The sequence below is a fragment of the Parambassis ranga genome, chromosome 21 (assembly GCF_900634625.1).
Source record: "Parambassis ranga chromosome 21, fParRan2.1, whole genome shotgun sequence".
NCBI classification, from domain to species: Eukaryota; Metazoa; Chordata; class Actinopteri; family Ambassidae; genus Parambassis; species Parambassis ranga.
Window position 1 is genome coordinate 18746559 of NC_041041.1, and position 218448 is coordinate 18965006.

The following is a 218448-nucleotide window of genomic DNA, read 5'->3' on the forward strand; positions in this document are numbered from 1 at the left end:
CCTGTCCCAGCAGGGATCAACAGATCACCAGAGACTTACATCACAGCCCTAACATCACTCTAACAATCGCACAAACATACAGACTGCCAGAGGCTTGGGGTGAAAGGACTTAACATATCAGCGCTGCGGCCTTTGTTGTTGTTGTTTTTTTCGTTTTTAAGTCTGGCTGGATCACAGCTCAGATACTGCACTTTTATTTGGCTGCTGATCACTCAGGTCTGACTGGGAGCCTGTGAACTATGAAGAAGAGACACACTGACGATGAGATGAAGAGAAGAGAGATGGAGGAAGGAAGTGAAGACCTGTTTTTAGTAGTCAGCCTTGGACTAGAGGCAGACAGCCAGGAGGAGCTGGAGGTCTCCAACACTGAGGATGAAGAGGAAGGAGGATGCACTCCTCTTATCCTCGCTTGTCGCAAAGGCATGACTGAGGTAACATCTTTATTTGAGATTTTGCCATGTGTGTTAGTTTAGGCAGCATTGGTGTATAGCTCCAGATGGATGTGTTTGGGTAGACAAAACAATCCTGTCCCACGGCATACAGTGTTTTTCCATTCAATGACAATAACATGTATATAAGTCCATGTGAGAGTCACCTGACTTGAAGCTTGCCAACTAAATAAAACCCCTCTGCACCCTTGTGGGAGGCCACGTTCAAAACAAACAAGAGACTTAACAATGATAATAATGATCCCTCAGTGAATGTGTTACTAATTAGAATAAGATATGCTACTTAATTACAGCTGATATAAATTTAATCGATCAAGTTCACACAATCAAGTCCACATCTGCTGAATTAGTTACCTGTTTTGTATTTCCTATTGGTGTGCTTGACAGGTGGTGCAGCGGATGCTGTGGACAGACGCTGATCTGACGTTGTGTAACCGCAGCCAGCAGACAGCGCTCCATGTTAGCCCGCATGAGCTCCAGGGGGAAATGGTCAGGTGGATGTCGAGACCTCATCTGTCCCCACAGGCGCAGCTGCTGCAGGCTTCCTGGCAGGGAGACTTGTGCTCCATACAGCACCTGCTGGTAAGTCTCACTCAGGCATTCACACACCTACACACACACACACAGCCAAATGAGCATCTCCCATATGAGAAGGCAAAACAAAACAAGTGCAACAGCACACCTAGGAGTTATGTTTATAAGTGATTCATGTTTTCCAGCTTCCATTAGATTAATCATAACTTCATAAAAAAAAGATGTAACCTAATGTGACCTATTTAAGCAGGTGACTGGCACAACAACATGAAAATTACAAACACGCCTGCAAATGTGATTGTGTGGCTTTGTGTTACTGGAAATATGACACTCCTCAGTCCTCAGGTGGTTTTGTAATAAACATACCAGCCATCTTTGAATAAGAGCATAACTACAGGTGCCCACTTAAACAACAGAGACCTTTGTTGCAATATTACTTTAGTCTGATGTGTTGTTAATGTAATATGTGATATGTGTTTGTCTTTATTCCCACCAGTCTCAGGCGGACAGGGTGGACGTGAATATTCCGAACAGTGATGGCGTCACAGCTCTGATGCTCGCTATCAGGGACATCGACTTATTTGAGGGCATGACAGCCCGGTTGCCGTGGAAACACAGACCCATGGAAGTAATCAAAGAACTGTTGGGACTCTCTACGTAAGACAATACATACTCATGCAAAAATGTTATCTCATTTAAAAGATCCAAAAAATGCTTCAGGTGATTGTGGCATGAATTAATTGAAACGTTTTCATACAGTGATGTACAGGCTCGGGACCACAACGGCTGTTCTGCTCTCCACTATGCTACTCTTATCAACAGCTCTTTGGCTGACGAGATCATTTATATCCTGGTTGAGACTCTGGGTCACACAGGTACACACCTAACACACACATATTCTGACATAGGCACTCTTTACTCTTTACATATATCCTTAAGCTGAACCACTGTCAGTGTTGTGTTTGTAGCCTTTCCTGCTGCCCCAAAAGAGGCAAAGAGATACACAGCAAGTGGCTTTAAAGTTGTGGGAAAATAATTTCATTAGCATGTCTCAAATCTACTTTGGTAAACTTGGAATTTCTTTCAGAATAATCTGATTTTGTTAAGAAATTAACAAGTTTTTGAAAGATGAAAAGGATTGTATACGTAAACCCTACAGTGTAATACAGCTTTTCAGCACCACAATGCTCTCTTTTGTTTTCACCTTAGCTAAGATAAGCACTTCAGTAAGAAAAATTATTATTGTTTCCTTTGTTTCATTACCTCCAGAATAAAACGAATGCACAAATGGTCAAAGTCAAATGAGTGACTTGCTTACTTCCTCGTGTTATTGGCTTTACTCCAGTTACTGATTAATTGATCGGTTACTTATTAAACTGCATGTTTTAAGGATAAGCACACGTGTAGCACACAATATCCTAATAGTTCCATGTTGTGGTATAAACACACACTTTCTTTGTCTTTCTCACACACATACACACAAATAGCATACCAAGTTCCTTCATAATCCTGTTTTTAAAAACCTCACTGAAAGCACGCACTTATGTGGAAACCTATAAGAAAGGCTTGTTTGTGTATGTGTTGAGGAGGAACCACTCTGCTAACAGCCTCCCCGACTCAAGGATAGCGATACAGAAACAAGGTGACGCAGATAGGATGGCTAAATAGACATAAAAAAACAGGGCAAGGTAAAAGAACTTGTTTTTAGTTTTTTACTGTGTCTAATCCCCCACCCTGAGTAAACAGCACAGGGTGCAGGGGTGTGCACCTAAACGTGGATCTGGAGGTTTTCTGCAGAGAGAAAACTATTTCTGATTTTGCACAGATGCTGTGCCTGTGTCACCCTTGGTCTTTGAGAAACGCTCATGCCGGGATTTGGACTCGGAGTTTGGAGATTCAGACATAGAGTTGGACATTGAGAGCCTTTATCCTAATGAGTCCAGTGTAGGCTCTCCCACACCAACACCTACGCATCAACACCGCTTTCTACTATACAGGCAGGCTGAGGTAAGTGATAAATGGCATGCTACTTTTATACTGCTGTCACTCTTTGTCAGGACTCTGCTGAACTATAAAGTGAGTTTTAAAGATAGGTAGCGAGACTAACATAATAGCAACAACTGTTATGCTGATGTGATGAAATCCAGACTAATGCATGTAAAGTAATGAGATTAGATACAAATATAAAGCACTAGCATTAAAATGCTCTGAAATAATCAACAATATTTATTTGTGGTCTTCTCACTAAACCTGACAGGGTTGTGTAGTCTCAATGTCACAATGTGTCTCCTGCTCCTTCAGCAGGCACTATTGACAAACACACAGGCACGCTGGACGTGAGTGCCCACTGAAAGGACAAATGTGTGCATGTGCGTGTGCATGTGTGTGTTTGTATGTGTGGAGGCGGGGTGCTCAGTGTAGCTGACACTTAGCTGCCATACTATCATATTAGCAGGCAGCTGGTGAACTAGATGGGAGGAGCAGGTGGTTTACGGGGAAGAGCTGCACAATGTGTATTCCAGACATGCGTATATGTGCAGTAGATGTACACTTCTATAACAAAAATCTAACTCTGAAAGCTGCACTAGCAAAGCACCTTGATGTTTATCCTGTGGATGCATGTGGAGTGTATTGACTCATGTTTTATTATATTATTATTCTGGGATTGAATGTACAGAATAACATAAGAAAACAGAAATTCCTGATGAATCTATTATTACTTTTCAGGCGTCACCAACACCTTCTACCAACCTCTACTTTTTTAAGTTATAAATAATAAATGACTTTGCTTTTGTTCTTCCCAGGAAGTGCTGGAGGCCCCAGGGTGTCCTCCTCTATCTGACCACCATAAAGATCTCAGCCAAGGTAAGAGCTCCTCTAAGGATTTCAGGGGATTTGATGGACTTTAAGTAATATTATGTGCTTTTCACACCAGTTATCTGCACTAAACAGATCTTTTACATTGATTTAACAAAAAAAAAACATAATGGTCAGCATCCACAAAAAGGCCAAGAGATCAGATCACCTCCGAAGGGAGGAGGAGGGGGAGGAGGGGATTAATGGAGGTGTGGACTGAACGGGAGGGGTCTCACAGACACACAGTAAGACCTGCCTGATCAGCCACATGGCTTAGTCACTGGGACACAAAGTGAGAGAGGGCAGTTCAAAGTCTCAATATGGGATCAAGGAGGACTAAGAGGCTGAGAAACAGGTAACTATTGTTTTCTTTGTGATGAGCTTAGTCTATTAATATTGTATTTTGTGTGTTACTGCAGTGCTGTTGTATACATTTGCTTTGTGTAAAATAGGAGTTAGTGCTGAGCAGAAATGGGAAACAAACATCTGTTTGGGCAAAAAATACTTACATACTATATATGTAGTGTTATAATTTGGCTTATACACCAAATTAGTCAAATGTTGACAGACAGAGGTGCTAAACATATTGAGTTGTTTTATTCGTTATTATTTTACTGTTCTTTCTGTCACAAAGTCACACTAGAAATACAGGATGTAAATCAGTGTTCCAACTATGGGTTGGAGAGTACAAAGACGGTTATGCTGGTGTGTGTAACGGTGTGTAACGGTGTGTGTTTGTGTGTCTGGAGCAGATAAGGGGATCTCCCCCTGTTTCCAAAAAGCAATGGAAACACTGAGAGACATCAGGCAAGCCTACCAGGACGCAGGGAGGGGAAGCAGGTGGGTACGCTATAATCTCACAATCTCTCTCTCTCACTCTCTCTCTTTAACACACACACATTTGCATGTGTATGCTTTTTTTGAATGTATATTAGTCACAAAGAAAAAAACTGCAACAGCTAATAGCACTGAGCTGACAGTATTGACACTGCTGACCTATTGTCAACAAATCAACATCTGTTCATACGTTCACAACAAACAATGGCGTACACACAAACATTTTGGTGTATACAGTTAAAACTCCAACACGCTGTCTCTTGTATACACAGTAAACTCCTCCTGGGCTGGTCAACAAATGCCTCCTTACATTTACACCAGCAGAAGAATAGCATCCTATCTGGTTACAGTTGCAGACCTGTACGCAGGCACCTGTCACTGTGTCCAGAGGACAACCTGTTCTCCCCAAACAGGTTCCAAACACAGAGACGGGGGGGAGAGAGAGGGCTTTGGTGAATCAACCCATTGTCTGTTATGAACAGCTCTCAGCCCTGAATTTAGTCCAAGGAGAATAAAGGTCTTTGAGCCGGTCTCTAATTTCATAGCATCAGCCCCAGAAATAGGAAAGAATTGATAGAGGCGAGTTCGACAACAAACCTGCAGCTACGATGTATTTTCTTCTCTTCTCAGCAGCAGAGGTTTGTCACTGCCCACTTTAAACAACAACAACAACAACAGCAAGCACTGGGGCCATGGAGATCCTGCTCCATCACCTGGCATGCTGAGTACCAGGACCCCCTGCCAGCCAGTGCCCCCCACACATAGGTAAACACACCAGCTTGGCTCGAACAGTAGCAAAAAGAAGTGAATAACTCACAAAAAAATTGTCACTAGCAGGCCGAGAACAAGTAGTATGGTCACTGCTTCTCCACCCTCCCACTGCCTGCTGTCTGTGGTGGAGCCCAGCCAGCTCAGCCAATCAGCTCCCAGCATCATGGAACCACTACTGTGTTCAAACACTATGATGCAGGCCAGAGCACACATCCAGACCCGTATGTATACTGTATGTAAAACTGTATTTTCTGTTTCTTATGATACTTTCTGATCATACAACTTCCTCTTTGCAGGGCTGGGAACTCACAATACTATGAATGAACAGCAGGTGAGTCTCAAAAAACCTCCTGACGCTTCGATTCCTGTTTCTTTCCATCAGTGTTTATCTGACTATCTAATCATTGATTTTCACAGGGTCTCCTGCTGGCTCGGCACTCCCGAACACCGAAGCTCTTGGCACCCCTACGCTTCACACCCAGAGACATTACAGCTCTGCCAGCACTAAAGCAATGTGTTCCTCTGAAGCCCATCAGCCGGAGCCCTCTTTGCTCCAGAGCTAAGCTGAGGAGAGAGAGGCTCTCCTGGGGCAGCCCGTGCAGTGGACCTCTCAGCAGTAAGGCTGGTAGTGAGGAAAGTGGGCCTAGCAGTAGCAGCAGCAGCAGCAGCAGCCGGAGCTCCCTTGATCTGGAGGATGAGGATGATGTACATGAGAGAGCTTATGAGGACAGAAATCTGAAGCTGTTTGGAGGCAGGCTGTTGCGTCAATCCAAAGATGCGAGCTCAACCGAGGATGATCTGCATGAAGAACAATCAAGGACTCATCATGTTCCACTGATCCACAAATCAGCTCATAACCTGAAGGGAGACTCTATCAAACATAGACATGATCTTTTAATCACTGAAAAAGTAATGAACTGTGAAGCAACATGTACAAAAGAATATGGCGAACGTCCCCAAAAGTCCACTACTGAAGTTGACACTGTGAACTATGAAGTACCTATCACATCAGAGTCCAAGGAGAAGATCAACGTGGGCTGTACCACAGAATTGGAGTTCAGTCATAGTCTTTCATTCTACGTAGATAATGACCAAGGTCTAGCATGCTCTGGGGGGAATTACAGAAATGAGCAGCAGCATGTAAAAAAGGACTCCTGTGATCCAGGAACACAGGCCCATAAATCAATTCATAGCAGCAGTGCTGTGGGACAAAATCACTTAGATGATGATTTTGCAGCTATAAACCTCAGTCTCTCCAAAAGAGACCAGCAGATCTTTAAAGGTTTAAACCTTGCACCGATCAAGGACAAGAATCCCAGCACGAATAATCAAACTAATCAATCCTTTAACACATTAAATCATAAACAAGAAAGTCCCTATAATTTGAGTAAGTCTAAAAGTAATACAAAGTCCTCTCTTTTCAAACAGGTAAAAGATAAAAGCCCGGAACTAGCTGTTAGCAGAGAGGCAACTGTGACCAAACTAAAATCAAAGACTAAATCCGTTAAAGTATCTCATTGTAACGTCAGCACCTCATCGCCGCACAGGAAGGTTTCTGATCATCTCCAGAGTAAAAGGGTAAATCCTGACTGGCCGAGCACCAGCAGAACCCAGCAGCATGCACCAGCGAGGGAGTTAAAGAGCGCCCAACAGTCAAAGAAGTCCTGTCTGGGAGGGAAAGCCACAAGGTCCAAATCAGCTGTCGACCTTATCAGCTACAAAGACATGTTCGAGCAGACTGAGAGCAAGGACAAAGGACCAGCCATCTATGAGTTGTTTGCCGGTCCCATCTATGAAAACCTGCGGGTTTCCAGCTCCTGTGAGAAGGAGAGACAAGTGCAGTGTGCTCCACCCAAGAAGACACAGCAGAGCCACAAAGTCAAACACAGGCCACTGAAACCAGCGCAGAGTAAGCTGAGGAGAAGCCCGGGGGAAACCACGGTGGTTCCAGCTAAAAGTAAAGCAAAGACTGTGGTATCCAAGATGAAACCCACACCTCTGTCACAGAGAGGCAAAACAGAGAGTGTACCCAATCCAGGGGCTGAGCCAGTCCCTGTGAAGGACATTTGGCATAACAGTGCACGAGATGGAGATGATGTGTTAGCCAGCATAGAGGAAGCTCTTTCAAGATCTGAAACATTAAAGCCTGATGAGAAAACTCTCATTTCTTCTCTCATTGAAGATGCTCTAACTCCATCCACAGAAAACCGACCTGTGTTATCTCAAGGCCCTCATCAACCCAAGATCAACACGTGGACGTCTAACAGCAGCAGCAGCAGCAGCTGCCACACAATTATGTCTCCAGTTTACCAGAAGTTTCTGGATGAGGCGGGGGAGGGGCCACTCACGGACGACCTGCTGCAGTGTCTGGCAGAAGAGCTGATCTCATTGGATGAGAGGGATGTTTCTATTGACCCGCTGTCAGATCATCTGGAGCAGAGTAAAGAGGAGCACAGCAGAGAATCAGGACAGAACGTATTTCCTCAGGTAAACACACAGACGTGTCAATATAATGCATCATCATGTTTACATGTTTAGGAAAGAGAAGAAGAAAGTCATATGAAAATACAGAGGGTGCTAAGATTTATATCATGATTATTTGGACTTTTCATGATCTATTGCTTATACTAATGGGTATTTGCATCATATGTTTAGGCCTTGAGGGTATAGCAGAGCTCATTAGAGGTGGATTTAAAAAAAAAACAGATTTTTATATCATCCAAACAAGCTCAGAAAGCCTCCTGAACAATAAATAAAGATATTAATTTAGCTTTATTTTTACAGGCTGCCTACATAAACAGTGGTTCTGTGCTTGGCTCTGGGTTAGTTGTAGATAACACCATCTCATGGACAAAGGGGGAAGTACTTGGCAGGGGCGCCTACGGCACAGTAAGTATGAACATAACTAAAATAAAGCATTGATGACATTTCTAATAAATAATGAAGAAATTATATTGCTTCTCACAATGTTGTCTGTGCTAAAAAAATCACCAAATCATTCACCTGAATGTACTTTTCAGGTGTACTGTGGCCTGACCAGTCAGGGCCAGCTGATAGCTGTGAAGCAGGTGAGTCTGGATTCCTCAGACCCTGAAACTGCAAAGAAAGAATACAATCAACTTCAGGGGGAGGTGGAGCTCCTGAAAACCCTTAGACACATCAACATTGTGGGTTTTCTGGGGACCTCACTTGATCAGAACGTGGTTTCTATCTTCATGGAGTATATCCCAGGCGGCTCCATCGCTAGCATCCTTCACAGATTTGGTCCCCTGCCTGAGCGAGTCCTGGCTCTATACACTCATCAGATCCTTGAAGGGGTGGCCTTCCTTCACCTGAACAGGGTGATTCATCGGGACCTCAAAGGAAACAATGTAATGCTCATGCCAACAGGCGTCATCAAGCTCATAGATTTTGGCTGCGCTCGTCGGCTCAGCTGCCTAAACCACACAGCCTGCAACAGCGGAGACCTGCTCAAGTCAGTCCATGGCACTCCTTACTGGATGGCACCAGAGGTCAGTCAGAGGTCACTTAGATACCCTCTGGAGCTTCCCTTTCAGTCCACTGACTGTTTTTTTTTTTTTTTTTTTCATCATCTAGGTTATCAATGAGACGGGATATGGCAGCAAGTCTGATATATGGAGCGTTGGTTGCACTGTGTTTGAAATGGCCACAGGGAAACCACCACTTGCACACATGGACAAGATGGCTGCCTTGTTTTATATCGGGGCTCAGAGGGGGTTGATGCCCACCCTACCAAAGGGGTTCTCAGATAACGCCAAGGATTTTGTAGAAATCTGCCTGACAAGGTAAGATCTGTTGACAACAGATTTTATCAAGAATAACACAACTGTTGTTTTATATGATAATGATAATAAAGCAATAAATATACTTCTACTTTACTTTACTTCTTCTACTTTAATTTACTTCTAGTGACCAGAGACGACGACCGTCAGCTGACCAGCTGCTGAAGCATTCATTCATCCCCAAAAATAAGACTCACGCAAAAATCAAATGCTGTAGTCATCCACAGGGACTGTGTGGGTAATTCAAAGTTAAGACATGTAATGCACTTCAAGAAATCATTTAAAGATCTGACTGTATTGTTGGGAAAAGTGTAATTCTGTAATGGCTAACTGTCCTCGGTGACACAGCAGCATTGTCAGTGTTAGGATGAATGGAGGGTGGGCAGAAGCTCCAGAGCTAAATCAACTGTTGCATTCGTAAGCCACTAAAGGAAATACCGTCAAAGCACTTTTATGCATTTCTAGAATCTTTAAAATGTGAACCAATGCAGTAGTGCTAAAGTTTTGTTACTGATTTGGGGTATTTTTTTTCAATCTTTTAAGTGTGCCAATGTATAGACACATTTTTTAACTAGTTTCTTAGTTTTTTATCTTTTTCACAGAATAATCTTTTACTTTCACTTGATGACAATGTTTCATCTGAGTCATTAAGTAATCAGCATTTAAAATGACAATAACTTTTTCTACAGTCTCACATATTCAAAATCTTGGCATCTTCACTCCTAGGTAACACAAATAGACATTACAGCACTTGTAATAAAATGACAGAAACAACCAGGATTTATACTGTGTCAGGGTAGTGGCAACTTTGATGTTTATTGGTAATATTGAAATGAAAAGTGGGAGAGGGTGGAAAAAAGTAAATAAAAAGTGGATTCTGCTTATTTGTCTACAACTGCCATTGCTCTGTGTGTCCAACTCTAATTCCTTCCCTAATCAACCCATCCAGCCTCAGCATCAATTAGGAATTTTACACAAACAGAAATAAAAGAGTAACCAAGCTGAGAACATATGGAGCTGGGTCATGTTAAGATCTTAGAACAATAATGTATGAATAGTAAAGCTGGATCAAAGTCGATGCACAAACTCTACAATCATGTCTTTACTGTGGATTGTAAGCAGGTCATGTTGCACATGACAAGTTCAGTCACTGCTCTAACAATGCTCGTTAGGTGGGAAATAAGCCGACAAGTTTTGTTTCTTTTCCTGAATAGTACCCTGTTAATGGTTGATTAAATAACACTTTATGGACTACAGCTTCATGTCTGATGCACTTCAACATAAAAAGGGTTATGTAAACTTAAATAGCACACTACTACTATCCTTGTCAGCTTTTTTTTTTGAGGCACAACCTTTGGCATCCAGCTTAAGGTCTACTTAGAGGTCCCAAAAAAAGTTTTTTGGTACAAATTGCATCGCTCTGATGTGATAAGTAAGTGTTGGGATGTGCCCGTTGCTGAGGGAATTCACTGATATTTCCTGTGATGGAAACCTACAGTACATCACCATCTATAGCAAGGCTGTTAAGAAGCACACACACGCACACACACACACACCACTGGAATGCTGTAATCATTCATCCGATGATGCCCAATCTACAGATCAACAAAATAAAACTCTTTTATAGGTATAATAGTTATCTGGTTATACTTACAAGCAGCTCCAAACCTGAGTAGTCATGGTATAGCTTTTTTCGTTTAAACATACAAAAATGTATGTATATTTATCTCTATTTTCTGTAAACAGCATGTAAGCACTCTCCTTTTAAATCCCTTTGATTGAAACATGCAAATTCTACATACAGTACTGAGTATAAAAGGAAAACAAGACGAAAGTGATGGAGGAGATGAAACTTTACATCTAAAATAATTGCATCCATCAACAGTACTAAATGGAATGCCAGCAAACATAAATGGAACTCATCTCCAGCTGGCTGCTATCTTCCTTATGACAACCGCAGAAAAAGTGATTTGTTTAAATTATTTGTACCAAAAAAAACAAAGGACTGAAGATCAAAATGAAGAAAGCGCACCTTTGATGGTTTTTATAGTACTTGTAATACTTCCTGTATGATGATCTGACATGTACGGAAGGAACCATTTACTCGCACACAACTCTTCGGCATCACACACGCGCACATTTCAAGATGCGCGAGGAGGAAGGATACCAAGCAGCAATTCAACTAACAAAAAGACAGGACTGAGAATCACAGCCCACACACGTGACAGTCAGGAAGCATCATTTTTCATCATTCTGTTTCCCAAATCAAAAAAGTCCAACAACATTTTCTTTTTCCTCTCGCAGAAAAGGTTTTTTTCTGCCTTTCCATAAAGGGCTTATCACATAAAGAGTTATTTTTTTTCTAGGGCACTTAACAAGGAGGTGAGCATAGTCTTCAAAGTCTGAGTCGTGGGTAGTATGGAGCAATTTCCATGTGCTGGCCATGGCTGGACAATGGTCGACTCAGTGTCTCTGCTCTCCCACTTCATGTGGCGATTCGCTAGGATGAGGGTACTGCTGAGAGGTCCGCAGCCCACCTGGGTATGACAGGAGGGGAGGAGGAGAAACAAGAATAAGAAGGAGGAGGAGGGAGGGAGGGAGGGAGGGAGGGAAGTTAACCAAAGAGCTCAAAGCCAGATGAGATACACTGCCGTACAGGAGAGAAGCACAGAGGAAAGGGGGGAGAAAAAGACTGAGTACCTGCAGCACCAGTGCCACCCTTGGAGATTTTGCTCACTTTGGAGCAAGAAGTGGAGGATGAGGATGAAGGGTGGTGGTTGTGGCTGGCCTCGGTATATGCCCTCTTGCGCGAAGCGGATGAAGGCAAAGAGGTGGATCCAGGAAGACTGAGTGTCACCCCTTCCATGCCGACCAGTCCTGGAGGAGGTCGTAGCAGGCCCGCCCCACCACCCGGGCCCTCCGTGCTTCCCCGTCCATTGCCACTGTGTGTGTGGGGGTGACTGTGCTTGTGGTGACGATGGAGGTTGTGTTCTGCTCCTCGATGTGGTTTCTCCTTGCTCATCAGGGGGCTGGAATGTTTACTTTTGTTGTTGTTGGCGGTCATGCCTTCATCTGATGAGCTGTGGCGCTCTGATGATGAAACTTTAATCTTCATCTTAAACTCATCTTTGCTTGGTTGTCCACTTTTATCCAGCTGGGAACTGCAGCTGGACCCAGGAACAGCCATGCGGACTTTAAGCGAACCTTTGTCCCGTTTGTCACTATGGTGACGCCTATCTTGCCCTGAAATTGAGGAAGAAGGGACTTTCATTTTTATTGGGGAGGCAGTGGTGCTGCCACCACTACTATGGGATGTGTAGTGAGGCTGTGAATGTTTTCTATGGTCTACTTGGCTCATAGAGGGTGCTGCATAGGTAGATGTGGAGCATGATAAATCACTCCTGGTGTCACAATCCATTACACCTCCGTGCTGCTCTGGCCTGCGTTTCTGCCCAGAGACAGCTTGGTCTGTAGCATGTTTCTCTCTGTATTTTTCTAGAGACAGCTTCTGTGCTGGAGAAGGTTGTGGTTGAGGCTGGGCAGGGGGAGGGTAAACAGACTGAGGTGGAGGCTGATGCTTGCCAACTCCACTCCCACCAGCCGCTTTTTGTTCTTGTTTGACTGGATTAAACTCTACCGTTTTCTCAGTCCTGTAGACTGGATGCTGAAGCAAAGAGGAAGCAGACGTTTGCAGGGATAGTGTTTGCTCTTGGAGAGAGATGCTGAGGGGCTCCTGCTTTATACAGGTGGAAGAGTACCCTGCTTGGGTCTGGCTGTCCTGTGGCCATTCACCGAGGCTAGCTGGATTGTATGCAGCAGCCATGATGTCCAGAGACAGGCAGTCACCTCTGGACTGGCCAGGCATGGACAAAGGGAAGGGAGCACCTGCTTTGGAAAAACTTGAGTTGGATGAGGGAATTCCAGGAAGCAGGCCATCTTGATCCTGGCTCATTGAAGGTCCAGCAAATGAGGTGTCCGACAACTGGGTGTTGTCCATCTTAGGCTTTTTGGCTGCTTGTGTTGCCTAGAGGACAGAAACATTTTGGAGGCAGTGAAATTTTGGTTTTCGGTAGCAGTGAGACAGTATTTTCCAATGAAGGATTTTACTTGTATGTATGATGCACGAAGATTTATTTCGTCAATGTAGCCTACCCTCCAGTTGCGTATCCTCTTTAACCGGCTGGGCGTCTTCTCCAGAATCTGCAGGAACTCATGGGTCAACTCTGAAAGCACAAAATATGAATGCTGTCAAAACAATTCCAGCAATCAATTTGCACTATGGTAGCGCCTCTTCGCATATGACTACTTTTACATGCACAGCAATAATCAGATTTTTACCAAAATAAATTCATATTTAGACAACACTGGCATGTAAGCGCCACTGTCTAACATGTTTTTAGTTTAGGGTTTTAGTTGCATTATTACAGCATCTAAACACCTTGATTGCACTACAGCATTCTAGCACCTAGGGTCTCCAGTCTGCATGTGTGAGCTAAACCATCAGTACACCAGGGCTCGACAGAGACAAACAAGACAGCAATCAAGCAGTAAAATTAAAAAACCACCTTAAGTTATTAAAAAACCACGTTATAAAACAGCTGGGTCCCAAATGTATTAATCAATATTGATATGCTGCATATAGCCGCTAAATAATGTTAGTTTAGTTTACTTTAGCTGTGAAGATATAACTTTGCTCTGTTAATCCAGATGACAAGGGTAGAATATCTTCAGGTTATCAATAGTGTACAAGTATCCATACTTAAATATAATAGCAGATCAGCATCTACTGTACATCATTGGTTAAATTCCGAATATGGTAATTACCATGGAATATCGCAGGTCCTTCCTACCTGCTGCAGTCAGACTTTACAATCAGGCCTGCTCACAGACTATGTGTGTATGTATGTATGTATGTATGTATGTATAATATATATATTATACATACATACATTAAGAGTGCTTCTATCAAACCTGCTGTAACACTGAATTTCCCCAGTAGAGGACTAATAAAGGATTATCATATCTTATATTCCTGTAGCTGCAGTGCATATGAACACCTTCTCCAGAACATTCGTTTAACAAGATGAAGGACCCTCCAAAGTAAACATGCATGCCAAGATCTTAAATTGTTATTAGCTATACAAAATAATTCATAAGTTAAATATGACTTCTGCTCACCATCAAGGAGCTCAAGAGTGACAGAGCTGTCCACGTACTCCCACCAGTGCTTTCCATCTGTAGAAACTGGGATCTCCCAGTTGGACCACTTACACGCCAAGTGGATGCAGACACAGGCGATCACCGTCGGCTTGTGCTGGAGGCAGAAGGTAGTGAGGTGTAGACTGCATGTGAGCATTTCACATATGTAGGAGTGCAGTTGTGCCAATGAGTTGATTCAGGCCAGGTGTAGTCAGGATAAGACCCACATGTGGAGAAACGAGAAAAAAAAACACAAGAGGAGCAGACATATTCAATGTAGTGTTTACATTATTTAAAAGACAAATTAAATGTAACAACTTACAAGCATTTTAGATTACGCACTCTATAGCCAGTGACAATTCTGATGCAGGTATCATCGGGACATAATTCCTGTAGTGATTAAGTTTGCTTCAACAATCATTCAGGGATTTTGCCTGGTTATAATGACATAAAAGCTAAGGAAACAGGGTACATGTAATAGCCAAGTGTTTTCTGCTCGTTGTACACATCATTGTACAGTTATCTGCCAAGAGATCGCATGGGCGTGTTGTTCTTTGGACTTTGTCCAAATGTCAAAAAATAAATAGAGGCATACCACTAAATACACCCAAGTATATGATGATATATTGTAGGGGTGTGCCCAATTAATCGATTTATAGATTGATCGGCATGCTACGTGACAATCCACAGATCAGTGGGCAAACGGATTTTGTGACAGCTTAACATATAGAGCCATTATATAGAGAGCAAATGGGAAATGCACAACCATGTAGAGGAAAAAATGACACTCCGTTTTGCAAATAAGATAAATAACAAATATTGGAGTATATATTGACTAAAGGGTAAATGCCTAACATGCAGCTTTTGATCTGCAACTGTACAACTACAAGAGGATAGTATATGCTAGTATATTCTCGCTGAAACACAAATAGACAAATGCCAAGCTACAAACACACAAACATCAACTAAAACATTAAAAACAATCAAAATAACCTCATTATAATGTTAGAAAACTGCACAAAAACAAGACAGTTAGTTCTAATTTTTTCCACTTAAATGAAAAGACTCAAGAAAATACCTTATCCACATTACAGTTGAGTATCAACAGCTAAAATGGCGATAAATAAGAATCACTGTATTTTAACATATTAAACTGACAAGCACAACATCTGGACTCTTGTTGACTGAGTATGGCGAATTCATCCAGAGTTGATGGTGAAGAGACTTTTCAAAATCCATCTTAGACAAACTTATACTTCAAAATGTTCATAAATGAGTCTACATGACTGATACATGTGTAAGACTGTGTTGTTGACTTGTTTTACAAATTAGTGGCTTTACCTCTTAACAAGCACCACTACAGTTAACACCATACACAATATCCAAGAACTGTTAAAGGTTTTGTGATGAATAAATTATATTGCATTAATAATGCATTAAACAAACCCTTTAAGGACCCTTCTAAAGACTTGTCTTCTGTTGTTTAAGGACAAATCATAACCACCAAATGCACTTTGATCAGTACATGTTAGATGCTGAATGGTTTGGATATATGCATTATATTTTGGGTTTTCCTATAGCAAGGGTTGAGCCACGCCATACACAGTACTAATGTTAGTTCACTGCTACACCAAGAATCCATTGCTGTTTTCTTAGGTTAGCAGATAAAAGCTTCCCATCTTAGGGAGGAACACACCTCATGTTTGCTTTGGGGAGCTGCTACTGTCAGACCTATTTATCAACAAGCCCACAGCAGAGCAGGTATTCCCTGCTGTGGGGCTGTAGTGGAAATCCATGTCATGACTGCTTTGCTTGGCACAGCATGGATTAAATCACCCAACCCCGGCTAATGGTAAAACCTTATTATTTTGCAGGTCCTTAATGGGTCAAAGTGTTTTTTTTCTTGTGTTTACAAGCATCTAAAATAATATTGAAAGAAATGTGAATTTCAAGGACAAGCTGAAAAATATTGAAAGAGAATTTTGAACAACATCAAGAAAGAAAATTTTAAAAATTCATCTGTGGTACTTACCGGAAAGACCTCTACGAGAAATGTTTACATCTGTGAAATCTTTAGCTGCTATTCAGGCTACCAGTGTCTTTCTTTTAGAATTATGCACTTTTTCGCAACCGAACAAACATGTGGTTTTCAAGCGCACCACTACACTTCACATCTTGCATTCAACCCATCTGTGCCAACACGTGGTCCCTTGTACAATACACCGCACTGCAACTGGGGCCGGTAACGCTACAAGCCACCACATCCCGCTACCTCTGATGAAGGGAGGGGAACTGAGGGGAGGAGGCAAGCGTCCCAACAACCACCAGCGCAAGTAGGGCCCGTTGGACACTGAAAGGGTACCCTGCATTACAGGAAGCTATGGTGTGCAGTCAAAGTGCAACAAAGGAGGGGCAGGATAACAACCTGTTGGTAGCCATGAAATAGGAAGTCTGTGCCAGATCCTTGCTTGCTGTAGATGAGAGAGAGAGAAAAACAAAGAAGGCAAAGGGGGAAAATTATTATTTATTATATTCTGCAAATAAACACATTTTTTTTTAATCATCAGAACAGGGAAACAACAATTTAAGATGATTTCCAATGCACTGATTAAGCCAAGACCAAGACTGAAATTTGTTTTTGTTACACATTTAGGTTAAATTTACACATCTCCCGTCTTATGAATACTAAAGCTGGTTGCTTTTTATAGAGGATGTTGGGTTATTGCCAAATATACGAAACAAAAATTGACTTTTCAGTCTGAATATGTATACCTTTTTGTTGATATAAGTTACAGTTACATGCTAAAAGGCTACAACCTTTTTAAACGGTGGTCAGTAGCTTTTGGGATCTTTGAATAGTCCAAAGCTATGCAAAGTTATTCCAAGGTTTTTTAGGTTTAAGGTTATACTAGCTTGCAAATAAGGAGATAAACAATTAGTTTGAAACAAATCTATGAGTCTTTTCTGTGTTCTATAATCATAGGGCACACAATGAAAATGTCATTGAGAAACATTAATTTGATCCGGTCTACCATATTAACAATTAATGGTAGGCAATTACCATGTTTTATGGAAGCAAATCTCTTCACTCTCAGACTTGGCCCAATAAGTGCTATGTTGTCATTTACCATATGTCTTATATAAGCTCAAAAAAGTCATCAAAAGAACAAGGTACGTGGTCATGTAACCATCCCCCTCCCCAGCCATATCTGAGGTGGGACAAATAAGAGCAGAGGGCACAAAGAGCAAAGAAGGAAGCCTCTACCTCGCACTAGCTGGGTACATTTCACCACATCAGTGTGTGGGTGATCAATAGTAATTTCAAAGCCTGGAACAAAATACATGACAGGTCAGTTCAACACAGACATAGTTGGGAGGTGACATGTCATTTTATGATTAAATAAAGAATTGTAAGATTATTTACATATACACTATATACTATACTATATGTTGTTCATGGAACTTGAGGGTCAGCTCATTTATGCATATAAGAAATAATTGAAGAGTGACTGTCTGATCACTCTATTTTCTCCATATCAAATCAAGTAAGCCTAAAGTGATGTAATCATTAAGTAAAATATCAAAATCCTTTTCAATAATTGGTTTTGTGATAACTGTTATTCTGACAATGACATGTCACCTTTACATGACTTACTGAAAAAAATGTATTTCTCAACGTAACCATAGGATAAAATGATAAAACATTTCAATCAACAGACTGTCATAAATAAATTCAACAGTGATCAGTAACACTACTCCCTTACTTATAATGATTAACCAATGATAATGATAAACATAAGTGCTCAAGTCATCCACTTCAGTCACCACTACTTACCCAGGGTCTGCAGCACTATGGATTCAAGTATCACCAGCTCTTGAGCTTGCTGGAGGTATGCCTGAAGTTTGATAGACAATCATTACAACACAATTGTAATGAGTCTATTAATCTATCCGCCTAACAACTGGTTTTAAAGGCCAAAACTCCAAATAGAGAGGCACATATCACTACTAACGCAAGCCTTGGTAGATGTAGGCATTTGATACACACCAACTGCAGGCCTGGGCCAAACAAATAGGCCCTTTGTACAAAGCACACATAGGGAAACCGTGACCACTGACAGAAGCTTTCAACCATACATTTTACAGAAATACCCATACTTACATTACTTTTTGTGTCTAGAGGTGACTCTTGCGGATTTAGGCAAGCATGTGCAACTTTGATCACATGTTCGAGTTTCCGTGGTTGCTCTTCCACTTTTGCAGCCAAGAATAAGGTTGTTGGCGATATTATCTGCATAGCAAGATGACATAAAAATCAATTCTCCATGCACCATGCAACAATACATACAAAGTAAACAATTACCAATACTTACATTCCTGTGGAATTTGGTGAAAGAGTGGTGCATATAAAATCTATGCATGTAAACAATAGCTGTATTTATTGTTAATTGAGAGCTGGAGCGTGGGTCAAGGAGATATGTACTCAATTATAGGCTGATTTATCCTGCACAGTTAACAGAATGGCTACCTGCTGAACATAAGAACATTTTTAAAAAAGCGTCACTGAGCAAATTATTACAACCTTTTAAAAAATTAATCAAAGAAAGAAAGAATAACACAACTAAACCAAAGATAATGTATATCAAGATACGTATATGGTTCACGAAATCAAATATACAGTGAACCTGCGGATTCAAGAAATGGCAAGATAATATCTAGGAATCTTTTTGTATTTTTTTTTTACCGACACATGTTTAAAAATAATCACAATTGTCATTTATGTTTCAGTAGACGAGGGTCCAACAGCTGCAAACTCGCCTAACGGCCTTTTGACGCTATCCGTTAGCTAATAAGCTAGCTAGCATGTTATGCTAGAGGATAGCTAAAAACAACCGTAGACTTGTATTTCATAACTTTTAATGCTACAAATGATTCGCTAACATTAAATCAAAGTAAACAATTTAAAATTTGCACGATTTGCCGCTTTACCACAGCAGTCAATTAAAATGTCGCTAACGGGCCCGTAAGAGCGCTTAGCTAGCGCCATGTCTACGTGCAGTCTAGTCGAGGATAAGTTTGTTTACAAGGATACACGTTGAGCCTCTGACCCATATCTTGGATCAGATTCGCCGCTTGTTGTCGGTAGGAGAGTTCTCGGTCTGGTTCTACTCCACATCGGCGGGACGGCGTGTTTTCGAGTTGCTCCCGGGTGAAAAACCATTTCGACGAAGACCCCCGGCACGCCGCCATTACTCTGTAGCATTCACTTGGGCATCGAGAAAGCGGATGTGACGTCGTGTCGCACAGGAAAACACGACTTCTTCGACGGTGAGCCTGCGATTCGGTGTTATAGGAGTTAACCTCTCTGTTCACTCCAAGAAACAAGCAGTGGAAAAAATATTTTGTGGCACTCCAAAAGTAAACAAAAAAAGAGAGAGAGACAACTGTCTACTGTTTTTGTACGCATAAAATCTGTAAAAATGTGTTGTTGAAACAAAATGATTCAAAATAGCCCAATTTAATTGATTAACTGTTGTTAATTCTTGTTATATAAAAATAATGAATGTCAATATCTATAATAAGAGTACTAAATGTAACATAATTCATGACCAGAAGTGTTTTTTTTCCATAAAAAAATTATGATTTGCGGTTAGCTTAAATGTTGCCTAGCGCAAAGTGCTAACTCAACCGTTTGGTCGAGCATGTTTTTAAAAAATTATTTGACCCTTTACATTTCTTTATGGCACCATGTTACATAATTTTGTTTATTAACATGTTAAATCATAAATGTGTCAAGAAAATCAAGCTTACCTTTGAAATTCATCCAAAAATAGTCCACATCTCAGTAGTGCTCTTCTTCACTTTCAACTTCCTGCTGGCTGACCGAATGAAAAGGCCTATTGTGATCTGTAGAGTGACATCTAGTGGATTGTTTTGATCATAGCATATATCAACCAAGTGGTAGAGATGGCTCAATGCAGTAGAATTAAGTTCCCCACTTTTTTCAATAAGATATAGTGACTCAAAATGTGCACTACCAAATGGTTGAGGAGACTTTTAAAGGGTTAATAAACATAAACATAAATAATAAACAATAAACATGACATAATAAAGTGTATCTAAAAATAAACAAAGTTTGTTTTCCAAATGTGTTTTATTCAATTCATCCTTGTTAAAATATCTGCAGTGAGTATTCTGTATTGTGCAATAGGGATGTATGATATTGGCCATATCATTCACATACACATGACGTATGCATATATATTTCAATGTAGTTCCATGGTTGCTGCAGGTTAAACAAACTGCTCTCTTTTCAACCCCAAAAACTCCAATGCGTTTCCAGCAAGCAGTTTATCCTAGAAAACAAACAGCAACAAAAAAAAACAGTTATAATAAATCATGAAGGGCTTTATGTCTTTAAATTAATTCATGCATAAATGTAAAACAAAACATCTTTTTTATTCATTTCTCTTTTTTCTTATTTTTTTCACCTTTAGCATGTTGTCAAACTCATCCATTGACTCAATCAGTGATCCAGGCTGCAGCTCACCGAGAGGGAATGGATAATCAGTTCCCAGCATCACTTTATCCTGGAATAAGAATACATGTCAACATGTCAATTTATTCAACTATTTTGAAGCATAAGTGTTAATCCTCTGTATTTTTGACTGTAAGACCACCAGTAAGACACAATGTGACCCAGTGATAATTAGAATCTCACTTTTCCAATTATGTCAACGAGCAGCTTGAGGGAGATGGGATCATGAACTAGTGAGTCGGTGTAGAAAGAGCCGAGGTATTTCCGTGGGCTGATTGTGTTGTCAACCGCGCACAGGTCAGGGCGGACGGCGTGGCCGTGTTCAATTCTGCCGATGGTGAATGGAAAAGAGCCGCCTGTTAACATATAAAAAAAGGCATCAGAGGTCAAACAACAACAACAACAACACACAGTGGTAGTCCTAATTTAAGCAGGAAGTGACAAGAATGAGTGAAGAAAATGCAGTTTATAGAAAAGACCCTCTCTCTTCTGTACCTCCATGAGCAAAGCAAACTTTTAGTTTTGGAAATTTCTCAAAGATCCCTCCAAATATCATCGAGCAAATGGCCATGGTTGTTTCTGATGGCATGCCTAAGAGAGGACAACAATAGGAGACAGGTGGTGTAAAAAAATAAATAAATAAATAAAACAGCAGCTTATACCGAATTTTATCTATCCTTAAATGATGTAGCAGGTATAGAATTAGTGCTGTGAGTTTGCTAATGGTTTGTTTTGCTGTGCTTTAATAATTGAGCAGGGCTCCACTACAGCTGAAAAATGATCTTTTTTTTGTGAAAACAATGTTTTCTATTGGCTAGAGCAGAAGTGATATTTGACTCCATCTCCATCTCCCTCACCCACCAGCCAGGGCAGCCAATACTTAGCCATCCTCCCATCTGTCTGCATGTCCCACGGGTGGACAAATATGGAGCAGCCCAGCTCTTCTGCTGCCTGCATGGAAAACACACACACTTCAAAATAAGGGGGTCTGCTAATATTATACTCATGTTATTACACATATGCATCTGCAATATCTCACAGCATAGAAAGGATAGAGTTCTGAGGCGTTGAGGTCCCATTTGTTAATATGTGACCCAATCTGCACCCCGGGGAAACCAAGCTCCTTCACACACCGCCTCATCTCCAAGACGGCCAAGTCCGGGGCCTGCATGGGCAGTGTGCCCAGGCCAACAAACCTCTTGGGGTGGCTACGCACTGTCTGGGCCAAGTTGTCATTTAAAAGGACACAGAGGTCCAATGTATCATGAGGCTTAGCCTGCAAGTCAAAAAATAAGTCATATTTTGCTCACATCTTACTGTTGATATACATGAATTGAAGAAGACAGTTAAGTTAGTTACCCAATAACTGAACATCACAGGGACAGTCGATAGAGCCTGAACTGTAACACCTTAAGAATGGAAACACAATTGTTAGGCATCAATGGGGTCAAACTCTTGAGTCATATCTGCACACATACCATGTTGATCCATGTCCTGTATGCGTGCATTTGCATCCCAGCAGTTTTCTTGTATGACCCGGAACAGCTTCCCATCTTTGATCATCTGTGCCTCGCCCTGGAACACAGTTAGTGTTAGCAATATTTACAGCGCTAATTGAAGTGAACACAATTCTAGTGTGATTTACCAAAAATACAACCACATGATGGCAGCAGACAGTTGATTCTTATCTGGATGAATATGCACCTATGTTACAAAGAGGCGTATACAGTCCACTTGTTTCTATATGTCTGAACTCAGGGAAAATGCAGTCTAATTGTGTATCTACAGTTTGCTGATACCGAATGCTCTCATGCTGAAACTTGCATCTGCTCCTGCAGCTGCCTGGCCTCTCTGTTTTTCATAGTGAGTCACTCCTTTCCAACACGGTAAACGATGCAGTGGCACCAAGCTGAGTTCTGCAGCTGCTCACACAGCCTGGACTATCCTGCATGTCCACAGGGTGTTGTGAGGCCCAGGATTGGACCTGCTGTGTACACAGTGCAAGTGCATACATGAAAATAGGAGGGTAGAAAAAATAAAGGCTGAATAGTGACTCACCTTGCAGTGATGGTGAAGCTGCACAAACCCATCATATCCATACCTCTGAAAAAAAACATGATGTAAAAACTGCAGTTTTGAAACTTTTACACATTGAATTCCCCACAAACACACAGCAGGAACAGCCTTTATCCCATCTGTGAGTGTTCAGTCATCCTACCCCAACTCCAAGAATAACTGAAAGTGAATGTCTTTTTAAGGTTGTTGATGCTCCTGCATACAGATGAAGCTGCAAGTGTGTCTGTGTGAGCAATATATCCAGTAAAACCATTTCATCTCCTTGCAGATCAGCTGTACTGTGCACTTATTTGATACCACGGAGAAGCTTTTCAAAATGCAACACAGGTTTTTTAACACCCTGCTTTTAGAATGAAGTGTGAATTGAGAGCTGTTACAGTGACAGTCTGCTTTAAATAACGTTTGTCTGAGACACATCTGTAAAACTTTACTGTTCCAAAGAGCAGCTAAAGACCCGCCGTCAGATTTGTTTGACCTCCCTGAAACTTTGTTTTCAAAGTTTTTTTGTAGAAGCATAATATCAACCCAATGATGGAACACGTTGTGAAAAAAAAAACATGTTTTGAATGATCTTGATGGGGGGAAATAGGCCTTGTTACATCAGCAGGAAAAGAGGCAAGGCGGGATCACACAGTATAATTAGGATAGTAAACATATGAAAAATACATAGTAAAAATACATTAAATGATATGTAAACATCTGACAAAGATAGAAAGAAAGAAGCACAGAGCTCTTGTGTGAGGCTGTAGCCCATGTCTCCTAAATGTGGCCAATCATTAGCCAAAGCCCTGCGTGCACCGTGCTACATGCTCCACACTGACAGAGACATAAGAGCAGGAACAGATAAACCAAGGCCAGTGCTTATTGATTAAAGTTTAACCATCCAGAGAGCATAGATTTATTGAGTGAGCTGTTAAACACCTTGCAGTCACACCATCGGTTTAAAAAAAGATACATTTTCTGTTACTGCCATTTCATAGCCTTCAAGCTTCGTTTGCCGCAGACAAATGAGTGTTTAAATCCACTGAACCACTCAAAATGATACCGAGAGTCAACACACACTGAGGCAAAGAAACACTTCATGAGCTTCATGTCTTGGTTAGTGCCTACCTGCTTCAGGTCGGGCCATTCCTTTGGTAAAATATGATTATGAATATCAACCTTCATCCTTAGTTATAGTGATAAGTCTGCTGCCCTGGATGTGTTGCAGGGACTGTGGGCAGATTCACTCCCCGCCCTCAGCCGGGAACCAATGACCGGCAGGTGAATGACTGACACCCCCGTCATTTATTGCCTATAAACAGGTCAGACCATTAGCAGAGAGCACAGTGTTTACAGTCATTCATCTTACTATCTGTACACGTCTGTTTGGCATTTTGTGCTTAAGTGTATATATGCTCATAGGAACTGAATATATAAGGTTTTTATTATCATTTCACTTGGAAAAAGGGAAAGTCTTTGCTACACCCTGCAGGAAAGATCTGACACTCAGGTCTCTCATTACTTTACAGTCTCACCTGGATGTCAGCGCCACCTGGTGGATAATTAATGCAGGGCACCAAACAAGCTCACACAAATTAAATAAATAAATAGCATGCATGTATTTGATGTTGTGTTTTACCTTTTTTATGTGATGGACCATGGGGTACGTGACTTTGTGTGCAGTAATCAAAGGTCGAACCTGGAGAAACTGCTCCAGGACAGATGTCGCTGCATGTTGTGGATCTGTCTGGGAATTAGATTGTGAGTTATGAGAGGAGAAGAGGAGGAGGAGGAGGAATGGGAGGAGGGGGAGAAAAAAAACTTGCTGGCACCGCCTGCCAGATTCAAAGCAGATCTCAGCAATTTATCGCATCGCCGCATCTAACCCTAAACTGTCTCTAACTGGCTCAGGCGGACAGGCTGTTTACACTCAACCCCGCGCAGTTCTCACACACAGACAGAGAGTGAGAGTTGCTTCGCTGCCTGATGCTGGGGAGATAAAAATCCGTTATCTCCCATCTTCTCTTATCGCCATCTCTTCTCTTTAACACCCCCCTCTTTGCGCAACTGTGTCGACACCGGTGGCAGATCGGACGCGCTGGATGGCTGCTGCACTTAACGAACCGGAGTGAATCTTTCTTTCCCCCTCCTTTTTTTTTAAATCATCCTCATCTTTACCTTTGAGACTAAAGAAAAAAAGAAGAAAACAACCGCTGCAACAATGACAGACCAGGTGACTCAAGAGTCCTATCCTGTCCCGGACCCGACTGTTGTGGATCCTTGCCCAACCACCACGGTGCGGAACGGCCAGTGCGCCCCGGATGGCTTCACCAACCACAATCACCAGCAAGCCAAAAGCCCCACCGAGCCTGAATCCTTCACCGCGGGGCAGGAGATGAAAATCACAGACAGTGTAGAGGGAGAAGGTAAAACTTATGTCTGATATGTATTTTAAAAAAAAGTTGTGGATGCGTTTAGAGGGCTGGCCCTGCATGGAGATGGATGTGTATTTTTACCCATGTGAGGTATTTTTAGGCTGCTCCTGAATAATGTATGACAGACATACATCAGCAAGAATCCTAGTGGAGTGGATCAAAAGTGAAGTTCAAGGGAAAAAATGCCTCTAGCAACTGACAGCCATTCATTCATTCATTCATTCATTGGAGACTTGTCCACTGGAGACAAAATGTCCTGCGGGAATTCTGTGATTTCATCTAAACATGCAACCAGAGGCACCCAGACCGCTTTAGGGCTGGATTCTGATACTAGTCACATGCATGTCTAAGTAACCCTTAAGTGTTGTGTTTGCTTAAGCACTTGTATATGTGTGTGTGTCTCTGTGTGTTTGTGTGATGCCTATACTAATATAATCCCATTTGGTGTCTAATATGGATAAACCTCTGAAACAAAACATTCCAGAGTGGATAAAAAGAGAGGCCTCATACAATAAATCCTAAGCCTCACGTATAGGCGTTAAGTTGATCAATATCCTGCATGTTTGTTACTGCAACCTTCACTTGATTCTAAGCTTTCTATTGAGTGGTGCGGGTGCCTTTGAATTATTTCTGGGAGCCTGAAATCTTACATTTATTTTAATTATAAACTTTAATTAAACTCTGATGCCCACCCTTGGTGACATCACTATGACATCAGAAAGATTATGTTCTATGTGCCTCAGCAGCATCCTTATGCAACAGTTTTAAGAAGCTAACTAGTGCATTTAATGAAAGAAGCTCTTCAAACTGAGCAACCACAGAAAAGTAATAACCTGGAATTGAACATTGCTGGTTCATACGTTTGGATAAGTATATTTAAGTCGCTTTCACAATGAAAAAACTAAACACTAAAACCCACTATCTCCTGGATTTTTGCCTTCACTGAAATAGAGTATCCACTCATGCAGGAGTTATGGGTATTTTCTTGGCTACGGCATGTCTGCAGTGATGTAAATGTGATGCACGAGTAGACATGCTCATTTTCTTTCCCATTTTGTAGCATCTTTGACATCTTAGCCACCTGTCTCCATTCAGGTGTGGTTTAACTTCTGCATAGACCTGCTAATTTGGGTGTAAAAAATAGGGTAAGGTTGTGGACATGCTTTTCCAATTGAAATGGGAAAACCAAGCGCAGCCTCAACATCAAATGTTTTGTTGACCCCATTCATCCCACCTCCTCCCTATGCAGAATTTAATCTGGCTGCTACTAGAGGGTGCTGTCACAGTGACGCAGGACTGCCCCTTGTAAGCTTCTTGTGCTAAATGAACTGGCACCGCGCTCCTTTAAATATATGTCATCAGTTGTGTGTCACATGAGGCAATGTACACATAGGTAATTACTTACGGAGATGCTGCAATAGATGTAGGAGCGAATGGTAAACATACCAGTCCAACAGACACCACTCACAACCTTACTCCATGTCGCTTTGTGAGTTACATAAAGGTCCCTCCTGATAACATTAGCAATACAGTAAATTAGTAAAGATTTCATTTTTCTAAGATGTGATCACATTACACGGTACATGGTGCAACTACAGATAGACGAATTTGAGATTATATAAAACTATAATTAATTTATCTCTTTTAAGTCACACTCCTGTGTGTGTGTGTGTGTGTGTGTTTATTGAGAAATGTGTATGGGATGTGTGTAATCAGCCTTTTCAGCTACATGCTTGATGTTCATTATTTCTTGAGAAGAAAGGTGCGACAGAAACAAGTGTCAAGTGGCATGTGTCAAGAGAAAGAGAAAAAAGAGCTGCACACACACACAAATCTGCGTGAGTCACAGTGAGATGTACGAGGAGACGTTGAGCACATGCCTTCTGTCTGATCCCCCAGTCGAGGATCATGTGAGAAAAGTGATTTACCGTGCTGTCTCACTCCCCGCCTCCTCTCCCTTCCCTCCCCTCGCCTCTCCCAACACACACACACACACACAGTCATGCTGGTTAGCTAGTTTAGATTTTAACGAAGTTTAGGTCTTGTCAGTTATCCCTCTGAGAATCTGTGATCTCTGTGATCTGGCTAGTTCTTAGGCTTAGAACCTAGAAAATCCCTTTGTCTCCCATTGCCTCCCCACACCTTGTTTGTTCAGGTTATCTTTTCTCAAACCTAGCTTGTCTTAACCTAACAAACAGGGATTGAAGGGGAGATAACTAAACAAGTGTAAAAAGATGTCAAATAAAGGACCATGTGCCTGACAGTACTGCACACATGCAGTTGCACAGTGAGGCCATAAGGAGTTTATGAAAAAGGCCACATGGTTTTCCGGATTTTCTGTGATTTTCTTTCTTCAAAGGAAACAGTTACAGCTCGATGAGATGATTACACCTCAGCTCAATGGGACAAGTCATGGGGTGAGTCCCATCAGCATGTGGCGCAGGGATAAAAATGCTATGTTTTGATCTGGGGGCTTTCTCTTGTGTGACAACAATTTTACATGTTTTAATGAAACCAACAAACAGCAGATGTAATACATTATTGATGCCAGACTACTAAATATACAAAAGTTTCTTAGTAAAGCTAAGGAAGCTGTTGACACACTAGACTAACCAGTTGGATAATAGTTACACTTTACAAAGGCAACAACACAGCATCCTTGGGATTTTTTTCCCAGAGTGCTCTTGTGTTTTGGCATTTAGGTTATTGTTTAAAGGGTAGTTCCAGAGGGAAAGGGTTCTGGATCCATCAATGTGTCCTACTTTTCCAGTCGATTGAACCTTGCACAAAAATCTTAAAGTTTCCAAATTTAAAGAGAAGTCAGGCTTAATGTAAATGAATCATGGACAACTGGAATGCAGACAAAACTCAGTTGTAGCTGTTATAATAAATCCATTAAGAATCTATGGGAGACCCAAGAGACTCGACAGTGACTAATTATGTTTAAGATCTCCCTCCATCCATATATTCAGCGTGTTAGACAAGCCTTATCATCTTCTGAGGGAAGGCAGGCACTATAACACCAGACAGTTTCAGGTGGATTTTCAAAATAAAACACTGTCAGACTGAACTCTCGCTGATTTAACATCACAACCGGCAGAGAAACACAGTCACAGCTGTGTACGAGGAAAGATTCATTTTAGAAGTATAGAAATAGCATTTCATATTATAAAACAGGCTGTTTATATTTATTAGAAAGGAAAATGCAGGGAGAGAAGCAGCAACTGTTTCCAGAGTGGAAGGTAAGAGGCTGCCCTGTATGTAGGTGTGTTGATGGAGTAAACCCAGCCTGATACATGTAGAGAGGACATTAACCATCAGGTAAACAGGCAGATTACTACATGATGTGTGAAGCTCACAGGAGCTTGTAACATACCGCACTTACCTTACGCAGTTGTTGTAAATCCGGGTTAAGAGAAGCTGCGGTACATTCTTTAATTTGTTTTCTACCATATTACAAAGCACACAGATGCAATAAAAAGTTCTTTAAAGTAACAGTTTAACTGTCCTTCCAGACACAACTCAAGCATTCTTTAAATACACTGCAGAGCCTGTAGAGAAACATTTGTTTATTAACCTTAAAAGATTAAACAGAATGCAGAAGAACTTTCAGACTAACAATGTAAATGTATTTCCTAATGGCTCACAGCTCTGCTGTTATGCGAGAAGTCTTTGCCTGAAGTCACAGACTAAACAGCCCAGATTCTGAACCGCCTACAGGCCTTTCATTGTCATGAAACGTGAGGATGGCTCTGCAGGTTCATGCATTATTTATAAGAGCGAACCTTCATCCAAAAGAGATTTTAATGCTGCTGGTTGTCATTTTATCCAGAACTACGTCCCAGGGACTGTCATAGATGCCACAAAAACAAGTAGATAATGAGGACTAATGAAGGGAGGAACAAGAATTTTCTAACCTCTGTACCAAATGTTTAGAAAGCAATTCAGTGCTCATTATTTTGGAAGTTACTTTAACATCTTCATTTATTGGATGTTTATGGGCGGTGACTGAATTGGTCTTTGTGTGTAATTAGGAATTTGACATTCCAAAAAAAGTCTTCATTTCTGTAAGCCATGAATACTGACATTTTTGTTTGCACAAATGAACAAATAAGGAAAGTCAAAAGCATGAAACCACTTCCAGAAATGTTCAAGAGACAGATCCCATGAAAAAACAAAACAATGTTGAACCTTTTATGCCCGATATGACATGTGACCGATATGACCTATGTGCATGTGTGTCACTAAGATGACAGAAACAATTGCTGATAAAGAGCTGATAAAGGCCCATGTTTGTTTTAAGGGAACAAAAAGCATGTTATAGAGCTGCAAACAGAACACCAATGATTCTTTTAGTATCATACGAAGTAACTTTGGACTCAATGGTGAATATTAAAGCAGTTAATAACTGCTTGATAAAGGTTAATATCCTCCCTGTCATCAGCATCTCTCCAGCTGTAAATTTTACCTGCAGAGTGAAATAAAATGAAAGATTAGGTTTAAAATTCTGCTTCCTTTGAGGTTTTAAAATCTGAAATTTTGCTTTGTGAGACTTTATAAAACTCTGCCGGAGTCACACGATATAATATTATACAAATGCATCTTGTAAAACTCCCTGTGACAAACTGCTGGGAATTTCCAGAAGGATGCGTTCAAAATCTTACAGACAGGCTTGTTGTTGTAGGAAAGATAGCTTAAAGCAAGATGTGATATCACAGGAGCATAGCTGAGTTCATACTTTCCCCATCAGCAATGGCAGGATGGCTCTTCCTGTTATACCGCTTCAAAAAATGTCACAATATTGTTTGTAGATATTGCTAGAAGCCTGCAAACATGTTTGTATAGCAAGTATGAAATAATAAGCTGACCTTTTGGCTCACTCCATACTGTTGCTTGATGTGTTGCTATGGGTCATGGGGTCGGCCTCTGAGTGCTGGCTTCATGTACCGTAAGTCAATCCCTACAGACCACCATGTTAAAATGTCCATACAGTCTAGCATGTTGCAACCACAGAACTGAAGTGAACAGATCAGCCTCATGGATCGGCCCGTTTATCTGAAACTTGATGTAGCTACTGGGGGCTAAAAAACAATGGGTGTCCATGTTTGATAGACCATGCTGAGGCATGTATTTCCCCTTTTCTCAGAGGATGGTCAATTAACCTGCATGTTTGTTGCATTTATAGAGACAGATGTGGGCAATTCTGGCTAGCCATGACAGTTCTCTCGGTGTTAAGGGTTTTTAATCCCTCCTGTTTACAGCCAGTTCCACTTTTATACCACTTTCCAAAACCGAGATACAAAGTCCTTCACATCCCATAAAATACACCAAAAAATAAAACATAAAATAATAAAATCACAAACAGTGTTTCAAAATAAAAGTCAATACAAATCTGGCACAGTTCAAACCAAAACACTTGTAAAAGTATGCCTTTATTAAGAGACTTAAAAGCAGATAGAAATTCTGCCAGTCTGATCTCCTCTGGAAGATTGTTCCATATTGTTGGGACCCGGTCTCCCTTTGTCTTCAGCCTGGACTGTGGAATCGTTAACAAACCCTTGGCTAAAGACCTCAGGCTGCAACCAGGCACTTAGGTCTCAATGGTAGAAGGTTGAATGGTTGAAGACCAATCATGGCCTTTAATCTGGGTCAGGCTTTATGCAATGACTTCCAGCCTGCCATATTCAAAAATATTTCCAGAATTGCGACTAATACCTGGATATTCAACTTTTTTCATCTGGTGTACCTGCTTGTGAACTGTAACTGTGTTTGTATTTACTTTCTGATGTCAAAATTTAGGTTACACAAACACTCCTGGACCCTTCTACACTCAAGAACACAGAAAGTATACATTAGACAAAAGGAGGCGCTGCTGACAGAGCACCCATAGAGAGCGTATGCTGCTGCTGCTCATATATGATTACTCAGCTTCACACTACCAACTGTCCTAAACCATGCACAGTTTGAGCTTATGCTGCTTTACCAACTGTCAGAAACTATGTAGACTTTCATTAACAAATGTAGGGTAAAGGTGTGAGGGCAAAGGAAAGTGTGAGCATGTAACTGGTTTAAAGAAAGAAATATAACAGTTTCACAATAAAAGACTAGAAAGCATGACATGATATCTTTGATTGATGGGGTGGGACGCAATGGACTTTGAATGGACACAATGGAGTTATCATGGAGTTTTAAATGGTCAGTGAAAATCATTTTCAATAACCAAAAGTGACTTAAAGCAGAAACAAAAATGAACATAAACTGCAAGTGAAAGTGAAAAAAGTCATGGGGATCGAATCATATCGACTTAATCCTCCATCATGCCCTTCATCTACCCAAAGAGGACTTATGTCTCCATTTGGGAAAAGGTCATCTCACCATTATGCAGCCTTTAATATGGAACTAATGCAGTGTTCTAAGGCTATCATATTACAGGTTTTATCATTGCAGTCTGGAACCAAAGAGCTCTCATTTTTGTAAAATTAATTTGAAATCTAGGATAGAAAGTGTTGATTATTTTAATTGGCAACAGTCAGTGTCAGTGTGTGTTTTTCAGTGAACCAAATTGATTTTTGGAAGTTTAGTACGTAACAGCTCAAATGACCACCTCTCTATGCCTGATATGATCACACATGGAACTTTACAAAAGAAAGAGCAAACTGTCCTTGTAACAGAGTCTGTGTGTCTCACTGCAGGTCTCCTTGAGAGCAGCATGCGCCTGAAGCCCCACGAGGCTCAGAGCTACAGGAAGAAGGCACTCTGGGTCTCTTGGATCTCCATCGTGGTCACACTCATACTGGCAGTGGCAGCTTTCAGTAAGCATTCACATTTTTCCAAGCACATCACCAGTCATGCTCATACATTGTTGCGTTATCCAGCGGTGTGTGGACCATGTGATTTTTCACTTCCTGGTTGACTAAGAGGAAATGTTGCCATCTAGATGTCTGCTCCAGGAATAGTGCAAGTGTATGTATTGTTAGGTATTGACAAATCTATGTTTCTGCTGTTACAAGAATGCAGGAGGATACAAATTTAAACACGTCTTGTTTTGAAGTTAAAGGTCACTGCAGCTTCAGACACACAAATTCAAACTTTTGTATTTTCAAGACTAAAACACACACATTTTGTATAAGATTTGCTCATTTGAAATGCTTCAAGTCCGAGTGTGTGTTTGGCAGATGGTTTGTGTTTTTCAGTTATGAAAGTGGAAAGTCACACACATGAAATGTGTCTCTAATTGACATTTGAGAATATGACCACAGAAAAGCATGTGCTGTTTATCTGCAACAACACCAAGAAGGTTGACAAGCTGGGTTGTTGTTTACTGATGGAGTGCAACTTCATACTTTTTACAATTCAGACAGCTTACATATTCCCTCACTACTGATTTATAAATATGTCACATGTGTGTGTTGGAGCGATTTAACTACAGTATGACAAAACATTTTTTGTGCATTATTTTATTGTTCAAACATGTTTGTGCTGTGGAAACCCAATCCCGTCTTGTGCATTCTGGCCATCATGGTCGATCACAGCCACTCGTGTCAATGTGTGGGTTACCACCAGATGAACTGTGGCATGTGTCCCTGAAGCCAGGCCTCCATGGTACTAGCAACAATATTTGTTTCTTGGTCATGTTATTTTAAGAACCGGTAGGCAGAACAGAATAGAGAATTTTCTAAATAAAACACCATTCCCGGGTTCTAGCTTGTACATAACTCTACAATAACCTCTACAATTAGTAGCTGGTAGAGAAAGGCCATAGCCATGAATGAGGAGAGGTTCACTTTGGAAGAGCATGGACAGCGATCACAGTCTTATATCAGCATTCTATTTAATGTGAAAGACTTCTCTTTTCTTTTCTGTTCAGCTTCATCCTCAGAGCTGGTGTCTTCAAGCATTTGATGGTGATGTGATATCTTTCACTGCAACAGCTGGTACACTCATGTACCCACTGTATTCTCACCTCCTCAGATCTAGAGTAGCCTTTCAGGCTGCATATACTGTAACTCATCATTCCTCTGATGTTGTGAAAGGATGTAGCAAGAGTTTCCACACACACACACACACACGCACACACACACAATTTTGCACCAGAGTCTTATGATATACAGTGTGCCTGAAGTGTATTCTAGTGTTCGGAGTGCAGAAAAGGAGAATGTTGCTTTGTCATCCTGGCTAAGCATCAGTTTCAAGTCACGATGTCTCCTAATCTATTCAGACCCTTTCCTTTGCCCGTGATGTGCTGATGATGCACAAAGTTGTTTCTTTAAGCAGTGTAGCTGTCTGTTGATGGAAACTACAAAAGAAAAGGAGGTTAGCTAAAGTATTTGAAGGAGCTCAGGTATAAGATGAGCTCTTGGTATGTTCTTTTTCTGGTTCCCTTCAGCTAAAGTCAGTTATTTGTGTTTAACTTGTCAGATTTATTCCATTTTAATTTGGTGGTTGAGGACAATGGTCATGCTGACCTCATAGAGTTGATTTTATTCAATAAATATGCACTTAAAATTTGTTAGCTAGCATGTGTTAGCCTGAGGATGAATGTAGTGCTCTTTTCACATACATGTATACACTGCATTGCCAATAATCATCACATATCCTTAAAGTTATGGATATGCATTTGTCATGGCATCATTTTAATAAGCGTACGCAATGTCACATGTATTTCCATCTAGTTCTGCATCAATCTTTCAAGATCTTGTACTGATGATGACGATTTGGGTCGTTGTCTTCATAGCACATCTCAAAAAAATTCTAAATGGGTTTAAGATGTCTTCTTGGAATATGTCTGTGCCATCAGGGAAGAAGAAAAAAGCACTAATGGAAACTCCTGCTCCTTCACTGTATAAAGCTGATCTCATAACACTGATGAATCCAGACCAACTAAAGCACCTCCATATCATAACACAGATGTCAAAAGCTGTACAATAGGCACTATGCACCACACTTCATCCACCTCTCTTCTTAAACTGATGCAGCCATCACTCTGGAACAGGGTCAATCTGGACTCATTAGACCGCATGGCCTTTTTTTATTGATGTCAATCTTTAGGAAGGTAAAGCTTGTTTTTCAGTTAGCCTCGCTGTTTTTCCAATCCTTTCAGTTCTCTTGACATTGTGTGAGTAGAAATGCTCTTACTTTAACTATTAAACACAGCTATGAGTTCTGTGGTTGATTTTGTACTATTTGATTTCATCAAATTTAAAATGATCTGACCACGTTTCACGTGGTCTTTGTTTCGGCTGTCTTTTCAGGTTTTTAGAATGTCTCAGACATCTCCTTATACTTGGAGTACAGTGTATGTTTGTATTTCAAACACATTTCAAAAGCTCTCGCGATCAGTCTGTAGTAGTCATTAGAAACCCCAATGACTCCCTTTATATGCAAAAATGTTTTTTTTAATATACGCTCATATTTTTAACAACACATAATTAAAGCAAGCAGATTTTTAATTAAGTAAAAAAAGTCCAGATGTCGTGCTGAGTTGTGCGTTCAGTCAGCCACGCAGGAATAAAGATTCAAGGTTAAAATGTTTTAGTTAAAAATACTTGGACTAAGATGAGACATGAAGAAAAATGGAACACATCAGGGTCTGCTGTTCATAATAAACAGAAGTGAGACTGTGATGTGAATGCATTAAATAATCTTGTTCTTAATGAATGGATGACAGTTGCTGCTGTTGCTGTTTTCGTGGATGAAAGAATAGAACGAGGAGATACTTTTTTTATGTGAACATTGTTCATCAGTGAGCACAGACTTAGACAAAAGAACACGATGACCCACAAACATATGAACCTCGGAGGCAGGCGGAGACAGAGAGAGAGCCTGGAGACAAGAACAAGAGAACAGAGTTATGGGCTGCAGGGAAGTGTAGACAGGCTCTCCACTCACCAGACACAATGACAGCCTCGAGAGGACGAGTCAGGGGCACTGGGTTAGCAAATTAAAATATGAATGCGATATCTTCCTTCCTCTGCTGCCACACACATCATTCAATGTGGAGGAAGGAACGCCAGACAGCCCAGTGTTTACAGAGTGAAAGAGACGAGCAGAGAGAGAGTGAGAGGCAGATGGATTTGTAGGAATGAAGCTCTGAAAGGTAACACGGCATCAGGGGATGAGGCGGGACAGGGCAGGATGAGTCCTGGCAGGCAGGGTTTGGGATTTAGTGGTTGCGATTGCTCAACTTTAAAGAACACCGGCGTGCTGTTTCCTCCCGCTCGTGTCCTAGTTTCTCTCTCTCATTCGATCTCACCATCCTCCATCTTTTATCTGCTGCATCTTGTCAGCTTATTCCCTATTTTGTTTTTTACCTCTATGTTTTATTTTGTCTTTCCACGCTGGTAAAATCTGAAGTTTTGATTCTGTCATCTCTTTTATGTCCTCAAGTGGACATGTTATAATAATAAAAGGATAGAAGCCAAAGTCCTCTTTGTCTGCTCATTTATCTTTCATCCTGTTTCTGCCAACCTTTCCCTGTCTCCTCTCCTTTCTTCTTCCCTGACTCCACTTCTCCCCACCCTTTAAAGAAATCTGCAGAGATCCTCTGCCCTTCTGCGACCTTTAGCAGTATTTTAACATTTAGACAGGATGAAGGTTCAAGCAGAGCCCTCTCTTGCTCTGCTTTCAATCGTATTGACACTCGGATGTGCCTCTCTGTGTTAGCTCACAGCCTTTCTTGAAAGGGTGTCTTTTGTGGCTAGTTATTCACCTGTGAAAGTAGCACGAGTCTTTCAGGCTTTATCAGACATATCAGGCTCAGACAGTAGGAGCAGAGAGCGCAATGTGAGAGGCAGGAGGAAGAGGAGGAGCGTTGGGAGGAGAGTTAGTCAGAATTATTTGAGTCATCCAGAAAAGTGTGAAGAAACGATGAGCGTCACCGACAAACACACACAAAGAACCAACAAGATATCACATTTCCTTGACGTAATATATATCAAGTAAAAATAAACAATTCTCCTTTGAAATAAAATATTCATCATTTGAAGAAAACATAAAACAATTCCCTACTGTCAACAGATAAAATAAACACACTCAGCAGCTACTACTAAACTTCCACACAAATCTAAATACGTGCCCGAGATGCTAAATGTTAGTCCCAAGAGACTATTAAATGCACCACAGTGTTACTTTTTATAAACTGTTGTGTACATTCCAGCACTTACTAATTCTTACTAATAATTATGTGGGGACAATAGCTGCAAATTAGTGCAGAAATGTCATTTTTAAGTAAGACTTTATTTACAATGATGACAGAAATGAATTAAATTAATTATGTGGTAGGAAATCAATTGCATGGTATTGCAGGTATTTCTCTTGGCTACTGTCAAACAGGCTTTTACATATAAATCAGGGACCATATCGCTCCGCATATATGACGTCAAAGGTAGAACTGTGGTGTCATCTTAGACTTCAAATCAGAGGCTTTACCTGCAAAAATAGATGCTGTCAGTCACTCACTCATTTTTTCAGGCAGTGAATCATATTGTGAGATGTTACCATGGTAACCAACATATCCATTTTTTCCCCAAAACCTAACCAAGGAGTAGGGCAAAATAAACAAGAAAGAATGATAACAGCACCCGAGTATCCCATTAACACCCGCCCTCCTGCTTGTGACTACCTTTGTGGATGCCTTTGTGGGTTAGCAAATTCAAATATAATTGGGATGCTGACCATGCATCCAAAAAGTCATATATAATAGTGGGGAGTCTGGTAAACACAGGAAGCATCAAGAAAAGTTTGAGTTAAAGGATGAGCATCTCAGTGCCAGTGCCCACTCTGCCGAATACTGTAACTCCTCTGTTATTTCTCTCTCAAGAATCTTTGGGGTCATGTGATGTTATCACATTATAATTTAGCCAATTTAGTTTAGATTAACAGGAAGGTAACACCAAGCTGGGTTAATTTAACAGTGGTTGTGAATCTCAGCAGGGCCAAAAGCTCAGCTCTGCCAAAAACAGCACCCCATCCAATGAATGGCTCTTTAGGTTTGGCCGATGAACTTCAAACATCCTCCACACACATTTTATTGGTGAACTGCTATTAATTATATGGCCTGTTTGTCCCATTTGGTCTCTAGCACTTAACCCCTTCCACTCCAAGAAAACACTAAATAACACCAAACAGATTTCTGATCATTGATAACCACAGGAAGGAATACTGCATTGTCAACCTATACATTAGATGTTCCCATAACGGAGTATGTATTTCTCAGCAGATGTGCAGAATGTGGGCATAACACCGGGGTGTGTGTTTGTGTGTCCTTGTGCTAACAAAGCAGAGAGGATACACAAAAACATTGCTGCATCACCTTCTTCTCTCAGAAATAAACCGTGCAGGCTGGTAACACTGTCGACAGGAGGCAGAAGGCGTCATATTACAATCAGAAGGGAGATGCTTTATGCCCATCAGCAATAGTTTTTTTATTGCAATTTGTTGTTTTAGAAAAAAAAATAGAGACACTAAAGAAATATTTTCCTCATATTTTTTTAGTTTCACTCTGATGTTTGTTTTGTATCCTTTCTATGTTTCTAATTAGAAATGTCAACACAAGGTGTACAAGTGACCTACTGTATGTAATAGGATTTATTTACCATTGTGTTTATGTGATGCATTTGTATTGTGTTTGCAAGCAGCCACAGAGAAAAAAAAAAGCTGTTCCACATTCAGAGTCCCGACTAGAAATGATTTTCAGATTGCCTCATAGGCTATAGGCCTGCACACTAATAGGCTGCCACACGATCAATCAGCGCTGTTGCCAACAACCATTTAATGTTTGAGCAAGGAGAAGATTGTGCTAGGAGGGAGTGAGACAGAGAGGGAGAGGGAGGACTGAAGGGGGAGCAGTGGACATAAGAGAACTTAAACAAGAGGTAGGAAAAGAAATAGAATTTTTGGTTCAGTGGCTTCTTCTTTCTCTCTTCTCTGTCTCGTTTCCTTCCGTCTCTGCAGTAGAGCTGTAATTACTGTGATTTAACCCAGATACATAAAGTAAAAGCCCAACGTGGTTATAAATAAACCATAGTTTTTAGGATGTGCGGCGACTTTGCAGAGGTAGCTGCAAAGTTCGGCTTAAAAATAGCTTTTGGCACGTGGTGAGAAGTGCACAATTAAACCCTTGTTTGACTGCTGGTACGTGCCAGAATCCTGCCACAGGTTAAACTCTGGTCAACTTCATCTAGTTTACTGACTTATGTTGTGTTCAGCTGATTTACAATTTATATGTGAGAGGCACGGTATAGATCAATGAGGCGGAGCTTGAGGCTACAGAAACACTGCTGACTTTTTAATGTGGATTTATTGACACTATAAGAAAAATATAAATAAACAGCCTTATAAATAATAGAGTAGTGTACATTAGATTGCTGTCCAATCCATATCCAAGACTGTGATTCTTATGCTGCAATATTTGTGACTCTTGCTGCTTTCACTCTCATTTACTAAATCTAAAAAATTGCTGTTGCCGGGGTGAAAACAAATGATGAATCACGGAGGGCTGAGTGTACACAACAGAGATGTTTGCATTCAGCTGTAAAGTGTCGGTCTAGTATCTGCAGGCCATTCATCATATCTGGGCATGGAAACACAGTCATACCCATCTACATCTCATCATCCTCCTCATGCTCCACTTCTGCCTCTCTCTCTCTTTTTTCTCTCTTTCTGCACTTCACTCCCCTCAATCCCTCATCCCCACCTACTTCCCCTCCTTTCTTCCTCTCCTCCCACATCTCCTCCTTCCTGAGCTGGCTCTCACCGTGTTCCATTTCCTTTCATTTCTCTCCCAGGCCTCACACGGTAAACCCAACCCCACCCTCACCTGCTGTCTTCAAAACACAATCATTTATTCATTTCTTTTTTTTTTTACTTTCCCTCCAAGTTTGCAGTCTATTTTTAATTGGAAACACCAAAGTGCCAGCAAGAAAGAGAGAGCCAAGCGTCAGAAATTCAAATAATTGTTCTTCTTCTGTTTCCCTCAAGTTGTTTTAACTCTGCCTTGAGCTTTTGTGGCCATGTTTTTGTTTTGTTTGTTTGTCTGTGTTTCTGTTACAGTAGACTTTTTGTATTCATGCTTTCTCATTAGGTAGAGTTTCTATTTTTATGTAGCTGTCCAGATGTGTATTACTTTTGTAATTATGGCTGATTCAAATAATCAGATGAAGCTTAATCTCCTGGTCCAAATGGCCATTGTGTGTGTCACTGTATTTTTAGCCACAATCACCCAGTTGGCCATTCATAGAAATGTCAGACTTATTAATATTTCCATGCCATTGTAAGAAAGGTCTAGAAGGACTGTGTGTGATCCTCTTCCCTTTCCAGTTTGGCTGCAAAATGACTCCTCTGTTCCATATTATAATCCAGAATGAAACACTAAAACATTGTTTTACCTGTTTTTTTCATCAATATTCTGCATTTAAAGTATGAATTCTGACAAAGACTACAACTACAACTACATTTTTACTGGTTTTAATTGCCAACACACAACTACTGTAATTGCCCCTAAAATGTGACCCTAACTATCATTTTTATCCTGAAAGGTCTAGATTAAATTAAACCATAATATGAAAGACAGCCATTTCTGACTACATTTGGTTCATGAATATTCATATTTGTTTGACAGATGTGTGTTTTATACAACTTTAAGTAGCAAGTGAGACAAAAAGCTTATGAGAATTTATTGATTTTTGTTCTTTCTTTTTATGACTCTTTTTATAGTCCTGTATTTCTCATTGCTGCTTTACTTCATTGTGTTTTACAGGGAGCAGTTTTATGTCAAAAACACAACATTTTTGACCAGTAATGTAACATTTGCCTCTGCTTACCTAATGGTATGCATGTAAATAAAACAGAATGGGATTTATTCATGTGTGATATAATGTATGCTTATCTTTATGTTTTCAAATTATAATTTTAAGAGAGCCATTCCAAGGACTGCGAGGTCTCCTTAAATTCCCACTTTTAAGCACTTTTATCCCACTTCTCTGCCAGCTGCTGATAGAGATGCCCATTATGTCTATTGAAACCAATTGGCTGTGATCAGGTGACCTAGGACCCTACAGTGTGTAATTTGCCCTGAATATCCTCTTTATAAACATAAATTACAGACACATATACACATGGCATGTCAGATTGATAATCCTCTCTGTGGATGACTGTTCACGGTTTAGTGGCTGTGTGAGGACGGTCCTGATTCCTTCGAGGATCTCAAACAATGGCAAACAATGTTGAGCAGCGAATGGAATGTTAATCCTGTTAAATGTTAAACATCCCATTCTTTGCTGTATCTACTATGTATTGTGTGGTGGAGAGGATAATGCCATCTTTCGCAACTGGTGATTTGACGGCATGTGCTGAGTTACAATTTATTAGCAGATGTGTGATGAATGGCAACTGGTCTGTGTCAGATTTACTGGCTTCAGCAGCCTGTGTAGTCTCCTACTGCTGACAGATTGGGGACAAGGGTATGTTGACTTCTCACGGATAGAGCGGGTTACTGAGGTGTAAGCTGCTCTGCAGTAGTGAGATCTCAAAAAGGCTATTTTGAAGTGAACTTGTCATAAGTTTGGACTATCTGAAGAGAAAAAAAGGATGAAAAATTGACAATGGTCCAAGTTAGTTATACAACAACACCCAGTTGAAGAGTCTCCTTAGCTTGTTGCTAGAGGCATTAACATGAGGCTTAAAGGCATTAACATGAGGATAAGAGAAGACTGGTGGTCTGAATTCTAATGTTCTAATGTTACAACATGCATTGGCAACTTAATCTAGAAGAAACTATAGTTGCTGCATGCTGTGACTACACCTGGCCTCCATGCCTGGTGCATGACTCAGCTGTGGTGGCCTCTTCCTTCTACATATGTCACATAATTTCTCTGCACAAAATCAGAGTCTGGTAGCAACTCAATCTCATCCTATAATGTGAAGCAGTGTTATAACATTCAGTTTATGTCTTGGGAGTAGAATTTGCATTTTGTCTACATTTTACAGCTTGTTTTTTTCATGTTATTTACAACATTACTCTGGTTTGAAAACCTACTGTTAAGCAGTTGTGTTTCAATGCCTAACCCCAACCATGTCAACCATTGTCACAGTGTGAACACCCAGACCTCTCCTTTCTCCTGGCATAGATTTTTACAACTTAATACCGTGGCATGCACGAAACAATAGATTATTAATTCATTTAAGGGGCGGGTCTAGAGTCACCAAATGACACATACCTAAACAGGAAGCTACATAAAGAGAGGAAGCATATTTTCCACCTATACATACTCACTCCTTTTCTAATGTTGCAGAGAAGCCAGAGGTCACCACATGCACACTAATAAACGAAAGATTTGGTTGATGAGTGCATCCCATAGCTACACATTGTGATGTTTACACTGGATGGCCATAATGGAAAGTATGAAACCTGAAGCTTTATATTTGGTCAAGTGCTACATGAACAGAGAAAATGTTATTTTATTTCATTTTCACTCGTAGCATTAAAAACGTCTGGTTAAGGTCAGGCTTTAAAAAACCATTAGGTGTAGATATAGATAATGGTTTGGGTTAAAACACATTCATTCCTAACATTAAACACATTTTACAAGAAAAAATAATTCCCTTCTGCCATGAACATTTTCAGCTACCATAGTGATGAGTCCCATCCTCAACAACACATGTGACATGTGGGTGGCAGATACATATACAGTCCAAGGACTGGAAATATCAACCTCAATTTATGTTTTGGAATGCTACATCCAGGGCTAACTATTTAATATTGCTCTATTAAAGTGCTTCTACACTTTTACAAAAAGTGAACTGTGCTCTCATCTATTCATTTATAGTCACATATTCTCTGTGTAGAGAAAGCTTACAGTCTCAGTGTTGTTCTATGAGCTGACTCTCCTCATATAGTGCAGTGATACTGCATTATTATCACATTGTCACAATAAACAGATCCCCTGCTATTCTCACTCTCTAAAGCCCAGCAGTGAGGATGTCTTCAGCATTCTCAGTTTCTCACACCAGATGCCCCCCCACCCCTCCTTGTTTCAGCACCATAGAGGCTGCAGACCCACTTAACACACACGGACACACAAACATGAGTCTATGCATATAAGTGGCATCCTCACATGATGATGACGTATGTTAAACATATGAATACATTCCCCAAGTATTGCATAGAAACAATAGAAACCACATGAACGTAAAATTGTTCACATGTTCTAGCTATTTACCCACAGCTTGTCTTAATTAAAGATGATTCACAGGTGATTCTTAATCATTAGTGACTGAAGATCTGTATGCATCTGTGTGTGTGTGTGTTTGTGCACTTAGTCCATCCTTCTCATTTATGAAATCTTTATAAGGCTGAGGATAATGTCAGGGTTATAAATCACAGTCTTAATGCTTCCCCGCTGACTAGAACAGCCATTTGTCTTCGTCAGATTTAGGCTTGGCCTTTTCTCTGCACCCATTAGTGGATCACGTCCTGAGCTGGTCCTGTAAATGTTCCTTTTGTTTGTGTGTTGTGCACATATCCATGTACCCACTATACTACAAGGCGCCTGTGCATTAAAAGGCAGAAAAATATAAAACACAATATAACACACTGATTCGTCATCACGTTCACACTCTGAATGACTGGTGTAGCTAAATATAGTCTAAAAGTTCTGTTTTAGGGCTAAATGTTTAATTTGCTTGATTGATTAATCTAATATGGAGTGATTGAACCAGTTGGAGGTCTTTTGGGTTAGCACAATCACAAAAGTGGCTCTTTTGATCCTGGCTTCATCTCCATGGTAACATTTGCTGCAAACCTAACCTGGTCAGGAGCAGGTTGTATCCAAGTATTAGCTTAAACTACCTATTATAAAACATCATCACCATGTCCATGGTTCTGTCCATAAACCACAGTGAGCCATGGTGTACATGGTGTATTCTCTGTACACGGTCTGTTAAGCCAGCTCACTCAATAAAAGCAAGGCTCTGTTTAACTTGCTTTGTATCATACCCCCTCTGGGTTCTGTAAAAGACACAAAAACAAACAAAAATAAAGACTAAATATTATCGTAGTCGATTTTTTTGATAGACTCCAATTTTTTGTGTACAGATTTAAACACAATATGCAGTATTTGATGTAGTGCTGATGAGGATCTGCAGCTTTATATTTAAATAGACACAAGTCTGGTTGACTATGTATATCTGAAGACTGCTTCCACTGTGTTTGATGTGAATTTTTTTCAGTCTGTGTAACCCTTTGAAGAAATGTGTGTGTGTCTGTTTGTGCGCACCTGCACTGTGCTGAAAAGCCTTGATGTCCAGCAGACACCCTGTGTTCATGTATGGTGTGTTACACAGCTTCAATGAACAGTGGGATCCTGTGATGAAAATCATGAATGCAGAAACAGACACACCGTAGAAACACATGTTGGTCGTCACTGTTGTTGTCGTCACTAGCAGTGTGAATTTAGGCCTCTATGAGTGTGTGTTTAACCTGTGTGTTTAGTGATACACTGATCATACTAACTGATTAAAGTCAGTTTTTTGTGGAAGACTGTTGCAGTCTCTTCACTTACAGACAGTTTTGTAATGAGCCTAAACCTTTTTGTTTACATTCGGATCTCGGCTTCACTGTTGTCAAGGTAATCTCACTGCTCAGCCTTGTACTGCTGCCGAAAGGATTTCTATTTAGGTTTCACACTACATTAACCATCTGATATCCCACCTGTAGTATGTGACAGCCAGTCAGGCTTTACAAGCACACACTGCCTCCCAGTTTTGACGTGGTTAATGGGCCAAAGTGACTCAGTGGCAGGAGTCTCCCACAGTCCTCTTTGGTCCATAGGTTTTATATGATGTTGATTTGAAGAGAATGGATGGGTCGGAATAACTGAAAAAGGTGTGTATTGTGCAATCTTCTGTATGCAAGAAGTTAAAAACAGTGAGCTTAATGATGTGTTGTTAGGATTTTATATTTTATATATGTGAAGTGCACCTTAAGCCAATAAAGATACTACACCACAGCAATTCTACACTATTGTTTTGAAAGGCCTGATGCAGGAGAGATGAGACACCTTGTTTAACACCTGAGTCATACCTTTAATATTTGTTTGAGTTCTGAAGAAAACACAAAATGCTGAATAATATGCTTTATATTGCAGTTTATACAGAGCTCCTCTCCGACACTCTCACCTCACTGTGGATGTGTCAGGGATCTCTGGCAAGGTTGTTTTTTTATTTATTTATTAATTTTTTTTTAATCAGAGGCTCAGGAGTGTTTTATCTTGTGTATTTGCTTGGCTGTCAAAATCTCTCCATCTGCGGCATAATTATAGGACAGCCTAACACCATCTTTTATCAGTCAGCAGCACATGACTATTTTTACTCCTCACTGACGAGCCAGAGCAGCGAGCTGGTGCAGTGTGATGATGATCAGAAGAAACCATCAGAACTGGAGGTCTGAACTTTTTTGTGTGTGCTCATACTAAAGGTGTAATGTTTCAGAGCTAAGAAGCTTTGTGAACAAACACCACTGCCACAAAATTGAATTTGTATCGATATTTCACACACAGATCCAATATGTTGGGATTCATACAACAGAATGTGGTGTCAAATTGTCAGAGTACTTATAAGCTCAAACTTGTGATGGTAACCATAGGTGAGCAGGCTATATTAGGCTTCATCATGGCTTTAATTTAAAAGTGTATGAGCCCTCATGTAATCCTACAAGATGCAATCAAAATAGTCTTTTGCAGTAGTTGCATTTGGAACTATCTCAAAAGAGCAATGATTCAAAAGAGGAGGTAAACACTTGGGAAAAATGGGTGTCTTTATAATACTATCTTTCACAGCCATATGTGTCATTATAAGAGTTACTGACAAAATATCTCTTTTGCTGTTTATTTATGAGGATATGTTTCAATCAAGGAACAACCTCTAGGTCAGAAAAAAAAAGTCCAAAAGCTACAGTTCCTCAAGTGGCCACTTGAGGCTGGCTCCAAAACTGAGTCACTCACTTGTTACAGTGTCTGCTCCACCTCTGTGGCGCCTCTGTCCCCACAGGGACTCAAAAACACTTTTTGGAAACCTCTGGGTGACATCACATTGTTATAGTTTGCAAACTTGTTTAAAAAAAAAACAAAAAAACGTATTTTTCTGTTTTTATTTTTTTGGTAATTTATGATGTTTGATTCAGAGTCTGGCACAGTTAAGATGGTGGCGACAGTCAGAGCCAGACAGAGACAGAGCTTTAGAAGCACTTATCACATACTTACGGACAATGTTATAGAAGGTTGTTCATTTATTTTGTTAAAAAAAACACTGAATGAGCCAAAAATGACCTGCTTGTTGGTTTAGATTAGATTAATGCTCCGAGAACCCTGAAAAGCACACACTACTTTTCATATTGATGTTGTTCTGAAATTCTGAAAATAATTAAAATCAAGAAGTGAGTAGAAAGACAGAAGTATCTGGTGGCAAGTGGTTGTAAAGCGATGAGCCCCCAATTATACAGTAACTATCGTCCCTACAGTCACGCCTCTGGCGTGGCTTTAAATTTCTCTGCTGAAACTGATGAAATCATCATCAGGGCGATTTCCTCAGACTTCTGGGTATAAAGTTGTGCCATTCTGCCTTTTTCTGTGCCTTATTTGCACATCACAGTGCTGTCTTCCTTCACACCCACATTCTGCTCTTCTCTGCTGGCTATTTTATAAAAGCATCCCTTTAACTTATGAATGGTACAATGATGAAACCTTTATAATGGACTCTTGCCTCATGAAGTGTGAGGAACATAGCAGAGCAGAGCAGGCAATATAACTCCAACAGCGCCCAAAAGCTAGTTTCACTGTGATCAATGGTAAACTGATGCCTGCAATGGATCCATTACCAAGAGGCCCGGGCTTCCTCAGACTGTAATTTGTTACCTGGGAACAGATTATATGCTGGCTAGGGCGGCCTCAGGGAACAGGGACTGGGAAAGCCTAATTTTCTCCTTAATGCATGAATGGTTTATTGAGCCCTATACTGCTGAGCTGATGAAACCCGTAAACAGAACCGAAGAAGCCCATAAGGTGGTGAGGAAGTGAACATGAAAAGAAACAAGAAAGAACGGACAAGTCATTTATCTTCATTCCACGGGGTTATTTCTCATCTCTTCCTTCATCTTTGTGGAGAGCAAAGAAGTGTAATTGGTGAAACCTATGTGAGCACTTCTCTCCCCTTACTTATGAACAGGATTAGACCTATGAAGGGTTTATTAACTGAGAGGAAGAATATGGGGAGGAGAGTGCAAAGGGAAGGTTAGAGAAAGGCCAGAGAGACAATATGGAGAGAGCTGAGTGGCAGGAGATAAAGACTGATGGAGTGGGGAATAAAACAAAGGTAGTGAATAGCGACAAACTGCTTAATATTTCTGGACATTTGATTTTGGCACAATTGGTTTTTCAAATCATTATCATTCTTGTGCTTGGTCAAATGTTCATGTCATGTAGGCTATAATATAGAGCTGTATTTTATCTATATTAAAGATTAGTCTAACATGTATGTTTATATTTCAGTTCCATGAATACAGGACATGTGTGTGTTTTTCTCTAGCTGCATCTCTACATTTATTAAGTTCATTTGGCTCCATCATGGACCGCAGAAGGGTTTTCCTGTGTGTATTTAATGTTATGAATTTGTGTGTGATATGATTTTCTGTATGTAATACCTTACACTGCTTTTAATGCCTAACCATATCCTGTTATTTTTTATGGCAAATCTAATCACAGTAAAAAACAAAGAAACTTAACTGCAGGTTAAAATGCAACAGCTTATGGTGTCAGCATCCCTGATGTATGAGTATTTACCCTTCTTTGGGCAATACGTTCATATGATATAAAAATAAAATTCATTGTGTTGCATCAGGCGGATATATTATTTAATAAATGGAGTTTTTCATGAGGGGACGTTGGTTCGTCCATACTGACATCTTTATTTCTCTGTTGAATATCTGTGGAAGTACTCAAATAGCTACTAAAACAACAAATCTCAACTGCCAGCTTCTTATGGAGCAATACATGTAGAGATATAAGATATTTTTAATTTTACGTTTCCCGGTTAGTCCGGGGGATGAGGGGAAGCAACAATAATCTTACCTGGGCCTGAGGAAGAGACAGGAGGCAAAAACAGTGACTGTGAATGACATTTATTAAAGAAAATAAAGAACAAAACGGCAAAAGCAAAACACAAAAGGTCAGTCCTGATCATCACGCAGCCAGTTTCTACAGGCATGCTGATGAGAACCAAGTGGTATCAGCTGTGATCTATCCACTTGGTTTACCAAAAGTGCACACGGTACCTGGACACAGAGCACAGACACACCACAGACATACATACAACATAAACTTATATTGGCATGTAACAATGGTTAGGCACTTTTTTGATAATAAGTACTTATATGTCTCAAATTCAATTTGACCTTCAGTTTGACCTTTGACCTCAGCTTCTAAATTCCTTACAGAAATATTCTAAAAATCAATCTACCAATTCTGTGTGTGTATGTGTTTGTTTGTCTGACTTCCAGTCAGAGCTAAATACGTGATTTATGTGCCACCATATTAGCTAAATGTGCATTCTCCTGACACTCATCCACAGTTTACACAATGAACTTTTGGCAGTTTAATAATCACTTGTTTTCTCTACCACTGAATCATTGTATCCTCTACATTCGCACCGAACAGACAGTTAAACCACCACCTACTCATGCTAGGTTGGTATAAACACAAACAAACCCTCCTCTGCGCTCAGTCAAAGCAACGGCTTCTGTCAAGGCAGACGGATAAAGCAGGAGTAGTCAAAGTGAGTGAGCTACGGATGACGGGCTATTTGCATACTAAGGCACAATCTGTGCATCTGAGATGAGTTATGGTTCATCTGGTGAATCACGCTGACTTCTTCTTTGAATTGAATCTTGAACCCGGAGGTTTTCAAGTGCTTTGTCTTGATCTGTCTGTATCCCCTGAGCAGCAGGGCACATTCACAGCCCCATCAGGACACACACATACACACACACACTTGAAACAGGAGACTAATTTGCACTCAATTTTCAGCCACCTCTTGGCGAGACAGCCAAGGCTACTTAGATTATAGCAGTGAGTGCCTTTGTGTGTGTGTGTGTTCATGTGAGCATAAAAAAAAACAAAAAAACATGATCCCAGCTGATAAACCAGAAATAGATTTTTCTTCCACAGTCACAGTAGTCTTTTATAACAGTGACTCAGGATGTTTTACTGAATGAACAGCCGGCAAAAGAAGATGTCACACATAAATGGATCATATAGGTGTCTGTGTTAAGCCAGCTTACAAAGTGCTAACAAAGCCTTCAGTGGCATCACTGTTTCATTAGAGCTCTGTTTGGTTTTGACGACATGTCGATTCTGCATTATGCTGCTTGCTCCTCTCAGTTCACACTGAAAAAAAACAGTAAAAAAAAATGAAATTGTAGCTGTCAGGCGTCCCTGACTCCACTGCCTGCACCGCCAACACTCTGAAAGAACACACTGAGTATACACAGCATACACACCCTCTCATAAAGCAGACTCCAGTTTTCAAGATCGGAGCAAAACCAGCACGTTGTCAGTGTCAGTGATTGGAAGTCTTATTTGTGACGCATTAGGAAATCAGCTTAACATGATAATTACTAACCTGTTTGTACACGTGTGTGTTCCTATCTATGGATGTGAACTCGATGACAAACTATTATATCATTAGTGCTTGAAGTGAAACAACACAGGTGATATACACTAAACCAAAATGTAAACAAAGTAAAATTGGTTTCATAGATGTCAACCATATTTGTCTTTGTGTGCATCTGCGATTGCATCAGTGGAGGCAGTATGGATGAGGTACAATATATTAAAACAAAGTTGTCAATCAATTAAATTAAGTATATATAATTGCAATTAATCACATGATTGTCCATATGAAACTTGAAATTAATCAGAAATGTATCACATTTTCTGACACTGATAAACATAACATACTTGTTTAATGCAAATGTGAGGTCATATTAATGCAACATAGAGAATTTTTTGTTATCATCGGGATAAATGGAGCAAATGTTCAGCATCAGTTGAACTCTAAAATTATCACTGGAGTGGTCGATATAGATTAGCAGTAGAATGTGTGAGCTTCTCCTGCAAATATGGAGGAGTGAGTAACTATGGATAGCAGATGGAGTTTTTCTTATGCACAAAATTAAACAATAAAAAAATATACTACAAAAATGGTACTTTAGGCAAACAGGTTTCAGCTGGAGTAGGATCGCTTCTGCTTGCTATCCGTTATAGTTCCAAACTATAGGGTGGGTTGAGGGTCATAATTACACAATGTGCATGTGTTAACTGAATGTCAAAAAAGGTAATGACATCAAAAGCCACTCGTTTTAATGTATTATTTGAACGTCTGTAATAGAAGTAAACATAACATAATGGCACAGTATGCACACACTGTTTTCCACTAGGCCTAATATTTTGTAGTGTATTGGTTGATGTAATTTGTTGTTAGGAATTTGGCCACTATGTTGATTACAAAAGAAAGTTGGGCCATACAGCAAACACAACATAAATCATCTAAACACATCTATACACCGAGTGAATGAAGCTGAACAGTAGCCACATACTGTGACTGCCAGTATGTGTGTTCATGTTGTGTCACGTTTCAGCTTTTTGCTGCATCTGTGGTAAAGCCCTCTCTTTATGACCATTTGCTTCAGTATGTTATCAGGTTATCAGTCTAGAAGCAACTACAGAAGAACAACCCTCAGGCCACAGGGAAGTCCCGGTGCTTCCAATGGTGAATCAGCACATAATGTCAGCCATAACAAATAGTCTTGGAAAAAATATCATCATCATGTAGTACTCATGACTTATGATGTATTTAATGCATTTTACTCATTAATTCTAATTTAATAAATTGTTTCTGCACCCAAAATAGGTCAAGGTGCCATGGTAACAATATTTATGACAGGAGCAGCTCAGAGTCGAACACAGGGCTCTCACTAATTCGCTGTTACTTGCTGTTAATGCTCTCAAGAGGTAGATATGAAGGTTAATATAAAGTGACAGCACAGAATCAAAATAGATGGAAATAGTCGCTGGTCATGACTCACACCTCATTCATTTTTAAGCAAGATGAAACAGTGTATTGGGTGCAGAGTAGTTTGAATTGGTGAAAGTGGTGCAGTGACAGCAGCTGCTCAGCTGAATGTGGGTTAGCTCACAGTGAAAATGAACCGTTCAAACAAAGTCATCTTAAATTTCTCAAAGCAAAGGCAGTGATGATTTAAACAGATGTTTGAGGTATAAAAGACACACTTGGTCATAATGATCTCTTTTTCCATAAAAAAAAATCATATTTAATGGTGTAATGGTGATATAATCCTCCTAAAAACATAGATGTATGTTAAATTTTCTTTACTGCAATTCCAGCTATAGATGCTTCAGTGACTTTCCTCAGCTGCCAAACACTTCTGAATCCAATTCATCACACATTGTTTTCAACCGAGAAGCCTATCAGCGCCTTCTGTGCTGTTGTTACCACGGTGAATGATGATGAAACAGGAGGTCTGTTGCCATGACAGGATGCTTGTTACTGTGCGCATCCAGAATCTAGTAATCCCCCTTATTTCTTCCTAGGGTTCATAACTGCAAAAAAAATCATCCAACTGACAATGCTTCAGTAACAGCGTCCTCTAGGCAAGCTCTACTACTTGTGACTGCCTTTCGCAGTTTTTCCTGTTGTTTATGTTATAAATGTATTTATTGTTCTCCATCCAAAAACATCATTCATTTCTCATATTTATCACAATCTACTTATGTGTCTTGTCTCTTCAACCATTGTTCTAATAGAAGCTTAATGTTGTCAGCAACTTTAATTAGGTGGCAGGGAAGGTAGATGCTGAGATCTATGGCTCAGATGTCACCAGTTAGCTGCTGTGTTTGGTTTTAGCGTTACACATCACCATAATGAGAGAGCAGTGGGATGATGGAGGCTGAAAAAAGACACAGTTATGAGGATGAAATGCAGACTCTATTACACTGTGTTCTGTTAACACAAAGTGTGAATAGAAAGCAACTGGATAGTGTAAAAAAGTCTCTTAAGTACTTTATGAAACTGGCCCCTTTTCTCTGTTTTCTTGCTTATAAATGCATAAAAACTCGATGAGATGTTGCAGCAAATGCTAATATTCATTTTAGCTGCTTGTTGCATCGTGACATTTGTTCCAATACATCACAGTAATTGGTATTTGACAGCTGAAATAATCATAATACCTCTGTGTGTGTGGTTGTGTGTACTATTGTGTGCCTGCCTATGTGGGTATCACAGGGATCTGTCTGTCCGAGTATTTCAATTTGATTATGCAGAACAGACTCCACAGAGCTCATTATTTACTGCATTGTGGTCAGAGCTACACACGGGACCAGCACTGTGAATCCAGTCAGCCCTTTATAAACAAAAAGAAAACACTGTCTACTCAGATCTTACTTTATATTCCAAGACAGGCACATTCAAACATTACAGAAATGAATGTAAAAAGTAGTGCAAACACACACACACACACACATAAACATCCTGATACACACTGGAAATGAATCCTGACTTGAGTTTTGTCTGGATCAGCACCTCCTCAAGGTCAGAGAGAGGAAGACCTACATGCTGAAAACACAAACAACCACACACAAAGGAGGTGAAAGGCTTTTATTGTCCACTGAAATTTAGAAAACAGTTTAGCAGGAAGTTGTTTTCCAGCTAAACAAATTATAATTTTTACTAATCTTAATTTGATCAATCAATAATATAACATAAGTAGATATTGATATTTCCCCAAATAGGAGACATTAGCACTCAAATATACAGATAATTTGTCCAAAAAAGTGTTAAGTAACACTTAAGTAAGTGAGTAAGAGGGTCTGTTGGTGCACCTGCAAATTTGCATGCAGTTAAGTTGTTTTAAATGGGTATTTAAGATACTAGAGATACTTAAGTAGATAGATATAATTCCAGTTTTGGTTTGGTTTCCACAATAACCTTTGTTTTTAGTGAGCTTGTGTGGCCTTATTTTAGTGACAGCTGAACGTCGCAATGATTACTTTTGCTCCATGTGTATTATGTCAAATATCAGATTTGTATTCATCCTTTGCATTTTCCTTTATAAAACACTCACTGTTGCTTGTTTTATTCCTGCAAAGGAGCGATGTGGAGGTGTCATTGGAAGATGACTCGCAGTGATACAAAGACAGTCTGGTGAATCACTGCAGCTCTCTTGTAGGATTGAAAGAAGAATATGAGCGAGTGGGAGGCAGAGACAGACATGCAGGTAGTGCAGAGGCTCAGCTGTCTGGCAGAGCTCCTCATGCTGGGCTAAAACAGAGATCAGTGAGACTCAGATGATGGTGTGGGCTCTTTTACTTGGCTCACAGTTTCATCCATTCATAACTTGTTGAGTATAGCAACAAAAGTTTTCCGTTTGGCATAATGAAGCTGTAAGATTTCTGCTAATTATGAGCCACTGAATTTTTGCCAGGGAGCGCTGGAAGTCTTAAAACATATGAAAGAAAATAATTAGCAAGATAAACAGTAAACAGAAAGGGGATTCATTTATTATGCTCCTGCCAGCCTAGATCCTGATGGACCCACAGGGACACTTGAGTTTGTTTCCTTGTTATAATTAGATGCTATTCAAATAAAACACAAACCACAGACTTCACCAAATGTTATTTTGTTAATGTTGGCTTGTTTATTTCGGTCACGACGGGAGGAAGTCCAGAGATAATCCATCATGGCTGAAGAGACACAACTCCAGCCGAATAGGTAGCGTTTAGAAGCGTCCACTTCTGAAACTCTCATGGTGGGACTTGAGGTCGCCTTAAGGATAGAACAAAAACCAAGATGCAGCTGCACACATGCGCCCAGAGGGATCAGGGCTTAAGACTGAATGTGGTTTACCCTCAGCAACTGTAGCAAAATAGTGGTGCAAACATGCTGGGCTATGTGTAAAAAGACCCATTTCCTGTGTAGTGATAAAAGGACCACTTAAACGAATGAAAACACAGCAATTTATAAGCAATTTGTTCTTATAGATCCCTGTTCATCTTACACAGTGGTTCCACTAGTTTCTAGGCTTTGTATTTAATCTATTCTGTGCTAAAGTGTTATCACAGGAGGTCCAAGTTGCCAACAAAAGTACAAATGATTTAAAAAAAAATGAAAAAATAGGAGCGTTTTCTGAAAGGTGCAGCTTTAACAGCTTAGTGTTGGCAAAAGAGTTTTGGCTCTAATAAGTGAGTGTGTCTGACTCTAACAAATCCTATGAATGCCCAAGGCCTGATCTAGAATGGGAGAAGAAGATCATTTCTCTCAAATCTTCTACATGTTAAAAAAATAGTAAAACTCCAGGAGTGGGGACTTATCCCCATGGCCTTATAAAATGTGTTTAATCTTATGAATTTGTGTGTTTTAACCATTGACAGTAAAAACTATGGACAGAGCTTATGTGACGTCATCGGCTGAAGAGCCATTTTGAGGCTTGATGGGAGGCTCCATGATGCTCTGACTGCCGCCATGTTGGCAGTGTCCGCCAATGCAAAATTTTAAGTCAAAAATATAATTTAAAATGAGAGAGTTATAAAAAAAAAATCACCCCTGTACAATTGACACTAGAAGGGAACTTATCAGTTGAGACCAGAATGTTTTTTTGTACCTGGCTGTAAACATGTTTATTTCTGCTGTGAAGTTGGCCAGTTTAACATGGGAGTCTATGGGAAATGACTCGCTTCTGGAGCCAGCCCCCAGTGGTTACGGCATGAACTACAAGTTTTGACACTTCCGCGTGTGGAAGATTGCTGCTTGGCTATAGCCCTGTTTTTAATGTGTAACCTAAAACATTTTATGCCACAATTAAAAGTTAAACTTAACGGCGACCACAACAGTAGGTAAAAACAGTTCACGGTCTTAGGGGACACAATCTGTTCTATTAGCAGATATTCAAACATGTGTCGTATCTAGTGGGCTTGTTGCCAACCAAATGTGGCATTTTTTGTTGTGAGGACATGATGATTAAAAAGCTCAATTCTTGAGCATCTTGGACACGTCTTTGTTTTATGATTATTTACCTCGAGAATTAGGCTTACCTGGTGATTTATGAGACAAACTAGTGCACTCCCTTTCACACTCATCACCACGCTCTATTATCTTCCTCTCTGCAGACACCTTGAGAGGATATTGTGTCTGCTGCTAATGAATTTCCTCATAATACCGTCACCTTGGTTGTCACAAAATGTCCTTTAGCTAACTGCATCACAGTAATTCTTCCTGCTGTGAGGACATCAGGAGAAAATGAATAGTCAGTGGAAAATGTCTTTTATACCAACATAACCCATTTATGACTCTGCTGGGTTTTGCTGAACTGTAAATCCTGCCTAATTAGTAAAGCATTATGTTGAAGGGACATTATTATCACTTCAATAAACACACACTTGATACAGAGCAGGGATCGAGATGCTGCAGTAGGTTGGAAACAACTTGATCTTCAATGTTCAAAGTTTATAAAGCTCTTTAAAAGCTGCAGGTGTGTAGGAAGCATTAGTCCAAGCATTCGTGTGCCTGTCTTGACTTAATCTCCTCCCAGATCCCTGGTGAGTCCCTCAGCGCCAAGCCGCTGGCAGATGGCACCTCCTTCCAGTGCCCATCGACTGCCATGCTGCCCTGCTACAAATCAATACTGCCAGGCTAGTGCGAGGGAAAAAAGGAGCCCAGGAGGGGAGGTACCAATGCAGGGATGCTAATGCAGAAGAGAAGTAATGGAAAAAAAGAGTGAGGGAAGGAAACAAATGAAGAAGCAAAATGAAAGAGATAGGAGTGGTGGAGCAAAGAGAGGGGGGGGGAGAGAGAAATGGCCAACAAAGAGGACAAGTGAGAGACGGGACACGAGGGGCAAAAAGAAGAACAATAATTTCTCCTTTAGAAGACAGGCAAAGACAGAGAATCCACCCACAAGGGACAAAGAGGGAAAGGAGGACAGGAAAGAGGAGGAGGTTTTAAAGGACAGAGGAATGGAGGGAGAGGAAGAATCCCAGTTGGGTTTTTCCGCAGGGTGAGCTCAGCCGGAGTGCGAGGCACGGTGCAGAGCTGAGCAGTAGGTCCTGAATTATTAAACACAATATTTTGCAGCCGAGCAAATGGCCACAGCCATGTCTGCTGAGGAGGCAAAGATTGTGTTTGTGTGCGCTTGTGATTTTTGCTCAAAGGGTTTGATTTATGATATTTTATGTTCTATAACTCCATCATATCTTGTTTGTGTGTAGAAAGCCATCAGAAGCTGTCTATGTCTGTTTAAAGCCACTAATGAATGTGGCAGCAGCATCCTGAAGGCTTTTGTTTTAACTTCCTGCCCCAGTGGAGGGCAACCAGCAATGTAAGACGTACACACACACACACACACACACATGTAATTTTTGTCATGGCTTTGTACACACAAATGCTTCGTATTTATACCCAGGCTGCCCTGGCTTCGGTGTTTGCACCTCACACGATTGGTTCACCAGGAGCATTTGTTTTTAATGAATAAAATGTTGGGTTGACTTTTGTAGTGCATCAATCATAAAGAGGTGATTTGGTTTAATGTGCAGGTTGGTGAAAAAAAAGCGCTTTTGTTAATAAAGGGTGTGGTTTTGATTGAAGGCCGGCAAATGCTTTCTTACACCCATCTCAACAGTGCACACCGTTGATAGAAGGCAAGAAGGGTGATGGAGGGACAATCATGGGATGCAATTAACTTGGTTAGGTTTAGAAAGAAGACCACGATTTTGCTTTTTTTATATTAGTGGCCTGCTGAAGGTCATGTTGCAGGGCTCTGGCAGTGCTCCTCCTCTTCCTCCTTGCACAAAAGAGGAGATAGCGGTCCTGCTGCTGGGTTGTTGCCCTCCTACGGCCCTCCACGTCTCCTGGTGTACTGGTCTGTCTCCTGGTATCTTCTCCATGCTCTGGACACTGTGCTGACAGACACAGCAAACTTTCTTGCCACAGCTCTCATTGATGTGCCATCCTGGATGAGCTGCACTACCTGAGCAACTTATGTGGGTTGTAGACACCGCCTCATGCTGCCTCTAGGGCTGAGAGCACTGACAAAATGCAAAAGTGATCAAACATCAGGCAGAAAGGATGAGAGCAGAGAAATGGTCTGTGGTCAGCACCTGCCGAACCTCTCCTTTATAGGGCTGTCTTGATAACTGCCTCATTTCCACCTGTTGTCTGTTGCATTTGCACAACAGCAGCTGAAACTGATTCACAATCAGTGTTGATCCTAACTGGACAGGCTGATTTCACAGAAGTGTGACTGACTTGGAGCTACACTGTGTTGTTTAAGTGCTCCCTTTATTTTTTCAGCAGTGTACTAGCATTAACAATAAACAGTACTCAGGTAGCAGGTCACTTTGTCTACATAAATTATTGCTGCATTTGATCTGATTTATATGTGTATAATTTGTTACATGAGGCATTTTGTGAACCTCCCAGGCAACATTTAATCATGCATTAACATTTCAAACATTAATTTGAATGCATATAATGTTGAAAGTTAGATTTTAAAAGCCATTTAGTAACTATAGCAGTCAGGCTGTATAAAAAAAAAATGTTTTTTGAAGACTTGTGTTGAGTCTCTGTGTGAGGCTTCTACCATGTTGGCAATAGACTGTGATATCATGCCATGGTGCATAAATAACACGCAACTTTAAATGAGATTTTGCATACAGTAACTACACAGTCCCAATACAGGCAAAGAAGTGGAGCCCTAGTGGAGCTGAGGCATGCAGGCAGTCCTAGAAGCAGGAAGGTTGCACACAGCACACAGCTGTCACTCCTTTGGTCACCGCAGTAATTTTAGGAAATTTATAGCAAAAATGACAATTCTTCATGCCACTTTTCTGCTGTAAAGTCAGAGATGTTAACATGGAGGTTTGGCGCTTTGTACGCCACACTAATTTTCCATCTGTGCCTGCATAGTAAAAGGACATTATTCTTCTTCAGTGGAACCCTGTCGTAAAAATCTAGTGTATTTGCATAGAAATCTTATTTAGCCCGACCTTAATGATGCATCATTTTTTTCTCCCTGTCAGCTCTCCTCCTCCTCCTGGGTCCCCTCTCCTTTTCTTTTTTTCCCCTTTCTTCTCTGTTAAACTCTTCGGCCTGTTCCTCACCTGCCTGTTTACCTTTCCCTTCTCATCATTACATACAGCAAATAACAGGTCTAGCACATTGTGCAGAAATAATATGAACTGCTGGTGAACCACTTCAAACTTGGGGGCAACAGTGGCGCAGTGGGATAGCAGGGTTGTCCAATAACCGGAAGGTTGGTGGTTCAATCCCAACTCCTCCACTGTTGTGTGTTCTTGGGCAAGACACCTCACCCTAGCCTGTGGCGCGCCTTGCTAGTCATTGTATGACACTGCTTGTGCAGCAGCCGTAACAAATTTCCCTCTGGGATTAATACAGTATCTAAAATAAATAAAAAAAAACACTCTGAATCCATCTCCTCATCTTGGGATCGTTAAGTGGTTTTCCTCTCAACTTCAATAAATTGTCTGTTGGGTGATTTTATTATTATTATTTCCCCCCCTCAGAGCTCAGATGAATCACCTCGATTAGATTAGAAGCCCATAGAGCCATTGATTGGCAGTGTAAGAGTGGCTCCCACAATCTCTTTCACTTCCTCTCATTATCTCACTTTAATCTCTCACCTTCTTCTTTTTGCTGCTGTCTTGCTCAGTGACGGCATGCTGCCCTCACAACCTCCTCTTCATCCCTCACCTCCCAGACCGTTCCTTTTTTCCCTTATGATGTAATTGAGTTTCACATCCTTGAATGGCACCTCTGCCCATGAGGAACAAAGAGGAGGATGTAATTACTTTCCTGTTTGGTTGCAGATGATTCTGCTAATTCGATATGGGCTTTTTTTTTTGCACAGCCAAGAGCAGGGGTGGTTTGCATAGTAGATAGAATCATAGATATTCAGCTTGTTTTTGTTGTTTATTTTGTGCTGCTACAGATTAGCCGAAACCTGTCCAATCCATTAGATTAGGAGAAAACATGGACGTTTCTCCCTAGGCTCATTTTTCACTGCAATACAGTGAAGCAGCACACTCATGGTGCTATAAAGCCATAAATCAATTACGACAAAACATTTCTTGGATTTGGTTTTTGGAGTTTGCACTTTCTACTTTTGCCTGTGTGGGTCTTCTCCAGGTACTCCAGCTCCATCCCACAAACCAAAAACATGCATTTTAGGCCAATTGCTTACTATAAATTAGCTGAGCCTTTTTTCCACTAATAGCTAGGGTAGGATCCAATTCTCCTGTATTGATGTTCTCCTAGTCTTGCATTTAGATTCTGTGACTACCTCAGATGATAACATTTGTTAGAACAAATGGTTTCTTTTGAGAGAATTTTACATTGAGACGAGTGTTGTGAAATACAATCATTTTTAGCTAAAATCTGGCAGCGTATTCTCCACATGAAAAACTGAGACATCTAAGACTTCTGATTTCACCTTTTTTTAACTTGTAAATATAGCTGAAATCACAGCACAGCTGCTATAACCATAATGGTTATAAAAAGAGGTGTTTAACAGTGCAGAGCAGCAGCTTGGAAGTGTCTGCTAGTTAACATGTTGCCTCGGCAGGGTGCTTTTCAGTCACTGACAACAGAAACAGTAAAAGGAAGGAAGCAACTGACCAAAGAAGCACAGAAGTAAGCTCCTGCATCATTTTGTGCATTTTGCCTCAAGCAGAGGAGCATATCTCAGGAGCTATTAATAAGTTGTATCAGTATTATATTTGTCATGTCTTGCTCGCCGGTGCTCACCACCCCCAGCAGTTCAATGTGTGGTCTGGATTTGAAGTCCGATCAGATGCTGCTTCATCTATATGGTCTGCTTATAATTAGCACCAGTGGGAGATTAAAGGAAGAGAGAGGATATGCCTAAAAATGTTTGCACTGGTACCGTCCTTCCAAAAGCCTCTGTTAATTAGGTTTTTACTGGTAAGTCAAGTCATAGATATTGCTACAGCCACGGCGAGCAAAGCAGGTGTAATCCTGTCATTAGTATATGTTTATGTTATGTGGACACATTCCTTCTTTTCTGATCTCCCCCCCTTCTACCTTTCTCCTCCTCCTCTGCTTTCCCCCCTTGTTTCCACAGTCTTGTTAGCACTGGTCATGCATGCTTGGCTCCCTGATTAACTAACAACCCAGAGGATGTTACACAGAAGAGTGTCTGCTTGCCTCCAGAGAGGCATCGATCTGCTGGCAGGCGGTAACCACACAGACGGCTGGCACATCGAAATGAGCTTTAGAGCAGAAAGTGGTAAAATGAATATCTGCCTGGAGAAGGGAGAAACCTACCATTTACAGAGGAGAATCCGGTCACATCGTTATACATACACAAAAAACAGCAATTGAATGCCTGCATGTTTAAAAGAGGGCGAGTAAATAATACACTGAACAAAAATATAAACGCAACACTTTTGTTTTTGCTCCCATGTTTCATGAGATGGACTTGAAGATCTAAACTTCATTCCAGATACACAATATTACCATTCCTCTCAAACATTGTTCACAAATCTGTCTAAATGTGTGATAGTGAGCACTTCTGCTTTGCTGAGATAATCCATCCCACCTCACAGGTGTGCCACATCAAGATGCTGATCTGACATCATGATTAGTGCACAGGTGTACCTTAAACTGCCCACAATAAAAGGCCACCCTGAAATGTGCATTTTGTTTCTGCTTTATTGGCGGTCTGGGGACTCAGAACCAGTCAGTATCTGGTGTGACCACCATTTGCCTCATGCAGTGCAACACATCTTCTTCGCATAGAGTTTATCAGATTGTCTATTGTGGCCTGTGGAATGTTGGTCCACTCCTCTTCAATGGCTGTGCGAAGTTGCTGGATATTAGTGGGAACTGGTGCACGCTGTCGTATACGCCAGTCAAGCACATCCCAAACATGTTCAATGGGTGACATGTCCGGTGAGTATGCTGGCCATGCAAGAACTGGGACATTTTCAGCTTCCAAGAATTGTGTACAGATCCTTGCAACATGGGGCCGTGCATTATCTTGCTGAAACATGAGGTGATGTTCATGGATGTATGGCACAACAATGGGCCTCAGGATCTCATCACGGTATCTCTGTGCATTCAAAATGCCATCAATAAAATGCACCTGTGTTCTTCGTCCATAACAGATGCCTGCCCATACCATGACCCCACCACCACCATGGGCCACTCGATCCACAACATTGACATCAGCAAAGCGCTCACCCACACGACGCCACACACGCTGTCTGCCATCTGCCCTGAACAATGTAAACCGAGATTCATCCGTGAAGAGAACACCTCTCCAACGTGCTAGACGCCATCGAATGTGAGCATTTGCCCACTCAAGTCTGTTACGGCGACGATCTGGAGTCAGGTTAAGACCCCGATGAGGACGACGAGCATGCAGTTGAGCTTCCCTGAGACGGTTTCTGACAGTTTGTGCAGAAATTGTTTGGTTATGCAAACCAATTGTTTCAGCAGCTGTCTGAGTGGCTGGTCTCAGACGATCTCGGAGGTGAACCTGCTGGATGTGGAGGTCCTGGGCTGGTGTGGTTACTCGTGGTCTGCGGTTGTGAGGCCGGTTGGATGTACTGCCATATTCTCTGAAACGCCTTTGGAGACGGCTTATGGTGGAGAAATGAACATTCAATGCACGAGCAACAGATCTGGTTGACATTCCTGCTGTCAGCATGCCAATTGCACGCTCCCTCAATGCTTGTGGCATCTGTGGCATTTTGCTGTGAGACAAAACTGCACATTTCAGGGTGGCCTTTTATTGTGGGCAGTTTGAGGTACACCTGTGCACTAATCATGATGTCAGATCAGCATCTTGATGTGGCACACCTGTGAGGTGGGATGGATTATCTCAGCAAAGCAGAAGTGCTCACTATCACACATTTAGACAGATTTGTGAACAATGTTTGAGAGGAATGGTAATATTGTGTATCTGGAATGAAGTTTAGATCTTCAAGTCCATCTCATGAAACATGGGAGCAAAAACAAAAGTGTTGCGTTTATATTTTTGTTGAGTGTATAAGCTGAAGGTGGTGATAAAGATGAAAAGTCTGATGTAACTTTTATATTTATTTTCAATTCTAAGGGTTCTTAGAAATAATTTGACATGTTTTTCTTCTTTTCTTCTTGGAGTTGTTTGATCTTCCAAAAAATAACAACAAATTTCCCAGTAAAGTGTGAAAATATTAAATTATCTCCAGTATTGTGAGAACATTTTGCCTGTGTCCTTAAAGTTTTCACAAGGATGCTGTGTTCTCTGATCACAGGCAAAGACACATCCAAAAAAAAAACCAGAATAAATAAATATTGTGCATAAAAGCCACACTCACACACAGACACACTCAATAGGTTAAACACATGACAGTTTATGGGTCAGTGCTTTTCAGTCAGATCTGAGCATTTATATCAGAAGCACTCTTGGAATGTAGACAGTCACACATGCAGGCTTTTACATCCAAGAGCCAATTATCCCTGCTGTTCATCCACCCCGTCTACACACACACACACACACACACACACACCCCTCTATACATGTGTACGTGTACAACACAGAGATTCATTAGGCTAGAAGGAAGAAAAAAAAGTGTCCTTGTTTCTAAGAAAGCTTTGGTTTTTTCTTTCAATGAAGAAAGTCTGAGGAGTGACCCTGAGCAAAGAACTGAGCTTTAAAAATTTCCCATTAGGGTGTGATGAAAGTTGCACTGGTAAGATCTCTGGAGCCTGTGTGACATACGATCACTTGCACACAAAAAGTAAGGGGACAACCAGACTGTCAGCGCTGTTGTGATACACTTTAACATGTCCTTCTACATAAACAAACATTTGTAGCAAAGGATTCCCAAAAATACATGAATGGTGGGCTGCAAATGTAGGAGGAGGAATGAATAGAGACCACAGAGTTACATTTAGAGTTTGTGCAGCTTGTAAAGCATAATAGATGCATTGGCCAACATTGTCATTATGTTATGATTATGTTAAAACATATTACCAAACATCATCTGGACATGGGACTGACACAGCTGCAAGTGTCAAGAGTAAGGACGTGGATGAAGGGTTAAGCAACTTGTTGGACTTTAACACAGTTAAAGTGTCAGTGGGTTCCAGTCCCCCTTACACTGCAAACTGTTTTGTTTTCACACGCTGTTAACTATTGTATTGTTTTTATCATGCAGTCACATTTTATGGTTGCCATGGGTACAAGTCTTTACCCCCATGATGCAGCCAGAGAAAAAAGCTATATTCAGTTGTTATGTTTTCTTGGTTCGGACGAGCTGGGAAAACAACATGAATCGGGTTAAAACCGACCCTTTTGCAACATTACACTGTCTTCAACAAGTTTGTCTGCCATTTGTTGACTTCCATGAGAAGTCTCCCCCTCAACTGGGAGATTTTACGGTCACATGACTGCAAGAGTGCATAGCTGCATACTAAGCTCTGGTCATTCCACCAAAACATTCCATCACTGCTGCTTTTTGCATTGAGGGTGGGCTGGTGTGTACCTTGTATCTTTTAAACATCAACAATTTCATGACTACATAAGATGGTATAGTCCACATGCAAAGCTCCTTTTTTTAAAACATACATACCAATCAAGTATAATCATGAAGACAGTTTGACAGACCTCATTGTGATTACCTCAAATCAGAATAACAAAATCCCTTCTCCCCCTTTTTCTTTTATGGTATTAGCTGGATTAGATTAGCTGCTAATACAATAAGAAAAACTACAAGCTTAGGGGTTTTAATACATCTGACTTTGGAAGACAAATGTATGATCATTTACTGGAGAAGCTCTGATCCAGATAAATATTGTTTTTTTCAGGGACTGTAACATAATTCAATATATTTAATTCAATACATTTGATTTTTGCTCTCATTATCTCTCATAATTTCATCTGCAACATAATATTTGACTGCAAGCAAATATTTGCATATATAACCAGCTTCTAAGCTAATTACAGCTTCCTTTGGCACTGCTGACACCTAATGTGTCGACAAAAGTAAAAAAAATATTAAATTATCACAGCAAAGCTGAACAAAAATACAGCAGCCCGAGGAGTCACCACCTGCCTGATATCCCTGCATTGGGTTTTTAGAATCCACAGTAAAAGCTGGTACACTCTCTATTTGGCTCCATTTCTGGAGTCTCCAGATGGGTCTGATGCCTGTTTGAGCTCCCAGAGACGCATAAAGTTTGTGTGGGAGAGACGGTGAGAGAGAGTGTGTACGTGAGAGAATGAGGCAGTGAAAGCGAGCGTGTGACTAAGAAGGAGACTCTGGGTGATGGCCTCTAGGGCAAAGTGAGACACAGACACAGCATATGTGGGAAGTCATGTGTTTCCACCCAGCTTGACTCGTACCAGTTGTCTGATATCAGGAGGCTTTCTGGGACTGCCCTCTTCTATCCACTCCTTTTTCACCTTCTTTTTTTCCCTCCTCCTGTTCAGGTCTTTTTTCCCCATCGTATCCTCACTATGCTTCCCATAACTGTAGCTCACTAACAGCTGCTTTCCTCCTCAAACTGTGGTCAAATAAGGGCTGCTGGAGAAGAGCGAGGTTTTACTAAAGGCAGAAAAAAAATGCCACTGAAGGAAGACAGTTGATGTTGAAGGGAGACAGAATGTGAAGTGCCAAATCAGAATGTGAGACTGAGAAGAGAGGAAGAGGACGAAGATGAAAGCTTGTTACCCAAGTTCAAACCAACTCCCAGCTTGCCCTCAAATCTCCTGTTACCATGGTGATTTAACTGGCGATGCGGTGTCCCCTGAGACTCTGTCTTGTAAACAGAGAGAGAGAGAGAGAGAGAGAGAGAGCAAAAAAAAACACACAAGGACAGGAGAAACGACAAAATAACAGGTGTGCTAGTCATTGCTGCACTGCTATGAATTCACATTGACCTTTATTGCATTCATTAAACTTTATGTATTTAGTCAAGCTCAGTGTGGAAGGTTGATGAGTGAATGTAGGCTGATCAGGGCTTGGTGAGGATCGGGTCTATAGTCTTAAATGGGCAGAAAAAAATTACAGCTTAAAGAGAGACACATTTTCCTTTGAATAGGGTCACTATGCAAAACCAGAAAAGCTTTATTAACAGTGACACCTGTGGCCATCAAGTGAATTGCAGGTATCATCCTGATCAATGAAGTTAAATTGAATTGAATAATTAATCCTACACATGCATTAAACTAAATTAAACTAAGCTAAGCTAAGCTTTGTGAGTATTAATACATGCATCATGAATCACATAAGAGAGTTAGGGATGTTAGGCTTACTATTAATCTTACTGCTGCTGGGCTTGTTATTAGTTAGTCCTAACTTGGTTGGTTACATCATGACATTAGCTAAAAAGCTACTTTTCAGGTGAGAAGCAGGCTAATAAGCAACCATATTAGCCTTGGAAGTTTGGAGAATTGAAAGCTAGCCTATAGGCATCCGGGAAGCTGATGTCTAACACCAGGCTAGGTTAGATTAAAGATAAATGTCACATCCTTTGGATTTTTGAAAGGACAATTTTTGCATTAAATATGTTAAAGAAAATAAAAAGAGTTGTTAGTTAATTATGAAACAGCAGGGAGAATGAAATACTCTGAAATGACTCCATAATAGTCACATCAGATGTCTTTACTGGTTCTGCATTACAAAACACCTATTATGTCAGCAAAGGGTAAATCACCTATACTTTAAGATCTGATGAAACACAAAGAATTATATGTGAAATGTCATGCAATTGTAAAGGCATCATAATTAATTGTACCTTGTATTCATCTCTATAGCAGAAGTCACTAATGTCCCTGTCTCTGTTTGTCTCTCCACAGCTGTATCATTCATGAGACACAGCGCGTCAGCCTTTGGATTTGCTGTGAGTTCCAGCTTCCTTCTCCCATCCATTTGCATTGATCAATTAGTCATAACTTGGGTCTTGATTTATTAATGAATGCTGCTACCAAAGTGTTATTGGTCCCTTTGTCTCCAAGGTAACAGGGCAGAGAAGAGGAACTGGGCTTAGAGCTCAGGTTGAATGTCAAAATCCTTTTTGAGTGTGTGTGTGTGTGTGTGTGTGTGTGTGTGTGCGTGTTGCTGAACAGATTTGCATCTATCACCATAGGAAAGGTGTCTTATTATTTTTTACTATTGAGTGGAAATGACTGACTGTAATTAGTTTATTAAATAATAAGTGTGAAGTGGAAATTAAAATATTCACACCTTAAGCCACTGAGGGAAAATGTGATTAGTATAATGTGATTAAAATATGAGAACCCATAATCTGCAGTGTTAGCTATCTCTTTATTAAAAAAAGGCTTTTAATTAGCAAGTGCTAGGACAGTTTTAATAAAGTTGTGAGAAAAAAATCAGTGGACGTAACCTGATGCAGAGGTTAGATGATGGCAGCCGATCAGCTTTAGCTGCTAAGATGATCTGAAAATTGACATTTTTCTTTCGGCGGTTATATTTCGTGATTGGAAAATTAAATTTTAAACATCATACCATGTTTTAATATTCAGCTTCAGAGGCGATAAGATGAAAGTCTCATATTAATAATAATGTTAATGCATTAATCATCCTGTGGTAGTAAAACATCCCCAAATTCTTTGCAATACATGTTTAAATATTTTTTCTGCATTAAATCAGACATGCTGAATTTCAACATGGCAGTTGTTTTAATAATGTTACGTAAACATGAATTGGCTGTAACACATTTTTTGTGTGTGTATTGGAAGTAGTTTTCTAAAATGTGCTTCCTTCCTTTCTCTCATTAGTTCGACGCCACGCTGGATGTCATGTCATCAGTCATCGTCCTTTGGCGCTACAGCAATGCAGCAGCTGTGCACTCTGCACACAGGGAGTATATGTGAGTACAAAACACAGAGCTGAATGTAATTAATGTTTGATTAAAATGAACCTGTGACTCAGGTTACACAACAATAGTATCAGCAACTTACTGTATGCATTTATCTTTAAATCATGTGTAATGAATGGTCTCTCTGTCCTCTTATGGGTTTTTTATTATAAAGTCTTGTCTCACTGTATTGTGTAAAATGGTGCTTTGCATTTCCTCAAAATTCAACATGTAGTTTTATGCATAAGTGAGTTGTCTTATTGTTCTAAAACTACAACTTCAATCTGCAAGCTTACATTACATAATTAACACAATACAAAGCTACAAAAGCAGCTTTTAAATGGACAGCTGATTATTATAGCTGAATATTATGTATCTTTGAGGATGTTTTATAAGATCTGTAACTAACAAACTTAGCATGTTTGTGTAGACAACCAAGTGTTCATGAACAAACTTGCCTCATGGCAGTAGCTACCATTGAGGTTAAGGTGTGTTGTTTTTCAAGGGCATATAATAAATGTCAAATAATAATTGCTGAACAGATCCACTTTATCCTGATACCCAGTGCCATTTGTTTGTTTGGTGTGTGTGTGTGAGGATGGATGATGGGAGGAGTGAATGCCAATATATCTTTGATCAATGGGGAGGTTTTACTGCAGTAAAGTGAGCTGTCATCTGTAAAATCTCAGCATTTTAAGAAGCGCCAACCAAAGCCTGTTTTTGTTGTTGATGTTTGTTGTTGTTAGATGCATGGAATTTATTATTTGTGATTTATATGAGCTAATTGCAATCCATACTATAGCAGCACAGTACATTAGGATACACAAGGTATACTATCATGCAGACGTGGATGCATAGGCTTTCAGTCCTGATTGATACCCACACTAAATGATCATCTGAGAGACTCTGTTGAGGTGCTTGTGAAACAATTTATTATTAACTGGACAACAGGGCTTGCAGTGTGTCAGTGTATATCACTGCTACACACAGTCCTTTTAATCCATCAGGTTTCAGGCTTCTTTTACAGCAGCTCAGCTGATTTCATCAATTAACTGTCAGGTTGCACACGGCCACGTTCGTCTTTACAAGAACAGCTCTGCTTACCTCAGAGGTGTCGAGGATGATGAAAGACCAAGATGCCAGTCTACCATTGAATAACACACACATGCACACACACACCCTGTACACAAACAGATATTTTGTACATTGTCAAAATAGGATGCTGAATTGTAAATACTGTTGCTTTTTGTCTTGAGTGACTGCCGTCCTAATCAGAAAAGAAAAACTTCAGATCAAATGTGTGCAGATATTATGTAAACCCAAAAACTTGGATGGGAGAAGGAAGCTGGAACTCACAGCAAAAATTATGCAGTCCACTGTGTGACTAGTATAATTTATTATTATTACTTACATTTACTAACTCCAAACATTCTTCATTGTGTGTGTCTGCAGAGCGTGTGTCATCCTCGGGGTTGTGTTTGTTCTCTCCTCCCTGTGTATCCTTGGAAAGGCCATTCACGGTCTGGCTTCCAAGATGCCACCAGAAGTGGTGAGACTATACACACACACACACACACATACAGAACACTAACTCAGCACTGCTTAGACAAATGTGCAGACAAAGAATTAAATCAGGAATGTCTTTGGTCACATTCAGAAAGACCTACAACCACAAATGTGTGCTCACTGTCATTCTATAACAACCTATAATCCATAAATTAGGTTGTGAGACGCACACTGTCAAAGCAGATCAAGTGACCACCGAATCATGTCTGCATGGAAATGTTCATTTAACAAAGGACGGGTGTCTGATCAATTCATCAGATACTCACAAAGGATTTTAAGATCCATCCACGACTATAAATGGATCATATAGTCATGAAAGGATTTATTTTGGGAATAACTTGCTTTTGAATTGTACCTTAGTTTTGTCTGATTTTACAATAAATTGTAAATACCTAAGTATTTTGAATATATAGTACACTTGTAATGGTGCATCATTGTATAGTATATACATATATATATATATATATATATATATATATATATATATGTAGTATAACAACATGTATTGTTATGTACTCTAATGCCAGTGTTTTAGAAAAAATCCCCTCATGTCTGCATGTAGCAATGTTAATGTTTTAGTTATGGGTATTTCACCAAGTGAACATGTGAGAAAACTAGCACACACAGCTGATTTGTATGTGTGAATTTAACATGCTCACATGGCCATGCATTTGAACACAGTTCATAATGTGATGCATTTACGCAAAGAGAGCAATGCACACACGTAATTCATCATGTGTTGCGTGTCGTCTTTTTATAGCCCTCTGCTGCACTTCTACTGACGTCAGCCTCCACCTGACTTCCTTTTTTACACACACACACACACACACACACACACATGATGTCAACATCGCTTCCTTCACCTCTCTCTAGAGGTGTTAACACTATGAATGAGGTCTCGAAATAGTCCTGTCTTTTTGTTGCTGGAGTACAGCTCCTCCATCATCACACTGTTCGGGGAGCGCCCGTTGCATCCTTTCCAAGTTCTCTTGCTTTGAACACTTCTATTGGCTTTGTAAATGATTTAACCCTCACCATCTGTCCATTTCTCTAACCAGTGAAGCTAAGACACAGAGGAATGACAGATTTTAACACTCCAAAAGATATACTTCTCTTAAGTTTCCTGTTATGCAGCTCCAAAGCCCAAAGACGCACACATTGATTAAGTTATAGGGCCAGCAGTGCGTTCAATTCCCAAAATATCTTTCACATTTTATTACTGATGTTTCCAAACAGCAGTACATACAGTACTTGTACATACATCTTTCTATCCATGACTTTGTAATATACAATACAATATTCAAAACAAAGCCAGTATGTGTGTGAAAATTCAAAGTACATGTTTGATGGTGTAAAATCTCTCTAAATCCTCTCTGACAACAAATCAAAAGAGATAAAGCCTAAGGAACCAAAGGCAGTAGGAAGGCATGTTGAGGGCAGCAGCTATTCTGCAGACTGTTTGAAGCTCCAGTGCCATTATGTTAATAGAAAGTGGGGGTGTGAGGTCTCAGAGGATCTTCCTGACACCAGCAAGAGCCTATTACCGCTGTCTGTCTGTCTCTTTGGCGTCCTCATTTCTGTCCTTCCCACTATCTTCTTTACTTTTCATATATATACATGTACCTGTTATGTGTGTGCACCGTTGACTGAATGTTTAGAAGTAGGCTACAAGGTATGCTATTTTCTAATGTGATGATGAGGAGGAGGAAGTAAGACAGACGACTCGGTAGCCCTGAAAACAGAAAACGTTGAAAAGTGGCCACCATGGTATGATAACAAAAGTATTCATGTTAACATAAGTGATAAAACCTATTGATTTGGAAGATAACTATTGCATTGAATCAGGAAAGGGATGGTTTCTGACAGCTATAAGAGGGCTGTACTACTGTCAGTGATAAGCGGTGATAACAGACCTGCCACTAGGGGAAAGAATGTTGAGAAAGAACAAAACAACTACAAGCCCTGAATATCTCTTGGCATGTAAGCTACATCTAATTGATCAGTATCTGTCAAAGGGTATCAAAGGGTGACCTCAGCCATCTGGCTTTCTTTTTTTTAATGTGCACACTGTCATTGGCACATAGCCTGGGCTGCATGTGTAGATTGAAGAGCTTGAAGGTCTGGTTTTGTTTGTCCTCATCTATTATCTTTTGCCACTATTTCTATCTTAGCCATATAAGTCAGTATAAGTCTGTCTGCCTCCATTACCACGTCTGTTGTCGCTTTCAGAATCACATTGTTGTCATGCATAGCCTTCCTTTTCCAACTTTCGGGGCAGAAACACGCTCGTACTCTGAAGTCTTCATCAAACAGCAGTCACAAGTGATTTATGGTACCAGAAGTGATCTGTTTGTGCGTCTGCGTGAAAGGCTGTTTGTAGCTGAGCTTCAAATGTGAAACACAAAAAAATTCTGCAGTCTGAACATGATGTATCTCAGGTGATGGTATCATCATTTGAACTTCTTCCCATTTACTTGATATTGAAAGGTTTGGAGAAAAACAGCAGTGCAGCGGGAATATTGTAAAATGCTTCTACCTTGAAGTATGGGGCTGTAAAATCACATTGAGTGGACGGAGCGTGAGGAAAATCAGGAATCCTGATTCACGTCACGTCCTGAGCTGCTGCCTTCATGGCAGGCTGTCTGTGTCTAGTGCCTGATTAAACAGAGAGCTGAGATTGGCTCACATAGATTTGTGTTGGAAAGGAAGAAAGGCCAACCCATAACATAACCATGCAACAATACATGTGAGATGCAGTGACACACATACTCATTATCCGGTAGTGTTTCATGAATCAATAACATTTAATTATTTGTAGAAGAAAGAAAACTCTTACCTCTAAGCCTCTTGCCATCACTGTATTATATATTATATATTATACTGTAACTTAGTGATACAGACATCAATTTAAACATTGTAACATGTATTGTATTTTTCTGACTTCATATAATTATGCGGCAACAGGAGTGTGTCTGGAATTCAGTATTTCCAGCAGAGATTTATATATGCATGAGCAAGGGAGTGACTGGTCAAAAGTTACATGAGGTCACCATATGTGATCCAAAGTGATGCAGTCAGTGTTCTTTTACACTTAAAATCAGTCTTTACTACAAAAGTGGAATGATTGGACAAAGTGACTGAGAACTTGGCTGCCACTAATGACTATTTTGATTAAGCTGATCAATTTATTAATTGCTGAAATGATTGGATTAGAAATCACATAAATAATCAATGGCTCTAATTTAGCAGGATCATAAATATGTCATTCAATCAACTATGTTGCTCATAGGCTATTATTAATACAAAAATATAAAAGCCAGAAGAAATCATGCTTTTGCCCAATTAAAAAAAAGGAGGGGTAAAGTGCCTACTAAAAATCTAGAAAAGCGCATTTTGTGCCATTATCTTGTATAGAGAGTGTTTTGCTAATTGTTTGTTAATTCAAACATGATTAAGTCAGCATGTACATATGGTCATGTGAGGCTTGAGAGCAGATATTCCTTCTGCAAAGGCTGCTCTGTTTGGGTGAATACTGAGTTTCAAAAGTTTATCTCTAGCTCAAAATACACAAATAATGTAACAAACAGATTGTATAATGCTGCACATTTTTACATTGAGGTCTATGGGATTCGACTTTTAGAGCCAGTCAAGAATCTGCAGTTAGGAAAAGTGATGTGAAAAGGCTCAAAAGAGTGAAAACTGAAGCACTCAAAAAATATGCAAACAAGGAAACAATGAGAGAATAACATAGGCAGAAAAAACAACAACTAACAAGAGGGAGCACTGGATTATTAGTACAATAAGAGCTAACAGGGGATAACAAGGCACAGGTGAAACTAATGCAATCAGACAATCAGAAAAGGTGGGAAAACCAACCATGACACACAAAGAAGAAATAAACCTTTTCAAAATAAAATTGTGATTCCGAAACGACTTTCTGGCAAACTGATCGATTAGAAAACTAGAATTACTGCCCAATTTTCCCTATATTAATATCTTGTGTAAACTCGTACAGCATATGAAGACAGGAAGGGATGGGTAGCTGATGACCAAGTCTCAGTGACTTCTGATCTTTGACCACCAAATTCGAATCAAATCCTAGATGCCAAGGAGTGCTAAGATATGGCAGGAGTAATACAATACTAAAACACTGTCTAATGAGCTGCAGGTTCATCAAGAGAAACGTATTTGTAAGGCCAGCTACACACTGGAGGATTTTCTGCCTGATTCCGGGCTGATTTCCAGGCCGATTTGAGGATTGTCGCAACCAAATAATCCAAAATCCAATTATTTCACTCCTCCTGTGTCTGGTCTTCACTCGCCTACATAGCATTAATGAGAATCTCATCAGGCAAAGAGAACTCAACTCTGTATGTGTGTGCACGGTAGTGTGCTAGTATTTTCAGGCTGTATTTATTAGTCATTAATTCATGTTACTACATTCACTTGTAGTATATGAAGACCTGCTGGTTTTGAGTCAGGATTTTATATATGGCAGCAGAAAAAAAGGCGCTCTTGCAGTTTTGCTCCTCCAAGGAGAGAAGGTCAGATAAAGAAAAATGTTCCAGCACAAACATTTACAAGCACCTGGTAAAATAAGAAACACATGATTCTACATGTACATCCAACAGAGACGCACAGAATGTGACTGTTATGACACCAGCCCACACTGGTTGGTTGTGAGGTCTAATATTATCCGCATAGGTTATAAATAGTTCAAACAATAGATTCTGTTTCTTTTCCTTTCACCAATGTAGCCATACTGTCCCAGTTTCTCTTCTTCTTCTTCTCCTTGTCTCTCCTTCCCTGTTGTGGGCCAATTAAATGTGAAAGCTTGATACTCTGGGGTCAAGTGTTAGTTTTTGCTGAGTCTGTTTGAGACCCAAGAGCCTCACGTAACTTAGAGGCATCATCTGTGTGACCTTGTGTTGATGTACCGAGTCAAAACTGTATATATTAATAATGGTTGAGCTGACTGAAGCTTAGTGAGTCATCCTGTCTGTCTGATAATGTTTATGCTGCTTTACACCAAGCTCTTTCTGTGTTTTTTTTTTGGTGCTTATTCTCTTGCTTTTTCTATCCCCAGGACGACTTCCTCTACAGTGTGTCCATAGTGAGTGGGTTCACATGTGCTGTGCTGGCTGTGGCCAAGTTCATGCTGGGAAGAGTGCTGACTAGCCGGGCACTTATCACTGATGGTAGGATACACACACACACAAACACAGACAGACACACACACTCACATAAATACATCGATATACACATTAAACCAAAGTTTGTAGATGGCCTAGATTATGATATTTTTGGCCATTTATTTATCTCCTCTGTGTTATATTCATTATTTATGCTCAAAGAGAAAGAGAGAGAGAGAGAGAGAGCTGGAACACCATAACATGCTGACCAACCAGCACTGATTCTCTGCTGCACAATTTAAAGGAAAAAAGGCGTTGCCTTGAAAATATTCAAATTATTTGCATTCAAGAAAATAATGGTTACAAACATTGGTAGCAGATGTATTCTGGACCTCAGTGAAGGTTTTAGTGGCATCTACGGTGACACTGCAGTATTTGGTTTGTCTGTGCTGTAAGAGAAGAGAAGAGAAAAAAAAACATGGCACCTCGACATGAGAGTCTCCAGAGGCAAAGGCCCCTGATGCAGATATGTAGGGCTCACATTTGGTTGATAACACATGCCCCAGATATGACACATTGATGCATTTATGCTAACATACTATCATATTGCCCAACATCCTCCAATTTTTGGACCAATATTGCTGCAAAAGTCTGTGTTGGGAGTTAGGGTAAGTTGAGGATGGAAGCGGTACAGGCAGCGCAGCAGACCATCATTCAGAGTTAGCGTGTGATTTCCCCTGACACCACAAGCTGTTTTGTTTTCACTTCTGTTTTTTGTTTTTGCCTGCAGTTAGACATAAAAAACAACTACTGGTTAATGTTTATATTTAAAACGTAGTCAGTGGTTAGGGTAAACATCATCTTTAAACACACAAATATAAAACATTAAACATATTTTATAAGAAAAACGTTCCCTTCTACAGTCTGTGGTTATGATCGCAAGCAGTCCCCTCCCCCATAAACACATTGCAGCCAGAGAAATACATGTGTTCTATATTCAAGGACTAAAACATCGATGTTATATTATGTTGTTATGTTACAACAGATTATACGTAAAGGTGATCATACACAAATAAAAAAAAACATATATATGTGTATTCCACAGTCACACAAGGCTCTAAGCATAAAAAAGGGGGGATGGATCAGGGAGACAGAAAGCACTGAACTGAAAGAAGTTATGACCCACAACTCATAGGCTCATGCACAGATGAACAATAGCGCACTGTCTCCTAAAAACACAAACTCTACAGTGCCATCCCCAGGTCTCAGAGCGCACAGGGCATCAATCCAATAAACCTGAGGTTGCTGTTCTCCAAGCCTGGATTTATTTCCCACAAGGCTATACACTTACTGCAGGCAAGACAATAACCCACTGTGCAGGCTTTCACACTAGGACAAATGTAATTATCAAAAAAAAGAGAGACAGAAAGAAAGAGGAAAAAAGCCACTATATATGGTGTCTCAGACGTTGTAGATGTAGATAATGTATTCTGTACTTATTTATATCTGAGGGTTTCTAAAACAAACTGTTTTTACATTTGTTGGTGTTTTGTAGATGATGAAAGAAGGACTTACTGTCTCTACATAGAAAGTGTTTTATATGCTTTGTAGTTTCTGCAGTTCCTCTAGTGTCCACTTGAGGCTGACTCCAAAAGTGAGTCAATCCCTTTAGATGATGTTAAAATGCACAACTTTACAACAAAAATAAACATGTGTACAATGCAAATTGTTTCAGTCCCCCTGTGTAGCACTACCCTGCATGTATGCTGCATAAATCCAATGATGGGTTGATTAGGATTGGGAAAAGATCAATAACACAACTTCTGTTTTTGTTGTTTTTTTTTCAGGGTTTAACTCTTTGGTTGGAGCCATCATGGGATTTTCAATTCTGATCAGCGCCGAAGTCTTTAAGCACCATCCCGACGTCTGGTTTCTGGATGGCACCATCGGAGTTCTAATTGGACTCATCATTTTTGCATATGGGGTCAAGTAAGACATAAACCAACAGCTATTTCTGATTTATTTCATCTGTTTCTCTATTTGTATCTAATTTAGACACATTCAACTATAGCTCTGCATCAGCTGGAGAGATAAGATCCAGATCAGACTGAGACACCCTGCAGAACCTGTAATTCCTGCACAGTTACCATACATAATGTTCCAATGGTTGTCTCTGTCTCAACAGACTCCTGAAGGACATGGTGCCCCGAGTCAGACAGACAAGGAACTACGAGCGCTTCGAGTAACACACCGGTGTGTTGACCAGAAGAGTATAGTTCACCTGGGCGTCTCCTCCTCCTCTTCTCTCTGTCTTTCATACACACATACATCCTCATTTCACACACACACACACACACACACACACACACACACACACTGCACACCTCTTATACCTGTGTGAATAAAACACACACATATGTTGTATATACTGTGCATAGTACATTCATGCAACATGCATCACACATACACTCGCATACACATAACTGAGAGACTTTGAGAAAAGGACACGCTGACTCCTGGAAGAGAAAGCACTTCGGTTGAAGATTTTTTTTTCTTTATTATTTTGTCCAGCTTTGGATTTGTTTGGACATACTGCTGCTAATTCATGCAACCACATTCCCCCTTCTAAATCTAAATCTAAATACACATGTTCCTCTTTGAATTAAACACACAAGCACACACATATACAGGGGAGTTCCTTACATCAGTGCAGCCTCTGAGATGCAGGAAGAGAGAGAGGAAGTGTCAGGCACAGAGCATATGGGCAGCACTGAGTCAGCACTTCTTCTGTAAAGAGAATTAAGTGTGATTTGGAAACTCAGAAATAAAGAGCACACAAGACAACCTTTGCCGTACAATGGCTACATAGGTCCGATCATTTGGCCTGTATGTATGTATGTGATGTGTTCAAGCACAAATTAGCAGACCTCCCCTTATACACTGGGTGCAGTTTAGCACAATGGATGATTAAGAAAAAAACAAAAACATTAAAAAAAACAAAGAAATATATTTCAGGGTGTTTTGTCTTAACTGATGTTTAATTGCCATATATTGTAGAGACCCGCTACCTTTAGTCACTGAAAGTAACGTTCATGTTGTTTACTTGAAACTCACAATGTAAAATCATACCATGCAATAGCTCGATAATAGTAAGAATGTTTTTCATAAAGGTAATGCCATTTGTTGTATTCATACTGTTAACCATTTAAATGTTGTAATGAATCCAGCAGAGGTATTTTGTTCCCTCCTCATTGTTACGGATATGGAATAGATGACCTGAATCTAAGCACAAAGATGAAGCAGCCTGTAGGATTTGCAGACAGTCTCCGTGTCTGCTTTATGACCCCCATTCGTTCTGCATGTTTCCATTGTTATCATTCATTACTATGTGCAATGAACAGAATGTAAATATCAAGCACACCGTCTGTAAATATGTTTATTACACTGTTTGGGTGCATCAGTAAACAAAAGTCACCAATGTAGTGCTCTATGGCCGACATGGACGGCATACAGTAAAAGTACAGGCTGATCAGTGTTGCATATAGTTAAACATGTAGTGTGCATATAATGTAAATGTGGTTTTACATATTACTGTAGAATGACAAGTCTTACTGTAAGTTCTTTTGCACTGTGAGTGAAAAATCTCCGATTGGATGTACGTGTGATCAGACAGCACTCTCCAAGGCTCATTGATACCAATACCTCCAGGACACTGCGTATGAACAAGCTCCGATAGCATGCTGAAACTGGACTGTTACTGGCCTGGTTTCCTTCTCTGAATGTGGATCTACAATGCAAGTGGGCCCCCTTGTGGTCAGTAGCATAATGACACTTGCGTTAATTAATATTCAGGTGTCTGGATCCAGAGGAGGGAGGAGAGATAGAGAGAGTCTATTTTTATCCCTGCAAAGCCTTGGGCAGTGCCTCTGAAGAGGCCTACATCCACTCTACACTGTAATTATTGCCTCTTGAGTCGACATACTGGATCAGGTGCAAATTTACTAATAGTGTCTTTAGTTCCATTGTATGAAGAGTATTGACTAGCTATAAACTGAAGGTGTGGATCAGCTCACACCTCTTCAACTCACCAACAGCACACTGATTTGTAACGTTTCTTCCCCCCCTCTCTCTTTAATGCATAGAAGACAATCTTTACAATGACTTTTACTAGGAAAGCACAGTGTTTACATGTTTAAAACCACCGACAAACTCATAAGTATATGCTTTACCGTGGCTCTGTTGCTTCATAATATGGTAAACTGTTGTGTAGGATTAACAGGAGATTATTTTCATCATGGCAACAAAATCCTATTTCTACCTCTCTTCTTTGCACTTTGTTTTATTTTATGGCACTTCTCTCCATGCTACCTAAAATTTTAAGCCAGGGACTCATGAGTGATGGATGGTCTTTGAAGATGATGCACACAGTTGAGTGCAACAATATATATATCCATTTATGTTAATTGATCTCCATTATCCCTCCATCAACACACGGAAAATGATTTCATTATTTTATTGAAAATGCTTAAAACATGCTTTATTAACTGTGCCAAACCCCCCCCCGAGACATTTATCAACATGTGTATCATGCAGGTGTGTTTGTAAAGTGACGAATGGACTTACATTATTATCATTAATATCCCAGAGAAGGCATCAATCCATTTCACAAAATTATGATAGCAATACTAACCACTTCTCTGTTGCTAAAGGCTTTGCATGGGCTTGTAAGAACCCTTACAGTTTCAGTGGTTACAAATGCATTGCGGCCACACACAGACACGCAGACACACAAAACACAGATTGAAAACTGTAAATGACTTTACAATAGATCTGACTACAATTATTTGTCTGTTTGTACAATAATGACATCAGTGGTATGACAGATGTAATTATTTATGTAAAAGAACAACAATGAGTTATCTCTTTGTCAAAGAGCAAAGTTTTATTGAGTAATAAAGTTTTATCCTGCTTAATCATCAGCGATGTTGAAACATTGTCTGTTTTTTTGTGAAGCTTGTGAAACTACACCTTGAAGGCAGCTGTGTGTGCACCATTTACAGGTAAAGACCTGGCAGTGCCATGACCTACGGTTTTGTTAATGTCATTAGTTTTCATGTGTTTCATCCTTCTTCGTCCAACTTCCTGTTTTATTTTGATAGTTGTATGCCATGTTGGGTTGTACTACTTCCTGCCATGTGGCCTTTCTTCATTGTTTCCACCTGTGTCTCGCTGCCTTTAGGACACATGCTTCCCTGTCTCCTTGTCAGTTGGTCTGTTTGTCATCCCTGTCCCTTGCTATTCCCTGTGGTGTGTTGTCCTGTGTTTCCCCTGTGTTCCTCCTCTCTGTTATCTTTACTTTAACTTTTGGAATTTGGGATTTTGTTATCAGTTTAATCACTAAAGCTGTCTTGTTTTGTTCATTTATCCAGTCTCTCTATCTCCAGCCTGTGTTTGGTCACACCATACTTTAGCATCTCAACAGGCCGAACATTTTTCAGACTGACTGTGACACTTGTATTCATTTATTATTTTTTGAAAGACTAATGTGTTTCATTATAATAAACACTTTCACAGTTTTGCTTCAGGCTTGCACTCACCCTCTTCTGCTATAGCAATGTGTATTAAGTGCAGCACAAGCAGATAAAGCAATGCACATCATATATGTACATCAAGAGACAGAGACCCAGCTGGCTGGTATGTGGGCCCTACATGGTTACACTTTGATACTGTGGTTACAGCTTTATACACCCACGAGAGATAAGACAGTGTGCACATGAGTGAGATGAAGTTATAAACATGCACTCATGAGTGAGACAGAGCCAGAATTGTGCACGTGAGACACAGATACACACCAGTGAGATCAAAGTGTTATCTGTTTGTGGCAATCAATTAAATTCTTTGAATTCAATTTGCTGAATTCCTCCTGATCTCCTGACCTTATATCGGAGGCAGAGACCCGCCACCCATACCATTTGCAAAAAGCAGCGATGGCCCCCACATGAGACCCTGGGCTGTGATATTCTATCCATATCCACAGAGACTATGACAAAGGGCAACCCTGACAGAGTCCAATATCAACCGCAAACAAGTCAGGCTCCTGCTCTGCCTGTAAGAGAGACTAATTGGTCATAGTACACCACGGTGCTGGAGCACCACCCTTGGAGCCTTTTTCAATCCAAATCAACAAAGCACATATGGACCGGTTGGTTTGTTTACTTTATTTGAATGGGTACGAAATCATGATGATAACGATGACGATGAAGATGAAGTTGCTGACAAAATATACAATCTTAAATAAATACTTTTTTTCTTTATTTCTGCTCCATTTGCATCAGTTTTGAGCATCATGCAATAAATAGGACTTTTTTTTAAAAGCACCTCTTGTAGTTGAACCGGTAAGAAATGGCTCTGACCCTCAAATTCATAGAAACATACAGTAGTGGATTTGTTGCTTTCCATCCAGCTGTTAGATACATGCCTTGCATAAGGCTATTTGGTCCTTAATATAGTCTCTACAAGGACAGATGCGAATTAAGGACTGGGACGATCTGACACAGCTGAAAAGCAACGGATCAGACTGAAACACACAGTGTTTGCTGTTCCTGTTGTAAGCTGGAAACACCAGATGACTCTTGGAAACCTCTGATGTTTGGCAGTCTATACTATAGCTGTGGAGACAAAGGACAAGAAGAAAAAAATTAGACATGAACAGAACTATACTACAGGCCAGTTTATGGCACAATAAACCTAAAATCACAAACTTACGTTGCAAGGTTTTTGACGCTATTCAGGTTTGGAAAGAACGTAGGCTCACAGATCAGCCCCACCTTCTGACATGCCTGTTTACAAGAAGTGCCTTCTTCTGCCTTCACTACCTGGAGGGTGCTAAGTGGAGGCCAGCTCCTTGTACTGGAACAGAAGTCCTAAAGAAAAACAAAAAAGAAAATATTGCACTAATTGTAATTCTCTTATAGAACCCTCCCAGCCCAGACTGGTCCAACCTGGTTTTCAATGAGGACATTAACCCTCTGGAGCATTCCTTCACAGCTGAACTCATAGGGAAGGTAGGGCTCAATCTGGATTGTATACACAAATAAAGTCGAATTAGACTAGATGCAACATTTGTTGAGCTTCCTGTGTATTTAGAAGGCACTTACAGTCTGGTTGAGTATGGCAGTGACCGCTCTCTCCACATCAGTTTTGTTGTACATGTCCACCATCCATACATAGGGCTCTCCTATGACCTCAGCATAGGGATGCTGTGATGTCACCTGACACATTGATAGATTGATAAACATCCTAAACATATATTTTGTTTTTCTGCCAAGTACAGTGAGTAGTACCTCTCTGGTGTTAGGCTTTGATTTAAAGAACTCTGAGTTCAGGCTGCTTAGTGGAGGTTTAAGCCTGGGGTTCAGGAAAGCACAGCCATTGGCTAAGGCTTCCAGAGGGGCGGGGCCTTCATATGGAAAAGACAGACCCACAAACACCTTGAACAAATAATACATACAAAGAAATAGTAAGAATCTGTCATGATTAATAAATATAATGTGGAGGAATGTATTTATTTGCTGTCACCACATGATGTCAGCAAACACCAGCAGATATACTGAACATATTTCAGGGTCCTGTTATAGAAAATTGCAAACATTTATTCCCTCTTTTTTTTGCTGACACCTGCTGCTCCTCTTGGCTCTAGGTATATATTACACAGAAAGCACAGACATAAATAAATCAGATCATCACAGAGAACAAGATAAAATAATAATAAACAGTTATCTTAGTCAGCACCTGTCTTGAGAACAGATTGTTTCACTCTCTCTATTTTCTGCCTTCTAATCCCTCATAAAAAGTTGAAGACCAGTTTTGTCCCAAATCAGAACCCTCTGAAGTTCATGCTGTTTTTTTTTTACTTCAATGTTTTAATGATGTGATTATTACAGTAGATATTATAAATACATTTTCTCACACATACAACAAAACCAAACTTGTGTTTCTTGTGGGTTTAGGTGGGGTGGAAATCCACACCTTAAACTTCCTGCAGGAGTAAAAAAAAGTGTGTGTGTGTGTGTTTCAATTTATTTATTAAAACAAATTAAAAAAGAAGTCATCCTGAACTGTTTTTGTAGTTGCCGACCATATCACATAAATCTTCATGCCTCTCCAGGACATAACTACTCTGTTCCACACAACACGATGACAGTCTGCAACACCGGCTCAAGCCAGGGCTGCGCAGTGCTGGTATCTGTCCCACCATCTTAACTGATGTGCTGCTTTATGTGTGTCACCTGTGTCTTATTATATTGTCTTTTTTCTCAGCATCCGTGTAGCCTCTGTGTTAAGTCTTCGGGATAATTTAGTTTATCCTCATGATTACTGATGAGGTGTTTGCTTGTATCCTTTGTAAGCTTCTTTTATTTTTGGATTTGTATGAGAGCTGTGTGCTTAGCAAAGCAAATCCAGTGTCAATCAGGGTAGACTTCTTAGTTTTAAACAGCTCACACTTACCTTGCTTTTCCTTAATAGAGCATGTACCTCTGTCCCTTTTACAATGCCGTGGTTTTTCACGTAGCTTGGAATATGAATGCTGTTATCAACCGTTCCATGGACATCCAAGTACTTGTGGATAGCATCCAGGTAATCAGTTTTACCCTGTAGGTGTGAGAGCAGAAAATTAAGTTTTTGAATGCAACTCTTATATGGGTTGATTTAACAGGGGAGGAAGTATCCAAAGTCAGCTCTGAATGATGCATGCCAACAAGAATCCAAGCTTAATGCAGTTATTCCAAAAAATGTTGCGGCGCTTGGACTTGGCTTTGAAATAGCTGGGTTCAAAAGCAAAGGAAAATTATTGCCTATAGTACTACAAAGGACGGACAACTTTTATCAAAAGCAACTGCAGTGCTTGCAGCTCAACTATATAAGCTGCCAAGATGTGAATCAGTAAATGGTGGAAATGCTGCCAATTTGATGATAGCAAGCTAATAAAAAACAAATCTACCCAGACACATTGACAGATCTTTGCAGAAAATCAAGGGAGCACTTAAAGAACACAATGTAACTCCAAGTCAGTCACACTTCTGTGAAATCAGCCTGTCCAGTTAGGATCAACACTGATTGTGAATCAGTTTCAGCTGCTGTTGTGCAAATGAACAGACAACAGGTGGAAATGAGGCAGTTATCAAGACAAGCCCTATAAAGGAGAGGTTCTGCAGGTGCTGACCACAGACCATTTCTCTGCTCTCATCCTTTCTGCCTGATATTTGATCATTTTTGCATTTTGTCAGTGCTCTCACCCCTAGAGGTAGCTCATCCAGGATGGCACATCAATGAGAGCTGTGGCAAGAAGGTTTGCTGTGTCTGTCAGCACAGTGTCCAGAGCATGGAGGAAATACCAGGAGACAGGCCAGTACACCAGGAGACATGGAGGAGACCAGGAGAACGTTCTGCTGCCTGCAAAATCCTCCTGCATGACCGCTTTGGTGGTGGGTCAGTATGTCATGGTGTGGGGAGGCATTTCTTTGGAGGGCCGCACAGCCCTCCATGTGCTAGCCAGAAGTACCCTGACTGCCATTAGGTACAGGATGAGATCCTCAGACCCATTGTGAGACCATATGCTGGTGGGCCCTGGGTTCCTCTGGTGCATGACAATGCTAGGCCTCATGTGGCTGAAGTCAGCAGTTCCTGCATATGAAGACATTGATGCTATGGACTGGCCTGCCTATTCCTTAGACCTGAATTTTATGGTATTTTGTTCTCAACGTATTCCACTATCTAGCCTAATTAATGAAGATTTTCAACTGGAATATTTCTTTCATCGATAGCTAGGATGTGTTATTTTTGTGTTTCCTTCATTTTTTGAGCAGTGTAGATGCAGAGGAATGTACATACAGCCATGCACTGTTTTGTTAGTCATTTCACTGTCAAGATCATGTCATGGGTCTATCAATGGTCTCCAGTTTGGTGATCAACTAGGCTCTCAGCCACGTTTAAATTCATCATCCTGCTTCTTAGAGCATCCATGGAACTGTTTGAAGTGATATGCACTGAGACAGAGGCAGCTCATAGTTGCATGAAGGCAGAAGATGTCCATTTAATCAGACAGTGCTGACAGTGCTGAAATTGACTTTTTCAGCTACATTCTTTTTGTATTCACTTCACCTTCTTTCGGGGCCATTAACTTCTATCACCTCACCCGTCTACAGTTACTTTTGTTGTTACCTTCCAAAACTCTGCACGCTTGCCATACACAAGGGCCTGGTTCTGTCTCTTGATAGACTTAAGCCCCTCAGTTTCTTCAGGACTCTGCGTGGACTGCACCACAAAACCTAGGAATGTGTTGTCTGGTGTATGAGCTGTTCAAAAGAAGACAACAGAAATCTATAGACAGTTACAGATAACATAGGCAGACCACAAATAGTAAGACAAACGTACGGAACATGGTGTAGAATTGCATTGGAATCAGATGAAGGCCGCCAAAAGGACCCATGAGATTGTGGTTTCTGGACCATTCTTCGTGATTGAAGTCAGGCTCGGTACCAAAACTATCCAACACACGGATTAGACACCTGAGGTACACACACATCACACAAAACACTGACACTTCTGTTCAACTGAAGCCAGATTACATATGTGTGATTTCCATTGCTGCTTTAATGGCCTTTAATGTTCTGTTCTGTCAAGGCCTCCCACAAGGTTTTGCAGTCTGCTTGCATTAAACCACAGCACACCAGTGGGGCTGGCCATGAGTCAGCGTGGTTGTTTGAGGATAAGGTCACATTCTTCCGCATTTAACTTAGAAAAGCTGACATTTTTAAGTGGATGTGGTTTTAGGGTATTGTTAAGTTGAAAGAAGAAATGTTGAAAATGCAATTTCAATTATTCTCTTACATTTTCTTTTAACACAACAAGAACCTGTTCAATGACCTTTTCCCTGCTTTCGGGCTTTTCTTGGCCTTTCTTTTCTAGCAGAGGTCTCATCTTCATCTTTGACTCCTGCTTTAATCTCCTGCTGACTTCCTTTTTCTGGGTCTCAAACACTGCCTGATTGTTATTCTTCTCTCCTATGTGACATATGGCTCTTTCCTCCTGCTGGCATTTTCTTACCAAAATATCAAACATCTTTGCACTCAGATAATCACTATTTAGAGGTAAATCTTACCCAAATATAAAATTTAAAAAATTTGATTATTATATTATATTATATTATATTTGATTTATTAGTCCCACAATGGGGAAATTGCTTAAGGCAGCCCAGCAAAGAGTGCCATACACCAGTGAGTCCTCTGGAGGCTATGCAGGTAAAGTGTCTTGCCCAAGGACACACAACAGTGACTAGGGAGGAGTTGGGATCAAACCACCAACCTTCTGGTTACTGGACAACCCTGCTATACCACTGAGCCACTGCTGCCCAAATACACAAAATGACTAAAAGAAGGCAACACTGTTTAGTTTTTTTTTTTTACATTGCTTCATACAGTTTGTGTCATTTACATATACTATTTAAAAATATTAATGTTGTGTTATAAATATTGTTGGTATAACTTTTTCACATTAATAACAAAAAGGGAAATATAGATATACTACAGACACACACTTGTGCACAAACTTGCATCTAAATTACTGTTATATTTATCAGATCATAATACTCACTTGTAGTTGTTCCATGAATCCTGAAGTTCTTTCTGAATTTGTTTCAAACCAATAATGTCTGTATAAATCAGATCTATGTTCATGTTCATATGACGAGATGGGCAGCCACCAGACGTCAGTCCTAGAATCCTGCAGACACAGAAAAACAAAGAAAGTTTTGTTGTAGAGTAATTGTATGATTATATGTGTAAAAAAATATGTGACAATATGATATTGATGCTTAAAGATATACATGTATCATCTGGTTAGTTTAGAGATGCTTCAAACTGATTTTTCCAATGCTGGATACCAATCCAGTACCTTTGCACATGTTGCAAGTGCCCATCAAACATATTGGCACAGCAAGCGTAAAATACCACCATAAACACAAACAGCAAACATAGAATTAAGTTGACCATATTAGTTATCATCATTATTAGCTGTATTGTTATTCTAGCTGTTTAGTTAATATTTGAGAAACACATTGATTGGTCAAAATCACTGCGGTATAGCCCCAAGTGCATAGCACATATATCAAAGTCTGGCAAAATGGACTACCAAAGGTTAAACAAACAAACAAACAAAACAACAACAAAACTAAAAATATGTATATGCATAAAAATATGCAATGTAAATCAGCAATACAAAGGAAAAAAAAACTACTTAAAAAACTTACATCAAAGAAAGTACCAACGTCCAAACAATAACCCATAATGCACCTACTGAACCTTCAAACGGGACAACAATGAGCAGGTGATAACCACCCTTTAATAGGATATAACTGGCATGTAGAGTAGGTTCCAACTATATTTACAGGAATATTTACAACTAACATTAGTTGTTAAAGATTCTCAGTCATCTAGGTCATTTTCATTCAGAAGATTGAAATGAGGCATCTGGTCATGTAGAGTTTTCTTGAAGATGTTTTGCTGCTCCTCCAAGCAGCTACATCAGTTGGACAACATCTAAATCAGGGCCATTTGTTTAGTGCTAACAGTGACATCTGCCTGGAAGTATGCATATACTCACTTCTTGAGGTTGGGTATGGAGGCAGAGGGGTGAACATGGTGACCCAGGATGTGGAGTGTGGAGATAAGGTCACTCCATTGGACAAGTTCTCCAAGGGGGCCACCGTGAAATGCAGAGTTTGCTATTTTAAAACCTGATTCATCCGTCACAGCTCCGGGATGCACCAGGATCTGCAGGAGGGGGGTGGTGGTGGTGGGGAGGAGGGTGGGAAAATGGACGACACCAAATGCTCTCAAATGTCCGCATTCGAAAGCTAAGTTAAAGTGCCTTGTTTGCCTGAGTTGTGTGCAATCAGTTGTAGCAACCTGATTTGCTACCTGTTTGGCTATCCGTTTTGTGAGGTTGTACTTGGCTGAAAGCGAGCGTCCGGCCTCCACCCAAATCTTTTCCATACTGTGAATTCTTTGGTTGATCCATTTATACTGGGGCATATTTTCCATAGATGGATATAGATCTTTTAAACTGTCCCTCACTGTTGCAGGTTCAGGTCCCACCTTAAAAAAAAAAGGATTCAAAATGAATATTTTGGTCTTTACACAGAGGTTGTTCAGGGCTATGGTGTAGTCTAGAAACCTCCCCTCACTACACAACACACAATCATTGGTTGGCCTTTACCTGTAGGTTTTCAGGCACAACTGTTGAAATCACTCGTCCTTTAAGCAGAGGACACCAGGACTCTATCTTAAAACAAGACACAAAGAAACTTTCAGTCTTTTAAATATAATGGCCCACTGCACAATGACCATGTTTAAACCATTCAAGTACCTCGCTGAGGTAGATGATCATGGAGCACAGAGAGCCATTCACCCCGTAACTGCTGTAGCATGGGTCGCTCTTCCACATCTCCTTCATCCACTGCAAACCACAGAGGCTCACAACAACATAATGATGACAAGAACCTTGTAAAAATGGTTACTATTATAATGAAGAGGCTTATTATACCTTTATTTTTCCTTCACAGTCTGGGTATCCATCCATAGGTGGTAGGGGGCAATTTGTGCCCTCTTTTAGTTCATCTTCTAAGAAGCACACAACACAGAACCGCAATTCTTTTCACTGCCTTTACATGTATTGACAAAAAACAGAACCTAACATAATAAAACATGTATTAATATTCAGCAAAATACAAACTCCTCCTGCAAGTTTTTATCATCCAATTATTGTTGCATTCTTGATTCTAGACTTATCATATGATTTGTTGACAATAACAAAGAATCACATTAGTCACATTCCCAATGCATCCAGTATAAATTTTCCACACCAACACTCCACTTACTAGCCCACCTGATCTTAAAAAAAATCATTGGAACCTGGTAGAGCTCCTCTCCTTATTTGCTCTTACCAGATTTAACTTGTTGGGTTTTTCTCTGTTCCTGCTCCACGTGTTGCTTTAACAGTTCCTCCAAGTGGTTGACTTGTTGCTGCAGATAGACTTTATCAGATCGTAGCTCCTTAATCATTTCATCCTTCACTTGTCCCTTTCCTTTCTCTGCCTCCACTTCTTGTTGGAATGCCCTTAGTTCTTTGCAGTCCTTCAAAGATGGTGTTGGAGAGAATGGCAGAGAGGCTGATAGAGAGTTCAGGTAGTTAATTTGTTGAATTATCTTGTGCCCTTGAAGAAGCTTACTTTTGTTCAAAAGCTGTTGGAGCATTCAATCAAAGAATTCAAAGATTGTAAATAGTGAATTATTTTTTAGTAAAGGTCATCCTGAACAATTTGAGATACAAATGCATTATGTGTACTTGTGTGTGAGCTTTTACTTCCTCCTATCTCAACTGCACTGTTGGTACTTGGCACTTCTTCTCCTACTATCTTATTCTGTAAGTAAATGTAAGTGTACAATTTGCATTGTTAATAAAACAAAACATTTTGCTCACAAATAGCTGATTCTGGCATGTTGAGAAGTTCATCCACAAACTTCAGAAAAATCTTCATTACATCTAGAAATGAAAGAAAAAAAGAGTAAGTTGAGATAATTCTGTGGAAGAAACTCAGTATTTTGTTTTTTGTTGCATATAGTGAAATATAAAAAGAAAAAACACCTCACCCCAAAATTTGTTTTTTATATTTGTGCTGCACTTTATTGTCTCATATTGTTTTCCTGTGATGTTTTGCATTTTAGAGATATAGGCCATTGTAATGTGGGTAAACGGTCCCTTTAAATTTATAAATTAATTTATATGGAATTTAACCTGGCATTAGCCTGCAATCTGCAAATTTGCCACCAGGTGCCACTAAATCCAACACGCTGTTCCTTTAAGATGTGTGTGCTAAACACTTCACTTCTTTTTACACCAAAAGAAAATATAGCACCATAATAGCACTGTTTCTGCGTTCACCTCTTATTCTCTTTTCTCACCTTCAGTTCTGTTTGGTTCCATCCACACTCTGTTAGACTGTCTCACTGTGTTGCTAGTGGTCACATGGTTGCCTTCCTGCTGAACATTAATCTTAAAGCAGAAAAGCAGTATCAGAATGCAGATGCTTTACTTAGCTATAACTAAGGTTTTAAGAGTCAGAATCTATCTATCTACCTATCTATCTAATTGACCTGCTGGTATTATCTTTGTGAATCATTAGTTCTGAAATTGTTTCATTTGTAGGGATGAGAAAACGGAATCTGGAGCGGGCTCCTGGCATAGGTGACATAGGCGTGAAAGTGACAATGTTACACCATAGCTTCTAAGGTTTGCCTTATATGTGACATGTTTACAGTCTGGTACAACACATAGCTTCAGTCTGTACTTCCAAGAATTAGACTTAGAATTTCATATAATTAAGGGTGTGACTGCTTTGAGCCATAAATGATTATCACGTTTTATCATGAGCTTCCTGATTCTGCAACTGCTCCCCACCTCAGCCCCACACAGGCTTTACCTCTGTGACTGCATTTGGATTACCCAGGAGTTAGGTGTCCACAGGGATGTTTTAGAACTCTAGGGTCAGAGCCGCTGCCCACTACTGCACACTAGAAGGGCCTCCCACAAAAAAAGATTGGATTGACAGACCAACATACAAATCCACAGCTTTTCCTGCTTGTATCTGATCAGACAAATGCTTTCATTGTGAGCTGTCTACTTCAGGAGACTTTCTCTTCCATCACATCAATACATTTTTGGCCAGAACTGCATGAGGCATTAAGTTGTGCTGTGTGCTAATCATTAGTATAAACCCTGGATTGTATGCAAATGAGTCTAATGGATCTATTGGACTGCATTACATGCATTTCACATAGAGCATGAATATGAAATTGTATTAATGACCAGTCCTGTGGACACAAACCATCAGACACTGCCAAGTTGATGGAGGTCAGAGCCTCCCAGAAACCTGAGAAATGTCACTTAGGGTTTATCTGTATTTGTGTATAGTTTATAACCTGCTGGTGCGTGTTTGCATGAAAATTCCAACCCAAGTCTTTTAAATAGACACGTGTCTTCAGGCTGTTAAAGACAAATCTCATTAGTTACAGTGATTCCTTCAAACTCTTACCTTTACAGTCCATACAGTACATTCTAATCTACATTAATTTAAGTCAATGTAGATTAGAAAAAAAGAACATAAACATACCATGACCTCTAAGAAAAAGGGCAGACTCAGAGAGCAGGTGAAAGCCAAGACCAGCAGTGCAAACAGAGTCCTCTTCGCGGTGCACCTTGATTTTCTCATGATGCAAAGCCGCCTGGGTGATGTTACATTCAATATTTTTCTAAGGAGACATGCAACACCACAATCAGGGGTAAGACTAGTGAATGAATGATTTTTTTTTTATTGCCGCAGTAACATAAACAAGGAAGACAAAGCTTTACCTGAGGGGTAGATCAGTCCTCGCAGTGGAATCAGTTGTGGTTAATTCTTAACTAGATCCTTTAGTATAAAACACGTTCCTATATGCTCTGGCAGGATTTCTCAGAGTAAAAAAGATGCTGTCAAGCTGCCAGGCACACAACCAGTTCACTAACCTGATTGTTGACTTTTCTTTTTTTGCATACATATATTGCATATATTTTTATTCACTGTAAAACATTAGAGCTCTAAAATAAATTAACATCTGCAACACAAGCTTCTCCACTATCATCTCGGCTGACCCGACACCATGAAAGAAAAGGGCAGGGGTTTCCTGACTTCTCCCCTGGTAAGTGGAGGCTGCTTACCTTGTTTCTGTAATCACTGCAGGTCTTTGCTGTGCCTCTGCATTGTTTTTTATTTTTCTACTTGTCAGTATGTCCATTTATTTTCCTCGCATTACAGATAAAGATTTACTTTCAGACGGGCTCTGGTTTTGTTACGTGTCAGCAGAAGTATGGCCATACTGGAGCCACCCTCCTCCGTCTGTCGGACATCACTGCCTAATCTAACCTCTGTAGTACTGCTACCAGTACTGCTTTGCATGGCCTTCTTTGCCTGTGGCTGTTTTGCCTGAAACTACTTTGCCTATAACTGGCTGTGTCCATTAACACTTTTCTCTTCTTTCTATACCTGACTTGCTTGGCTTTTTAGCTTTTTTTATTTACCCAGTCACAACACAGGGTGAACAGTTTGGTTCTCTGTCAGCCTGCATTGGATCTTCAGATTGGATCATTGGATCTTCCTAGTGCAAAAAAAGTTTGACATTACACTTTAGTTCATACGGGAGACTTAAAATGTGAAATAGATATTACCATAAAGTCAGCCACTCATGACTTCCCAAAGTGATGGCAGAAGGGAACATTATTTCCATTATTTAAATCTAAACCTGTTTTTAATGCCTAACACCAACCACAAGTGAAACCACCACCCCGGATCCCTGCAAGTTTTAACCATCCGCCACCACTCCTGTCTCCTAATGTGAATTTGAGGATGTGTTGTTTTAAACTTCAGTAATCCTTAAGGGCCCCCTCTAGCAGTATGCCAAGGATTCAGAGAAATATCGAGCAATTAACAGAAAAGAAATATAAAACATAAAGAAAAACTAAAAAAACCCGCATCTCTGTCCCTATAGCCGAAAAAAGCCGAAAAAATGACCATGAGGTACCATGTGTGGGAGGGAGGACACAGAGTCAAACACTGAATAGGGGCCACAGCAGATGACTATAAAAAACATAATGCTGCAAACATGTATATATGTATGTATATATGTATATGTGTGTGTGTGTGTGTGTGTGTGTGTGTGTGTGTGTGTGTGCCCATTGCTCTGCACACAGTTGAATCAGGGGAGACTCAGGTGACTGAACAAGAGTGAATTTATTGCTATACAACAAATTAGAATGTGCTTTTGTGGCTTTTTACATGTGATGCCCGCTTCAAAAGGAGGGAAAGTGCAAAAGGGAGAGGCCGATGAAATTAGATGTTCCCTGGGGTCTAGACTTGGCCGGGGTGGAGAAGAGTGGGATAGGCGAGGGTTTGAGCTGGTGTGGATATGGCGGTGCCTGGGGTGGAGGAGGGTTGCCTGAGTGAGTGAGAGAGAGAGAGAGAGAGAGAGAGAGAAGAAAGGTTTTGAATTTGCCAATGGGGCAACAGCTGGTTGGCGAGGGAGGTGCTTTCTATTAATCACCTGATCAGAGTACAGGAGGATAGAGAGAGGGAGAGAGAGTGGAGAAGGGGAGATGGACAGAGACAGATGAAGAAGAAGAATGACAAGCTTTATCGATGATGAAGAGAACAGAGTCTTCCTGATTGAACTTATAAATAAGCTAACTGTCAGAGTGTCAGTGCATGGCTGTAGCTGCCAACAATATTCAGTGATTTCTATATCAGTCGCATAAAAAGGACAGCTTCCCATCCCTTAATCAGCTAATTAAGCATAAAAGCATATCTGCTTCATATCTCTTTAGGTACACAAGCTAATCCAATAGGACAGATCTGTATGTTTTAATTCCTCCCTACAAACATCCTCCTTTGTCCTTTTACAAAGCGCAGTGAGTGCAGGTGAACACAGCTGCTGCTGCTCACTCATTTCCAGGAAGTAAGCACATTATCTAGCATGGAGCACACCAAATCACCACAAACAGGCCTTTTGTTATAGTGTTCAGTCAGGCTTCCATAATGAAAAGCCATTAAGGGAAAGAATGAAGTGCATTAGATGCACACATGCACAATCGCAAGTGTACTCAGAAATGTACAATGAGAGACTGACAGAAAGGAGAAAAGAAGTGAAGGAAATGAGTGAGGATGAGAAAGGAGAAAGTGCAAAGACACAAATGTCTGAACAAACAAATACAGATTGATTTTTGTGTCAGGTTACATGGGATGATGGAACTGTTTGGAAAAATTGATGCACCTGCAGAACATCATATAAAGCTTTTTCACAGAATTCACATTCTTAATTTTAACTTCTTTTTTTCTCACTTTCAGCACTTGTTCAACCAGCAGTGACAACAGAAAGGGATGATTTTACAATTTTTAACATTATAAACACATTTATGTTTGCATTCTCATTTCATCATCGTAGGTGGCTGTGGTGTACATAGAATGATACTGCTAGCTAGTAGTACTGCTTATATTAACCTCGGTCATCCTGCATGTACTTCAGCATAGAGGGTATGGATTGCAATAAAGGTTTTTGGTAGACAGAGGCAGCTAAGTGAGAACAGTTGTAATTTATTTTAATGGTTTTTATTGTTTTGGTGACTTGTTTTTTTTTCCTCGTATTTCCTACTTTTTTTATAAAGTTTTTATTTTTGATCCCAAGATCACTTGTTATTTTCTCTCTGCTGTATTTTAACTGGGGTCTCCAAGGTGAATGTTGAAAAAAAGTGTTGATGATGCATTGTCACAGCAGTTAATACATCTTTCTGCCCAATCAAAAGATAAATACAGTATATTTTGTGCCTGAATGGAGGCTATTAAAGTTTCAGTAACTTTTTAGTAAAATCACTGTGAATCCTGCATGTGAAGCACTTTCCATACTTGTAGTTTCTTCTCCTTGCAATTTGTACCTATTGGATTCACCATTGTGAATGGCTGGAGATTGTGGCTATAGTTGCGTGGGATTCTTTGCCATTTGGTTGGATTCATACCCGCTGTGCAATCAATGACACAATCAAAGAGGTGCATCACAGCTTTTAGGACGGGGATTGATCCGAGCTACTTTTAAACCCCTGGAGAAACCACAGGAGCTGTTTTGAAAGGCATATTCATCTTTTCTCTCTCTCTCTCTCTCTTTCAGCCTTCTTCTTGTAATGTCACATCGCACCAACCAGGGAAACAGTCATGACTACATCAAAAACAATCTTTGGCTCTTTGTGTGACGTGTGAGTAACATGAGTCACATTTAAAAAAACAGAGGGAAACGATAGGTAAAATGTCAGGAAACACTGCAGCTTATTAGAGTGTGTCAATACTATTTTAATGTTTTTTCTTTATCAATATTCAGACAAAAACACAGGTTGGTTTGTTTATTTTTATTATTTCAAATTTTAATTTGTGGTCATATTTATATTCAAAGTGCAATTCTTTTTGTCATAAAAAGTAATATATTAAAAAAGTGTGCAATAAAGCATTTTACCTTAACAATGCATGTAGATGTAAAAGGTTTTTTTATTATTGAAAACTGCTTTTACATATTGACACACAATTTTTTTTACATGACAATGTAAAAAATATAAATAAATAAAAAATAAAAAACACTTAGCAGCGTACTGCTGTTTGTAAAGGCATCTCCACTCACTTGAGGATTCAGTGCTCTTCAGATAATCACCACATTGAACCCTGAGTGGGCGCAGAATGGTATACATTATTATAAGTGGCCATCATTTTGGTAGCCGCAATCACCTGCTTTTCTACTCCTCATTCTTGTCCTAGTGTGTCTGTGTAACATTGTTATGTATTATACTGAGACTCCAAAAAAATGTCACACACATCATTTACTTTACCCGCATCATCATCATTGGACTACTCAGGTGTAGTTAATAAGGAGCATTTAGAAATTCTAAATTTAAATTCTAAATTTCATTTGGCCTCATCATGCAGAAGCTGTAAGCTAGTACATGTTAGCCAGCTGCCAAATACGTTGTTGGCACAAGCTGTGGATTTGCAAGGATGCACAGTGAAGCGACTGGGCTGTTGCATGAGGTGTCCGTGGGGCCTGCAGGTGGTGCAGGTGGTCAATGGACCCTGGGCCCTGCAGGTCCGCTGCTTCAGGTCTTAAACATAAATAAATCCTATAGCTGTCAGGGTTTGTGGATGAGGTGAGGACACAGTTGCAGGACGCAGAGCGGTTAAAATCCAAAAGGTCTTTTATTTAAAGGCCAGGAGGGCAAAACAATACAAAACTAAAAATCACACTAGCGTGGTCAAAAGGAGAGTCCAAAATAACCTAACCAAAAATCACACCTTGCGTGGTAAAACAAAAACCATAACATCAAACAAAGAACTACCTGGAGCATAGCATAGCATGGCATGGCATGGCATGGCGTAGACGAGACATAGACGGACACAAAGCCCACACAGACGAGACGAACTAACCAGGACAAAGGGGAAGACACAGACTATATACAGAGGGACCAGGGAAGACAACGAGGCACAGGTGACGCACATGAGGGCAGGGCTGGTAATCAACAAGGAGGGAAAACCCAGGAGCAAAACTCAAGACAATACACAGGGAGGACAGGACTACCAAAGTAAAACAGGAAACACAAAACAAGACTAGACAACTAGAAACACAAAACAAGACTAGACAACTAGAAACACAAAACAAGACTAGACAACTAGACACAAACACAAACCCAAGGAAACAAAACACCAGAACTACAGGAAAATAACAATAACTAAACACAGATTAAACTAAAAACCCAAAACAAGGAAAACAAAACCATAAATAAACACCAGGTCATGACAATAGCAGGGGGATAAAATAATGGCAGCATCACACAGTGCTGCCAGAGGACACCAGCAGATTCTCTGGAACGGTTTGTGTTTTCTAGGTAAGGAAGTAAAATATTCATAAGTAACTGAGTACACTGCAGTTTATAAACTGTTCACAGTGCCGCCCCTCAGTTAGATCCAGATTGATCCTTTGACATCTCTATCTCTCTCACACTCTCTCTCTCTTTGGAGATGCAATAAATACATTTATTTTTTTGAAAAACAAGCTGCAGCATAGGATTTTGCATAAAGTGCAGTCTTCTTTTAGAGTGACACAGTTTTAGGAAGTAAAACATAGCTGTGCATAGTTTACTGTCAATCATACAGACAGTAGTGGGTCTCAGTATTAGGCTAACTTCAGACAAACAACATGTAACTGTTTTCACTGTGCCATCATTTATTTAGCAAAACTGAACCCAATAAAATATTATCAATACTGCATCCCCTCTTCCTGCTTCCAGAGTATTTTACTGTGCACAGACCTCACAAAAGTTTTGGCGGTTTGCTGCTCTGAAACATTCAGCTGTGTGTTAACATAATAACAAGAGAGAAAAACATAAACCATGGTGTTAGGGGTGTAAAATTTGGAGTCCGATGTTCTACAGTGAGAAAGATTATTTACAAGTGGAAAGAATTAAGGACTGCTGTCAATCTTCACAGAAGAGGACGTCCAAGCAAATTCGTCCCAAGGTCAGACCGTGCAGTGTTTACAGAAATACAACAAAGCCAAGAGCTACATGTCAGAGTCTATAGGCCTCTCTGAGCATGCTCAGTGTTAATGTGCTTGACTGAAGACTAAACAAGTGCAGTTTGTTTGGAAGGGTTGCAGGAGAAAGATGCTAGCTAACTAGCAACTGATGGTGCTGAACAACTGTAGTTCCTCAGATGGCCACTAGAGACTGCCTCCAATATAGAAACTCCATTTATGTCCAGGCAGACAGCAGACAGCAGATATGATAGCTGTTGGTGTGTTCATTTTTCAGCTTTTATATGTATATATATATATATATATATATATATATAATCTTGCACATTACTGCTCTAACACAGTACTGATATTCCACATTAAAGAAATATTTTCAAATGGATGGGAGGCTTAGATTTCTGGGGTCATTTTTTAGCTTCACTCAATGTGCAAACCATCCTTTTAAACTATACTGGTAAAGCCTAGCCAAGCCATCTGGTAGAACCCTCCTTTTGTTGCGAGCTGTACGCAAAGGTGAAGCATTCATTGGTTGCTGAGGCACTCTGAATGTTAGGTAAACAATCTACAAAAACAGAAAAAGGTGTGTGTGTTTGTGTGACAGACATTGATGTCAGAAGCAGAATGCCACTGGGGGGAACATTAGTGCTGTTGCTTTGAAGCGTCAAAGAACTTGATGAGAGATAAAAAAAAGACTTTTTGTCTGAGAGGCGAGAACAGACAGGATGTGCAGAGCCATTCTGCACCCGCTGATCTTGATGACACTCGCCTGTCTGTCTCACACTGAAAATGGGACAGAGGCTGCAGAGACCTGTCTGGAACACCAGAAGGCCTTTAGGGGATCTTGCTTTGAGTTTGTTGGTCTCCGGCTCTCGTTCGTTAGTGCTCAATCCTGGTGTGAGAAGAGTGGAGGACATCTTGCATTTATTCCTGATGAAGACACTCAGGACTTCCTGGAAAGACACCTGGACTTTGATCAGGACTTGTGGCTTGGGCTTGCAAGGTCTTTCTCTTCAAAGCGTTGGGCAAATGAGGAAGGTAAGAAAGCTAAAAGTGTGTTTGCTGTTCCCCAATTCTCCGGTTTCCTTTCAAGTCTGATTAGCCTTAGTAAAGTCTGATGAAGAGTGAAGAGGTGGCCTTACTACACCAAACTGGGAAAATAATTTCATTGAACTTTTTTTGTACCATGTTTAAGCAGGAAGCTGTTAAAATTACATAAATACTTCCTATATGCACTAAAGCTCCCACAATAATCCTGGCTGTCGCTACTACTGAGGTCCCTGAGGTCCAGACCTTAGGATCAGTTTGAAGGTGCATGTAATAAATGTCCTATGATAACAGCTTTACTGAGTTCCTGCAAAGATGATGTTTAACACTAATATGCTGCACTTTGACTTAGTTGCTAGTGCCATTTCATGTTTGGTGTGTATGTATGGGTGAATGGTTGTAGGAGGGAATGCTTCTGTTAATATGATATATCTTTGATCAATGCTGAGATTTTACTGCAGTAAAGTAGGCTGTCATCTTTAAAAGTCAAGCTGATGCAAGGATTTCAGATGCATGTCTACGCAAGGTCTTACGGTATTAGTACTGTATTAAAAAGGAGAAGAAAAGGTCAAGGTTTCAGTAATAGTAGTAGTAGCTTTGTGTATATATATATATATATATATATATATATATATATATATATATACATTTATATATATACATTTTACAAATACATTGTGTATATATATATATACACAATGTATTTGTAAAATGTATGATGTATAGTAGAAAGAGAGAAACAGAGAGAGATTTTTTAAGTATTTTACATCTCGAAAACCTTAGCTGTCGGGTCATGAGGTCATGTCATGTAATTAACCCACGCTTTTTTCCATTTTTCTTTGCTTATCTTTGCTAATCTAACAGACTATCTTTGAAAAGTGCAATGATCACAACATGAACACTTGTGCATCCTTCTCAGGTGCTCTCTCATGGCTGGATGGTTCACCCGTCACATATTCCAAATGCATGAACTACCCACATCCAAACACAGCATGTGGACATATCCTAAAAAACTCGGGCTTCCACTGGGGAGCAACAGGAGACTGCAGCAAAGAGCTGCAATTTATTTGCCAGTTTGGTATGTGTTGTGACTCACAGTGACCCAAAGCAGTGTGCTGAATCGCCCTGTGATGAATTACCCCTCCGTGTTGCTTTTATATTCTCTTCAGAGTTTGGGAGATCCATTGTGTGTGCGGGTCGTAACACCACTCTGCTGTGTGGTGCTGGTCAAGTGTTAATGATAGACAGTTGCTTCTACGGCCGCGACAGCGTTCATTACTGCCGATCCAGCCTCTCTCCTTCAGCATCCACACAACATGAGTGCGGCTGGGTGGATGTTGCTGATGCGATTGCAGGTAAAACTTGAACAGGATATTCATAATAAGGTCAGGGGTGCAGTGTTGGGATCTTGGAATTTTAATTTGTTTATTTAATTAACATAATGCCAGAATTCCCTTGGGCCCAAATGGCCCTTAGAGGTTAAGGGTAGTGTATTGAAATATATATTTTCTTACAAATATATGTAACATAACACAGACTTATCTGGTCTGCGCAATATCATAGTTAGTAATCATAGTTCCATAATAGTTCCTTAGTTCACCTAATCGCAGGATTAGGAAAACAAATGCTTGTTTTTCATTTCATAAAAGGTTCTGCATGAATGAAAACTTTCATGAAATTTAATCCACTTTCAAACAAGTGTTTGTCTGATTTCACAAAGAACTCATTTTCTCACTGCAGACCTTTGTTTGAAAAGAATTAATCCCCATCGACATTTATAGAGGATAAAAAGCTGCCTAATAATAGCTTAAAAGCTTAATTGCTTCAGAGTAAATATTGACTCCATTAAGCCAAGTGGAGACTGTTGTTGTCATGTTGTTAAGTGTCAAGCCACTGCACCCTCTCCCAGAATGCAGTGCAGTTTCATGACACATGGCACCTCAACATTTCTGAGATAAATGTGTACTGAACTGGACTACAATGCCAAAGAGGAATATCTGCTGACCGCAGCACAAATAAATATATGCTGTGGTGACAGAATACAGATACACTGCAAATGAGAGCCCCCCCCCCCTTTTTTAAAAAAACACAATCGCAGCTTCTCTGTCCAAGTGTACACCATTATTATCTAAACTGTGTTGTTTTTGTTGAGAAGCAAATTATGCACAAACTGTTGTTAAGTGTTAAAAGGAACGCAGCATGAGTCGAAACTTCCTTTACTCTCCTCGTTATCATCAGTGTGTGTAGTCAGGAGCTAATTATGTTCTCTGTGTGTGTGTTTTTCAGCTCACTGCAACGGCCGACAGAGCTGTGAGATTTCTGCAGTGATGACCTCCTTTCATGATCTCTGTCCTCAGCTGTTGAGCTACCTGTCTGTGGACTACCACTGCAAAGATGGTAGGTCAGAAAGGATCGAAACATAGCTCAGTTATAATGATTCTATGAGGAAATTGTACTGTTGAAATCAGGTATAGAAAAGTGAACACTGGCATGGACAGAAGCTATGTAAAACATATGGGCTTCTTCCCATATAATTACAGTCTGAATAGATAGTTCATTACAAACTTTAGCTATTATCACTGAAGAATGTCTTCATTGCACTTTATTGGACATGCAGCAGTATTAAGAAAACCCTTTGTCATACCTACTATTGCATTTAAGTAGACGTCTTGATATGTCATATTAGTATATAGGTGAAGTGGTCCAAAACACAAAAATATGACATATTATATGAGCTTTGAGCTCATGTGATATCGACATGCAGTGGTGGTTCTACATTGAATTACACAGTACACATTTACATTTACAGTCAACCACTCTGAGCCAAAACCTCCCACAGAGGAATGATGGATATTTACAACACGTCCGATCAATAAACACCACAAGTGGTCACACATGGTTGTGTTTCTGCTAATGGCATATAATGACATGTTGCCTGAGATACAACATTATGTTATGGTTATGTTAATGGAACTTATGATTGTGTTGTTTAAATGTTGTGTAGCAGATGACATGCACTAGGGTACACAAAGCATCAGCATCATGCACATATAAAGTATATCTCTGGCCTTCATGCTCATACAGGATAAAAACATTATTATCAGAGACTGCTCTTACTGAGTTATATTTGGGTCTTCTTTAAAAGACCATAGTGAATATAGAGGAAACAAAAATTAAAGTAAAATATGTATACCCAATTTAAAGTCATAGAGGTGAATTAGTATTTTTTCCAGTGTATTTGTCTGATCATATTTTATTTGACATACAGCAAATAGACAGAAATCAGCAGCTACATTATATGTCCCTGTAATATCTGTGGCTCTCTACTGTCTGCTGAGATGATGTGCTTGTCTATTTTCCAGCAGCTCTGTTGGTTGAAAGCACTTATATTTCTGTTCATCCTCTCCTGCTACAAGGGCTCACACTGTCAATGGACACCACGGCTGCTGTTTTTGAAGATGTCACCATCGGCGTTAAGTGGTTCCTAAAATTGTCCGAGGGAAAGCTACAGTGCAAGCTGAATACTGGAGATGGCTGTGTTGTTTATCTGAATAGTACTGACAGGTGAGTGCAGACTAAGTGATACAAACGTAAAACAGGGCCTGGTTACTCACCTGGTAACTGGTGTGGCAGCTCTGTACTATTTTATTTTCATCTATTTTATCTATCTTCTTTATGCTGTTTTAACCCATCTAGCCACCAGATATCTTTATTTCCTGCTCCCACTATCCTGCTTGCACACACATCCACCTCACCTGCTGCCACTTCCACCAATCACCTACCTGTGCCCCACCACTGATTCACTTCTGGACAATCTAGCTGTGAACTTTGTCATCTGCTGTGCCACTGCTGTGTATATCCATCCATCCATCATCTTAATCCGCTTTGTCCTGCAGTGCAGGGTCACAGGGGCTGGAGCCTATCCCAGCTTGCTGTATATATTATCTATATTCCGACTGGGCTTTGGTCTGTTGGATTTAAGCATAATCCTGTATATACACACGGGTTGTGCGCTTTTGGTCCTTGATGAGTTTGTAAACCTGGATTAGTTTCATATGTCATATATAGAAAATCCATGAACTATCTATTTAAAAATAGACAAAGCATCTGTGACGTCAAACATAGGTTTCTGAAGAGCTGTCTTGAGTCCCTGTGGGAGGCTAGATAGATAGATAGATAGATACTTACTATTGATTCCAGGGGGGAAATTCATAATACATTTTTATTTTTGCGGTAAAGTTAGCTATTTTAACATTGTCTGAGTCTCTGAGTCTGTGAGGATTGACTTACTTTTGGATCCAGCCCCTAGAGGCTGCAGGGTGAAATGCATTATTTATTACTCCATGTCTCAGCCCCAGATGTTGCTGCTTTAAAAAAAGCACACTAAAATGAATCACTTCATACCATGCCAACAAGAGCTTATTGGGCAGATGTGTTTGCTTCAGTAACAAAAGTAAGTATTGTGATTAAGGTGACGCCAAGTGATAAATAGAAAACCAGTATAGATGCTGGTGGTGGTGGTGAAAAAGAAGGAGAGATGACGCTGACAGTCAGATGTGATGAAGAGGCTAAGGACTGGGTGATGAAGTGGTGAAGGAGGGTTAGTCGCTTGTGACAACTCACAGAAGCATTTGATATTTGACAGCAAGGGCATGATTGGATGGATAGAAGGATGTTTCTGGCAGGACCTGATAGGACAGACCTGAGCTCCCATAGTTAGTTGAATAGGGCTAGAGCAGGAAAGTGAGACCGTCCATACCCTATATATTCACTGTGATGACTGAAGCTGGTTCATCCCCCTGTTGCCAAATTTCTGATGCCCTGTTGCTAACAATAGTGCTGTACCATCCATTATTTAGCAATAAGTGCTCGCTGTGCACACAAAACAATTAAAAGTCTTAGTATCTCACTCTTATAGCGCAGAGGCGTCATGAAAGTATATTTTAGCCTTTACAGGATGTGTGTGCATTTGTGAAATCGCCCTTTATAAGTAGATTTAAAACTCTGACATTTATCCAAGAGTATTACAAGCAGCGGCTTCAATAGCCTGACCCTGTGCTCTGTAAACAAGAGAGCAGCCTGACTCACACTGTTAAGTGGATTTTAACACCTGAACACTCACCGGGCCAAAGTGAACATTCCGCTCCTCGTTTGCATTTTGAATAGCCTCAAGCCCACTCAGATTAAAATTATGCATAGCATGACAGCACATAGCCTCGCTAATAGTCATCATTTTATGAGGACCAATATGACAGAGTGCGCATTAACAATACCTCACTGTTTAAGGACGATTAAATATTTTTACAGTCCTTTACCAAACACAGAACTTGCAGCTGCAATAAGGCTAATATCAATAAATGATCGATCAATCAATGCAATTCAACTATAGATGTACTGATGCAGCTGGTCAATAGATGACTAATTACACTCATGTCTTAATAGTAATCAGAAGATTTGCTTTACTTACCTCATATTGTCAGCTTTAATGTAACTTTTAAATTTGATTTTGTTGCTGTTGCTGCTATTTTCGCTCGTGTGTTTTCTCAGATCGGAGAGCAGCGTGGTGCACAAATACACTCATCCAAATACGTACGTTGTGGCCGTTGAATGCGCCAACAGTGAAATGCACAGCACAGCCCACAAAATAATTACAATTCAACAGCCTGTCACAGAGACGGGAGCCATCAGGTGCTACGCTGGAAACAGGTCTTTCTATGAACCAAACTGCAAAGCCCTGTATGGTGAAGCATTTCAAATTCAGCTGGAAGTAAAAGCAGGTACAGTGATATAAAATAATTCATCTCCCCTCAGTTTGATATTGCTTCCTGAAAGCATTCATTTTTTTTTGTATGATTGAATTGAATCATGCAGCATGTTTTCTGTTTGTATGCAGGTATAAATGTGTCCTACAGGATCCAAAGTAATGAAAAGCTGTTGTCTGGTCTTTCCGTGGTCAGAGGAAATGTGCCACAAAACATCACTCTGACTCCAGATGTGGTGAAGGAGCTCGGACCAGGCTGCCACCACCTCTCACTTTACGCATCTAATGCAGTCACAGTCCCTGAAATATCCAAAGACCTGCAGGTACTCTGAAATTATACAAATAAGCAGTGATTAGCTCATGTCAGTTAAAGTAACCATACTTGGGTTGTATTTCACAAAAATAATAATTAGTTTGTCACACATGTGTTTTCACACTTTAGAGATGAACACATGATGCATTCCAACAACTTCATTAATTAATTAATTGCTTGATTAATATGGAGAAGGTTAATTTATTCTTTAATTCTAGAATTCATTTTAGAGAAATACTGGCATATTTTAATATGTTAGAGCACAGTGAATTTCAGTTATATACCATCATGCCTGAGTTTACGTAGTTACATATAGTTTCTGAGATTTAATAATGGGGAAAATATATATCATTGATTTTAGTTTAATCAAAACTGAACTTGAAGTCCTCTGGACTCTACTAAGATCTTAGGCAGCTTGCTTATTGATTCAAAGGATATAAAGGCTTTTCTAAAACCGTGTTGGACCTCTGGTCTCTTGGTCAGCTGCATGTCCACACATATTTTTGTCTATTTAGTTCTTTAGAAGGTTGAGATCTTTCTTTCTCCTGCTTATGATGATAATATAACCAAATGAATGTTTTAACTTGATGTGTTTGTTAATTCTTATCCTGCAGGTGTGTATATTGGAGAAAATATCTGGGCTTCAGGCATTCATGATATCAGAGACGGATGACTGTTTGGATATCACGCTTGGCGTCTCTCTTGATCATGGCGCACCGGTGCTGCTCTTCTTCTCTCTTAATGAAGACACTAGCTCATTCTTTGAAACCAGAGAAATGAACACAAAGAAAGGAACATTTCATATCAAACACTTAGTTCAAGGTATGGAAAGAAAATCCCTTAATTACTTTAAAAAAAGTTTTTACTTGATGCCTGTGCTCTTTGTTCAGGTTCTGAACGATCCTCTGCTACTGTGAAGCTCACTGCACAGAATGCCTTCTCCTCTCTGGCAGTGGATGTGGATGTGTTTCCTTCTTGCATCAAGGACCCAGACATGAAACAAAATAGTTTGGGTGATCATCTGCTGAGAGTTAAGAGAACGGTAATGCTGCTAAGTGAGGGGAAATAAAAACTATTTATTTTATTCATTTTACACTTCGAAATCTGTGTGTTCATTTTCAGGAAGAGAAACATATAAGAGTTCCCCGGTCGTCACTGGAAATCACTGCAACACCAGAGCAGGTGTCCACCAAAAACACTGCCATCACACTCAAAGTTGATGACTTTGACACAAGTGACACAGACGTACGCTACGAGTGGGAATGCAGTAAGAAGTTTTCTTACTCTTTCTTTATGTTAAGTGTAAGCAATGTTCTTTCTTAAATGTGCTGTTGTGTTGCCACCTGACCCAAAAGGAAACTAAATCACCATGGAGTGAGTAAATTATGTAGAGAAATATCATCTCATCATCAGCAATGACAAGCACCTAGAAGCTCATACAGTGTTTATTTTTAGTATAGTATTATAATAATACTATTATTAATAGTATTATTTTTATTAGTAGTAGTAGTATCATTCTACATTAGCCCGCATACCCCAACTGAAGGCAGATTAAATCCTACATTAGCTCACTAGTGCTATTACTTGAGGTTACTTCCCATTGTTAGCAGACTGGCATGCTAACATCGGTAGTCATCTCTGGAACAAAAAACAAGGTTACATTTCTTTAGTTTTTTTTTTAGCATTTAAACCTTTTTACTAACTTAAAAACATAAATCAAAATGTCTATGGTTTAGTTCTGATAAAGTACCAAAGTCTCCTGCACATGTCTTTAAGTACAGACAGAATCAGTCAAGCACTGGATGCTAATGACTCTCCTTGTTGATTCACAGAGAATCCCTGTAAATGCCAAGGAAAATTCAATCAGTTGACTCACACCATTCAAAGCAACTGCCTGCCAGATCCATTTGAGTTCAATAAGTATCATTTTAATGTGATAGAAAAAAGTAATAATAAGGTGAAGGAAACTGAATCCATATGCATCGCCCTGATCCCAGACACAGAGATGCCAGCTACGTTGAGGTACATTATGTTTTTCCTTGACTTTTAATGTATTTTGGTTGTACCTGTTATTTTATTAGAGCAAAATTAAAAAAAAATATTAATTATCTAAATATGTGTTGTACCACACTCTCAGTTGTACTGAAGGCTGTAATCCAATAAAGAAGGATACAAATGCAAAAATTAATATGATATGTCCGGAGGGTCAAAGCTGCCAAGGAGTTGTGTGGTACATTGAGAACCCGGAGAGTGACAACAAGTGGGAAGTAAGTCTGAAAATGAAATCTGTTAAACAAAAGTCATTAGGTTTTAGTGTGGTATATTTATAAGTTGATTAATTTACAGGATGAAACACAATCATGCTACAAAGAGGAAAAGAGAAGGCCACTCATCCAGAAACAGAATGGTGGCACTGAATACACTGTGACTTACAACTATCTTGCATTGGCCAAGGGTCAGGGTCTCACTGTGGTGATAACATCCGGTACGTGCAGTAAAGCTGAATGATAGCATCAAGGACAGTTCATCATTTTTGGCCCCCATATACATATCCACCATTCCTTTACAAAGATGAACATAATGAACTGTCCTTTTTTTTTCTTTAAAGGAGATACTACGCCACTTTACAAGAAATTTACTATAGACACAAAGTCCTCAGAGGACCCTGCTTCTACCACCAAATCCCCAGATGCCACAGCTACAACAAAAAACCCATCCACCATAGGCACCACCACCACAACAGATGGCGATCCTAATCCTACTACTAGATCTACTCCTGGTGCAACTAGTGCAACTCCTACTGCTCCTGCAGCTACTAGGTCTTCTGCTACGACCTCTAGTCCTGCTTCCTCTTCCAGTGCTGCCACCACTGCTGTTACAACTGCAGCAGCAACCACCAGCAATCCTGATGGACTGTCATGTAGCATATTGCCACCAAGTGGAACAGTCCTTGATGCTTTCAGTATAACCTGCAATATTGGGAAGCCCTGCACTAAGTGTCAGTATTGTTTTAAAACTGAGGGTTAGTATTTTATTTTATTTTATTTAATTTTTAGTTTAATTTTCTAATCATATTTATTGCAGCACAGCATTCATTATTTTTGTGTTTCAGCAATTTAAAAAATTTCCCCTGCCATTACAGCTGCTTGCTAATAAGTGACGCAGTGCACTTTCAACAGCACTGTTTAATTTTCATTTTATTTTCAAGTCATTGGCACATGAAAAGTCTAAAGAGGGAATAAAAGAATAAAACTGGAATAAGTCCAGGGCAGAGATACTGATCTAACTTGAATGCTGCCAGTTATTTAACTATTATTTTTGTTGCGTGTTGGTGTACATGTACTAATTCTTGTGTGTTCTCCCAGAAATCTAATCTAATCTAATCTAATCTTGCTGTCAGGGAAACATCTGCGTTGTAGTAAGAACAATGTAGTAAACTCCATCTTCCTACCTCTTGGAAACAGCAGTGCTAACTACAACCTGATTATAACAGCAACTGCAAAAGATGGCAGCTTTGCAACCAACACCAGGATAACTGTACAGGTTTGTCAACAATAGAGTGAGTTCGATCTGTGGATACGCTGTCATTTTTGTATTTTCTATCCAATATACTAAGATAAACCGACTTTTGCTCCACAGGTTAAGGATTCCACAGTGGGCTCAGTAGATGGTCTCACAGCAGCAGTGGAGAACACTGTGGCTCAGCTAAAGGAACAAGGTCTGCTGTCAGGAGAAACCATGGGGCAACTCTTCTGCTCTGTGGCCGATAAACTGAACGGGCAATCTGATCAATCGAAAAAGGCAGAGAGGCAAAAGGTAAACATACTCAAAGACTCTTAGTGATTCCATATTTGTCCAAATTTGTCTTATAGCTATAGCTATAACATATATATATATATATATATATATATATATATATATATATATATATATATATATATATATATAGTATAAATCATTATTCACACATTTTGAAGCTGCGTGATACAATGATGGACATAATGGTGGACATGGTAAAGGAAATTCCATTCACCGTACCTGAGGAAGTACAGATGATGGCCAGAGGACTTTCTGCTCTCGTCCAGAAAGAAGATGAACTCAACACCTCTGCACAGGTAGGTTTTTTTTTTCTGGTTTGTACAAACCCACAATCATTACATCAGTTTTTAATTTTTGGGTGTTTCTGACAAAAGAAAAAAACTACTGTCAAAATGTGTGTGTGTGTGTGTGTGTGTGTGTGTGTGTGTGTGTGTGTGTGCGTGTGTGTGTGTGTGTGTCTTGACGCTACTTCCAGGAAAAGGCTTCTTCATTATTTCAAAACATGAGCTCATCTCTCCTCCACATGGATCTGACTAATACAGAAGATAACAAGAAGGAGATACACACTACAGCCAGCGTCATCGTGGGGGGAGTTAGTAATATCATGGACCATTCTTCTTATGTGAGTCATTGAGATTTACTTCTGTTGGTTGCCCCACCCTCAATTTGTGAGGTTTTGGACCATTGTGAAGTCAGTGACTTTTCTAATAGTAAACCAAAAACCTCTTCTCAATCGTTCATGTCTCTTTTCTGTTGCAGAAAAACGTCTCTGATGCCCTCCTTGTTACTTTGAACAATGCACAGAGTGCATTATTGATGTTTATGGAGGTCAATGAGGGGCCAACTACAATCAAAGAAGCCAATATCGGGTTGCTTGTAAATAGGTAAGTGACAAAAGCTTAGCAAAAGTTCAAATATTTGTGAGAGGTGATCCCCAAGCATCGTCATCCATGGACTGTAAATGAAGATCGATCTTTTGTGAAGTCACCAATGACGTTTTGAGTAGGTGTCTCCAGGTGTTGATGTCTTAGCAGTACCCAAGTCCACCTAACTCCCAATACACCCAAAGTGGTGAAGCAAAAGTGAAACTGAGGAGGACTGGGAGTCACGTTGGGGACCTTGGGATGTTGGACATTTTGACATAGAGATCTATAGAGAAAGATTCAGTTTGAGGCCAATCAAGGAAGTTAAGTTTCACATTAATTTGATCTCATAATAGAAATCATCAGGTCTTAGTATTAAGCAAATTTCAGACAAAACAACATCCAGAAAATTCTACAAATCCAGATGCCTTGCTTCAACCTTTTGTAAGAAAATGACGTGGATGACTGAAAAATTCTTTATCAACACAAAACAACATCATTTTTGTTTACTGTACTTTTATTTAGCAAAAATAAAGCCAATAAACAAAGAAGTCCCCTCTTACTGCTTTCATAGGATTTAATTAGGTGAGCTGCAGCAGGTGCTGCTGATCATCAGTCCTTCATGAATTGATCATCAGCAAAAAAAGTTTTGTCAGTTTGCTGCTCTGGAACATTCAGGTGTATGTTAAAAGAATGAAAAGAGAGAAAGACATAAACAATGGTGTTAGAGATGCTACTGTTGCTGCACATCATCCCATTCTTCTTCATCATTGAAGAAGAATGGGCCAAAATTTCTCTACAGTGTGAGCAACTAAAGTCATACAGGAAACCATTTCACAAAGTTATTGCTGCTAAAAGTGGATCAAAAGGTATCCAGGCCCTATCAGCTTCCAGCTGTTACCAGTTTGATCTGTTCTCTGTTCAGTATACATCTGTGAAATAACTCTAGCAAAGAAAATTCATCATTTATATTTATATTTGGGGACCCCCCCCCCAAAATGATGACTAAATGCATCATACCAGATGTCTTTGTAAACAAAGATTTAAGAGTCTGCTTATTGTTTTCCCAGAATGATGCAGAAAGATCTGAATGTGGAATCTGTTAATATTCCCAACTCTTCCTGCCCTGCGTTTTCTCTCCCTGCTCTACCCTCCAACATATTTCCTTCAGGGGAGCCTGTGGATGTTCGAGTAAGTCGACGGAAGTGTTGATGAGGTCCTGCGTGTCTGTGTTGCAAGTGCGGGTGTTTGACAGATGGTGTGCGTGTTAGATCAAAGTTTTTCTCACTTTTCAAAATTGTCTCACTTTTTAAATACGCTTGCAGATGCTGAGCCTCGATAAAAACCCATTTTCTTGGAACGAAAGGGGGAACATCAACAGTCTGATCGGAGCTTTGTCGCTCACAACAAAAGATGGGTCCACTATCCCTGTGGAGAACTTAAGTGAAGATATTGAGGTCAGTTGTATACTGACGCAATGGACACAAACCCACACACACTCTTTATTTCCACAGGACATTGGACCACTCTGTGGAATGAAAGCTATGTCTGTCTGAAGTCTGAGTCCTCTGCATGAATAACACAAGGCCACAGTTGATACAAATATGGAATGTTGATTGATATCTCCATCTGTTTTCTGGTATGTGATCTGGCCCACAGATTCTGCTTCCGAGACCGGCTGGAGAGCAGGTGAACACCACGGTTCTGGACCTGGGGAACTACAGCACCACAATTATAGACATCCATTCTGCTGACACGACCCTCCTGTTAAAGGTGTGTTGACATGTTTTTACAGGTTTAGGAAAAGTTAAACCAACAACATCAACAACAACCACAAGACAATATTTGCTGTGTTGGTTTGTCTGGTTTGTGCATGGGTGTCTGTCTATAATTAGCTGACAAATTAGCTTTTCCATCCTCACAAGCTATATTGCTAGTCATGCTAATAGCTTTGCAATCCTCTTTAACTCTAAGCTATTAAATTCAGTGTAGCTACCAGAAACAAGGTTATTAGTAATCTCATAAACTGCCCTGCATGTGCTACTGTTAATCATACCTTTGCTAAGCTATTTTACTAATCCTATGGAAAATATGACATACAAGAAACACATGTGAAATATCATCACTGTAAATGTAGGTTATACTTTGATGACTAATATATCTTTTAAAGATGGTACCCTCAAAGGATCCCCTGCCCTTCAAAGTGCTCCTTGGCTATATGGGCTACCCCACTGAGACAAATTATGTGGCAATGACGCAGATGCCTCTGCAGGGAACAACACAAGGTACATTTTCTCAGTGGTAGAAAAAAACTTTGTTTTCTCTAATGTACACTATATACTTCTAGGGATGTCCCGATCAGGTTTTTTTGCCCTCGAGTCCGAGTCCCGATCCGATACTTTAAGGATTCTCTATAAAGGCAAATAGGAACTCAGTCGTTGCAGCAAAACCTGTGTGTGTGTGTCCAGAGCACCACGCTAGGAGATTTCACACGTAGCAGCTCGCACCAAAAGCAACTGTCATACCCCTACACTACAGGACACAGAGCCACCCTGCACAGAAGGCGTTAACTTTGAGAGCCCTAATAAATATATATCCGAGTCCTGATTGGGAGGTAATGTCCGATTCTGAAACCGAGTCTGGAATCAAGTAATCGGGCCGATTTCCGATCACATGATTGGATCGGGACATCCCTATATACTTCCACACCAAATTGGGAAGATTATACTTTGTGATTTTTTTACAATACAAACAATCATCAGCTGCAGATTTAGTAGTTAAATAGTTGTTAAGTTTTCATTTGTTACAAATATAAACACACCATAATGATCCATTTACTTTTTGTTATGTAGTGTATTTATATATCTTTTCCTCACTGTGTGTCTGTATGTTACAAAGGGGAGAGGTACACATGGATACTGAAGCCTGAGGATTTAAAGGGGAACACTGGAATTCACTTCCTCGTGGTGAGGCCCATAGTGGGTCCAGGTATAAAATCCATCAATGCCAGTTTGTCAATCACCCCCATTACAACTTCATGTAAGTTTTGGGATGAATCATTATCAGACTGGAGCAGTAAAGGATGCAGAGTGAGTACAGCAATTCAGTTCACTTCTAAAACACGCTTAAAACCTTGCCTAAACTTTAATGAAAACAATTGTACTGTCTTTCAAGGTTGGACTTAATAGTACACATTTAGTCACCCAGTGCCTCTGCAAGCACCTTTCCTTTTTTGGGAGTTCTTTCTTTGTCACTCCCAACCTTGTCGACCCATCACGCACCGCTGAGCTTTTTGCGACCTTTGCTGAGAATCCTGTAGTTGTGTGCTTTGTGGGGGCGCTTTTTGTGACTTATCTCTTGGTGGTTGTGTGGGCACGACGAAAAGACATCCAAGACACAGCCAAGGTACAGTATCTATAGAGAAAGAAAGTGCATTTTAAAAATAGGAGAACATTAGCTAAGGGGTTGCCTATTTTCTACTGATGGTAAGCCTCTTCAAAGGTAAAGTTTTCTAGTATTCTTAGAATGGAAGTGATTTGAAGATCTCTGTATGTGAGCGAAACGGCTTTATAAGCCTTTCACAGCTTCAGGGAAAGTTTGAAATTGAAAGAAATAGGAGAGGTGTGTGTGCAGTGCAAGCTGAAGAACCCTGCTGCCCAAGGAGCCGCTCGATTTTACAGTATTAGCCAAAACACACCCGCACAGTATAACCCTGTATCTTCTGAATGAAAAGACAAGGGTAGCTTTTTAAGTCCAATATATTTTGTCCTTGGTGGCTGTTAACAGGTGAAGGTGACATTACTGGAGGACAACAATCCCATGGACGAATATCGCTACCTGTTGAGCGTCAGTACAGGGCATCGTATAGGAGCTTCCACCTCCTCTCAGGTAAATATGTTCAGTCAGATATATATGCTACAATTAGTGTAAAAAGAATCTGCACAATAATGAGGACATCCACACTATATAGTCACATAGAGAAATGGTATGAGGGTGGTGTGGTTACTAAGAATCAAGATTAATCTTCATGTTGTACACCTGCATTCAGTTTAAGCACTAAAATTTCCATCTCTTAAGGTTAACCACAAACTGCTGTCACCCAGCCCTGCATAACTTTGCTTCACAAACATCCGGTCACCCACTCTGCTTTTCAGCAGCACTTTCATTTTGTGCCTCTAGCTGTTGTGGAAAATGTGACAGTTTAATAGTACCTCCATCAGGGATTGGTGGATGGAGTGCCAGGAGCTAAATGACAGCAAACGTTTGAAAGAAGGCTTCAAATAACACTCAAGCCACAACGACCTCATCATGAGTTGTGTGTGTGTTTTAAACATTTTGACAAAAAACACATTGATCCTTTGTGAAGCTTTTTGAAAAAGCACATCCCCCTGGACAGCAGTGTGAATGTCATGGATTTCACTCTGAACACATACTTATTGTCCTGAATTTTACTGCTGACATTTTTTTTGACTAAATCAATTGATCCTACTTTTTCTTATTAAATTGCACTAATCCTTTTTTCAATTATCAAAGTTACCATTTCAAAGAACTGCTAACTGCATATATCAGCTATTTAAAGGAACATTTTGGATACATTTAATTAGGAGTTGTTTCGAACTCCATTTGTGGGTGTGTTTTATGACTCAAAGTGTAATTAACTGTGTGACAAAGCAGAGTAATGAGCAAACATCTACATAAGCAGCAGTTACAAAACAGAAGACACACATGACCTGCAAAGCCATTCACTGTTCTACCTGTAATTAGAAGTGACTACAATCTAAACCAGAGTTCAAAACATTTCATCTTGATGAAAACACACAAGACACTACTGTCTCACAGTATCGATGCAGTATCGATATACAATAGTATATCGATGCAGTGTATAAAACCCTAATCTTAACCCCAGTACATGGATAGCACGCTTACCTAAGTAGATATCATTGCACCACTGTACTTGACATCTTTGGCATACCATAATAAATGTTATTTCAGCAATTGCTTGATAATTTCAGTTTTTTTTTAATTAACAATTACCAACAAAGAAAAACAAAGTCCAACCATGCCTACATTTACCCTTAAACATGTATATAAAGCTCAATGTTGCACAATGTCAACACAGAAATAACTGGACTGTTTTAGGTAACAGTAACTCTGCTGGGGGAAGAAGGAAACAGTGAGCCCCACCACCTGACAGATCCACAGAAGCCTATGTTTGAGAGAGGTGCTGTGGATTTGTTCCTGATAACTACACCCTTCTCCCTGGGAGACCTGCAGGGCATCAGACTGTGGCATAACAACTCTGGGTCCCATCCTGCCTGGTAGGAAAATACAGAAATGTCAGGGCTGCTTTAAATGTATGTATTCTCCCTCAAAATGTAGTGTTGACCTACAATAGGAAACCACAGAACAGAATGTGAGTAGAGCAGGAACTGACTGGCAATTATCATGTTCTTACTGCCACTCTTTTCTGGTGAACACAGTAATTAAATACAACTCACTGTTATTGTAGCGTAGGGATCCAGATTGACTTTCTGACCTATAATGATACTGATGATATAATGAGACTGAGTGACATAAGTGAAGATCGTTTTGGTTAAAGGTAATTTTACATATGAAGGAGCACTGTACTGCTTTTTCTCAGGTATGTGAGCAATGTGATGGTGCAGGATTTACAGACTGAGCGGAAATGGCATTTCCTGTGTAATTCCTGGCTGGCAATAGATGTTGGTGATTGTTGTATTGATACCGTCTTTCCAGTTGCATCAGAAGGGGAACTTAAGAAGTTCAGGTAAGGCAGAAGTGTTTTTGATTAAGTTTTGAATTTATTTAAGTTGATTTTGTTTTAAGGAAGCTGTGTTTGCTGAAAGGTGAAAAAACTTTACACAGCATCCTGTAAACAGGATTTACATGTGTTTTATGTCATTGCGTTGCTTTTGTCTTGCAGCAATTTGTTCTTCATGAAGACCACGAAGGATTTCAGCGATGGACACCTCTGGTTCTCTGTGATCAATCGCCCACGAAGCAGCACCTTCACATGTGTCCAGAGAGTATCCTGCTGTTTCTCCCTGCTGCTCTGCACCATGCTGACCAGCGTCATGTTTTACGGGATCCCAAAAGATCCCTCTGAGCAGACCATGGACCTGGGTACACCACGTCTTCATCGCTGTTATATTTACTCTCGGAAGAGAAGGTGTCTTGTTAATTTTAATTTTTTTCTTTTAGGTCACTTTAAGTTTACCTGGCAGCAGTTCATGGTAGGAGTTCAGAGTTCACTCATTATGTTTCCTGTCAACATCCTCATAGTGAGTATCTTCAGAAACACTCGTCCTCGGGAGGCAACTTGCTGCAGGCAGAAAACTAAGAAAACAAACATCCTTGAGCAGGAGAGCACTTTGCAGACTGTTTCCTCACAGACTGCCAACATGAATGTCAATGCCACTTTAGACGTTATTATAAAGGTTGGTGCCTCATATTTGCCCTCTAGATGCATTTTTTAAAGTCTGCACTTAAAGAGGTGCTGCTATATAAATTCTTTAAAGAGGTCAATGCTCCTTCTGCATATTGAAAATATAGACACATTTTTTTTTTTATAGAGTACGGTTCACACTCACACTGTTTTGTTTCCTAGGATATTACAGGAATCACCCATTCACTTTCGAAAACAGTAAAAAGCAACATCCCATGCACAGAGTCGGAGTTTGGGCCAAGACAGCACAATGATATTAATGCTGTCCTCTCTGTGGTGGAAGACTTCATCAGACAGAGTCACAAAACCAGTGACAGCAGCCAGGCAAAGACTCAGCTAGCAGGTCTGTTCTGCACTGGAAGACTGACACATTTTCACCTCAGTGCTCTGAAAGTAGGACAGATGGAAAGATGAATTCCTTTTCACCTTACTTTTTGTTATAAAAGAACAAAAGGGTTCAGATTTCTGCAGTAACACACACACAGTGCAAAGATGCCTGTGTGTACGTTGGAAATGTCACAAAAGGAGACAGAAAGAAGTACATTGTAAAGATGAGCATTTATAGCTAGCTGACTTGCTGCAGTCACGATCGATTCTTGCCCAGCAGACTCTAAAAAAGCTTCTGACTATTTGGGACAAAATACACAATCACAGACTGTACTTTGTTGAATTGGGGCAAAAGAGCACTATTAGATGACGTAACTAAATCTGAAGAGCTGCTGCTGCCAATGAAGTAAAATCTTCTACATTTTCAGAGAGCAGTGCTGCGTCATCTGTGGAGGGGATTCAAAAGAAGAGCAACGAAACCAAGTATTTGTACCGACAACTGTGTCACATTGACAAGGAGTTGACTCTGTTGGGACCCTCCAGCTTCCCCACCCCGCACAGCTACAGCCAGGCCCTGCAACAGATCCAAGGCATGAAGGTCCTTCTGGAAGATCAGCTTTACACATCCAGCAGCTTCAACCTAGATGAACCGATGCTTAACAAAGACAAAAGTCACAGATCTATTCCTGCAGACAGCACTGATGGTGAAGGTAGTCAGAAAAAAAGTGTGTGCTGTCACGGAGGGCTACCTTGGTGGTTTATTTTTGTGGGCTGGCTGCTAGTGATCACAACCAGTGTGATATCAGGATTTTTTACAATGCTTTATGGGTTAAAATTTGGAAAGGAGCGCTCCGTAAGCTGGTTGGTCTCTATGATTGTATCCTTCTTTCAGAGTCTCTTGTTCATTCAGCCATTAAAGGTGAGAAAAAGCGCATTTGCCTTCTATTACAAGTGAGGCTGTCCTACAGAGATTTTCCATTAGAAATGTCTGTAATATCTTGTGTTACTCTCTCCTCTCTCCTACTGCTGCAGGTGCTCTTTCTTGCTGTCTTCTTTGCTCTGTTGATAAAGAAAGTTGATGAGGAAGATTGGCAAAATATGGCATTTGTAACAAATACAGGTAAAATGTACTGTAAATACTCCCTGAATACAATACTCCCCCCTCAAATGATTAACACAACGCTCAAACATATTGCCCGCAGGTGATTGTAAAGGCCAAACGAGGGTCAGACGAGGTGGCCTCTATCACCCGCCCCCTCCCGCCAACATTGAGAGAATGAGGAGGAACAAAATTATGGAAGAGAAAGCATCCGCTCTCATCAGGGAGATTTTGGGTGAGTAGGATCTGTAGGTGAATCAGATCCTGATTTATGAGACATTCAAGTTTGACCTGAGTGGTGTGTGTACTCTGACTTTGTGTAGTGGATATTTATATTTATTAAGTGTTCCATTGTTCGTGCATTAGAAATATCTGAGAATATGTGTTTTAGCTTACGTGGGGTTCATGTGGATGCTGCTGCTGGTGGCGTACGGACAGAGAGATCCCAACGCTTACCTCCTGAACCAGCACATCAAGGACAGTTTCACTGGAGACATCGCAGACAGCATGAGTCTAGGGGACATATTCACATGGGCCAACACATCTCTGCTCAGTAACCTCTATGGAGTTTATCCAGGTAAAAATAAGACACTGTCCTGACCTAATATATATACCGTACTTTCCGGACTATAAGTCGCACTTTTTTCATCCTTTGGCTGGGTATGTGACTTATACTCAGGTGCGACTTATATATGAACAAATATACAATTAGTTAGCCTTGTATCCTGACGTCCCATTACAAATATAATGGTAGCTGTTCTGTCCCTCTCCTGACAGTTCTCTGTCTCCAGCTTGTCCACATTTTGCATTCCGAGCACAGGTGACGCGCACGTGCATGGAACGTGTGCTTGCAGCTGAGCCGACAGGTTGCTAATCCCAGACAGCTATAGCGCACAGTAGTCTGCCTTTTACTCATTTACAGGATGTTTATTGGATTTTCTGTGCGTTGAAGCTAATCATTTCTCCATGTGAGAACTTGTTGAATGCGTGTCTCACTCTCCATGCCCTGCAGCTGTACCACTTAGGCTAAGAAGAATTCAAGAGCCAACATTACGCTAAAAACGTAGTGATTTATGCTGACCCGGTGTGACTTTTTCCTTCTTCATTACACATTTTTTTGGCTGGTGCGACTTATACTCCGGTGCAGCCTATATAATATATAAAAATCTACATGCATTTCTCTATGAGTATCATTACCTTTCAAGCATTCATAAACATTCTATTTTCCTGACTGAGGTGCACTTCAACACACTACAGGGGCAACATATATGTGGTATACAGCCTTACCTTACCGTGCTCCAAAAAATGCATCCAGAACATTTTTCGTTCTGTCTGTGTAAGACAAATGTGTCTAATTGCTAAGTTGTAAATCTCCTCTCATTAAAGTTTGAGGTGCTTTGTTCAGTTGTGCAAGACTTAAGTCGATTTGTGTAGCTTTGTGTCAAACAAGTTGTAATTATTCTCCTATTTTATTTTCCAAAAAGTACAAAAATCCTCATGTGCCAGAAGCCACCTGGTGTGAAAGCTCTTTAATGCTTGGTTGTTGTCCAGGAAAAAAGCAGGCTCCTTGCCCTCATGCTGTGGAATTAAACAGTGATCGGTTCCACTTCTGTGGAGCTTATTGTATTATTTTTGTAATGTCACATTTAAAACCTCATTCCAAAAGGAGGCAATTAAAGAGTGTTAAACCACAGATTGTATCTACACACACAAACACACACTGGACACAGTCCAGGCGAACCTTTGTAAGCTACTTGTTTGTCTGGTATGCACCATGGACAAAGGTCAACACCATATGCACCCAGAGTTTGCTGTGTTTTTTTGGTCTTTAAATGTAAAACCAGAGGGCTGACAAACACACAAAGTTATTATCTAATCACGTTGTTATTTGCTTCACTGTTAGACTGTCAGTCTGGAAAAAGCAACATTTTAAAGACATTTTTCACAGATTTTTCTATAAAATGTCAAAAATACATTGATAGATTAATCAAGGTAATCAATCAATAAATCTAATCTGGAAAGCTGCAGCATTACAAATAGAAAAGAAGTATAGTATGGTGGCAGTGATGGCCATTTTTTTTGTCATATAGTGTAAGTACTATCTGTAGTTTTGTAGTATACTATATCCTCATTATGCCCCCCGTTCTGGAGCGCTCATCTGAATATGATATTTTAAGACTAGACTGAAGAATTTATTGTGACTGTAGTACAATGAACGCTACAGAACAATGTACAAAGTACCACTTTTGTCAGAAGTGTAGAGGACATGTCATCCTGTTTGAATAAACTTAAATGAAATGAATGAAATTAGAGTTGAGGTGGATGAAACTAAGCAGGAATGCTTTAATTGGGTGCATTCAGCTGATAAGTACAGTAAGGATGAGATGACAACACTGTGAGGATGGCTGACAGGATAGGATCAATAAAAAATTCATGCTAAGTGTTACTTTGAAGTTTTGCTGTCTTCCAGGATTTATAACAGATGGAAACTCCAAGCTGGTGGGTAATGCCCGTCTTCGTCAGCTGAGAGTGCACAAGAACTCCTGTCAGATTGCAGATGCGCTGCTCAATTTAGTGCCAGACTGTCATGCTCCATATTCGTGGGAGGTGGAGGACATGGTGTCCTATCAACCTGGCTGGAACAGCTCTGTCAGGGATGATAACTCTTCCAGCACTCCGAGTCCCTGGAGGTACCAGACACAGGCAGAGCTCAGGGCTCACCCTGTCTGGGGCAAAATGGTGATTTACAGGGGAGGAGGCTTTGTGGCGGAGCTCGGCCCAAATTTCCAAAACAGCAGCAGGTAGTATATCTGAGAGTTTACGTTATTCTCCCTGGGAGTATGTTTATTAGCACAAAAGTCATGTAAAATCCATAGTTGAAATGTTTTTGTGTTTCTTTCGCAGCACCCTTGGGTATCTGTTCAGGAACAAATGGCTGGATGTGTACACGAGAGCCGTCTTTGTGGAGTTCACTGTTTATAATGCTAATGTGAACCTCTTCTGTATTGTCACACTCTTATTGGAGTCTACAGCAGTAGGTAGGGAACACTTCTTCTGAATACAGCTATCATAAATAATACTGTCAATTGATGATTAATCTGACATAATCCTACTGTACATTATGTATTTTCTAAATGCAACATATTAGTGGACATATGCCAATTTATGCTATCATTATTCTAACAATCTAAACAAACCATGACCCTGAAGGTTCTGCATTTTTCTGTTCTTTACCACATTGAAATGTGAAAAATCTTCAGTGACTTGTTGAACTATTCTATATTTTAGCATTTTGTTTACTGTTATTCTCTCTCTTATTGTCAAATATCTCTGCTCTTTGGAGTGGATGGAGAAACTTTCATGTTAGTTCTTCAGCTCTGCTGTTATTAATGCATTAAAATTGACAGTCCTTATCTTAATCCTTCCTTATTTACATACATTTCTGGAGGATTTACACTCCAGAACAGTATGTTCATGTGACTATAGTGTTTTTTTTTGACTGTGTTTGTCAGAATTTATTAATTGCCTGAATGTGAATGAAATCCTTTTATTGTCATGTACAGGAGCCTTTCAGTTGCACAGTGAGCTGCAGAGTATTCGCCTTTATCAGTCGACTGGTGGCCTTCACATCTTTGTTATGGCTTCAGAGATCATCTATATGCTGTTCATCCTCTATTATATGTTCCAGCAGGTAAAACACAATACAAATGATTCTTTGTTATCCATATGTGTGCTAGAGCTCTTCTATAAAGGGCAGAGGTTTGATATATTTTAGGTAAGGCACTACGGCTTATCTCATTATTTGATCATACTCTATTGGTATTAAAAGTATTAAAAGGGGATTTACAGATTGACTCGAAGCTACCATGCGTGAGCATTAACTTATCCAACCATCATGACTTATCTGTAAAAACAAACAGAACTTACAGCTGATTCAAAGCAAAGCTTCCTACTATTACATAAGGAAAAGTGATGACACTGCCCATGCAGTTGGATTTAATTAGATTAATCCTGTCTGCCATTTATAATCTTCTCCCATGTTATCTCAGAGAAGCTCTGAGTCATACTTCATAATAATAATTACTCTATTTCTTCAGGGTCTTCATTTTAGCTTTATACCCATGAGTGTCCACCATTAACTGTAATTTCTGAGACGAGTTCCTATTTTGTGTCATTCTGTCAACTCCTTATGGTGAATCAGCCATAGCACTTATTGCACAAAATTCTTTTTAAATTATCTGCACTCATCTTTAGAAGCACTGATATTGGAGAGTTGTAATATATATATATACGTATTTGTGTACATATAATGTATATTTTGCAATATTGCAGAAGAGGTTATATAAAGTTATATCAATTAGAACCCTGACTTTTAATTACATTCCTAACAAACCTAACATTTGCTCTCCTCGTTTCCCTGGAAAGGGCAAATTAATGAAGCAGCAGAGGTGGATTTACTTCAAGAACAAGTGGAACCTTCTGGAGCTGACTATCATCATACTGAGCTGGAGCGCCGTGGCTGTCTTTACCAAGAGAACCTTGCTTGGAAACCGTGATATAACATACTACCAAAACCACAAAGACCAGTGAGCCTAATACACCTTGTGCTTTATCTTCATAGGAAAAACATCAAATGTTTTTTTAATCATTCTGATCATTATTGTCATTATAGTTTCCCCAGTTTTTATGAGACAGCCATAGCTGACGCCACGCTTCAGTACCTGATCGCCTTCTTGGTCCTGCTCTCCACTGTCAAACTGTGGCACCTGCTCAGGCTGAACCCCAAGACGAACATGATCACAGCGGCCCTGCAGCGGGCCTGGAACGACATAGCCAGCTTTCTTGTGATCATCGTAATCATGTTCTTGGCGTATTCCATTACAGTGAGTACATGCACAGGGTACATATGTAGATTTTATCAAAAATGGAAAAAAATATATATTTGCTTAAAAATATTAATAATATTTCACTGCTATACAGGTATTTGTAATTCTGATCCGTTCCTCGGTGTATGTTGATGTGATAATGATCGTGGTGCTGTGGCAGCTTGTCTTTAATATATTCATGAATTTAAATCTTGTTTAATCTATCAGAGTGCTCTCTATGGATTGAATGGCAGTATGTGAATGAAGTTCATGAAATACTAATGAAGTCACTTCAGTCCATTATCTCCAAAGCTATCTCTTTAATCAAAGTTGAAGACAGAAATGAGTTCATCTGCTAATGTAATGATCGTAACCTTTCTAGAGCAACGTCATTTATGGCTGGAAGATGTCCTCTTATAAAACTATAGCAGATGCTCTTCTGACCATCATCTGTTTGCAGATAGGCATCTTTAACTACGATGAGGTGAGTGATGCGTAATTTAAATCACACTGAATATTTTATGATGCATGTTGATTTTTGGTGTAACAAAGGCATGAATGCTGCAGAACTTCTGACTATGACTGGATTTATTTTTCAGATCTTGGACAACACCCCTGTGCTTGGTGGATTACTCTTTGGTTCCTGCATTGTGTTTATGACGTTTGTGGTGCTCAATCTGCTTCTTTCAGTCATCCTTGTGGCATTCAACCAGGAGCACATAAACCACAAGGTAGACATGAAGCATCACTTTTAATATATGTGATACTGTGAATCCTAGCTGTGGATCATATATCTGTGGGTGCTCTCATTCATCAAGGTCATAGTCATTTCTAAGCATTTAAATCGAGGCAACTGGACTCAAGGATTGTTTTTTGAAGACGTTTCGCCACATAGATTGTCCTTTCATCTCTTCCTAGCACGTTCACCTCAGTTCAAACCCTAAAAATGGGCCGTTAACTAGTCCTGCACAGGGCCCTGGCACAGTTTCTGGTTGTTAACTGACCATTAACCAACAACAGGGATCTTAGTCATGTCAGTTCCTCTAAGATCCACCCACAGAAGTCCTGAGGACATAAAATCACAGATTCCCCACCAGAACAGTAGCAGAACTGAAGAAGCCACTCAGGGGAGTGGTGAAACATCTTTAAAAACAATCCTTGAGTCCAGCTGCCTCGATTTAAACTCTTAGAAAAGTATATATATATATATATATATATATATACAGTGTTATGCAAAGGTTTGGACACCCCTTAGGAAAATCATTGCATCAGTTTGTTACTTGCTGAGCTTTTGAAGCAGCAGCTTCATTTTATATGTTATACCATATAGAAACAGAAACATTTCAGTAGTGAAATGTTTTTGTTTGGCCCAACAGAAACATTTATATGTGCATTTAAACAAAAATAGGCATGTGCATAAATTTGAGCACCCTTTTAATCACAAGCCCTGTAGGGATTTATAGATGACAGGTGGCAGCACAAAACTGCTTTGATTGGCTTATTAGATCTTCAATTACAAAGACAGGTGGACTCAATGTTTCACAAAGGTAACTGCTGGCTGTGCTTGTCCTAGGTTCTTTCTTTGAGAGTGGAAAAATGGGGGCCTGTAACTCGCAATGTGCAAAAAGCAAGAATATTAATTATTTGTTTGAGGGGCCCAAATTTATACACATGCATAAAATTATTTCACTACTGAAATGTTTCCATAAGGTATAACATATGTCAAAATGAAGTTGCCGCTTAAAAGCTCAGCAAGTGACAAACTGATGCAGAGATTTTCCCAAGGGGTGCCCAAACTTTTGCATAACACTGTATATATATATATATATATATATATATATATATACATATATAAACACAGCTGCTGAATGCTGGCACTGCCAGTCTTAGCTGCAGTTTATTTAACAGGAGACCATACTTTGGGGACAGTGAGCAGTTGTCAGCTCTCATTTTTCAACTTTTTAAAGCTGAAATAATGCTTCATCTTGTTGTGATGATGGACAGTTTTCTTACCCAACAATGTCTTATCTAACACATAGCCCAAAGTTTGTGGTGAGGGAAAATTATGTCCCATGCTCCCTGAACCACTCTTTCACAATGTGAATCCCATAAGTGCTGTTGCTGTCATCTTGTGGTTATGCCATCAGAGACACAAAAAAGAATCCTCTGATGGAAAAACCTGCTTATTCAGTGTATTAAGGTTGTCAGCTGATGTCATAATGTCTCTTAACCCAGACCTGACCTACTGGAGCTATCATAACACCGTCCCCAGACAGGCTCTGGCCATTGTTTTGATCTGGTATGATGGGAGCATCATCTGCATCTTTTATTACTCTGATTCAGCCATTGCTCTGGACTCATCAGGCCACATTTTCCATTCAGCAAACTGAAGCCTTTATTTATGTATTTATTTATTTAACAGAAGGGCAACACAGCTCTTTGGTACAGAGTTCTACACGTTGTGTGTGTGTGTGTGTGCAAACACATCTTACTCTTAAACATGAAAAGGTTTCGTTAAGTTCTGGTGTTGACTTTTTTGGCTGGGCAGTGGACAGAAATTCTCTGAGGACATGGAGTTTGCAGAGCACAATTTAACCCTCTCTTCCTCACAGCGCCCTTTTTGGGGACCTATTTTTTCTTTTTCCTGATTTCTTGGATAATGGTTATAACCATATATATTTGAGATAATCGGGTTAATGGCTGTTAAATCCCAGTGAGTCATTCTTCAGGCTGCTTTGCAACATTTGTTGGTTCTTGAACATTCTTTATACAGCCATCATCTTACAGCCTGTCAGTCACTCAGTCACACTATATCAAGTCATATAGGAAGAATCAGGATGCTTTTGAACAGTGAATTATGCAAAGTTACAAAAGTTGAGTTGCCAGAGTAAGAGGACAAAACACACAGCAAGAAATAAGCATATTAAATCCACTTCTAGAGAGGTCAGAAAGCCTTTGTCATGATGAAGTGTGCATAACTTTGGCACTGCTTTCATCTTTTTGACAAGTTCATTGAATAATACACCTACAGATCCAGAGAACAGAAAGATCAATGGAAAGACGCGTCACTATTTATAACGATGATGGCAGAGGTTCTAAAATCGCTCTGATGTCACTCTTACATCACCTTGTCGCATAGATGCAGTGAATTTTGTGGCATCATGTAACACTGTGATCATTTTGATTCATGCAATAAACCCCTGAGAGTTTTGTTTTAGAGGCTTACTGCTGGCATCGTAATAATACACAGCATAATTATCAATAGATGTGTTTTTCCACTGCAGGATCTTCTGGGCCATTTAGTTCCTGCAGTGAACAAAATAATAGCTCCTGATGCGCTTAAGCTGACCTAATGTCCATGTAATGGTCTTTAGCATTATTTTCTCTTGGGGGGGGTGTACCTATGTTTCACGCCACAGAAAACAAAGCAAATACGTACAATATTTAAGCAATATGTTCTCACTAGTTAAATAGAGCATCTCTCCGATGATTTTGACGCCTTTTTCTCTCACACAGCCCTCAGAGGAGGAGGAGATTGTTGATCTGATGCTGAAGAAAATCTGTGGCCTTTTTGGGATCAGATACAAAGACACAAAAGAGAGTGATGTGAACGACAGCGGCGCTTTGGCCCTTAACAATAGCAGGAATATCCAACACACCCCATCAAATGACGTCAACGGTTTTCAGACATGCGACAGCAAACATGTACAGACGTAATTTTTAATTGTGTAGTGTGTCATGTTTTGAGTTCTTTTGTGTAACATGCAAATAATATCCCCCATGTTTCATTGTTCATGCTCACTATTCTTTGCTTGTTTCTTGCTTTGAGGTCAGAGCATGCGGTGCTGCTTTGTGAATGTGGCATGATACGTAATTATCACATACAGGTTTGCACACTGTTTTGGGAAGATTTACATAGAGGACATCTAATAACACAATGTTCTCCTAGTAATAATGCAGAAAAACAGGGTCATCAAAGTTAAAGCACTTTTGAATTTTAGAATCCACATGAGTGGACAGGCTGTTTCAGCGATTTCCCTTGAAAACAAGTAAATCGTTACTTGTGCTGCTGATTGTATCATGTTTTCAAAGCAAATCATTGAGACAGCCTGTCCGCTCATCCTAGTTTTACTTTGGGGTATTTACTTGTCCTTTTATAAAGGCCGCTGTCCACCCCCTTCTCAACAATAACAAAACCTGTGCTTGATTGTAGTGGTTTTAAATAGTTTAAAACTAATCTCCTGGCTGCCATGTTATCTAAGATGAAATCCATTTGAGTTTTTATTGCTTGCTTTCAACTAAAAAAGGTAATTCAAGGTGGTTTCACTTGCATACATGGTGTACTCTAGCCATTTGTACCCATACTTTAATACAATAATACATGTAAGCGATTCTATGTAATTGTTATCTTTTTGCATGTATCATTCATTTACAAGTTGTAGTTTTGGAGCTTTATTTTCATAATTTCATCAAAAGTAGAGGACAGTCCAGATTCTGGCACATTCTATGCCACAGCAGTTGGATAGAATCAAAGATATATATATATATATATATATATATATATATATATATATATATATATATATATACATGTATATATGGATATATATATATGACAAAATTTCTCCCATTTGGAAAGACACTAAATGCTGTTTCACTAAAGCCTAAAATTACATATTTGCATCGATCAATGTGTTTGTGTGTGTCTGCTTTCCTTGTGCTATGTGTTGTTGGGAGCGAGACTCATTGCCATGATATGCAATTATGGAAATTATAGAATTGCCCTACAGAGTGCTGCAGATCAAAAGGTTTAGTTTTACACTTAAAACCTATTATAAGATTGACTTTGATTACTTGATTTTTTTTCTGTCTGCATGTTTTGATCCTTTTTTATGTTTAAATGTCTACACTGCTCACCAACTTAGAGGCACTTTATAAATAAAAATGAAGTTGTACAAGTTCTGATTGGACACTAATTATTTGCTTACAGTCAGGGTAGTTGTGATTAAAGCAGGTTTTAAATTATTAAAAAAAAATGGGAAAAACTGTTTTGATGTATGCTGTCTGTTCTGTACACATAGACACATATGTATCATCCACATAGAGGCGTAATCTAAACATCAAAGATATTAAATATGGTCTGACATGCATATTCACTGGGCACTAAAAATTGCAGCATGTAAAACTTACAGCAGCATGGTTGATATCATCGCTTATCAGATCGCTGAGATGTGAAAGAGATGCAGTCATTGTTGGATGCACAGTGGCAGGTGAAAGATGTGTCATTCCACAGTCAAGGGTATTAGTGGGCTGCTACAACAGCCTCTACTTCTCCCCGCTTTTCAGATGATTCAGCCACAAGAGCATTGGCAAGGAGAGGTCAGGCACAGATCAGCTTTCATATTCATCTCAGAGGAGTTGGATAGGGTGGAGGTCATCGCACTGCGCAGTCCAGTCACGTTCCACCAGAGCAAAGCAACAATTTTTGTGTGTAAGGGCAAAGTCATAAAAGAGCATAGTGTCGTCAGCAAACTGTTAACACTGATTATGATAATGAACATGGCTGCTGAAATTTCTCCCTAGAAGCCTCTCATTTTACATTAAACAGAGGTATTAGTTTGGCGCAGCTGGTCCTTCCTGATTCGCTCAAAGTAGGCAAATGACACCATCATTTTTAATTTCCTGAATAAAGGCTCGCTAGCACCTCCTGCACGCTGCTGTGTTCATTGAAAGCATGGAGAACAAAATAACTGTGAGATTTGTGTGATGGTGAAGCAAACTAGCCTGCTAGTTGTCCAGTATGGAGGTGGAAAGCATGAAAAACACATTACATGATTAACATCAACATGCTAGCTCGGTGTCCAGGTGAACTTTGTATTTATTTGTGTAGAAAAGCAAACAGCCGATTAAGGCTGTTTGTGTGTGAATCAGCATTCACTCTTGAATTCGGCACTCCAAATGATATTTTAACTATGAGGCCGATGGCAGATGTTTTGACTTGTCACAGCAGAGGAGAATTTATTGCTAAGATTTCTATGCCGCATCACATAATAACATAATAATTATTTGTACCACGTTGTGAAAAGGCTACTGCCAAAACCATACTGTGAAACATCACAAACATGTTTACACTGCTGCTAATAGGAGCTGTGTGTGTGTGTGTGTTTCATTCAGCAGTACTTTCTGAATGCTCACCACTCTCAGGCTAACCTTCACTTCACACTCACAATACTTGTTGACCTTACTAAAGCTAGCAGGATGAAAAAAGTTCAACTTTTATAGCCACTTAAATTTTTTTCTTTTTTTTTATCATTTGCAATGTTATAAGTAAAAGTTTGGATAACAGTAAATGATTATTGCATTGCATATCACTGAATCAGTGTGTCATATACACAATTATTGTAAATGGAGTCTATATGAAGCTAAGCAGAATGTAAGTTAAAAACTGCAGACATTAACCTGATTATTTAGCCCCACATTGCATAATGCGTGTTCGATGGGGGTGTTGTAGCTAATATGATGACAATGCTAAGCAATCCCCATAGATCTCCATGTTAAAATGTTCAATTTTACAGGCAAAACAAACAAATGCATGGCATTAGTTACCTTTTCGCACTATTTTATGACACATCTGCTATTTAAGGTTTGCAGCCTAGTTGGATTTCGTGGCCTCGGGGACTGGCAATTTAGCCACAGTCAGAGCATTCTATATATCCTGTATAAGTCATAGGTTTATGGGTTTGTAGCTAGTTTGTATCATAGTGATCTAGGCTATAGGTGATCCTTTTGCAGGTTTTAGGTATTTTTTGTTGAAATAAAAGGAAGAAGCGACGTCACAGTCAGTAGCTAACCTTTACTGTGCAGACTCTAGTTCCAAGATAAAAAAAGTTAACTTTTGTACAATGGGCAAGAGGCAGAACTGCATTGTCCATCATACAGTTAATGCTCCTTAAAGGACCTCCTCCAATTCAGCAGGTAATCATACGATATTTTCCTCCATCTGAAAATGTGTTTTGGTTGTAGTTTTTTATTTCTAATAGGATTTTTTTTTAAGTCATATTTGTCATTTACTTAGTCTGGAGGTGGGAGTGATGTTTTGTAACATTTTTTGTCCTTTTGGCTCAGCAGACAGAAAGACTGTGACAGCTGCTAAAAGTGCATCGATACCATGAAAGCTCCAGAAATTACATAGGCTGCATGAGGCTGTCATCACACTCAGTGGATGCCATCTGGCCAATATTACACTTTCACTCAGGAAAGGCAGATAGACTCTGTCCTCTCGTACCATTGCTGGAAAATATATTTTTTCACCCTATCTTCACCTCCTCTGACTCTGAACTATGTCCACTTTCCTCCACTGCTATGTGTAGAAGACACCATTCTGCCACAAAGCAAACTTGTAGGAAGTCAGCCATGTGAGAAGGAGGATCAGGCTGTCTATATTATCTCCTATAAGATACATTCCTCCTCACATTGTTGCTTTAGGTAACTGGGTTTTTTTGGGCATTTGCTTAAGCACTAGGGCTGTAATCAACCAAAGAAAGTCTTGGTTGACTGAAACCCTCAAATTTCAACAAAAAATCGACTAATCGTGCGGGGGGGGGGGGGGGGGGGTGTTACCTGTGTACTTGTGTGCGCGTACCCGTGCCGGTGCGCATACCCGGGACGGTGTGCTGCTCCTGACTACGGCAGGGAAGATAAAGTTCAACAAATTAAATAACATAAAGACTACAAAGACTAGTAATTTATTTGCTTATTATTACATAGCTTTGACCTGATTATTTTGTGCTGAAATTAATTACACACTCGAGTCTGTCAGCTCTGACAGTGTTTTGATTCACGTGCATCTGCGCAATATCACATTTCTGAAAAATATACCCTCATCTAGTGATATCAGCACAAAACCTGTGGAGGAATATTTAGACAATTTTTGTCATGTTATAATATCTACAGACGATCCTCGCTTATCAAATGTCCTGCACACAGAGCGATACTGAACACAGGAAAGTTTTGGTCGAGCCAGAACGTGTCGACCAATAAATCGACCAGGAGATTAGATTGCAGCCCTATTAAGCACACCCTTCCTAAGGTCCCGCCACAGCATTTCAATTGGGTTCAGACGTTCTGGTGTAGATTTCCTAATGTGCTTTGCATGCGTGACCCAGTCAAGATTTATCTGTCAGACAGGTGGGCTCACATTTGCCTTGATGGTGTTTATGGTCAACTCAGTGACTGCAAGAACCTGGGTCCTATGGCTGAAAAACAAGCGCAAATCATCCCCCTTCACTGCCCTGCTTGACAGCTGTTATGAGGGGTTTCTTCTATTTGGTTTTCATTAGATGTGGCGGTGAGCACTGAGGCCAAACAACTCCACTGTGGTCACATCTGTCCATAGGACATTGATCCAGAAGTGGTTTGTTTGGATGCAGCGTACTTGTTTAGCCTTCTTCTAAATGTGCTATTAAGGACATTAAAACATCATTCAAAATGGCCAGTGAGGCCTTATAGTCTAAGAGATATAGCGCTTGTGTTTTGTTGTATTTCTCTGAGCTTGGGGTGAATTTACCAGGACATCCACTCCTGGGAGAACTGGCAACAGCCTTGAATACTTTTCACTTCACTAATTGAATAATTTACTATGCTTACCCTATGTCATAGCTTGAGCTATTATTTTATTCTTTTAGCTTGAGCACAGAACACAGTGTTTGAATAAGTAGAGTTCTAAGAAATGATTGCCCATAAGAAACAGTAGGTGAGGTAAATACTTCCAGTTCTTGGAAAGGACCAATGTGTATGTATTTTTCACTTACGTATCATATGGGTTGTTGGGAGCAGGACTAGTTATTATAGTATAGCTGAAAATGTATTTGTTATTAGGTCTTTACCTAAGCCTAACTTCGAAGCACTGTTTTGCGTTGTAAGGTTTCCCAGCACTTCACGATGTGAAACAAAAAAAAAAAACCTTTCTGACAGGAGTAGACTCAGGGTTTGTGTGTGCATCAGCTTGTCAGGGCAAAAGGAGAAGGGACAGACAAAAAGCTCTGGAGCCAGTGACTCCTGCAGAAAGAAAAAGGGAGGGCAGAAAAAGAGAGAGAGAGAGAGAGAGTTAGTGGCATATACTGTATGAGAAGAGAATGCATGAGAAGTGAAAGAGAGTAGACGTGCTCAGTGCATCAAGAGGTCTCCTGGCAGCCCAGGAGTATGGACTTGCAAATGCAAGTATATATGAGAAGTCCACCCACTTTTGATCAAAGATTGTTCAAAGTCCCAAAAGGTTGAAAATCAAGCCTTTCCAACTTTCTCTCATTATTTGTATGTGCATAAACAAACTGAAACAGACATGGGGACATGGAGCTACAAGCCTTACAAAGCACATACTTCTTACAAACAAGCCAGATGTCTGGATATCTGATCTGAAGAAAAATAAGGTGCTCACTGCTTTTGTGCTGTCTCACAGGTTGCTGTGTCACAAAATGTGTTTAGTCTTGTAATTCCAGTCACCACTAAGTGTGTCCATCTCACTCAGTGGTGACCTTAACTGTGACTCTTGTTCTTCCCTTGTCGCCTTCCACAAAGGATACCCTCCTGCCTTAGCTGTTTAACCCTCATGCATTGTTCGCAAACACTACCCTAATGTGTTGTTCGGGGACAAAAACGTCCCCTAACTTTAACGGTTTTAAAAATATATTAGATAAATATTTTTTTGAAATTTTTTTGCATAGACCTTTTAATTAACTTCAGTTCTAATCAACAGTAGTGAAAAAATCATTTTCCCCCAGGATTTTAACCCTTTAATCACCAATTTTATAAGGGGTGGTGCTGAAAATTGAAAAAAAAAAAACACAAAATGGCTCATTTTTAATAGAAAAGGTGAATGTGGACTGGATTCTCTTTAACCTTTATTACAGTCTTGGTCATGTCAAACATCAGTAAAAAAATTGACTTTATTGCATTATTAGTTTTTGCACAGCACTGGATTTTCTTTTTTTCTCCCTAATGTGTTGTTCGGGGACAAAAACGTCCCCTAACTTTAACGGTTTTAAAAATATATTAGATAAATATTTTTTTGAAATTTTTTTGCATAGACCTTTTAATTAACTTCAGTTCTAATCAACAGTAGTGAAAAAATCATTTTCCCCCAGGATTTTAACCCTTTAATCACCAATTTTATAAGGGGTGGTGCTGAAGATTGAAAAAAAACACACAAAATGGCTCATTTTTAATAGAAAAGGTGAATGTGGACTGGATTCTTTTTAACCTTTATTACAGTCTTGGTCATGTCAAACATCAGTAAAAAAATTGACTTTATTGCATTATTAGTTTTTGCACAGCACTGGATTTTCTTTTTTTCTCCCTAATGTGTTGTTCGGGGACAAAAACGTCCCCTAACTTTAACGGTTTTAAAAATATATTAGATAAATATTTTTTTGAAATTTCTTTGCATAGACCTTTTAATTAACTTCAGTTCTAATCAACAGTAGTGAAAAAATCATTTTCCCCCAGGATTTTAACCCTTTAATCACCAATTTTATAAGGGGTGGTGCTGAAAATTGAAAAAAAAACACACAATATGGCTCATTTTTAATAGAAAAGGTGAATGTGGACTGGATTCTTTTTAACCTTTATTACAGTCTTGGTCATGTCAAACATCAGTAAAAAAATTGACTTTATTGCATTATTAGTTTTTGCACAGCACTGGATTTTCTTTTTTTCTCCCATTTTGTCCCATAGACTTACATTATAAACACACTTTTTTTGACTGCACAGCCATGGCACTAAATAATCATGCATTCTTGATTGTTGGTGGTTTACCCTGTTGGTAGGAGGTAAAATTTGGGATTTTTACAGTTAACAACTTAATTACCATATTAACCCTTTACCTGCAGGCCTGTGCTCATGTACTGTAGTTTCTGGCTTGTATATGGAGTTATAGGGAGTATTTTAGCACATAATTGTGTGTCTACACACTGTGTGTGTATGTTAGAGAGGAAGAGAGCCATTTGCACACTGATCTTGTTATCTGTGAGTACACACAACCACAGAGTCTTCATAGTAAACAAAAACAAAGAAAGTGTTGCTATGCATGTGTGGCCCTTTGATGTCTACAAGTGCAGACTAAACAAAACAAAAAGGCAAGTGGTCTTACATGTGACCTTGTGGTCATTTGATGGTGAGAAGAGCAGAAAGCAACATGAAGAGAGGATTCACTTGTGCACACTCTCTGGAAATGACTGTGCAGCCTGGCTCTATGAAGGGCCAGGCTGTGAAGCTGTGAAGGCTGCACAAGTAGATCCGTCACTTGTTCACAAGCGAATCCTTCATTCGTTCACAAGTGAATCCTTCATTCGTTCACAAGTGAATCCTTCACTCATGCACAGGTGAATCCTCTCTTCATGCTGCTTGCTGCTCTTGTCACCATTAAATGACCAGGAGGATGCATGCAAGTCCACTAGTGTTTTTGTTTTGTTTAGTCTGAACCTCTCAGCATCAAAGGGCCCGGCACTTACTTTTAGGGCTGCAACAAATTTACTTTACTTTACTTTACTAAACTACTTTTAATACTAATTTTAGTAGGGGACTAAACTGTAGATTAGATTTGGTTAGTCAATGATTATTTATTATGTTATCAAGTTATCTATCTATGGTGTCTATTTAGTAACATGCACATGTACGTATGGTCGTGTGGAGCGCAACACACCATGGAAAAGGGGCACTTAGACTTCACTTAGACTAATTCTAAGTGATCTCAACTGAGACACTAACCTAAAAGTAAAGTCACTCTACTGGAGGACGTGTTTTCCGAAAGCTAAAAGAAAAAAAACAGCTATTTTACCCATCCACAACTTCAGACGCCAGAACTCCTGGATGTTTTCATATTACATGCTTATGCATCGCCATTGTACGTCTGAATTAGGTACACTTCACTTACTTAGTAACTTTATTTTCCTGACTTTCCTTCCCTGACAGTGTGCAAATGGCTCTCTTCCTCTCTAACATACACACACAGTGTGTAGACACACAATTATGTGCTAAAATACTCCATATAACTCCATATACAAGCCAGAAACTACACTACATGAGCACAGGCCTGCAGGTAAAGGGTTAATATGGTAATTAAGTTGTTAACTGTAAAAATCACAAATGTTACCTCCTACCAACAGGGTAAACCACCAACAATCAAGAATGCATGATTATGTAGTGCCATGGCTGTGCAGTCAAAAAAAGTGTGTTTATAATGTAAGTCTATGGGACAAAATGGGAGAAAAAAAGAAAATCCAGTGCTGTGCAAAAACTAATAATGCAATAAAGTCAATTTTTTTACTGATGTTTGACATGACCAAGACTGTAATAAAGGTTAAAAAGAATCCAGTCCACATTCACCTTTTCTATTAAAAATGAGCCATTTTGTGTTTTTTTTTTTTCAATTTTCAGCACCACCCCTTATACAATTGGTGATTAAAGGGTTAAAATCTTGGGGGAAAATGATTTTTTCACTACTGTTGATTAGAACTGAAGTTAATTAAAAGGTCTATGCAAAAAAAATTCAAAAAAATATTTATCTAATATATTTTTAAAACCGTTAAAGTTAGGGGACGTTTTTGTCCCCGAACAACACATTAGGGGGTAAAATTTGCCCACAGTGTACCGTTGACCTATGAAAAATTTTAAAATCATATTAACAAAATTTATGTAAAATTAAGCTTATTGAGGAAAAATGATTCAATTTGTCCACATATTGACAAAGTTATGGCCAAAATAAACAGAAAAATTTCTCTCAGAGGACAAAAATGTCCCGAACAACACATGAGGGTTAAAGTAAATTTTGTTTGCCCCAGTGTTTGCATTTGGGTATGCATACAAATTATACAAAAACCCTACAAACATAGCGACAAAGATACTGTGCGCTCCAGTGAGTCTAAGCACCAAATAATTAGGCTTTGTCTCCCAAATAATGATATACATAATATACATTCATTCAATATATAATTGTTAGAATAACAAATACTTATTTGTGTTATTTCATTGCTGCAGTGAAGCTGCTGCTGATTCAGAATGTTAAACTTGCTTTCATACATCTTGCACTGCACACAGGTTGCCTGTGTAATGAACACGTCCGTACATAATTAGATGGCAGTTATAAACCATGTGATAGCTTGCCAGTCTGAATAAACATTCAGATCCCTCTACGGTGAGGAGAATTACTAAAGTGACTCTGCCAGATGTGTAACGATGCCCATGAAATATTCAACATTATAAGCAACAAAGTTAAAATATAATGGCCATATCAAGAAAAGAAAACAAAAAACTATTGAAATGATGGGATGTAACACCCTGTGTGTATTGTTTTTAGCAAGTAGAGATGTGGTGTCAGTGCATTGTAATGAAGAAGTCAGAGATGACACACCACAAAACTTCTGCCATTAGACTTTAATGGATGGATAGAAATTAAAAATTAATATGAGGATGGTTTCTGAAGAGTCAGCCTAACTCCATGTTAATCCAAATATGTGATCTAGTAAGATACCTGTTACTCAAAGGGATCGCATTCTTAACAATGCAAAAGCTCTGCGCAGACATTTTATTTCAACATTTTCATCAAAGTCTCAGAAAAGTGCACAAACCCTGACAGATTCTGAGCACCTTGATTTCCAAAGCTCATTTGTTGGTGGTTTGATGCACATGTTTGTGGCAGGAACATTTTGGGGTTATGCAGTACTTTTTAAACGAGTTCTCTCACTGTTACTTTATAAAACTTTTTTTCCAAATACAAATAACTCTTTGCAACTCTTGGCAAGCACCTGCTGACATGAGTAATGTTTGCTCTTACAGATGCCATCCTATCCTGCAGTGAAAATGTTTCCCATTGCTTTATAGTTGCACATTGATTAGTCCTTCGTTTTACATACAGTTAAGGCAATTGGCATTAGATGAGAAAAGGTATAGGTTTTATGATTTTTTTTTCCAGAAAGAATATTCCAGCACAGGATAAATTATGTCTATTCAGTACTAAAATACTTGCCACAATAGCATATGGGCTAACCTTTATACCCTTGTATGTCAAATGGCTCTCAATTAAACGAATGTAAGGGGTTGCTGGATCTCCTTTATAGGTTATACTCTCGGGATCTCAGTTGTAGCCAGGGTTACATTTAAAGTTTATGATATTTGCTGTTTTAGTTTGTAGTTGTGCTCCCTACTGCTTTTGTAGCTTGTCCTCCTTTTCCTTGTGTGTCTTCACCCTCTCTTCCTCTTTCCTTACCTGATTAACCTCATGTGTTTCATCATCTCCTCCCTCATGTGTTTTTAAGGTGTGTTTCTCCATTTACTTCTCTGCCAGATAGTCTTGTGTTCTTTGTCCAAGCATTCCAGCAATAATTTCTAGTGAGTGGTTTACGCTGCTAACCTTCCTTGAATTTTTTTTATTTACCCTCACTCTCAGTGAGATGGAATGAAGGTAGCCAACTAGAAAATTGTACTTCTCTACCTATTGTCTATCACAATCACCAGCTATGTGAGTGGTTGATTTAGGACTGAACTATTTCCTTTCAGATTGAAAGTGTACACTAGTTGAACCCATTAACCTTAGACCCCATTTACACATACACAGGTATTTTTAAAAACTTTTTGGATTTTGGAAAACACTGTATTCGCTTTTGAATTGAACTGACAAAAACGATGTTTGCGGCAGTCTGCGTGTCAGTTCATGTGACCTTTTTTTGTGTAGTACGGCTGCCAGAGTAAGCTGTAGTCTAATAATGGAAGCATTCCAGGTAGTGTTTGCATTTGCAAATACAGCTCCTTTTACTATGTAGAGGAGCAGAGACATGTTAGGTCTCCAGGTTCAGCGATTTTGGAACAACTTCTGACACAAAGAGCCAGACTGAGTTGATGAGGCTTCTGATTGGCTTGCATGGCTTTCTCCTTCTTCCTACACTGCCATCCACGGGCTGGGCATAGTTAAGGTTATAGTTATAGTTATTAATGTAATTAAAAACTTTTTTGAAAACAATTATTTGTGCACGATGTTTTGGAAAACAGAGGGAAGAAAATTTAGTTTTTCCTAAATACCTGGCTATGTGTAAATGGGGGTCACAGTCATCTTACTTGTTAGAGCATTTTTGATAACATATTGAAAAGGATTTTCTAAGCTTTATGTTTAAGTGCTAACAATGTTAATATGGTAATGCTGAGATGCACTTATCGACTGATAGTCTGGTATTCATCCATTTCCTTGTGAAAATATTATTTTAAATGAAAAAAAGTTAATTATTGTCTACAGGTGCAGTCAATTACAGTTCTTTAAAAGAATATCTAAATCAACAAAAACCTGTATCACAGGTCAGACAGCAATTAAAATGAGGAACAATGTGTGTGTGCCAAAAATAATAGGGGCACATCCAGCAGTAGAGATATTTCACTCTATATTACTCATATCAACCTTATATGAAAAGTCAAAAGAGCAGATAAGTGAACATAAGGACACTGCCTCTGGGTATTAGGAAATCTGTGCTTACTTTCATGTCTGTTCTTCTAATACTCTTTTGTTTATTTGTCATTTTCCCTTTTGTTGAACTGGTGCATTGGAAGCAGAACAGAATTGGAAGACTGGGAATGAATGCATCTGGCGGAATGTCACAGGGGAGAGCTATTTTAAAAGGCCATTTAAGTTAAACAATCAAAAAGTTGTCTGGGCTGAAGTGGTAGACAGACCAAGTGGTCCATAATTAATTACAAGTTAATTAATAGGTTGAGAGACTACCGGTGTGTAAAACCATGCAATATGTTCCTCCGAGGACAAAATGAGTATATTTAGGATCAAGCTGCAAAAGAGCCAGGGGTTTAATTAGCACTAAGTTGTCAGAGTAAAATTTCCAGGCAGTCTGCTCAACAACCTTACACCTCTGTGGAGGCAGATGTGACAGAACAACACTGTATAGCATGCGCTAATTATTTGAGGAAAGTGGACGGAGAAAAACATTTCACTTTTGTGCTACTGGTTTCACAGCAGTGGTTAGAGGCACAAATAACAACCAGATCTCTTATAATATATTCTGATATAATTGTGGGAAAAAAGTGCTTGATCTTGTCAGTTGTTAATACCAATAGACAACTCAATCCTAATGTGGTAGGTGGTTTTGCACTGTTTTGTGTATGTAGTGCATTGTAGTGCATTTTTAAAGGTAATTTACAGCTTCTTGTGTAGCTCAGTTTTGTGTGGAATTATGCAGAAAGATTTAATTGTACTTTAACTTTTGTGGTAAACAAACAGACACTGGTCGTCAGGCCTGGAAATCTGAGTCTCCTTGGATCTCAGCAGAAGCTGATTTCAAGGGACTATCTTGGGAATTTTGAGTCAGAAAGATTTATGCAGCAATGTGGTGCCAGAACCCAGAAACACATGAAGGTATGAGTCCCCACAAAGAGACGATGACAAGGGAAAAGCCTGTAGCTAGGGTTCCACCGGGTGCATCGTGCTGTTTTTTCATCACAGCGAATTAAAAACCTACTAGCTAGTAGCAGAGAGATTCTGAGCAATGCCCTTTTAGCTGGTGATGAGTTACCTGACAATATAAGATGACGATACAATCACAAAACACACAGGAAGCTTTGCATAATGCTTTTCCACTTCTCAAATAAACTTCTTATCAATGGAAGTTTACTTGTGGCCTTCCTCATGGAGAGATGTTGATGTTGGATCTTGCCACGCAGCAGTCTGCAAGTCTACAGTTAGATGATAAATACAAAATTATGTGTCTGATTTTGACCTTCAGACAACACATGAATGATTTCTCTATCGCTGCATCCTCATATCCTTGATGCAGACACACAAATGTTTTTCCGTGTTTCTGATATGGGCCCTTTTGCCTTGCCACAAATTTAACATTTAAATTTAATCTCCTCTTATATACATGTTGATGTTTCCAAAGTGAATATCACAAATATCTGATGGAAAAAAAATACACACAAACTGCTTTTAGTATTTGTTGATGAAGATTCTCAGTCATCCAGGTCATCATACGTAGAGAAGATTGAAGCAAGGCGTCTGGACTTGTAGAGTTTTCTAGAAGACGTTTTGCTGCTCATCCAAGCAGCTTCATCAGTTCTAACTGTTTGGTGGGGAAACATGGTTTATATGTGGTTACAGACCTATGTGGGTGGGTCTGGGTAAAAAAAACTTAAAAAGCTTAAAAAACAATAGCACTAAATGTTTCCATACTTACCTGTGATGTTCTGGCTGACTGGGCCAGGTGTGTCTAACGACTGGCTAACGACTATGAAACTGCCGGAGGGGGACTGGTTGACAGCCCTTTGTTCTTGCTGTGAGTATGTGCAAACTTCCTGGGAATGGATGGAATCACTGCATTGTATGTGGTAGAAAGATGATGTCTGAGGCCACCACCTCTGTTAAGGGAAGGTTTTTCCAGCTTAACATAGATGGCTTCCTTGACTCCTCTTTCAAACCACCTTCCTCTCTGTCTAAAATGTGAACATTGTTGTCCTCAAAGGAGTGTCCTTTGTCTTTGAGGTGGAGGTGAACAGCTGAGTCTTGTCCTGAGGAGGTGGCTCTCCTGTGCTGAGCCATTCTTCTGTGGAGTGGTTGTTTAGTTTCTCCAATGTACAGATCAGAGCATTCCTCACTGCACTGGACTGCATATATCACATTGCTGTGTTTCTCCTTGGGAATCTTGCTTTTAGTATTTTACAGTCACCCAAAAGCACATGTTATACAAAAGCACAAGGCTGTGGAAGAAAGTAGGTGCACCAAGTGATGTTTGTGGGTTTGCCTAGGAACCAATTGAGGAAAAAAATAAACCATTATATCTCCCCTGCTTAAAAGCTGGAGTGTGCACTCTGTCTGTCTTTCAGTCCATGAGTGATGGAAGAAATTCTGTGTACTCACCCTGCTGTGTTCACATTCACTCTACCCGTAGGTGTGAATTATAATAAACCTCTCTGCAGGTCTAGAAATGGGTTTTCATCCCTGCTTTTAAAAAAGCTCTCTGGTGACTCTGTCCAAAAGGAAAATCCACATGCTCCTTGGTTGTTAAAAACGTCCTGCACATCCAGCAACCCCCCCACCCATTTCTGAAAGTTTTTGTCCTCTTTAGATACAGCTGACTGCTGCTTGATTGTTGACAGTACAACAAGATCTATTAAATGACTATTTGGTGTTAATGACAGCAACAACACAACACAGATGTCCTGCATAAGATCAGCTGGCAGACACGTCACGTAACATCGTGTGACTTCTGAGGAAGACTGCAGGAAGTAGTCGAAACATGTCAAGTCACGGTAAAACACAAAAAACACCGGTCTGACTAAAAAGAATACTATCATAGTTCATAAATAGGTGAAGACCAAATGAACCTTGTCGAAATACAGAGGTCCTTAGGCCTAGCCCTCCTGTGGGGCCAGTCCCCCCACACTGCACACACTGACAAGAACTCTGAGACCAGAGGTCATTCTTATGCATATGTGGTCATGTTTGTTAACATTGACACAAAATAAAAATTGTTTTTGCAGCAGATAAAATTTGAATGTCTCCTATTGACTGGCACTTAGTATTGAAATATGAATACAAATCAGTTCTAAGATGATGGGCTACAATGAAACCACCTCAGTGTTCTCTGCCTTGTGACAGTGCTGCCATGGATCAGCATACCAAGTTATTATTATTATAGCAAAACTTTATATAAGTTGTAATTTAAAGGCATCCTTTTGTTGACAAAAAATAAATGAAAGATGGCAGCGCGGACTTTACAGTGTAATATGCTACAACCATTATTAAAGAAGATGTAGTATATTTTCAAGCTCAGTGGTCGGTGGTAATTGTGTAACACGACTGTTGCCAAATGCTAAAGGACACACACTGGATCATCCATAACATTCTCAGCACTGACTGGGGGGTAATAACACTGATTATCTGGTTACCATGGCAGCTGTCAGTGGATGGGATTTATTAGGCAGGAATGAGCTGTTGTTTAGACGATGTTCAGACGATGGTCGGACAATTCATAAAACAGCTTTTGAGGGGTGTCCACAGTCTACAGTTGTCAGTACCAATCAAAAGCAATCCCTGGATAGGAAAAAGTAAACCAGCTAAAGGGTCATGGGCTCAAGGTTCATTATTGCTCAACAGCAAGTTCAAAGTGTTGACCTGGCCTCCAAACTCCCCAGAACTTTCCGTACCTCCGCTTTCCAAAATAACGTCGTGCACACATCATCGTTTTCAAAAAAGTTTCCGTTTACATTACCCAGCATAAATACGCTCCCAAGAGCCGTCATGACTATGCTAGGCCTGCGGATGGCAGTGTAGGAAGAAGGAGAAATCTGTGCAAACCAATCAGAAGCCTCATCGACGCAGTCTGGCTCTTTGTGTCAGATGTTGTTCCAACATTAATGAACCTGGAGACCTAACATGTCTCTGCTCCTCTACATTGTAGCTGTATTTGCAAATGCAAACACGTAAAAAGTGCTTACACCAACAGAAATGCAAACGCTACCCGGAATGCTTCCATTACTAGACTACAGCTTACTCTGGCAACCGTGCTACACAAAAAAGGTTGCACGAGCTGACACGCAGACTGCCACAAACTCAGTTTTTGTCAGTTCACATTCAAATGCGAATATAGCGTTTTCCAAAATCTCCACTTTTGTGCTGGAGAAACAAGTTACTTTATGTTACCCTTAAAATCCTGCCCTAATTGTTTTCACCTGTGTGTTAACCCTTGTGCTCCCCTTTGTCTTTGTTAGTTTGTGTTTTGGTTTCTCTGCTGCCACCTGTTGTTTCCTGTGTCTTCATTGTCTGCAGCATGCAGTTTCTCTAGGTTTTATTCCTTTGACCTTTTGTTTAATACTTTGTAAGTTTCAATCTCTTTTTGGTCCTTTTATTTGTTTTGGTCTTAGCAGTCTGAATTTGGGTCTTTCCTTCCTGAACTCAAACTTACCAACTAATATAGTTTCACCTGCTATATTTCTAATTTATTTCATATGAGTTAATAATCCAAACGTCATAGTAAAGTCTTTCTTCTTCTCACCTCCCTTCATGTCTTTGTCTTTTTTGTGCTCTGCCTGTTTCTATCTTACATTCCCTGTCTGCTTACAAGACAATATCTGTGCATTTACTCACACAGAGAACATTTAGAACTGATGGAGTCACCTCAGAGTCATTATTCCTTCATGAGTGCACAAAAAGAACAGCTCTATAACCTCTCTGTCTGTTCTCACATTGCAGCATCTTTCATTTGTTCTTGGTGACTTCTTGTACTTTTGCGTTGACCTTGTCTTGTTGGATTCCTGCATTTTTCATCTTTATGTCAATAAAGCTTAATTTCCATTTGTTAAATACTTTTTGTGGGTCATTGTTTGGGCCCACTCCTACCGTGATGTGCAAAGTTTAAGGTTTTATCAGAATAGGAATCTGTTCAATAAATGGCTTTCAGCCTCTGACATTCAGACATTTTTCCAAAAACTGTTTCAAAGACTACAAGCTAACTCTGCTAAAGTTACTTTAATACAAACACTCTGCTGTTGTTAGTGATGTCTGTTTTTCTCTGTCTGTTACTGTTTACAGTGATGTGAAAAGCTGATGGACAAAGTGTCCACCTCCATCTGAAGGACCAGGGATAACAACAATGTGCCCATTTCTTCAGAGAAGATTTGAAGCACTCCTGACATCCATCCTGTGGCAGTTCCTGCATTAACACACTGCGTTAACACACGTGTTTCTGCTTGTACGTCGTACAAAAAACACAACAACGGCACACATTTGCAAACTGTTCCTGCCAACATTAGAAACTATGTGGCTGTGCCTGCCGTAGGTCGTCCCAAGCTTACATGGGAACTTACCAGTCAACAGTCTGCCATGCTGGACCCTTTGTAAGCCCTTTTGAACAGGTTTTAGTGGGTTAAATGAGGATAGTTGAGCTATGAGGAGACTCTGATGTGTCCTGATTGATGCAAAATGTATACTGAAAGGGCTGCCTCACTCAGTGTTTCATTGCATTAAAAAGCATTTAAAAATGTAGGCCAGTTTAGTGATTTGGAACCATTTTGTGTTCCATGCTGCTGTGTATCATGTTGCTTGCACACATATATTAAAAAAAACATACAATAAATACCATTTATTTTGTTGAGATTGAAAAAGAGAACAGGAAAAGGGGAAGGTAAAGTTACAACTTGATTGAACAAATTAGTTCCTCCATTTTTGCAGCAGCAGAGCTTGGAAATATTTCAAAACAGTATCAGAATTATGACTGAATGTAAAGTAATGCATTCATTATCTGTGCCACCAAAGCCCTGATTGTCAAAACCTCATTTCTGAAACAGTTTTTTCGGTTATTTTAGTGTGATTGTGTTTGTTTTGATTGTTTCCCTTGATATCCTCAGTTCCTGGTTGTTCTGTTATTTTTGCATTCCATGGTTTGTTTAGTCCCATTCTCCTGGTGTATCCTTGTCACTTTTACTTCCTCTTGTTTTTTATCTCCTTCTTGATTACCTGCCCCGGCCTAATGTGTTTCACCTGTGTCTCATTGTCTTCAGGTTAACATGTGTCACAGATGTTGTGGGAAAAACAGAAAAGGATCAGTCAGTCTGCTGTTGAAAAGTGTTCAAACAAATGATATTAGGCTAACTTGGTATCAGGAAAGTCAGCTCCCTTCATTTCAACCATAAAACAAGAATTAATTCTGTTAAACATCTAATGCAGCATGTTCAGGATAGCAAAATATAACAATTTTATTTTTACTGATGTTTCTCTCTGCCTACAACTGTTAAGCTGCTGCAACAGGTTAATTTGGGGGATCGATAAATCCTATTTGATCTCTTATCATATCTTAATAACAATTGCCTTATTCCAGCTACATCTACAAACAGCATAAACAGTTGCCATTATCAGCTGTTCACGAATGAGTGCACCACAGTGACTGTGTTACCACATTTAGGTGTGCGGGTGCACTCAAAAATTACACGATTTATCCATAATGCAAAATAAAAAACGTGATGACATAGGCATTTCACCCCATTAACTTATCCCTAAAGTCAATTTGCCATAAATAATTCACTGAAAGTTGGGTTGTCAATTTATCATTTATCTCTATATTATAACAACAACTTAAATGAGTCTTTGTCAGGATAAAAAATAACACGTAAAATAACAAACAAGCTAAATTGTTTGTTATTTTACAAATGTATATTGACTATAAAAAGTAGTGGCGATGGCCCAGAGACTTCAGTCTGAGCTATAGCTGAAGGTAACGAGGAGATTTAAGGGTGATGGTGGATGGCTGTGCTGAGAAGTCTAAGCTTACATGCACATTAAAAAAATAGGACTGTTATGTTTGATTATGCATTGTTCTTCAGACCATTTCGGGCCTGAGCAATTAAACACATCACAGCAAAATCCAGTCAATCCTTGCAGTGAGACACCACAAAACAGCACAGCATAACAGTAAGTTATGTTTATATTAATTTGTTTGTTTGTTTGTCTGGTTTATAGTTTGTTTGTAGTTATGATTTGGAGTATTTTTTTTATTTGAAACAGGTGTATTTGTATCTTGTTTTTCAGTTTTACAAGAAAGCTGTCTACCTAAAGTACACTTCCTGCAACGGCGAGGAGAGCAGAACTGTTATTTAATGTCCACATCTCTCCTTGTACACTCATATGCACAACACTTGTTGTGCCTTGGATGCCTTTAGAGAAACAGATCATTGAATTTGCTGAAATGTGTCTTTGGTGTGTGACCATATTATAGTGGATGTTAGAATTAGTCTTTCAGCAAAATTAATTTAAGAGGGATGGCTTTTTTGCATCATTTCTTTCTTTCAACTTGAAATAGGATAATTATTATTATGTCTTGCTTTTTGTCCACATAATAAAGCTGTTTCCTTATAATGTTTATAAAGTTTGCTTCTAGACAGTGTAGGATAAATCAAGAAGTTTAATACATCCAACACAAACAACTACTTTTTATTGCTTTCCATTGAAGCAACCAGTAATTACAGACTGAACAGAATAGCATTAAAGCTCAAAATACTGCAGAGGGTTGTGTCTTGTGTGACTAATTCTATGCTTAAGTTATAAGGCGGGCCAATATGTTGTTGTTAAACTGTCCTTTCTTATAATAGATGTTCCTTCCTCTCGTGTGTGCTAGCAGGCAAGACTTGCATAAAAATCTGCCTGCAGATAAATTGTTGTTCACCTACTTTTCCTTTTTTTCAGCTATATTTGAGCTGTAATCACATCTCCTATGTTATGTTTTCTCTCCGTCCGCCTCTTGTCTTAGCGTGCATGATGTTTTCATGCGCTCCACGTGTTTCCTGTTTTCCCATTTCTTAGCTGAGCTTGTTTTTAAATCAGTACCTCCAAGAACTAATCTACATACTGCTTCACAGGCAAGTTCATTTATGTATTTATTTATTTATTTTTTTACTCTGACAGATTCCAGTCAGCGATCTGGCCTGCAGCAATGTTTAAAGTTTTTATGTGCAACATGTACAATTAAAGAGCTTTCTCGAGGATACAGTTACTGATGAGCAAAATGGGTAATGGCTGAATATTGTAATTTGAATTTTTTTTCTGCAGTTTACTAATGATTTGTTTGTTTTTTCCATGAATATGCAATTTTTGCATTCATATGCACCCATCATCCCGTAACATGTATCTCAGTGGGATGCTCAGTCTATGCATGTGTCGTGTGTTTAGTCCATCCGAGCAGAAAATAACACAAAGGGTTTGCTTTGGTATGCAAAAAGAATGCATTGTGCATAAATCAAAATACATTTAAATAAACAGCATATACTCTTTCACCAACACTGGACATTGCTACAGAGGAGGCACTACAGATGAACGGAAATGTAAATGTAAGTAATTTGAAATTAATTTAATTCAGAAACTGTGATTCACTACTGCAACTCTTGGACACATTGTGCAAGGACTGTCTCATAAACCCTGTTCACACTGAGAAAGACTAGAATAGGAATAAATCCGGATATTCTTTAAGCTGGGTATGTTCAGACCTATTTTCAAATACCACACATGCATGTCCAGATTAACCCGGCTTATTTGTTGTCCTCCGAACCGCTCGGTGACGCCTCATAAAATTCAGTGTACGATCAAGTGGTCGGACAGCGTGCGTGCATGCATGCGTCATGCAAATTTAATTTTTGGTTAGTTTTTCGGTTCAAAAAGCAGTTTATTCCTTTGTAGCTCTGTCGAAAAATGAACTCAGGGCAAAGCGGTCATAGTTTGACTGTTGTTTACACAAGGCTTATGTATGTGACAGACACTGTCCCTGTGAACCTGGAAGTATGATGTCACTAGCGGGATTCGCTAGCCGGATTTGCCTACAGACCTGAGCCAGATTTAAGTCAATTTGCAATGATCCACCACGAGAGGTGGATCGTTGTTCAGACTCAGAAAAATATATATCCTGATCTAGTCAGATTGATTTCCTCAGTGTGAACAGGGTCATATATGTGGCTCAATCAATCAAAATCAGCAAAGACACTATTGTCACAAGAAGGTGCAAACTAGCCACTACGTTCTAGTGACTAGATCGTGCAGTATATACACTATATTAATCAAAACAGTGTGTTTGTGGTTGGACCTTGTCCTGATAAAGAGGACTGATTTCATGTCTACTTAGTTGGAAATGATTCATCATCACACTGTGTACTCACCAAAAATGTGCAAAAATGAATCATGACATATTTTAACTGGGGGCCTACGAACAATGTAACAAGTGAAGTCAAGAACAGAGATTGTTTTGTTTGTATTTTTGCGTTGTTGTTGCTGTGTTTGTGTTCCCACTTTAATTAATTAATTACCTCTTTGGATTACATGTACAAGTGTACAGAGAGCCAGTACAACAGACTCTAAGGACATTTTCCTCTTCAGAAAGGAACCAGGTGCAGCAATGACAACTTTTCATTGTTAGGCCAGCATCTGGGTTGGTTAGACAGAGTGCAATATTCACTGAAAGTACTTTATCAACAAAACTTGATCTACCAGGACTTTTTTTTTCACTTCAAATACTAACATGAAATGTTTTAAAAGTGCACACAGTGCCACACAGTGACAGCCATTATAATTTACTTCCTGTTTTATTCTGTCATTTCAGTGTCCTTGTATTTATGGTTTATTTTGACTTCCTGCTCAACTTTTTTTTCTCTTTCTCCCTTTCAATTGTTTGTTGCAGCCTAATATAATTCAAAGTATGTGTGCGCTTTTTCTTTTTCTAAGTTTGTGCATTATGTTGGTAGATGACTTATGTTTTACTTGCTGATGTTTACATCTACTGTGATTGGCTGCCACATTCTCACACTCTGTTTCTACCTGTCTCTCATTACCCTTACCTGCTGTATTTAGTCCATGTGCTTCCCCAGTCAGTTTTCCAAACTTCTCTCTCTTTATCTCTCCCTCACACACATGTGCACACACACACACAAACACTTTCACAATACAGCACTCACAATGTTTTGTGGCATTTTTCTCAGCTAACGTAGAGAAGATTGAAGCAAGGCGTCTGGACTTGTAGAGTTTTCTAGAAGACGTTTCGCTGCTCATCCAAGCAGCTTCATCAGTTCTAACTGTGATGTTCTGGCAGCCAGAACATCACAGTTAGCCACTACCTTCCCATTACCTTCCCATCTGTGCATTTGGTGTTTCATTAGAGACGTGTATGTTTCCTGTGTTTTTTTTGTTTTTGTTTTTTTTTTTTGTAGGGAGCTATTTATATGTCTTGATATATTCAAAGTTCTATTTAAACACAAATGTAGCTCTTAGTGTAAGTTTAATCAGGAAGACTCTGTTTCCTATCATTCACCATTTATCCCTATCAGCTTCCTAATCATTCGCCCTCTATCCCTCACTCCTCTGCTCCCCCTCTTTTCCGCTCTCTTAGTCAGGTGCCTAATAAAAAGCACCTCCCTCACCAATCAGCTGTGGCTTTCCATCCCTCTCCTGACCAATCACAGCTTAGCACGAAATTTAAAAGTCTTCGTCTCTTCTCCAGCTGTCTTCTGATCGAACCCGGCAACCCTCCTCCACCCCAAGCACCACCAGATCCACGCCAGTTCAGGCCTCCTATCTCCTGCCCTCCAGCTCTCCACCACCACCAGGTCTAGACCCAGGGGGGATCTTCTGATCCAGCGGCCTCTCCTCTTGCATTTTCCCCCCTTTTCAGATGTGGTCTTCACGACGGGGTCTAGGACGCCAATGCACATTCAAACTTTGTACTTAATAAATATTTCTCATTCAGTTCGCCGAGTCTCTCATGATTAATATAAGTATAACGCTGACTGTTGTTGTAGATGTGTGTTGATTTGTGAATCTTTTTTTTTTATCAAAAACAAAGATAGTACTAATACAGAAGTAGTGTGTAGTTCCCAGCAAGACAATAAAAATAAAATAGAATCATTGCCACACTGAAGTTTATGGAAAGCTCTTACTCTATTCACTCAACTAACTGCAACGTATTCACTAAGTGCATAAAAATCTCATCTTGAGGACAACAATGAGACTTTTACATAAAGTCCTAAAAGGCAGTATTAGCTTGGGCTAAAGGTGAGGTTGAGCATAACACCATTTACTCGAGGTTTTACTGCATTCATTCTTTATATAACCACAAATGATTGTTTGCACTTACTAAAAAAAGTATCCCTATTTTTCTTGTATGTGGTACAATTATTGTTAACCCCTAGTTTGGTCCCCATTGAGTTATATCCCTTTACAGCTGCCCCCCCCCCCCTTAGCAGATAAGGATAAGGCTGGTTCAGGGTCCTGTTCAACCATCTGTTAGCCTGTTTCTGATTTGTTGTCTCCATCCGCCTATCCACAACTGCACATTTTAGCAGTGAGGCTACTGGTCCGATTGTTACATAGATGATTGATATATATTAGATTTACTTTATTAATCCCCATAGGGAAATTGGGTTGTAGTAACAGCAGCATATATCAAAGGACATTAAATACAATGTATACAGGAAAAAAATCTTATATACATACATAGCAGCAGACAACCGAACATAACACAGTTTATCACACTTGAGATGACGCATTAGTCCAAGTTGGTGAGAACAGCTCTGACAGTTATAGAATAGTTAGTTGTCTGGCAACTAAAACACATGCTGTCGATCATGGTTTAGCTTACATAGTTTACTAGTCCATCTGGCTCTTATGCTCACAAACAAATGGCACATTTGCTCAATTCTCACGTTCTCCAAAAATAACACATGTTCACATTTTACCTGGATATCCACCAAAGAAATGTAAAACAGTTACTAAAAGTCTACAAAAAGAGGAGTGGATGGTGGTTTGGCTTCAGGGGACTACAATGTGCTGAATTAAGTACCACTGTGTACTGATGATACTTTACACAACCACTTCTTCTGAAGTAGAAAGTTTATAGATATACACTATGAAATATTTGACTAATGGTTCGTGTGTGTTGTGGCTTTCAAAATACATTTATTTTTTTGTTTTTTGCTGAAGGGAGGTTTCTCCAGAGTACAATTACACACATAGTGCAACAGCTGCAACAATAAATAATAAAAACATTTCCTTCAGATACAATAGGACCTTCACACCACTTTGTGCTCGGGCCCTAATTGTCCAACATGGAGACCGAATCTAACAAAAGATCTGCATTGTTAAATAACAAACTACAGAGCTGTTACAATTCATAAACCGAAAACATACTTTTACTTTCTGAGCTGAAAAATAGTGTTGGAGCATCGTTCCAATGTGCTCTGACAGCACCACGAGTGCTTTACTTTAACCAACCACAACTAATATGCTAATAATTATAATAAATATATATAAATAATAAATATGTATCATTTTATTTGTATGTTTCAAACTATGGGGCACATGCTTATATGTGCAGTCCACACATCACCATTCTCTGAATATGAAATACTCATCAGCCTTCTGCTCATCTAGTCACATTATTTGTAAGGTTGTGTTATGATCCCTTGTTTTGCTGTCTTGGTTTTTATTGTGTGTGTCTGTCTGTTTTACTTCCTCTTTGTGTCCACCTGTGTCTTGTGTATTTGAGTCATCCCTGTTTGCTTCCAGTGATGTTCTTGTGTTGCCCGTTTGTTCTGTGGATTCCCTGTGTTAAGTTTTTCACTCCTTAGTTAGTATTTTATTTTTAGATATTTGGGTTCTTGTTGCTTTATTAAAGCTCACTTTCAGTTGGACTTGTTGATTTTGTTGTGTCTGTGTTTGGGCCCTCACACAACAGGTTGCAATATTGACATTTTGACATTGTTTCCTGTTTTCCTGTCCCATTCGTTTAAATACATGTCATGATCATATATACTAGTTGAACTATCCCTGAGTCTGCTCTGAAAGGAGCTCAAACCCTTGCTATCAGGTGGTCTTGGTCTGTTTTTTTTATATATATACACATTATGGTTACCGTTCTCACTTCTTTAACTGAACCATATGGCGCAATCAGACCAACCCCAGTTGTTAACACATTAAATGTGAACGGTAAGAGGAGGGTGTTATTTGTTCTCAGTCAGTGGAGTGCATTACTGATCTACCATTAAGCAGCACTGTCTTTTGTCAAATTTGTCCCTTTGCCAGCATAATTTCATGCTAATGTGCTTTCTTGGTTAATTAGCAGTTGTAGTGATGGTGTTCATACATCATATATACATTATATTCATGTCACAGTGGCACATATTAGAATGTCATTGGCAAATGTGTTCTATGACTCGGCTGGTGTATTAGGCTGAGTGTGATGTATCATGTGCATAACAAGTATTGTTTGGCAGCGGTACTTCTGTTTCCCAGAGTGAATGCTATTGGTGTACTGATGTATTTATTGACAATTTAATTCATGTTAGAGCTTGTTTGCTAAAAGGAGGACATATTTATTTTACTGCACGGTGCCCAGTGGATTTTATTTTGGTTATTGTAATTGTTATGCTTAGGCTTCAAATTGTTTACTAATGACTGTTTGTTCTGTTATTTTAGACTCACTCACTCACTCACTCACTCTTGTGTGTACCTTGTGTGTTTTTTTGAGTGTGGGTGCTTTGCTTTTCATTTCTGTGGCTACAATTAAGGAACAAACAGCAAGGGAGAGCCAATGAGGCTGTCTTCTGACATGAAGAGGAGAGAGAGTGGTAAAAAATAAGGGGGGGGTATAAACAAAGCATGACTGTACGGAAGATAACAACCTACTCTTCCATTAAAGTACACATATAACCATGTTGCTGGAGCTCTTGCTTCTTCACCCTGCTAATTAAAGTAGCTAATATCCCTGATCCTAATTAGACATGAAATAAACAGCCTATCATGAATAATTAGAGGTTAAATTATGTTTTTTCCTCTTTATGGGTTATTTTTTTAAGAGTTTGCTCCAAATGCATACACAAACAGAAGTGCATAACACTGACGCATAGTATCTCCTATTATCCACAGCACACTCCAACTGACCAAAATGTCAGTGTGTTAGGTCTTGTATCCAGGCCAGTTATAAGACTGTCTTCCTGTGTCTTGCTGATTTTGAGGCAGATCCACACCGATTTCTTCCAGAATTTGTGACCATGCATGAAAAATGGGTCCAACACTTCCAAGAGAAGATCTGAGACCCCATGATGATAAACAACATCACTGATTGCCACGCTGCTGTTATCAGAGCAAGCAGAAACCCTCCGGTTTAGAAAATGAAGCCAATGCAGAAGTGACTGCCATTTCCTCTACTCTGGTTCTTAAAGTCAGTCATATTCAAATGTCAAACATGTTCACAGCCTGGTTTTTATGAATTGATTAATACTTTAGGTGCAGACTCCCCAATGCATTCATGAATCCTTCAAACGTCTGTCAGTTTCCTTGTTGCGGTGCAATTCACAGCTAGAGTGGTGGAGGCAGGTTTCTTTCTTCTCATTGATTGTTTAGTTTCTGCCACTTTCTGTTTCAGTAAACAATGGCGACAGAGAGAGAGCGTATCATGTTTTTTTTTTTTGGAATGTCCTTGTCGTCCATTATCGCATCTATAGTTGTTGTGGCCCCTGGTATTTTCTGTGTGTGTTATCTGTGTTTTCTCCCCTTTGTCATTCCCTTAACTCTTTGCGGAGAACAGAAAAAGAATAAGAACAGCTGGCCAAGCTAGAGTTTCTCCTCATTGGCACAACTGCTCATCTTGCAGGCACCCACCGCCAACCTCTTTAGACCAGAAGACTTAAGACTCCTAAACAGGGCAGCCTCTGTTTCCAGGATTTGCTCTGCCTCGGTCGCACCAAAAAAGTCAGTTGATGCTTTGTCTCCTGTTGTTGATGATAAGACCTCCATTACACAGTGTCTGGAGACATGCATATTCCTTTGTTCTATGCCGAAGCCAGCACATTTCTTACAGAGGGTAATTATAAGCTATCTTGCACGCACACATTCTGTAATACAGTTTAAATGCAATGCATTGCTAAGGGCATGGTAACTTATGATTGGTAATATGTATATGTCTCATGACAGCTCACCATCACTCTGCCTAGGCTATGTAGAGAACAATTTGGTTTAAACATTTTGAATCAGAATCAATTGATGGCACATTTTCAGATGGAATATAAAACACTAACTCAAAATGTAGTTTTTGAAAACATTAAACATTTATTAACAGTTAACAGGAAGGAAGTCAAGAAAGAGGGAAAAAAGACATAAATCAAAGAGACACAACAAGCATCACAGAGGAAAACAGCCAAAAGTATTTAGCGCATGAACAAACAAGATTAAAAACAATCCTTTCAAGTCAAGTTTTTAGAGCTTTTGGTGGAGCAGGAGAGGCACGTGTATGATCAGGGGGTCTTTGTGTTTGTGTGTGTGTGACGAGCACTGCATCCAATGCACAAACATGCACCCACAAGGCAGACACAAAAACAGTAAAGCCACCACCAAAATGTACCGGTAGTCCTTTTCAGAGCTAATTGTCCTGTTGATTTACTGAGCTCCGCTTTTAAAAATCACTCAAATTTTACATTCAGTTTTGCTCTATGGCAGGTTTTCTCTTTACAAAGAACACGACTGACTGCACGAGAAAGCACATTACAGCAATTTTACCATAGCATAAACAGCATTCATCAGCAATGTGCATCATCCAATTCACTGTACCGTAGAATGTAATCAAGTGATTAGGAGGTTAATAAACTCCTGCAAATAGATTACAGAGACACTGGGCTCTGTTTTCCTGAAGTTGAAATTGCTCATGATGAAACTAAACTGACGAAGTTTCTGATGGTTTTTCTGTGGGAGTTAGCAGAATTTCAGGGAGGTTTTTGTGAGAACAATAGGTGGGACTCAAATGTAGGACTCATGGGTTAGAGTAAGAGCATATCAGTCAAATAAAAAAGTAAATAAATAAAAGCAAACCAAGCAGATGAGAGTCAGACAGACTCTTGGACAAAGCTAGAAAAGGTCAAAACCCAAAGGAGAATGCACAAGAGAAAGATGCTAGGAAACATTTGAAATCTAAAGCACAAGGGGCAGCAACGAGTGATATATAAGAATGAATGAATGAATATGTGTTGCCTCACCCTCTCTAGCTCCTTGCTGTTGTGAACCACTTCTGCCCTTACTATTATATTATTATTATACTTGCTATAAATGCTTATAACAGCCAGAGAAAAATGACCCTTAGATAGGCTATTGTTGTGCCATGCACTTATGGTGTTTTGTTGAGCAGGTTTTGTTACAAGGATAGTAAAGTTGGATTCACCAATACTTACATGAGTATCAGCTCTTATTCAAGGACAAAGGAAAAAAGATTTCAAGGGTAAAAACATCACAGCAGGTTCTCTTGTTAAGAGGTGCATGGAGAGCCGGGTTTGTCAGTATTACAGTACTTGATGTGTTTCTATGCAGAACATAGATGTCCACTCAAAGGGCATATATGTGCTGCCTGAGTTATGGTTCTGATGGAAGGATGATGTCCTTCTAAGTGGCCTAGCTTATGTCCAGCAGGACTAAGCAGGTGGCATTGTGCTTGCCACCCTTATCCCTGGCAATCCTCCAGAAGTCCCTGATACTCAGCCAGATTCTTCTCAAAAGCCTCCTTTATACCATCTTCCCCGGGCACTGTGAGTTAGTTTAGGGCAAGTTATTTTGAAACACAATGACATTTTGCAGAGATATGTACTGGAAAGCCATGTTTACTATTATCTGCCCGTCCTGTGTGGTAAAGAATAGATCTGTAACGACTATTGACTTTGGCTCCAGCTATTCTCCTGCTTTGGCCAGGTATACTTTCTAGTGATGAGTGCTTGTTGCTATGGTGGCGAGCAACTGCCTTCAACAACAGCTGGTCAGGGTGGTCCATCTCCCATATCAGAGGAGACGTAGGTTGATGTACATTCAAACCTATTATATCTGCTTCACTTGAAGCAAAATAAAAAAATAATTTTATATATTTCTCATGACACACTTTTTTCCAGACAGTGTTCTGACTGCACCACCCTACACAGGCTTGTAACAAGATTAAAGGAGGTGTTGCTTTGGGACGTGTACACTTTGACGAGAACACGTGTTACACTTTGACATATATGGGTACAAAAAAAGACAAATATGATGAGACATCAAATGTGATGACTTTGATGAATGACTTTGCATTGTCTGTATCCTAAAACTAAATCCAGCTGCAGGAAAATAGAACCCAGTGTTTACAACAGAGTTAAGGACTATTTGAAGGAAATGGCATACAGTAATCTGCTTTGTAGTCAAATTCAAGAACAAACACTTTCTTTTTTTTCCACACTTATCTTGCTGCTGCTGTCACTGTTTTCTTACAACCCACATATTTTTAAGCTTATTTCTGCTGTATCAATAACCTCAGCAATAATGGAGGTGCTTTTCTTATTTACAGTTAAAGAGGAAATGTACAGTTTATGGAAATGCTTGAGTAAATGTTCAAAAAAAAAGAAAAAGAAAGACAGAAAAACCATGCACTGCTGTTGTCTTTTAAATCAAGGCTACCTGGTGGCCTCCAGGGGCTGAAGAGGACACTGTGATCTTGCCCTCCCTGAGAATGAAGTCCTTTATGTGACATATCTGACAGCTTCTGAAGGCCATAATCTGTCATATACAGCAAGAGGGTCTGTGATGACTCTACCTGGCACAACATAAAAGGGTCTTGCCAATGGCAGTATCAAGACCTTGGCGGGAATGAAACTGACATTCAACTTTACATCTTCTTCACAGTTTACAGGAATTGTCCTCAGTTTGTTCTGATGGGGATCATCACATTTTTTCCATTTTCTGTTCAGCCCGTTAAATCTGGCTTTGCCTCTTTTTTTAATTTAAATCCCACTGGACTGTAAAAAGTTTGTTTCTGCCCCCTTGACACTATAGATGACTGCTACAGTGTTTCCTCCTCATCCTCAGCTGTTGCACTTGTATTTAGAACCGGTAGATTTTCCTTCAATGAGATATCGTCCACCCGCTTTGGGCCACTGTCCTCAGGCTCTTCTGGTATTGATGGATCTGAGTTACTGATGACATACCCAGGGAGGGTGGCGTGCATGCTGATGATGGGGGGACATGTACTCCGATACACGCGACTGGAAACCAGAGTCGTGGATCGTGTGGAAAGCCCACCACCAGCCAGGTGGGACTGGCTGCTGGTGCTAGTGTTGTTGAGGCCAACTACCACAGAACCATAACGGTAGCGACCACAGACCACCGGACCCTCCCACTCAAACGCCAGGTTCCAGCGTGTCCAGGTTTTCTTTATCTCTGTCTGGACCTGCAGAAAGTTGAAGGACACAGGCTGTAATCATCAAATGTGTAAGAAACACATGGAGGAGTGTACACGAAGTAAGCACGGGCAGGCGGCTGCGTAATGAAACAAGTTATTATCTGAAATGTTACTGACCGGTCACTCTTAATTCTGCACTTATGCATTGATTGTGTGGAAGTCCAACAGCAGCTGCTATTAGGTAACGAGCAGTAACAGCTTTGACACTAACTACAAAGCTAAAAGTGACACAAGGGAGGTCACTGTTATGTTATGGGGGGAGTTTGGACCCAAATGCAGACACTGAGGCTGAGGTGAACTAAAAGGGAGCTTTTAATAAAGCCAAAAGAGGTCAAAAACATAAAATCCCAGAACACAAAGTACAAATCAAAGGAGTAAAAAACAACGAACTAACTCACCAAGAGCAAACCAGTATGAAACAAACCAAACCTAACAGAGATCCAAAAGGGAGGATGAGAACACACACACGAACACGCCATGGATAAACGGACAGACTAACAAGAACAAAGGGGAGCACAGGACTTAAATACAGAATGGTAACAAGACACAGGTGAGACACATTAGGGCGGGGCAAGCAATCCTTAAGGCGGGAAACACAAGGAAGTAAAACACACAGGAACACAAGGGGAAACATGGACCTTCAAAATAAAACAGGAAACACAAGACACAACTGCAGACACACAGATCACAGATTCAGGGCAGGAATGAAAACCAAACAGAAAACATACCAAGAACCACAGAATCCTAACAGATTCATTTAGAGTGAACAACCAGCAAAAAAGATTGCCCACTTTCCTGTTTTGTTTAAATTACAATCCGTCCAATTTACCAGCTGTTAGCATCTAGTAATGGTTCGCCATTAAGGAAACGGGTCGATCCATAATCCATTGATCATCTATAATCAGCACTCCTGCAGTCTCCCATACCAGAGGTGCGGTAGTAGCAGTAAAAAGGCCAAAGCTTTCAAAGCTTTCCTTAATGCTAAAAGCTCTGTTTCTCTGTGTTTCTATTTTTTATTTGTGCACAGTGCATATGGAACCTCACCTGATTTTATCATGATGCCCGTCAACCCTTTCCCTGGGCCAGCCACAAAAAAAATCACTTTTGAAGTGCCTGTCATGGTCTGGCTGGAGTCACAGCATTGTGGGTCTGTTATGTTTAACACTAAAGATATTTTGCCCATCCAGGTGTTTACGCTACAGCATGTTGCCCATATTTAGATGAACTGGAAATTAGAACTTGGCTGATGATCAAACACTCTTTAAACACTCATTACAGAAGGTTTGTAAATTGTATATGTATTTTTTTCTCCATTTTATTGGTTACTGTGGAGACTCCAACCCTTAATTTACAAAAAAACACCTCTATCTATCCATAATTTTTCCAGTTAGTATGAGCTGCAATATTCTTTTTTGAAACCGCTCTAACGCGTTCTGTTTGTCATGATTCAAAACGGGAAAATAAAAAAAGACATACATTTTCCATAGCTTGCTTGTTGTATACAGCTGCCTACGGGTTTCTTTTGGCAGGCTGCTGGAAAATAGAGTCAGCTACACACACACACATATCGTGTGGGCTGAATGGGAAATATGGTGCATTGCTGCTTTTAAAGCTTCACAGAGCTGCAAAATAGGGTATTAATTCTAAGTGTTGGCTGAGACCCTTTTTAGATTACATGGTTTTGTGCTAATTGAAAAAAATGTGGAGTGAAAAGGTCTTGGAGGATAAAAGAAAAGTGAGAAAAGAAGAAAGAAGTTCTAGTTAAGATAACAGGCTTAAAAGTAAAAGTTCTGACTGGGAATTGAGAGGGCAGAGTATAGAGAGATAACAGAGGAAGTAGCATTGCAGCAATTAATGTACTTTCATTTGAAAGAAATGTTGAGTTAAATGATCCTGTCTGCTCATTTCTCTTTGCTTCAGTGTCTCGATGAATGTCACTCACCTCTCCGTTGCAGTAGCAGTAGATAATGGACACAAAGAAGCCCTGAAAAGAAGAGATTGTGTAAACTCAGACCTCAGAATATAATCATTTCTAATGTACAATACAAACAATAGCTCTATAAATATAGATTATAAGGGTACTTCTGGCATCCAGCTGTTATCACCTGCTTTCTAATGGTGCTTGTCTAATAAAAAAAAATCTCTATTCTGACCTGATTCACCCTGTGTTCCAGCTTCACACCACCACAGAAAGTGAGACACTGAGTGTTATCGTGAAAGAGATGGATTATGGGAAGATATGTGTGTGTGTGTGTGAGAGAGAGACAGTTTGATGTTCAATCTCCAAAAAAGCTTAGATCAGCACATTGTATCCTAGAAAGATAGGTGGAAGTTTAATCTATCAATCATTTAAGCCAAAGAATACTTTCTGTATTTCAGTTCTCCCAGATTCTAACTTTTTTTTTTTTTTAAGAATCTGATATCATTAGTTGCACACACAGCAGTGAAAGCACATGTTGCCATGGCTGGCTAATGAGCACAGCTGCCTAAAGGCTGCTGCACGTCCCTGAGGCTGTGTTCACACTGCAAGCCACATTTCATCAGACTTTAATGTGAACGTCGTTTTGAAACAGCACACATGAGTATATGCAACCTCCGGGGGGAAAAAAGTGGAAGGAGTCAAAAAATGCAGTTTCTTCATGCGGAGCTGTCTCAGAGCATGTGAGCAACTATACAGCTTTCCAGGAAAAATAAACATCTTCACAGCCATAGTTCTTCCCTGTTGCCAACTGTACCGTACACACTTGGTAAAATTCAAATTTTGCTTAATTAATGGCATGGCCACTTTGCCTGACAGGTGGGTGCTAACTCACTTCCTGCTTCTGCAAGGGCCCGCCCACCTCAGCTACTTTACCTGTACAAAAAGTCTCTTCAGAACATTGAGGTTAAATACATTTTATTGTATATAATATCTGATAAATGACCAGTATATCTGATTAAGTGACCCAAGTCTGATTCAAAAATTAAGATTTATGATCAGATTTTTGTGTCCATACAGACCTAAAGACATCTGAATTGAGTTTGGCAGTCTAACTGTAGCCTGATTTATCAAGCTTATTATGCCAAATGGTGTGGAAAAAATAGTTTATTGGTCAAATCCTGAACCTCTTTAGTATTCTCTATATTTCAACAGGGAGTCTTGTGGTCTTCAAAGATTAGCCCAGTGACACAAAGTAAACTGCCAGTTTCTGTCTGATAAAATCTCACTGTCACACATCAGCACCTCCAAAATTGCCTGTAAGTGGCGACACAAGCTTTATTCATATAAATGGTAGAATACAGTAGATCAGCAGACATGATAGCATATCTGGTAAAGTGGCACAACACAAAAACAGGGTACAAACTATGACAAGCAATAAAAAAATAAGAGGCAACCAGTTGACACCAAATTAAACGCTTTAATATGTTTCTGAAAGCCATGTTAGAAATGACTAACATACTGGAATACTGAGGGGAAGAGATGTGACGTTCACTGACACACTGAGGAGGAGAGTGTTCTGTGAGGAATGTAAGAACATCCTTGTACACCTACCACCCTTGTTTTTAGCCTGTTTATTTCCTCTTATGTTTTGTAAAATCTTTTGTCTCGCTAAAAATGTCTTCACCCACACTTTTCCCGCCTGTGCGATCACTAAGTGGTTTCACCTGTGTCTGATTATGCGTCTCCTCCTTGTTTACAGTCTTTGTGGCCGTGCCAGCTCCTGGTTAAAGACTTTGTTGTGTGTTTTTGACTGCGCCTCAGCCTGGCACCTTGACAGCCCTGCCTTTTTGTTTACTAAATGCTTTCAGTATTTGACCTTACCTGCCTGTGACTCGAAGTTGAGTTGTTTATTTTTATCTGCTGGTAACAGTGCTACACACTCTGATATCTCCTTTGACAGACTTTAAGATAGTGTTGGTTTCATTTTGAAAGTGTAGGACATATGACAGTTCTGGACCACACAAAAACTTTGTGCAATAGGGTTGTCAGGAAATAAAGGTGGTGAAAGTAAACTAACGATCCATTGTTGTCATGAGACAGCTGTGAGTTGTGGTTAAATTTACTGGGGAGAAAACATGTGGTTGAAAGTTGTCTGAGCTCAAATCCCCTTATTTGGAGGTGTAGGTGTTGAAAGGTTTTTCCCACCTGTGTGTACTTGGTTGTCCTCAGAGTGTCTCCCTTGTGTTTGAGATATGAATTGACTGCTCTGTCCTAACCTGAGTTATTTGGCTCTCCTGCAGTTTGGTTTCTCTAATGTTCTTCATTCCTCTGAGAGTTTCACCATCACTGACTCACCATCACCATCACCATCACTCATCCATATAATTATGGATTTGGAGGTGAAAACTACACAGTGTCATTATCTGTCACACCTTGATTGATCTTGTCAATTAGCAACATAGCTCATTGTTGTACTGTGTACTTGCACTCAATACTGTCTCTTTCTCTGTCTTTAGAGATGGACTGGCTGTCTAATACAACAGGAAGAGCACTTACATTATCTGTAACCTTGACGATTTTCTTAAAATATTTATTATAAGAAGTCCAATTAATAAAACCACGTGCATAACTGCATCCAGCTCTCCTTGAAGTTGCGTGTATGGATCGTTTTGGTCAAAACTGTTAGTGGTTGCTAGAAATTGGTAGGGGCTTGTTCACCTTAGCTGTACCTTATTCTTTACTCTTGACTTCAACTCTAGCTTGGAACCTATGACTACTGCAAAATTGTGAGGAAGTGTATGAGGAACAAGTTCTTCAGTGTCCCTGCCCTGCATTTACTCTAATCTTAATTGTATTGTAAGAGCTGAAATCAACGGGAACCTTTAGTGAAAAGTTAGATATACAGAAAGGTTCAAGTGTGTGTTCTTTAAGTGGTTGACTAACATACTGGAGTAATAGTCAACACCATGTTGTAGTAAATCTGTCCCTGAATTTCATGTCATGCAGGGGGTGCTCAATGCTTTTATTGTGAAGGTCAAAAAAGGAGGAAGAGAGAGTACATCACTCTTTTTATTACAGAGTTCATTTAAAGTTCTAAGCCCCACTCCACTTTATTAATGAAAGTCTAAGAAAGATCTGTCTCTGCTTAGAGGGTGTTAAACAGATATATCAGTGTCACAAAATACACAGCACACTGTCAGTGTTGGCTTTGTAAGGGTTTAGTACAAACCGTGCTTCTTTGATTTCAGCTCTGGCAGGAAACCACAGAAACATATTTGGCCGTCCAGATTCATGGTTTAAGGCCATTCTCAGCAGGCGTACTCTGTCACATGTTCCTGCTGCAGTTGAGCCTGTTGTGTATTGTGGTGCGATGTGATTTTAATAGCTCGAGGAAAAAATAATAAATACAATGCCTCTTGGCCATCTTAAGAGCAGCAGCCATCAGATATTAGTGGGAATTTTGCAGACTCCATCTGTGGAATAAATTTGGGTATTTGCTGTGGATAATTATGAGTGGGTCATCCTTACACAACAAACTGACAGACTGTTCTACAATGCCATCATATTATTTAGTCTGTAAGAGTTTGTGCCTACAAAGTAAACCTAATATCGATATGATTCATGCTGCTTCCTGTTTGTGTCACTTTTTGTTTTCACCAAGGTTTCATGTAGATGATACATCCCATCTTGAATATGACTCATTTTCACTAAACATGACTCTACAAAGATCTTGGCTTATCTTTGTGCGTGACCTACTGCTGAGACAGAGCCGACCTCATTTTGCTTACCTTAATGCATACGGACAGCATTTGAAGATGGCCGAACATCTTTCATCTTCATCCAGTTCATTTAATTCAAAGATTTTGAAATTGAACTTTAATCAGCGTCTGCTGATGTTCCTGTGCCTCATGTCATTAGAGTTGGATTGTTCTGTATGTTATAAGGAATCAAATAAACTGACAGGCAGTGGATACATTCATCATGAATAATGATGGCAGTCATTAAACTCATTTTCCTCGTTTATGTGTCTCAATATCTGTGGCTGCATCCGAGATTATCTCCACTTGTTAGTGCTTTAACAGCCATTTTCATATGTACTGTACATCAGCAATTTAGTGTGTTTGTCCAAATATCCTTCTATGGTGTTAAGATTATATCAGTGCTCATGCTCAACACACCACGTTAAGGATTTCACCTGTATTCTGTTGTTGTTGCTGTTGTTGTTGTTGTTGTTGCTGTTGTTGTTGTTGTGGCTGTTTTTGTTGTTGTTGTTGTTGTTGTTGTTGTTGTTGTTGTCAGCACTGATGATTGCCTTACATATTTGTTTTTTCTTCCAAAGTCATGTTGGATCATGTGAGTTTTATGTCTGTGGAATTGTTATGGTGAAATTGTCATTGCAAACTGCAGGTGTGCAGCCTCCTATTCTGGCTGAGTTGTCTGATTTGTGTATTAAAATTAAAAATAAAATTAGTTAAAATGAATTTTTACCTCCTCTTTGGTTTCTTTGCTGGCTCAGATATAACAAGCAACATGGGTCCATTTTTCAGTTAGCTGCAGGCTAACTCCACAGCTATAGTTCAGCTATAGCCTGACATGCATTAATATAAGGAGAAAATACAGAGCATCACTTTTAGGTCCAAACTCAGAGGTTTTAACTGGAAGTTTAGCTTCTTCAGCCACTTGTTGCAAGACTTACTGCTTTTTTTTAGCCTCATGTTAGCAATTAGCATCTCCTTCTCACCTCTGCCTCAACCCAGAGCCTGCCAGGCTCATTAACAACTTTGGATTTTGTTCAGATTTTTGGGATCGACCTGCCTGGCACACTCTGCCTGCAGCTTTAGTTGCTCGTTTGTAAATCTTGTTATTCCATCTAACTATTTTTTTCAGTCCTGGCTTTTGGGTCCAGTAACACAATGAAATGCATACAGGGAAAGTTTTATATTGAAGAAAATGTCAAAAATAATCCTTTGAGCATAGCTGTATGACCTGAGCTTCTAGCTTCTGTTGCTACCACATCATAATTAAAAATATCAAAATAATATTACAGACTAGAAGGCTAAAAAAAGTCTGCAGTCTAATAATCAGTTATAAAAATAACTTTTGATAATTAATTTATTTAATAATAAATTATTATCTGCACTATAATTAGATCCATTTTAATTTGGACCCTCATTTCCTCATTTATTCATTGTGTCAGGGTTTAAGCTTTAACTCACAGTTACTCTGCACAGTATGTAATCAGCACAATTGTTTACTAAGCATGTGAAGCTCACAATAAACCCTGATTATGTACGATTTAAGTTATTACACGGGAAAGGTTAATTCCACTCTTACACATAGTAAGAAAAGCTCTTTTCAATTTAGACAGAGAGAAATTATAACACTGAATCAACCTCATTATCAAGAAGTGCAGTCTTGATACTGGCAGTCAGGCAGAGTCATTTAGAGAAGATAATTGTTGTTCGTTCCACTCACTGAAATTAACACGTAAAATGTTAATCTTAGGATAATAGAAGTAGGAGAGTATAGGGCAAAAAAGATCACTTGTTTGTTATCAATGGATTAAATGGATTAAAAAAAAACACACTGACAAGCTGAGAGAGGTTCCAGCACCCCTTGTGACCCTGCAGTACAGCAAAAAGCAGGTCAAGAAAATAAATGGATGAATGATGAAATGAATACCATTTATTGCCCTGCCATGATAGACTTCTATCTTCTTCATGATAGAATCTTAGTGGTGTCCTGCTTGTTGAATGTGTCCCATCTATTGTGACACAGCTGCAACAAGAGGCAGGCTACACCCTGGAGAGGTCACCAGAGGAATATATATATATATTAAAATTAAACTAATTTCCTAGAACACCACAACAAGAATAACAGACATAATTGTCTGTTTTTGTAGGGCATTGAATGCCAGGAGAAGAATGCCCTGCCATTTCAAATTAACAATAAAGATGATGTGCTTTCAAGGTTTTGATTACATTTCTATGGGAACTGTTTCTAATTCTTTATTCTCAGTCATTCAAAACATGAATTAAAAATGTTTCATGTGGACTTAAGTACATAACATTTGTGTGGTTGTGTTTGCTTAATATTACAGAATTGAACCAATAGAATGTTGTGTGGTTTATACAATGGAACAGAACCTGCTCCGAGTCGGGAAGGATTACACCATTCTGGATGGTGCCCGTTCTTGGCACCAAGAATTGGTTACTTGGCATGCACAGTTGAGAAAATACCCTCAGTGAAGGAGAGATTGTTGGTGCAACAGTGTATTTTGTGCCGTGTCCCAACATGAATCATGTTCACATCGAAAAAAGAAGGCAGACGGTACCTGAAATGAGTTGAAGAACAGCTCACAATACATGCGAATCTCCCAGCTTGGACCATGAACTGTGTGAGGCATCCCAACAAAAATAATGTAGTGAATGCCAAATACCAGGACCAGCACAAGGGTGGACTTTGCCAGTTTCCTGTGGAGACACATAAACCCATGTTAAATGTGGTTTCAAATAATTTTACATTATATGTCCTGTATGATGTAATGTAATCTCTTATGTAAAGTACAAATTGTACCACACACAAAAAACCTATACAGTCCTCCTAGAATAAAAATGCACAGAGCCCCTCCTAAAACATGAAGACCATGTGGATTGTACCTCTTTTGTTTTGCAACATTGAAAAAAATGTCAGATATGGCTAAAGTTTGGTGTTCGTGCAATGTTCAAACCTTTAAAGGTAAGAAAGAAATACTAATAACAAATTTGAAAAAAGCCTTCTTTGTGAAGGTGTTACCATGATCCTCACAGGAGCAGTGTGGAAAGGTAAAGCCAGTCTGATACATAAGACGGATTTAAAGCTCATTGTAAAGAAAACAAGGAGAGAGAGAAGTCCTCCAGCTGGGAGAAGGAACTAATCTGTATTCTCCCTGACAATTCCTCCTAACTGTATTCTCTCTGACAAAATGGTGCAATAGTCCGAATTACCTCATGCTTGTGACTTTAATGCTTATCAGTTAATTATAAACAAAATATCGCTACAGTGGATTCAGCATATATGCTGATGCTAAAGAAAAGCGAAGCTATTCTACAGGATATGTATCCATGGCGATACCAATCTTCAGCATAGACCTGAAAGAGACACCATTTCCTGACAAATGCGAGGTTAAAAGGTGATCTCTGTTCTCGTCACCCTTCTGCTAATCTGAAATAAGGTAAAAATGGTAATTTAATGCAATCAAACTTGCAGTCAACTTGAATGTTCAACAACAACTGGGTTTGTTATATTGATATGCAGCACAGCTAAATGACCTTTTAGCTGTTTAAAATTGAATGCAGCTCTGCTTCATGTTTAATCTTTCTTAGTTCCAACTTTAAAAAAAAGGCTATGTGGTTTGAATTTACTACTAATTAACAGTCAAAGGTGCTAAATTAAATAGTATGTTTATGTTTAGCCTATTTTTCCAGTGCCTTTAGCCACAATATTCATTTATGTACACAAAGGCATATCAGGTTTTTTTTCTGAAGAAAATCTTTTGAGTAGATTAGGAGATGACAGTGATAGTGTTGATGGAAATAGTAATTGTTGTTTACACACACACACGCACACACACACACACACACATATATATATATATATATATATATATATATATATATATATATGCTTTTCATATTTAAAGCCCAATGAGTCTGTGCTTGTGACATGAAATGAGCTACAAATGTGATGTTGTAATGTTGTGCCTGATCACAACATTACAAGGTAGAGTGGTTGTCCACCAACTGGAAGGTCGGTAGTTTGATCTCCTACAATGGCTGAAGGCTAATGTGTCCTTGGGCAAGACACTTAACTCTTAGTTGCTCCCAGTGGTTGCACCACTGATGTGTGAATGTGTGTGCTTGAAAGGTAAATGTGAAGTAGTGCTTTGAGTACCTGAGTAGGTAGAAAAGCGCTATAAAATTACAGACCATTTACCATTTAGAACACATGTGTATGAAGACATGATCAAATAAAAAGAAACATTCTGTATTAAATCTATATGTAATTATGTTTCCTGTTTTATTTTGAAAGTATTATTTACCCTCAGTGTTGCTGTTTATTTAACTTCCTGTCCTTGTTTCTCGTCCTGCCCTCCTTATTGCTGGAGCATCATTAGTTCCACCTGTGGCTTGTTTGTCTGAGTAGTTGCCTTCATTTACAGTCCTGCCCTCACCTCTGTGAGCTGTCAGCTCATCTGTGTTCCACTTGTCGTCTGTTTGTTCTTCGATTTTGTTGCACTTTGTTTTCAGTTTAATTGATATCCTTTGTTGTTGTTTTTTTTTTTTTTTGCTGTGGTCACAAAGTCTGTAATCAGATTTAGCTTCAGTAGCTTTATGTGTGTAATATTCTCGTATTTACCAGGTTTGACCAGCAATGTGATAAAAGCCATCTTGGCTGTCACAGATTTTCCGCACTTGCTTGTGCCAACAGTTATTTTCACTCACATGCTTCCTGTCTCTTTCATATGTATGATACATGCTGTTTGGCTTCAAGCGTAGTGCACCCAATCACTATCATTTTTCCAGACAAATTGTCTGCTCATCTACACAAAACAACCTCGGCTGCGGCATTTAAAAACTGTACTCATCTTGGATAGTGCACTATAATTATAATGTTTTTATCTGACACAATGAAGCCGGCACCAGCAGGGGAACATAATAGTGATAATTGCAGATGTGGCAAATGTGGGTCTGTGTGTGTGTGGGGACACAGGCCAGGTTACATTAGGGGGACTTACTTTAAAGGTAGGGTAGGAGATTTCATTCTGATGCACTTTTTGTTAAATTAGTGTAGTGTAGTGTAACTTCTCTTTACAATCCGATAGCAACCACTTAGTTTAGCAGTTTCACATTAAAACGAATCATCTGTGGAAGCTATAAAATGCTAAAAACATTAGCCAATCCTCCGAGACGACCCTGCGTGGAGTATTGGCTGGTTGTCACTCTCATCCTGCTCTGTGCACACTAGAGAGGTACGTGCATGATGGCCGAAGTCACAGACTGCAGCTCGTCTTCAGGTAATGCGCGTCCATGTGATTGGGAGGCGTGGCTTTGGGGTGAGCTCATCTTATCTTATCTTATCTTAAGAAAGGGGCGTTTGTTTACTTTCAAAATCTTGTGGACTTTCGCTGAGTTTTCAAAATGTCCTACCCTGCCTTTAAGACAAGAGATGGTGTAAGAATTTGATGGATGTGGAAGGTGAATGTGTTCGCTCATTCGCAGGATGAAGTGTGTGGGTGTGTACATGTATCACTTCCAGTAGTGGGGACAAATATTGGGCTATATAATGAAAACATAGGGACTTACTTAAATGAGACTAAGAGCTAAGGTTAAGTAGAAATTGGATCTGTTTGTGTGTATGTATTGTGAACTTAATGTACTCTACTTGACTGAAACACTTCCAACACAGTGAAAAGTGTTTTATGGAATTACATATGCAGCATTATGACCCACTGATTAACTGATATTCCTGACATGTACTCTAGTCTAGTCTCCCTCTTTTATCTGTTTGACATTTGCTGACCTTGCATATATTTGCACATATGCAAACATCTGTTGATGTATTTGGCATTTCCTCTAATCTTAGTTTTGCAAGCTGTGTTGATTTGTGTACTGTATCTGTTTGCTCCTAAAACTCAAACAAAATTTCTCATTTCTCACTCTCATTCCAAAAGTGTCTCTTTGCTGCATGAAAGAGACACTGTTGTAACAGTGGAGAATGCAATATTAGGGCTTTAAATCCTACTGTCAACTGTGTATCTGACCAAATGACATGTGGAGTTCCACAGGGGTCCATTGTGGGTCCCTTTTGTCCTATTTATGTTTTTATTAAGCCAAATACTGTGATGTAATAAGATATTTTACCATATTTTATACTGACGACACATGACTTTAAATCCAATTGTGAATGTTATATTTAGATATTTAGATATTCATATTAACAGTGTTATACATAATATGCCTGACAGTTTAGATTGAGTGAATGGCAGATCAATATCCATAACTAAAATGCATAATAGGCTATTATAAAAAAAAATCAAATAAAAAACATGTGCTAAAGGTGCTGTAGAGATTTTGACAGATTCTGACAAACTTGACTGCTGTTAAAGATCACAGCTGGTCAGTTTTACTACAAACCTGTACTGCTTCCTGGTGTCATATCTCCCTGCATTCGTCTCTCGAATTTTAGTGGCCAGAACCCGCACGATGTTGACAAACAAAATAAAGTTGAGCTGAAACAAAAGAAGGAAAGAGAAGGAAAACTCATCACATTGTACAGTATGTAGGACACTTCAATCAAACAGATAAAGAATCATCAGTATAGGAAATCATGTAGAAATGCTCTTGGAAACACAATAACCTCAGATAATCACACATGTATTCTACAGGATTGTAAATCAGAATCACACTGCCCTTCAACATATCAATGATGTGCATTTCTAAGAAACACTTTTCATTACAAACATTAGTATTCAGAGTATTCGAAGCATGCATCTTTAAGAAAGATGAAATGACAATAAATGCATATCAATTCTGCAGCAACATTGTTTAAAAGGGAATATAAATGCGTTTAAAATGCCCTTAAGTGAAAAAATTGTGCTTTTTGCCAGTTTCTGGAATTACTCCTTTGAGGATATAATGAGACTTCCAGTAATCTGGAAGGAACAAAAAAAAGAGGGTTATGTTTCCTTCAGCCAAAGACCTCTTTTTAAGTCCCACACTCGGATGAGCCTGAATGTGCTCAGAATGTACATACAACATGCCAAGACACACAGTGCTGTGTTTTTTTTCTAAATCCCGACTTGTCTGTAGTCCCATTCCTTATCATAAATAAATAAACACTTGTGTCAGTTTCTGACAAGGAAGGAAATGCCTCACTTGAAAATTCAACTGCAAACTCGGAAAGATGTGAATTTGTAGGATGAAATGGAATGCTTCGAATCCACAAACAGTGTACCGCGGTATCTCTCTTACATAAGTCACGGAGGAATATTAATGCCACCTTTCGTGTGGAAGAACCACATCTTTATAAATAAAATCAAATCGTGCACTTGACACACCGAAATGAAACGTCTCTTCTAATATCCTTAAATATAACAGCATGTGACAGGTGTACTGCCATGTTATTTAGAGCAATATTAATCCACCTTAATTGCCTGTGCGTGTGTCTGAATGTTTCCTTTACTTTACTCCAGAGCTGAACTGAAACACCCTGCTGCTGTGTATCAGTCCTGCATTTGGTAAATCATCATGAGCTCTTCATCCTCTCAAACCATTATTTTAATGTTAATATTAAATGTCTATAGTGATTGTAGAAAAAAACATAATCAAAAAAGCATCACTCAACAAATGATATTCATCTTAACTCAGGCAAAGTATCTGTCTTAACCTAGGTGGAGCTGAGAGGTGCTGCAGAATCTCTTAACTTTCCCTTAAATGGTTCAAGACTTATCACTGTATTTCAGTCAGTAACTGTATACCAGACCACATGACCATGACATGTGGGGTTCTACCGGGGTCCATCTCGGGCCCCTATTTAATCTTTATAGGCTTCCATATTGCCAAATAATGGCATTGAAGTATGCTCCCATAATTATGCAGATGACATATATATACATGTACACCCTGTTGACTCACTGCATCACTGCTTTGAGCAAATTACTTACATGTTTCTCTAACTATATGTCACAAAGACAAAGACAATGTGTCAGCTCTCACCCTGACTTCCTCTCTCTGATACCCAAAAATCAAGCAAGAAATGTTGGTGTATGGTAGACTCAGACTTAAATATGCAAAAATAATAAAATGCAAACATTAAACAAAATGCCTTGCCTCATATAAAGAGAAACAAAATACCTAAAAGTCTGAATCTGCAGATTAACTGTGTGAAGAACTGACAAATTATCTTCAAGAGAGATGTTCGGAACAACCTACCTGACATAACCCATGTGATAATGAGCCGTAAACTGCCAGTGCTATTGAAGGCAAAGGGTAAATACAGCACATCTTGATTTTTTAAAAGGCTTTTTTCTTTTTTATTGCATGCAGCACAACCATAAATGATTAAATCCATTAGAGACATTATTTTGACTCCTAAATTAAATGTGATGTAAAGTCAATGTCTCCGTCAGGTTGCAGTGTGGCCCATCCATGTCTACAATAAAGCTGAGGAATAAAGTTGTGTTATATTAGTTAATTGTCTAATAATTTAATTTAACAAGTGAGCAAACACAGTTTTGAGTGTCAAAAATAAGTAAATACTAAAGGGAAAACTTAAACAATACTGACTCCAAGTCAGTCACACTTCACACTTCCAGCTGCTGTTGTGCAAATGGAACAGACGACAGGTGGAAATGAGAGGCAGTTATCAAGACAGCCCTATAAAGAGGTTCTGCAGGTGCTGACCACAGACCATTTCTCTGCTCTCATCCTTTCTGCCTGATGTTTGATCACTTTTGCATTTTTTCAGTGCTCTCAGCCCTAGAGGTAGCATGAGGCGGTGTCTACAACCCACACAAGCTGCTCAGGTAGTGCAGCTCATCCAGGATGGCGCATCAATGAGAGCTGTGGCAAGAAGGTTTGCTGTGTCTGTCAGCACAGTGTCCAGAGCACGGAGGAGACACCAGGAGACAGGCCAGTACACCAGGAGACGTGGAGGGAGCAGGACCGCTACCTTCTCCTAGAGCAGGAGGAGCACTGCCAGAGCCCTGCAACATGACCTACAGCAGGCCACTAATATGCATGTTTCTGCTCAAACTGTCAGAAACAGACTTCATGAGGGTGGTATGAGGGCCCAACTTCCACAAGTGGGGCTTGTTTTTACATCCCAAATACACATCTCCATGGGTTAATATTTTTTTTACATTGATCATTATCATTATTTTGTTCTCAATGTGTTCCACTATGTAATGAATGAAGATTTTCAACTGGAATATTTCATTCATTGAGACCTAGGATGTGTTATTTTAGTGTTCCCTTTTTGAGCGTAAATAAAGTCACAGTCAATGACAAGTCTTGAAAGTACAGTGAGAATGAAAACGTTTATGCCACTAAATATCAAGAATGATAGAAATAGAACACAATTTGATGGGTGAGTTGCTCGTAAATATCCTTTAGTTATTGATAAACCCTACGCTGGTTCACTCATAGCATAAAGTTGAGATACTGTTCCCACACTACTGTGCTCCATGGGGTCATTTGTCATTGGCGCAAAGTAGATCCAGAAGCAATTTATTTTGAAAGTCACCCATTACAAATGTATGTTCACTTAGGGGCAGGACAGTGGTGCAATGGTTAGAACTGGTTCAATTCTGACTGATCAATTTTCTGACTCTAAATTGCCCGTAGGTGTGAGTATGAGTGTGAATGGTTGTTTGTCTGTGTGTTGCCCTGTGATGGACTGGTAACCTGCAGGGTGTAGCCCGCCTCTCACCCCTAGATAGCTGGTATAGGCTCCAGCCCCCCTGTGACCCTGCACTACAGGACAAACCGGGTTCAGACGATGGATGGATGGATGTTCACTTTGCCCGCAATTTCTCACCAAGCTACATTTTACAATGTACAGACATCAAAATAATAACCTTCGGATTTTTCTAAGTACCTTTCTAAGAATTAAAGTCAAGATGTAAGACAAGTTTTATTATATGCAAGTCTGCACTGTTTGGGTGTCCTCGAGGAGATGATGTGTTACAGCCAGCAGCTCTGATAAATCAATGCGGCCTCTGATTAGAATCTGCAGGAGATTTTCCAGTCGCAGCTTGGTGGCTACTTAACTCACACAGCAGATGAGCACGACGGACGACATCAGTCTAGTGAAAATGTCTAATAATAGTTTGGTCATTATTTCGAGGCTATTGAAAAGTGACCCTCACAGCAAGACACCACATAAACTCTCTATTCATCCATAATTTGTGGTTTTAGAGCAGGGTCCATAATGAAAAAAGACTCCTCAGTTCAGTGCACTGTAGATAATAATAGACTGTGTTATGATTTGCCTTGGAAGCAAAGGTTGTTGCTTCATAGTATTGAGCCAATTTGAGTGTGAGAGAATGAATACATTTGATTTAGTTTTTTTTTTTGTTTTATTGGTGTTTTAAAGCAGCACATTTTTACACTACATGTGCAGTTTATATATATGCATGTTTAAGTTGAAGAAATGTCCATTTTAGGTCCTCTGCCTGGATAATTTCTCCCAGCTGATGAACGGAAGAAAATCAAACTCAGCTTGTTCAATAATTCGTAGTTCTGCCTCTTGAGTTTGCAAGTATGCTGATTCTGTCTGAGATCATTAAAACCAAGCCCCCGAGGCTCTGTTATTGTAGCAGCAATTGTGCCCTGTTAATATTATTTGAACTGCTACATCTCGATGCTGACTCGCTGCAGTGGGTACCTAATTTTGAGCAAGTTGTGAATACAGTGCAATTTAAAAAAAGACACGATATCAAAAGATATGTCTAATCTGGACCTTGTAGCCTTTCTCCCCCATCACCGCATCATCTGTTGTAGACTTCATGATGGAAGCTGTTGATTTCTAAAAAAAAAAGTGAGGGCAGGACTAAAGTCCCTGAACTCCTCACAACACTTGAAAATAATTTGTGGGCCAAAGCATTGGTAGGAAAGGCAGCATGTGTGGTGTGTACTACCAGGATCACTAAGGTGAAAGAATTGTCAAGGCTACCTTGCTCCCTCTGGGCCTGTACAGCTTGTCTGGCTCTTCACCAGCTAAAGCTTAGTAGAGGCAGAAAAAAAATGACTGTGAACATCCAAGTTGGACTTTAGAAAACATTAAAAATCCTAATTCCTAATTATTATCCTAGGTATTATGTCAGGATTCAATTTGAATTGGCTAATTAAATAACTTTGAAGCTGCAAATGTCAGCTCCTCGCTAATGTGTGTATGTGGCCTTCCTAGCTTGTCCTCACCCAGAAAAATTAACGTGAAAATTAACGTTTGATATTTCAGTCCTTGAAAACAGAACATGTGTGTGTTTTTCTCTGGCAGCGTCTGTATGTGCTCGGGGGCGGGAACTCATCCAGATGATAGCCGAAAATGGAGACTACGGGATGGGATGCTTTACGTTGTTATTTTTAATGTTGCCTTTTAATTCCAAACCTAAACAAGTAGGTTAGTCTAGCCATGATTAAAAACAAAACTTACCTGTGGGAGAAAAACTAGGTAAACATCACTCCACTTTTAGGTAAAGCTAAACAGCAGTTGAATCTGAGTGAAAGTCCTTTCTGTTGCATATCATCCCCAGCCTACCTCCTTACCTTGGGCTTTTAAGGGATCATCTATGTTAGCACAAACATAATAATGTGTCATATCAGGCAGCTGTATTATCAACCAAATGTGTTTATTCGTGAGGATGTGGTGGGAAATCCCTCTCACCGGTGCCATCCTTGTAATAAGTTGATTTTTCTAAAAAATCACATCAGAATTAAATGCATACTATTATGGAAATCATGTTTGTCTACACTCGTGATTCCAAAGATAATCAGCGTCTTCTTGTATGACTAATTAATCAGAAACGCAGGTAATTCCACACATACTTTCTCCTGCCACTGTAAATAAATCTACAATTCTACTCTATTATTATCTCAACAGGCTCCTTAAGTTGATTTTCCCAAATTGCAGTTTGCAAGAATTTCCCTTATTGAAAATTCAAAATGATATCATGTCTTTCTGCTGTGATAATGGATAGTAATACAACTCAATCAGAATTTTAAGGTGGACCTGTGAAAGAAAGAAACGTTAAGTTGCTGAGATGTCTGTAGTGTTTGGATATTCTAATCCATGTCACGGAGAGGACATGCATATACGTTTACAGCCTTCCAATCTGAGATGTCAAGCGCCGTTCAGTCATACTACATCTTTTTTTTTTTTTTTTTTTTTTTAGATACTGTATTAATCCCAGAGGGAAATTTGTTACGGCTGCAGCCAAGCAGTGTCATACAATGACTAGCAAGGCGCGCCACAGGCTAGGGTGAAGTGTCTTGCCCAAGAACACACAACAGTGACTAGGGAGGAGTTGGGATCGCCAACCACCAACCTTCCGGTTACTAGACAACCCTGCTATACCACTGCGCCACTGTTGTCCCCAATCCCAGATCTGCATTCATTCACTCACTCACACTCTTACCCCAATAGCTGTCAAGATCGGAACCTGGTAGATCCACTTAATGTTACCAGCACTTAACTCCCAGCACCTGCAGTTGACACAAAAACAGAGGATAGTTAAAAGTTAAGTTTGAGAGTCACAAAGCTGTTCTGTAAGAAAATGCCCCTGATCTGAAGAAGACTTCAAATGTAGAATAGGCTTCAAAGTGAAAGCTGACATTTGCATTCTAAACTCCAATTTATTTGAATCCATCCTTCCTTTGTCTACCACAGGCGCTGCTTTCCTTTTTCACAAATGCTATGCTTGGTATGCATAAATGGTATGCTTTATACACTAAAAACATCTGACAACCTTTATTCAGATTCATAAGTCACGCATGTTTAATTGGATTTCACCAATGATTCAAATGTCATCACAATTAAGCAGTAATTAAACCATAACTAAACTGTGTTTTTATGCTTCTTTTCATGTTGTTTTTTCTGAGCATATACTTTAAACATCTTGACCTTTTTTTAAAATATTTCTCAGTTTGTTTTTTTTTTGTTTGTTTTTTTTTTACTGTTTTGGGAAATGAGAGATCTGTAAGTACATCCACCCATCCATCCATCCATACATACATACACCCATCCATCCATCCATCCATTTTCTGAACCAGCTTTGTCCTGTATTACAGGGTCACAAGGGGACTGGTGCCTAGCCAAGCTGTAAGGGGGCACAAAGCAGGGTACACCTTGGACAGATTGTCAGTCAATCGCAGGTCTAACATAGAGAGACAGAGAAACAGTCCAATTTAGACTCTGCCATTATTCTAACATACATGTCTTTGGAATGTGGGAGCAAGCTGGAGGCATGGGGAGAACGTGCCAACTCAACCTTTCGGCTGGGAGCTGCTGGTGCTAACCACTCCACCACCATAGCAACACACAAACACAAACAAACACTTTTTAACAATGCCCATTCAATTATAAGTATAAGATTTTACTCCTCCTTATTCTAAATCCTGAGATAAAGGTAACGCTTCAATCACATCACATATGCACACAAGGTCAGGGTTGAGTGTGAGTACTAATTTCAGCCTGCTGTAGCTCTAACTCTGAACATAACCCGTTCCTGACCAGATCCACCTTCATGACCCTTCTTAAGCTCATTAAACAGACCAAAACTACTTGGTCACTTCAAGCTGTGGTCTCCATGGTTACGGGCACTGGTTGTACAGCTTTTAACTGCCTTCATGAGGTTGCGCTGGCAATAAGGCGTAAATTGACTTACTTTACTCACCTTGCATCTGCTAGCGTCGCCCTGACGATCGCCCACACTGCCACAAAAACAGCTGGTACACCTAAAATTACACAAAAACAAAAGTAAACATGTAAACATATTGTTTACCTGATTTCACTGTGCATTTCCACATCACTATATAGGAGTATAGATGGCCGTCTCTCACTTGAAAAACACCCTGTTTGTTCTCTGCTTCGTTTGATCATCCTTTGTCTCCGGTACTTTTGTTTTGCACACACAAACCAACAACATGCATTAAAACATCAACATGGATCTGTGTCTTAGCGATCCCACACTCTGGTGGTATATTGGCACACATACACGCTAACACATCGTGATACACCTTTTTATCTTTCCTCTTTGATACACGTCAACAGAGGTGCAGGTTAGTTATGCTGTGAGAGTTGCTTTTTACTGAATTTAAACTACTTGCCTGTGGAAACACACATACACTCACATCATTCCACAAAAGGAGCTGCTGCACAAATGAGGACCAAAACATATTTTTAATTTCATTTTCACTCCATTTTTGTTTCATAAATTTATATATATTAGTAAAATTTAGCATCAATGACAAAAAAAATCTGAAAATCTTAATAAAGCAGAAGTTTCTGTGAAATGTGATCTGCATCACTCTACATTCTAAAGATGACAGTTTTCCACACCCTGCCTTGTGTGCCAGCTGATTATATAGCCTCATAAGCAGAAGTGATAAGATTGTGATAATGGTTGGGAAAGAGGCTCCTCTCAGAAGAAATATCACTTTCCTCTATCATCCCCTTTCAATTCCTTTAAATATTGCAGCTTCATTTTGGTTAACATAATTAATCACTGCGGCTTTAATTGGGTGATAAGTACTCCTTCATCTTTTGATATATATATATATTCTGCTAACTGGAGGCATTTGAAATGAACTGCAGTTCAAAACAGGAAAAAATAACATAAAAGACAGACAGAGAGGCTGAGAAGAGACTTATGGAGTTACTTTGCTAAAGATAAGATTGATCCATTAACACTTGGAGGTGGCTGATTATTGAGAGAAACTTGCCAAAAAGAGGTATTGAAAATTAAAACACGTGTATGGCAGAGAAAGGCAATAAATGACATTTTGAAAGCCCATTTCTGTCAAAGTTGTCTAACCAGCGTTAATCAATTTCGCTAATAAAAATGTTGTTTTTGTGGATTCATCTTTTTTATTTTCGCCCTGCTTAGAAAGTCTTTGCCTCTTATTGCTATGGTTGCTAATTCCATCCTGTCTGGTGTCTTCACAGAGGACATGAATCACACAGAAACATAACAGAATGTAAATAAAAAGTAAGTGGCTTTTAAAATAAACAAATACATAAATAAATAGGCTACATATCACACCACCAGAAGAATCGTAAGATAAAAAAATGGAAATTTATTTTGAACCACCTTTATAATTCACATTCTACGATAAGCTTTGCATTGCTGTTGCAAGCCAAATGTATTGTTCTGCATCCCCACTTTTTTTAAGATATTTAAGCAGCTTATATAAATGCTCACCCCTGCCCCCGTGAATTGGTACAGTCCAATCCTGTCAACATTTCCTAACAGAGATAAATAAAGTATCTATCTCTCTGTCTGTCTGTCTGTCTATGATTATAAACATTAGAATCACTCCATTAGCTTTATGCAATTAAATGACACGTGAAGTAAGTCTCACACATATTAGGCAGCTCTTTCTAATGCTATCAGCAGCAGCCAGTTATTCTTATGAGTCAAAACAAAACAAAAAATGCATTTTATTTCCTGCAGCATCATTTGCTCCCCCATATCACCAACCATAATCAGGTGCCCTTGATTGGTCTTTCAATAATGAATCAAATAACCTATATCAGTTCCAGAATCAGTTTGTATTTAAATCATACAGATATAGAAAAAAATGCAAATGCTGCTTCTCCTTCCCTTGTGTGTTTATGTTTCTTCAAAGAAAAGGAAGAAAAAGTTCCGTTGGGTGACAAAAACCTTTCATCTACGTGTCTTAACAGTGTCACGTAACAGTGTGTGAGGACAGAGTGAAAACCTGAATCAGTAGCTTCTCTGTATGAAATGTGTTTTTTTTAATTCCTATATAAATATATTCAAACTGCATTCATGATAACAGGGCTTATAGAACTTCTCCTGCGTGGGTGTTGTGCAGAAAAATAGTAAGAATGGTGACTGTGTGTGTCTCTTTGGAAACTTGACGCTTTGCCTACATTTTAGCTGAAGTGACAGGCTGTGCTGTGCGATCGAGAAAAGTACTTTTCCTGCTTACCCCATCCGATGAGCGTAAAGCCCCAGAGGTATTTGGAGTCCGATCGGAAGGCCATGAAGATGAGACTGTGGAGGTAGAGGCCTTCTACGAGGATCCAGTAGTAGTTGGTGGCCAAAAAGTAGATGAAGAGCAGCACTGTCACCTTGCAGCCAATCTGATAACAAAACATCAACACTGTTATTACCATGCACTATCCTGACCCCACAGGGATTCATTTATGAAGAGTGTGAAGAGTCTGATGACCTCTGCAGCACCTTGCTGTTTGAATTTACACAAATGTGCTGCAGTGATGCTGCCAATATAAAAAAAAAATCCTTTTCAAAATGCTTTTGAATCTATTGTTGTTGATGCATGGATAGCCACATTTGGCATTCCACAGACAATGAACTAGAACTAGATTGTGTGTATTTATGTTCTAGTTGTGTGTGTGTAAAGTATTTAACTGTGTGTGCAGTATATGATGAGGTACAAGGTGAGGCACAGGATGTTTCCAGATCCAAATATCATGAGAGCATGACATACAAAAAAAGTTGTCACTAGTAACCATGCAAGTTGATACCTACTAGTACATCATCATACATACAACAGCCACCAATCACTGACGTAGACTGTATATAAAACTGGATGACATAACAGCTCTTCAAATGTCACAAAGCCACAATATCTCAATTGTACCTGATGGCTGTCTGCAGTATAGGTCATAAACACTGCCTGTTTTTTTCTACAGCAATGATTTTTGGCTTGTAAGCAAGTTTTATATTGTTGGCTAAAGAGGGAGGAATTAACGTCATGGTCACCAGCAAGCTGAGTAGCCACACTATGAAAAAAGTTGAAAGAGGCGCATGCTCAATACATTCAATGATGATTATAAAAAAAAATCCAACATGTCAGCACCTGTGAAAGAAGACTAAGCCTTTTATACAATGGGTGGAGGTGGAACTGCATCGACCATCTTTATTCAGTCTTTGATCATTTATAAGAGCCTAAGGCTGCAGGGATCAACAGTTTAAAACTTAAGCTTGATTTTATGCAGTCTACTCAAAAGCGGAATACTAGTTTTGTGCTCAAACATAATGTGATGTCACATCCTGTCTGGGAAAAGCAAAGCACACTGTCAACTGAGGTGAGGACAAATTTTCCATTTTCACATTTGAAAGTAAATAAAAAACTAAATATGTGTTGTAATTGTCTGCTTAAAGACACAAATATCAATTATTTAACAATTGAACCTGTTAGAAGAGAGAATAAAGTGTTCAGTATGCTTTAGTTACAGTGCTGCTTCAAGCTAAAATATAGCTAGTGTTAGCAAACATGGCTGTTTGGGGCAACTTATCACACTGCTTGCAATAATATACTGTATATGCAATAATAGACAGATAATCTGCAGGTTAATGGTTGGTAAATTGTGATTGTTTTTTTAAGAACAAAGAAAAAACTAAATTGTCAGGAATTACAAAAGAAAAACAAAAAATGGCAGCACACCACCTGACGCATGCTTAGGTCATTGAGGGAGCTGAAGCTGGCCAATAGATCAATGAGTACAGCTACAGCTACAGATTATAAAATCAACTACCACACACTGGCTTGACACTGGCAGACATATACAAAAGCTGAAATAGAAGTTCAGACAGCAGTCTAACTACAGTGGTAGGGTACAAATCTATATGGTTTTTAGCCTTTAGTTGGAACTGCAGCCCACAAAAGCAGTCACTTGAGTCTGAAAGGCAGACACAGGGCAAAAGCTGTCAAAAGACATGACGATGCAACATGATTTTAACATGTGGCGCTGCTGCCATGGCAACGCACTATAAGCAACCGTGTGTGTCCATGGTAGTGATTTCAGAAGGAGGTCCTGTGCAGCATTCAGAAAACACTGCAGGCAATCTATGTGACATCTTTGATGCAAACAAGCAATCATATGCTTGAAAGAAGGCCGATGATAGGGCACAGTAAACACTGATTGTTAGTTTGCAGTACTTTATTTCTGCTTTTGTTTCACACCACTAAATTCCCGTTGTTTGCAGTCCTTCAATTTGTGCCAAAAGTGTCAATTGCAGAACATGTGCACTGAGACTGACATGCTTGAGAAAAGATAGGAGACAAGGGTAACCTGCAGGCTATCCAGATAAATCTATGGCTGGTGCTCAAGCAGAAAAAAAAATGTTCACCACTCAATGCCCTGACATGACTGCTATCAATTGGACCTTGTGTTCTACAGAGCATGTTTGCTCTTATTCTTGACCATATGTCAGCTTGTCTGCTGAACCACAAAGTTCAATGGTTAATTGAAGGATGAATAATTCTCTGCCTTCTCCACAAAGCCAAGGATTTGTTCAGACTTTTGTGTTTATCCCTCAAGCTGGCGCACTGAGTATCAAAGGTAAGAGTGAAGAGAGGAATAATAGCAGGTCGGCTAGTGCAGAACATGCCAGACACCTTGTAGAGCAGGAATAAATGCATAGAACCACAACAACAGGTGCCGTATCTTCTCTGGCAGATGTGTTATTAGTGATCTACCCTCCTTCTTTCTGTACCACTAGACTTTACAGTACGCAGATGTTACAAAAGATAATTACACACTGGGCAAATCGACAAGAGAACACTTGCCTTAGGCCAGGGGTTCTCAGATTTCCCACTCCGGAAAGTGGTGGTTGTTAAAGTGCACCTGTCCTCCCTGATCACAACAAATGCATTCATAAATCAAAATATAACTGCTACTCCAGTTACAAGGTGCATGACCAAAGTGATATTTACGGTCATGGTTGGAGCTCTGTTTTTTTTTTGTTTGTCTCTCCTTCTCTCTGTCTTTCTTTATCCTTCTTTCTCCTGCTCTATTTTCTTCTCTTTCAGCCTTTGTCTGTGTGTGTGTGTGTTGTGTCTTCCTGGGTGGCTCCTCCCTGCTTCACACATCACAGGCTCACACCTGTGAGCAATGAGTCCACCCCGCTGAGTATTAGAGGTTCAGCTGTCCAGTGCTCCCTCACCTGTGCATTCCATCATACATGTGCTGACTACCTCTCTGCCTCTTTTGTTACCATTTTAAATGCTTTGTTGTTTTCTGTTTGTTTGTTTTTTTCTACGTTAAATGTGTATTTGTGTGCAAAGCTATGTGTTTCTAAAGCTTTGTATCCATATAGCAATCAGGTCTAACATTCTATATCCACAGCCTGTATTTGCTATTCAGTGTTCACAGTCAATGACAAAGACTGTGTACACCTAGCTAACCACCAAATGTTCCTTTCTATAATGACTTATTCTTCATTTACTTAGATGTTTTTAGCTTTGCTGTGCAGAATAAGGCTGTTCTAATGTCTATCTGATAAAAGCGGAAAGCTTTCCTGAGCTACAGGATGAATTATTTGTTCAATCACAAAAAAAAGATGTTTTCTTTTCATTCTCCTTGTACAGCCCTGCAGATTCTTCTTCATACACCCTGGGCATTTTCACATATTTATCTGTCAGCACATGATGGCAGAGACTCCCTTTTCTTTCATCATTTTGGAAGCTTTCCTAACAATGAAAAACAAAGATTTTTTTTTTTGTCTTGAGGCATTGTGGCTATAAATTCACTTAAACTACAGTAAACGCAACACCTGCACAAAAGCAGCAAAGAAGGAAGAGGAAAAAGTGCTTGTTTAATTTCACAAAATCATGCCTGCAGCACATAAAAGGTATTACATTTCATGGTCCAGACACCGAAACAAATTCAGATTTTCTCTTCTTATCAAACACATATTTCACATCTTTAAAACTGGCCATAGGGATCTATAAAATAAACCCATTTAGACCATGCCTTAGTGTGTGTATCCTTGCAGACCTGGCTCTGATAATGATAATCATCATTGAATGTATTATTTGGTCTGGCTAATTGAATTTTCTTTTTGAAGTAGGGCCGTAATGAGGTGTGTTTACTGTTACATTATTACACCCCTTTTATGGAGTGATTACATTTAAATTTCAAATCAACAGGTACAGCGGATGTTTATAATTAGGTCAGCCAATACTAGCACTAAATGTAGACCACATGCAAGACGAATCAGTCAATAAGTGGATCAGTGAGTAAATTTAACTCACTCTATTCATCAGAAGAAAAGTGTAACAGATTTCTGACGTTCCCTGAATGCACCATGTGCGATGTACAGTTCCATCAGAGGATGATCTGAGCTCAACATTTTTAAGATTTTTACGTCACTTACAAATATTGAGTTTATTGACTGTTCAACAGGCTTTTTCCAACTGATGCGCCGACTACTGTAAAACTGTTTATGTAGGTGTAAAAATGTAAATACTTTAATATCTGACATGTTTGAGTTCTCCTATTACACCATAATTGTGCTGCATCCATAGATGTGACTCAAAAAAATCAGTAAAGGATCTATTCAGTGAGGATATTTAAGCCATCTTTGTATTAGCACAAACCTCCAGAATGAAATGGGTGTTCTACAGCACTTCAAACAAAATGCATATTTCTGGAGTAAAACACAGCCACAGACGACAGGCACCTGTCTGTGCCGTGCACCACTGATCTCCTTTAGTGTTTAACTGCAAAAAAGCAGCAGTCTGAGTTTGATTAACAAGTCCTTTTAGTGGACAATTCCCTCTGTGTTGCTATTCTCCTGTACTTCCTTCCACATCAGCATGTGTAAGAAAATGCAGAAAAACCTGGGGGACATAGTGACATGGCTTTACATCTCACATTGGTAAAGCTATCTAAACTGTGGTATATGGTACTTACATACTGAGTCTTATCAACTGATGCGATGCTGACTGATTTTAAGTTGTCCAGCAAGGTAGAGTCAAAGTCCTGCAGTCCAGCACTGGAATGGACAACTTTGTCCTTCACAAAAATGCTGACAGCCCGCAGCATGAAGGAAACAAACAGGTGCATGTGGATGTAGTTCCTGGTGCAGTGGAGACGCCTGTCAAGAAAACAATATAGAAATGACAAATATCAAAAAAAGCTTTTAGTTCTAGCAAGCTTTTAGCACTTATTTGGGTTATATGAGCACTGATTGTAACATACAGCACAGACTGATCCTGTACCACTCTGTGGTATGACAAATTGGACATTTTGTTCCCTGACATGGTACAGTATAAAGTTGTGAAAGTCCATGTCAGGGCAGAACACTGTTATTCCAGTCCAGTTGTTCCAGTTAAAATACATGTTATAGTCAGTGTGCACAAAGCCAAACGTTCAAAATAACATGTTCATTTCACCTTATAGGATGAGACCCAGTCTCAATAATGGCCGACTCCTGCCTATGTTGTACTGTATTTCATTGGAAGTAGCGCAAACACAACTCATTAAAAGTGAGAACATGTTCTTGTTTTTTGATATTTACAACTTGTGAGAGATCCAATAAGGTTAATTAAAAATGTACAGCATTGCACCAGGCCCAAAAACAGTATTGAACTGGCCTTGGTCCTAAAGCCTTCAGGCAAATCTGCATTAAAAAACACATACAGTTCTGCTGTGCATAGAAGCCACTCTACTTCTGTGTGTCCATATTTGTGAGAAAAAAGAAAACCAAGAATGCTGCACCCTATCGAAATAAGGAGAGGGGTCATCTTGGCTTATTGTCAGCTCTGTGGTGGCTTCTATTCTATTTTAGCACATAATGGCGGGCCTGCTTGAACATCAAATCAGATGTCGTTGTCTCCGTAAAAAAAAAATCACCTGTGAGCTTTACCAACCTGCACGTTGTCCAGGCCTATCACCCATTTTTCATTTCATACTGAACAGCAATATAAAATGAAAAAAAGGAAAAGGAGCCCCAACCTGCAAAAATCTGGTATCAAATGAGAATGGGGAAGCATTTCACTTGCAGAACTTATTTTCTCCTCAGTTCCCAAACACTGTAGAAGAGGTGTTGCACCACAGCGGGTTTTTAAGCTTTGCTTGCATCAAAATCCACTTAAAATACAACCAACTACCTTTGTTTGGCACAGTGTGCTGAATAGAGTTGACAGAGCAGACGACTCCTCGGTAATCCTGCCTATTTCTGAATGAAACTGTCGATGCAGCACCGGCCTGTCCTGAAAATCATCGGCTTATTGAGCACTGTGACACGTGGAATGCAGCTCACCTTTTTCCCCATTACAGAGTGAACTAGTGGTGGAGGCATTCTGACACTCTACTGTATCCTTACCAGTTGCACTGTCATATTGTTGTCCTTGCAGAATTTTTATAATGGAAGCCAGCCAGCGCAGCACCTTTTAAATACATCCCTCTCTTTTGTTGTTGTCAGTGAAGTATCAGAATGGCTCACAGTTGCATATATAAACATAAATTTCCATCCTTACAAGTACCAGTTTGAGCTGTTGTTATAATTTCTGATTTATTAACTCGAACTAGGTGACAAAGTGCAAACTTGAGCCTGAATTAAAAGTTGTGAGTAATTCATCATTAAAAAAAGCCCTGCAGTGCTTTTTATGTCTGATTTATTTTGTGTTTGTCAGTCCAACGGTATAATTACTGGTTGTAGTTCACATGTAGGTGAATGTGCTGCAGCTTTACAAAGGGGGAGCGTATGCGTAAGTGTAAATCTTGCAGCAGCGGCAGACAGCAGGAGAGCTGATGTAGGGAAGGAAGAACCCAAATCAAAGATTTGTTAGCAGCTTTCTGAAGTCAATCGTGTCTCTGTTTGTCAGAAGGCACCTCCTTGTGTCTTTGAAACTTTAGCTGCAAATGATCCAGAAAATGTGCCTCTGTTTAACGGTTCATGCAGCTTTGATCACCCCCTCCTGTTCAGAAACTTACTGTCAGACATTGTCAGCTTTCTATTCCTATCTCATCCAATCAAATTTTTAGAGGGGAAAAACAGTGGTATTAAAAATGCAAGGGTTAACAGAGTAAGGGTTAACATGATGCAATGATGGTTTACCTTTAGGTTACCTGTGTGACTTCTACCTTTATCATATCCTTTATAAAGGCTGGTGCCATCTTATGTTACTTACATATGTCAAGCAGTCTGTTTAATAGAGCAAAAACAATATTTTAACACAATATTTAAGAGCCTTAATTACTTTTATTTGCCCAGAGTAACAATCATAACAGTACCTATTACTCTTATGCAATCATACTAGTGAGAGATGTGTCTAAACAGTCTGCAATTGAAGTGTCAGAGACAGAGACAGACACTAGAGTCCTGCACAGGAATGGACTGCAAGGTTGCAGGAAAAATTACAACTCTGCAGAAAAGACACCTCAGGTACAACCCGGACAAACTGTGTGTGTGTATTTGTCAGATGAAACAAAGCTACAGATCTTTATTGCAGACATGTCATCTTTATTTGGGGATAGAAAGGCGAGGCATATAATCCCACAGTCAAACCTGACAGTGACAGTGCAAAATAATATGTTTGTCTAATAAATGTCCTTCTAGAGGAAGAGTTCTTCAACCCTGTTTTCAGACTTTTCCAGCTCTTTTAAATGAGTATGCAGCACTGCTACGCATAGGCTGTTTCATTTAGTATTTGTTGATTTATGGATTTTTTAGAATTCAGTAATTCGTCAAATATTTATTTAAATATATTAAAATACATATTTATTTTTTGCTGTATGAGCCCTGATTCCTAAACCACTTCCTCAACACATAGATAAATATGTGGCTGAGACAGCAAAGATGACTGATGTAAGTGAGCTAGTGAGTTTGTTTTTCTTGTGCAGTGTGAAAGGAGTGGAACACTGAACAAGTCCAATGAATGAAACCCACGAAACAGAGGGGTGTCAAACTAACTAACAATTGAATGAAACTCAGAGTTTTTAGTGTTTATGCTCCTTTCAGTCTTTCTTCTTCACCTCTGTTGAGTAGCCATCTCTATTACATACAATATCAAGTGGACAGGGATTTTTCAAAAGGATTTTGAATGGTTGATAGGGTTAATGTAAAACACTATAATAAATCTAGAGAGCCAAAATTAAACATAATGGCCTCCATGTTACATGCATCTGCACATGAAAAAGGGTCATGCTTTCATACATGAAAGCTTGTGTTTTTTTTTTAGCAAGTATTATTTTGGATAAATGCTCCACTCTGCTCTTTGCTTTAGCCGTGTCTCATCACTCACAAGATCATGAATTATCTGGTTAGACTTGACAGAAGGTGTGTGTGTGTTGGAGGGGGGGTGTTAGTAAAGCTGTAGTACTGAGCGTGAAATGAGAAGAAGATCACTGAACCTCAGACCTGTTGCACATCTATCGTCAGCAACTGAAATAAAAACAAATATTTCAGTGCACATTTCAGTGCATCACACATTAGGTTGGTACACATAACACAGCTTGTAGTGATGTTCTGACATCCAAGGGAAACATGTATAATTTATTTTGTGTATTTCTGAAGGTTATATATGGTACTTGGTCTATGGTGCTATGACTGCCTCATATAATATCTGAACCAGATGTCTAATTGCTTTGATATTCCTCTCTGCACACCAGCTCTCTGGGTTGCCAGCTGTAGATGATTTAAGACATTTTTGTATGGGTATGTGAAGATGCACAATGTATGAATACACAAGTAACACTATATTAAATGTTTATTATTCCTTGTGCAGACTAAAAAAACCCTGCCTCTCTATGCCATGATTCATGTTTTGAAAGTATTATTGTTTTATTGCAAATAAACAGTGTTGTAATTCACTGTTTTATTAGTTTGAAAAAAAATCAGACATTGATGTATTGTGCTGAAGAGATATCTATAGTGTTGAAAAGCTAATCTATTCTAGGTCTGACTGTTGTGGCTGTGGGTTTTCTTCATGGTGGCTTCCTGCATACAAGCTTCAGCACTGCCCTCCTTCAACACTAGATTGGCCTGCCTGTCTGCAGTAAAATAAGTGAAAGTAAAAAAAAAACTTTTTTTTGTGCTTTTAGTGATTGCCTTCACTTTTTTTTGTCTCAGAACACCTACCACGCTGATCAAACGCTCCTCCAATTGCACCACCATCCAGCTCCGCTGCTTGTTCCCTCCACCTTCCTACTACATGGACAGAATTTTCCCTCTGGACTCCCTTTATTAAAGTCCTGGTTAATCATTAAGTTTGTTTATACTGATGTCACTGTCTCTGGTCTGCTTCTGGGTCAGGTTCCAGCTGAAAAACACTTACCTTTACACTTACCAATACCAGTGTTGGGAAGTGAGTAACTGTATTCTGTTACAGTTACAGTCTGGTTAATTAGAATACAGTTACACTTGAAATTAGTGGATTACATGAAGGTACTTTCCCCGTCCAAAGCTGAGGCTCATTAACATTAGGTAGGAACATGTGGCTGTAGTGAGCTTGTTAAAATGAAGAACGTCTGTTTTATGTACGTATCCAAACATTGTTTTGTGTGTGTAAAATGACCTTAGGTTGCATTGTTTAAAAAAAACAATTTTGACATGACGTTCTGTTTCTTTTTCTCATAATAGAATAACATTGATGTGAATGCAGTCAGATGTAATATAATTGTACTGGCTGACTGTATCCAATCATTGGACCATTACAGACCGTAAAAGTCTATGCCATTGTCAAGACAGGCAAGTGTTACGTTTTTCAAGCTTTTCAAGAACTTGAAGTGAGACATCTGGGCTTATAGAGTTTCTTGAAAGACATTTCGATGTTTCTCCAAGCAGCTTCATCAAGTTTGAAGCCTCGCTTCAAGCTTTTGATCAAAAAAGACCTGGATGAGAATCTTCAATGATTTTCAAGGACTGAAATTTCAACCTCGTTTAAATGTTTTACTGGTTAAAGTCGGGCTGGGGCCCAGTCCATGCAGCATTCTAATGTTCCCTGAGGGGACATGAAATATGCAGAGATGAAGACCATCAGTAGCATTTTGAACACTGTTAGTCAGCTAGACTGGCTCACCATGTTTTATGTAACTCTGTGTGGTGAGGCCTGTAGTGGAGCCTGGTGTGTTTACACCATCTCTGGAACTGGAACTTTGATTCGAGTCATTGATCGACCCCACAGGTAATGTTTGCAGGTTTTAATTGTTTTATGATTATTAGTGGACCAATGCACTACAATGGGCCCTTTTATTAGTGTGAGTTTAACAGTAAGCACAGTGTGTAAATCACAGCACACTGTTTTTAGGAAAGGTACTAGACCTTATTTTGTACAATAGGGTGGGATACAAAATCCAAATACTGCCAGATTTATTCTTCCATTACCATGTGCACTGACATTTTAAAGCAAACACAACTCTGCCATTATAAACACTAGAGTTAATTTCCGCCATATGGTAATCAGGACACAAACACACCAGCTTCAGAGAGGAGGACAACACACTTCACAGCAAAAGTTACAAAGACCATTCAAGTGCACATTTTGAAGCACATGTGATTGACATTTTTTAAGATACTTAGTGAAATGTTAAAATGCAGACAGAGATAATGAGACACACTGATGTGTATTCATGTGTTATGAATAACTTAATGATTTATACATACAAACTACACACCGTTTAAAGCACTTCTCTTACCTGAAGTATCCAATGATCACAATGGCCACTAGCAGAGAGCTGAAGGACACCGCATAGCCAATGGTGTACATGACATACAGCCTCTCAAAGAAGTCTTGCTGCGAACATACAGAGAAACGGATTTGTCACATAAACTTGATAAATCAGAGAAGTACGCTAAATATTATCGAGAAGAAACCCACTCTCTACTACAGCTTGGATAAAGCTTCCTCTCTTTGATTAAAGGAAAAAAATGCATGCTGGAAATTACCTGGGTAAAATGCACCTGTTTGTCCAAAATCTAGGTTAATGTTATCTTTTCAAGCTCAGACCAGCCAAAAGATTCAGTTGATACCACAAACAAAAGATGGCATTAGCTCTCTATCTCAGAGCAGATGGTCGCATGGCAGCTAAGATGAATAGACTGAGTATGAAAACATGGGCAAAAATACTGGACTTTATTCTGATGCCCTTTTTTTCTAAATCAGAATCAGCAAATAAATAATAATTATAATCAGCTACATTTTAGCTGTGCAAATCAATATAGAGTAGGCTGTATAAAGCATAAGTATGTACTGTATAAGAGCCACTGAATTTTCTTCTATTTACAGAATCTGTTACATGATTCAGTTTCAAAATTGCAACCACTTTATTCACTACTCCATGCTCAAGGCTCCTGATTAAAATTGAGCCTTTAGGAGAGTCTCAAATAAGTTCAGTCCCATAGCATCCAAGGTGTGGTCTCTTTCACTCTGCAACATTAACACTGGACAGCTGCTGATACATTTCAGAGACCACATGGATGTAAAGTAACAATGCACCTGGTGGTCATATTTTGCTCTTATCTTCATATGCTGGTATCGAATATATTAATTGTGATTTACAAAACCACAGTAAAACCCAACCCCAACCCTAACCACCACACCTGTCTACTAAAATCGAAAAATCAAAAAATCTAAAATAAAAATGAAGTCTGCACTTCTTCTTATATTGTGTATTTAGTGTAGCACTTCCTCTCTTGAGGAAGAGATAAGCCAACCAGTTCTAAAATGGAATCTGCTAGCATTACCTAAGATTGCTAGCAGATTATTTTTGAATGACAGTAATAAAAAAGGCGACAGTGTTTGATTGTATATACAGACAAAGACAGAAACCCCTGCAGTGAACATGAACCTGCACTGAGTCACTAAAAAACAGAATGTGGCCAACAGATGATATAGCAGAAAATGAAATTATCCAGCCATCTATCATCAATGTCCTTCCACCTAACCTCCAGGGGAGGGTCACAGAGACAGGAGTCTAATCAGGAAAGCCCTGCTCTCCCTCTCCTTCTCTGGGGAGAATACCAAGGTTTTCTTAGACCAGCCAAGAGATATAATCTCTCCAGTGCCCAGGGTCCGACCTGCGCCTTCTCAAGGTTCAACATGCTCAGAACATCTCACCAGGCATGACCATGGGGTCATCCTAATCAGATGCCTTAATCACCTTTAACTGACTCCTATCGATGTGGAGGAGCAGTGACTATATTCCAAGATCTCTCTCTGAGAAGGCATTTACATGTCTGCGGGATCCTAGGATTCTTGTTCGGTAGGGTCTCCCATGGCAATGTGGCCCTAGGTAATGGGCTAGACCAAAGCATGATTAACAGGACCTTTATAGACAGGTTGTCCCAAGGAATTCAGTTAACCTTGCCCAGGAATGGGCACCACCTTGGAGCCAGGCCTGGGAAAAGGGCTTATCACCTGCTCTTAAATGAGGCCTGGCCAGATTCAGGCTAAATGAATAGCACCACCTGCAAGAAGGGCCATAGGAGTTGGTTTGCAATGTGATCTGGATCCATGCTGTTCTGAGTCTCAACTGGGCTAGGTTTTCTGTAGATGCTCAATTTAAACCTTTTATTGTTACCCTAACAACCCTTTCAGTTTCTGTTGGATGTATCCAGAAATATCAAATACCTTTGTCTGAGGTTGTCTTTGTTTCCTGCTTTATTTTGAAAGTATTGACTTCTGTTATGTTTTGGGCACCTTTATTTCCTGCCAGTGTGATCAACTGCCCTGCCCTGATGTGACTCACCTGTGTCTCATTGTCTCTTTTCGTTTAGTCCCTATGGTCTGATCCCTCTCTGCCAGCTCATCTCATCTCATCTTTCCAGTATTAACTGCCAGTAGTCCTTGTATCCTTGTGTCTTGTTATCCACTGCCAGCTTCACAGGAAACATGGGGCACATCTGAGATAATTGTGTCTGTGTCCTCTGTGTTATTACTGCTTCTACTGCTGGACACAAGCTCCAAAAAGTAGTAATTAACTCAGCCCTAGGAATACTACATACATACATACACTGATCATCATGGCTACATGGCTAGCTACATGTTAACGGCTGTTTACCCCTCAGGACAGGCTATCTCTTTTTGATTTCTTCTCAACTCATTACATATTTTTTGGTTGAAGCAGAGCTCTCGGAGTTCATTTGGCTTCTTTTGCAGACAGTTGCTTAACAGTCTATCAAAGGAAAAAAGGGCGTATCTGTGCAAATTGTACCCATGAGGATGCAAAATGTTTTTGAAATGTGCTTTAGGACGATGATTACAGAGGAAGGGGAAAAAAGAAAAACACAATCCTGCAACATGACGTGTGCTTGTCAGGCGTGTCTGATCCATTTTCTCTTCTATTACTTTAAAGAGAAAAGGCTCTTGGAATAAAGTACTAATATCTCACATTCATGCAGCCTGTGATGTGGGGTTGAAAGCTTTTAACGAAAGGTGGGAGCGTCTGCTTTATACAGAATCAGGTTCATTTGTATGATGAGGGAAAATAAACAGCACTCGCCTGGTCACGTGCTGCGTCAATATCGTGCAGTCACACTTACTTTGCCTTCTTCGTCGCTGAAAGGCTGAAGGAAGCGCAGACACTCTGAGTAGTTAGTCCACGTTTTGTTCCAGTGGTCCACAAACACCCAGGAACCATTGACATCACACTTCCTGTAAGCATGTCCTGCAAACACATGAACATAAGATGCTATTTGCAGCGCAGTATTGAAATTAAATAGATAAATAAAGTGTGGGCAAATGTAAAGTATTCAATTGTCTCCCCCCTACATGTGCACAACTTTTGTTCAAGGCAACTTGTAAGCCGAGGTTTTTTGACGTCATACTTGAAAGACTTTCGCTCTCCCATTAAAGGCGATTTCCATGGAGATGCACCATTAATCAATAAGCTGCCTGCATTAAATCAAACATACCATTATAGTAAAACCTGTGTTTCAGATAATAGGATGGAGCTGATGGCCGAACATCAGAACAAGTGGAGAGCGAGCTGAATGGGACTTCCTTGATGAGTCAGGCTTTAAATAGCATGGAACACTTGTATATTATTATGAATAATAATAACTATTATAGAGCTGTGAGTTCAGAACGTGGTCAATATCTCTGAACTCCATTCTTATCTTGTGGACTGTACCACATCTTCCTGTGTACTCACATGCAAAATTGAAACTATATATGAACTATATAAGTCATCTTGATCTTCTCTAAAGTGTAAATAATGTTTTTTAACATTATTATAAGATGTATGTAACTGTAGCTGAGCATGGCTAAGTGTCTGCACGTAAAAAAAAGATAGCTGACCTTTGTGATTGAAGTCATAGATGTAAGATGGGCAGGGAACCTTGGTCACCAGCCCGGGGGAGCCGTGTGGCCAACAAATTAGACCATCCCAGTCTGGAGGACACACATCATCTGCAGCAACAAGGAGAGGCAGTAAACACTTGTGATGATAAAGTTTACCACTTCATTGAGACTATTTGTTGTGATTGTAGGTATATATCGTATTTAAACAGGACATCGGCAGGTCTACTAACCTGAATTCATTTTATTGATGCCTGAAAAAACTTTCATTGTGAGATCCAGACATCACGCTGAGTCATATTAAAAGCTGGGTTTTACCACACATTTCAATGAGTTATGTAATAAAATGGATACAAGGGAGAAATGAAATAGCAACAGATCAGTTTTGTGATGTTGTAAAGTTATATGCGAGTGTGTGTGTTGAGTTAAAGTCTGGCCAACAAATGTTAAGAGGGAGAGCACAGATGTGCGTTTAGTGTGTTTTAGAGACACAGTGGTGCTCTGATGCCGAGGGCAAGCTAGTCTTGGCAGTCAGAACAATGGCAGCAGCTGATTCCTTTAAAGCCTGCTACTAATATTTTTATTTCTGCTCTGCAATCTGAAGTGATTATAATAACACCTTCTAGGCAACTTTGATAAGCTTTCATCCAGTCTGGGTCTATTATCCAAAAATGTCCATAAGGAAATCCTGAAGCTCTTTTTTCGATTGATCTGAGTGGTCTTTTGATGCTCAGGTGACCATTGCGGTTTTGTTTGGCCCAGGTGAGACACTGATAAATCCATGCCTCCATCTAACACAGACTTAAAAAGGTTATCCGTGCTTTTATCTCCTCCAGACTTGACTATTGTAATGCACTTTATTCTAGCATCAGCAGGCTTAACATCCAGCAACTGCAGTTCATAGAAATGATCACTGCCACGTTCTAACATGTAAGACATCTTCCTTTTTTCTCGGGATTTGCTTCATGTACTACAGCCCCTTTCTTCTCTTTGTCCATCACCACTATGTATAGCTGATTAGCCAGTACCTGTTCATCTGTCTGTATGTAGAAGACCCACAGGATCTTGGCTCACTCATTGGTCTTTGCAGGTGTTTCCCATTTTGACTGGGTAACTTTGGGCCCATACTCAGCATAGATGTTTCTATACACTACTTGGTTATGGCATTTCATATATGCTCTTCTGTTCTGGATCATTAGGGGCATCTTTTCAGAGTCTGCACCATGGGCCCTGGTGTTGTAGACTCCAGCTTCTGTTGATCTTGTACTTGGGGTCTGTTTTTTTGTGCAGCTATATATATATAGCAGCCCCACATGTGCTTCAGATGGACTATGCTTTCGAGTGTAGCCATCTGCAACACATTATGTTTGTTCTGGTTTCTGTGATTCTTTTAAATTGCTTTGTTGATTTTTAACCCTCTAAACTTCAAATAGATTTTCCAAAGCCCTGCAGCTCTATGGAAACATCACAATCAAAGTTAGAAAGAATTCAAAGATATGCGCCCACAGGTATTACAAATCAGATATTTTTTCAATTTCTCAGAATCAGTTTTTCACTTTGTTCAGCAGAAAGTGAAATACTCGCTGAATACCTGATGAAATCATTGCTTTTCAGTTGCACTAAGGTTTTTTTTTTACTTTTTTTGGTGCAGATGAGCAAATTTTCACCTGCAAGTTAGAACAAAGACTTACAACAAATACAGGTGAAAGCTATTATAATAGTCCTCTTTAGAAAAACAGCTTTAACTGTGTCAAATGTAAATTTCTCTGTAATTTCCTCAAGTTGCTCCACACACACACACAATTTGCTGCTAAATTCGCTCTGTAAATATAACACTTACAGAATTGAATTGGGTAATATTATCTTAAAGCACATCCTTTAGGATTACCAGCTATTTTGCACACACAGTTATATGCAGTTATATCATCATCTCCAGATGTAATGAGAAATGTGTCAACCACTTTTGGACTCTTATGGATGCTATAAAAATACACCTCATCCACCTGCTGTCAGGGGGTTGTTAGACGGAGGACACAAATGCAGACTTAGCCGGAGGTGAAAGCAAACTCATTGTTTTATTACATGCTAGGTTTGGTACACAGAAGTTCAGTCCGCGAGGCAAAGCTATCCAAAAGGGCACAGGCAAAAACCAGTGGTCAAAGTCCAAAGCAATGATCGGTACACAGGAGTTCAGTCCGCGAGGCAGCGGTAACACAAAGGGCAAGGCAAAAACAGTAGTCCGATCAAAACAGGTGATACACAGGAAAATCCAAAACTTACTCGAAAACTCACTGGGGAAATCACAAGAGCAGAAGGCTACTTGGACGGCTGTGTCGCGTGGATAACTCACATAATGAACTGGCAACAAGAGGGAGGAAACACACAGGCTTTATACACAGGAGGGCGGAAAGACAATTGGACACAGGTGAAGCACATTAGGGTAATCACAGGAGGGGGAAGGGAGCACACATGAGGAAGGGGAAGTAAAAAGAACTGAAACACAAGGGGGAGATCAAGTTTCAAAATAAAACAGGAAGTGAACTAGTAAAACTAAAACTAATACAAACAGAAAATGAACTACAAAATAAAAGACCTGGTTGAAACCATGACACCTGCAGCGATCATAACCTAAAGGCAGAGACTTACTTTTGTGATAAAAAAAATATTCATTATGTTTTTAATGTGCATAATTGCGTATAGTATTTCTGTACCTGTGGTCCCTGGTTCGATGTTGGATAGGTTCTGGTAGCACTGCATTTTGATTTCATACAGGATGTACATCTGCTCCTGTGCAGAGAGAGGACCATCAAACCCCATCTGTGGAGCACAAAAGAACCATCAGAGATCAGACCTGAAGACCCAGCCAACCTCCGTGTCATGTCAGTTCAGCAAGTAAACACTGACAAAATGTGTGTTGTCTTTCCAAAAATATGTAAAATTCAGGTTTACAGGTGGATTCATTTATTAAGATAAAAGTTTGACAAAGCTGCATTCCCAACACTGCATTTATCAGCACTAAACACACAATGTCATGGTCATAAACCACAGTATTTAAGCAGCTTGTGGCAGAGAGGACAGGTCCTCTCCTCGTTCCACAGTGATTTTTTTTGCATTGCATTCATCTGTCAATGCACAAGCAACACGTAACCTTGCTTAATTTTTGCACAAAGTGTTTTAAACATACATGCATAATCAGATAAGTAAGAGACAGACGTATCTAATCTTTCTCACAGTGTTCTCTAACATACTGAAATGAGATAATAAATATCTCACAGTGAGCTACGAAGGCAGACATTTTTTTTTATTTTTTATCTTAATCCATGGCAATTCAAACCTGCACCATGTTCAAAGTCTAGAAAAGCTCCTGTCATGACTTTTACATAAAAACATTGCGTTTCAGACATGTGACTGACAGATGTATGCAACTGGCTGCAGTAGATGGGATCAATGGTCATCCTGAGGGAATCCTGATAAATGTCATGCAATCTTTTTTTTTCTATCCCCTGGAGTCACCCTTGTAGCCATAAAAGTGAAAGATTATATTATAATACTCTGCTGCACATCTTGATCCTAAAGTCCATTTCTTATGCAGGTAATAATTCACACCCTCTAAGTTTTTCACTGTGGAAAATAGTCAGATTCATTTCTGCCATTCTCTGCTTTCATGCTGCAGAAAGCTGTTATAGATCCCTTTAGCTGTGAGACAACATGACATTTGACTCTTTTTTTAGAGGCATGTGTGCTTATTTTCCAGAGAAACTTTCAAAGATCTAAAGGTTCTTCTTTGGAGTAATGGAATTTCTAATTCTTTCTAATGATTCTGATTCTTACATACACTTAATGTTTCAATGAATGAGGACATTATTATCTCATATGCTGTAAACCCGTCCATGAAATGCCAAGTATGGTTTGTAGAGCAATGTAAAAATCACAAGACCAATCAAGCATAATTAGGGTTCTTCGCATTCACAAGAGTTGGTAGAATCATCAGCATTTCACAGATGTGTTAAATATAGTAAATTACTTTCAGTAGTATTTTGCAGTTCTGGAATGTGGAAGCATCAGCTGCAGTACTTTCTGCTGTCCTGCCTGTGCGAATAGCTCAGAGGTTCCTTAGGCGCCGTTCTTCAAGGTGCACCCCTTTGCACTCCCATGTCTGGGAGTAGATCCTTTGAAAAAGCTGAGAAGAAGGATCTTTTTTTTGTTTTTGATGATGTTGAAGGGCATAATGTATGAAAAACTTTCTACCATGCTCTTATGCCCATGTACCAACCAGCCAGTTGACATTCACTTTTGTAAAGTTCACTGCCAAGAATAATGGGCTATTGATGGGGGGGGGCAGTAACACTTCCACCCAGGGACATAAGTTATTATGGCCATTACATGAGCATGATAGGTTTGTCATTTGAAATACTGTATTTTTGCCTGCAGTTTCCAATCCTCCTCTGATAATATGCCAGTGTTGATTTTAGCTGCTTTTTGGCCGCGAGCAGCAGGAGCCACAATTTGCTTCCAGATCCCAATAGAAGCACCACAGATAAGTGATGTTTACCGAACCGCTCCTATTCTGCATCAGCTCATACCCATGAGAGCACTTTTTAGAAGTGTGCCCAAAAAAGTCCTCAGGACATAGTGTGTGAGTATCTGTATGTGTGTGTTTAGGCTGGCCACGCCTCCTCAAGTGCCACACACACCTGCTGCCAATCCATTCATTGGCTCTGCAGTAACATCGGCTTCTGCAGACTTTTCTTTCTCTCTCTTTGCCAGATCTGCTTCACTGCTTACTCTGTAAACTGAGCTTTCATTTTTCATGTTAGCTAGATTGAATTTAACATTTCTGTGACTGCATCTTGCACACATGAAATGTCTCCGTAGACAGCAAGATAAACAACTGCAGAAGCATTCAAAACTACATTATTGAAAGCTCCTGCGGTAGCACAACTGTTCAGGCTTAGCTCAAGTGTGAATAATTCTTAATTTCAAAACAACAACCTTTTGGTGCAGTATGTTTGGTCAGGTGTGAAGACAGGAACCGCACAAATGCACAGACCAAAATAACAGCCAAAACGAGCTGGTGTGGTCCCCACAAACCAGGGCCAAAAGCTATGAATCACATGATTTGAGGGCTGATGAGCATGTCAGAGTTCAGTAGGATTAATGGACACCACCTCCTGTTCAGTCTCTATATGCACCTTTTTTCCTGCAGCAGGCACATTTTAAAGCACATCTACTGTGAGACAAGAAACCAGATCAAACTCATCATCTCGATCAGACCTGAGCAAAACAACCAAGGTCTTAAAGCACAGCTTCACTTCGTTCTACTCTGAATTAAGTTTGAGGCTCTGACAACATGCTGTTGTTGTAACTATTTAATGATTTTTCAGTTATCAACTCATAAATGCTGCAGTTAACCAGCTTCAAAGAATCATTTAAAGCTGTTGTATACTCTGAACTTCTTAAGTATTCTGAATTGTGCATTTAATCCCATCTCAGCTGGGTGCCCGCTTTTAGAGAAGGCAGCCACAGTTCTTCAGTAAAACATTTCCAGAAATTGACAGTTTTAACTCTCTCTCTAGCAGTGAACTGATAAATAGCCTGTATAGCCTCCGTGCATGTTTGAATGATGGACAGTGTTCCTTCTTTCAAGCTCTTTAAGACACATTTCTCACTAGTCGTCTTTCCAGAACCTTCCATATGTTTATCATCCTGCCTCTGCCAGTCTTGTTCTGCACTGTGTAAACACCTTGATAACACCTCTTACACCAGTTCTTAAAGTTTGGAAGTACTTTGCTAATTGTGTGCATCCTTCTCCTGCCCTTTTTTCTCAAGTCTAAACATATATCTTTACTTTTGCCACGATGCTTTCACAAGACAAGGTGTTGCTTGTTTTACACACTTTACACTGGGTTGCTCAGTAAAAGCACAGACTACATAGTATCATTACATAACAGTAATTTGTACTATAGGGCTAATCAAATGGACAGTTCTTTGTTGGGCTAATAACATTGAGCTAGGTACCTTTTGGTTTGTGTGGCTCCTCACATTAATTTTGAGAAAAATTGTGAAAAAATGTCAAATTATTTGCTTTATTAAACAGCAGTTGGTGGATATTGAAGGACATTTTAGGGGGGTCTTTTATGTTTATTGACATTGTGACTAGCTATTCAGACATAGATTGTAAGTATATAAAGAAATTTTATACGAAAAAAGCAGTACAGGTTCAAAAGTGTTATCAACTTCAAAAGTGTTTTCAGAAGAGATTTTGTAACAATATTTTACGTTAAATTTATTCAAACTGCAGATAAAATTCCTAAGGTCACGTTTATCTTTTCTTGCTGCCAGTATGAAAAAAAAATCACAACACACATGCTGGAATCCAATTCCACCCGTTTCTTGGTAAGCCTGCCATTCTACCCATCTCCCTCTGTGGCTCCCGCAGAATATACTGTAGCACTATGTGGACTGAATGTTATGCAGACACCCACTGCATTTCCTCCAAATGTGATTAGCATTTACGAGGCAGGGTTTGCATGTGATCTTAGCTTATTTCCACATCAGTCTTTTGCATTCATTTTATCAACTCTACGTAAGTTGTAGAATTGTTTGCATAACAGCTACATCATATGTTTCACAGGTTTTAGATAACATCTGAGGTGATGGCTCATCCCTGCAGCCAAAAAAATGTTTTCAACAAAGGACAATGTTACTCACATCTTTTTTTAACGGAAATGAATGGAGACCATGTCAGATTGGTTTTGTTTTTAATTAAAATGTTAATTTCATCAAAACTTTTTAAAAACACAAAGATTCTCAGCTAACAGTGTTTAATTGCATGTAATCACCAAAATATGAGTAAAGCAACAAGTGTTGCTATGAAAAAGAATTATTACACAAGACTTGCAGAGAGGACAGCAGATGGTGAGTAGTTCCAGGTTAAGGATAAATGTCAGAAAGAGAAAACTAATTGAGTCATTGAATAGGAGGTGTTATCCTATTCAGTGACTCCAGAATTATCCTTAACCTGTTCTGCATGAATGAACATGAATGAAATGGGAGTCGCTGTCTAATGGTGCCGTTCAGCCAGAAAGTCACTCTCCTGCTCTCAGTTTAAAAAAAAAAAAAATCATGACAACCGTCTCACCGTTATGAGCAACTCTGACATCTCTTCATAGCTCAGTGACTAATCATCACACAACATGTCTGGTGATTCAGGTGTCATAGCTGTACTCAGCCTGGGCTTATGTTATATTCTGGTCAAGTGTCCCTGCTTTTGTCTTGCAGATGCTTATTTCCATTATTTGACCTAAGGCACTAATGAATGATGCATAAATATATGATGATGCAAATCAAAGGTGACAGATTGTGAGACAGAGTAGCAACAGGTGCTAATTGACTGCACTTTTAAACAAAAATCCCACTGATAAACTTCAGTGCTGGTGTGGTAAATGGTTAAAAACAATGTAATCTGTGAAAATATAAACTGTATTCTTGGCCAGATATCAAGTGAGTAGGTGTCAGACAGATCCAGACAAACCACACACCATACCAGAATAGCCTCTTCTATTAGCCTTAATACTGCCTTTATACTGCATGACTCATTCTGTTATCCCCTGGGTGTGATTGTTGATTTTGAATAAACAAGGCAAATGTCAGTAACACTGTATTACAGAGGGGTAATAAAAAGGGATAATAGCACACTGTAGAGATATCCATAGGGCACATGGATGCCTATTTTTTTATTCTAATACATGGCTATTAAATATTTTTTCCTGATGTTTTAGGGTCATAAGGGGGTATTATCGCGCACAAATATGACCTAATGTTTCTTACTTACCTGTGCGTCAACCGCAGTCCGCCACAGGAAAAAGTTTGAGATTAATATCCATAATAGCGCGCTCATAGTGGGTCAGTCTGCCTTCATTTCCAGCAGTGTAAAAATGTAGCCAGTGGATTATTTGACCAACTGAATCCCCCGTGTTGTATGCGCATTGGACAGGATTTTCACATTATTACAAAGTTTCATCCAAGTTGTGTTCCAAAATTGAGCCATCCTGTGTAGTGGGAGAGACTTCACCAGATCCCTCTAAATCCCCGTTTTTGTTTTTTTGGTTCATTCAGTATACTCCCACGAAAAGATTCCCAAGAATGAGACTTCTCTCCTTAGAAAACCCAAGCACAGTGTCATCGTCGCCGCTGCAAAGGAAAAGCCCTCGGACGCGCGCTGGCGCTGGAGATCCCCATCAGGTCCGTGATGTGAGTGAGCGGGAGGGAGGGAGAGGGAAGTGGGCATCGTGTGAAAGTGTCATCGTGGGAAGAGTTTTTCTCAAAAATCCCCTCAGCGTGCGCGCACCCTTCTCTCTCAAAGTGGGACGGTGCGTAAAAGGCTGAATCTATGCTGCCAGCTTGCCTTGCACCAAATAGTAGCCACCGTGTGATTGAAGATTTTCTCTCTTCCCTCGCGCATCAAATCTTGGCGTGGAAGCGGTACATGCACATTTCATATAAAGAAGCAAAATATGTTTTTGAGTATTATCGTTTGTGACACCTCAACCTAGGAGCAAAACTATCCAAATACAGCTGAAGTTTTTTTTTAATTTATAGGATGGCATTATGGTGACTCACTTCCATTAAGTGTCCCTGATGACAGATAATCACTATAGAACATCATTATTAGTACATTTCCGGCCAGGACACGACAAAATGTCCTATGTATAATAGATAAATAAAGCTATATTGTTCAATGAAATGTTCTGAACATAATCACAATCCCCTGTATGCATTTTGCCTGTTAGATAAAATACAAAAATACCTACTAGCACAAACATGTGTTTCACAGCCTGAGGTAAAATATATGTGAATGTCAAAGTAAACCTACAGCTACAATAAACTGTTTTATTTTGGTCTGTAAACACATTTATGGCATGATAACGCCCATGGGATTTTGTTAGCACCAAAAGGACTGCACAAACAGGACTATTTAGGCAGACGTAGTCCTCACTTCTGTTCTTTTCACTTGTTAACTGTTTCTGCCTCTTGGTTGGTGCCAATGCAGTTAGCCTTGAGTACAGAGGGTTTCTGGAGCAGCACAGCTACCTGCAGCAGGACAAACACAAGCAGTGGAAAAAGTGTTGTAGAGGTTAGAAAGTTCACAGACACCGCAAAATTTTTTTTTTATAAAAAGTATTGATTGATTGGACACAAAAGAGGCACAGCACCCTTTGAACCAAAAGGATGGAAATCATTTATTGAATAAATTTTTTAATATTAACCTTTTAATAATGGGTCAAGCATTTTCCAAGCAGGGACCTCAGAGGCTGATGAATGAAGCCTATGTGGAAGAAAACCGCAGCCACTGGGGCTGGTTTCAAAAGTTGGTCAATCCTAATAAACCTCTTTAACTAAGGGTTCAGGTGGACTCAGACACTGCCAACATTGAGATGGTCTAAGCCTTTCATATTGACTCAAAATGTACTCTGGCTTCCTCCCACATTCTAAAGAAGTGCTTGTTAGGTTAATTGGTCACTCTAAATTCCCTGTAGGTGTGAGTGTGAATGTGAATGGTTGTCTGTGACCTGTCCAGGGTGTACCCCGCCTCTCACCCATAGATAGCTGGGATAGGTTCCAGCCCCCTGTGACCCTGCACTGAAGGACGAAGAGGGTTCAGATAATGGATGGATGAATGGCTCTTCAGGGCACCCGTCCATATCTGTTCAGTCTGTTCTGAGTGCCTGAGGAACTGTCCGTGGTGCTGAAAAAACAAGGAGGCAGCAGTCCAGTTCAAACAATGGAGCCAGTTTTTAGAAATCATAAGCTTACCAGCTGTTTTTTCCCCCCTCATTTTCGTGCTGTGATTTAAGAAGAGATTTATTGACTGACCTGTTAGAACAAACTGTTACTCTTTTGCCTGCAGTAATTTTGTGTGAAAGACCCGTACTTGTTCACCTCCTCTTTAAAAGGTCTGCAACTGTTTATAAAACGCTTCAGTCACAAATCACAACTGCTGCACACACGTGGGCAGAGCCTGCCTGCTGACTCAATAATGAGCTGATGCATTTAGCGCATACGCCAGGATATCACGCTGTGAACAGAGTCCTATTCAGACAGTAGCTGTTGATGGCACGCAGCTGTCAAATTAACATTTGTGCGCTGGTATTAAAACTGAATGAAATGTCTGTAAAATAAACCACTTATAAACAAGCTGTGAAACAATGGAGAAAGGGGGGTGGAGAGACACAGAGAACCAAAGAGACAAACAGTGCTGCCATTTTTTTATGCAGAGATTATCAGACCGGCTGGGTGCATGCACTCTCTCTCTTGTGGAAACAGGTTGAATAGGCAGTGAATATTTTATCCTCAATTAGTGGAAAAGGTCATATCTACATATCTATATTTCCATGACTTCACTTCCATGAGCATCCTCCCAGTGATGGGGTAACAGTCAGGGCAGCCTTCCTCCCTGTTGACACCTGTGAAGAAACCAGGGCAAGTTCTTCTAACTATGCGACCCTGTGCTATGGAAATCTTCTCATTTAGCTCAGACTTCTAACTGCATTCTTACTCAGCAATATAACTATTAATCATTCCCTTCAGCATCACAATACTGACAATGATGTATTGTGGGACTGCAAGAATTTAAGCCACATTTACATAACTTTGATGTATGTTTATGTGAAAATACTCAAAGGTTCTGGAAGGAAAAAAAATACTGAGAGACCTGGTTAAGAACTGCCAACTGTTAAAGTAAAGTGCTAGTGAAGTCACTAGAGTCCTGCATAGAATGAACTGAACTGAAGTATGCTAGGGACAACCTAGAGAACGATAGCACATACAAGAAGTGTGTCATTTAGAGCTCTTTGGTCACAGATATGTTGTCTTTGTCTGGAGAAGAGAGAGGCGTATAACCCAAAGAACTTGGTTCACACAGTCAAACACAGTGGTGGCAGTATGGTGCTGTAGGGATGCTTCAATGCATCTGGAGTGTGTGAATGCCGTGAAAGAAAAAAAAACAAATCTGCAGCCTAAGCATGTGCTTAAGCAACATACTCCCATCAATGTCATTGTGTTTATGCATTCCCCTATGTATTTAAGGCTTTTAAGCCTACACTTACACCTTTATCATATACAACAGAAGTAGCACATCTTAATTTATCATCTTTGTGTAAAAGCATAGCATCTGTTTTTATACATAAATCCCTTTTTCCCCAAGTATATCCTTTGCCTGGACTCCCTCCTTGTCACATGCTGGTTCAGTCTCTTCACCTCCCACTCCAGCTTCACTCAAATGCATTCATTGTTCATTTCAAAAGCTCAAAGGATGCTGCTTCTCTTATGCTAATTTTGGACGTTTGCTTTCACATTGAAGATGCTGCTGTTTGACTCCCAAATAAAATGACACACATGACTCATGAGTCAGTGAGTGTGTTTCCTTTTTTTGCAGGCTAAAAGAAGAATATATAGCTCATGTTAATGACAGTTGAAGTTGCTTTATTGGTCAGAGTGCTTAGGACTTCTCTTGAATTGTTTTGCTCTTGTTTTTCCACTGATTTGTCCTTGTTGCTGTTCCTTTTTTCAGGCTCTATCTCCTGTAGGGTTTATTATAGAGGTTTATTACAGTATTACAGTAGTTCACAGTTTGCTCAGCAGGTGTGAACAAGAAAGATTTTCTAAGTCTAAAGGTTCTCAGTTCAGTTTAAAGAGGACCCAAAAATATAACCTAAACAAACCAACTGAAGTTGAAACTATGAATGAGCTTTATTAACATGAAGCCAGAAAAACCATCATTCAAAAACTTCAAAAGATGAAACAAACAAAAGCCACGAGATCAAACAACAACAAAAAAAGCCAGAAGAAAGGTAAATGAACAACAACACATGAACCAATCTAACAACACTGGAAACACTGGAATGAACGCAGACGAACTGAGACAAAGGGAGTCACAGGATTCAAATACACAAGGGGTGAGGTGCGGGGGCAGGTGATCACTGTTAAAGCCTGAGGCTGTTATGATGTTGAGGCCTCTCTCTCCCTCTCTTGTTCTTCCTCTTACTCCTCGTGTGCACTGGTTGGCTGTGTCGCTCCCTCCCCGCGCTTATTGTGGGACAGCCTGCTGCCTGTGACCTTTCAAAGAAGATGCTGACATCCCTTCAACAGCGTCTGTTTTTGTGAATGCAGTCTGTTCACGTGCCTCTAGTTTAATTTGAAACAAACTGGTAGTCAGATTGTTTGTTACTGCTGTGAGTTGTCATTTACTGAGGCACTGGTTTCTAAGAGCTGTTCACGCTGTTTTATTAATTGTCCAGCTGTCTAGTCTTTGGTTTTAACATAGGGCTTTAGGGCCTTTGTATTTTCTTTGGATTATGTATTTATTTGGCAGCTAACGTGGATTTTGTTAACTTAAATATCTTTAAGGCACAACCTTTACCATCTGGTGTATTTTACTTCCCTTTTCCCTAGCGGAGTCAGGTCATCTCAAAGGAGGGAAACAAGAGGAAGCCAAACTCGCAGGAGGTTTTTATTACTTGTTTTTTTATATTATCAATGAAGCACAGTTTGGCAGCTATAAATTACTTTGTTCCTGTAATGAGAGTTTGAACATCCTGTGGTTTCAATTCAATTCTATTCAATTCTGTCAAGGCTCCTTGCTTTACATTAGCGGTATCTAATGTGTCTTTAAGCTTATATTAAACCTTTATTGCTTAGTAAAATTGACGCATGCAGCCAATAAAGGTAGTGGCAAGAGAAACCTCTATATGCTGCATCAACACAATTGTGCTAAAACATACCGAACTGAGCACAAATGACTTGATTAGAGACATTGTCAAAGTGGGCAGTTTAACCCCTGTGAAAACTACAACTGAGGACAATCAAACTGTTGCTTGTCTTGCTGTAAATTACATGACAGCATTTGTTTACTGCGGTGTATTACGCCTGAAAGGGCCTAACTATCATCGAAAAAGGAGCACTCACACCTGACTGACTCAGGGCATGTTATTTTCTATAGCTGAGTGCCTGAGATGAGAGAGTAGAGCTGAATTAGGCAGAGTGCAGAAGGTCCCAGAAGCGCAGTGCTTGTATTGTGATGATATAAATTAGCTGCCAAGTTGTGGAACACGTGCTCTTACACTGTTCTCTTTGCGCCATCAATGGTCCATTGTGCAAACTATGGTAAAAAACATCAACGTTGTATTCTTAATCACAGCTGCCGGCAACTGTGCTGAAACAAGCAGGTGTTGTACATGTTTATAAGAAGGGAGATGGGGAAAATGGTGGATAACCTATGTACATGGCTCAGCTGCACACTGGTAACCATTTCTCACATAACTATAAAGAACACATACAACATACTGCAGTATAAATGCAAGGAACACAGCAAACACAGCCACATGTAAATGGTATTATCCCTATTTTGTATCTTCATGTTTATAACAGGGTAGGTGTAATAAGAAACCCACTGTTTTACCACCGCCTGAAGGTTTTTCATACCCTTCAGAGTTTATTTCTGTGTAAAATTGATTCAAAACAATCAGTGTCAGTTTTACACAGCTCCTCACAGTAGACAAAGAGAACCAAATCAAACAAATGACAAAGAAATGTTATGCTCGCGCATTTGTTTATTTGGAAAAAATGAGCAAATAGGACGTATCTGTGATGTAGAAAAATATGTGCACTTCTAGTATTTGAAGTAAATGTCAACGCTAAATTAGAGTCCATCTACACAGAAGTGTTTCTAATCAATGTAATGAGTTCATTGGCCTGTTGTGTTTAAAAAGTCAGGACCTCAGAAAAAAAGAGTTGTTGGCTGGAAAAGATAAAAAAAAACATCTCTTCAGAGTTTGGATTCTACAAATCTGCACAAAGACAGTTTGTGTACAAGTGGAGAAACAAAGATCACTATTAAATGACTGATGTTCACAAGTCAACCATCAGGAGAACAACTGCTCTCCAGTTTGCCAAACATCCTGTGGACAAAACAACATGTTTGGAGACAAACACTGACCTTAATCCAATAGAAACGTTGTTGTAAGGAAAGCAGCATCTCAGAACTCAATCTATACCAATTAATGGGTTAAAATTCCTCCAAGTAGCAGTTAACAGAAACATTTAGTTGTTGGTATTGCTGCAAAATGAGTGAATGAATGAATGTCATGGCAGATACTCACATACTTTTGCAAGTGACAGATATGTACAAGTGATTTATTTTCTTAAACAAATAAATGCTCGACTATAACATTTGTGTTTCATTTGTTTGATTGGGTCCTAGAACTTGTGTAAAAATCCACTGAGTTATTTTTTATGCAGGAATAGAGACAATTCTGAAGGGTGTGGGGAGAGTGTCCAGTTTTAGGCTCCTGGGCATCCACATCAGAGAGGACCTCAAGTGGACTCTGCTGCTCTGGTGAAGAGGGCTCCACAGAGACTGTAATTTCCCAACTGAGGGCCCACCTTTCTGCTTATAATAAAGTCAGCACAAAATGTCACAGGACTCCCTCTGTCCTCTCCAGAGGACATGTACAGCTTTAATTATTTTTTTAAGAACCAACTTACACTGAACTAAACTCTCACACATTTATTATCATAACATATCCTTACAGTAATACGTATATTTTATTGAACTACTTGGGGGACAAGGACAATTGACACTGCAATAGGAAAGTTACACAAAATACTAGTTTCACAAAAGGCGGCAAGTGTATGGAGTTTGTCAAGGCCTTTTATTTCCACTAAGCTTTACATTGTACAGAGTCCTCATTATAAACTTTGAGGTCAGGATCAGAATCAGAAATACTTTATTAATTCCAGGGGGAAATTGCTTTTGTGAGTTTATGTGTCACTAATCATTGTCTTAAATGGCTAAAATGGTTTCACACTATGTTTATCATGATGTGTGTTTTAGGTTTTGATTTACTGTTTATCTTTGTATTCTTTGGGGTTTCTGTTCACATTCCCTTTGTCATCCTGTGTTTCTGGCTGTGTGATGTTTCCTGTTTTAGTTTGAAAGTCCTGTCTTCCTGGTGTATTCCCTCTGTGTTTTACTTCCCCTGTGTTTTCACCTGTTTTGATCACCTGCCCCACCCTGATTGTGTTCACCTGTGTCTTGTTGTCTCTCTCTACTTAGGTGATTCTGTTTTTGTCTGTGCCAGGTTGTATTCGTGAGATCCTTGCCTGCTACTTTGTCTTTGTGAGTTTCCTGTATTCCTGTTAGTTGGTTAATTTGTTTCTTGAATTTCTTTGTTTCCTGCTGTGTTTTGTGTTCCCTCTGTGTTTTTTGCACCTGCCGACAAGTCCTGCATGGGGTTCTTTTCCTTCCTTACAACACTGACGATATTATAATTTATTTTAAAATAGTTGGTGTGGGTGCCGTGTTATATTTAAGTCAACCCTACTAAATGAATAATTATGACAAAAAAAACAATCTCCTGTGTTTTTCTCATTTGATTAAAATTATCCTGTTACCAAACTGCACTGAAGCGTTTCTCGAACCCAGACTCAGTTCAACCTGGGACTTGACAATCAGCACCTGTTGCACCTGTGCAGGGACTGTTGATGCCTCCAGTCTCGTTAATGTTTTTTTTTATTATTATTATTAATACAAAGTTTTTGTGGAAACATTTTTGACAAATAATAGTTTACCTGCCAATCATCTCCCCTTTGTATTTTAACAAATCATTCACAAGCCACCATTGAGTGAAGGGATGGGATAGTGGGCACATCCATGAAATCAGCCACTATACCCCAAAAGTGGACGGGACACTGAACCAATTGCAGGTGAAGCATCACAAAGCACTTTAGTATGAAGCTATAGTGCAGCGCTAAGTACGTGCAGACCATTTATTTATTTATTTATTTTATGAGGGAGGTGGAGAGGGCATGATGGTCACTTCTTCTAGAGGTGCTCAGCTCGGTTGAGAGCCAGCATATGGTGTCAGTGACCCACAGTGTCCTGGAAAATACCAGTCCATCAGGGTAGAAATGTTTCATCACAAGACAGGGTGACCATTCCCTATGAATATACAAGTGGAACAAGGCCATAGCAGGGATGTACTGTTATGTATGTGACCAAAAGTAAATGGATGCCACATGTAACTTTAGCTGCTTAATGCTACCTGATCTGCAGCTGGTCATTGTTTACATTATTGATTGATTGTCCATGATGAATCAGTTAATGCATTCTGACACAAAAATGTCCTGATAATGTCCCTGCCAGTTCTGAACTTCCATTCATCTGCTAATTGATGCAGCTTCAGAAAGTATGAATGGATGGATAAATTGATTTTTGTCATACAGTACATAAAAATCAGTTTTGGTCATTTAAAAGTGCAAATAAATACCAATAATAATAAGATGCACTAAAATACATAGAAATAATTTTTTAAAATATTTATATAAATATAAATATAAATATTTTAATTTTTACGTGTCAGCTTCCTGACCTCATCACCCAGATACTTTTGGTGATGTAGTATACTGTAGAGAGATTCCACATCGGGGTCAAGCATCACACACAAGCATCATGTGATCCCAATTTCCCACTCTAGATTAAAGTGCAGATGTCACTTTCATTCTGACTGAAGCTTCTATACCAACAGTGACTTTAATAACAAATCATATCCATCAGTTGTCATCCTCATACTGGGACCACTCAGCTTTAAATGCCACACACACCATGATGGGATGTTAATCACTTAATTCAATCTCAAACGGAACCTTGAGATATACTTGAATTTATTTTTCAGATTAAGATCCTGTTGTCATAGATGAATCAACCCTGCAGCTAAAATTACCCCATCCTGAGTCAGATCTCCAGCAGGCCATCTTAATATGATAAAAAAAACACCTGATTATTGTGTGAGATTTAATTAAGACGGCTAAACTGAGTCATACTCACATAAGTATGGCTCATGAACAGTTTGCAGTAAATACAATGACGCTCTTAAAATTATGGAAATGAATGCAGACCTTGCTGTTTCCATGACTACAGAAAGCGTTCCGTCTAGTGTTATTGTGTTAGGCACCTCTTCCTGGCACTGGCCACACAGTCTGATGATGGCATACGTTAAAATTTAATGACTCCTATATGAGCCTATGCTTTGATGTGAAAATATGTACAACAAAGTATAGCAAACATTTAGCTTGATTTAAGAGGCAGCATGCCACTCAAGTATCAAGGCGGTGCTCTCAATAAAGATTTTGCTATGTACATGCAATGTATGGGGCTATAGAGATCAATAGTTAATCAGTGCTGTAAAGCTGGCCATCTCTATGCACTAAGACGCATTTAGTAGGAAAGTGCCTTAATGTAGGCTATGTATGTACTCTGCAGTAATAACAAGGACACAAACTTGTGTGGAGAAGAGATGCTGAAAGCAGGAGTGTAGCTACAGGGGCTGAAGATGTTGTCCTGCACAATGAGCGTTGTGTTCCAGCAGCTGCATTAAAAGTGACAAAACATTTCGGAAGCAACATCTTGTTAGTGTCAGTAAAAACACTGCAATGCTACCAAGCTCGGTTTGCCTCAGATCTGAAGTTTGTTAAACTAAAACCCCGGGGAAATATATGGTTGGTGTTCAGGAGGTGGTGTGTCAGGTGTCTAATGTCCTTTTTCTAGTTTCATATCATATTCATATCATCATCTGATGTGATTACAGCCTTAAGACCTCTTAACGACATACCCCCCACAAAAGTGTGTTATATATACTTCTTTATAGTACACCTTCAGTGGCTCATAATGGTGTTGTGCAAAATGAGGGATGACAAAGTGTCGAGAAATTTATGGTTGGTGTTCAGAAGGTGGTGTGTCAAGTGTGTGTAATGTTAACGTCTGGATTGCATCACATCCATGTCACTAACAGACGATTAGAGCCTTAAGGCTGCTGCAGGATTATTGGTTGATACATAGTGGTTTAAACCAATTACCACAAGTTAACTGGTTTCTGGAGCTTTAGGCAAAATATAACTCATCTACTCTGACTTCAGGTATCTGCTGTGTGTGTACTATGCAGAGGTGACAGAATCCTGAAGCTCAGTCGGTCTGGACTTATACATTTTTAGTAGGCAAAAAAAATGATTTTTACATTATGTCCCTCAGAGGTTTAACAGCTCTGAGAGTTTCAAAACAAAAATGATTGTGGTATTTGAACTAAAGATTCTGCTCAACATTTTGTGTCCAAGTTGTCCATGAATGCAAATTTGAACCGGCCATCACTCATTTTATTTTACTTGATTTAACCGCCAGACTTCCCACTTCCAACGCCCACTCCCTTAAAATGCTCAGTGCTCAGTGACAGTGGTGGTGAGGATATCATTGCTGCTATAGACCATTTCATGGAGTTTCAAGATGCTCACTTCTTCAAAAGATGTATCCATAAGCTCTATGAAAGCTCACAAACCACATAAATATATATATTATATATAATATATATTATATATTATGTTGACCAGCTCGTCTGCAAGTGATTTAGCACCAGGATCTCCACAAACATGCAGTGCGAGATAGGTCTAGGGGGGATTCTGACTTAGAGGCTCAGTTCAGTTTGAGTTTAAGTTTATTTATTAGGACAATGTACAGTAGCTCACAACCTAATTTCCATCTATAATCCCACTACAACAACCACATCATACATTTTATCAAAATTAGACATCATACATATAACCATGAGAGGAAATTAAAAACATCTCTGTATATATATATATACATAAAAACAGCTAAAAAATAAAAAAATATATATTTCCATGTAATGGCACAGCACATCAGAAGGTAGTTTAAATAGTGATAATAATCATTCTCCAACTTACATAATATACAGGAAAGTGCTAGTGGTTACCCATCCTGAGTACATATTAAATACACTTGGGCATACACAATATTTATTAAAAGGTACACAAGTACTAGCAATATTAAAATAATAATATCAGTGTGTACAGCTCTGGTTTTCTAAAAACCAAGATTTTACTTCTCTTGAGAAATAATAAAATCATTTTGGCTCAACAATTGGCTGGGGAGTTTGTTCCACCGACTAATGGCCTTATAGGAAAAGGCCGACCGCCCAAAGGCTGTTGTATATCTTGGGATATTGCACTGCCCTCTTGAGCCACTCCATGTTATTCTAAGTTATTCTAAATGATGTCTCTGAGGTTCGGTGTACATATTCTTTGAGAGGAGGAGGGGCCATATTGTGAACGATCTTAAAGACCAGTTGTATGTAAGAAAAGTGAATGTAGCTTTCTTTATCAAGAGTTTTGAGAGCCTGTTTGTACAGAGACTTTTTTTTTTTTTTTTGCTTGTCAAAATCATCGAGTTTAGAAAACATTCCGCTGCCTGTGTTGAGAGTGAATTTCTTATATTTTTGAAGGTGGCCAAATTGTATTTTAGGGGTTTTGCTTAGGGATCTAATATGAGACCTAAGTATTTATAATTGGTAACATTTTGGATTTTTTTCTCCATTTATTGTTACATTGGGGTAATTGTTCATTTTGGTTTGGTTGTGAAGTATGTTACAGCGGTTTTCCCGATATTCAGTGTTAAGCAGGAGTCTCGGAGCCACTGATCTAACTTTACCATAGCAGATGTTAGCTTTGCAGCATCTTCTGTACCATTCCTCCCACTTGCATAGATCATGGTATCATCAGCATACATTTGTATATTAACATTGTCACATACTGATGGTAGACCTATTTCTGTTGAGTGATTCTTCCTGAATCTAAATCGGATGTAGTATATCATAAGTTTAAGTGTTTTACCAGTTGCTCGGTCACCACTTTTTCTATAGCCTTTGATAATGCTGGAAGTAGGTCTAGAGTTTGATATTTCGAGCGTATCATCTGATTTATGGATGGGAATAACTACAGCTTGTTTCAAGGAGTCTGGAAAAATATTCTGTGCAATAGAGGCATTTATTAGTTTTGTTACTGGCGTAATGAGGTATTCACGATTCCTCTTAAGGAGAGCGGACTCCAGGATTACTATTGCAACAACACATCATCAGCAGGGTAAAACTAACCTGTCTCACGACGGTCTAAACCCAGCTCACGTTCCCTATTAGTGGGTGAACAATCCAATGCTTGGTGAATTCTGCCTCACAGTGATAGGAAGATCTGACATGGAAGGACCAAATAGATATCGAAGGATATTGATGTTTTACAGATATCCAATACAACAATATTGGTCAACTAAATACAATGCAACACTGTATTTATAGTAAATGAGTTGCAGTATATGTGTGTGTGGCTGGGTAGTGGTATACTGTTGGACAGATGGTGGAAGACATATTCCAGGAAAAAGAAAGAAAATGATGTGTCATAAACTTTGCACATTTAAAAATAGTCCAGCACACACCGCAACACAACAAGGCATGCCACATATAGCTGCTCTCAGCGCTGCTGAGGCTTATCCCTAACAATACCTATACTGTGAAATTTCGTGAATACATTATTCAATAAAACTAATACTGTGGGTCATTTCAGAGTGTGTGAAAATAAAAAAAGTGGCCACAAGTCAAATCTGGATTTTCACACATACCTATAAAAACATCAATGACATCACTAAATGGAGTGGAAAAAAACTTCATTTTATTATTTCATTCTTTTTCTCCTGTGTTGGAGAGGAAATTAAGTGTTGTGTGTAGTAGTGTGTGTGTGTGAGTGTTAAAGTTTTGCCAAAAGTGTTTGCAAGAGCAATTAGCCTGTGAACCAGTGTCTTAATATACTGCCAACAGATAATGAATCATTCTGCAATGATGTGTGGTAAAAAATAATTGAACCAGACTTAATATATGAGACTTTAATATAGAAGCGCATTATAATCTAAAAAAAAAAGCCTGTACAGATTTACATGACAGACATGCAGGAAAAGGGGTGGACAGAGCTCAATCAGCCAGTGCTGCTTGTCTGTAGACATTTAATTACAGGAAATTTTCTTTTCATTCTCATCAAACTGTGGCATCTATATATTTCCACTGCATCGCTCATTTATGTGACATTACAATTTCACTTACAGAAACTGGCCACTTACAGTAGACAGCTAATTTTGTAGTGTGCCATATATGAGGGCTATAAGATGATGAGTTCTGGTAATAGGCCTGGTACACTGGATGATGATGATACCCCAGACCTTTACAATGGAGACTGAAGTTTGAATCATGTGTCAGGCATACAGCGGGTACAGAAAATATTCAGACCTCCTTAAATGTTTCACTCTTTGTTATATTGCAGCCATTTGCTAAAATCATGAGTCCAGCTGTGTCTGATCAGAGGAAGTGCCTGAAGAGCTCAGGCACAGAATTGTGGCAAGGCACAGATATAAGGTTACAAAAACATTTCTGCTGCATCTAAGGTTCCTAAGACCACAATGGTGGTGGTCCATAATCCTTAAATAGAAGAAGTTTGGGACGACCAGAACCCTTCCTAGAGCTGGCCGTCTGGCCAAACTGAACTATCGGGGAGAAGTAAAAAGGAAGAAGAACCCAAAGATCACTGTGGCTGAGCTCCAGAGATGCAGTCAGGAGATGGGAGAAAGTTGTAGAATGACAACCATCACTGCAGCCCTCCACCAGTTGGGGCTTTATGGCAGAGTGGCCCGACGGACTAGCTACCACCACACCACCAATATAAAAGATACTCACTGCTGAGACCTGACAACTGTATCAGAGCATATGTGGATGACAGCTTGACATCATTGACACATGATGACAGTCATGATGACATAATTGTGAACATTTTGGACTTTCACACGTAAATGAGTGAATGAGTGAGTCAGCGCTCTGGCACATCATGCCATGTCTTATTGGTCACACTACAAAGTTTCATAAAGTGGGGGGACTACACTTCATAAAGTGCCACTCAAGAGAAAGCACTTCAGTCCTTGCTGCTGCTAAGTGCTATTTGACCTTTGTGAAGCAGTGGCAAAATCCTGCAGAGGAAAAACCAAAGTGATGCTACTGTATGTGAAATTTGTATGGAGTGGGTAACAAGCCTGCAGGTTGATTGGATTAAGGATTGCCAGACAATGTGTGAGGTTGTAGATGGAGAGCAAATGATGATCTGATTCATTCTGTACTCCCACAGTTTTTGGCAGAGTTACAAATGCTACAAGAGTTTGCCTCAGCTTTCAAAAAACTCCCTTGCTCTCTTTGAAAAACAGGGAAAATCTGCATATGCTTATGCACATAAGTCGCTTCTTCTGAGAGGAATACACTCAGACACTTTAAAATCTAGCTGAGGAGCAGGAGCTATATCCCAGCAGACATGTGACACTCATGCCTATGCATAAACAAGTGGATATATTGTGTCATGATAAAGTCGCTCATCAGTCTGAAGCCAAAGCACAACATATTTAACATATTCACAATCAGTTTTTTAATTACTTCCCAATGAAAAGACACATGTTCATGCTTCATGGCCAGAATGACACATATGGTCATATAGTCTGATGTTTTCAGGGAACAGACAGAAGGAGGCTGCACTCTAACCAAAGAGTCTGGAGGTTGTGTCACCCTTTACACTGTTGGTTTATGTTTATTAAATTAAAATAAAATAAAAACACACATACACAAATGTTTTATATTCACTTGTGTTTAGGTTACACATTAAAAACTACGGGTTAAGGTTAGGCCATTAGTTCAGGTAAAAATCAGAGTTTGGGTTAAAATACCATTCATAACACTTCCTGTCTGTGCTGCCATTTTCAGCTTCTATGGTGATGAGTCCCACCCCCAACAACACATATGGTGTGTGAGTGGCAGACATACTGCATGATGATGAGTGTTCTTCCTGAACAGAACAGTTAAAAAATCAGGCAAGTGATCCGGCAACTGAGCAGAGGATATGATGCAAACTTTAAGCTTTCAAGGAACCATTAATAATAATAAATAAAAAAATGGTGGTCATTTAAAAAAAGAAAGAAAAAAACAGGCAACTATTTCAGTATGTAAACAAGATGAATCATACTTTCAAAACAAAAATGTAAAATTATTTTTTTCAAAAAGCCTTTTTCTTAAAGCTGCATCTTGAAAAATCGTCTAATCAGAGTCATATATTCGAAACAAGGGGCAATAATCATGTGTGAGACAGCATGCACACCTAAAGCACACCTTGTGACTTATCTGTGACTATTGGTGCTAATGTTGCCACCTCCCACACACCATCCCACACACACCCACACCACTTGTGAGCCTTTGCACATAAGTATGTCACATTTATATTACATTCTTAGACTCTGTATCTCTTTTTCTGAAGATTGACCTGCAATATAGGAGGTAGTGATGTGAATTTCAGCTCCTTTAAAGGTAGGGTAAGAGATTTCATTCTGATGCACTTTTTGTTAAATTAGTGTAACTTCTCTTTACAATCTGATAGCAACCAATTAGTTCAGCAGTTTTGCTTTAAAATGAAGAATATGAATCATCTGTGGAAGCTATAAAAACGCTAAAAACATCAGCCAATCGTACGAGGTGCCCCTGCACGTATAGATGGCTGGTTGTCACTCTCTTCCTGCTCTGCACGCACCAGAGAGGTACGTGCATGATGGCCGAAGTCACAGACTGGTTGGGGGGAGTGGCTTCAGGGTGAGCTCCGAGAGAAAGGGGCATGTGTTTACTTTCAAAATCTGGCTGACTCTCACTGAGTTTTCAAAATGTCCTACCCTACCTTTAAGAGAGACGGTCACTAAAGTAGCTCCTCAGAATTTTTGTTGCCTAAATTCATTCATTACCAAAATAAATTATAATAAATAAATTAATAAAATTAAAAAAAAAGTACAAAAACAATACTCAAATCAATTTGACAAAAAGATGCAATGACTGATTGTATGTAGGCTAAATTACATATAAAATATTTGTTTAATGAAAATGAAATTAGAGAATCACACAGGTTCACTGCACTGATAGATGTACAGCTCTAATGTGCGTGTGCAGCTGCTTAATGTGAGATTTTAACCTTGCAAACTGCACTGCACTGATGTTTTCTGCATTTCCTCGAGTCTCGACTCATTTTCTCACCTGTGCATAGTGTTGTCTCTGTAGTGGCTGTTCTCTTTTCTCTCTTTCTTATTTGTGCCTCCCTCCCTCCTGTTTTTTTTTCTGTGTGTGTGTGTTGTGTGTGTGGCTGGATGGATGGATGGATTGATAGATTATTTTATATCAATACTATACAATATGAGCCCTGACATGATTACACATGGATTTCATCAGAAGAGCCTGATGTCAAGTCAGCGTTGCCTTAGAAACACAGTGTCCAATTCAGGCCAGACCGCAGGATAAGGTGTCCTGAAACTGGATGTGACTTCTCAAACTTGAAATGTCGAGAATCAGATCTTAAAACACAGAGGAAAGCAATATTTCAAATATGATAAAATGCGGCCGCGCCGTACACAACGACAGGCCGATAAGTTGTTTTGAAAGTCCACATGGACAAATCACGATGTCAGGCCTCTTCAGTTAGAAGTTCCATTTTATTAAGCCTTCAGGCGTGTTGTTTTTTCTTTTATTTCCTGAATGTTATTCCAATCTATTCAAACACCACATACTTTCTTCAGTTTATAACAAATGAAAGCATGCTGTTGTGTGCAGAGACAGAGTACCCTTGTATCCATTTCACAGTCTGCTTTTGCTGGAGTGTTTCTGCAGCTCTAAAGAAGCACATTTCTCATCATAAAATGCAGATAACTCATCCAACCAAAACTTCTGCTCGACCTTATGCCTCATATTGCCTAGAATGTTCTCCTTTAAAAATGCATGGTCTTTTTTTCAGAGACACCTCATTGCATTTGGGACCTCATTTGCATTACTGTCTCCCCATCATGTTGTAAAGTGAGGTTGTGCTGAAAATGGGAAAGAAATGTTTTAGGAGTTTTTCATATTCCATTATAATAGCACAAAGATCAAATGAATGACTATGTGAATAATATTTCCGGCTAAGGAAACGCTTTTTTTTTTTTTTTAATAACACTTTCTTGCCTAATTTACTCACATTGCATGTCTGCATTTGTAAGGCAATTCTGTTGCAATACCAGCACAAAAAACTGTATTTTTTTCTTCAAACATACTGTCTCTGCCTCGCTGCCTGCTGAGATTATATGATATGACATATGACGTACCGATGCACTTATTTGTTCATCAATGTGGCATAAACAACGTTCCTGGTTTCCATAGTCACAGAATGGAAAATACAAACAACATGATGTGATTCATTAACACTATCTCTCCAATATGATTATGTTAATTATGCTACAATATTGTGATGACTGTCCTTTTGAATTTTTTATGTTATTGAACATGCATGAAGTTTACATGCTTACAAATTCGGTACATGAGGTCACAGTGATGTCACAAACTAGTGCTTGACCATCAGTGCGGAAGAAAGGTCCTTGTTAGGTTAAAGAGAGTAGTAGATAAAGAAAGTAGGGTGGCGTGGTTGCAGCATGGCGTGGCGGCTATTGTGCTTTTTCTTTTCTTGGACTGACAGAGAATTTTTGACTCTACCTTTGACTCAATAGTCCATCTAGTGGTACACAGAGGTACTGGATTATTGTACAACACAACTTGTTATTACTGATTGTTTTACTTCCTGCCTTCAATAAAAATACATTTGTCAGACAAGATAAGTTAACAGAGTGAAATTATTGAAACATATTTCATATTTCACAACTGCTGAACATTTTCCAAGAGTCAAATATGAACGATGTTTCCCACCAGCAAACGTTAACTCCAACATTGTCTGACTTTGAGCCCCTGTCTTTTTATCTCATCACCTAAATACCTCGGGAATATCTTGCAGCTGCATGAGTCACTATGCAAACCTGTCATTATATATAAATAGAATGCAATATTCAGCTTTTTATTTCTCTAGAGTCAAAGGTCAGCAGAGGTAAAAGAGAGGAGTAAATGCTTTTCAGCTACATAACTCACAGAAGTTAACTGAATTCTTTGGTTTTTGTATTGCCATAATTATGCTGAACAGGTAGTGTTGATGAATTGAGCTGTGAATATAAACTACAGGTCTGACGGCTAAAATAATGAGTTGAGATTTGAGCTGTGAAGAGTGTTTATATAAGCAATGCTAAATGAACATTTAATCTTACAGAAACAGTAAACAATAAAGTGTCCATGTCTGTACTGTTTTGTGTGAAGGTGTCACTCTATTCAGTATATATATATATATTTATTTTGTAAGAAGAATAACTTGAGACAAGCTACCACAGCTGCAGGATATGTGATATAATATATAAATGAGGTCGCTTTCTTGCTGACTTTTAAGATAATGACATAGATAAGTATAAATCAGTTTAAACCTATTCCCCATTTCTTTAGTTTCATTTATTTTAATACAAGAAAGGCTTATCTAAGTTCATTTGTCAGCACCTTCACTGTGCATTTTCATAGCCAAGACTAATGCAGACTGAAACCACTTCCCTCCTTATTTAGATGCAGAGCATTACATAACGGATGACCTTCAGCAGCTGTCTCAGTGTTTAGATGCTCTGTTAGAGAGATAATTACCATTCATTTGAGCAGTAAATGCATGTCCCTTCCTATATGTTTATGATGTCTGTGTCTCCTGCACTTATGTCTCCTGTGTCTTATCAGTGTGTGCGGTGTGAGGAAGTCAGATTTTAATCTCAAGCCCAGTCTGTTATGTGACACCTGAGAAAATCTATAGTGTTGATATTCCTGGAGGACATATACCACTTAGTTTAGCAGCAGGTATGGTGAAAAATGTCAATAATACCTCACTCTGACAACATAAGTGTTAACATTAACAAGGGCATGTTGGTAAGAATCAGTACTTTGTGTTATACAGCTTTGGTCCAGAGAATTAAAAATCCAGCCATCCCTCTCCCGGGCCTCAGTCAGTCCACAGTTCATGTATAACATGTGCTCGCTGCCGTGCTCCTTCACTATCTTTGTGCAATGGAGGTGTGGTGTGATAAGCTTCTTCGGACAGCTCCCTGATGAATGGCGGTCGTGCACCGAACAGGAAGAACATTGGATTAAAGTTTGGGGTGTTGTATCTGAGCGTGATGGGCTACCTCCCCATTTTCTTGTTCTGTGTGTATGTGGTCACTATCTGATCCATCATGTTGACTTCCCCTTTCACTCTGGACTGCATTACCTCTGACTTTCACTTCATGTTGTCCTCCACCACTTGGACGGCATGCGTGCTGAGAATTTTTTTGGTACACCACATCAAAGTGGTGTGAGTGATTGATGGATCTAGATTGTTTCATATGGTCAATAAATTAAATTAAATTACATTTTAATTTAAAAAATAGCACTTCATAATAAATGTAGAGTAAAATACATAGCATGCAAAGATATTAAAAATCATGAAACTAAACTGTGAAGTTGAGTTAATGAATTATTTAAATTGTGTGTCTGCCGTTTCATTATGAAAAACCTCCTGAATCCTCTGGGTCACCACTCTTGAAAAATGAGTTGGTCAAACTCGGGCAGACTTTCTAATTTCTTTCACTGCACCTCCGGTCTCAAAGTGCAGTCCTAAGAAAGGAACTCAAATAGAAATATCATTTCAAAATGAGTACTGCTGTAGGATTATGATGATGTTCCATATTAATACACTGGAAAACTGTTGTGTTTGAGTCATTCTTACTTGAGTTCATCTTAAAAAAAACATGTGCTATAAAAATAAAAGGAGTTATATCACATGAATGTAGTCAGAACAACAATAATATTCTGTGTTGCTCAGTACCTAATGTGAAAATCATGCCTGAGGCACGACTTCCTGTGAGTCATCTTACTAATGAGAGATAACATGGATGATAGCACACATACTGAACCTACTGGTAGGCAGATGTTAGAAGAGTGTCTGTTCCACAATATGACAAGAACAATAACAAAGTGACATCTGGATTATTTAAAAGATATAAATGAGTGAAAACAAGTGATTACAGTGATAATGTTACCATCTGCCTGACCGATAGACTAACTGGATCAAATCAGAGGCACAAATACAAGTGATTAGAGAATTTATTCTGATCACCAGGGTTACACAAGGTGAGGCACTGTGTGGATGAGACCTGGAGAAGCTTATGAAAGAGATATCTCTATCTGATACAAACAGTGTTTTTACCCAGTGCAGCTCTGTAAACTGGAAGGTACCGAGAGCTTTAGCCCACATACAGCAAGTTCAACATTGCAGCTCACAGTCAGTAGGAAACAAGGTCGGGGTCATCCAATCAGCATGTGTGCAGTGAGTCATTTGATCTACCCACATGCATCTATTGGAACTTTCTATAGGAATTATTCAAGTTCCCAAGACACAACTGAGAGAACTAGAGCTTTGTATCAATAATGTAAACAGTAATATATTTAACCATGCTCTGCTCGGTGAAAACAAACAGACAGGCAACCAAAACTGACCCCAAAAGATTCAGCCTATAGTTAGCCTACATATATGATGTGTGGCTCTACTGTTTCTGAGCACTGTTCATGCACTTCCTCTCACAAGACACACAAGACTGCAAAACAACAATCTGGACATCCTGCTAACCTCTATAAAGCCCATGGTTTAGGTGGTTTAGTTTTGTCTCGTTTTTTTTTTTTGCAGTTGCATCTGATTGTTTTTCATTGTATTGATTTCATCATGGTTTCATTTCTAAGGTGTTGCTTTCCCCTGTTCCTGTTTTATTTTGAACGTCCTGTTTCCTCTGTGTCTCTGCATGTTTTACTTCCACTTGTGTTGATTACGTGCCACACCCTAACTGTTCTCACCTGTGTCCTGTTATCCCTCTTGTGCCCCCCTTTGTGTGTCTGTGTATTCACCCTGCTTTGCCTCGTGCTTTCAGTGTTTCCTGTGTTGTGTGGTTGTTTTGTGTTTTGTTAGTTTTGGTACCTTTTTGGTTTCAATAAAGTTTTCTTTAATACCTCTGCCTTAGTTGTCTGATGGAGATCTGCACCCAAACTGGAACTCAGTAGCGTTAAATTCTTATGAATTCCCATGACTCGTTTCCATTTAAGTGAGACATTTTATAGAGGGTGCAAAAAAGAAAACGCCAACAGATTCAGGAATGAGCTAATGCGAGAAATGGCTATGAACGGATCTGTCTCATTTTGGTGGTGAAAGGTTCTGAACTGA

The 218448-nt window shown here is 39.5% G+C and overlaps 7 protein-coding genes across 15 annotated transcripts; 3 read left to right on the plus strand and 4 right to left on the minus strand.

The window, feature by feature from the left end:
- The first annotated feature begins 955 nt into the window (after positions 1-955).
- Positions 956-10054, plus strand: map3k19 (mitogen-activated protein kinase kinase kinase 19). 5 transcript variants are annotated; one of them, XM_028393008.1, is made up of 14 exons: positions 956-1031; positions 1480-1640; positions 1743-1858; positions 2809-2990; positions 3788-3848; positions 4592-4679; positions 5307-5441; positions 5511-5668; positions 5744-5778; positions 5865-7934; positions 8232-8336; positions 8468-8959; positions 9045-9253; positions 9378-10054. In XM_028393008.1, exons 2-14 carry the CDS (start codon positions 1537-1539, stop codon positions 9490-9492), a joined length of 3870 nt encoding a protein of 1289 aa, XP_028248809.1. In that variant the 5' UTR covers positions 956-1031; positions 1480-1536; the 3' UTR covers positions 9493-10054. The 5 variants fall into 5 exon arrangements, with proteins under 5 accessions (XP_028248809.1, XP_028248811.1, XP_028248810.1 ...); XM_028393010.1 differs by having other exon boundaries at positions 5514-5668; XM_028393009.1 differs by having other exon boundaries at positions 5310-5441.
- On the minus strand, positions 10042-19741 carry ccnt2a (cyclin T2a). 5 transcript variants are annotated; one of them, XM_028393015.1, is made up of 10 exons: positions 19542-19741; positions 18823-18904; positions 18612-18740; positions 18285-18345; positions 17715-17777; positions 16875-16920; positions 14429-14592; positions 13358-13473; positions 11951-13274; positions 10042-11787 (listed from the first exon to the last, which is right to left on the minus strand). In XM_028393015.1, exons 1-10 carry the CDS (start codon positions 19697-19699, stop codon positions 11714-11716), a joined length of 2217 nt encoding a protein of 738 aa, XP_028248816.1. In that variant the 5' UTR covers positions 19700-19741; the 3' UTR covers positions 10042-11713. The 5 variants fall into 5 exon arrangements, 4 of the variants coding, with proteins under 4 accessions (XP_028248816.1, XP_028248817.1, XP_028248815.1 ...); XM_028393016.1 differs by lacking the exon at positions 10042-11787 and having other exon boundaries at positions 11804-13274; positions 13403-13473; XM_028393014.1 differs by lacking the exon at positions 10042-11787 and having other exon boundaries at positions 11804-13274.
- An 843-nt stretch (positions 19742-20584) lies between these two features.
- acmsd (aminocarboxymuconate semialdehyde decarboxylase) lies at positions 20585-24307 on the minus strand. Its single transcript, XM_028393791.1, has 10 exons — positions 24174-24307; positions 23046-23090; positions 22466-22562; positions 22347-22396; positions 22027-22263; positions 21845-21938; positions 21483-21578; positions 21171-21343; positions 20941-21039; positions 20585-20805 (listed from the first exon to the last, which is right to left on the minus strand). The coding sequence occupies exons 1-10, from the start codon at positions 24228-24230 to the stop codon at positions 20743-20745; spliced, it is 1011 nt and encodes a 336-aa protein (XP_028249592.1). The 5' UTR covers positions 24231-24307; the 3' UTR covers positions 20585-20742.
- Positions 24308-24908: 601 nt separating this feature from the next.
- On the plus strand, positions 24909-78054 carry tmem163a (transmembrane protein 163a). Its single transcript, XM_028393570.1, has 8 exons — positions 24909-25471; positions 32173-32292; positions 65424-65467; positions 66366-66457; positions 67898-67994; positions 73098-73209; positions 74991-75132; positions 75329-78054. Exons 1-8 carry the CDS (start codon positions 25267-25269, stop codon positions 75387-75389), a joined length of 873 nt encoding a protein of 290 aa, XP_028249371.1. The 5' UTR covers positions 24909-25266; the 3' UTR covers positions 75390-78054.
- A 1363-nt stretch (positions 78055-79417) lies between these two features.
- LOC114426295 (alpha-1,6-mannosylglycoprotein 6-beta-N-acetylglucosaminyltransferase A-like) lies at positions 79418-88254 on the minus strand. The gene is made up of 16 exons (XM_028393602.1): positions 88164-88254; positions 87146-87370; positions 86746-86822; positions 86569-86658; positions 86419-86484; positions 86121-86297; positions 85804-85973; positions 84796-84924; positions 83578-83711; positions 83365-83498; positions 81652-81795; positions 80487-80633; positions 80301-80414; positions 80145-80219; positions 79909-80066; positions 79418-79811 (listed from the first exon to the last, which is right to left on the minus strand). Exons 1-16 carry the CDS (start codon positions 88183-88185, stop codon positions 79610-79612), a joined length of 2064 nt encoding a protein of 687 aa, XP_028249403.1. The 5' UTR covers positions 88186-88254; the 3' UTR covers positions 79418-79609.
- A 7770-nt stretch (positions 88255-96024) lies between these two features.
- LOC114453779 (polycystic kidney disease protein 1-like 2) lies at positions 96025-124414 on the plus strand. The gene is made up of 43 exons (XM_028433674.1): positions 96025-96386; positions 97315-97473; positions 97565-97750; positions 98682-98792; positions 99812-99959; positions 101943-102172; positions 102289-102479; positions 103084-103291; positions 103360-103511; positions 103592-103736; positions 104302-104491; positions 104607-104736; positions 104816-104954; positions 105078-105467; positions 105870-106012; positions 106109-106285; positions 106447-106584; positions 106764-106910; positions 107048-107172; positions 108222-108342; positions 108477-108608; positions 108811-108924; positions 109322-109436; positions 110050-110240; positions 110326-110556; positions 110938-111039; positions 112291-112469; positions 112793-112939; positions 113096-113295; positions 113374-113609; positions 113780-113960; positions 114373-114863; positions 114977-115064; positions 115147-115278; positions 115435-115620; positions 117514-117844; positions 117948-118081; positions 118607-118734; positions 119469-119629; positions 119716-119926; positions 120291-120392; positions 120508-120639; positions 123425-124414. The coding sequence occupies exons 1-43, from the start codon at positions 96074-96076 to the stop codon at positions 123623-123625; spliced, it is 7668 nt and encodes a 2555-aa protein (XP_028289475.1). The 5' UTR covers positions 96025-96073; the 3' UTR covers positions 123626-124414.
- Positions 124415-153264: 28850 nt separating this feature from the next.
- pth2ra (parathyroid hormone 2 receptor a) lies at positions 153265-197263 on the minus strand. The gene is made up of 13 exons (XM_028433675.1): positions 197198-197263; positions 192075-192180; positions 189364-189474; positions 188607-188731; positions 185762-185859; positions 180035-180218; positions 175300-175453; positions 173019-173079; positions 171762-171828; positions 165760-165854; positions 161919-162057; positions 155606-155647; positions 153265-153651 (listed from the first exon to the last, which is right to left on the minus strand). The coding sequence occupies exons 1-13, from the start codon at positions 197261-197263 to the stop codon at positions 153265-153267; spliced, it is 1635 nt and encodes a 544-aa protein (XP_028289476.1).
- Positions 197264-218448: the final 21185 nt, after the last annotated feature.

Coding starts and splice junctions, on each gene's coding strand:
- pth2ra (XM_028433675.1), bottom strand. CDS start 197,263: ATGAGCGCGCTATTATGGATATTAATCTCAAACTTTTTCCTGTGGCGG. Junction 192,181..197,197: donor GGACTGCGGTTGACGCACAG/GTAAGTAAGAAA, acceptor TGTGCTCCACAG/ATGGGGTTTGATGGTCCTCT. Junction 173,080..175,299: donor CTTTACGCTCATCGGATGGG/GTAAGCAGGAAA, acceptor GTGTAATTTTAG/GTGTACCAGCTGTTTTTGTG.
- LOC114453779 (XM_028433674.1), top strand. CDS start 96,074: ATGTGCAGAGCCATTCTGCACCCGCTGATCTTGATGACACTCGCCTGT. Junction 104,737..104,815: donor AGAGTGACAACAAGTGGGAA/GTAAGTCTGAAA, acceptor ATTAATTTACAG/GATGAAACACAATCATGCTA. Junction 117,845..117,947: donor AATTTCCAAAACAGCAGCAG/GTAGTATATCTG, acceptor TTTCTTTCGCAG/CACCCTTGGGTATCTGTTCA.
- ccnt2a (XM_028393014.1), bottom strand. CDS start 19,699: ATGGCGGCGTGCCGGGGGTCTTCGTCGAAATGGTTTTTCACCCGGGAG. Junction 17,778..18,284: donor CATAGTGCTGCAGACCCTGG/GTAAGTAGTGGT, acceptor ATTTTGTTCCAG/GCTTTGAAATTACTATTGAT. Junction 13,474..14,428: donor CACTCTTGAGCTCCTTGATG/GTGAGCAGAAGT, acceptor TTGTGCTTTCAG/AGTTGACCCATGAGTTCCTG.
- map3k19 (XM_028393008.1), top strand. CDS start 1,537: ATGCTCGCTATCAGGGACATCGACTTATTTGAGGGCATGACAGCCCGG. Junction 5,442..5,510: donor CCAGTGCCCCCCACACATAG/GTAAACACACCA, acceptor AATTGTCACTAG/CAGGCCGAGAACAAGTAGTA. Junction 5,779..5,864: donor ATACTATGAATGAACAGCAG/GTGAGTCTCAAA, acceptor TGATTTTCACAG/GGTCTCCTGCTGGCTCGGCA.
- LOC114426295 (XM_028393602.1), bottom strand. CDS start 88,185: ATGGAACCAAACAGAACTGAAG. Junction 86,659..86,745: donor ACTGTGAAGGAAAAATAAAG/GTATAATAAGCC, acceptor TGTGGTTTGCAG/TGGATGAAGGAGATGTGGAA. Junction 80,415..80,486: donor CAAAGCCTAACACCAGAGAG/GTACTACTCACT, acceptor TCAATGTGTCAG/GTGACATCACAGCATCCCTA.
- tmem163a (XM_028393570.1), top strand. CDS start 25,267: ATGACAGACCAGGTGACTCAAGAGTCCTATCCTGTCCCGGACCCGACT. Junction 25,472..32,172: donor AGACAGTGTAGAGGGAGAAG/GTAAAACTTATG, acceptor GTCTCACTGCAG/GTCTCCTTGAGAGCAGCATG. Junction 66,458..67,897: donor TCTGCACACAGGGAGTATAT/GTGAGTACAAAA, acceptor GTGTGTCTGCAG/AGCGTGTGTCATCCTCGGGG.
- acmsd (XM_028393791.1), bottom strand. CDS start 24,230: ATGAAGGTTGATATTCATAATCATATTTTACCAAAGGAATGGCCCGAC. Junction 23,091..24,173: donor AATGGCCCGACCTGAAGCAG/GTAGGCACTAAC, acceptor GTTTTTTTTCAG/AGGTATGGATATGATGGGTT. Junction 22,397..22,465: donor ACAGGACATGGATCAACATG/GTATGTGTGCAG, acceptor TCCATTCTTAAG/GTGTTACAGTTCAGGCTCTA.